Source organism: Elephas maximus, chromosome 4 (assembly GCF_024166365.1).
Source record: "Elephas maximus indicus isolate mEleMax1 chromosome 4, mEleMax1 primary haplotype, whole genome shotgun sequence".
NCBI classification, from domain to species: domain Eukaryota; kingdom Metazoa; phylum Chordata; class Mammalia; order Proboscidea; family Elephantidae; genus Elephas; species Elephas maximus.
This window is the reverse complement of record NC_064822.1, coordinates 55,269,495-55,557,852: the sequence shown is the minus strand read 5'-3', so window position 1 is coordinate 55,557,852 and position 288,358 is coordinate 55,269,495. Positions and strand designations below refer to the sequence as shown.

The 288,358-nt window shown below is 40.0% G+C and overlaps 3 protein-coding genes across 10 annotated transcripts; 2 read left to right on the top strand and 1 right to left on the bottom strand.

Annotated features, from left to right (window-relative positions):
- The first annotated feature begins 64,048 nt into the window (after nt 1–64,048).
- LOC126075034 (cat eye syndrome critical region protein 2) lies at nt 64,049–234,489 on the top strand. Of its 8 annotated transcripts, none has more exons than XM_049882127.1 (19): nt 64,049–64,513; nt 173,815–173,909; nt 189,374–189,557; nt 190,955–191,094; nt 191,835–191,939; nt 194,085–194,134; nt 195,314–195,483; nt 201,701–201,784; nt 209,547–209,700; nt 216,174–216,303; nt 217,218–217,255; nt 217,342–217,433; nt 217,682–217,808; nt 218,880–219,271; nt 220,106–220,234; nt 220,430–221,270; nt 223,107–224,529; nt 225,760–225,871; nt 233,967–234,489. In XM_049882127.1, exons 1-19 carry the CDS (start codon nt 64,388–64,390, stop codon nt 233,970–233,972), a joined length of 4,398 nt encoding a protein of 1,465 aa, XP_049738084.1. In that variant the 5' UTR covers nt 64,049–64,387; the 3' UTR covers nt 233,973–234,489. The 8 variants fall into 8 exon arrangements, with proteins under 8 accessions (XP_049738084.1, XP_049738078.1, XP_049738081.1 ...); XM_049882124.1 differs by lacking the exons at nt 64,049–64,513; nt 201,701–201,784 and adding exons at nt 64,719–64,908; nt 144,433–144,530 and having other exon boundaries at nt 220,430–221,108; nt 223,110–224,529; XM_049882123.1 differs by lacking the exons at nt 64,049–64,513; nt 201,701–201,784 and adding exons at nt 64,719–64,908; nt 144,433–144,530 and having other exon boundaries at nt 220,430–221,108.
- Nucleotides 234,490–254,043: 19,554 nt separating this feature from the next.
- Nucleotides 254,044–264,039, top strand: SLC25A18 (solute carrier family 25 member 18). The gene is made up of 9 exons (XM_049882118.1): nt 254,044–254,093; nt 255,539–255,661; nt 255,876–255,931; nt 256,964–257,054; nt 258,164–258,282; nt 260,512–260,677; nt 261,861–262,015; nt 262,681–262,756; nt 263,198–264,039. The coding sequence occupies exons 1-9, from the start codon at nt 254,074–254,076 to the stop codon at nt 263,337–263,339; spliced, it is 948 nt and encodes a 315-aa protein (XP_049738075.1). The 5' UTR covers nt 254,044–254,073; the 3' UTR covers nt 263,340–264,039.
- Nucleotides 264,040–264,950: 911 nt separating this feature from the next.
- ATP6V1E1 (ATPase H+ transporting V1 subunit E1) lies at nt 264,951–287,221 on the bottom strand. Its single transcript, XM_049882119.1, has 9 exons — nt 287,059–287,221; nt 281,834–281,899; nt 278,875–278,984; nt 278,369–278,435; nt 270,835–270,924; nt 270,229–270,297; nt 268,526–268,620; nt 266,718–266,805; nt 264,951–265,541 (listed from the first exon to the last, which is right to left on the bottom strand). The coding sequence occupies exons 1-9, from the start codon at nt 287,089–287,091 to the stop codon at nt 265,479–265,481; spliced, it is 681 nt and encodes a 226-aa protein (XP_049738076.1). The 5' UTR covers nt 287,092–287,221; the 3' UTR covers nt 264,951–265,478.
- Nucleotides 287,222–288,358: the final 1,137 nt, after the last annotated feature.

The following is a 288,358-nucleotide window of genomic DNA, read 5'->3' as shown; positions in this document are numbered from 1 at the left end:
CTTGACATTCAAGAGCAAGTTTCAGAGTTTCTTCTGACATCCATTTTGGTCTTTTCTTTCTTTCCTGTGTTTTTACTACCTCTTGCTTTCTTCATGTATGATGTCCTTGAAGTCATTCCACAACTCATCTGGTATTCAGTCATTAGTGTTCAGTGACATCTATTCTTGAGATGGTCTCTAAATTCAGGTGGGATATGTTCAAGGTTGTACTTTGGCTCTTGTGAACTTGTTCTAATTTTCTTCAGTTTCAACTTGAACTTGCATATGAGCAATTGATGGTCTGTTCCACAGTCGGCCCCCTGGCCTTATTCTGACTGATGATATTGAGCTTCTCCATCGTCTCCACAGATGTGGTTGATTTGATTCCTGTGTATTCCAACTGGAGAGGTCCATGTGTACAGTCACTGTTTATGTTGGTGAAAAAAGGTATTTGCAGCAAAGTCACTGGCCTTGCAAAGTTCTACTGCGCGATCTCTGGCATTGTTTCTATCACCAAGGCCATACTTTCCAACTACCAATCCTTCTTCTTTGTCTCACAATGGTATCCATAATTTGTCATGATCTACACAGCCGAATGCCTTTGTATAATCAATAAAACACAGGTAAACATTTTTCTAGTATTCTCTGCTTTCAGCATTTTGCATTCCAATCATCGGTAATTATGAATGCATCCTGACTGCATGTTTAATCAATTTCGGACTGCAGAAGTTAGTAAAATACTCAATGTCTTCATCTTTGGCCTTAACGGATGGTGTGTAAATTTGAATATTAGTTGTATTAACTGGTCTTACTTGTAGGTGTATGGGTATTATCCATAAAGATTACAACCTAGAAAATTCTATGGGGCAGTGCTACTCTGTCACATGGGATCAATATGAGTTCAAGTCAACTCAACAGCACCCAACAACAAACAACTATATGTGGCTTATTGATTATAACCTCTTCAGGGAAGAACTCTAAATGTAGCATAAACAGCCCTTTGAATTAGTAATTTCCTAATTAGCCCAACAAATGTTTACTGAGCATCTGCTCTGTGCAAGGCCCTGTTACTAGGTGTTAAGGGGACTACAAAAATGAATAAAAAAACCAATGTGCAATACTAAGCAAAACTAGAATATTAGGGAGCAGTACTGTCCAACAGAAATGCAATGTGAGCCACAAATGGCATCTTAAATTTCCTAGTAGCCACATTTAAAAAATAAATTTAAAATTTTTTTTAATTAAAAAAAATTAGTGAAATTAATCTCAATAATGTTTTCTCAAAATCCAATGTAGCCAAAATATTACATCATTTCAACATGTAATAAATAATACAAAATTATTAATAAGTATTTTATGTTTTTTTAAAATTGTAAGCCTTCAAAATTCAGTGCGCATTTTATGCTCACAGCACATCTCAATTTGGACTACCCAAATTGAGTGGCTCGTGGCTACCATGTTGGACAGCTTTTAGGTTCATATCAAAGGGGGCATCTGGGCCCCCCACCCTAACCCCTTCAGTGTCTCTTAGAAGCTGGATGAAGTAGGGGTGCTCAGCAGGTGTCTGTCTGTTCTAGACTACTCACTTTCTTATCTTTACCTCATTCCACAGTGACCTTGATCCTACACCCAGTCAGAGATAGAGCTATAACCTCAACAATCACTAAGCCAGGCTTCCTCCCCAGAGGACAGAAGCAAAGATAGTTCTTGTCTTTCTTCTTGGGACCTGCAGAGTCACCACAAAGTGATGAGGCTGTTTGTTCCATCACCTTGGAAGTTCAGTTACAAACGGCATGCAGCTGCAAGATTGTTTTCAGGCTTCCTCCGGTGCGATTGTCTCTGCCACCCCCTCACCCTCACTACTGTATTTACTCACAGTGGTGGACATCTGGGTTTCTCTTTTTCTTTTGCTTTGCCCAGCATCCTTTCTTTTGGGGAACTGCCCCACTCTACTTCCCCTATTTCTTCTAATTCTGGTGGGGCTGTCAGTCTCAGGGGCCTTCCCCGCTCTACCATGAGGGTGGGCACTTGACCATCCCGAGCCAGATACTCTCTCCCTGGAATTTAAATGTTGAGCAAGAATGGAAGGCAGGAAGGCAGTTGGAGTTGGAGCCTAAGATCCACCCAAGTGCCCAGAAACCTGTTCTTCCAAAGTCTAGTCCCCGACTTACAATGAATCACACTTATGACCGCCCACTTTTTTTTGGTGCATCTTATCATTAGTAATATGTACTACGTACAATGTTGCAGTATCTAATTTGCTGATGTTATCATTCTCAGATGTTCACTCGCAGATGTTCATTTTTTATGATTTACTGTTCAGAACACTACTGTATAGATAGATTCGGTTCTCTAAACTAAATCAGGGGCTTCAGTTGCTTGAAAACATGGACCCAAATTCTGGTCACTTCGCTAAAGCAGATAGACAGATTTGGGAAGCAGTGAGATGTTACCACAAAATATATGAAGAAAAAATGTAAAGAACCATACAGACAATGCTCACTAATTTTCTGACTAGAAACACCAGCCCCATTCCCAGGGATAATCCAGATGACCCAGAATCTTCCAGGAGTAAAGTTATTACCACAACTGACAAAATGCCAATGTTGTCCAACTCTTCTTTGTCTTTGGATTAAATTTTTATGAACTCTGTATTGTTTTAAGGATGTATTAAAATATATTTGTAAGTTTATATGTAGTGTTTCCAACCCCCAAAGACAAATAAAGGTTGGATTTATAAAGATACTGATAATAAAAGACAATAATAATGAAAAAAAAAAAAGGAGGTATTTGACTTATGTCAGAACCAACTTATGGAGTGGTCAGAATAGAAACCATCATCAGTCAGGGACTACCTGTAGTTTAACTCTTCCTTTGATTTAGTGAACTAGTCTTTCAACATCCCCTCTCTCCCCACCCCTTCCTTAAGTTAGTCAGAATCCATTTCTGTTGCTTGTAACCAAAGTATCCAGATACACACAAAATTTTAACCTCAGTTTTACAAAAGAGAAAAAATACAGAAGTCGAATATATATTTTTTCCTTTTTTTTGTTATTATTGGTATTAACACTCCCTTTTTTAACTATGCTAAATATAAGCATTTTAAGATTAGCAGCTAGGTTTTGTTTTTTGAAACAGGAGGCATTGGAAGCTGCCTGTGCGTCACCATACTCCAAAATCAGTGTGTCTCCAGGCGAAACTACACCACCTGCCACCTCCTGGCTCAGCAACATTGCAGTCAGTGGGTTCCTGGAAGGCAGTCGGCTGCCTTGGCGCTCAGCCCCAGACAAAGAGGCTGCCCTTCAGGTCACTTTCTACACCAAGGGCAGCAGCATGCTGTAGGTGTTGGTCAGGTCTTTTCCTCCTAATGAGGGACTAAATTTTGAATATTTTACTCACCTCGTTTCAACAAAACAAATGGGTGATTATGTAAATAACATACTATTAGAATGAAGATACCATACAAGAATATTCTTCCTGCTTCAAACTATGGTGTCTTAGTTTGTAAGTGCTGCTGTAACAGAAATACCACAAGTAAAGAAATACCATAAGTAAAAAACTTTACTTTTTTTTTTTTTTGGTGGTTTTAAAAGGAAGAAATGTTTTTTCTCACAGTTCTGGAGGCTAGAAGCCCAAATTCAGGGCACTGGCTATAGAGAGGGGTCCTTCCAGCAACCCTTGGAGTCCCTTGGTTTATAGACTCATCTGCCTCCATCATCCTCAGATAGTGTCTGTCTTTCCCGTGTCTGCTTGCTCGCCTCTGTGTCTGTGCTGCTCTTTATGTCACTCAGCAGTGACAAGGTTTAGGACACACCTTACCCAGATATGCCTTCATTAACATAACAACGAAAACCCTATTTGCAAATAGGATTAAATCCACATGTACAAAGGCTACGATTTCAACTTTTTTGGGGGGGCGTGGGGGGAGGCATAGTTCAATCCATAACACATGGTATGTTGTTATCATAGGGAAACTTTGAATTCATTTGGCTTTAGAGTAGAGCATTTCCTCACCTGAGAAAAGGTAAAATACTTGCTTCATCTTGAGTGTTACGTTTGAGAACATGAGGAATTACACAAATGAACATGCTACTTATTTAACCTGTTCCCCAAATAGACATAAGATAATTGGAAAGAGCAGAGGGAAGTTGGAAGTTATCATGTCAACAGCCAGATACTGCACATGACTTTGTGGAAATATTTGTATAAATGTTGGTCTGTGATTTGCCAGTCAATGATGTAAAAACCAACTAAAAAAAAAAAAGAGAAAATGAAATCTCTCTGAAGTATGACAGTACATGCCATCACAGCATCTAACAATTTAGGAGACAGAGACCATTCGACTTTATTTTCACACAGAAAACTAGCAAGGAGCTGTAATCATAGAGGATGAACTGCGTTTTAGAGTGTGAAGACCAGTTGGGAATCAAAAGACCTGATTTTTTCCAGTTCACTGCCACTTACCAGCTGTGAGTCCTTGGCGACGGTACCTAACCTCTTTATGCCCAGTCTGAAAACAGAAATAATATTATGAATTCAGACTTGGCTCTATATTGCAGTATAATAAGGAGATAAGGGCTTTCAATCAGACTACCCTGATTTTATGCCCGGCTCTGCTCCTCACCTGCTTGATAACTTCCTGAACCTCCTCAGGTCTTCAACTGTCAAAGGGAGGTAATATCTCCTAGCACTGTTGGGATTATTACATAACATAAATCAGGCACCTAGCATGGTGTTCGTGCTTAATAAATGCTAGTTTCTTTCTCTTCCCCCGCCCTTTTTTTTTTTAACTTGAAACCCATATATTTTACTTTATCCCACTTGATTTTAAAGTATAAAAGACAAGTGGAAGTGGACTAGGAAGTCAGGCAGAGGCAGGGTGTGTAATTCAAGCCTTGGCACTCCAAGCATAGTTGCCTCAGCAGCCCACTTCCAGGCAAAGAATCGGAGCCTGTGAGTCAAGTAGCGCCCACATGACCCCTTCCTAACATGTAGGACACAAAAGGCAGTTAAACAGCAGAGCCACTGATGTTGCAAGAAGATAGCGTTTAACCTTTGTGGAATATGAGGAGGAGAAGGGAGGAAGCTCCTATGTGATGTGGAAAGGCTTTCCCTTTATAAAGCTGGGTTTTCTGTAAGACCCCTTGCTCTCCACAGGTTCATAAAAAAGTTTGCATTAGAGAATTCTTCAGCATTTCTATAATAGAAATTAGAAACAGCTAGAAATTGAAAAATAATTGATAAAGGCTGAAAATCCACAATTATATCTCTGCAATTAATAGCAGCACTGAGAAGTAACCAGACCAGTATGGGTTGTGCCCAGCACAAAATGACAAAGTAAGAAGGGGTGGCCACTTTTACTGCACAAGCAAATTATACTGGGTCAGAAACCTAGCCCTAGTTATCACTGGTTAAGAGTTTAATGAATATCCTAAAGAAAAGGTAATATTAGCTGTATACTCTCTTCATGACTGTATTATCTTCAGTTTGGTTGCTTTCCAAAAAAAGGAAATATAGTCAGTTTCATAGTATGGGTTCAACATACCATTCTGTTTACTTTCTAGAGTTCTGAATTAAAAGAACCCTGCTGGTATATAGTTGGAGTCCCTGGGTGGGTACAAATGGTTAAGCACTTCGTTACTAACTGAAAGGTTGGTGGTTTGAATCCACCGAGAGGTATCTAGGAAGAAATGCCTGGTGATCTACTTCCAAAAAATTCAGTCAGTGAAAACCCTATGGATCACAGCAATATGGTCCCGTTGTACATGGGGTTGTCACGAATCAAGGGCTGACTTAACAGCTGGCTTGAGGGTAGCTAACAACAACAACCATAAAGAGCAGAGCAGAAGAGAGAAGGGAATTAGCCTGAGAGCAAGCAGGCCAACACACTTCAAGTGGATGTATTGTGGTGGAAAAATTCAGGAAATACTGGTTTAAGGGACTTTCCTCACATTTTTCCTCTTTCTGACCTGTAAGGAAAAGGGAGGGGCATTTTATCATAGGCAAATTAGGTTACTTCTTCAGTCTCTTTTACTTTGACACAGAGCAATGTAATTGTGAATCTCTCTGGAAGTTACATGTAAGCTTGGCTGTGATTTCATGTTCAACGTACGACCTCTGGGTTCACACGAAAGCGCTAGTTGCTCTGGCTTTGCCCCATTTCCATCTGCCCGTCTTCTCATGTCAGAGCAGGAGGAAATGGCCATGGCAGTCAACAGTTCTTATTATCCTCATGGGGCATTTGAAAGGCAATTGCTAACTCTCTGGCACGTTTGTACTTCTGTGGCTTTGCTCGTGCTGATCCCTCGGCTGCTGCTGTCTGTCCAGATCCTACCCAGGCAAATACCAACTGCTTTCCCAGCAGTGAACATGAATCCCTTCTTCCTCTGGGCTTCTTCAGCACATGGATTTTCTCTCCGCTTGGCACTAACATCCATTCACTTTTTAGTAGAGCGAGTCATTGACGTGACTGTCTCTACAACTTCATTGAAATACTCTGGAGGACAAGAACTGTGTCTTTTCATCTTTGTAACTTCTGTAGTGATTAAAACTGTGCTTGGCACTAGTACATAATCAGTCCCTATTGGAACAAAATTGGGGGAATTTTAAGGAACTGGGTCATTTCCCCTACATTTTGTGCCAAGCTATAAAGATCAGAGTACACAATGTGCTGCCACTGTGGTTGATGGCTACAGGATTCACAGTAACTTATTGGTAACTATGGACTTAACTTTAACCTGAAGCAGATAATCTCTCTACTTTCAGTTCTCTTACTCCTTCCTGCTTCTGTTCTAACAAGTTAAAAAATAACAATCTGCATAACAGAAAAAATCTTAACTATTTTCCATGCCTTAGCTGGCAACCCTATGTGTGTCACAGTAGACCTGTCTCCATAGTGTTTTCAGTGGCTGATTTCTCAGAAGTAGATTGCCAGGCCTTTCTTCTGAAGTGCCTCTGGGTAGGCTTGAACCTCCAACCTTTTTGTTAGCAGCCAAGTCCATTAACAGTTCGTACCACCCTGAGACACATGTAGTCACCACGCATCAGAATCAATTTGACGGCAACTGGTGGTTATGCCTTTGTTATTGAGGGTCAGGAAAGGAAGATTCAGTTTGCTGAAGAGCTTGGGACATAGCTAGAAGGTAGAGTGATTTAGCCAAGAAAACCGAACTGCCTTAGGGGAACTTCAAGTCCTTTCCCTGATTTGCTGTGTGACCTTTGTGAAGTCATTTAACCTCTCTTTGTTCTACTTCTATAAAATGGAGGGATTGAACGAGATACCTTAAGGTCAGTTTAAATTCTAAAAATCTTATGATACCATGGCTAACCAAGTCTGCAAAACTCCCTTTAAGTTGATTTAAACCAAGCTTAATAATTTTTCTTATTAAATTATTTTGTAGATTTATTAAGTTCAATTCAAAGGAAAGCCCTTCCTAAGCCATGTGAGACAACAGTACATTCTGGTTACTTGGAGGTCTTTCCAGTCCCTGACTTGAATCCCAGCTCTCAAGACCAGTGCTCACCTGCTCTCTCAAACCACCTTGCAGATGAGTACTGATGCACTTACGGAGAGCAGAAGCAGCTGGGAGAACAAGGCAGAGAGGAAGTCCCCTTTACTCTAATTAAATTTGCTTCACTCTGTCAGGCTGATCTTTTGCCTATTCCTAGTATTTGATCATCTCTTTGAAACTAGGTTAATTACTTTTTTAATTTTTTTTTCTTCTCTTATTCAGATAACAGTACGGTATCATCTTCAAAGGCCAAATATCTGGAAAAGAAACAAGACAACATCTAATAATTGACTGGCTTCTGCCTCTGGTTAATAATTTGGACACTTTAACCTAGGGACCTGTTATTAGGAAGCTCAAAGTTTTAATTAGAAAGGGCAGAGAGGTTTGTTCATTAAGAAGAGCTAAGTAGTTATTCTTAATTTTCTCTGTGAACATTCTAGTGTGTAAGGAAAGAGAAAATAAAAAGGACTAGAAGCATCCGACCCCAGGAGTATTATATTTGTTTGCACTTTAGGTTGTTTTCATTTCAAATCAAGGTTCAATTTCAAACAAGGATCAAATGGCGCTTCAATTGCTCCCTTTTAAGAGTTACTTTAACTGCAAAAGAACCACCAAACTTACCACAACAGCACAGGAAGCTGGTTTGAGATAAATTATCCTTGTCTGTTGATCTGGGAAATATATCAGAAAACTTAGCTGGAGAATAAAACTGGTGTTTTTCCAACACCTTCTCTGTGGTGTTCCAGAAGCTGGCACTGAAAATAATTTGGTATCCTGTACAGTTAGAATTGACTCGCTGCAATGGATTTATACAGCCTTACAGGGAGCCCTGGTGGCACGGCGGTTAAGTGTTCGGCTGCTAACAGAAACGTCAGCGGTTTGAAGCCACCAGCCTCTCCGAGGGAGAAAGATGCGGCAGTCTGCTTCCATAAAGATTTACAGCCTTGGAAACCCTATGAGGGGGTTCTATTCTGTTCTGTCGGGTTGGTATGAGTCAGAATTGACTCAGCAGCAATGGGAAACGGCCTTACAAAAGTAAGGAACCTTACAAATGTCTAGAGACCAAAGTTTGTTAGTGGTTATCAGGGGTGAGAGAAAGGGGGAAAGGGAGAGTCATTGCTTAGAGGGCACTGAGCTTCTCTTAAGGGTAATGGAAAAACGTGGAAATGGATGGTGGTGATGGTTGTACAACATGGTGAATGTAATCAACATCATCAAATTGTTCATGTAAAAATATTGAAATGGCAAATGTTTTGTTATATATATACTTATCACAATAAAAAACAAACAAAAAACTGAGGAGCCCTAATGTTTGCTGATGAATAAAGCCCACCCTAATTTCTTGTTTGTTTGCAATTTCTTAGGGTGTATTTCCCAGCTTCTTTACCCTGTAAAGAGCTAACAGGACACCCAAACTCATGTAAATGCTAGTTCACTAGCATTAACATCGCCCAGGCCTTTATGCCAGGAATCAGACTGCCTTGGTTGAATCCTATGTCCACCAAACACTAGCCGCAAGCCTGTTGACTTTCTCATGTGTCCTAACATTTAGGATGAAAGTGCACTGAAAAAGACCTAAAGGAGGCTTTCCACAGCCCTTACCCACATATAATCACATTCTTGTCAATCTTGCCTGCTCATGGGATGTGTCAGTTATCGATTGCCACATCACAAATTACCCAAAATTTAGCTGCCTAAAACAACAAATATTTATTATCTCATAGTTTCTAAGGGCCAGGAACCCAGGCATAGCTTAGGTGGTGATTCTGGATAAGGTTTCATTAGTTTGCACTCAGGATGTCAGTCAGCCAGGATTAAACGCTAATCTTGGAGGTAACATTGAAGCCCAGGAGGGTGAGGTAATTCACCTACTGCTTTTCATTTTGTCCTTGCAGAGCTGGCCTGACCATTTTGTGAAGACCGTTCTCCAGAGTAGGGATAGGGTTTTAGGAGAAGAGATGGTAGAAATGGGAATGCCATTTTGTAATGGAGCTATGGCCTAAATGGTAACACCGGTCTGTTTTAATTTTTCTTTCCATTCTCTTTTTGCATCTTCCTCATCTTTCTCCACTCTGTGAATTGTACCTTTACTTCTATATGTGTTAATATAACATTTACCTTGTTTGTTCATTTGTTATTCCTGTAAAAACATAGACATATTTCGTGACATGGGCCTTTTAAATTTATTCAGCACTGTTATACAGATTTTCTTGGTTTGGGCAGGGTATTATTTTCTTAATATAAAAATAAGCTCTATGTGTAAGTTGACCATATAATTTATCATCAAAACTAGTACACTTTTAAGAGCAAAAGGGTATATAAACCAAGCCCATTGCTGTCCAGTTGCTTCCAACTCGTAGTGACCCTGTGGGACAGAGTAGAACTGCCCATAGAGTTTCCAAAGAGCAACTGGTGGATTCGAACTGCTGACCTTTTGTTCAGCAGCCGTAGGACTTAACCACTATACCACCAGAGTTTCCAAAAGGATATATATACACAATGAAATACTACTCAGCCATAAAGCCACCAAGTCCTGATGTATGCCACAACATGGATGAACCTTGAAAACATGCTGAGCAAATAAGTGAGTTTGCAAAAGGAAAAATACTGTATGATCTTACTCATATAAAATAGAAACCAAAGATTATTAGTGGGTACTAGGGGTGGGAAAAGGGGTGTTTTTGCTTAGGGGGCATTGAATTTATGTAAATGGTGGTGGAATGATTTGGAAAAGGATGGTGAGAATGGTTGCACAACTTGAAGAATGTACTCAATGCTACTGAATTGTACATGTAGAAATTGATATGATGTGTGTTTTGCTATGTATTTTTCCACCACAATAAGATTTTTTTTAAAGAATTAAAAATAAAAAAGTAAAAGGGGATGCCATGACTGGGCCTATCCTTGGTCAATCGGAACCTTTATTCACCCTACCCATGTGTCAAGCAAACCAAATGGCTCACAATTCTCCAATTATTGGACTTTCCCTCCTCCTTGACTTTGCTGACTTCGCTTTTCTCCTCCTGATCTTCCGTCATGATCCATTCTCCATGAAGTCTTCACAGATTTAAACACTCCCTCCCCAGGGTTTCAACAGCATTTGTTTCTTCTTCTAACATTGTCCTTTTTAATTCATTTAGTAATATATTACTGGATAGGTAGATTAAGGGCAGTGAGCATTTATAATTCATCTTTTAATTACTACACGGTGCTCAGCCGAGAGTCCTACACTTGGTAAGGTTTACATATATTCATAGAATTAAGAAGAATTCTGGCTTCACCATACATAAGAGTACGGATTTAACAGCTCAGACCCAGGATAGAAAACACAAGCATCTAGAGGGGCCAGACAGATAATGAAGTGAGAGAGTTTCTGGGCTGGGTGGGGACTACGGTGAACCAGAGTGCATGTCCCATCAAATGGGGTAGCCGACTCACAGTTCCATGTAGAGAAGGCAGGTGAAGTGTTGCCAGATTTCTCAATTTTTTTCAGAGAAGCCAAGAAATCTGAATTGTTGTGCATAATGCCCTAATTTTTGAAGTTTAATAATGGATTAGAAGAATTGTAGCCATGAATGGGAAGTAGGTATGGTGGTTAAGAAGACAGATTCAAAGCAGATTGCTTGGGTTCAAAATCCTGGCTTTTTCACTTACTAGCTATGTTCCTTGGGCAAATTACTTAACTTCTCTGTGCCTAAGTCTTCTCATCTGTTAAGTGGGGATTATTAGTGCCTACTTCAACAGGATAAAGTGAATTAACAGTAAGTACTACTTGCGTTTGTTAAACGAAGAATATTAAAAGTTTTAAACACAGGCCAAAGAAAGCACATCTGGGCAAATATCCAGCTCTCTGGCCACCAGTTTGCCATCTTTGACTTAAATGTATACAATACATTGGCCTCGCTCTCACACCCATTTGAACATACACTCATGTTGTAACTCTTCAGACCCCAGCGAGCAGATCTTCCCTCTGCAGCCTCTGCTATACCCCACCATTCCTGCCCTCTTTTCACCTTCTTTTTTACCCCGTGCCTGACCCCTACTCTGTACCTGCCTTCCACAAAGCTCCACGATACCCATGGTTAGTATGGCTGGTTAAATCACCCCGTTAGTCTTCTGCTCCAAGCACCGCACACACCTCCATACCTCCATGTTCCAGTGACACATGAAAAGCTTATGGGAAAAGGGAGGGGCTTAGGGCTTGTGTCTCATGCACAGTCATGTTGCAAGTATGTGGTAGAGCTTGATGTATATTCCCTGTTCAGTCATGGTGGCTCAGTCAACAGTCCTAAGAAAAGTCAGTAATTATAACCAGGCCCACCACCTGTCTGTGTTTGTTGTACTATATGGCTCGTATGTTGCTATGATGCTGGAAGCTGTGCCACCAGTACCTCAAATACCAGCAGGGTATAGGTTCAAACCTAGGCTCTAATATTTACTGTCTCATGAACTTTGGACATGTTATCTGAAGGGACCACTCCCTGGAAAAGGACATCATACTTGGTAAAGTAGAAGGTTAACAAAAAAGGGGAAGACCCTCAATAAGATGGATTGACACAGTGACTACAACAATGGGCTCAAGCATAACAACAATTGTGAGGATGGAGCAGGACCAGGCAGTATTTTGTTCTGTTGTACATAGTGTCGCTATGAGTCAGAACTGACTCGATGTCACCTAACAACAATGTAACAATAGTGGCAGTAAATATGAGAGACCCAGTTCTACCATTTATTTCTTTGAAATCTCTTTCAGATTTTTCCTTCCCGTTCATTCAGCCAGGGACACTCCCTTGGTCTGGCTCTTACCTGCTCACAGCTAAGTCCCTGACACAGTCTTCCAACTGTCCTCTGCCTCAAGTTGGTTCTGCCACCCTCAGCATTGCCTTTTCTGTATTCAGCTTTGCACATGGATTGCTATGTTAAATCTTCCTTTGTCACCTTCCTCTTTTCACCGAAGCACTTTTCTGTTCTTATACTGCCTCCCAGTTGCCTGTAGCATTAAGCCTAATTCCTCTGCAGGCCCCTTTTCAAGGTTTCTCATAAGCCTTAGCCTCCTCCTCAATGATCCCCAGGGCCCACATCAGTCTCCATTCTGGAGGGTCTCTTCACTGCTCTTCCATTCGTGGACCCTGACTCATTATTTCCCCAGGCTTAATATTCCCCCCTTCTGCCCTTCCATTGATGAAAGTCGTGTCCTACTTTAAATTCTAGTCCAAATCCCACCTTCCGTGAAGGCTTCTTCTATCATTCTGTTGTTGTTTTAGTTAGATGCCATCGAGTTGGTTCTGACTCACAGTTATGCTATGTACCACAGAACAAAACACTGCCCAGTCCTGCACTATCCTTACAATAAGCTTGAGCCTATTATTGCAGCCATTGTGCCAATCCTCCTTGTTGAGGGCCTTCCTTTTTTCTGCTGACCCTGTACTTTACCAAGCATGATGTCCTTCTCCAGGGACTGATCCCTCCTAACAACATGTCCAAAGTATGTAAGGCACAGTCTCGCCATCCTTGCTTCTAAGAAGCATTCTGGTTTTACTTCTTCCAAGACAAATTTGTTCATTCTTTTGGCAGTCCATTCTTCGCCAACATCACAATTCAAAGGCATCAGTTCTTCTTTCATCTTCCTTATTCATTGTCCAGCTTTCACAAGCATATGATAGGTTTGAAAATACCATGGCTTGGGTCCGTGCGCCTTAGTCTTCAAGGTGACGCCTTTGCTTTTCAACAGTTTAAAGAGGTCCTTTGCAGTAAATTTACCCAATGCAAATGCGTCTTTTGATTTCTTGACTGCTGCTTCCATGGGCATTATTGAATGTGGATCCAAGTAAAATGAAATCCTTGGCAACTTCCATTTTTTCTGTTTATCGTAATGTGGCTTATTGGTCCAGTTGTGAGGATTTTTGTTTTCTTTATGTTGACGTATAATCCATACTAAAGGCTGTGGTTTTTTATCTTCATCACCTAAGTGCTTCAAGTCCTTTGCACTTCACTTTCAGCAAGGAAGGTTGTGTCATCTGCATAAGACAGGTTGTTAATGAGTCTTCCTCCAATTCTGATGCCCCGCCCTGTTCTCCTTCACAGTCCAGCTTCTCTATCTTTCTACAAAAAAATAAATAAATAAATAAAATTAAAAAAATCTTTCTAGCTCAACTCAATTCAACCCTATACATATTGAGCAACTGTTATGTGCAAGAAACTGTGATATGGAGGTCATAAAGCTGGACAAAATACAGAGCTTTAGCCTCTCTAAGGGGGGAAAAAAGAAGGAAATAGCATTTGAACTGGGATTGGAGGGAGAGTCAGGGTTTTTCTAGGAAGACATGGGTAAGGTTGAGTACAGTAGATCCATTTGGTCCGATCAGTCTTTAGCTGTCTTTGTTCAAGAAATGCACTACCCCCGCCCACTCCCGCTCCCCAAAGCGCATAAGGAGGGGTTGCAACAACCATGTTTGTGCTATGAGACCTCTTCTTACTTGGCCAGAGATGACACTTGACTGAAGTTGCCAGTCAGATTTTCTTTCTTGTGCACTGGGGCTCATAGATGCTGTTTACTCTCTACCTCTACAGCTGAGGAATGTAGGGGAGTAACCTGCTACCATGTGCCCAGCATGCAGGGGAGATGAAGAATGAAACAAAAGCTCAAAGGAGCAGAGAAGAGGCCGTCTGGCTACAGGGAGAGCCACCCTAGTAAGGTAGCAGTCATGCCTCCCCACGTTTCCCAGGCCCAGGTTCCAAACCTTGCAAAGCCTGACCAGAAGTTCTACCCATGGGTTTTATGGAATTTCTTCATATCCCTACAACTTTCCCCTTTTTTGGCTTGTTTGTGTGTGCTTAGTTACTTACAACCAAGAGTTTTGATTAAGACACAGAGCCTAAACATTGGAATTTACCAAAAGGTACTGAGTCTAAGATGCCCCCTTTGACCACAGCACAGAGTGGGAAGTACTTGGACATCAGCTTGAAGGATAGGTTGGTGTAGACACATTGTGGAGGGTCTTTTTTAAAAAAAAAAAAATTTATTATGACATACCACATGTGCAAAAATATAACACAACTAGAAAAAAGAATGTAAAGCAAACAAAGATTAAAATTCTTATGTTGAGAAATGAAATACTGCTAGCACCACAGAAGCTGCCCTCATGACCCATTCCGAATTATTTTAAACTTTCCCACAGATATCTTCCTATCAGTATCTAAACTTCCTCTGTCTATAGCCATCCCTGGAGCAATTTAAGCTTATTAGTGTATTTTACATCATTTCCTGCCCCACCCCAATAATGAAATCATGAAATTCTAGGCTCAGATTTCGATTTTTTTCCCACAATATACACATCCACATTTATTTATATATATTTACCGGTTTTTAAAGACAGTATGTTTTGTAGAGGGCCTTGAATGCCATATATAGAGGTTTGGATTATATTGCTTAAGAAGGAAAAAACTGTTAAGGTTTTGTGCAGAAGAGTGATTAAAAGTTTCAGAAGTGGGCTTCAGAAGGCTGAGCCCTCATGGATGCAATAGAACACGAATCTGAAATCCAGTTGGTAAAGGGCAGCATTTACTAGTTAAGTGACCTTGGGCAAATTACCTAGCTTCTTAATCTTAGTTTCTGCATTTGAAAAATTAGTGAATGCTTAGCTGATAAGATTTGGGTAGGGAATGGTATAAAATAATGATAATAGGCTTGCGAATACTAGGCTTGGAAATGGCACCTATTATTATTTTTTATTATCTTTCCTTTTTCTAAATTTCTTTGAGGTTTATTAGTTACACTATACACATTAGCTTCATTTATTTTAAATAATTTCAGGTACGATGATTTGGTCACATAATCAGAGCAAAAGCACTCATACAATGTTGACATCATAAACTTTTTTTTAACCTCTCTCATAATTCCCATAAGAGTTTCTGGGCACAGAGTATGAAGAAGTAATACTCTGATTGATTGGTTGTTGGCGACAGCAAAACCACTCAGTTAAAGTTGGTAGTTAGCGGCTGATAAACATTGCCACATGTTGACTTTTCATGAACTGATGGCCTGGGCTTGGGGCTTAGCAGAAAAATGACCACATCACTGAAGCCACTTCCCAAATTACAAGATTTAATGAGCCAAGGAAATGTAATTGTTCTCTAAAGTGTACTTTCTGGTTTAGGTTTTTTGGTTGTAGTTGTTGCCACCAAATCTTTTGTAAATATTACACACAGATATGGGCTCTACTCTGATTTCATTAATTCATTCACATTTATTAAGAACCTACTGCCATATATGAAAGGTATTGAATAAGGTAAGTTTGATACAAAGATATATGTGGAATAGGATCCCCACTCACAAAGACTTTACAATTTATAAGGAAATCCAAGCCATGGTAACAAATAATTACAATAAAAGGCAGAATGTGATAAGCACAATAAAAATGATAGAAAGTCTAAAATTGCTTAAGAAGAGCAAGAAGTCAGGAAAGGCCTTTGGAAGAAGTGGCACATACATGGGCTTGAAGGATGAGTAGCTGGAATTGGGGAAAGAGCCATTTCAAGCTGCATGGTGCAGTGGTTAAAAGCTCAGCTGCCAACCAAAAGGTCAGCAGTTTGAAATCACCAGCTGATCCTTGGAAACCCTATTGGGCAGTTCCACTCTGTCCTATAGGGTCACTATGAGTCAGAATTGACTCAATGCCATGGGTTTTTTTTTTTTTTTTTTTGATGTGGGCAAAGACACAGAAATGGAAGAACTCAAGGTAGTTAGAGCATGAGGTCTATGCAGAGAAATAGGGGGAGGAAAGGATTGGGAACCAGAGCCAAGAAAGCCTTAAATGCAAAGCTAAAGGGTTTGGACTTTTTACAGTAGATGAGGTGGAGGTCCCAAAGGTTTTCAAGAAGGAGAATGACATACATTTGTGGTACAATTTGTGATTAATTGGTGTCGATATATAGGTAGGGGAGACTAGAAGCAATTGGAATAGCCCAGGCATGAGGTTAAAAAAAAAAAAAACCCGTTGCTGTCAAGTCAATTCCAACTCATAGTGACCCTATAGGACAGGGTAGAACTGCCCCATAGAGCTTCTAAGAAGTGCCTGCTGGATTCAAACTGCCGACCTTTCTGTTAGCAGCCATAACACTTAACCTCTATGTCACCAGGGTTTCCGGCATGAGGTGAGGAAGGCTGAAATCAGGGGTTAGTTTTGGAAATGGAAAGAAGAATATAGACAAGCAGAAGATTATAAAAGATTTGTCAACTGTTTAGACATGGAAGTCTGGGGAGGCACCAAAGAGTGTGTTTTCTGGAGATGATGAATTGGAATCTAGGTGTGTTCATTTTAGTGCCGTCAGGACAACCAAACAAATACCTAAGAGGTACTAAAACATGGCTGGAGCTCAAGGAGGAAAATCAGAATCAGCTTTAGAGTTTTTGATCTTTCCCAAACAAATGACAAATGGAACTGTGGGAAGGGTTACATATCCAAAAGAAAGAAAAGATACAGAGAAAAGAAGATAAAACAGGTGACTTTGAGGTCATATTTAGGGAACTGGAAAAGGAGCCAGACAAGGAGACTGAGAAAGAGAATTCAAAGATAAAATGCACTTAATCTCTATCAAGTGCTTATTATGTTCCCAGCACTATTCTAAGTGCTTTGCATGTGTTAATTAATTTAATTCTGACAAAACCTAATGATATTAAAAACGCAAATTGAAATCACAGTGAGATACTACCTCACCCCCACTAGAATGGCTATGATCAAAAAAACGGAAAACAACAGGTGTTGGTGAGGATGAGGAGAAATTGGAACCCTCATTCATTGCTGGTGGGAATGCAAAATGGTACAGCTGCTGTGGAAACAGTTTGGCAGTTTTTCAAAAAGTTAAACATAGAACTACCATATGACCCAGCAATCCCAATCTTAAGTATATACTCAAAAGAACTGAAAACAGGAATGCGAAGAGAAATCTGTACTCCAATATTTGTTGCAGTGCTATTCACAATAGCCAAAAGGTGGAAACAACCAAAATGCCCATCAATAGGTGAGTGGATAAACAAAATGTGGTATGTACAGACAAAAATATTGTTGTTTTGTTAGGTGCCATCGAGTCCATTCAGACTCATAGCGACCCCATGCATAACAGAATGAAAACTGCCTGGTCCTGCGCCATCCAAACAATTACTACTTTATTTGAACCTATTGTTGCAGCTACTGTGTCCATCCATCACCTTGAGGGCCTTCTTCTTTTTTGCTGACCTCTACTTTACCAAACATGATGTCGTTTTCCAAATAATGGTCCCTCCTGATAACATGTTCAAAGTGAGCAAGACAAAGTCTTGCCATCCTCGCTTTTAGGGAGCATTCTGGCTGTGCTTCTTCCAAGATAGATTTGTTTTTTCCTCTGGCAGTCCATAAAAACCCAAACCAAACCTGTTGCTGTCAAGTAGATTCTAATTCATAGCAACTCTATAGGACAGAGTAGAACTGCCCCATAGGGTTTCCAAAGAGTAGCTGGTGGATTCGAACCATCAACCTTTTGGTTAGCAGCTGAGCCCTTAGCCACTATGCTGGCAGGCCATGGTATATTCAGTATTCTTCACCAACACCGTAATTCAAATGCATCAATTCTTCTTCGGTCTTCCTTATTTATTGTCCAGCTTTGCATGCATATGAAGTGATTGAAAATACCATGACTTGGGTCAGGCTCACCTTAGTCTTCAAAGCAGCATCTTTGCTTTTTAACACTTTAAAGAGGTCTTTTACAGCAGATCTGCCTAATGCAATATGTCATTTGATTTCTAGACTGCAGCTTCTGTGGGTGTTGATTGTGGATCCAAGTAAAATGAAATCTTTGACAACTTTAATCTTTTCTCCATTTATCATGATGTTGCTCATTGATTCAGTTGTGACGATTTTTGTTTTCTTTACGTTGAAGTGCAATCCATACTGAGGGCTATAGTCTTTGATCAGCCATAAAGAGAAATGAAGTCCTGATTCATACTACAATATGGATGAACCTTGAAAGCATTATGTTGAATGAAATAAGTCACCCAAAAAGGATAAATATTGTAGAAATCCCACTTATATGAAACAGGCAAATATATACAGACCAGAGTTTATCAGTGGTTACCAGGGGTGAGAGGGAGGGGAAAAAGGAGAGCCATCGCTTAGGGGGCACTGAATTTCTGTTAATGGTGGTGGAATAATTCGGAAAAGACCAGTGGTAATGGTTGTACAACATGATGAACGTAATCAATGTCCCTGAATTGTACACGTAAAAATTGTTGAATTAGCAAATGTTTCATTATATGTATTTTACCACAATAAAAATATTTAAGGGAAAATAACCCTAATGAGTGCACATGTACAGGTATATCTGTAGGCATGTGTATGTATATGTTTATGCGTGCTGCATATACTCATATACATGATAAACCACATGGGGGACACAGTTACAGATACTTCCTAAACATAACCAAACATCTCGCTGGGTTGGTTTACTGGATTTGAAGGCTTAGGTCCATAGTCTTGTGGGACAACTCAGTCGATTGGCATAACATAGTTCATAATGATAACGTCCTGCATCCCTGTTTGGTGAGAGTAGTGTCTGAGGTCTCTCTCTTATTATTATTATTTTGGAAAAAGTAAATTCGATTTTAGTACACAGCATTTCAAATTCAGAATATATGATCAGATTTTCCCACTTACCATCAAATTTTGGAAACGTGCCTTAGCCCAAAAAACACAAACATAACAAAACAGAACAAAAACATCCAGAGGGATTATAGAAAGATGTTATTTTATCTTTCCTTGTTCATCCTTGACATGAATTCCAAAACAAACGAATAAATCATGTCTAGTGCCTACCTGAGCCATCCGTAGGAACCGAACTTGCATTGATTCCAGGAAGACCAAACAAAGGACATTCTCGATCTGTACTGACATGGCCCCATTTGTGACATTTAATGCACCTCACATTTTGAACCTGAATACCAAAGGACTGATCTCTGATATTCATGTCATTTTTGGCATATTTTTCTCGTGGGGCTCCTTTCTGCCATCCAAATTTGTATTCAGTCTCTCCTGTTTCTTCTTTGTTTTCTTTTTTAGCTACTAGTAGGGCCTCATACATGAAATTAAGGGTTAGGGCCTCATACATGAAATTAAGGCCATTCTTTACACATTCATCTCCCATAAGCCATCTATTATCATATGATTCTTGTTCTTTAAGATACTGTTGCATTAATTCTTCTTCTTTCTTCTTATCATGTTTTCTGTTCTGTCATCCATACTTTCTTGATGCTGAATTTGGAGACAGGATGAAAGTCCCTCTTGCACATGAAGTTGGTGAAGGATTTCCCCATCTTGGAGCCTCAGGTGGGGAAGGTAGCCTCTAGATCTGTGAGCAATGTAAACAAACTCTGCCGCCTAACTGGAATTGCCACCATCTGGGGTCTTAAAGGCTTGCGAATGGCCATCTAAGATACAACTATTGATCTCCACTCATCTGCAACAAAAGGGAATGAAGGAAACCAAACACTCAGAGAAAGTATTAGTCCACAGGACTAATAGCCCACAGGAACCACAGCCTTATCTAGCCTGAGACCAGAAAAATTATAAGATGCCTGGCTACCACTACCAACCATTCTGACCAGAGACACAATAGAAGGTCCTAGATATAGGAAGGGAGAAAATGTAGAACAAAACTCAAATTCCTAAAAAAGATCAGACTTACTGGCCCAACAGAGACTAGAGAAACCCCCAAGACTATGGCTCTAAGATACTCTTCGAACTTAGAACTAAAGCTACTCCCTCTGGTCACCTTACAGCCAAATAACAGATTGGCTTATAAAATAAACAATATCACCCGCTAATACTGTGCCCCCTTAAATAATCATCTATACAAGACCAAATGGTCAACATTCACCCTAAAACAAAGATAAAAAGCTAAAGAGGGGCAGGGAAGCTAGAATGGAAACAGAACAAACAAAATGGAAATAAGGAGAATGTTGACACATTGTGAAAAATGTAACCAATGCCAAGGAACAATTAATATAAAAATTGTTGAATTGGAACCTAATTTGCAATCTAAACTTTCACCTAAAATACAATAAAATATATATTTTAAAAAATAACCCTAATGAGTTATGTACTATACTTGAAAAAAATTGAGAGTCAGAGAGGTTAAACAACTTGCCCAAGCTCACACAGTAAGGCTCAGTGCCCAGAGTCAATGATAGGCAATCTGACTCCAGCACCATGTCCTTAACCCCCAGTCTAATCTGTTTCTAAAGTACTGGTACAGGGCTGTATCACTGAAATCAAGGCATAAAGGAGTTTGAAGGAGGGGGTGGTCAAAAGTGCCAATGTTGATGAGAGGTCATGGAGAAAGAATCATTACCATGAACCAAGACCCCACAGGGATATTCTCAAATGAGGCTCCGATTTCACAATATCGTGTACATACAAGAGCATTCTCTGCACTGGACTTTTATACCTGGCCAGCTCTCTAAAAAAGTTGATCAAGCATGACAAGAACGTTTTCGCTTATGTGATTGTTCTGGAACAAGGTGGCTAAGTGCATTAGTCACCAGCCTTCTCTCTCATCATCTTAGAGCCATTAAACCCTTTCAACCTGCCATTCAGGTGGCTGGAAAAGAACACAAGCCAAACCCCAAGTGTCCGCTGAGCGATCCGTTAATGAAAGGTCAGAGTAATTTAATGAAAGCTTGAGCTCTCCTTTTTAGAGGAGGCCAAAGAAAGGTGGGGAAAGGGATATTACAATCAAGAGAATTTAAACAGGGCTTAAAAAAAAAAAAAATTTTTTTTTTTTTTTTAAGTAGACCTAAGAGTTCTACTTCTTATTTATTGGGGTAATAGAGTATTAAATCCCAAAACTGCAAAGACATTTGAGGGCTATTGGGGTTTTAAAGTAAATTTAAGTCAGGGTCATTGGTAATCAAGTGCCTTGGCTTGAATTTCTTATTCTATTAATTTATCTTTGTCCAGAATTTAATCAAAAGTAAGTCGTTGGAATTCACTGGCTAACCCTTGGAAACACTATGGGGCAGTTCTACTCTGTCCTATAGGGTCACTATGAATCGGAGCCAACTTGATGGCAAAGGGTTTTTGTTTTGTTTTTTTGAACCAGCAATGAACATTCATTTCTTCTTTCTTTCATTCATTACATAAACTTTTATTGAACATCTACTGCCTCTTAAGCATCATGGGAAGTATTAGGAACACGAATCAAGTAAGACATGGTCTCTGCCCCAAAGGAGATCATGGTTTAGGGCAATGGTTCTCAGCTGGGGGTAATTTTGCTCCCCTCTCCAGGGAATATTTGGCAATCTCTGGAGACATTTTTGATTGTCAAAACAAGGGAAGAGGGGATGCTATTGGCATGAAATGAGTAGAAGCCAGGGATGCTGTTAAATATCCTACAATGCACAGAGCAGCCCTCAACAACAAAGAAGTATCTGGCTCAAAATGTCAGTCATGCCAAGGTTGGGAAACCCTGGTCTAGAAGAGACAGACATTCAAATATTCTATGGAAAGGTATGCTCTTGAAACTTAATGAAGGGGCTTCTGAGAAGGTTAGGGAAAGCTTTTCCTGAGCCCAGTTCTGAAGGCTGATTGAAAAACGGAGAATGGGGTAAGAAAGCAAAGGGAATTTTGCAAATGCAAAGGCGTGGATGTGTGAAATAACTTTGAAACTTTCAAGGAAGAAGGAGTGGCTTTGAATGGCTACACTAGTGAAAGCTAAGAAAGTGGGAAGTGTGGAGAAAGCCAGAGAGAGAGGCAAGGAGGGACTTAGGTGCTAAGCTAAGGAATTTGATCTTTATCCTGAGGGCTGTAGGGAGTCAAGGAAAGGTTTTAGCAAGAGAGTGAAGTGCTTAGATGTGCATTTTAGAAACTTAAGCTGGTGCAGGATGGAGAATGGATTGGGTGGGGGCCAGATTGGTGACAAGCAAGAGTTAGCAGTAATCCAAGCTGGAATTGACAAGAACCACGCCAAGGCAGGGTGAGAATGGAGGGGAGGGGTTCAGGTATACAAAGGAAAGTAGAATCAGAAGGAAATGGAGCTAAGAAGGGCACATATAGAATGATTCCTAGGTTTCTGATGGTAAGCAGTGGATGGACAGAGAGGTCATTTGGGGAAAACAAAGAACACAGGAAAAGAACAGATGGGGGTGGGGAGATGTTAATTGACCTGTTAAGTTCCAGGTTGAGCTCATCAATGATCAGGTGACTATTCAGACCAGCTGCTCAACAGAAAGCACAGGGCTAGCTTACATGTTTAAGAGGCATCAGCAAGTAACTGTCCTTTGAAGCCTGGGTGTGGATGAGGTCAACTGGGGGGAATGGAGAAAAAGAAGTGGGTGGAGAATAGAGCCCTGGGGAGCAGCTGTTGATTGGCCTCCGTGGAAATTATATGAGGAGCTGAATGCTCATCTCTTTTATAGATTGCTGTACTCATTTCTTCTGGCTTTGTGGACACTGCTGCTTATAGGTGGTGCTCTCTATTTTCTTCCATGCAAGCATCCTAATTCTTGACAACTTTCTAACGGGCTACGTAAGTCTAACCTGTTGTTATTAATACTGTTATTTTCAGTATCCCAACTGCTCATCTGGTACCTGAAAGCCTTCTCAATATACCCTCTGCCACCCCCAACAACTCTTTGACTAATAATACTTTGTTCTTGAAAACTCAGTTAAGTATCCTTTATTTCCCACCTTTCTCACCAGGAGCCTTGTGCAAATATCTATCATGGAACTATAATACTTTAATGTAATTGTCTCCTTTTTGTCTGCTTCCTCAGCTATACTAAAAGCTCCTTAGGGTAGGAATTATGGTTTATTTGTCTTAGAATCTCCAGCACCTAATACAGTCCTTGGCACTTAGCAAGCGTTTGAAAAATGGCTATTGAATAAATAACTTTGGTTGAGTTCTAAGAGGTTTATTGATGGGATTACCATTCATCCTAACGCAGGACCTGTTTATACCTGTTATCCTGGCTTAGTTGTAAATAATGACCTTTTTCAATCTCAGAAGTGTCCTGGTTTGAATGATCAAGTATACGGTTGTCTTATTTACAGAACACTCAATTGTCATAACTGGTCCTAACTTAAGGCAGTTTTCTCTGCTTACAAGACATCCCCACCAGAGAAACCACTGGACACAGCAAGGTCTGTTACTAGTTCAAGTCAATATTAAACAATGGAAACTACTTTTCTGAAATGACAAGGCAGAAATAAGACAGGGTTATGGAAATGAGAGGGAATTTGGACAGATCTTCCCAATAATATAATAACTCCTTTCAAAACTAGCAAGCTACAGAGTCAATGCTAAAAATGATTGGTACAAATAGAATGGTGCTGTGCTAAGGACAAAGAATCAAACAATTTTATAGATGTAAGAATAGATATGAAATTTTATAGATAGAAGAAGTCTCACAAATCAGATAAGCACAATTACATTGTGTAAATGGAGAAACTAAGGCCCAGAGAAGTTATGCTGAGTTGACCAAGGTTATGCAATTAATGTAAAAATAAGGCCTAGGCTTAAAGATAAATAAATACATCAATTAAAGGTAATAAAACAACAAGAAAAAACAAACCCATTGCTGTCAAGTCTATTCCAAGCCATAGCAACCGTATAGGACAGGGTAGAACTGCCCCATAGGGTTTCCAAGGAGTGCCTGGTGGATTTGAACTGCCAACCTTTTGGTTAGCAGCCATAGCTCTTAACCACTATGCCACCAGTGCTTCCATAATACAGAGCTCAAAAATAGACTTATGTTTGCAGTCATTTGATTTTCAACAAAGGCACCAATGTAATCCAATTGGAAAAGAAAAGCCTTTTCAACAAATGATGCTGGAACAAGTAGATATCCATATGGAAAAAAAAAAAAATGAACCTTGACCCTCCTCCCCCCACCATTTCCAAAGACTAATTTTAGATGGATTAGGCACCTAAAAGTAAAAGCTAAAACTATAAGGCTTCTAGGGAAAAAAAAAAAAAAAAAGAACAAGAACTATAGGAGAATATCTTCTTGACTTGAGGGTAGTCAGATATTTCTTAGAGAGGGCACAGAAAGCAAAAATCATAAATTTGATAAATTAGACTTCGTCAAACCTTCTGCTCTTTAAAAGATACTGTTAAGAGAATAAACAAGCCACAGATAGAGAAAAACTATCTCCAAAATACGTATCTAATAGATATTTGTCAGTCACAAAGGGAAAAATAATAGCTTTATAGTTAGAAACTTGGCAGATTCTACCTTACCTAAGTGATCAAAATTAACACCCCAGTAATAGGACAAATTGACATTAACTACCTCCTGAAAGGAGGCCCTGAGAAGGGCCTAGTCTCCCTTCTGTAGTATTTCCTGCCAAAAAGTGCATGACCTGAATCTAATCATGAGGAAACATGAGACAAACCCCAAAATGAGAGAAATTCTATCAAATAACTGACCTGTACTTTTCAAAAGTATCAAGGTTATAAAAGATAAAAGAATACTCAGAAATTGTTCCAGATTACAGGAAACTAAGGAAACATAATAACTGCAACATGTGATCCTGGATTGGATATTGGGTAGATAAAGGATATTAGCAGGACAACTGGTGAAATTTGATTAAAGTCCAAAGTTTAGATAATAGTATTATATGAGTGTAAATTTCCTGATTTTGATCATTGTACTGTGGTTATATAAGAGGATTATTTTTTATTAATGGAAATAAACACTGAAGAATTTAGATGTAAAAAGTCTTCATGGCTGCAATTTACTCTCAAACATACCAGAAAAAATTCTCTCTCTCTCTATGTATATATACATATACACACACACACAAATATATACTCATATATGTGTATATGTATAGAGAGAATACATGATACAACAAGTAGGGTAAAATGTTAACATTTGGGAAATACGGATGAAAAGTAAACAGGAATTATTGGTACAATTTTTGCAACTTTTTGGTAAGTCTGAAATTATTTCAAAATATAAAGTTAAAAAATATGTATCTGATAAAGGAGTATATCCAGTATATATAAAGAATGCTTACAACTCAATAAAAAACAAACAACCCAATTAAAAACTAGACAAAATATTTGAAAGGACATGTCACAAAGAAAGATATGAAAGGCAAATAAACACATGAAAAGATGCTCAGAATCATTAGTCATTAGAGAAATGCATATTTAAAGCACAAAGCAATACCACTACATACCCCACAGAAGAGCTAAAATTAAAAAAGACAACACTAAATGTTGGTAAGGAAATGGAGCAACTAGAACTCTCACATATTGTTGATGGGAGCGTAAATTGGCACAACGACTTTGGAAAAAGCTTTAACAGTTTCTTATAAAATGAAACATACATCTCTATAATCCTGTTACCCAAGAAAAATGAAAGCACATGCCCAAGCGAAGACTTATATCAGGATCTTCACGTTGTTAGGTGCCATCAAGTTGGTTCCAACTCCTAGTGACCCTATGTACAGCAGAACAAAACACTCCCTGGTCCTGCACCATCCTCACAATCATTGTTATGCCTGAGCCCATTGTTGCAGCCGCTGTGTCAATTCATCTTATTAAGGTCTTTCTCTTTTTCGCTGGCCCTCTTTACTTTACCAAGCATGATGTCCTTCTCCAGGACATCAGAGCAGTTTTATTCATAATAGACAAAAGTGGAAACAACCTAGGTGGTATTCATCGATAGGAGAATGGCTGTACAAATTGTGGTATAGTCAAACAACGGAGTAACTATTCAGCAATAGAAAGGAACAAACATTGAAAAACATAAAACCAAAAAACCAAACCCACTGCTGTCGAGTCGATTCCGACTCATAGCGACCCTATAGGACAGAGTAGAACTGCCCCATAGAGTTTCCAAGGAGCGCCTGGCGGATTTGAACTGCCGACTTTTTGGTTAGCAGCCATAGCATTTAACCACTACATAGACAAATTTAAAAAACATTTTGCTGAATGAAACAAGCCTTATATAACAAGTCCACTTATATGAAATTCTAGAACAAGCAAAACTTACCTATAGTGAAAAAATTCAGACTAGCAATTGCTTCTGAGAGAATAGGGGCTCAGGTTGACTGGGAAGGATATGAGGGAACTTTCTAAGATGATGGTAATGTTATAGGTCTTGATAGAAGTTTGGGTTACACAGGTGTTTGCATTTGTCAAAACTCACTGAGTGGTGCACTTAAGATTTGTATATTTGAATGTATTTTTACCTAAACGAAAACAAAGGACATTATTAAGCAAGCAATTCAGATCTGGAAAAAAAGTCCTCCAATTTAATTAAGCCGCAATAATGCACCAAAAATCAAAGTAGAAAATATTCTGAAGAAGGACCATGTTGCCTTTTGGGGAGCTATGGCATCACCATAGCTTACATACGATTTCAGACTGAGATAAGGAAACCAACATTAGGTTGATCCTCGTGATTTTTGCCTTCCCCAGACTTCATATCTAGTTTCCTTTACAGTTTCATCAACTTCATTCTTGAGTCATACTTACTCAACAAACAAGACAAGATCAACAAGAAAGGTTCGAGAACACAGCTGGTTTACCCACACAGGAGAGAGATATTTTGCAATTTCATTCGCTGAGCAAGACATTGAGAGGATAACTAAAAGGAATACACATGAACAATCACAAAGTGACAAACAAGAAGATGAGCAGAATGGGCTGTTCACAGATGCTCGGCTTTAAGCAATATTCTGTAACACTGAGTAACAGAAGCAGCAGATAAACCTGCTTGGCACGTATGGTGAAATAATGGAAGACAACTTTGGTAAGCACGGTAGGCTTCCACAGAAATGAGAAGGTTGTGCTGTTTGTAACTACTGATTACTTATATTTATATAAATTGTTGTGTATAATTATTATATCGATTCAGGTTTCCCTATGGCTGAATTGAAAAGCCAAAGGGCAGACAGTCTTGATTTGTCCCTAACCTAAAAAATGATGGTCAGGTAAGCTTCGCTGGTCAAACATCTGGCTGGTACTTAAGATGGTGTCAACTTTGAATATTAACCAGGAGATAACCCGGAAATACGTAGGGATAACTAATACATGTGTAACTCCTAACCCATATTTGAAAATTCAAATTTATAAAACACTTAAGTTTGGGGGTAATTAAAAATATTTTATTATAAAAATAATACATGCAGACATAAAAATTTTGGAAAAGTAGAAAAAAATTTTTTAAAAAAGGAGGTATTCTTTTAATTGTTTAAATTTTAAAATAATATTCTCTATTAAAAATAAAGGAGCCCTGGTGGTACAGTGGTTAAAGTGAGCGACTGCTAACCAAAAGGTTGACGGTTGAAACCACCAGCAGCTACGTGGCAGAAAGATGTGGCAGCCTTGGAAACCCTATGGAATTGCTATGAGTGGGAATCCACTCGACAGCAGTGGGTTTGGTTTTTTGTTTGTTTGTTTTTGTTAAAAGTAAATGCTATTTATATTTATTGTCAATAACTGGAAAACAGGAAAATGTAAAGAAAAAATTTTAAGTGGTGGTTATTCTCATCAAAACAATTCATCGCAGTGTTTTTTTTAGCATCTATTTTTCTGAAATATTTAAAATATGATTGACTTAATTTTTTCAAGAACACGTCTGCTGTAAATCACCTATTTTGTTATTTTCAAAAGAGGCAAAATACAAATAAAATAAATTGCGTATAAAGTACCAAACTACTGTTAGTTCTGGTTTTAACATAATACGACTAAGTTTCATAGGTGTCATCAAAAAAATTGAATAAAACTGGGCTCTGCTTCATTCTATGCTAAGGGAATGAATTTTCCAATCCTACCATGAGCGCCACCGTTCTGATGTGTCTCCCATGTCATTAATGGAGCAATCTTTGGATCTCCTCCCACTTCACAGAGGCCCGCTGAGAGAGCCAGACACGGTGGTGAGGTCACAGAGGCATCCCCAGTGTACTGGGAACTTCTCTTAATTGGGACACCTGAGGGACTGTGCTGGCTAGGTCCAGATTGTGCTGATCCTGGCTGCCTCGATTGTCTGCTAGGACTTGAGCCAGTGACAGCAAGTCTCCTCATTTCCCTCTGGTAAAACCCTCTGGTACACGTGTGGAAAAACACCAGGTCCTCTTCCTTTCTCTCCTTAACACAGTTGGAGACTAGTGAGAATTTGCCAAAGGAACGTTGCTAAAAATTAAGGCACGAAAAGAAAATAAACAAGGGAAATTCAAAGACAGTCAACAATGTACAGGTTTCTGAGCTTACGATAGCTAACTCACTTACTGCGCACTTTTCGTGTTTTCTAAGGGTCCTCCCAGAAAACCTGCCTTTACAACGTAGAGGGTGTTCCCTCTTACAGAAGAGGGATTGGGGTGGGGCCCAATCTCCCAGCTGTTTCTGAGAAATGCATGAACAAGAGGGACTGATGGGTCATCCCTTTCATCCCCTTAGGCACCAAAGTATCTTCCTTTACTTCCCTAACTCTAGAGTCAAGGGATTTATTTTTTTCTGGATAGTGTCATACGTGAAGAGAATGTCCACGCTCCAAGTTCTGTGTGAGTTATAGTGTGAGGTAATGAAAAGAGCCAGGCCTTGAAGTTATCCTCCTGGCCAGGGCCTGAATCCAGGCTTTAACACTTCCTGGCTCCACATTTTTTTTTTTTAACAGCTTTATTAAGATATAATTCACATACCATACAATTCATCCATTGAAAATATACAATTCGATAATTTTTCATATACTCACAGAGTTGTGCAACTATCACTACAGTCAATTTTAGAATATTTTCATCACCCCCAAAAGAAACCCTATACCCATTAGCCGTCAATTCCTCTTCCTCTCAGTCACTGGTACTGCTTCCTTCTCCCCAGCCTAGGCAAACCACTAATCTACTTTCTGACTCTATGGTTTGCCTATTCTGTTGTCTATGTACTCTTGAAAAAAGTATTTAACCTGTCTGAATCTTAATTTCTTCCTTCATAAAATGGAACTGATCATATTTTCCACATATGCGACACACAGCAGGCATTCACTAAAGAGTTTGTTCTCCCCCTCTCTCTCACGGTTGGTCTTAAGACACAGGAGTTTTTTTGTTCATTTGTTTTTGTTTTGCTTTAATAACGCATGCTGTAGCAGAGTTCATTATTACCCTTTAACTTCGTTAAAGTAGGGGCAAAGTCACCAAGATGATGGCCATATATTTTCCTCCTCTTGGCCCAGGGTGTAAACAAGCTTCCCACCACCAAGTATACCAGTAATAAGAACAATAACTATAATTTCATGAAAGCTCATTATGTGCTAAGCATTGCTTTAGATATTTTTCGTGTTGTTTAAGTGCCGTCAAGTTAATTTCAACTCAAGGCAACCCCTGTATAATAGAGTAGAACCGCCCATAGGATTTTCTTGGCTGCAGTCTTTATGGGAGCAGATTGCCAGGTGATTCTCCTGCGGAGCTGGTGGGTGGGTTCGACCCGCCAACCTATCAGTTAGCACTTGACTGTTGCGCCACCCTTTCTTCATATAGTAACCCATATAATCTTCACAAAACCCCATAAGATGGTTGCTACTGCTATTCCCATTGTACAGATGAGAACCTGAAGCACATAGGGATTACAGTGCCCCAAGTTACACAGCTAGTAAGTAAATGGCGGAGCCAAGTTTCAACGCAGGCAAGGCTGGCTGCTGAGCCTGCTTGTTTGACTCTCAGCCCCACTGAGCCTCTCCAGTACAAGCCACCCCACGTCTGCCACTTGTCACCAGCAACTCAAAGAGTTTGTCTATTCCAGAACTGTTGTTTAAGAAAGTGTTTATATTCCACAGTGGTAGAGTCTCAATTACCTGAAAAACATGAGTTTCTAGAAGCTACAGCATAGGATAGTCAGTGACTACAGGGAATTCAGATAAAGGTCTGTGAATTCGGATCAGGGAGGTTCGAAAGTATTTGTTTCTACAACCACAAAAACCACTCTGGGATGGAAAGATCCTATATTTCCAAACGATGTGCAATTTTGCTGAGCTGGTGGCCCACTCTTTCCTTAGCAAATGCCACTATTATTGTTTATCAGGTTCTTGCTCATTTATTGGGACCACATCATACCCTCCACTTGTCTTAGTCAGGAACACTTCATAGCAAATTTGAAATACGTATCTGTTTTCCCTATGAGTCTCTAAGTTGTTTGGGGACAGTATTCATATCTGATTCATCCTGTGTTCCTTAGCTTAACACAGTTCCTAACACATAGTAAGTGCTTAGTAAATATTTTTTGAGGAGAATTAAACTGAATTGAACTGAACTGAATCAAATTGTTCCAGGTCTGTGTTATAGATTAAGTTGTGAACCCAAAAAGTGTATGTTGAAGTCCTGACCTCTGGTTCCTATTAAAGTGATCTTGTCTGAAAATAGGATCATTGAAGATGTGAGTTAACATGAGATCATACTGGAGTAGGTCAGGTCCTCATCCTATCTGATTGGTGTCCTATAGAAGAGGAGAAGAGACACAGAGAGACAGAGAGGAAGGATTGTCATTTAAAGATGCATCTACACACCAAGAAACACCTGGGGCTACCAGAAACTGAGAGAGACAAGAAAGGATCTTCCTCCCCTACAGCCTGCAGAGACAACAGGGCTCTGCCAATACCCTGAATTCAGAATTCTAGCCCCCAGAACTGTAACATAATAAATTTCTGTTGTCTAAAGCCACCCACTTTATGGTATTTTTTTTTTTGTGTGTAATTTTTTATTGTGCATTAGGTGAAAGTTTGAAGAGGAAATTAACTTCCCATTAATAGTTTGTACATAAAGTGTTCCCATGACATTGATTTCATTCCCCACAATGTGTCAGCACTCTCCCCATCTCCACTCTAGATTTCCCGTTTCCTTTCATCCGGATTTTCTATTCCTTACTGCCCTCTCATCTTTGCCTCGGGGCAAATGTTGCCCTTTCAATCTCTTTTAATTGATTGTTCTAAGAGTCACCTTCATTTTGTGTGTTATTGTTTATTTTATAGTTTAGCTGAAAGGTGGTCTCCGGGAATGGCTTCAAGTTCCAGTTCAGAAGAGTGTCTTAGGGCCATAGTTTCAGGAGTTCCTTCAGTCTCTACCAGACCAGTAAGGCTAGTCTTTTTTGTGATTTGACTTTTTGTTCTACAGTCATGGTACTTTTTTATGGCAACCCTGGGAAACTAATATAGTCTGACAGCTCTTACTTTTTTCAGAGAAGGACATGCCCAACTTCTTGACAATAATTTCAACTCTGTTCTAATTCCGATGGAGCCTGATTCTTAAAGTCCACTGCCATGCACTCTCTCACGCCTGGTGGCTCTTCTCTCAGGGACCAGAAAGCTGAGTTTCAGTTTGTGGTTTTTAGTCCCACAGGAACAGAAAATCAGTTGAAATGGAAATCTAAGCTTCCCCTTTCAGATTGTCTTTTCTAAGGGGTACAGGGTAAAGCTGGGGGAAAAAGGAATTGTGGGGAGAGAGAGGGAGCACCTCTTTCTTCATTGTGGCCCAGTTCCCAATTTCATTGACGTTAATTACTAGCACAACAAATACACAGCTGCTGCCAAAGTCAGCCTGAGGTCTGGCTGTCCTGGGCAGCTGATTTCCCAGCAGAGGGCCATGTCCTGCTTTTGTGTCTTCTGTGGCTCGCCTCTTCTGAGCTGGTCAACAAAGAGCCACATATTGTATGACCATTTCCTGCTTTCCTTTCCTCCCAAGTGAAGTTTTCCCAGCTTTTAAGTAGTCTCTTTTAATTTCTAGCATCTTCCAGATCCATTTTATGCAGCAAGGCTGGGAAATCTCTATTTCAATTGCATTTCCTTTGTACCAAATACTGAGCTTACCTTCCTTCTATATACTTCTTATTCTCGGTTTATAAATATTGATTGTATATACATATAAAGATGTATATAAAAAAACATATCTTTATATACATTATATATACTATATATAATATAATATATATATTATATATACACATATAAAGATGCCTACCTATCCTCTATATCTCACAAATTTGTCAATGTAATTTATTTTTAGAATTGTCTACAATTCTGAGAATAACTTATTCTAAGAATTGCTTTGCTCCTTCAGAAAAGAGAATAGATCTCTGATGGACTGATCTTCTGTTCTGATGACTTATTTCATTCTTTGAAATATTATAGTTGAAATATGAAAACAATAATATGCAAAGTATATGTACAAAAAGATTTCTATATTCTATTAAACCCATTGATACATTCCATCTAAAATAGGAAAGGTATTTCCAAATCTAGGCCAAAAGTCTCTAAAATGCTGGGGTAACTGCGGGTGACCAGAACAGTGGGGTTTGAGGAATATCAGCACTTCTCTGCCCACCTACCCTGCCCCCCCAAAAAAACCTTCCTATCCCCAGGGACCAAGAAGCCTGAAATCAATGGTTAAAAAATTCACTTTGAGGGTTAAACATTGTCGTTTCAAAGAGCTACCCTTTCAAAGTACAAATGGGTTGATAATGAAGTTTCTACTACCATAGTATGAATTACTTTGTAGTATACTATCTCTCTCACCTGGAGGAAAACAGGACTTAAGGTTATTGGGTGCTTGGAGGATAGAAAAGAGGAACAAAGAAGATGTTTAAAGGAACCTAAAATAGTGAGATGTACCAGAAATATATTTACCTACTTTGAAAATTTGCCTTAGGTAAACTCTGGATGTAAATAAAAGGAATCCGGTTTGAACAAGAAATAATGTCTAACAGATGCTCTTACAAATCTCTATTTTTTTTTTTTTAATAGCTAATTCATTTCTAAGAAAGGAGTTTCATTAAGGTATTAATGTACTGTCTGTCTTTGGATATCATTCTGAAAAATTCAATATAATTTTCAAAATGTTCCATTGGTGATATTTTGCAAATATATGCATACATACTTTCATTTGGGTATGTATGTGTGTCTTAGTCACCTAGTGCTGCTGTAACAGAAATACCACAAGTGGATGGCTTTAACAAAGAGAAGTTTATTTTCTCACAGTAAAGGAGGCTAAAAGTCCAAATTCAGGATGTCATCTCCAGGGGAAGGCTTTCTCTCTCTGTCGCCTTTTCCTCAATCTTTTCCCGGACTAGGAGCTTCTCAGCTCAGAGACCCCAGGTCTAAAGGACACGATCTACTCCTGGCACTGCTTTCTTAGTGGTATGAGGGCTCCCTGTCTCTCTGCTCGCTCCTTTCTTTTATATCTCAAGAGATTGTCTCAAGACACAACCCATTCTTGTAGGTTGAGTCCTGCTGCACTAAATCAACTGCCACCCTTCCTCCCTCATTAACATCATAGAGGCAGGATTTACAACATACAGGAAAATCACACAATCCCGGGAATCATGGTCCAGCCAAACTGATACACACATTTTTGGGGGGGATATAATGCAATCCATGACAGTGTGCATCCACAAAATGTTACAAAGAGAATGCTTTAAGGACATTTGAAGATCTTTCAGAACGCCAGAGAACCAAGGAAAAATCAGAATTATTTTCTGAACGTGTATCATCTAAAAACGCCACGAGTCTGACAGTTTGTTGGGCTGTAGGGGCTTGTGCATTGCTGTGATGCTGGAAGCTATGCCACCAGAATTCGAATACTAGCAGGGTCACCCATAAGACGGGTTTCAGCTGTGCTTCCAGACTAAGACAGACTAGGAAGAAGGATCTGGTGGTCTACTTCTGAAAAAAATTAGCCAATGAAAACCTTATGAATAGCAGCAGAACATTGTCTGATATTGTGCCAGAAGATGAGCCCCTCAGGTTGGCAGGCACTCAAAGTATGACTGAGGAAGAGCTACCTACTCAAAGTAAAGTTGAACTTAATAGTGTGATTGGAGTCAAGATTTTGGGACTTTCATTTGCTGATGCGGCACAACTCAAAATGAGAAGAAATAGCTGAAGAAATCCATTAATCAGAATGTGGAATGTATGAAGTACGAATCTAGGAAAACTACAAATTGTCAAAAATGAGGTAGAATGCAAAAACATTGATATCCTAGGTATTTGTGAGCTGAAATGGACTGGTATTGGCCATTTTGAATCACACAATCATATGACCTACAATGCCAGGAATGACAACTTGAAGATGAATGGCTTTGCATTTATCATCAAAAAGAACATTTCAATATCTATCCTGAAGTACAACTCTGTCAGTGATAGGATAATACCCATACACCTATAAGGAAGACCAGTTAATACGACTATTTCTTAAATTTACACACCAACCACTAAGGCCAAAAATGAAGAAATTGAAGATTTTTACCAACTTCTTCAGTCTGAAATTGACCGAACATGCAATCAGGATGCATTGATAATTACTGGTTATTGGAATGAGAAAGTTGGAAACAAAGAAGAAGGACTGGTAGTTGGAAAATATAGTCTCAGTGATAGAAATTATGCCGGAGATCGCATGATAGAATTTTGCAAGACTAATGACTTCTTCCTTGCAAATACCTTTTTTCAACAACATAAACAGCGACTATATACGTGGACCTCATCGGATGGAATACACAGAAATCAAATCAACTACATCTGCGGAAAGAGATGATGGAAAAGCTCAATATCATCAGTCAGAACAAGGCCAGGGGCCAACTGTGGAGCAGACCATTAATTACTCACATACAAGTTAGTTCAAGTTGAAGTTGAAGAAAGGTAGAACAAGTCTACCAGAGCTAAAGAATGACCTTGAGTATATCCCACCTGAATTTAGAGACCATCTCAAGAATAGATTTGATGCATTGAACACTAATGACTGAAGACCAGAGGAGTTATGGAATGACATCATACATGAAGCAAGAGGTCATTAAAAAGACCAAGAAGTAGGAAAAGATCAAAATGGATGTGAGAAGACACTCTGAAACTTGCTCTCGAACATCAAGTAGCTAAAGTAAACAGAAGAAATGATGAAGTAAAGTACTGAACAGAAGATTTCAAAGGGCGGCTCAAGAAGACAAAGTATTATAATGACATATGCAAAGAGCTGGAGTTAGAAAACCAAAAGGGAGGAACACGCTCAGCATTTCTCCAACTGAAGGAACAGAAGAAAAAATTCAAGCCTCAAGTTGCAATATTGAAGGATTCTAAGAGCAAAATACTGAACGACACAGGAAGCATCAAAAGAGAATGGAAGGAATACACAGAGCCACTGTACCAAAAAGAATTGGTTGATATTCAGTCATTTCAGGAGGTATCATATGATAAATAACTGATGGTACTAAAGGAAGAAATCCAAACTGCACTCAAGACCCTGTCAAAAAACAAGGCTCCAGGAATTAGGACGGAATAACCAATTGAGATGTCTCAATAAACAGAGCCCTGGAAGTGCTCCCTTGTCTATGCCAAGAAATTTGGAAGACAGCTGCCTGGCCAACCGACTGGAAGAAACCCATATTTATGACTATTCCAAAGAAAAGTGATCTAACCAAATGTGGAAATTATCAAACAATATCATTAATATCACATGCAAGTAAAATTTTGCTAAAGATCATTCAAAAGCGATTGCAGCAGTACATCGTCAGGGAACTGCCAGAAATTCAAGCTGGGTTCAGAAGAAGATGTGGAGCCAGGGATATAATTGCTGATGTCAGATTGATCCTGGCTGAAAGCAGAGACTACCAGAAAGATGTTCACCTGTGCTTTATTGATAATACAAAGGCATTCGATCGTGTGGTTCATAACAAATTATGGATAACGTTACTAAGAATGGGAATTCCAGAACACCTAATTGTGCTCATGAGGAACCTGTACATAGGTCAGGAGTCAGTCGTTCAAACCGAACAAGGGGATACTACACGGTTTAAAGTCAGGAAAGGCGTGCGTCAGGGTTATATCCTTTCACCATTCTTATTTAATCTATATGCTAAGGAACATGGTTTCAGGGGACATGTAGGTCAACTGGCATAACAAAATGTATTAAGAAAATGTTCTGCATCCCACTTTGGTGAGTGGCTTCTAGGGTCTTAAATGCTAGCAAGCAGCCATCTAAGATGCTTCAACTGGTCTCAATCCACCTGGAGTAAAGGAGAATAAAGAACGTCAAAGACATAAGGCAAAGATGAGCCCAGGAGACAGAAAGGGCCACATAAACCGGAAACTACATCAGCTTGAGACTGGAAGAACTAGTTGGTGCCGGGCTACCACCGATGACTGCCCTGACAGGGAACACAACAAAGAATCCCTGATGGAGCAGAGCAGTGGGATGCAGACCTCAAATTCTCGTAAAAAGACCAGACTTAATGGCCTGACTGAGACTAGAGGAACACTGGAGGTCATAGTCCCGGACCCTTTGTTAGCCCAAGACTGGAACCATTCCTGAAGCCAACTCTTCAGGCAGGGATTGGGCTGGATTATAAGACAGAAAATGATACTGGTGAGGAGTGAGCTTCTTGGCTCAAGTAGACACATGAGACTATGTGGGCAGCTCCTGTCTGGAGGTGAGATGAGAAGGCAGAGGGGGACAGGAGCTGGCTGAATGGACATGGGAGGTGCAGGGTGGAGAGGAGGAGTGTGCTGTCTCATTAGGTGGAGAGCAACTAGGAGTACATAGCAAGGTGTGCATAAGTTTTTGTATGAGAGACTGACTTGATTTGTAAACTTTCACTTAAAGCACACACAAAAAAATCTGTATGCTGAGCAAATAATCTTAGAAACTGGAAGAATCATAAACAACCTGTGTTATGCAGATGACACAACCTTGCTTGTTGAAAGTGAAGAGGACTTGAAGCACTTACTGATGAAGATCAGAGACCACAGCCTTCAGTATGGATTACACCTCAACATAAAAAAAAAAAAAAAAAAAAGAAGACAAAAATCCTCACATCTGGACCAAGAAGCAACATCATGATAAATGGAGAAAAGATTGAAGTTGTCAAGGATTTCATTTTACTAGGCTCCACAATCAACGCCCATGGAAGCAGCAGTCAAGAAATCAAATGACACATTGTGTTGGGCAAAATCTGCTGCAAAAGACCCCTTTAAAGCAAAGACGTCACTTTAAAGACTAAGACACACCTGACCCAAGCTATGGTGTTTTCAATCACCTCATATGTATGCAAAAATTGGGCAATGAATAAGGAAGATCAAGGACAAATTGATGCCTTTGCATTATGGTGTTGGTGAAGAGTATTGAATATACCACGGACTGCCAAAAGAACGAACAAATCTGTCTTGGAAGAAGTACAGCCAGAATGCTCCTTAGAAGCAAGGATCGTGAGACTTTGTCTCACATACTTTGGACACGTTATCAGGAGGGATCAGTCCCTGGAGAAGGACATCGTGTTTGGTAGAGGGTCAGTGGAAAAGAGGAAGACCTTCAATGAGATGAATTGACACAGTGGCTGCAACAAAGGGTTCAAACCTAACAACAATCTTGAGATGGTGCAGGACCTTGCAAGGTTTTGTTCTGTTGTACATAGGATCACTATGGGTCAGAACCGATGTGATGCAGGTAACAACAACATAGTCCAAGTTAATTAAATTAACAAAGCAACTAAGGTCCTTCACCCTACAATCCTATTATTTTACAGCCTCTTCTAGTCTAAGTACCAACATACAGAAAACGATTTTCTGGCATACATGGAAAGAGAAACCTTTTCTCGGGGGGCTTCTAGGTCAATTGCCATAACAAAGTTTATTAAGAAAATGTTTTGCATCTCACATTGGTGGGTGGCGTCTGGGATCTTAAAAGCTAGTGAGCAGCCATCTAAGATTCTTCATGTGGTCCCAGCCCACCTGGAGCAAAGTAAAATGAAGAACACAAAAGACACAAGGAAAATATGAGCCCAAAAGGCAGAAAGGGCCACTAAACCAGAGACTCCATCAGCCTGAGAGCAGAAGAACTAGATGGCGTCCGGCTACCACCAATGACCACCCTGACGGGAAAACAAGAGAGTCCCTGACAGAGCAGGAGAAAAGTGTGGTGCAAAACTCAAATTCTAGTAAAAAGACCAGACTTAATGGTCTGACTGAGACTGGAAGGACCCCAGAAGACATGGCCCCCAGACTCTCTGTTAGCCCAGAACTGAAATCATTCCTGAAGCCAACTCTTCAGGCAAAGATTAGACTAGACTATAAGACATAAAATGATACTCGTGAAGAGAGTGCTCAAGTAGATACATGAAACTAAATGGGCAGCTGCTGTCCGGAGGCAAGAAGAGAACGCAAAAAGGGACAGAGCTGTTTGAATGGATTTGGGAAATCTGGGTTGGAAAGGAGGAGCGTGCTGTCACATTACAGGGAGAGCAGCTAGGGTCACATAACAATGTGCATATAAATTTTTGTATGAAAAACTAACTTGAACTGTAAACTTTTACTTAAAGCACAATTAAAAAAAAAGAAAACTTTGAAGCTAACATTATTATTATTAGTTCAACCCCTGTTTTACAGATGAGGAAGCTGAAGCCCAGAAAGTGATGTGGTTTGCTTAAGGTCCCAAGCTTAGTAAATAACAAACGGTGAACTAGAACTCAGCTTTCCTAATCGGCCTATTCTTGGGCTTCCCCACAATGCCTTGTTGTCTTGTGAACAGAAAACTGTTTTTATTAAGAACAACTAACTTATTTAAAACTGTTCATCATCTCAGGCAAGGCATCTGTTTGGAATCACTATGTCTTTATCTACTCCTCTGCCCAAAACCCACCCAGTGCCGTCGAGTCGATTCCAACTCATAAATTGTCTCTGTCTTAGGCTGGGTTCTCTAGAAATGCAAAATCAGTGAAGTGTACATACATACATACAGAGAGAATTTATCTCAAGGAAATGGCTCATGAGGCTGTAGAGGCTGGCAAGTCCCAAGTCTGTGGGTCATGCGTCAGGCTGGAGGCTTCTCCCGACTCACGTAGCTGCAGGGGCTGATGAACCCAAGATCGGTAGGTAAGATATAAGATGGCATGCTGCTAACTCACAGCCTGCGGAGGCCAACAAATCCAAAGATCAGCAAGCAATACGGCAGGCCACTAGCTCAAGTCCCAGGTATTAGAGCTCAGATGATGACAAGCCAGATACAGAATCCAAAGAAACAAAAGCCAGTGAGCTTTGCCAGAATATCCATATATGTAGGATGCAGGCCATACCTTCAAGGAAACTCCCCTTACAACCGATTGATCACATCAGATCACATAACTGCCCAACTACATCATTACATAACTGCCCAACCACTGAGAATCATGGCCCAGCCAAGCTGACATAAAACCTTAACCATCACAGTACCCCAACACCTATTCTTTCCTTCTTGTAACAGAGTCCCTGATTTTTAGCTGGATACATGACTACTCAGAATCAATAAGTCATCACCAAGCCTTCCTTGCCACTGGGTGTGGTCAGGTGACAAATTTCTGGCCAATGGGATATAAGCCAATGTCTTACATATAACCTTCTGAAACTGCTTTTAAAGGGAGGAGGTGTGCCCATTTTTGCTCCTCCTTCCTGCTGATTGGGACTCAGAGGTGAGGGCTCGGTGGATCTCAAAATAGAAGCTATGTGCTGAGGATGGCAAAATTCATAGAAGGTGCCCTGATTATTGTAGAGCCTCCATACCTGTTCTCTTTTGGACTGTCTTCCTGTATGAGAAGTAATTTTTATATTATTTAAGTAATTGTTGTTGTTGTTACTTCCAGCCAACTTAATTCTGCCCCTAACTCTACCAGCTCTCCAATCTCATGTCTCTGTTTGCAAGCACACCGTTCCTAGCTCTGTGCCAAATTTCTACATCTGGGATACTCGGTCTCTCTCCGGTAGGATCCCTGAGCCCTGCCTCCTCTGCTTTTCTGTCCTCTATACACCTATTATCCTACCCAGTGGCTCTGCGGGAGAAAAGACTGGAGTTCTGCTTCCATAAAGGTTACAGTCAAGAAAATTCTATGGGGCAGTTCTATTCTGTCTTATGGGGTTGCTACGAGTGAGAATCAACTGGATGGCACCCAAAAACAACAACATACGTCTATCATAAGGAGGCTTTTGGTGGCACAAACAGAAGCTCAGCTACTAACTAGCGAGGTTGGCAGTTCAAATCCATCCAGAGACGCCTTGGAAAAAAGTCCTGGAAATCTATTTCCAAAAGATCACAGATATTGAAAACCTTATGGAGCACAATCCTACTCTGAAACACATGGGATTGCCATTAGTTGGAATCAACTGGTTTTTGGTATACATCTATCATAGAACAGTACTTGTTATTCTGTTTTCCCCTCTCCATCTATTCTCTTACCCTTCTCCATCTTGTTAAGTGACCCAAGAGTTTTTGTTGTTAGGTGCCTTTGAGTCAGTTCCAACTCACAGGGACCCTATACACAACAGAAAGAAACACTACCAAGGCCTGTGCCATCCTCACAGTCATTACTATGTTTCAGCCCATTGTTGCAGCCACTGATTTTTGTTTTCTTTCTGTTGAGATGTAATCCATACTGAAGGCTGTAGTCTTCCATCTTCCTCAGTAAGTGCTTTAAGTCCTCTTTGCTTTCAGCAAGCAAGGTTGTGTCGTAAATATCGCAAGTTGTTAATGAGTGGTTTAACTAAGCTAAATATAAGCTTTTTAAGGTTAGCAGCTAGATTTTGCTTGGCTTTGTCTTTTGAAACGGGCAGTTTTGGAAGCTTCCTGTGGTTCTCCACACACTCCAAAATCAGTGTGTGTCCAGGTAAAACTATACCACCTGCCACCTCCTGGCTTAGGAACCACATAGTCAGCAGGATCCTGGAAGGATCTGGGCTGCTTTGGTGCTCAGCCCCAGATGGAGAGGCTGCCCTTCAGGCCACTCCTACACCAAGGGCAGCAGCATGCTGTAGGTGTTGGTCAGCTCTTTGTTAATGTGCCTTCCTCCAATCCTGATGCCTCATTCTTTTTCATATAGCCTGGCTTCTTGGATAATTTCCTCAGCATACAGTTTGAATAAGTATGGTGAAAGGATACAACTGCGATGCACACCTTTCCTGATTTTAAACCATGCAGTATCCCCTTCTTCTGTTCAAACAATTGCTTCTTGGTCTATGTGTAGGTTTCTCATGAGCACAATTATGTGTTCTGGAATTTCCATTCTTGGCAATGTTATCCATAATTTGTTATGATCCACACAATCGAATGCCTTTGCAGAGTCAATAAAGCACGCATAATCATCTTTCTGATATCCTCTGCTTTCAGCCAGGATCAATCTGACATCAGCAATGATATCCGTGTTTCCACGTCCTCTTCTGATTCTCACTTGAATTTCTGGCAGTTCCCTGCCAATGTACTGCTCTAATCGTTTAATTATCTTCAGCAAAATTTTACTTGCATGTGATATTAATGACATAGTTCAATAATTTCCATGCTCTTTTGGATCACCTTTCTTTGGAATGGGCACAAATATCGATCTCTTACAGTAGGCTAGCCAGGTAGCTATCTCCCAAATTTCTTGGCATAGACAAATGAGCACTTCCAGCATTGCATCATTTGTTAAAACATCTCAAGAGGTGTTCTGCCAATTCCTGGAAGCTTTCTTTTTGCCAATGCCTTCAGTTAGCTTGGACTTCCTCCTTCAATAGCATCAGTTCTTGATCATGTGGTACCTCCTGAAATGGCTGAATGTTGATTCAAGAGGCTAACCCCTGAAATCTTCACCACTTGAGTTCTCTTACTAGGTGATCAGGCTTGGCCACTTTGTGGCACAAGACATCAGAAGGTGTGAGGGGAAACAGATGGGGATGTTTCTTAGCCTACCCTCTCCTTTTTTTTGATACTTTAGCTCTGGCACTGGCTACGTTCTTCTATGACTATTGTCCCTCCTCCCCGGCTCTACCTCTCTCTGGGGCTCCATTAATACTGTTTCCATTCCTTGCCCCTTCAGGTCTAGGGTGGTAAGGCTTCCTCCCGTTGCTAGTTCTGGAGTGCCTCAGCATTCCTTGTTGGTTTCCTTAAACTTGCCCACCCCTCTGTAAAAAGTACTTCAATAAATTCTCTTCCGAATTCCATCTGAGTGTGCCTTCTGTATCCTGCTGGGACTATGACTAATCAAATTACAACACAGTTGTTTCATTAGTTTTGTTTCTTCTCCCCTAGAATGTACATTTCCTGAAGATACAGGCTTTATCTTTGTTTTTTGCTGCTTATAGCATCATAGCATAATTTTTTACACACGAATATTAGTTGAAGAATGAATACATGTTAATTAATACATGTAAAAAAACAACAAAATATTTCCCTTTTAGTGTGCGATAATAGTTTAGACTTTTTATTTCAAGCATTTTATTTGGAATAAATAAGTCTTCCTTCCAGTTCTGTCTGCTAACCACCCATATCCCCTTCTTGAGGCAACCAATGTTTAGAACGGCAATTAAAAAATTTTTTGTTGTTGAGAATATACACAACAAAATAAATAAATAAATACACCAAGTCAACAGTTTCTACATGTACAATTCAGTGACATTGGTTACATTCTCTGAGTTGTGCAAACGTTCTCATTCTCCTTTTCTGAGTTGTTCCTCCCACATTGACATAAACTCACTGCCCCCTAAGGTTTCTACCTAATCTTTTGAATTGCTTTTACCAATTTTATCCGATATAGATAGTTCCTAAAAGAGCATATTGCTCAAGGCAGACATTTCTTACTAGTCAAATTGTTGTCTGGTTTTAAGAAGATTTCAGGGGATATTTTTATTTTAAGGTTTATAGATGATCTCAGGGCAATAGTTTCAGGGGTTCATCCAGCCTCCACGGCTCCAGAAAGTCTGGAGTAGAATGGCACTTTAACAATATCAGTATATATAAAAAACTAATGTTCATAATTTTCCAGGTCTACAAATTCAGATACCACCAATTTAATATATTTTTTAAGATTGTAATAAAGTGTATATAACAAACATTTTTGACATCTCAACCATTTTTACATGTACGATCCAGTGACATTAATTACATTCACCATGTTGTGCGATTACAACCACTTTTTCCAAATTTTTTCATCACCCTTAACAGAAACTGGTTGTCCCTTAAGCTGTACACCCCCATTCCTCTCTCTCACCTGCCCCTGTTAATATACTTTTTAATTTCTTAGGGAACTGGAGAAAATTGTATGCGTTCCTTGATTAAGATAAAATTAGGAAGTTTCAAAATACGTAATGAGGAGCTCGAAGGACTTCAAAACACACTAAAAATCCTTATTAAAAAACAAAAAGTGAGTCTAAGTTGTTGTTAGCAAAGATCCTCAGGCATTTGATTCATAGAAGACTTCAGCAGCCCTCAACCTTAAATACCAGGGTAGGTAGATAGACTAGATGACCGTAGTATCTCATCCTCTCTCCTGCAGGTACAGGAACCTGGGCTGGAACCCAGTTTATTCACTTTTTCTGGTTTAAATCTTAGGAGGTGTCTTTGACTCATCCCTTTCCTTCAGACTGCATAGCCACGCCAGTTTGCTGATGCTATCTTTAAAACTTCTCTTCAACCACTGCTTTGCCTTCCCACTGCTGTGAAGCTGATCTTGGCTCTCATTACTTCTTTCTGCCTTTTGCAAGTATCCTAAAATAGCTTCACTGATTCTAGTGTGTCTCTCTTAAGTCCTTCCTGGCCCTAGGCAGCCTACCCAAGCTGGTTTCCCAATCCTCCCTAACAAACATTCTCCACCATAGATAGCCTTGTCTCTTCTACCCTACAGGCTCTCCTGCTCAGTCCTGTCTCTGCCTGTCTGTTTGTTTATGTTGTTCCCCATATCTGAAATGCCTTTCCGCCTCTTCTCTGGGTACCCAAATCTCACCCATAGTTCAAGTTCAGCTCAGACTTCACCATGAACTTTCCTTCAACAGCCCTAACCCACAATAATTGCTCCATTTCTTGGTATCCCATACCACTCAGTTATAGAATCGAAGAGCTGCAAAGAACCACAGCAATTAATGAAATCAAAGCATTCCTTTTGCCAAATGACAAAACAGGTTCAGGGAAATAATTAAGTGACCCATCCAAGGTTATACAGGTAGTAAGTGCTAGAACATGGGAAAAAACCAAGGCTCTCCACTCTTAGCCAACTGCCATTTCCATTACACTACGCCATTTTTCTACCACAAGTCTTTGCATTCTGTAGGAATTTGCTTGTATCATTAATATTTGTTTCATGCAACTATATAGTCTGAAAGCCTCTTGAGATTAGAAACCATGTCTTTTACTTCTTTGGTATTCTCACAGCAAATACTAGGCACACACAAAAAAAATCTTTGTTGTCTTACATAAAAACAAATTTACAGTCCTCCACGGTTGACTACGACCGGCACATACTAGATACTTTAGAAATATCAGTTGAGTAATTAGGTTGAGTGGAATCCCTGGGTGGTGCAAATGGTTAAGTGTGTGGCTACTAACTGAAAAACAGTCGGTTCGAATCCACCCAGAGGTGATTCAAGGAAGGCCTGGTGATCTACTTTAAAAAGGTCACAGCCATTGAAAACCCTATGCACAGTTCTACTCTGAAACACATGGAGTCACCATGAATTGGAATCAAGTGGACGGTAATGGTAAATTAGCTGAGTAGAAGACCAGCATACACCCAGGAATTCCATTATCCATTCATCTAAAAAGATATTATGTATCAGGCACTATCTAGGTATTAGAGGTACACAGATTACGCTATGAGACTGGCCTTGGAGAATTCCCAATGTTTCAGGGAAGACCAATATGCACACGGCACAATGGTACAATAAAAAAAGAGCTCTTCTAGAGATGTGCGCAGTGGCATAAGTATTGGGAAGGCGTCACAAAGAGGTCACTTTTGAGATGAGTCTTGAAGGATGACTACAACTTCATCAAGCATAGAAAAACAAGCATCCCAGGAATCAGGTTCAGCAGATGCACAGAGACAGGAAAATGTGCATTGCAGTAAGAGAAGAGTAGGTGTCAGGGCTGTGTTTGTGTTGGAGAAGGTAAAGGTGGGAAGCGAGGCTACACTGGTAGGTTGGGATCAGTCTGTAGAGAATCTTGCAAACACAGCTAGAGTTTAGACTTTAACCGTAGGCAATGGGGAGTCAGGAAACATTTTTTAGGAGGGAAGTGACAGAATCAGATACACGGAAAACTGTGAAGGATGGCCTCCAAAGAATAGCCTAGAGGCAAAGAAACCAGTTGGGACACAATTCCAGGCATCCAAATAAGGGAGGCAGAAGGGTAAAAGGGGGAGAGGGGAGGAGTAGTTGGAGCGCAGGAGATTTTTTTTCTTCCAATTATAAAAGCTATACATGAGATGGAGCCTGGTGCCACAGTGGCTAAGAGCTCAGCTGCTAACCAAATGTCAGCAGTTCAAATCCATCAGCCACTCCTTGGAAATCCCATGGAGCAGTTAGTTCTACTCTGCCCTATAGAGTCACTGTGAGTTGCAATCAACTTGATGGCAATGGGTTTTATACATGAGGTGGATTATTTTAGATTGTATACTCATTTTCCAAACATTTGGGAGATTTTCTAGTTATTGTTCTGTTGTTGATTTCTAGCTTAATCTCACTATGGTCAAAGAATACACTCTGTATGATTCCAATAATTTGAAGTTTTGAGACTTACTTTATGACCCAGTCATAGTCTATGTTGGTAAATTTCCAACATTTACTTAAAGGAATATATATTTTACAATTGTTGGCTGTAATCCATTAAATGTGTGAATCTGAAAAAAAAAAAGTTATACATGAGAAACAACCTTAGAGAGACAAATAAAAAATGTAAACAACAGCAATCTCTAGGTAATGGTATTATAGACAGCTTTTCTTTTTAACTTTATGCTTTTATTACTTTTTTATACATTGAATATATATTAATTTGTGATCAGAAAAATGAATGTCACTTGAAAAATAACATATGATCATTATGGAAGACTTTAAAAATACAAAAATGTATTAAGGGAAAAAATTTTAAATTATCCACAAAAATGTTTGCATTATATAACATTAGGGGAAAAAGCAAGATACAAAATTGTATTTATGTAGAAAAAGACTAGAAAATAATAACATGTTGAGCATCTGGGGTCTTAAAAGCTTGCGAGCAGCCATCTAAGATACATCTATTGATCTCAGTAAGTTCGGAGCAAAGGAGGTTAAAGAAAACCAAAAACACAAAGAAAATATTAGTCCAAAGGACTAACGGACCACATGAACCACAGGCTCCACCAGCCTGAGCCCAGAAGAACTAGGTAGTACCCAGCTACCACCACCAACCCCTCTGACAGGGATCACAATAGAGGGTCCCAGGCAGACCAAGAGAAAAATGTAGAACAAAATTCAAATTCACACAAAAAAAGACCAGACTTACTGGTCTGACAGTGACTGTAGGAACACCTGAAACTATGGCCTCCAGACACTCACTAACTCAGAACTGAAGCTACTCCCAAAGTCCACCTTTCAGCCAAAGATTAGACAGGCCTATAAAACAACAATAACACATGTGAGGAACATGCTTCTTAGTTCAATCAAGTATACGAGACCAAACGGGCAACATCTGCCCAAAAACAAAAATGGGAAGGCAAGAAGAGAGAGGAAAAGTAGATGAATGGACACTGAGAACCCGTGGTGAAAAGGGAAAGGGGGAGAGTACTAGCGCATTGTGGGGATTGCAACTAATGTCAAAAAATAATTTGCTCATAAAATTTTTGAGTGAAAAACTAATTTGGGCTGTAAACGTTCACCTAAAACAAAAGACAATTAAAAAATAATAATAGCATGTCAATAGTGGTTACCTCTGATGGTGGAATTATAGGTGATTTTGCTTTCTTTTTGCTTAGTTTATTTCTAAATTCTCCACAATTAGTATGTATTGTTTCTATTAAAAGCTAAGTTTATAGTCTTTTTTCTTGTACAGATAACACATAATCATAATACACTATTTAGAAAATACATGAAAGTAGAGAGAAGGTGGGTGGGTAGGGGAACATCAGTAGAGAAATTCACCATATTTTTTATTATATTTCCTTAATAATAATTGTCATGGATTGAATTATGTCCCCCCAAAAATTTGTGTATCAACTTGGCTAGGCCACGATTCCCATGATTGTGTGGTTGTCCTCCTTTTTGTGACTGTAATTTTACGTTAAGATGATTACAGTGGGGTAGTAACACCACCCTTACTCAGGTTACCTTCCTGATCCAAGGTAAAGGGAGTTTCCCTGGGGTGTGGCCTGCACCACCTTTTATCTCACAAGAGATAAAAGGAAAGGGGAGCAAGCAGAGAGTTGGGGACCTCATACCACCCCACTCTGCCAGTAAACCTTGGCTGTAAGGCACTCAGTTCTCTTGCTCTGTTGGTCAGCAAGCCTAGCTCCACCAATAAGTGCCTGGAGGCACCCCACTCTGCCAGGAAGCATCCTGCGCCAAGGCATTCAGCTCTCTCACTCCGTGGGTTGGCTCCAGCACTGCCTGGCACTGGTCTTCTGGTTCTGCTGCTGCTGATCTTCTGCTGCTGCTTCTCATCATCTGTGCCATCTCCCAAGTTAGCAGTTCTTCTCACTTCCTTCTGAGTCTTCTCTCCATTCACAGTTTCAAAACCACTTCCACATTTTAAGCATTTGTTAGAGCAGCACCCCACTCCTGGTACCAAATTCTGTCTTAATCATCTAGTACTGCTATAACAGAAATACCACAGTGGATACCTTTAACAAAGAGAAATTTATTCTCTCACGGTCTAGTAGCCTACAAGTCCAAATTCAGGGCATCAGCTCCAGGGGAAGGCTTTCTCTCTCTGTTAGTTCTGGAGGAAGGTCCTTGTGATTCGTCAGTCTTCCCTTGGTCTGGGAGCATCTCAGCTGAGGTCCAAAGGACTCGCTCCGCTCCTGGCACTGCTTTCTTGATGGTATGGGGTCTCCATGTCTCTCTGCTCGCTTCTCTCTTTTATATCTCAGAAGAGGTTGGCTTTAGATGCTACCTAATCTTGTAGATCTCATCAATATAACTGCCACTAATTCATCTCATTACAACATAATGATAGGATTTACAACACATAAGGAAATCACATCAGCTCACACAATGTCAGACAATGATACAATACTGAGAATCATGGCCTAGCCAAGTTGACAGACATTTTTGGGAGACAGAATTCAATCCATGATAATATTTTACAGATGAGTAAATTGAAGTATAGAGAGATTAAGGAACTAAAGGTTGTAAACAGTGAAGCTGGGACCATATATTTTTTAACAATTTTATTGCAATGTAATTTACATACTATCATGTATTACTTTTACAATTAAAAAGAATCAAATTTATTTGTTTGTTTAAAAATCACACAACAGTTCCCGGGGGGGGGGTAATACACTATTAATATTTTGTTATAGTGCCATCATTCTGTGAATATTATTTTCCATAATTGAGATCTCCTTCCCAAGGTCTTGGAGCCCTAGTGGCATAGTGCTCAAGAGCTAGGCTGCTAACAAAAAGGTTGTCAGTTCAAATCCACTAGCTGCTCCTTGGAAACCCTATGGGGCAGTTCTACTCTGTCCTATAAGGTCTCTGTGAGTTGGAATTGACTCAAAGGCAACGAGCTAGGTTTTTGGTTTGGTCCCAAGGTCTCAGAGTATGGAATAAGATCGTATTCATCCCTTAAAGATGGTGAGAAGGATGGGCGCAGAAGCATAGTTGGGGCTAGCACAGGAAGGGGAATGGAGGAATAGAAGGAAATATGAATACAATGTAAGATGCAGGTGGGGGAAAGAAGTTGAAGATGATCAGTGATGCCTCTCTTTCTCAGTAGTAGGTGAGGGGATTAGACCTGGGTTAGTTAGCCTGGGACTGTGAAGAGAATTGGAGCAGTGCAGTTTCGAACAACTGTGGTGGCACTAAGAAAGTGTGTTAACCAGGTACACAGGAAAAAACTGTAAGCATCAAGGAGACCCTAAAAAGTCATAATTGTTTTTGGCAGAGCCAGTTAGCACACTTAACATGATTTTTCTCCAGCAACAGCAATGCAACAGAATCTCATTATCCTCTTCCTCTAGGTCCTATTTTCTTTTTAATTTTCAAAAGTTGTGCTGGCTTTCCCAGTATTGTGTATTGTCTTAACCTTCACCAAAGTTACCACTTACCTATTGTCTATTTAGTGTTTTTTTTCCATCCCCACCCCACCCTTCCCTCATAACCATTAAAGATTGTTTCTTTTTGTATGTAAACCTTTTCATGAGTTTTTATAATAGCGGTCTCATACAATATTTGTCCTTTTGTGATTGACTTATTTCACTCAGCATAATGCCCTCCAGATTCATCTGTGCTGTGAGATACTTGGTAGATTCATCATTGTTCTTTATCTTTGTGTAGTGCTCCACTGTGTGTATGATCACAGTTTGTTTATCCATTCATCTGTTGATGAGCATCTAGGTTGTTCTCATCTTTTTGCTATTGTGAACAATGCTGCAATGAATGTGGGTGTGCATATGTCTATTCGCTGACTGCTCTTATTTCTCTAGGATATATTCCTAGGAGTGGGATCTTGTGGTATTTCTATTTCTAGCTTTTTAAGGAAGTGCCATATCATTTTCCAAAATGGTTGTACCATTTTGCATTCCCACCAGCAGTGCGTAAGAGTTCCAATCTCCCTGCAGCCTCTCCAGCATTTGTTGTTTTCTGGTTTTTTTTTATTTTTATTTATGCCAGTGATGCCAGGGTGAGATGGTATCTCACTGTGGTTTTGATTTGAATTTCTGTAATGACTAGTGATCTTGAGCATTTCTTTGTGTGTCTGTTAGCCATTTGACTGTCTTCTTTCTTGAAGTATCTGTTTATTTCCTCTGCCCATTTATTAATTGGATTATTTGTCTTCTTGTTGTAGAGGTGTTGGATTTTTCTGTAGATTTTAGAGATTAGACCTTTGTTGGATTTGTCGTAGCCACAGTTTTTCCCCCAGTCCGTAGGTTCTGTTTTTACTCTTTTGGTGAAGTCTTTTCATGAGCATAAGTGTTTAATTTTTAGAAGGCCCCAGTTATCTAGCTTATCTTCTGGAGTTTATATGTTGTTAGTTATGGTTTGCATCCTCTAGGTCCTATTTTAAAATGCTTTTTTGAAACTTGTTCGCATTCTCAACATGATACTAACATGTGATAACATGTGACACCTTTATTTGGACTGCAGTAAAGGCTTGTTTTACACAGTTTAGGAGGGTCATCTTCTTGTAGGTAAATGTAAAAAAATCAATTTCAGAAAATCTTGGGGGGAGCCCGTGGCCTGACAGTTTATTTTAAAAATTGGGGATTTTGGTTGTTCATTAGCTATAGGGTCAGAATTGACTCAACAGCAACAGGTTTGGTTTGGTTTTTGGTATTAGCTTAATATGAACCAACAGTGTGATGAAACTGCCAAAAAGATAATGCTGACTTGGTTGTGATAATCTAAACATACTTACCTGATCAAAGGAAGCATCACTATTGTACTGCGCATGTTTGGGTTTTTTATGTAAAGTCTCAGAAAGAATATTGACAAAGAGGTTCAGTAGGACCGTAAGAAGTCTTAAACCCATATCACGTGAGGAAGGAGTAGGGTAGGACCACAGCTCTGTTCTTAGCTCCCTGGCCTTCTCCCTTTGCATGCCGTCCCATATCCACAACCTTTTACTCTGTTGATGATTCACTCAGCTGTATCTCTACCAAGACCTCTCTGCTGGTCTTGTGCATCCAGCTGCCTACTGAATGTTTACCCTTGAATGTCCACAGGGACCTCAAGGACAATATGTGCAAATCTGCTTGCATCAACTTTCTCTCATGAGCGGTATTCCTCATTCCAGGTAGGGCTATGATCACTTGCCAGTCACCCAAGTCTTCTAGGACAATTATTTCTCAAACACTACCTACATCAGTCACCAAAGTCTATAAAAACTAACTCCACAAAATTATCCTTACTGTACTGTCCAAGTACTACTCTGTCCTATAGGGTCGCTATGAGTCGGAATCGACTCGACGACACTAGGTTTTTTTTTTTTTTTTTACATTTCTTCATTCCCTTTGCATTGCCCTAAGTTAAGATCTCATTGCTTCTGACCTGAATTACTGAGAGTGGTGCAGGACTGACCAGGCAGTATTTTGTTCTGTTGTGTGTAGGGTTGCTATGAGTCAGAACTGACTCAACGGCACCTAACAACAACAGAAATTCTGACCTTGGTCTATTTTGTAACTGGTCTTTCTGACTTACTCTATTTCTCCCTTTTCTTCTTCAAGTTATTCTCCATAGTTTGGCAGATGATTTCTTCTAAAAAAAAAAAAAATCAGTTTATTCCATTCTTTTGCTTAATATCTTTTAATGGCTTCCCCCGAATGATTTAGCATAAAGCTCCAACTCTGAACTTTGCAATAAAGGCCCGTCATGATCTGGCTCCAGCTTACCTCTCTACCTTCTACCACAACCAACAAAAGTGATTCACTTCAGCCATTTTGAGCCACTTGGCTCTTTTATACCACTTTGCCTTTTTGCTTCCCTTTCTCCATCCAGCTGACTCTATGTCCTTCAAACTCCACTGAAGCATCTCCTTGTCCAGGAAGCATTCTCTGGTGTCCTAGTTTAATTTAGATATTCCTCTTCTATGCTCCCGAAGCACGTTGTGTCTACATATATAACTGTAATCCTTGATTTATTTGTTCACCTTCTCTTCTAGAGTTTAACTGCCTAAGCACATTGACTCTGGTTTATTGAACTTCGTAAATTTAAATCTAGAGCCAAATATGATGCATGGCACAGAAAAAACCTTCAACGAATGATTTATGTGTTTGTTTTGTTTTGGTTTACTTACTGCTTACTGTATTCAAGGCACTGCTCTAGGTGCTAGAAATACAATAAAGAGCAATATAGACCTGAATCCTGCTGTGAGTGAATGAGTGAATGAATATTGAACATATGAACTGGGAGTATTTATCTGGAGAAGACAGAAATCTTCAAGTGCAATGACTAGAGTCTTCAAGGGGCTATTAGGTGGAAAAGGAAGTAATAAATTCTTACCTTGCTCTTAAATTAAGGATCACTGAGTAAAATTTACAAAGAGGCAGATATCACTTCCTGTAAAAGAAGACTCTGAATAATCAGAATTGATCAAAAAATAGAACAGTCTCGCCCATGATATAGTGGCTCCTCCTCTGTAAATGGAAAGTGGTCAAGTAAAGGCTGACATATCCTCAGAGATGTCATAGAAGACTTTCATCAGTGGGTGGGGGGTTGACCCAGATGACCTTTAAAGCATCTTTGGACCATGAAACCACGATGCACTTCTAACTTTCATTCTTCCATATTGCTAACCAGTCTTTGCATGTCGGTTGTTATTATCTCACTGGCACCTTAACTTCAAAGATTTTATGCATAACATTTTTTTTCTTTCCACCTTTTTTTTTTTCATAATCTATCCCTATTACACATGAGCATATCTAGAAGCTCATTTATACTCTTTACACTCATTCCTGGCTTATCTGATTCCCTTCTCCTTGGCTCATCACTAGCAATCTAGGCAGTCTTTATTTTAGATGATGATGATGAAAGAGCTGAAAGAACACAGATAAGACAAGGTTGCCAGCAGTTGGGAATCATCCTTTCATCTCCAACTGAATCTATTGAATTGGAATGCCAACAAGGAAGAAATTAACCTAGTACCCTACAGTATCATTTTGATAGTTCCCATAGCTACCTAAAAGCAGCACAACACAGAGCAGCTCTGCACTTAATGGTTACGTGACTATAACCTATAGGCTGAGGCTCACTTATGACAATGCTCCAGATATTAGGTGCAGAGCCAAGCAAACAATTGGCATAAGGCTTCTTTTTAATTGTTAAAATTAAAGAACTCATACATGAAAAAAAAAGAACACTAGTGTGGGAAACCTATAGACATTAAGTCTTTCCTTTTCATGATGAGAGGGCAAAAAGCACACAGCAGTTATCCAGGCCCTTTTTCTCTTTTTCTTCATTATATTTTTGGCGAAAGTTTACACGGCAAATTAGGTTCCCATTTAACAATTTCCATACATATTGTTGGAGCCCTGGTGGCATAGTGGTTAAGAATCCACTAGGCACTCCTTGGAAACACCATGGGGCCGTTCTACTCTGTCCTATAGGGTCTCTATGAGTTGAAATCGACTCGACAGCAACAGGTTTGGTTTTTGGTTTTATACATATTGTTCACTGACATTGGTTACATTTTTCACAATGTGTCAGTGTTCTTATTATTTCCATTCTGGTTGTTCTGTTTCCATTAATCCAGCTTCTCTGCCCCCTTTTACCTTCTCATCTTTGCTTTATGGTAAATATTGACCATTTAGTCTCATATATGTGATTATTTAAAGGAGTGCAGTGCTCATGGGTGATACTGTTTATTTTATAAGCTAATCTATTATTTGGCTGAAAGGTGATCTCTGGGAGTGGGTTCAGTTCTGAGTTTAAAGGTTATCTCAGGCGATAGCCTTAGGGGATCCTCTATTTTCTACCGATCCAGTAAATATGGCTTTTTATTTTTATTTTTTAGGAATTTGAGATTTGTTCTACATTTTTTTCCCATTTTATATGCAGGCCTTTTTCACTTGCCCAGCCACTGCACTTCAGCCAGAGTCAGAATAATGCTTTTCCACTTATATAGAATCTCCCATTCTTCCACTGCTGACCAATCACTATTGATCCCACCAGTGCCCCCTCGATTAGCTTTGGACAGTTCTATCATCCCTTCTATTTTGGCCTCACTCAGAATTGCCTCACTCTGTACCATGTATTATGGGTTTTGTGGCACAGACGGACACTTGTATTGAATTGATGACATCTATTACTTTGCACAGGTCACCATCCTATTTTTAGCTAGAAAGTTTGGTTGGAAGTTGGGTTTCAAATGGGCACATCAAAAGTGCTTTAAAGGCTGGGGTGTCTAATTTGGGGTCCAGAACAGTTAAAGATATTTTTTGAGTTCTCAACCTTAGTGGCAATTGTTGTGCCAAGAGATCTGTCTTTAGTCTGGCAGGGATGTGCCATTAGGTCAAAATGTTTTTAGGGGCTCTCAATATTAGGTAATGTTTTGGTGATCTAGGAGGACAGAACCAAAAATCATCTTTTGGACTGTCTGTGTTTTTAGCAGGAATGTTTTGTTCTTTGGCATAATTAAACTAACAGACTGATCATATCCAATTCTATACAATAATAACTGTAGTTATCACAGGGTGCTCCCATAATTTTACATTTTCACCAGCAGTTCTCTTCCCCCTAAAGATTCCATTCCTTTTAGATTCGTGGTTACACAAACACAACAACCTCTCTCAGGCTGTTTCAGTTGTTGAGTGAGGTGGGAGGTGGTAGGAGGGGATGTTTGACTAAGATTAAAAGAAACATTTTTTAAGCCATAAACATAATAGATTTGAATTTCGTAGGACTTTCTCTGTCCTCAACTCTCACAATAGTGCTTAGAACATAGTAGCTACTCAATAAATATTTATTGAATGTTTGACTGGACCAATCATGTTAGAAAACAAAGTTAATCTCACATGTTTCTTCATGAAAAGTAGAAAATTTATCATTTCTTGGATAAAAGAATGAGGGTAGATTAAATAAGATAATAGTCTGACCTCATATTACAACAAAATAAACAATGTTTACTGTAATTGTTGAAAGCGGCTTTAAAAATAAATAAAAATTTTATTTATTGTATATAAATGTTTACTCCGTATCCTAACTTAAAAAATAAAGATAAGAAGAAAAGTTAATTTCCAGGCTTCTCTTTAAAAAATATACTCAGATCGAGAAACCAAGAGCACACTAGTTAAGGTTTTAAAGTGAAGTCAACTGAAACACATTTCATCTTTTTATTTTCTGTTTTCTTATCATGGGTGATAACTCATTGCCGTCAAGTCGATTCCAACTCATAGCGGAGTAGATCTGCCCCATAGGGTTTCCAAGAAGGGTCTGGTGAATTCAAACTGCTGACCTTTTGGTTAGCAGCCCAGTTCTTAGCCACTGTGGCACCAGGACTTCATTATAGGTATTCCAAGATATCCCGTAGAAATTAAATGAATAGGCTATGGCATATTCTAGTAGATGGAGATTTTATTGCTATTATGGAATACCCCTCAGTTTATTTAATTTTTGTGCCCAACTTCTCAGCTGTAATCGATATTTTACAATCAAATCAATAGAACAATAAATAGGTACTTGGTGCATAATGAAAGATCCAGGAAAGACATAGCTCTTATCCTCAAAAGATTGTATTCATTCAAATGCAATATATATTTTATAGACCTTCCCGCCTCCATTTAAAAAATATAGGTACAGAGCAAATAAACCAATAGAGAAAATACCTCATCTGGAATCTGACCAGATAACTTGGAAAGTTTATGTTTTTGAAGAAAACATATCATTTTTAAATTAAAAATAATTTTAAAAATAATGAAATTAATAGTATTTTATACGTGTATGAGAGTTCTGCTCTGTCCTATAGGGTCGCTATGAGTTGGAATTGACTCGATGGCACTGGGTGGGTATGAGAGTTTATAGTTTAAATAATTCTTGTTTGCTCCACATAGCAACCTGGAGGTAAACAAGGTGGGAGGGCGTGTTGTTTTTGTTATTTGAGAATACACAATGAATACCCAAGTTCACAGTTGCTAGCCACTAAAGCTAAAACTAGAATCTCAGGTCTTTTAAATCCTAGAACACTGTTCTTGCCTCTATACCATGTTCTTTCTCCACTAAATATCACTTGAAGTTAAAAAATTCCTTCTAACATAATTAGTTTTTAATTCAATAAAATTTTATTCAAGTGTTTAAGCTTTGCATGAAGATAGCCAACTGTGTTTCTCACCAATTCAAGTTCCACCTTCCTCATGAAGTCTCCCTAAAATACTCCAACTCACATTATTTTCTCCTCTGACCCCTTCTCTAAAAGGAGCCAAATGGATTAGATTATTTCTAATGCCCCTTTATAACTTTAACACTATTGGACCAATTGCCTTGGAAGCTGCTTGAGATCAGACACTGAATTTTCTACCAAAATTTATGTTGAATGGAACAACATAAATTGGAGAGACAACTCAGGCCTAGTTAAGGAGTTTGAGGCCAGATGTATACAACTCCAAGCACTTTGTCAACCAAAATAATGTGACCTTTAAACTGAGTAGGGGTGGTTTAAGGCCAAAGGAATGACGCAAGGAGCTAGAATAATTAAAAAGAAAGTTAGAGAAATTAAGGATTGTAGCCCCTTTGAAAAGAGATTAAGAGAAGAACTCATTAAGATTCACCAGCTTCTGAATGGCACTGAGAATTGAGATGCTACAAAGCTATTTGACCTGGTGTCAAGAACAAGGGGAGATGCCACAATAAGATAGGCCTGAGCTGGACACTCCAGGAATTCAGAGAGGAATTTTGGAACGGAGAAGCATAAACATGGACTAAGCAACCCCAGGGGAAGCAAGAAAGCAGATCCTTAGATACACTTTTTAGAATAGAATTGAAGGATAGCTCTTTAGGAGGCAATAGAATCTGCTGAGGATCTTAGTCCTGAATCAAAGTGGGGGCCCAAAGTGGGAGAAAGGACTCCCTCAGCCCCCTTTTTATACTCACCCTTAAAGCACTGAGCTAACCAACATCTGTAATCACCTCCTTTATGGCTGCATGTGGTGTTAAAATGGTATTAGTTCAGATGCAGCCCCCAGGTCTGGTTCAAGCTGGTTTAAACCAGAGCAGCAAGAACCAAACTCAAGAGAACAGCAGCCTCCCTCCTTGGGGCTCGACCTCTGAGACTGCCAGGGGCCTTTCTCAATCAGGGTCAGGAGGGTTCCAAGCCTGACACTTCAGTTTCACAGCAATAACAAATCACCAGTCTTAAGGGCAAAAATAAAGAGAGCTGCTCACATAGCCCTGGTCTCAGGCAGCTGTTATTAAGCGCGGTGGCAGGACAAGGTGGTTTACAATCACCACAATTCACAGTAATGAGAGTCTGTGTCCTAAGGAGCTCCGAGGAAAGGTGCAGACAAGTAGAAAAAAAGAGCCGTGTTACTTTGGACATATTTCTACTTCAGTCTGGGCTTTAGGGAGAGTAATTAGGTGGAGAAATGCTAACAGAAGTCTCCGGAAATGGAGGGACATTTAAACAGTGTACAGAGGCAAAAAAATTCTGGCCCATTTCTCTGTTCACAAAGAATCCTTTTAGTGACTTTGGATACTTCCTCCAACTCGTTTTTGTTTTAACTTTCTGACACATTTTCTCTCAATAAGTTATCTCCTGTTTTCTCTATCACTTTATTCCCCAATCAATGGCTTATCCATCCTTTTGGATCCTCCATGCATCAGTTAACAAATATTCTTTGCAGAATATTCCAAAGCGACAAGCTTCCCACAGTATGTCTTTACCTACCACAGGTTCCATGGCAGCTGGGAAAAAGAGATGGGACAAAAGCTGGAAGGCTGTTAGGAAAGAAAGGAGGCATAAAGATAAGCAATGGTAACATCAGTGACACAAAAAAGGAAAAATTTATCTAATCCTTTTACGATTTGCCTTTTGCTCATTTACTGCCCATATGTGCCCTATATCCCAGGGCAGTATTGCTGGCCTTAAACTTAGAATGAGAAACATGTACTCGTGAAATTTTATTTGTACTCTGCTTAGCTCTGTGCCATGTGAAATGAAGAGGCATATGGAACTTGGTATTATGAAAAGAGAAACCAAAATGGCTAAGAAACCTGACATGATGAAATGGGAAAATCAGGATGGGGGAAAATAATTTCAAAATTATGGAAATCACTCTAAACTGGAGAAAAGAAGTAGAAATAGAAAATCTTAAAATTAGGTGGTTAACTAGATTATATACTAATGGCAAGAGCATTGACGCTTTAAAAATTATAATCTGCTTTCTACCACAGACCTTTTTTAAGATTTAAGAGAGAGAGTAGTGTTTTCTGGGAATGTTAAAGATTAGTAAATGCACAACACATTTATTCCACAACCATTTATTTATGACCAATTATTTGTAGATTGCTACAGGGAACAGAAGGAGGACAGAAATAAAGGAGTCCTCTGTGGAAGAGTTGTGATTTAGTTAGGGAAAGTAAGCATTCACAAAAGAGAGAAAATGGGGGAAGATGAGGTGGGTCAAAGGAGCCTGGTGGTGCAGCGGTTAAGCGCTAGGCTGCTAACCGAAAGGTCAACCGTTTGAACCCACCAGCCATTCTGAAGGAGAAAGATGTGGCAATCTGCTTCCGTAAAGATTATAGCCTCGGAAACCCTATGGGGCAGTTCTACACTGTCCCATAGGGTCGCTGTGAGTAGGAAATTGACTCCCTGGCAACAGGTTTTTACGGAAGTACATAGACAAGTCTTTTGTCCTCATCCATCTGACTCTGTTATCTCCTTAGTCTGAAGCTCCACTGAAACCTGTTCAGCATCGTAGTCACGCACAAGCTTCCACTGACGGGTGGCTGGTGGCTGTGCTCGACGTACATTGGCTGGGAATAGAAGTCTCCTGCATAGAAAGCAAGAATTCTACCACTGAACTACCACTGTCCCAAAAGAACTTTGGAAGGAAAAAAGAGATTATCCTGTTGGACCAGGGAAATCACTAGACTGTCCAGACCAGGAGAGATTATGATGAGAGGCTTGATGATCTACTTCTGAAAATCAGTCAATGAAAAAAACCCTGTGGGTAATGACAGTGTGATCCACAACTAATCACGGAGATGGTGCAGGATTGGGCAGCTCTTCATTCCGTTGTGCATGGGGTCTCCATGAGTCCGGGGCTAACTCAACGGCTGCTAACAAAACAACAGAGTTTGGAAAGGCCAAGAACCAATGGTTTAGAGGGGCAGAGTGAGATCAATCATTTTTGTTCCAATAGACCTGCGCTTTCCAAACAGTAGCCAGTAGCCACATGGGGCAATTGAGTAATGAAATGTGGCTAGTCCTAATTGAGATGTGCTGTACGTGTAAAATACACACAAGGTTCAAAGACTTAGTATGAAAAAAAAGAATGTAAAATATCTCAATATTTTTATATTGATTACATGTTGAAATAATACTATTTTAGATATATTGCGTTTAAGAAAATATATTATTTAAATTGAATTCAACTTCTTAAAACTGATGCATAGTTTGAAGAAGATAAATCTGGCTACAGTGGGCAAGATAGATGGACTCTACAGCAACGGGTTTGGTTTTTTTGGTTTTAAAAAGGAATTGAGTTTTGAGTGGGTTATGACCAGAGAGGGTGAGTTATAAGTCATTCCAGGCAACTAAATGATCAAAAGGGAGGAGGCAAGGAGATGGCATTGCGTAAGTGAGCCAGTACGGCAGGAGGAAAGGAGTCACTGGTGGGATAGAGGTGAGGGTGTGGAGAGCAGATATGGCTGGAAAGGCAGGTTGAAACCAAATTGTGGCAAGTCTTGAATAAGAATCTACAGGACCCTTAGAGTATGGCCCTTGCACACCCTTTTAACTCACTACTGAAGTCACTCCTGAGGTTTACCCTTCAGCCAAAGATTAGACTGGCCTGTAAAACAAAACAAGTCTAGACGGACATGCTGACCTAGGGGCAAGGACAAGAAAGCAGGAGGGGACAGGAAAGCTGGTAACAGGGAACCCAAGTTTGAGAAGGGGAGAGTGTTGACATGTCGTGGGGCTGGCAACCAATACCACAAAACAATATGTACATTGTTCAACGAGAAACTAATTTGCTCTGTAAACCTTCATCTAAAGTACAATTTAAAAAAAAAAGAATCCACAGGACTTGAGACTGTCTCTCATGTGCAAGTGAGAGTCATTGAATTTTGAGCAGATGATCGACATGACTGAATTTAAATTTCATGGAAGTTAATCTGGCTGTATTTTAAAGATTAAAGCCATAGAACTCAAGAATCATTTAGTCCAAGCCCTTCCTCTCACAGATGAAGGTATAAGGTGATTAAGAGCCTTTCTAAGAGAGAACAAAGATTTCCTGCATACTAATCTGATTCAATTTCTACAATTTCTAAGAATTTAAATTAGCCTGGCATATAGCCCTCTTCAGAGTCCCCGGGTAGTGCAAATGGTTAATGAGCTTGGCTGCTAATCAAAAGGTTAGAGGGTCCAGTCCGCTCAGAAGTGCCTCGGAAGAAAGTCCTGGCAATCTATATTGAAAAATCAGCCACTGAAAACTCTATGGAGCACAATTCTACTGTGACACACATGGGGTCACCATGAGTCAGAATTGACTCAATGGCACTGGTTAACTGGTTACAGACGTCCTTAATCTAGATTCTAGGAGATAAGGCTGGAAATAAGTCCAGAAAAATAGAGCTGAGACTGTAATAAACAAATGGTCAAAGCAGGGTCAGTGATTCAGAGTATCAGTTCCAACAGAGGTCCACGGGAGACAGTCAGCGGAGGTCTAAATGGAAGGTTCTGTTGTTGTTGTTGTTAGGTGCCGTCGAGTGGGTTCCAACTCATAGCAACCCTATGCACAACAGAACGAAACACTGCCCGGGCCCGTGCCATCCTTACAATCGTCGTTATGCTTGAGCCCATTGTTGCAGCCACTGTGTCAATCCACCTCGTTGAGAGTCTTCCTCTTTTCCACCGACCCTGTACTCTGCCAAGCATGATGTCCTTCTCCAGGGACTGATCCCTCCTAGCAACATGTCCAAAGTATGTAAGACACAGTCTCGCCATTCTTGCCTCTAAGGAGCATTCTGGTTGTGCTTCTAAGACAGATTTGTTCGTTCTTTTAGCAGTCCATGGTATATTCAATATTCTTCGTCAACACCACAATTCAAAGGCGTCAGCTCTTCTTCGGTCTTCCTTATTCATTGTCCAGCTTTCACATGCATATGATGCAATTGAAAATACGATGGCTTAGGTCAGGCGCACCTTAGTCTTCAGGGTGACATCTTTGCTCTTCAACACTTTCAAGAGGTCCTTTGCAGCAGATTTGCCCAATGCAACGCGCCTTTTGATTTCTTGACTGCTGCTTCCGTGGCTGTTGATTGTGGATCCAAGTAAAATGAAATCCTTGACAACTTCAATCTTTTCTCCACTTATCATGATGTTGCTCATTGGTCCAGTCGTGAGGATTTTTGTTTTCCTTATGTTGAGGTGTAATCCATGCTGAAGGCTCTAGCTAGAGCAAAAACTCGGAATTCAGAGATCAGATTTATGGTCAGGCTCAAGATATATTAGGCTCCTTAGCTCCTGGGGCTAAGAACTGATTTCCGACTCAGGGTGAAGGCTGAGCTAGGAATGGGGTGGGATGGAGGGGAGTAAGATTACAGCGATAGATGGGGAGGAGCCAAGCAAAACATTGCGGAGAGTGGACCAGGGTTAGAGAATGATAGAATTAAATAGGTGTAAAGATGACCTGCAGGATCGTACGGGCATTGGGTGCGGACTCTCAGAAGAAAATGGCAGCTAGAAGTCAGGTCACACATTAGGGAAAGAAAGGTGCTGAGAAAGAGAGTAGGAGACCAATCTCCAACCACCACTAGGGGGGCACCTCCAGTTCTAGGACAGCCTTGTTGATTTACAAGACCTGGCTTGGTGACGGGGGTCGGGGGGCGGGGGGGCGGGGAGAGGAAGACAATAGAGTAACCTCCAGTTTGGGGTAGGAGGTGGAGGGAAGAAGTTTGTAACTGGCATTCAAATGTACAAGAGTAATTAACGAGTAGCCAAATCTTCTTCTCACCGGTTACTTCCTGGTATTAACATTTTAGGCACTATTATTACTAGTCTGGCTAGTAGGGACAATTGTGAGGACAGCTAAAGAGGTTAAACAACGATAAAAGATAAAGGCAAGAGTGAGCAGACAGATGAAGAATCAGGAAAAAGGTGGGGAAATAAGAGTCAGGGTATAATGGATTAGAAACAAATATGAAGAAAAACAGCATTTTTAAAATAAGGAGAGGAAAAAGTGTGGAAAGTGAAATTGATGGATGAGGAAATGAAGAGAGACAGGAGAAAAAAGTCAGAAAACATCTAATTTAGGTTATATGATTAATCCCACAGTGGCTTGTCGCCCTTTTCACATCTCATCTATTAATGGGATATCTATACCGTAGCTGAGCTTTAAAAACACATAAAAATGTTGTCTTTGCTTTTTGGGAACATTTATATGTGTGCTCACTTTTGTCAAAAATTAAAACATGGTAGAATTTGAGGATGAAAAAGCACAACTCCTCGGCTGTTTCTATTCCGCAGAGAGAGAGCAATGCTAGAAGATGAAGTATTTAGAGATTAGCTGATTCCCTGAAGACACACGTAAGTATACATTTTAGGAATTTGTTTTTGAATGCTGGCTTATAAAAACCACAACAGGTTATTAACATGATCAGAACAAAGTAGGGGAGGGGTAGGGGAGAATTATCCAGACAGCCCACTCCAAAATCATCTAATAAATTCGTTCATCATGTTTGCCATTCCCTCCAGACTGTATACTGCTCAGAGGTAGAAGAGGGTCTTTGATTTTATCACCGTACATACATCACTCAATACATATATGATTAATTTTGGGAAGTGTCAGGGGCAGTGCTTCCTGAGAGGAAGACTACAGGAACGAGCTAAGGCCCTTTGAGGCTTGAGTAGAATATAGTTCTAAATAATTGCAAAGACCAACGTGCCTGAAAATAGCTGGGCATTCAACGTAGTTTTTCAAAACTTCTAGTTTGTTTTGGAGGTGATTTTTTTTCCTTTCGGGTTTAACACAATTCTAACAAGCCATAGTATTTAACATTTCTAAAGCCCACGCCTCAACACCCTTCTCCTAGATCACATTCCCTTAGCCTAGGCGTGCGTCTCCACCCCCACCAGAACAAACTCCCCAGACTCTCGTTCGCACTTTCCCCATCCCCCAAGCTTTCTAGCCACATTGTGCGCACTCTTCCAGGCAGCTTTTCCACCGCGAGGGCAGTTGCAGTGCTCATAACCCGTCTTCTCTAGGGCGGTCACACGTGTCCATTCCCTGGGGGGGGGGGGGATCCCTCTTCCCGCATGGCTGCTGATTGGTGCCTCCCCCCTACCCCACCCTTCCCGCTGCTCTGCAGCCTCCATCCTACTTAGTTCCAGCTTAACCAGCCCCACCACCTTTCTCCTTTGGAGAAAGAGCCACTTTAGATCTCCTTGAAGCACTGTTCTTGAAGGGAATAAAAGCGTTAAAGAACAGGTGGAAACCACTTAATTTCTCTAGGCCTCATATTTCTGGGGTGGACGTCCCACTCGTTCCCCTGTACTACCGTCAGTATCAATAATAACTGAACTCCCACACGTGCACGTTTCTGGATCTAGCCCCTACCGAAAGCACCACCCAGCTGGCCCTTTAAAAGGACGCGACCACTAAGGCCACGTGGGGGGTGGGAGAGACCCTTATTGTCTTCCAACATAAAAGTAACTAAACTCTTCAGTCCTAACCGCCTGGAAAGCAGAGTATATGTAGTAGTAATTCATAGGGCTGCACCTCGCTCCCTTCAAGTCACACTCCCTCTCTTTCTTGGGGTGCTCAGCCCCCCTCCCCTCCCCCTTCTCGTTCAATGCAGCTGTCCAGGCGGGGGGGGTGGAAAGTGGGGGCGGGGGTTGTTGTTGTGGTGAGGGACGGCCCCGCCCCCTCCTCGTGTGCGGCCCCTCCCCCAGGCCCTCTGTTCGGCCCCCTCCCCCCCGCCCCTCCCAGCCCCATCTGTTTTCCCCAGCGGTGAGATGATTATATTGTATGGGACTGGGGGCGGCCTCAGCCGCATAAGCAGAATGGGGCGAGCGCGCGGACCCCGCAGGCTGCGGGAGCAGCAGCCGCCTCAGTAACTCGGGCCCTCGAGCCGACGCCCCCCGCCTGGGTCGCCCGCCCTCAGCTCATGCACACGCCGAGCGGCGGCAGCAGCGGGCGTAGCAGCCGCCGCCACCCCCGCCGGAGTAGCTGAGGCGCTGCGCCGCGGCGGGAGTCCGAGCTGAGCGAGCCGAACGCGGACAGCGTGGGGCCGCCGAGGCGCGCTTCGAGCTCGGGGCCGCCGCCACCGCCGCGCCTGGGAGATGTGCCCGGAGGAGGGCGGCGCGGCTGGGCTGGGCGAGCTCCGCTCCTGGTGGGAAGTCCCGGCCATCGCACACTTCTGTTCGCTCTTTCGCACCGCGTTCCGCCTGCCCGACTTTGAGATCGAGGTGAGTGCGGCGAGGAGCGGGCGAGGCGGCGCACAGTGCGCCCCTTTCTCCCTCTGCCCCACTCGGGGAGTCCCGGAACATCCTGAAGGACGGAGCTGGAGAGCGAGAGACTTTTGCCTGTAGTCGGGAGCCAGGAGAAGGGGTCGGAGGTGGGGGGCGCGAGGCGCAGAGGGGAGGAGGGCGGGCGGGAGCTCCTCCGGGCTTTGCAAAGGACGCCAAGTGCGGGCGTCCGGGTTTGGGACTTTCTCTCGGGCGGTCCCTGTGCTCACCCGCGGCTTCTAGAAGAAGGCGGCGAAGAGAGTAGCGGAAAGGAGGAGGGAGAGCCTCTGCTTTTGTAGGAGTGGGAATGGGGGGCGGCTCTCCCGGGAGTTCTCTGGAAGGAGAGGCTGAGTGTGGTGAGAGAGTGCGTGCGCGCGCGCGCTCCCTTCCCGGTGCCATTGAAGCTGCGAGCCAGCTGCTCCGGGCGGGGACGGGGTGCAGGCGGTCGAGGGGGCTGGGGGTGGGGGGCGCCGGCGGTGGATTAACTCGGACCGCGGGCGGGGAGGCGGGCGCTGGGGTTGCTTGGGGGAGGAATCTGTTGTGCTGGGGCGAGACTCGCCCCCACTTCGGTGGGCGCGTTGGGGGGGGGAGTCGCACTTTGCAGACTCCCGGAGACCCGCAACTCTCGGGGGGCGCTTTGGGTTAACTTTGGGCTGGCGGAGATGATGGCCTGGGCCGGGGGGCGCGCTCTCTTCGGAGGAGCAGCTCCGGCATCGAGCCCTTGCTCTGGGCTTCGCGGCTGCGGAGGGAAAGTTTGGGACTCCGTTATTCTTTTCCAGCCCCTTTGCTCTCGGAATACTGCCGTCTTTATTCGGGGAGCTCTTTGAGCTGATTTCGCCACCATTATTAATCCGGGCGAGCGTGGAGGAAAGGGATGGCTTTTCTGGCCAGGCCGAAGGTGCTTTCAAACCCGAGGCTTTGTGATAATTGAACTAAAATCAGAGGGTCATAGTAACAGGGATGGTGGCGGGAGTATGAGGTACAGAATGCTCTAAAACAGGCACCTAGCCCCACCAGCCTCCATCCTCCTTTATATTTTTATTTTTGGCAGGGGGTGTGAAATATTTGATTGGTTGGCAGGTTGAATTGCTTTCTCCCTTATGGCAATATATGCAGTGACTTGATCACCTTTTTTGCCTTTGGACAAAGGTAAATGGAAACTATTTGTCGGTCAGGTTTTCTTTTCAATTCTGCCAGTGGGTTCGCCGAAGGAGTCGTCAAAATAATAATCACTCTTGTGGAGGAGGAAATCGTTGTTGTTCCCTCTTCATCCCGACCACATAGGTTACTTTCTGCCATTTTCTGATTGGTTTTACTCCCAAGATTTTGGCCTTAATCTTTATTTCTAGATTTAGTCGTGTTTGCTGAAATATCATTTGCATCTTACTGTGAATGAAGTGTGGGTACTTGCTCTTGTTGCAGAATTAATGAAATCGGAAAAATAAAAAGATCAAAAGGGGGTGGGATGAGAGAATGAAGAGGAATGTAGACTGATAAACTAGGGCCACTCAATGGCTTTTAGCGATTCTTAGTACCTTAAGCTGATTAAAACAATGTGATTAAATCATAGGCTTCCCCCATCTGTTTTTTTAAGGAGTGCTTAAGAACTTGGATATTTTACATAGCACCACAGCATTTGTTTTCAAAGTTTGAAAGCGAATGTAACAAGCATGATTTTTAATAAAAGTGTTTGTGGGACTTATTGGAAAATACCTTAGACAAATATTTGTATTGACTTAACCAACTGAAGAAACGGCCACAGAAATTAAAGATTTGGGAATGTTAAAAGTCAGGAGATGTTTAACAATTCTTCTCACGTCCTGCGTTTTCTTTTAGTTGGTATAAGATTGTGGCTAGGTTAATTATATCCTGCTGCTCAAAATGGTGGCTGTTGTGGGAGGTGTTGAGGCTTGGGACAATGCCATTTTGGGTGCTGGTAAACTTGCCCTCTAGTAGCCCTTTTTCTTCCTTGCAAGATTATAAAGTTGAGGTGATGCTAAGATTTCAAATTTAGTGTTTAAGACCCATTCTACAAATACCGTGGAAAAATTCACCTCAGAGTTCATGTGCATGTTCCCATTTTGTTGGTTGAATAGTAGAGGTAACTAATTTTGCCTTAAATCCTTATAGTACATCTAGAGTCGTCTATAAATAACTCATCTTCCGGTTTTAAGAAATAAACTTGTGGTTTCTAAGTATTAGCTGGCTTGATTCCTAAAGGAAATGTAAGCCGATCAAAGATTTGTATGCATAACAGAAATGAAAAATCATTCTAGTTACATGGTGAGTAAGCGCAACCATTTGAGATGACTGTCTTCTCTTTTGATTCTAGTGTTTCTTGGAAGTGACACTTTTTTTCGTGAAGCATATGCTATTTGAAATACATACACCACGAATGAATATTTGGGATGCAGTATACACACATTTTAAGAACTACTCACACCTGTCTTGTTTGGAGGTGTTCAGTAAGATGGATTACCAATGATAGTGACTTTTTCCCTTTGCAGTTGTTATGTAATATTTTTCTGGTTAGGTGTGTTTTGATATGGCTAATGTAAATTTTAATGTACGGTTTTCAGTAGTTACCAGAAAATTAAAAATTTCTTTTCTAGACTTCTAACAGATCTGACTCAGTGCTCGTGCAGAACTCATTGCAAACACTATTAGTTTTGATTCTGTATGTATAAATAAATAAATTCGTTTTTATTTGCTTAGGTGAAAGAAACTGTGTGGTTTTTTGTTTGTTTGTTTAATCCAATAGTTAATCGTTATGACAAGCTGTGAAACAGTCCCTTGGTTAGACTTTATGATGCAGTGGAAAACTTATAAAAAGAAGAAAAGAAACAGTTTTAATGCGGAGTTGTACCTGTTAGGCCAGGTGGAAAGGCTCTACAGAGTTATTTTACTGCAACCCTAAAAGATAGAAATGATGGATAATAGCAAATGGAAGAAGTTGGGTATGTTAACTTTTTTAGGAAACCAGTTTTCAGCTGTGGAAAAGATTTCATTTCATCCTTGACCACCAGGCTGAACCCATGGATTTATAGAAAATTTAGGAAGCAGAGTCCTCAAGGAGTTGCCTTTCTATTTATCTAAAGTGAAGCAATCTCTCAGATAGGTGAAGGGCTGGGAGGATTCATGCTGCAATTTTGCAAGAGGTCAAGACCCACTTAGAGAACTGGTCCCCAATGTGTGGATATTTTTATTTTTGTATGTTTAAAAAAAAATCTTTTGACTCTATTAACCTTGAAATACAGGATTTCTATGGAAGAGTCAAAATACTTGATTCTTGGTTTTAGGACATGTTTAAGGATTTGTGTGTTGCTGTCTAGTGGCCCTCAAAGACGAGTTCTGTAATCATCAGAACAAAAATCTGTGAACGGAAAAAAAAATCTGAATGTATAGACAGTGCATTAAGTTGCTCAAAATTTCTAGTTACGAAATTAATACATGAGCATTATAGAAAACTTGAAAATTATAGCAAAGTATAGGTAAAAGAATTAAAGTTACCTATAATCCCACCAGGAAACCCTGGGGGCTTAGTAGTTAAGAGTGAACAGTTCGAATCCACCAGGTGGCCTTTGGAAACCATATGGGGCAGTTCTACTCTGTCCTGTAGGGTTGCTGTGAGTCGGAATTGACTTGTCCGCACTGGGTTTGGTTTTGGATTTTATTATCCCACCAAAGACCTCTCGTGGTATAGTGGTTAAGCACTTAGCTGATAACCAAAAGGTCGGCCATTCAAACCCACCAGCTGCTCTGCGGGAGAAAGATGTAGTAGTCAGCATCTGGAGAGATTGCAGACTTGGAAATCCTATGGGGCAGCTCTGCTCTGTCCCATAGGGTCAGTGTGAGTTGGAATTGACTCAGCTGGCATTGGGTTCGGTTTTGGAGTTAATAATCCCACCACTTATGGGTGAAAGCCTATTAACTGTTAGCAAATTCAGAAATTCCTAAATAGGCTTGCAGTGTATTTGTGTGGTAGGTTAGGTGTTTTTATTTTTCAGATGAGGAGATCGAAGTATAGTTGGACAGCAATAGATTAACTACACTGAATTCAATATTCTGTATCATTAAGCAGCTGCTGTGGGTTTATGGGTTTAACTCTGAGCTGGGGGATTTACTAAAGAAGCTCGTAACTGGCCATACCTCAGATTATCTGTTAATATTTCAGAACCAGCATTTATATAGCAGTTCATTTAAAGCAAATATTATGTAATTAACCTTTCAGTGGGTTATTGTCGTGGTGTGCCTTCGAGTCAGTTCCAACTCATAGTGACCCTATAGGACAGAGTAGAACTCTGCCCCCTTTCCTAGGGAGCAGATTGTCAGGTCTTTTCTCCCACAGAGCCCCTTGGTGGGTTCGAACTGCAGACCTTTCGCTTAGCAGCTGAGCACTTAACTGTCATGCCACCAGGCTAAATTTTGTCCTGATTTGAGAAATGAAGAATGGTTAATTGACCCGCCCAGAGATTTACTTGCTTTTTTCCTGGCGTTTTTTTCCAGTGAATATAATATGTCACTTTGCCAAAGTAAAGGGTTCAGAAGAATAGAATGATTTTCAGTACTCTGGCCTGGGATTAATCAGGGGCCCTGGTGGCACAGTGGTTAAGAGTTTGGCTGCTAACCAGTAGGTCAGCAGTTCAAATCCACCAGCTGCTCCTTGGTAAACCCTGTGGGGCAGTTCTACTCTGTCCTGTAGGATTGCTATGAGTTGGAATAGACTTGACAGCAACGGGTTTGGAATAGACAGCAATGTGGTTAATCATCATGTGTGTTATGGGAGAAATCCCATCATAAATATTTTGAGCATATTTTCTCTAGTGAGGAGACTGTGCCACCTCTAGGTGGCTATTTGCAATTAGTGATTCAAAACAATTATTTGAATGATTTGTATAGTAGCAGCTTGATCAAAATAATGATTGTACTGTCTGCTTTCCTCCTGAGCTTGGCCTGCCTTTGAGTAATGATCCTTTCCCCTTCCGTGCCTCTCCTTAGGTTGTAGATGTGTCTCGGTAAAGTCTGCCACCTAATCAGCATGGTGATCAGGGGGCAGTATCTCTAATTCAGATTCCTGAGTTCTACCCTTGGTGCTTCCTTGGATCCAAACCTTTAATCAAGCGCATTAAGGAATGAATTATTAAACATAAAAATAAGTAACAAAAATTGCCGAGAGAGACTAGTATAAGCGCTGCCAACCCTCGATGGGCTGCGGATTTGGGGTTGGCATACAAATGTGTATTTGCTGAAGGCAAGGGCCTATGGCTTTCATGAAATTCTGAAGGTGGCCTCTGACCCGAAGTTAAGAGGTACTGAGCTACATTAAAGAATAAGTTGGCTTTAACTAAAAGCCTAGTTTTGTGATAGAAGATGCACTGGACTAGGAGTTAGGAAACTTGGATTCTAGTTCTAATTGTGCCATTAAACTAGCTCTGTGACCTTGAGCAGGTGAAAATAACTTAGTAATAAATGAAACTTGCCTAGTACTCTGCACATTTTCAAAATGTTATCTCATTTTACCGTTCACCATCCTTAGCCATCATCAGGAAGTAGAGGTTATTTTCATTTTACAGGTAACGGAATGGGAAATTTATAGAGGTTGGTTGAGGGGGGAGTGGAGGAGGTGAGGAGCCGTCACCTGGATTTCAGGTTCTTTGACCAAATTCTGTGCTATCGCTACTACATCGTGCTGTTTCTCTACTTAAGGTTTTATCATCAGTAAAGCGAGGGGTTAGTCCTGTTAGTCATGGCTGAGATGCCATACCGCAACTTTAGAGTTTTTGATTCGTAGTAATGTGGGGTACAAAAGATCCCATTTTAAAACTTCTGCAGTGACAAATTCACATATTCATTCTTTCCTATCAGCAAATATTTACTGAAAACTTTGTATGTGCTAGGCAGCGTACTAGGTGCTTGGGGATACAGCTGTGAACATAACAAAAAATCCCTGTTTCTTTTACTGAGAGGAGACAGACAGTAAATAAGTAAAGTATATAGTATGTCACAGAGAGACAAAAAATAAAGCAGGAGGCACAGAGAGGGCCAAGGTGAGGGGGTGAAGGACGGCCTATGTTAGCTGGCTTGCTTCACAATGGAAGTTAAGTTTGGTCTTGCTTAATTTTCTGGAACACAGTTAGGAAAGCCTAAAATACAATTTGGCAGCATTTGGTACAACTGACTGCCCTTTGATCAAGAGAGGCTCAGCGCTGGATCTGCGCAGTGTGTTAGGGGTCCAGAGCAAGGAGCACTGGCAGAGTGTAAATAAAGGGTGGCTTAGGTAATTTTTTTTTTTCGGGTAAAAATGCAGGGTATGGACAGAGCAAACTGGGACAGAGCTGCCCAACTTATAACCGGTAGGTTTTAGACCTACTTGATTTGACTGCTCCTATTTACAAATGGGAACAAGCAGAGAGCCACAAGCCTGGATTGTGGGCCCAACTCCATCGTAAGAGCTCACTGCTAACCAAAAGGTTGGCAGTTCAGATCCATACCCAGCTGCTCCTTGGAAACCCAGTGGGGCAGTTTTCCTCTGTCCTATAGGGTTGCTATGAGTCAGAATGCACTTAACAGCAACTGGTTTGGTTGTTTTGTTTTGTTTATGATTTTAGGCAGATCACTTTAGGCTTCAGATGCCCCATTTTATAAAATGGGAATTTTAGACTAGAGGAGCCCTGTGTTTTTGCTAGGTCTAAAGTTCTAAGTTCCTAGGTCTAAGACTATTTCTTAACATGTGTAACACTCTTAACTGATTCAGAAAGTTAGCTAAGATCCAGGTTGTGAGCTCTGTTAGGATCCATGTCTTAGAAATCAGTTTCATACCAGGTGAAAGCTACAGATCCACACTTGGTAAGCTTTCGGATTAGATGAATTTATTTCTCTTCCTGTGGAAACCTTATCTGCCAAGAAGCTACTTTGAAAGTAGCTTTAGAGGCTCCGAGAATCTCTAAGGTCCTCAAACTGGGCTGAGATTCATATGTTGAGAAATTCTGGAGGATGAAGCTCTGGGTTACGTTATTTTCCCTTTACTTCTTTTGTGTTTCCTCATTTATGTTTAACATCATAACTAGAACTTTAAATAAAATCCAGTTGTAATTTCTAGCTTGGGGTTTGCCTTTCATTTGATACTGTGACCTTTTCAGATAGCCTTTTTGCCCTTCCCCCATACTTTCATATTTCATTGGCTGCGTTTATTATACCTTCTTTACATTAAAAACAAAACAAACCAGACTCTACCAAATATTAATAAATTTATACTGGAAGATTTGAGATGCCTTTTTTTTTTCCCAGCAGTTCTTGCGCTTCAGAAAAGAGTGATTGGGTAATAATACTGAGCTCAGGATTCCATGTTTTCCTTTAACTCAGGGTTTCTCAACCTCAGCACTGTTGACATTTGGGTCCAGATAATTCTTTGTTGTGAGGAGCTGTCATGTGCATTGTGGGATGTTTAGCAGCATCCCTGGCCTCTACCCTCTAGGTACCAGTAACATCGCAATCATGACAAGTAGAAATGTCTCCATATATTGCCAAGTGGCTCATGGGGGCAAAATCACATCTGCTTGAGAATCACGGCTTTAGGATGTTAGTAGGGAAGACTTCTCTGTGTGGGTCATGGTATAGAGGGTACTCAGTATTATAAGTGGGTTTTTCCTTCTGACAGTGATTTTTTTTCCTCTTAAATGCAAACTTCTAATATTTTTTGTTTATCGAAATTGAAAGAAGTTATAGTTGCTCCCAGATGTGCATGTCATCAGCAGTTGCACGTGTTGGAAACCTGAGAAACAGACGTGTTGATTTTCTTTTTTCCCCCTCCTCTTTCCTGGAGAGTTCCTTAAGGAAAGGAGAGTGCTTTGGGGTAGTGGGGAGGCAGTTGTAAAGCTGACCTGTCCAATAAAGAAAGGCCTCCCTGTAAAGAAAGGCCTCCCTCAGGCAGGGCCTGGTGCTGTTGTGGGAGGAGGGGTGTTGTGCTGCAGCCTCAGGCTGGCTTCAGCGGCTGCCATTGCCTGTCAGGGCACAAGGCTCTTCTTGACAAATCTCTTCAGCATTTCGTAGTGGTGGACTATTGGGGGGGATAGTGGTGGTTCACCATGACCGGGTCAAAAGTTCAGTGGAACCTAAGGTGAAGGTGTATGTGTGTGTGCGCACATGCGCGCGTGTATACATTTGGGACATTGGGTCATATGCACATATCAAGTTGTATTAAATGGATATTCCACCAGAATTTTCAATTTAAAACACACCAATCTAGAGCTTTTCTTGAGGCTGCTCTAAATGTGTGTGTGTGTGTGTGTGTGTGTGTATGGAAGCCGTGCTGGGGTCGTGCCTAAGTGCTACACGGCTGCTAACCAAAAGGTCGGCAGTTCGAATCCACCAGGCGCTCCTTGGAAAATCAATAGGGCAGTTTTGCCCTCTCCTGTAGGGTCGCTACGAGTCGGAATTGACTCAGCGGCAATGGGAATATATATATTTCTATGGTTTCTCCCGTTCTTGTTCTTAGGCAAGTATGGTAAGATTTTTATGTATTCAAATAGATTTTCATTTTGGTTGGAGAAAATACTGTATTGTGATGGTGACTTAGGCAGTAGTAGTGCACAGTAAAGGCCTTTGAGCTTCTTGGAAGAAAGATGCTATAGAAATTCAAGGAAATGTTATCACTTATGTGTGGCTTCTGAGGATGCCTTTCACTGAAAGTGTTCATCTCAAAGTCCATCTCTTTCATCTTGGGGTGGTATTTGGTCCCCACAGAGACACCCAGCACCTTATTTTCTGTTCGTTATCTCTCTTGGCTGAGAACTAAGGTCTCACCACACTTTTTTTTTCTCTCCTACTCCATTGTTGTGTTTGTCTGCTGACCTAGGATTTGTTCTGGGCAGTGGTGGAGGAGGGGTAGAATTTCTGGGCCGCATCAGGGTGTTAAATCCCAGAATTTGTGTAAATAAGTTGGTGTGAAATCAGTCACTTCTGCAGGCAAAGTAGTTTTCTCCTCTTCAAAGGGCAAAGGAACCTTCAGGATAATTCTCTTAACGTGCTCTGTTTTGTACTTCATCATCCACACACCCATTTAAAGTGTAATGTGGTTTATGTAAAAATGTATGGGAGATAGGCTTTCATTCTCCTTTTTAAAATCTTGGACTTCATGTGACCTTTGTGAAAGCTGTTTGGCTGGTTTAAATGATGTAATGTTCTTGTGAGTTTCACATTGTAGTGGTCAGCTTTTAGCTTTGATCCTACAGCCTAGCTTTTTGAGACCTAAGTCAGGTCTGCTTTTTCCCTAAGGTGGGTTTACTAGAGTAACTGCCTGCCTTGGCAATATGTCACTGAGGCATGTGGCCACCTGAATTAAATGTGTGAATAGTTGTCACAACAGACTGTGTGTACCCTCTGTCCCCCTCCTCCACTCGTAACTCCCAAAAAATAAGTGAAAATTGAGGAGGTGATGAGGCCAGGATTACATTAACTGCATCATGTTTTTTTAACTTGGAACTTTAAAATCATTTCCAATTGATAATCCCTAAGAATGGAGTAAGTTCTTACAATTAAGAATGCTGTTAAGCAGTTTTGTTGACTGCAAGAGTGTTTTTTCTCCTGGCTAGTTCCTTTTAATGAACACCCCTTCCATGAGTGTTCATTGTTTCAGCAACAATGGCACAAAGGACAGTTGATTTGCTTGACAGAAAATGTGTTAAATTAACAGATCTACTTCTTTAGCAAATCCTTTCTCTCCCCTGTTCCCATTGTGTTTCTCCTCTCTCCCTGAAAGGTTGTGTTTGCAGAGTCTTTTAGGTGTGGGGAACAATTTTTATAATCGGAGTCCTGGAGTTCTTTGTTCAGGGGAGAAGTGAAACGTGATTTAAAGAAAAATTTCACCTGTTGCCATAATTAAGAGATTTAATTTCAAAATTTTTCACCCTTAGACTGCCGTTAATTTGGGTTAGTATCTTACACAGCTTGCTAATTTTTGCCCCCACATTCTGTCTGTAGAAGATCATTCTCCCCATTTCCCTTTTTGTCTTAAATCAGGCACCCAGCCCTTTTTACAGGATGTTGGGGGTTGGGAGGGGAATGCTCTAATTGTGTTGCGAATACCTATGTTCTCCTAACTGTAGATTTTCATCGCTTTCTGTGGTGGAGCCCATATTCATTACCAATGAATGCACTTGGATTTAGGCAACTTTTTAAAGTAAAAGAATTTAAAAATAAAAGGGAAAATCTCAGACCCCATCAGCTTGTATCTGTTTGTTACTAACCTCAGGTTGCAGAGGTATGTGGCAGGGTTGCTATTCTCCTGCTGTTCTTTTTTTTTTTTTTTTCCTTTAAGGGCAATGATATACTGTAACCTGTGTTGTGTGCCTAACGAGTAGGTAGAGAAGTTTAGAGGGAGACAGTGATCACCAGTGAGATGCTTCCTGGAGAAGGCAGGCTTGTGCGTTCATAAGGAGTAAGTCAGTATGGGAGCCCTGGTGGCACAGTGGTTAAGAACTCAGCTGTTAACCAAAAGGTGGGTAGTTGGGATCCACCAGCTTCTCCTTGGAAACCCTTTGGGGCAGTTCTTCTGTGTGTTGTAGTGTCGCTATGAGTCAGAATTGACTTGACAGCAACGGGTTTGGTTTGTGGTTTTTTTTTTTTTTTTAATCAGTATGGCTAGCTAGATCAGAGTGTTCTTAAGGGGGACTGATAAAAAATAAGGTTGTATGATAGTAGGGAGCTGCATCATGACACACCTTGAATGCCAGGTCCACTAGCATTAATCACTTTTCTTCAGGCAGTGTGAAAACAGTTTGAGAGTTAAGGATGTCCCATGTACTAAGCGTTTTAGGTTAAATCTGGTACTGATAGCTGAAATAGAACAGAGCAGAGGAAGAAAGGCTAATTTAATTATTAGACTGGAATGGGTGTGTGAAATATTGACGGTAGTGGTAAGGGAAAGGACATTTGTCATGTTTGTCATGGAAGGAAGTATGGGTAAGACTAGATGACAGCAAAGTTGGAGCACAAAAGATGATTTCATCAGTTGGGTTGCTTTTGGCTACAAGTAGCAGAATGCTGTATTAATAAGCCAAAAAAAAAAAAAAAAAAACCTCCGTTGCCATTGAGTTGATTCCAACTCATAGCGACCCTATAGGACAGAGTAGAACTGCCACATGGGGGTTCCAAGGAGTGTCTGGTGGATTTGAACTGCCGACCTTTTGGTTAGCAGCCATAGCTCTTAACCACTACTCCACCAGGGTTTCCGCAGTACTAATAGTGGCTTAAAAACACTGCAGAGTATCCTTTAACATGTAAGCTGGAGGAAGGTGGTTCCTGGCAGGTATGGCGGCTCAGTGACGGATGTCATTACACACCCAGATGATGAAAACCTCAGCTCCAAGGTCTGGATTGCTGAATGATGCAGAGAAATACAGGAAAATTATAATTGAAAACAGCCATTGAGTTGGTGATTTGAAGGGGTCAAAGACTACTTTTGAGAAGGCTTTTTGAGTTACGGTGGTGAAAGAGAAAGAAGGCAGAGGCTGAGACTTGAAACCACTTTCGTAGAGGGAGAGAGGAAGAGCCTTGGAGGAAGCTTAAGAGAATGGTGTGAAAGAGAACTTTACTTATTTTTCATGAATATTATATAATAATGTTAAAAGAAAGATTAAATTAATCCCAGCTCCTACCTGGTTACCATTTTGGTGGTGGTACTCAAGAGTTAATTGTAGGGCAACCCTTCCTAAGAGCAACCAGCTTGTTTCCAGATTCTGTTCCAGGGGCCTCAGTAGGTATCTGTGTTTTCATACCAGGGATCCTCTTCTTTGTCCTGTCTCTCTCTAATCATTGGGGGTGCTTACCCCTCCATAGGCTTGTCAGGTGCTCAGTGTTTTAGCTTCCTTTTTAGTAAAATGAAAACGAAAGTCCAGATACAGAAATGGACCCTTTTTCTCACTGGGAATTTTAGATTTGTTCTTGCTTAACTATTTATTGTTTGGAATACTACTTCAGTTTTTGGTTTTTCTCTGTTAAGTATTTAATGATCCATGAGATCATTCTGAAGATACTAAATGCAACTCTGTGATCCTTTCTAGTGAAATTTTGTGTACAAATAAGACATTCAGGTATTCATGCTGTGTGTTCTGTTTAATAACAGGTTCCCTGTGCAAGGGGGAAGTTACAGCTCAGTAGGATGTCCTTTTTGTTTGTTTTGTCTCCTTACGGGGTCTACACAAATTTTGGAGGTTATCTGGTAGCTCTGTCCACCCCTCCCCCTTCTCCAGGGTCAGCTAAATCTGTAGCCTGGCTGGTAATCTATAACCCATCTTGCAAGGAAAGATGAACTGGGTCAATCAAATTCCCTTTCTTGGTAGTGTAACCTAGGAAATACGAGGATTATCGAGTTGGTGTGGAAAAGAAGCTAAAAGGTCATACGAGAAACCATGATGCAAGCCAGAATCTTGCATATGAGGGAGCTGAAACTGAGACACATAGCATTAGAGGAATTAGTGGGAAGGCCCCAACTCCAGTCCACCGTAGTGTGTCTTGCAGGAACCCCCAGGCATCTGAGGGAGGTTGCATGCCTTGCCTCGCAAAGAGCTGAGTGAACGCTCATTTCATCCTGTGCATATTTTTGCATGTAAGTATTTTATAAACTGGGATCAGACTTTTACATATTCTTATAAATCCTGCTTTATTCAGTTGGCAGAGTTACATGACATAGAATGCCCTTTCATCACAATACATTATGATTTTAATAGCTGCAGGGTATTCATTGAATAGAGATGTTATACTTTATTTAACCAATCCTTTATGGAGCAGTTAGGTTATTTTAAATGTTTGACTATAACAATAGCCGTGAACAGAAAGATTTTTTTTTTCCTAGAAAGGACTAGTTTCTAAAAAAAACATTGAACTGTGTTATCCTGGTCACTTCATAGTCACTTTTTATCTTATATTTTGAGACAAAAGCTAACATTAATTTGGTGTCCACGGTGCTAAGTACTGCTTCAAGTGTTCTTCGTATATCAGCTCATCCATTTAATTCTCCTATGAGGTAGGCACACCTTTATCTCACTCAGTTGGTGAGGAAACCAAAGAGGTGAATCAGTTTGCTCAAGATCACACAGCCAGAAGATAGCAGAGCCCAAACAACCTGACTTCAGTCCTTTTAAACAGTTTCCACTGGAAAATAACTCACATGATTAAGGAATATTTGGCTGCAGTGGTAAAGTGCTGAAGCTTTTACAGGCATACAAAAAATAATTGGTAAATGAATTGAATGGCAGTGTTTGTGAGAGAGAAAAACTTGTAGGTTATTTAGTGGTAGATAAAAAAAACCAAACCCATTGCCATCGAGTCAGTTCTGACTCATAGCATCCCTACAGGACAGGGTAAAACTGCCCCACAGGGTTTCCAAGGAGAACCTGGTGGATTCGAACTGCTGACTTTTTGTTTGGCAGCCATAGCACTTAATCACTATGCCACCAGGGTTTCCATAGTGGTCTAAATTAGCTATTTCTGCCGCATTCAAAAAGGAGTCTTTGAAGAATTGAAGCAAATTATAGAGAGCACTGAGTCAGCAAATGATGACATTCAAGAAGTCAGAGAAATTCGGTTTTTTCCTTAATTACTTAAATTATGTGGAGAATACATCAGTGTCTTTTAAGATTTAATTGCTTTTTGTTATTTCCCTACCTTACTGTTATACTGACCCGACTTTAATTTTTTTTTTTTAATTTTTAATGTCAGATTTGGAAAAGTTGCAAGACTAGTACAAGAGAATTCATGAACTCTCAAACGTTAAATTTTAAACCCTTTGCTTTATCATTACCTGTCCTTCTCCCACCTATATGCTCCTCCATCTCCCATCTGTGTCTGTTATTATTCTTTACCTACACTGAGAGTAAGTTGCAGACATGATACCTTTTCACCTCTCAACATGTTGTTGTTGACATTCTCTTATTATCACAATATAATGATCAAAATCAGAATATTAATACTGAATAAGATCAGTAGATAATAGTATATCAAATATTGCCAATAATATTTGATCCAATGATATTAATATAATTATATATTAGACTATATGTAATTATGTAATTGTAGATATACATACTTTTAATTAAATTTTTTTGGTGAAAATACACACAGCAAACATATGCCAGTTGAACAGTTTCTGCAGGAAACATTCATTTACATTAATTCTTCATGTTCCGCAACCATTGTCGCTACCCTTTTCCAAATTATTCTACCGCCATTAAGATAAACCCACTGCCCCTAAGCTTCTCATCTGACATTTCGAGTGCTGTTGTAATTTACATATTCTTTATAAAATTGTTTTTGTACATTATTTTATGTTATTTTATGGTTTAGATTTTTAATTTAGGATCTTGCATTGCATTTAATTATCAGGCCTCTTTAGTCTCTTTTAGTCTGTAACGGTTTTTTCATTTTCTTTCTTTGGTGACCTTGACATTTTTGAAGAGTACAAGCCAGTTACTTTGTACACGGTCCCTCAGTTTGGATTTGTCATGTTTGTGGCAGGAGTACTAAGTGTTGTGTTTACGGTGCATCATATCGGGAGTAACTTGGTATTGATCGGTCCTGTCACTGGTGATTGTGGTGGTGTGTGTTGTCGTTATTATTAACTTTCATCATTTTGTGAAGGTGGTATCTGTCAGGTCTTTCTAAAGTTAGGGTTTTTCCCTTTATAATTACTAAGTATATTGTGGGGAGATACTATGTAAATATCCTGATTTTTATCAGACTTCCATTCATTCATTTTAAAACCATGCATGACTCTTTGCCAGAATCAGTTATTATATCACAGCTACCAAATAGTTACTTTCACATTCTGTTGTTGCTTTTATATTTATTAGTTGGCATTCACAGTTTTTATTCACAGATTTTATTTTAAATGTTATATTCAAAACTGTTATTTGTAGTATCTTATTAGAATATAATTTATAGAATATTTTTAACTTGAAAAATTCATGTAAAGTGGGTGAGCACTTTTGAAAAATTACAAATGTACAGTAAAGTTGGGAGATGAGTAGAAGTATACCCTTTATTTCAGGTTCACCAGTTATCATTTTGACACATTTGCTTCATGTTTTCTTTTTTTGCTAAAGCATTTGAAAGTATGTTGGTAATGTGATACTTTATCCCTAAATACTCTTGGCACGTACTTCCTAAAAATAAGAACCTTTGCCAGCATAACTGTAACGTCATGCTTAACTTTTAAGAAAATTAACAGTGGCTAACCTTTTGGTTAGCAGCTGCGCTCTTAACCGCTGAGCCATCAGGGTTCCAATTCTATAGTAATCAAAAAAACCTAACCCATCGCCATCAAATCGATTCCAACTCATAGGGCAGAGTAGAACTGCCTCATGTGGTTTCCAGGGAGTGCCTGGTGGATTTGAACTGCCAACCTTTTGGTTAGCAGCCAATCTCTTAACCGCCCGGCGACCAGGGTTTCCAGTTCTATAGTAGCAGCTAATAAACCGTCCGTCTTCAAATGTCTTCGGTTGTCCCCACAGGTCTTTTATAGATGCTGTTCCACACCTCCATCTAGGTCCACATATTGTGTTTAGTTGTTAGAGGGATAGTTTTTAAGCAGGTTGAAGCCAACCCATTTCTTCTAGTCAGAGGGAAAAATTAGAAAAACAACTTAAATTTTAAGTGACTGTGCACCTTTAAGTATATTGTGAAGTATTAACCCAAAAGGGAGTGTTTATCGGCTCGACACAGGCTCTGGAATTGGACAGATAATGGGCTCCAGTCCAAGCTCTGTTCAAGGTCTGGACAAGCTACTTAACCTCTCAGAGACTCAGTTTTTTTCACTTGCAAAATTGATTTTATATCTTATTCCATAGACTTACAAGATTCAAACGAGCTGGTGCATATGAGGGCCTGGCACAAGTAGATTTCAACAAGTGGTAATTATTATTATTATTAATTTTTTTTCTCATTTTAGATTTTGAATTATAATAATAGGATATTATAACCGAGAATCATTTGGGGGAACGAATTAAATAATAAAGATAAAAGTTTATATAATCTCCTATATTTTTACTTTCTGAAATCAAAGTGTAATGAAAAATATCAACGTATTGTGCTTATGTGAATTATGCTGAATACAGATTGCTTTTTTAATGTGTTTATTGAGATATAGAGCCCTGGTAGTGCAATGTTAAGAGCTTGGCTGCTGATCAAGAGGTTGGCAGTTCAAATGCACCAGCCGACCCCTGGAAACCCTATAGGCCATTTCTGTTCTGTCTGATAGGGTCGCTATAAGTCTGCATCGACTCAGTGGCCACAGGTTATTTGTTGAGATATAATTAATCTACCACACGATCTACTTACCCACTTAAGGTGTACATACCAATTCAGTGATTTTTAGTTACTCAACTATTACCACAGTCAATTTTAGAACATTTTTTAGTCCCCCCCACCCAAAAAAACCTCATACTCATTAACAGTCATTTCCCGTTTTTTCCTAACTTCCAAGCTGTATGTAACCATTAATCTGGAAATTTTGTATTAGCGGAATCACATAATATGTAGGCTTTGGGATTGGCTTCTTTCATTTAGCATAATGTGTTCAGAATTTATCCATGTCATAGCATGTATCAGTACTTAATATTTTTGTGGCCAAATAATATTCCACAGTATAGATATACCACATTTTGTTTATCCATATGTTTCTCTGATGGAATTTAGATTGTTTTCACCTTTTGGCTATTACAAATAATAGTGACATGAATATTTGTGTACAGGTTTTTGTGTGGACATATATTTTCAGTTGTCTTGCACAGGCAGTCCCTGGATTACAGACAAGTTCTGTTCGTAAGTTTGTCTTTAAGTCTAATTTGTACATAAGTTGGAAGAGTTAGGTATGGTTAGTATCTAGCTCATAGGGACCCTGTAGGACAGAGTAGAATTGCCCCATAGGGTTTCCAGGAGCACCTGGTAGATTCAAACTGCTGACCTTTTGGTTAGCACTTAACCACTACGCCACCAGGGTTTCCAACAGTTAGTCTTAGTATATGGTATACCTTTCTATGCATTAAAAAAAAAAAAAAAAAAAATCCAGATACACTAAAACATTTTAAACATAATAATACAGTAATGATAATGTTTTGATGCCCGTTGCAGAGTAGCACCTGTTGGTCATTAAGAATCACTGTATGTACCTTGAATTTTTAATATAATAGTCTTTAAGTGAGTTGGTTTGTAACTATGTGTTGTGCTTAAGTGCTTATAGTGGAATTGCTGGGTCATATGATAACTTCGTTTAGCCTTTTGAGGAACTGCTAGATTTTTTCCAAGTGGCTGCACCATTTAACATTCCCATCAGTGTGTGAGGTTTCTGATTTCTCCACATCTTGTCAGCATTTGTTACTGACTCTTTGGTACTAGTCCTAGCAGTTGGTATGAAGTGGTATCGCAGTATGGTTTTGATTTACATTTCTCTGATGACTAATGCTGTCCACAATCTTTTCATGTGATTATTGGCCATTTATATATCTTGGAAAATGTCTGTTCAGAGCCTTTTCCCAATTTTTAAATTGGGTTATTTGCCTCTTTGTTGCCTTGTATTGAGCTGTAGGAGTTCTCTATGTATTCTAGATAGAACAAAACAAAACAAAACCAAAAACCCTTGCCGTCAAATTGGTTCCTTTATCAGGTATATGATTTGCATATATTTCCCTCCATTCTGTGTGTTGTTTTTTCACTCTTAATGGAGTTCGTTGAGCACAAATGCTTTAATTTTGATGAAGTCCAATTTATCTGCTTTTATTGCTCATCTAAGAATAATTTGCCAGATCCATGGTCATGAAGATTTGCTGGTGTGTTTCTTCCAACAGTTTTATAGTTTTAGCTCTTTGATCCATTTGGAGTTAACTTTTTCATATGGTGTGAGGTAGGGGTACAACTACATTCTTTTGCATGTATCTATCCAGTTGCCCCAGCACCATTTGTTGAAAAGACTGTGCTTTCCGTATTGACTGATCTATGCACCCTTGTGAAAAATCATTGACCATAGATGTATGAATGTATTTCTGGACTCTAATTTCTGTTCCGTTGATCTGTATGTTCCATCCTTGTGTTCGTACCACATTGTCTTGTTTACTTTTGCTTTGTAGTGAGTTTTGAAATTGGGAAGTGTTGATCCTCCTGCTGTATTCTTCAGTTTCAGGATTGTTTCAGCTGTTCTGGATCCCTTGCGATTTCATAGGAATTTTAGAATCACTTTGTCAGTGTCCACAAAGAAGTCAGCTGGGATTTTGGTATGGATTATGTTAAATCTGTAGGTCAGTTTGAGGATTATTACCGTTTAACAATGTTAAGACTTTCGACCTGTGATTGTGAATGTTTTTCCTTGTATTATTCTTCTTTAATTTTTGCAACAATGTTTTGTAACTTTCTGAGTATAAATTTTACATTTATGTGATGAAATTTATTTCTGAGTAATTTTAATATTGTAAATGGAATTGCTTTCTTAATTCATTTTCAGATTGTTCACTGACAAATTGCTTTTTAAAAATTAATTTTATTAAAGTTGAACCTTTAGCTAGACTGACAAAGAAGAGAAAAGATGCAAAAAGCCAAAATAAAAAATGAAAGTGGGGACATTACAACTGACCCGATTGAAGTAAAGAGAATTATGACCAAATATTATGAACAACTGTGTGGCAACAAACTGGAGAGCCTAAATGAAATGGGCAAATTCTTAGAAGCACACAACCTACCCAAAGTGACTTTAGAGAAAATAGAAAGTTTCAGTAGACCCAGAACAAGTAAAAAGATTGAATCAGTGATCAAAACATCTCCCAACAAAAACAGTCCTGTACCAAATGACTTCAGTGGGGAATTTTACCAAATATTTAGAGAAGAATTGACACCAGTACTGTTTAAACTATTCCAAAAGGTAGAGAAGGAAGGAATACTCCCTGATTCATTCTATGAAGCAAATATAACCCTGATACCCAAACCAGACTAAGACACTGCAAGAAAAGGAAACCACAGGCCAGTATCTCTTATGAATATAAATGCAGAAATCCTCAGCAAAATACCAGTGAACAGAATCCAGCAGCATATTAAAAGAGTTTGTACAACATGACCAAGTTGGATTTATTCCAGGAATGCAGGAATGGTTCAGCATTAGGAAACTAATCAATGTAATATACCATATCAAAAACAAACAAAAAAACCCCAACGTGTTGTTATTGAGCCGATTCCAACTCATAGCAACCCTATAGGGCTACTCTGTAGCCTTTCCAAGGAGCAGCTGGTGGATTCAAACTGCTAACCAATAGTTCAAACAGCCTGAACTCTTAACCACTGTGCCACAAGGGCTTCACATCATATATAAAACAAAGGAAAAGAACTACATGATCATCTCTGTGGGTGCAGAAAAAGCATTTGATTAAATCCAACAGCCTTTCTTGATTAAAACCCTAAGGAGGATTGGAATAGAAGAGAAAGTCCTCAGTATGATTCAGGGCATGTATGAAAAGCCAACAGCTAACATTAAACTTACTGGAAAAAGACTGAGAGCTTTCTCCTTGAAATTGGGAACAAGGCAAGGGTGCCCACTGTCACCACTTCTATTCAATATTGTATCAGAAGTACTAGCCAGATCAATAAGAAATAAAAGGTATCCAGATTGGAAAAGAAGAAGTAAAATTATCTCTATTCATGGATGATATGATCCTGTATATAGAAAATCCCAAAGAGTCCACAAGAAAACTTCTAGAGCTAATACAGGAATTTAGCAAAGTTGTAGGGTACAAGGTCAATAAACAAAAATCAGAAGGGTTTCTGTACACCAGCAATAAGAAATCTGAAAGGGAAATCAGGGAAACAGTTCCATTTACAATAGCATCTAAGAGAATAAAATACCAAAAACAAAAACAAAAAAACCCCAAACCTGTTGCCGTGAAGTTGATTCCAATAGGAGAGAGTGGAACTGCTCTGTGGGGTTTCCAAGAAGCAGCTGGTGGATTCGAACTGCCAACCTTTTGGTTAGCAGCTGAGCTCTTAACCATTGTGCCACCAGGGCTCCTCAAGAGAATAAAATACCTAAGAATAAACCTAACCAGAGATATGAAGGACTTGTACAATGAAAACTATGTAACACTACTGAAAGAGATTAAAGAAGACTTAAATGGAAAGATGTTCTGTGTTGATGGATTGGAAGACTTGATACTGTTAAGATGCCAGTACTACCCAAAGCGATCTGTAGATTCAACACGGTCCCCATCAAAATTCCAACAGCCTTTTTTACAGAAATAGAAAAACTCCTGACACTGTTACCCTGAGAGAATCTTTAAACCTTAAACCAAAAGTATCCCCTGAAGTCATCTTAAAACCAAACAGTTATTTAGCTTAACTAGTAAAAAAATGTCCACCTTGAGCATTATGCTTATTTTTAAAAACTATATGGGATTAAATTGACAATAGCAACTCAAAAGATGAGGAACCTTAGGGAGCAGTGAGTTTATGATAAGGAACAGTTCAGAAAAGGAGGGTGAGAATGGTTGCACAACTGGAAGAATGTAATCAGTGTTATGAAATTGTACATGTAGAAACTGTTGAATTGGTTTATTTTTTGCTGTGTATATTCTCAACAGTAAATAAACTAAAATTTAGAAAAATGTTTTATCGATCTGCAGTTTAAATACAGTGAAGTGCACCCCATAAAGTATATAATTTGATGAATTTTGGCAAGTACTTTTACCCTTGTAACCACTCCCACTTCAATCAAGATATAGAGTTTTTTATTGCCCCCCAAATTTTCCTTTTGCCCCTTGGCAGCTAACCTACCTCCCCTCCCCCAGACCTCAGGCAGTCACTGATCCACTTTCTGTGACTACAGATTAATTAGCCTTTTCTAGAAGTTCATCTAAGTAGAAGCCTATGGTGTTCATTCTCTTGTGCCTGGTGTCTTTTACTCAGATGATGATTTTAAGATGCATCCGTATTGTTGTGTGTACCAGTGGTTCTTTTTTATTGCTAAATAGTATTCCATTGTGTGGCTTTACCACAATTTGTTTATCCATTTTCCTACTGATGGACATTTGGGTTGTTTCCAGTTTCCTGCTGACGGACATTTGTATAGTTTCCAGTTTTTGGCAGTGAAGAATTAAGGTGCTGAGTATATTCATACACAGGCCTTTGTGTGGACATGTTTTAAATTCTGTTGGTTAAATACCTAGCAGTGGGATTGTTGGGTTATATGTAAGTATATATTTAACTTTATAAGACACTGACAAATTGTTTAAAAAAAAGATTTTTTTTTTTAAATTGAAGTTAATTTATATACATTAAATTTTCCCCCTTTCAGTATACATTCCGAGAAGCCCTGTTATATAGCAGTTAAGTGTTCTGGTGCTAACCGGAAGGTCAGCAGCTCCGTGGGAGAAAAGACCTGGTGATATACTTCTGTAAAGATTTCAGCCTAGGAAAATCCTATGGGGCAGTTCCACTCTGTCTTGATGGGTTGCTGTGAGTCAGAAGCAACTCAACAGCACAGGACAACAGTGCACATTCCTATGACTTTCCGTAGTTGTATGACCACCGCTTACATAATCAAGGTATAGAACAGCTCCATCACCCAAGAAATTTTCCTCATGTCCCTTTGTAGTTAACTACTTCCACAACCCTTGTTGACCACTTAATTATTTTGTATCCCTGTAATTCCTGTGCCATATAAGTGGAACCATATAGTATGTAGTCGGAGTCTGGCATCTTTCACTTGGCATAATGCATTTGAGATTCATCCATATTGTTTCAGGTATGAGCATTTTATTCCTTTTTATTGCCAAATAATACTCCATGGTAGGGACAAACCAGTTTATCTGTTCAACAATGGAAGAAAGTTTGAATTGTTTCTAGTGTTTGGTGATCGTGAGTAAAGCTGCTTAAAGATCTCATACAGATGTTTGTGTGAATACCTAGGAATAGGATTGCAGAGTCATGTGGTAAATGCATATTTAATCATGGAAAACAGTTTGGTGGTTTTTTGCATTCCCACCAGCAATTTAGAGACTATCTCAAGAATACATTTGATAGACTGAACATTAATGACTGAAGACCATAGAGTTGTAGAAAGATATCAGGGGCATGCCTTTGACTTACATGAAGCAAGTGAAAACTCACTAAAAAGACAGGAAAGAAGGAAAGATCAAAATAGATGTCCGAAAAGACTCAGAAACTTGCTCTTAAGTGTATAGCAGCCAAAGCAAATGGAGGAAATGATGAAGTAAAAGAGATGAACAGAAGATTTCAAAGGGTGGCTCGAGAAGACAAAGTAAAGTATTATGGTGAAACGTGCAAAGACCTGGAGTTAGGAAACCAGAAGAAAAGAATGCAATTGGTATTTCTCAAGCTGAAAGAACAGAAGAGAAAATTTAAGCCTTGAGTTGCATTACTGAAGGATTGTATGGGCAAAAAATTGAGTAGCCCATGAAGCATCAAAAGAATATGGAAGGCATATACAGAATAATTGTACCAAAAAGAAATTGGTGGATGTTCAGCCATCTCGGGAGGTAACATTTGATCAAGAACTGATGGTACTTAAGGAAGAAGTCCAAGCTGCGCTGAAGGCATTGGTGAAAAACAATGCTGTAGGAATTGGTGGAATACTAGTTGGTATGCTTCCAGCAAACGGATGCAGTGCTGGAAGTGCATACTTGCACGAGTCAAAAACTTTAAAAGACAGCAGCTACCTGGCCGACTGACTGGAAGAGATCCACATTTGTGCCCATTCCAAAGAAAGGTGATTCATTGGAAGGTGGAAATTATCAGACAATGTCATTAACATCACATGGTAGCAAAATTTGCTGAAGATAATTCAAAAACAAATATAGGCGTACATTGACAGGAAACGGCTAGAAGTTCACGCCGGATTCAGAAGAGGTTATGGAATGAAGGAATTCATTGCTGATGTCAGATGGATTGTGGCCGAAAGCAGAGAATATCAGGAAGTTGTTTACCTGTGTTTTATGACTATGCGAAGATATTCATCTGTGTGGATCATACCAAATTATGGGTAACATTACAAAGAATAGGAATTCCTGTACACTTATGTAATTGTGTTCAGAAACTTGTACATGGGTCAAAAGACTGTTGCTCCAACAGAACAAGAGAATGCTGCATCGTTGAGAACTGGAACAATATGTGGCAGGGTTGTATCCTTTCATCTTACTTGCCAGAAATGAAGATGACTTGAAGATTTGCTGATGAAAGTCAAAACTACAGCCTTCAGTGTGGAAAGTGAAGAAAATGAAAAGCTTTACAACTGGACTGATAAACTACATTATGATAAATGAAGAAGAAATTGAAGTTGTCAATGATTTCATTCTACTTGGATCAACAGTCAACATCCATGGAAAGGAGCAATCAAGAAATCAAATGGCACGTTGCACTGGGCAAATCTGTGAAAGACCTCTTTAAAGTTTAAAAAAAAAAAAGGATGTCATTATAATGACAAAGTGCACCTGACTCAAGCCATGGTGTTTTCAGTCTCCTGATATGCATGGGAAAGCCGGACAATGAAAAAGGAAGACAGAAGAAGGTTAATATATTCAAACTGTGGTGTAGTTGAAGAATGTTGACTATATTGATGACTGTCAGAAGAAGGGATATAACCAGAATGCTCCTTAGAAGGAAGGACGATGAGACTTCAGCTCACTTACTTTGGACACATAATCAGAAAAGACCAGTTGCTACAAAAGGATATCATGGTTGATAAAGTAGAGGGTCAGCAAAATGAGAGAAACCCTCAATGGCACAATAGCCAAAACAATAGACTCAAACATACCAGTGTTCGTGAAGGTGGTGTGGGACTGCGCAACATTTTTTTCTGTGATTCATAAGGTGGCCATGTGTTGGAGCATACTCTGTGGCCACTAACATTTAGTGTGTAGTGTAGCTTATTGTGGCTTGAATTTCCATTTACCTAATGACCCTGGTGGTATAGTGGTTAAGTGCTACAGCTGCCAACCAAAAGGCCAGCAGTTCACATCTACCAGGTGCTCCTTAGAAACCCTATGGGGCAGGTCTGCTCTGTTCTGTAGGGTGGCTATGAGTCGGAATCAGCTCAACGGCAATGGGTTCGGGTTTTAATGACTAATGAGAAACCCTGGTAGTGCAGTGGTTATGTGCTCAGCTGGTAACCAAAAGGTCAGTGCTTCAAACCCACTGGTTGTTCTGCGGGTGAAAGATGTGGCAGTCTGCTTCTGTAAAGATTTATAGCCTTGGAAGCAAACCCTGTGGGTACCGTTTCACCACACTTGTCTCTCTGCATAGATATTTATACACATTTATATATAAACACACAAATCCCAACACTTTTTTAATCATGCGTACATTTTGACGGTTCACTCTTTAATAAGCATCACTTACAAACAAGACCGTTCTCCTGTATAGCCACAGTACCATTAATACTCCTAAGGAAAATTAAAAATAATTTCACAGTATTGTCTAGTATGAGTCCATATTCAGATATTCCTCCTTGTCACAAAAATTTTTTAAATTGTGGTTAGTACACACACACAGACACACACTCATTGCTGCCAAGTTGATTCTCACTCGTAGCCACCCTATAGGACAGAGAAGAACTGCCCCATAGAGTTTCCAAGGAGCAGGTGGTAGATTCGAACTACCAACCTTTTGGTTAGCAGCCAAGCCCTTAACCACTGTGCCACCAGGGCTCCAGCACGCACATGCGCACGTGTGTATGTGTGTGTGGCATAAACAGTTAAGCAAGCTTTCAGATAAATGAAATGTTGGCAGTTTGAATCCACCTGGAGGTGTCGTGGAAGAAAGGCCAAGCATTCTACTTTTGAAAGATCACAGCCATTGAAAACCCTGTGGAGCACAGTTTTAGTCTGATACACATGGGCTTGCCATGAGTCGGAATCAACTTGACAGCAGGTGTGTGTGTGTGTGTGTGTAGCAAAACGTGCTGTTTCAACATCTTTTACATGTATATTTCAGTGCCGTTAATTACATTCATCATGTTGTGCAACTATCACACTGTTTCCAAAAATTTCTATCACCTTTAGCAGAAGCTCAGTGACCTGTAAACAATGACTCCCTCTTTCCCCCCTCCTTCCCACCCTGAGTAACCACTGATAAACTTTGGTCAATATACGTTTGCCTGTTGTGTATATTTCATGTAAGTGGGATGAAGCAATACTTGTCCTTTTGTGACTGACTTATTTCACTCAGCATAATGTTTTCAAGGTTCATCCGTGTTGTGGTATGTTATCAGGACTTAATTTCTCTTTATGACTGAGTAATATTCCATTCTTTGTACGTGTCACATCTTGTTTATTCATTTATTTGTTGATGGACATTTAGGTTGTTTCCACCTTTTGGCCTTTGTGGATAGTGCTGCAGTGAATATGCTGTACAAGTATCTGTTTATGTTCCTGTTCTCAAGTCTTTTTGGGTATGTACCTAGAGTGGAATTGCTGGATCATATAGTAGTTCTGTGTTTAAGTCTTTTTAATATACATATATATTAAAGATATATAACAACATTTGCCAATTGCATGATTTTCATGTGTACGATTTAATGACATATGTTAATCATATTATGCAACTGTCACCAATATAAATTGCCAAATTTTTTTTATTACCTTAAGTAGAAATCCAGTGCTTCCTAAACAATGACTCCTCTTCACCTCTCCTTCGCGCCCCTGGTAACCACTGATAAACTTTGGTCTGTATACATTTGCCTATTCTAGATATTTTTTGTACGTGAGATCATACATTTGGCCTTGTGTAATTTACTTAGTTCACTCAGTATAATGTTTTTAAGGTTCATTCATGTTGTAGCATGTTTGAGAACTTCATTTCTCTTTATGGCTGAGTAATATTCTGTTATACAGACACACGCACACACACACACCCACCCACCCACCCACCATATTTTGTTTATCCATTTATCTGTTGATGGGTATTTTGTGTCACTGCTTTCAAGTCTCGGGTATATACCTCAGAGCAGAATTGCTGGGTCATATGGTAGTTCTATGTTTAAGTCTTTGAGAAACTTCCAGACTTTTCCACAGTGGTTGTACCATTTTGCATTCCCGCCAGCAAAGCATAAGGGTTCCAGTTTCTCCACATCCTTGCCAACATATGTTGCTTTTTTTTAAATTGATGTTAGCCATCCTAGTGGATATGAAGTGATATTGTGGTTTTGATTTGCTGAGCATCTTTTCGTGTGCTTGTTGGCCGTTTCTATCTCTTCTTTGGTGAAATGTCTATTGAAGTCCTTTGCCGATTTTTAGATTGGGTTGTCTTTTTGTTGAGTTGTAGAGGTTGAGTGAGTTGTACATTCTGGTTCCCGATGATATTCTCCCAATCCACAGGCTGTTTCTTTACTTTGTTTATAAAGTCCTTTGATGAACAAAAGTTTTAAATTTTGACGAAGTCGTATTTATTGTGTCTTTTGTTGCCTGTGCATCATGCTCAGGGTCATACCTAAGAATCCATTGTTAAATACTAAGTCCTGAAGCATCACCCCTATGTTCTAAGAGTTTTATGTTTTTAGTTCTTACATTTAGGTCTTTGATGCATTTTGAGTTAATTTTTATGCATGGCGGGTTGGTATGGCTCTAGCCTCATTCCTTTGCACATGGAAATCCAGTTGTCCCAGTACCATTTTTTAAAGAGACAATGTATTCCCCATTGAACAGATTTTTGACCCTTGTCGGAAATAAGTTGACCATGGGAGTTCGGGTTTATTTCTGGACTTTCAGTTCTGTTCCATTGGTCTGCATGTACATCATTATAGCCATGGTGGTTGGTTTGTTTCTGTTCAAGGAACTGATCAAGGCTTCACGCTTTGCATTTGGATATTATTTCTATTTAGTCTCTTTGTAACTAGAGTAGTCTCCCTGCCTTTTTGTGTTTTATTGCTGTTTTGAATAGTCCTGGCCAGTTGTTTTATAGAATGTTCCATGTTTTGGATTTTACTGTATCTCCGTGTTTAGGTTCAAGTTAAACATTTTTGGTAAGACTACTTTATAAGTATTGCTGGATACTTACTGTATCTCATTATAAGTTACGTCACTTCATGTTGCTTACTATTGGTGATGCTAATTTTCATCACTTGGTTAAGGAGATTCACCTTTTTGCCTGAGTGATGCTAGTAGGTTTCTCAGTGAAAATGACCCCTGAGAGAACAGCCTTGTAAACTGTTGGGAGTCAGAGAAAGGGAGATGAAGAATATGGCCACTGCTCATAAAATATAAAGTTAAAAAGGAGACAGATGTGCAAACAAACTATTGTGTATTGTGATACAGTTATATTACCATAAGATGTTTGTTTCAGTGGAAGTATGTGCAAACTATAGTGGAAGAAACATCTAAGTCTGTCCAGGGGATAGTTGGGAGAGGGTTCACAGCTTAAATTCTGGGAGGCTGGGTATGAATTGACAAGTGGATTGGTAGAGGGAGGGCGTCACCAGCAAAAGGAACGGCATGTGTGGAAACGTGGGAAGAGTACACGTGTGTTTATATGCTCACATGTTTATGTGTGCATGTGTGTATGCCAGAGATAGTAGGGAATAGCAGGTATTGCAGCAGCATGTTTGGAAGGTTGGTGGGACTAGCAAGAGATGAGTCTACATCTGTAGCGAGGTGGTGGTCTTGCTAGGTGCCATCAAGTCGGTTCCGACTCATAGCGACGTGTGTACAACACAAAGAAACAGTGCTCAGTCCTGAGCCATCCTCACAGTCATTGCTGTGTTTGAGCCAGTTGTTGCAGGCACTGTGTCAGTCCATCTCATTGAGGGTCTTCCTCTTTTTCGCTGACCCTCTACTTTACCAAGGATGGTGTCCTCCAGGAACTGATCCCTCCTGATAACATGTCCAAAGTACGTGAGACAAAGTCTCACCATCCTTGTTGCTAAGGAACATTCTGGCTGTACTTCTTCCAAGACAGATTTGTTCCTTCTTTTGGCAGTCCTTGGTTTATTCAATACCCTTCGCCAACACCATAGTTCAAAGGCGTCAGTTCTTCTTCAGTCTACCTTATTCATCGTCCAGCTTTTTGCATGTATAGGAGCCGATTGAAAACACCATGGCTTGGGTCAGGTGCACCTTAGTCTTCAAGGTGACATCTTTACTTTTTTAACACTTGAAAGAGGTCTTTTGCAGCAGATTTGCCCAGTGCAGTACATCTTTGATTTCTTGACTGCTGCTTCCATGGGTGTTGATTGTGGATCCAAGTAAAATGAAATCCTTGACAACTTCAGTATTTATTTTCTCCACTCATCATGATGTTGCTTGTTGATCCGGTTATGAGGATTTTTTTTTTTTTATGTTGAGGTGTAATCCATACAGAAGGCTGTAGTCTTTTATCTTCATCAGTAAGTGATTCAGGTCCTCTTCGCTTTCAGCAAGCAAGGTTGTGTCATCTGCATAATGCAGGTTGTTAATGAGTCCCTTTCCAGTCCTGATGCCCCGTTCTTCTTCACATAGCCCAGCTTCTCCAGTTATTGAATAAGTATGATGAAAGGGTACAACCCGGATGCACACCTTTCCAGACTTTAAACCACACAGTATCCCTTCGTTCTGTTCAAAACAACTGCCTCTTGATGTATGTACAGGTTCCTCATGAGCACAGTTAAGTGTTCTGGAATTCCTGTTCTCCACAGTGCTATCCATAATTTGTTATGATCCACACAGTTGAATGCCTTTGCATAGGCAGTAAAACACAGGTGAACATCTTTCTGGTATTCTCTGCATTCAGCCAGGATCCGTCTGACATCTGCAGTGATATACCTCATTTCATGTCCTCTTCTGAATCTGACTTGAATTTCTGGCAGTTCCCTGTCGATGTACTGCTGCATCCCACTTTTGAATGATCTTAAGCAAAATTGTACTTGTGTGATGTTTATGATATTGTTTGATAATTTTAGCATGTGCTTGGATATTGAGGTAAGGGCTAGTTATATGAAGACTATTTAATTTAGATTTTATCTTGAAGGTTGAGGTTTTTAAACTTCTTTTTAAGCTGTGAATCACTTTGTAAAAGGAAATGTTACGCAGAAACTCAGTATGTAAAACAGAAAAGTGTTTAAAAGTTGCTGTAGGTGATGAGGAGCTGTTGCAGTTTGAGCAGGGGAGACTGATGTGATCTAGTGCTTAGGGCAGGCTTGGTGTCTGGTATATAATCTGTGTACAATAAATATTTGTTGAGTGAATGAATAAATGATCTTTGCAGTGCAGAAAGTTCACTTCACTGTTAGGCGTAGAAAGAACAAATAGGCACCAGTGAGACAAGTTGTAAGGCTATTGAAGTAGTCCAGATGAGAGATGAAAGACTTGAACCAGGGAAAGGATAAGAGAGATTAGAATGAGAGAATGTATACGAAATAAAGAGAGACTTAAATGGACATGGTGGACAATGGCTTGTAAGGGAGAGAGAGTTTAGCATAGTGGCTCCATCCACCGGACAGTGTCATCTCAGGGAATGTTCTGGGAATTTGTGGAGGTAGTTTTAGTCACAGTGATGGGAAGGCACTGCTGGCATTCGTGGGTGGAGGCAGGAGTGCTAGATGTAATGCAGTGCATAGTACAATCCTAATAATGAAGAATTCAACGCCATCTTAAATAGTTTTCATGTAGGTGAAAAAATAACTTTGAACGTAAATCCAAACTCTGTTTTGCATATAAATACAAAGTAATTTTTGTGGTGTTTTAATATACACCAAAAATTTTTAGAAATGCAGTTGTCATGTGACTCAAGGAAAGACTATGCTTAGTTTTGTTCAGATATCCTTTTTATCACCATATTTGAATTGTTTATACAATACCCATGTCAATCTGCCTTTGTACCTTTAGCTTCTGCATGTAGAAGCAGGCACCTATTATGCCTTCTAGTGACTTATGCGTTTACATTTTGAAATATATTTTATTATATATTATTTTCATTTTGTGTCTCCTTTTGGTTACAATTGGGCAATATATTGATTATTTTTAAATATATGAATGTAGGAAGGTTTTATTATCTATGAATTTCATTTCAGGATAGTAAAAGGGGGGTTTACAAAATATTTGTTAAAAAGAGAGGAATTACTTGATCGGACAAAGCTGAAGACTGACTGGTCTAGTGACTGCCTATATGTTACTCCTAATTGAGGTGACAAAAACTGAAAGAGGATTGGGTTTGGATTGAAGGTATTAAGTATGAGACATGTTGAATTTGAGGTATATATGGGACATTTAGGTAGAGATGTACAGTAGAGAGTTATAAATGGGGACTTGGAGTTTTGGAGAGAGTTTGTGCCTGGGGGAAAATAATAGTTAACATTTATTGAGAGGTGTGATGGTTAAGAATGCCAGTTCTGGAACCAGATTAGGCTAGTTGTTTAAAAGCAGTTAAATAACTTGGCCTATCTCTGTGACATTGGACAAGTTACTTAACTGCTTTTACACGTATCGTATGGGGCATAATAGTACCTACCCAATGAGCTGATGTGAGAATGAAATGTCTTAATACATGTAAAATATCCAAAATAGTACCAGCTCATAATAAATAATTCAGATTAGTAATTTTTATTCACTGAACATTCATGTTTTTGTTAGATGCCATTGAGTTGGCTATGACTTATAGTGACCCCACATACAACAAAACAAAATGCTGCCCAGTCCTGCACACCATCCTTATAATCATTGCTATGTTTGAGCTCATTGTTGCGGCCACTGTGTCAATCCATCTTGTTGAGGGCCTTCCTCTTATTTGCTGACCCTGTACTTTACCAAGCATGCTGTCCTTCTCCAGGGACTAGGCCCTCTTGATAACATGTCCAAAGTATGTGAGACGACATCTCGCCATCCTCCCTTCTAAGGAGCATTCTGGCTGTACTTCTTCCAAGACAGATTTGTTCGTTCTTCTGGCAGTCCATAGTGTATTCAGTATTCATCACCAGTACTATAATTCAAAGGCATCAGTTCATCGGTCTTCCTTATTCATTGTCTAGATTTCATATGCATATGAGATGATTGAAAGTACCATCGCTTGGGTCAGGTGTGCCTTAGTCCTCAAAGTAACATCACTGCTTTTTAATTTAACACTTTAAAGAGGTCTTCTGCAGTAGATTTGCCCATTGCAATACGTTGTTTATTTCTTGACTGCTGCTTCCATGGGCATTAATTGTGGATCCAAGTAAAATGAAACCCTTGACAATTCCAGTGATTCTCCGTTTATCATGATGTTACTTATTGGTCCAGTTGTGGGGATCTTTTTTTTTCTTTATGTTGAGGTGTAATACATACGGAAGGCTGTAGTCTTTGATCTTCATCACTAAGTGCTTCAAATCAGTAAGTGCTTCAAATCCTCTTCGCTTTTCAGCAAAGCTGTGTCATGCACACATCACAGGCTGTTAATTACTCTTGCACCAACCCTGATGTTGTGTTCTTCATATAGTCCAGCTTCGCAGATTATCTGCTCAGCAAAGGTTCATATGCTAAGAACTATGAATTAATATGTAAGTTATCTCATTTGGTCCTCATAAAACACTTTTTTTTTTCTGAGAAAACTGAGGTTTGGGGACATTTAAATACAGATTTGAGAGTCATAAATAATATAGTTAGTAATAAGGCTAAATTGGATAATAATGAATCTGATGCTTATAGGATCTTTCTCCTCCATTTGTGATCCTCAGACCAGCAGCTTCAGCATCATCTGGGAGCTTGTTAGAAATACATAATCTTAGGCCTTATCCTAGATTTACTGAATTAGAATCTACGTTTTAGCAAGATCCGTTGGGTGAGTCCTGTGCAAATTAAAGGGTGAGAAGCACTGAGCTAGGAGATTGGAGCTGGTCAAATTCAGCAGGGGTGGAAGACCCAGAAGTCTCATTCGTGATGTAGTAAAAGACTTGAGAGGGGGAACACCATCAGATCCTGGCTCTAGCTCCAAGTTTTAGCTTTGGGACCTTGGCAGGTCTCTTTCCTTCTCTGGACCTCAGGTTTCCCATCTGTACCGTGAGTTAAATTCCCCATTTTTAGCTCTTACATTTAGGTCTAAGTCTGAGGTTTTCTGCTAGGAACACATGCTTCTGATGGATGTTTAGTTCGGATTGGTAGAGGAGGTAAATTGTTATTTTGGCTAGGTCATTTTGGTAGGAGGAGCACCATAAGTACACTCAGAAATGAGTATATCATGAGTGGAAAATTCTGAATTTTACTAAAGCAAAGATTTTAGTATAGTTTCATCCTTCCTGAATTTTTCGTGTTTAAATTTAAGAGGAAATTTATCTAGAAATCCTGAAATTCAGTAAATACATTCTTTCAGTGTGTCTTCAAATTTTGAGTCCGTCATTTTAACAAAATGTTCTGCATCCCACTTTGGTGAGCAAATTCTGGGGTCTTAAAAGCTTGCGAGTGGCTGTCTAAGATGCATCAATTGGTCCCAGCCCACTGGGAGCAAAGTTGAATGAAGAAAACCAAAGACACAGGACAATATTAGCCCACGAGACAAAAGAGCCACATAAACTAGAGACTCTGTTAGCGCGAGACCAGAAGGACTAGATGGTGCCTGGCTACCACCAATGACCGCCCTGATAGGAAGCATAACAGAGAGTCCCTGATGGACTAGGAGAAAAGCGCGGAGCAGAACTCAAATTCACGTAAAAAGACCATACTTGATGATCTGACTGAGACTGGAGGAACCCTCGAAGCCATGGCCCCCAGACGTTCTGTTAACCCACAACTAAAACCATTCCTGAAGCACTCTTCAGACAAAGATTAGGATGGACTATAAAACATACTCCTGAAGAGTGTACTTCTTAGTTCAAGCAGAGACACAAGACCACATGGGTGGTTCCTGTCCTAAGGCAGGATGAGAAGGCAGGGATTGACAGGAGCTGGTTGGATGGACATGGGAAACTTGGGGTGGAAAGGAGTATGCTTTTGCATTATAGGGGTTGCAGCTACTGTCATACGATAACGTGTATAAATTTTTATGTGAGAAATTGAGCTGCAAACTTTCACCTAAAGCACAATTAAAAAAAATTTTTTTTTGAGCCCCTCAGTTAATTCTGGTGTGCTGATGCCCGCATGTTATATTTTTTTCATCATGAGGCTTATTGTAATTGTCAAATTAACATTTGAAATCTATATATCATAGTTGAATATATTCTATATTGTTTTAAACTCTAAAACAACATTACATTAAAAAAAAAACTCTGAAATTTGAATTCACCTCCCCCATTTGTCTGAGCTCTTGAGGTTTCTTTTAAACTTCCAGAGGGCACTGATGATTTTTGGTACTTCTTTGTAACTAGAGGGATGATGTCTAAGATAAACACATTTTAGATTTACTTAGATATTAGATAAACTGTATTATTTGTGTTTTACTGACATCTTTCTTTAGAGTAATTAAATTAACTCCTTAGAGATGGGAAATTGAGACCTTCCCACCTTGAATGTAGTTTCAAAGTGGTCTCTAGGATTACACTTCAATTTTCATGCCAAATTCTGGTTAAGCGATTGAGGAAGAGGGGTTTGCATTATGAAAAATAGGAAAAAGTATGTGAGTAGAAGGGAACTTAGTGGCAACTATCCATTGGAGTTTCTGAATGGTGCAATGGTTATGTGCTTGGGTGCTAACCCAAAGGTTGGTAGTTCAAGTTTACCCAGAAGTGCCTTGGAAAAAAGGCCTACTTCTGAAAAATCGGGAAACCCTGGTGACACAGTGGTTAAGAACTATGGCTCCTAATCAAAAGCTACGGCAGTTTGAATCTACCAGGTGCTCCTTGGAAACTCTATAGGGCAGTTCTACTCTGTCCCATAGGGTTGGTATGAGTTGGAATCAACTTGACGGCAACAGGTTTGGTTTGGTTTTCTGAAAAGTCAGGCATCGAAAGGCCTGAAGGGCACACTTCTACTCTGACACATGGGGCTGCCATGAGTTGGAAATGAGTCCATTGCAAATGGTTTTTTTAGTGGACGTGAAGTAGTTTTCATTGTGGTTTTGATAAAGCGTCTCCCTAATGGTTAATGGTGGAGCAGTGGTTAAGGGACTGGCTGCTAACCAATGGGTCAACAGTTCAGATCCACCAGCTGCTCCATGGAAACCTTATAGGTCAGTTCGACCCTGTCCTGTGGGGTTGCTATGAGTTGAAATTGACGTGAAGACAATGGTTTTTTTTTTTTTTTTTAATGGCTAATGATGTTGAGCACCTTTTAATGTGCATATTAGGCATTCATGTATCTTTTTGGTGTACTAGCCACATCTTTTGCTCATTCATAAAAAGGACCCAAGTATGGGTTAATCCAATAAGAATGTAAGGATGATTTAACGTTTTAAATCAATCAGTGTCATTTACCATGTTAAATTAAAACAGGAAAACCATACCATCGTCTCAACGGATAGGGCAGAAGCATTTGATAAATGTATTATCCTTTTTATATTTTATTATTTTGATTTTTGTTTAGAATTTTAGCATCTCTGTTCTTGAAGGTTATGGTATGTAGTTTTGATGTCATGTCTTTGTCTAGTTTTGGCATCAGGGTAATTGCTAGCCTCATAAATGAGTTGGGAAATATTCCTTCCTCTTTTATTTTTCTGGATGATTTTGTGTGGAATTAATATTATTTCTTTTTAAATATTTGGAAAAATTCACCAGTGAAACCATCTGGGCCTGGAGTTTGCTTTGTGTAAGGTTTTAATTGATATAGGCTATGCAGATGATCTATTTTCTCTTGAGTGAGCTTCTGTAGGGTCTTTCAAGGAATATATTCAATCCTGAGTTTTAAGTTTATTGGCTTAAAGTTTATAGTATTCACTTACTATTTTTAAAATATGTAATGACATCATCTCATTCCTAATATTGGTAATTTATATCTTGTTTTCATGAATAGTCTGGTTAGAAGTTTATCAATTTTATTAATCTTATTTTATGCAAGATGTAGTTTTGGTTTTACAGATTTTTCTGTTTTTTTTTTTTCTTTTCTATTTCATTGATTTCCACTTTGACCTTTATTATTTCATTTTTGGTACTTATTCTGGAATTTACTCTTTTTCTAGCTTTTTATGGTAGAAAACGAGGTCATTGAATCCTTTCTTCTTTTCTAAAAATGTTTAATGCTATAAATTTCCCCCTAAGGACTGCTTTATCAGCATTGCCTGAATTTGCTATATTGTGTTTTTGTTTTCAATAAGTTCAATGTAGTTTTCACTTTTGAGCTCTTTCTTGGCCCATGGGTTAGTTTCCAAATATTTAGGTTTTCTCCAGGAAGCTTTCTGATACTGATTTCTAGTTTTAATTCCATTTTGGTCAGACAACATACTTTGCATGACTTAAATCCTTTAAATTTATTGAGACTTGTTTTATGGCCCAGAATGTGGTATATCTTGGTAAATGTTCCATATGCACTTAAAAAGAGTGTGTATTCTGCTATTGTTAGCTGCAGTGTTTCTGTAAATGTCAATTTAGAAACTTTTTTTTTTTAATCATTCAATACAGGAGGGATGAAATATGAAATGGATTTGTTTCCCTCTCCCCAAATGCATAGCGTGAGTCTTTGGAAATCCTGCCAGCTCTTTCTTCCAGCTGAAGAGTTGTCCTCTGATTGGAATGACAGCTTTGAACTGGAAGACATTATTTCATTAGTGCACTAATCAGCCACAGAGATTACCCGATTGGCTACTTAATAATTAAATGAACTTGCTTGTAATTCTTTGAGCATACACAGAACTAATTAAATTAACCCTTTACTGCCCTGTATGCCTAGGGTACTCTCATGTGAAAATGGAGAGGAGCCTGAAATCCTTCATGAAAACTGGTGAGATAAGGCGGCAGATGTTTCAGTTATTCTCAAGGGAAGTACTTTATTTAAGAGGCATATTAAGTACAGAGAAACAAATAAAAAATACAGGTTCGGAAACTAATCCTTTGACAATTTCAGTATTCCTTTAACAGTGTTCTTAGAGTCTTCACGGAAAGGCTTTTTAGATAGGAGTCTAAAATGAATCCTCTTCATTGCCCGTTTTATAGTCTTCGAGGAGACTTCAATGTAAAAGCATTTTCTTGATTATTTTATCATATTCTCTTAACATCCTGGTGAGACCATAGTAAGGTGGGTGAAAGAGAAGGCTGAATTGGTTTATAAATCATTAGTGATGAACAAAACAGGAACTAGAATTTTAGAGTTGGAAGCAAACTTGAATAAGATGACCTTATTCCAGCTGCTCATTTTATAGATGGGGGAACTGATAGTTGGCAAAATTGAGATATACAGAGTGTTTAACCTAGGCACTTAGTCTAGCAGTGGTTCTTAACAGGGTGTGATTTTCACCCCTCAGAGAACACTAACAGTTTCTGGAGACATTTTTGATTGTCACAGCCAGAGGGAGATGATACTGTTATATAGTGAGGAGAGTCCAGGAATGCTGCTTAACATCCTACAATGCATAGGACAGCGCCTCACAACAAGAACAATTATCAGGCCCAGTTTGTCAGTAGTGCTTAGTCTGAGAAATCCTGGTCTAAAGTCAACTTGTTTTGAGTTTTGGTTAGAACATGGATCTCCAAAACTCAACCTTCATTGCCTTGTGTAAGCTTGTCATCAGCTGTTGGTAATCAACTCTGTATTATTATTATTATTAAAACATTATTGTCATAAAATACAGACAATAAAAATTTTGCCATTTTAACCACTTTTAAATGCACAATTCAGTACCATTTAATTATGTTCACCATGTTGTGCATCTGTCACCCCATCTTTCCAAAAGTTTTCATCACCCTAAACAGGGCCTCCATATCTGTTAAGCAGTAACTCCCATTGTACCCTCCTCCAAGCCCCTGGTAACCACTAATAAACTGTTGTCTCTGTGCATTTACCTCTTCTACATATTTCATATAACTGGGAATCATATTTGCCCTTTTGTATCTGACTTATTTCACTTAGCATGTTTTCAAGGGTCATTCATGTCATAACATGTATCAGAACTTCATTTCTCTTTATGGCTAAATAATATTCCATTGTATGGGTATACCACATTTTGTTTATCCAGTCATCTGTTCATGGGTACTTAGTTGCTTCCATCTTTTGGCTATTGTGTATAATGCTGCAGTGCCTAGGGTACAAGTATCTGTTCCTGATTTCAGGTTTTTTGCGTATATACTTTGGAGTGGAATTGCTGCGCCATATGGTAATTCTGTGTTTAACTTAGCTTATTTTTATGCTTGCTTGTGGTGCTCTGGGAGGTACACTGGACAGAGAATCAGAGTGGACCTCATATCCCAGGCTTCTTGTTCTTCCTCTTAATAGCTTTGTGATTTAGGCAAGTTATTCATCTGTCCTAAGTCTCAATTTCCTCTTTTATTTATGTGACAGCTGTCACAGTAGTCACAATGCCACTGTTCTTTAAATTAGATTTTTAAAGTCTTCTCTACATCTGTCTGAATTTCCAGTCCCCATTTTGATTGAGAATCATTTTTTTTAGACATCTATAACAGACTTGTAAATTCTGTACTTCTTTCTAACTCAGGATGCTTCTGGGTCACCTTTCCAGGTATTGAATTGGAGTGCTTTGGTGTGCTTGGAGATTACAAACTAATTTTAGTAACAGCTCCGGAAAAAAAAAAAAAAAATTAAGGTAAAGCTATCTCTAAAATATGAATTCATCCCATGACTAAAATAAGTATATTCTGGGTTACCTAATTTAGCACCTAACTTGTATTACCATGTAATTAAAAAAAAAAGTGTATTCCTATTCTCATTTTTGTTTAAAACCCCCCAGTGGTTATGGGGCAGTTCTACTCTACCCTATAGGGTCGTTATGAGTCAGAATCGACTCGACGGCACTGGGTTTTTTTTTTAGTGGTTACTAGGGGCTCTATAAAATCTAATGTCTTTTCTGGTTTTATGGCCTTGCCTTGTACCACCATTCTCATCCTAGCTCATGTTCTAGCCACATCAGGTTTCCTTTGTTCTTTTTTTTTTTTTAAATCTTAAAGGCTCTGAACTCCTTAGGGCCTTTGCACCTGCTGTTACCTGTATCTGGAAGGCGTGGGAGAGCATGCCTATTTTTTCCTGGTGTTCAGGTCCTGCCTCAATGAATGAAACCTTCCTTGGTCATCATATCTAATCTATCTCTCTATCCCGACAATGACTTCCTATCACCCAGCTTCAACAGTTTTCAACATTCTGTTGTTCGTGATCACAGTTTAAAGTAATGTCTCTTCCTCTCTTGCCAACCCAGTTACTCCCTATCATACCACTCATTTTTATTTTCTTATTCTGGAGTTACCTTTATTGTTTATCATCCTTATTGTTTTATCCCTGCAAGAATATGAGCCCCATCAGAGCAGGGATCTTGTCTATCCTGTTCATGTCTTTATCCTCAGTACCTAGAATTGTCCCTGTACCCAGTAGGTGCTCAATAAACAAGTAATGAAATAACCTTCCTAAAATCAGGGACTATGTTTTATGCATTTTTGTGTTTTTAGCTGTACCTAGTAAGGAGCTTCACACATAGTAGACATTCAGTAAGTATTTGATCTGATATTTTTATTTTCTGTGTTCCTCTACTGACTATAGTTTTGTTTACATAATAACCCTCTTCAGCATTTTTCCAAAGCGAGAAGAAGAGTATAATTTTCTTTCATTTACTTCGTGATCACCCTGCTGTGTAATAAAAACAAGCTTCTTATTGATTGGAGATTTTTTTATGCTTGCTGGATTCACTTAGTTTTTGATCTTCTTGTTGTCTGCTCACAGGTAATTGGTAACACATTCTATAAGACCACATTTATCTTGCCTTTCCCTGATTTGTTGTTTCTAGAACTACAGAAGGTTAAGAGCCGAGAAGGATGTTAGAGATAATTTAGGTCTAACTCATAGTTTTACAGATGAGAATATTTCCCAAGGTCAAATAATAAGGTAGGGGGTTGAATTGGGATTAGAAGCAGAAGAGCGAAGCCTCGCAGTTGGTAGTAGGCAGCCTAAGACTTAATCATTTTCTCATGATTTCATGTTTATGAGTTCTGTCTTCCCAGTCAGACTCTTATGTCCTTTGTAATCAGGGACCATGTATAGTACTTTTTAACTCTGTTCCATAGCCTTTAGCACTGGGCAGAGAGTAATATTTTTGGACTGAGAGAGGATGTGAAGGCATTGCTTTATTTGAGGATTAATTTAATATTAAATTTCTACCTGCCTTATGAGAAGAGACACCTGGAGGGCAAATCTTGATTACTTGTGCAATGGGTATATAAAAAGAATTGAGAATGGGACAGATGAGATGGAGAGAGGATGAACAGAAGGCTGCAGATGGTGGTTTAGCTCTTTGGAAGGAGTCCATCAGCTCCTGCTGTCCAATCCAGTGTGACGACCCATCTGGGCCTCCTCTGAGTGCAAGAATGTGATGTAATGGACATAGGATGTGAAGCCGGTTTCACGGAAAATAATTGTCAGGTTGGAGCAAATAGACTTGGAAATATTAGTCTTAGAGACAAGATGCAAAGAACTAAAGACTTGGAATTAAAAAACAAAAATAAAACCCATTGCCCTTAAGTCAATTCTGACTCATACTGACCCTGTAGGACAAAGTTAGTGCCCCACAGGGTTTCTAAGGCTATAAATCTTTACAGAATCAGACTGCTACATCTTTCTCCCACAAAGTGGGTTGGAACTGCTGACCTTTTGGTTAGCAGCTGAGTGCTTAACCACTGTGCCACCATCTGCAGGGCCCCTAGACTTAGATTAAGCTCAAACCCACTGCTGTCGAGCTGATTCCAACTCATAGCTACCCTATAAGACAGAGTAGAACTGCCCCATAGCAGCTGGTAGGTTTGAACTGCTGACCTTTCAGTTCGCAGTCGAATTTTTTAACCACTGTGCCACTAGGGCTCCTAGACTTGGATTAGGTAGGTCCTAATATTTTTTTAAATATATGGTTTATCTTTCCATTTATCTAGTAAAATCCAGGCCCTTATTAGCCTGATTCCTCTTTTTATTTTTTGTTTAAAAAACTTTAAGTAAATGTCCATTAAAAATACTTTCTCTTGTAAAAGTTTATTGTAGAAATTTGAGAAAATGGAAGCAAAACAGAAAATAAAATGATTATAATTGGTTACATATCACTTGGTCTTTCTTGAGCCTTATTGGTCTATTTATATATATGGAGATATATATTTTTAACATAGATGGAGTCATAACATATGATACAATACTTTGTGACCTTTTAAAAGTAATATGTCATGAATGTTTTTCATGTTAATATGCAGATCTGCATTGTCATGATAGTAGTGTAGATATGGTTATGCGGTCGTTTCTTCAGCCAGTCCTCTATGTTGGACATCTGGGTTTTCCCATTTTTATGTAAATTAGTGCTAAGGTGACATCTTTTGTAAATGTACATGACTGTTTCTTTAGATAAAACTTTATAGTGGAATTTCTATGACTGGTTATGAACCAGGTCTTATTTTTTCAAAGTGATGTCTTTGGTTGTCATGGCTAGTATTTTAATATTGTCTCATTTCTTCTGCGTGTCAGATAAATGATGATCCATAGCTGTGGCTGCAGTTCTGGTATATAATCTATATATTATAATTTGAAATGATTGGGGAAGGGTCATTTCTGTTTATTCAATATATTTTCTCCAAAATGAGCTAATAGAATGGTCACCATTGCTTTGTTACAGGTACTGTTCATTTCCTGCTTCTAGCTTCCCATTCCATTTTAATTTCCTGCCCAGCACCCACACTCTTCAGGTACTTTTGTTACTTTGTTCCTTGCTTGGACCTAAAGCAGGCCTGGACATGGCTTAGCTCCTGTTGTTAGCACTAAAGAGGCCTTTGGCTCCCAGTTAAAATTTCTGTGTGCTTGGCTACTTTTCACATTGTGGGAGGGAGATGAGGGCTGTTTCAATGCCCTCTTACCTGTAACAGAGTAACAGAAGGGTATTGCTATGGGGTCAGAGAAAAGAGAGAATCCTTTTTCCAGAGACTGGACTAATAATGGTAAATCACGTTTCTGAGTTTGGGGAAGTTGTATCTGGAAGTCCCCCAATCTGCCCCTAAAGGCTCTTTAAAGTAATCTTTGAAGCTAAACACGAGGTGAGTCTCCATTAGTGGCGTATTGGGTCTTTGTATGGAGACAAAAGGGAGATGGAACCACGGCCATCTCCCCAGGAGGTATCATCCAGAGCTGTTCTCCCTTTCTCTGGGTATTCTGGGTACAGCCAGTCTATTTATTTGTGCACCTGCGTTCTGTCTTTTGAGGATAATGTTCTCTTCTTGCAAATAGGCTACAGTTTGACTTTTGATTAACCACAGTTAGGATTTTCTTTGGGAAATGTCTCATGCCCCTCTTTAAAACTGGTCTGAGGTAGACAGTGTCTGCCTCTAACCTCCACCCTCTCTTTTGGCCCACAAACCTTCCTTTGACAGTGTTGGAAATAGATATTTTGCAGATCACTGTAGTCAGTTGTAAGGCTGGTTTTAGATGAGGGGTATCTGTGTGGTGGTTTGAGGACCTCCTATAAAGGGATCAGAGTCAGAAAATTATTTTCGTGAGAACAACACGTTGAAGAACAGGTAAAGCAGGTTTATAGTTCTGACCTTGGAAGATTGAGTATGAAGGAAAACAGAGTAAATTGTTTACCCCCAACAGTAGAGGGTATGACTTGTTCCTTTGCAAGATTTTGTTTCCAGGCAAATACCCTTCAAGATCTAGAGTCAGACCCTTGAGGCCATAATGTCTATTTTGGTTGCTTATAATTGTTCTTAAGCGTGTCCTGAAGGTGTTGGTCTATCTTGGCTGGGATTGCCCCATTTAATCAAGCTCACTTACAGCTGCTTAGCTTGCTTACTCCTTTAGCATTGTTCAGACCTGTGGTTCACATGGTGTATAGATAGGAGAAAAACGGTAGGGGTGGAGATTTGGAGTGGTATGTGGATTGGAGTGGAGTATAGTTATACTTACCAGGGTTTGTGCATAATTTAACCTTAGCCTTTCTTGGTGATGGATTTATTGGGGTGTGCTTACATGTTTAATGCATCTATATGCAACCAATGATTTGTTCTGGAGGTGTGGTTTATAAAGTGAGAATTGCTTATATGCAATGTTTAAAGCATTAAAAAAAAACTAACTACCTCTTATTTGGGGAGTAGGAACTTGTATAAAGTGAATGGTTACTTATTTCACTTAGAAGATATTTGAATTGATGCCTATAGTGCTTAACAGTGGTTGCTTAAGTATTTGAATGACAGTAATAAATGCGCATTTTATTTCTTTTTACCATTGAAACTTCCGTAGTACATATTAATAGGAAACTTGGCTTTTAGTCTGTTATAAACTTTTGTGTTATCTTCTTCTGTTCTTGATTCAGCCTTCTGCCCCTTTGACCCAGTGTTTTCATTCAGTATGTTACTAAAGCAGGAACATTAGGTGAATGGCTTTCAGCTGTGTGTTTCTAATGAATTTTGCAATTTATTGAATAATTTAGGTGGAAGTTGATACACAATTTATATTTTGGGTATCACTTGTTAGAGCATCAGCAGTATAACATGACTTTCATATTTTATATGTTCCTTCAGAGAATATCCATGGACAAACATTTTCTAGATGATTCCAGGGTAGTGGTTTACAATACCTAGCTTTGTAAAACCCTAGGGTTTCTCCAGTTATTTCATGGTATTGTGAAATTCATGACAGCCAAGATAAAAATCTAATTCATCTTGAGAAATAATTCTGTAGAAAAGAACCCAGGGTACAAAACAAAGTACTGTTGTACAGTATTTGAAACTACTCTTCCTCACCATGAGCTAGAAAAAAAAAAAAAGAAGGGAAGGTGAAATGTTTGTACATGATAAAATAAGAGTCAGGTTATCTTGTCTTCTCCCCCAAATGTACTAGTGTTCAATAGCATTATCATTTAGTACCATGTGTGAAATATCTGGGGTTGCAGTTGAAACGATGTTATAATTAAGTGGCCAGACACATCACAACTGTTGGAAACTGTATAACCATGTATATTAAAAGTCTGAAGATTCAGCATTTTGTATTATAGAAAATCTAAATGTGTTAACCGCTGGGCACACAAAGAAATTTTTATTGTAATATATTTTATTGATTGGTATAGTTGGATATCACCATCATGATAAACTGAGAATATATTGAAGTTGTCGAAGATTTCATTTTGCTTGGATCCACAATTAACACCATGGAAGCAGCAGTCAAGAAATCAAACAACGTATTGCATTAGGAAATTTTGCTGCAAAAGACCTGTTTAAAGTGTTGAAAAGCAAAGATGTCGCTTTGAGGCGTAAAGAGCACCTGACCCAAGCCATGGTATTTTCAATTGCCTAACAGGTGAAAGCTGGACAGTGAATAAAGAAGACCAAAGACGAATTGATGCCTTTGAGTTATGGTGTTGGTGAAGAATATTGAATATACCATGAACTGCCAGAAAAATGAACAAATCTGTCTTGGAATAAGTACAGCCAGAGCGCTCCGTAGAAGCAAGGCTGGTGAGACTTTGTCTCACATACTTTGGACATGTTATCAGGAGGGACCAGTCTATGGAAAAGGACATCATGCTTGGGAAAGTAGAGGGCCAGTGAAAAAGAGGAAGACCCAGAGCAAGATAGATTGACACAGTGGCTGCAACAGATAGGCTCAAACATAGCAACGATTTTGAGGATGGCACAGGACCAGGCAGTGTTTCTTCATTCTTTTGTGCGCAGGGTCGCTGTGAGTTGGAAGCAACTCCATGGCACCTAACAGCGATGGTAACATAGTTGAATATATTAGGGCTGTTCCCCTTGCTAGTCATATTAACAAATTATGGTGCATCTTTACAGAACGGGAAAGTATAGCTTACCATTACTGATATATTTGCCATTTTATGTGATGCAGTTTCAAAGTCAAATACTGTATTCAGTTCTATTTTGACTTTTTATTTCTCATATAATTCGTGACCTCAAGCACTAGCAAAGGTGTATTAATGTGGCTATGAGTTAACCTGACTGATACCACCAGAAAATGGCATTAATAAAGTCACTTGAACAAGTTAAAACAGAACCATGAACATTCAGAATTTCTGTACAGGTCATTTACATCGCCTGATACTGATTTTTATAGGTATAGTTTAAGTTTATTAATTTTAAATAGGAGAGAAAATTACACTTAAAATGTTTACAGTCCGTTAGTATGTGGCACAGCTTCTACATTGAACTCTGTAATGAATCCTCTTTACAAATCATCCCTGCAGCATTAAAGAATTCATTATTCTTAATATAAGGTAATTTAGTCAAGTATATTTTCAGTAAAGTGGTACCTGAATATATTGTTTTATTATAGTTTACTTAAATTATTATACCTTTCACAGGGAGTATATACAACACAAAACCCCAAAGCGAGATCTGTTTCCGTCAAGTTGATTTGGACTCATGGCGACCCCATGTGTTAAAGAGTAGAACTGAGCTCCATAGGCTTTTCTTGGCTGTAATCTTTATGGAGCAGATTGCCCTGCCTTTCTTCTGTGGAGCTGTTGGATGGGCTTGAACCACCAATCTTTCAGTTGGTAGTCAAGCGCAGACCATTTTTGCCACCCAGAGACCTGTATATACATACCATACATAGGGTAAAATGGAGACAGGAGTCTGAAGGTAACAAACATAGTCTCCAACAGTCCAGAAAATCCAAGAATCTGCCACAGGCAATCTGGACCACGGTGGATTAACAGGTTTTCTAGTTTTTGCTTTAGGCATTTCTTGGTGGTGGTAAGTACAGATTTTAGGTAGCATACCCATCCATCCATCCCTTCCTCCCTCCCTCAACGTTCACTTTCTTCATCCTTTTAATTTTTTTTGTCACTAGAGATTTGATGTACCACCATTACATCCAGAGGCCTGGGTTTCCCAGTATACTGATGATTTCTGGGAAGAAACGGTTTTTTAGAATTGCGTTTAATGCTTCAAGCCTTTCTATTTCTGTGTTGGAGGGATTGAAGTGAGATTATGAAGCCAAGCAGCTAGTGCTGAGAAGTCAGTGCCCTACTTCCTGAAATAATTTAAAGAGAACCTTTGAATAAGGCTCCTTAAATAGCGATTGACTTCATTTAAAATCTTTTGGCATGTATAGAGTCAAAAGGTAAGCCAGAGACACAAAGAAAAATAGTAATAATGCATTTATGACTACTTCAAAATGATTACTAATACTGAATTTACATTTTTGTGTGTGTGTGTTGTGAGTGAAGAAGATGGAATGTATGTCCCTTTAACTTATTTTCTTTGCCTAGACATTTATTGTTCTGGCTTTTTTCAGTATTTCTTTCCCCAGCTCTCAAATATTGATAAATTCCTGTTTACTTAATGATGTTGTGAATAATAAGGTGGATAGAGTCAAGATACAGCATGTTAAGAGCTTGAGCTGTAAATCCAGGCTGCCTGGGTTCAAATCTTGGCCTTACTATGGACGGACCATGATTTATCCAATAATTCCCCATATTTGGGCTCTTAGATTGTTCAATTTTTTTAAAATAGCAATGAACATATGTATACATTTATGATTAAATTAATTTTCATAAATTCTTAAAAGTATTGAAGGTGGTATACATGTTTTTAAAGGCTCCTGATAATGTATGTCATAGTGACATTTTTGTCAGATACATTTTCTCATGGTAGAGAAATTTTTTATCTTTTAAGAATGTAAAAGAGCTTTATCACACAGCTAGCAGGCCTGGTGGGTGTTTTACTCTTGCTACTTCTTGAGGAACAGACGTATTTTGATTATCTTTATTGCATGCATTGACAGGTTTCTGTTGTATGTATTTCAGTAGAAATAGAATTTAGATAAATGTAGGTGTAGCAACAGCTACTGACTGGATTGTTTGCTTTGAGAGTCACCTCTTGATATTTCTGTTTTGCTTTATAAAATTGGAAATTTTCTGTACTGTACCTGCTTCTTAGAGAAGATATGAAAATAATTACTTTCAGTTCAATGGAAGGAAAGGTTTTTATAGCAACTTTAGTAAGTTATAGTTAACGAGAGTAACACTATTAATGAATCTCTAATCAAATTTTGACAAGTCTTGGCAAAAAGGAAGGAAAAAAAATGTTAGGATGGCAAGTGTTATCACTCCACCTGTTTTTAGGGTAAAAAGATAAAATGTTGTCGCTCTGGAATTTCTTCAGAAACAGAGCTTCTGAATAGCCTAGATTTCTGTTAAAAAAGAGTTTACCACTTTACGGCCTAAACTTTTAATTTACCGATTTAGAGAAGAAATCTTGATAAAGTGTATTACATTTCCCAGCCCTTTAAAAAATGAATCAACTTTAAAAAATTTGTATACAATAAAGTACACAGATTTTAACTCTACAGTTGAGTTTTGACAACTGTGTACACTGTGTAACTACCACCCCACATAAAATACATAGGTCGTTTCCATTCCCCTAGAAACTTCCCTCATGCCCCTTGCAGTCAAATACTCCCTGCCCCCACAAACACACCCTGGCCCAGGCAATCACTGATCTAATTTTTATAACTATAGATTATGTTTGACTGTCCTAGAATGAAAATGGAATCATACAATATGTATTCTTTTATGCCTTTCCCAGCCTAAAATAATATATGGAATATACTTTTATCTAGTCCCAGTAACTGTGCATCTTTATACCTGCCTATTTCTGCACTGTATTGCATTATAAGATAGTGACTCATTTTAGTTCTATTGAACTGTGTATATCTTTGCCCATAACTTTAGTAACTCCACATTTAGATTCCTGGTTCTTGGTGCTTGCTTTTTAAAAACAGGGCTTCTGTCTCTTCACTTCATGTCATATAGTTACTACTTTTCGCTAGGGTCATTGTGCATACTTTCCCCTTTCTAATATACTGTTTCTAATCAGCTGTGGACCATGAAACTAGATAACTAAGATTAGTTGGAATTACATGGAAATCTGATGGTTTAAGGATTGTTTGGTCTTCGTGGTACTCAGTTGAGCTGTACATAAATGAGGTTATGCTATGGCATGATAAACCTAGTCTAAATGTATCTTGACATTCTGATTAAGGGGTTTTCTACTCATTTAAATTTTATCACTTAAAAATTTTTTATATCATGTTAACATGCATTTATCACTTTATTTAAACCTCATTATGCATAATTTTTTTTTCCTTTTCCACCTTAATACTCTTGTTCTGTTTTTGTTTTCTCTCACCCTTCATCTCCTGTTCAGAACCTTATAACCCTTTCAGTTGTGCCATGGCAAACACATCTTGAAAATATTTAATATTATAATATCAGAATATGCTGAGGGATGAAATGAACTTTGAGAACATAATCATGACTTTCCAGAAAAATGGTCAGTTGTAAAGCGGTATTTTTTTTTTTTTTATAAATAATTTTTATTGTGCTTCAAGTGAAAGTTTACAAATCAAGTCAGTCTCTCACATATAAACTTATACACAGCTTAGTGCATTCTCTCCACTTACTCTCCCCCTAATGAGTCACCCCGCTCCCTGCTTCCAACCTCTTCTTAGGTGACCGTTTTGCCAGTTTCTAATCCCCTCTACTCTCCCATCTCCCCTCCAGACAGGAGATGCCAACGTAGTCTCAAATCTCCACTGGAACCAAGTAGCTCACTCCTCATCAGCATCTCTCTCCAACCCATTGTCCAGTCCAGTCCATGCCTGAAGAGTTGGCTTCAGGAATGGTTCCAGGGGTTCTCTGTTGTGTTCCCTGTCAGGGCAGTCATCTGTTGTAGGCGGGCACCATCTAGTTCTTCTGGTCTCAGGATGATGTAGTTTCTAGATCATGTGGCCCTTTCTGTCTCTTGGGCTTATAATTACCTTGTGAGCTTGGTGTTCTTCATTCTCCTTTGATCCAGGTGGGTTGAGACTCATTGATGCATCTTAGATGGCCACTTGCTAGCGTTTATGACCCCAGACGCCACACTTCAAAGTGGGATGCAGAATGTTTTCTTAATAGAATTTATTTTGCCAATTGACTTAGATGTCCCCTGTATGTTTATTTTGATCTTAAAGTTGATTAGCTGGTTTGGGTCAGTTGTACTTTTATGCTGACCTCTAGGGTATTTTAGCTCAGATTCTCAGAAGTTATTTTTAAAGTTGCTTATTAGCCCTAGACATTAGTTCAAGGAACTTTTTGTTTACTGTTTGTTCTGCACTAGGTATTGTTTTAGACAGAAAAAGATTCAAAGGCATGGCCCTTACCTTTCAGAATGGCATAATCTAGTGGCCAGAATTCATGCTCATTTCTCTATGGTGTCCTATTCTTGAAGCTTGGATTTTGTGTTAAGTCTGTGTTTACTTGCCTTTTTAAAAATGCTAACGACTTCTCACGCATTTATCTTCTCCCTGCTCCCATTTTGTCTATGTTTAGAAAGGTGAATGCGGTTGCTTCTGCTTTCAGAGTCCAGATGTGGTATGGTGTGCCCTTTAGAGATAATAAATTGTATGCAGTTCTGATTAAAGGGAACTTGTTCTCAAGTATGTGAACAAGACTGACTTTGTAGCAGCGCTGTGATTCTTGGTATGAGAACAACTGTGTTCTAGAGCTGTTAACGCTACTTTCTGTATGGTATCCATTTAGTCCAATTAGTTTTTGTTCTCTGTAACTTTTCCTTTCTTTAAGTATATGTTTTTTTGGAAGCTATAGCATATCAGGTTTTAGTTGCTGTGTATAGAAAATCAAATACGATAAAGATAACTACATCAGTGATGAGTGATATGGACTCTGATAGAATAGTACTTTTCAGAGGATACCATGGGCACACAGAGCAAATATATCCAAATAGACGTGTATCATCTTATCCGTAAATATAGCAATTTGTCTATCCAAAAGACAATGACTTAAAGAAAATCACAATACATTATCACATACAAAAAATTTTTAGAAATTCCTTAATACCATCAAAATTCCCCAATTGTCTCATCATTTTTTAATTTTGTACCACTTGTTTGAATCAGCATCCAAGTAAGCATTCACACATTGCAAATGATTCTGTCTTTTGAATCTTTTATTCTGTGATTTATTTGTTAGAGAAATGGGGTTTCTATTTTTCTGTAGTGTTTCCAAGTTTGGATTTTGCTGATTTTTATCCTCATGGAGTCATGTTACATGTTCCTCTGTCTCCTGTATATCTTGCAAATCAGTAAGTAGGTTTAATCAGATTCAGATTTTTCTCCCAAGACTTCATAATAGGTATTACTTCCATTAGGAGACACACACAATATCTGGTTGTTTCTCTTTGAGATGTTAGTAGCCATTGATGATCATTGCCTAGATCTGTTACTTCATTACAGGTTGCACAGTGGTAATAATTTTAATTCTGTCACTCACTTGTATACAATTATGAGGAGAACGTTCTTATCCAAACATTGAATTATCCTTAACCCTGGTAGCATAATGGTTAAGTGCTGCAGCTGCTAACTAAAAGGTCAGCAGTTCGAATGCACCGGGTGCTCCTTGGAAACTCTATGGGGCAGTTCTGCTCTGTCCCCTAGGGTCACTATGAGTCGGAATCCACTCGACGGCAGTGGGTTTGGTTTGTTTGGTTTATTGTTTGTATAGGTAAGGCAGGATATTTATGTATCATTTTCCATCTCTGTTTACCAGTTTTCAAAATATCAAGTTGATTTCTTTAGAGAAAAAAATGTTTGAACTGGAGGTGTCTAGTAGGCATGTGCATGTGTGTGTGTGAAGGAAGCAAAGTCATCTGAGAATGGGGAAGTAGGTTTGATGGGATAATGCATTTAAGAGAAGTAAATCAATAGATGTTTGCAATGGCCACTAGGTAAATGGGAGAAGAGTTGTGGAGCCTTGCTTTGATGATGGAGATAGTGAATTTGTAGTGATACCAGTATAGATATGTGAGGATGTTGTTTTTAGTTTTTCTTTTCTAGTGCCCAGATGACTGCATATGAGAATACAAATGCGGTAATTGTTAATCAGGATTGGAGTTTTGCAGGGAGGTGTAAAAGAGGGATTGGAAGTGGTGGAGAATTACTCTCTCCCAGAATTATAGGAAGAGTGGGACTGAGATGATTGATCATGGTGTGGGGTGGGGGTGGGGGTGGAGGCTAGGATGGATAGGGAGAGAAATGCACAGTGACTGATACAAAAAAGACACTTAGTAAATATATAGTAGAATTAATAGGTGATGGAAACTTTTGGATTGAGAGAAAATATAGTGTTAAAAGGACTAGAGATTACAGTACAGCCAGAGTAGGTATTTATGGATACAAGAGTCACCTACCTAATGGGATAAAAGGATAGGCAGTAAGGATTTGAGAGTGAGACATATTAAGATCTCACAAATAGAGCATCTCTGGATTATGGGGTAATGTCAGTGGGTTGCTCCAGTTTGGTGGATGTAACTTATTGAAGATAAAAAAGGAATTATACAGTGTTGAATGAAAAGTAGGTAAAGATTTTGAAACAAGGTTAATGGTAGGGAGACAAGGAAAACAACTATAAAGTAACAATTAGCAAGTTGATGAATAACAGGGAGAAGCAGAGAAGTAGAGCTGGATCAGATGAGCCTCAAAGAATGTTTTTGTTAGAAAGTAGCAAGAAGGGGTCCACCTACCCTCCTGACCATGTGGTATATGGCCCGTGAAAGAACATGCAGCTGACACCACTTACCCCATCCTAAGAGTAGGTAGAGTGGTTATGAAAAAGTTTTGTTATGACTAGGAGATGAAGAATATTGCCAAATGCTTGTGTATTCCCTCCAGCTATGCCTTGAGATTGCCCATTTCCTATGTGGGACATTCTGTAACATTCCTGTTTTTGTTTTTTTTAAACCACGGGGCTGATGATAGACAGTTTTTATTAGATTTATAATTGGTGCAGCAGAACTTTGATGTGTACATCATTCTCTATCCAGTGATACTAAGCTTTGAGAATACTGCTGTTTCTTGCCATTTTATCTACATTTCATAGGTCAGGCCTGTTAAACTGGTATAACTTCCCAGTGTGGTGCTATATGATCAGTGCACATCATCTGTGCAAAATGGTGTCTGTGGGTTCCTGATAAACATTGCTAACGCACAGATTAGGACTACGGAAGTAGTCCTGCCCTTCAGCAGCCTGTCCCTGCCTTTCTTCCCACATCTCCTTTGGCCGTCCTTGTATCTGGCACTCTTATTCTGCCATCTTATTCTCCAAAATGTCTACCAACCCTTTGTAGTTCACACACTTAGTTATCTCTAACCGTCTCTACCTCCACTCCCATCACACACCCCAAAGCTCCTGTCTCTAGGCCTGTAATTGATTACCTTCGTGCTCCTACCAGCTTTCTCTTTGGGCTAGGCTGCCCCATCACATTTTAATGGTGGGGAAAGAAGTGTTCCACCCTAAACCTAGGTAGTACTTGTGTGCAGCATGTCTTGTTTCTCAGCATACAGCTAAGGCTTCTTTGAAAACATCTGGTGGGGAGAACAGCATGCTTGTATCATCCCTATAGGTTGTGGCTGCAGCGTCTTCTGCTGGTTTTCAAAGCAGCTCAAGGCTTGGCTCTCAAATGGCCCTGAGACAATTTCTTTGGGTATATAAGTTGTAGTAGTTACAGTCAATCACTGTCTACTATTTGTGTTTAATTGTTATTTAGCATAATTGTGATAACATAAATCATTAAATATATGCCAGATTAACTCTGTTAGTTTTATGTGATCATAACACTAACCTCTGTCTGTGAAGGCATTGACTCCGTAGTTGCTTACACTGCATGATTAAGTGCTTACAACTTAAAGAGAACCCTGGGGACCATGACAGTATTGAAGATCTTTGACGGCTGATCGTAATTCTGATCCTGCATGTACATTTTGCTAGCTCCCACAATGTTGCGTTGTTTTTGCTGAAGCCAAACAATAAAAGAGAGACCAAAATTCGAGTATCTGTTACATGTCAGACATTTATGTGCCTTATATCATTTTTTTTTTTTAATATTTAGTTCTTAGAACAACTCTGTAAAGTAAGTAGGATTGTACCCCCCCCCCAATTAGGAAACTGAAGTTTAGAGCAATTAATTCAACTGTTCTAGTCTTGGAAATATTTGGTTTTGAGCCAGTTCAGATGGAGATAATAATACCTACCTTGCAAGGTTGTTGGGACAAATTATAAATAGTATATATGTAAAGCATCAAGCATGGTACCTGAAGCAGAAATTGTTCTACAGACACATTTCCTGTTCTCAGCAAGTTTATAGTCTAGAAATCCTCCAAAATATCCTAGACTTTGCTTGAACTTCATCTCTAAAGGTAGTCCTTTCCATCTTGAATCACAGCATAAAATTATGTGCATATATTTAGTAACTTCCATCAACACTCTGCTTTTGTATAATACTGTCTGACCTGAATTTAGTAAACCAAAATGCGAACATTAAAAAACTACACTTCTATCTCAGATGTTATCATTGGAGCATTATTTAAATTGGGAAAGAAAATAAAATTCAGACTAAAACTCTTATTGTTGCCTGTCATAAGAGTTAACACATTTCTTGGTGTTTCTTACATTTTTTCATAGACTTTTTTTTTTTTTTTTTGCAGAGGGCGGTTACTTTTTGAGATGTAAGCACAAACCATACAGTTGACTCATTTAAAATATACAATTCAGTGACTTTTAGTATATTCATGGAATTGTGCAACTGTTACCACAGTCAGTTTTCATTATCTCTGGAAGATACTTTGAACCCTTTAGCAGTCATTCGTATACCCCCAAATTTTCATCTGTATAGAATTGCTTATTTTGGGTATTTCATTATGAATAGAATCATTGAATATGTGGTCTTTTGTGACTGGTTTCTTTCACTTACTATGTTTATGAAACCCATCCATCTTGCAGCATATATTAATACTTCATTCCTTTATATTGCTAAATAATATTCCATTGTATGGATCTGTCAAATTCTCTTTATCAGTTGATATTTGGGTTATTTCTCCATTTTGACTGTTGTGTATATAAAGGTGCTGTGGACATTCATGTACAAGCTTTTATGTGGACGTATATTTTCATCTTTCTTGGGTATATACCTAGGAGTGGAATTACTAGGTCATATGGTATTCTATGTTTAACCGTTTGAAGAACTTACGGGGTTTTTCAGATTGTCCACATCATTTTACATTGCCAACAGCATTGTATGAGAGTTTCAGTCTCTACATTCTTGCCAACATTTGTAATTACCTTTCTTTTTTAATTTAGCTTCCATAGACTCGTACATATCGGGTGAGATCACTGTCAGATGCTTTAGTGATCTCCATAGGAGTGACCCAGTAGGCGTGGTATTTGTCCTGGTACTTCTGATTGCTTAACTGCTGCACTGATATTTGCAAACTAGAGGGTTAATTGTTTGAACTGGTAAGAGTGATGTTGCTTACTGGTTAAAGCCAATATGTGCTTGAAAACTTAGCATTGCTGTGTCTTAAAAATCTTTAGAAACACTTCATATGTAGTAATACTGTTAGTGTAATATCCACATTGGAGAAAATTTATGTATAAACCTGATGAAAGTATTTTAAACTTTGTCAGTAACACAAGTCAGTTCAAACCGTGGGTTGATTTGGTTAAGGAAGTTAAAATATACCGTTATTAAGCATTATACTGTCATTCTCTCCCAGTCATTCCATTGTTACTGTGAATATCTAAACACTATCCAATGCATTGGAAACCCTGGTAGCATAGTGGTTAAGAGCTGCAGCTGCTAACCGAAAGGTCGGTGGTTCAAATCCACCAGGCGCTCCTTGGAAACTCTATGGGGCAGTTCTGCTCGGTCCTATAGGATCGCTATGAGTCAGCATCGACTCCATGGCAGTGGGTTTGGTTTTGCATTACACACATACATAAAATATATATATATCTGTGATACTAAAATTTTATAGGAGGTAGGAGCAATTAGGAAAAAAAATCTAAAAAGACTGCTTAAACCAAACCAAACCCTTTGCTGACAAGTCAGTTCTGACTCATAGTGATCCTATAGGACAGAGTAGAACTTCCCCATAGGGTTTCTAAGGAGCACCTGGTGGATTCGAACTGCCAATCTTTTGGTTAGCAGCCATAGCTGTCAACCACTACACCACCAGGGTTTCCATAGAAAAAGATGCCTTAGAGGAGGTGATAATGAAAAATAGGTTGAGAAACACTGCTCTACTGTATAAAACAGTTGTTAGACTATTGGGTCGTTAGAGATCATTGTTTTATTTTGCTCATGAGAAATCTGTACATAGATCAAGAGGGAGTCTTTTGAAAAGAATAAGGGGATACTGTGTAGGTTTAAAACCAAGAAAGATGTACATCTGGGTTGTATCCTTTCACCGTATTTATTCAGTCTGTATGCCAAGCAAATTATTCAAGAAACTGGACTATATGAAGAAAAGCAGGGCATCAGGATTGGAGGAAGACTGATTAACACCTGAGGTATGCAGATGATACAACTTTGCTTACTGAAAGTGAAGAGGATCTGAAGCACTTACTGATGAAGATCAAAGACTACAGCCTTCAGTATGGATTACATCTCGAAATAAAGCAAAAATCCTCACAACTGGACCATTAAGCAGTGTCATGATAGCCAAATATTGAGGTTGTCATGGATTTCATTTTACTTGGATCCACAATCAATACCCATGGAAGCAGCAGCCAGGAAATCAGATGACATATTGCATTGGGCAGATCTGCTGCAAAAGACCTCTTTAATGTGTTAAAAAAGCAGAGATGTCACCTTGAGGACTAAGGTGCAGCTGACTCAACCCATGGAATTTTCAGTCATCTCATAATGCATGGGAAAACCCAAAAAAGAATTGAGGTCTTTGAATTATGGTGTTGGCAGAAAATACTGACTATGCCGTGGACTGCCAGAAGAACTAATGATGCCTTGGAAGAAGTATAGCCAAAATGCTCCTTAGAAGTGAGTATGGTGAGACTTTGTCACTCATACTTTGGACTCGTTATGAGGAGTGACCAGTCCCTGGAGAAGTACATCATGTGTTGTAAAGTAGAGGGTCAACAAAAAAGAGGAAGACCCTGAACGAGATAGATTGACACAGTGGCTACAACAGTGGGCTCAAACATAGCAACAATTATAATAAAGATGGTGCAGGACCAGATAGTGTTTCATTCTGTTGTACATAGGGTTGCTATGAGTCAGAACCTATTCAGTTGCACCCAACAACAACAGAGATCGTTTAGTCAAACCTTGTTCTGTAGTATTTAAAACACTATGGTTTAGTGTTAAAATGCACAGAGGTGAAGTAACTTATTTCACTGAATAAATATTTGAGTACCTACTATATGCCGTGCCTTCTGCTATCCAGCAGGATAAAAAAATGAAAAGATCCTTTGCTTCTCTTAGGAGAAGTCTTATAAACAATGAAATATGGTGTGGTTTGGAGGAGGTATATTCAAGGTGAGTGAGGACCCAGGGGAAAGGCCACATGAGTCTGCTTTGGAGAAACGTGGAAGATTCTCAAAAGAGATCTACGGGTGAGTCCTGAGTCTTGACCTTTCCTACTAGCTATCTCTAGTATTTAGTTATTTTTCAAACTTGAATGTGATTTAGAACCACTAGTGAGCTTGTTTAAAATGCATCTTCTGAAGCCCCATTCCAGAGAGTATGATTTGGGGTCAGGTTCAGGAAATTCTGATGCAAGTAGTCTAAGGACCGTGGTTTGGCAAACCCTTCCTTAAATGGTAGCAAAAGAAATTTTTTCTGGGGCAAACACTGGGCTAACTTTGTAGACATTAACCCATTAAGCTATATTGCCTGCCATTCCTTTTCTAGCAGCCTGGAAATAAATACTCCCAGCCAAGCATTAGAACCCATTTTTTCCTAGCTAAGTTGCAACTGTTTCCGGCCCTCCTGGCTTCCTTATGTTCTGTTTATATATATATATATATTTTTTTTTTTTTACCAGTTTCTTTTGTAGCCCTTTAGAGAGATGGGACACCTTTACCTATTACTATTCAGAATAAAGAGAAGTATTAGTCCTGTTTCCTTACCTGATCAGAAAATACGTAGAATATCGTCTTAATCCCAGATGCTGCAGAAGGATAATGTCAAGTTTGGGCAGACTTGAAGGACGAGGGGATGTTTAACTTGGAAAAAACACTTACTGGGCATAAGTACAGGCTGGATTGCCACTTGTTGAAGTTGTAGAGCGGGATGTAAAAAACTCAGAAACCTACAGGGCCAGATAGGTAACTTAATGAGTGGATGGGCCTGATGTACAGTTGGTGAACTGGAGGGTACGAGTCCAATCTAAGAGAAGGTGAGTGGTCTCGATGTGCAGTTGGTGAACTGGAGGGTACGTGTCCAGTCTAAAAGGGAATGGGGTGGTCCTGAGTGCAGTAGGTGAACTGGAGGGTACACGCCCAGTCTAAAAAGAGATAGCTACCCATTAGTTCTGTTTGACTCTTGTCCTAAAGAACTAGGCTCCAGATATTCTGATTTCTCAAGAGGAGTGAGAGACACAGATTTTTATGTAAATTCACCTAGATATTTTTTAACATTGAACAGTCAATTAAAAACAATAAAAATAAAACTATAGACCAACATTTCTGCATGCTACCAGTTCGCAGTCTCCTATTTTATGTATCAGGTGAAACTTTGAATAGATGACTCTGATGACTGGATGACTCTGCATTTCATTAGCAGTAAACCCATGAAAGGCATTTACTTATTTATAAAACCCAGACCTTGTCAGCAAGCTTAGAAAGCAAGGTAGAATTTGGAAACAGGGTTGTATAACTGTGGGACCATACTTTTGTAAAAATTGTTGGCTAGAATTGGCTTGTCTCAAAGTAAGAGTTAAGTTGTAGTGCCTCTAACTTTCCCATCTCCATATTTAGGAAGCTAGGGCCTTGGTCAAGGCGCAGCAGTTAAATGTTTGGCTGTCAACAGAAAGTTTGAACCCACCAGTTGCTCTGAGAGACAAAGATATGGCAGTGTGCTTCCGTAAAGATTTCAGCCTGGGAAACCCTATGGGGGTAGTTATGTTGTGTCCTATAGGGTCGCTATGAATTGGAATCGTCTCAGTGGCAATAGGTTTGGTTTGAAGACTCCTACGAGCCCTGATGGTGCAGTGGTTAAGTGCTTGGCCACTAGCTGAAAGGTCAGCAGAGAAAGATGTGGCAGTATGCTTCCATAAGGATTTACAGCCTTGGAAGTTCTACTCTGTTTTATAGGGTTGCTGAGCTGGAATCGACTCGTGGGCAATGTTTTTTTTTTTTTTTTTTAAAATTAAGACTGCTTCAGTGCTATGTATGTCCAGAAGGCAGTTTTCGGGGAAATTAGCAGGTGAGATCAGTCACAGGACATCCATTTTTGTCTAATCCGGTGCAAAGTCTGGAGAGGCCATGGATATATTTTGTCTGAAATAGATTTACTACTAGATCTCGTTTTACTCCTAAGCTGTGTGTGTTTGGGGGTTGGGGGAGGGGTGCGGGAGATAAACTAATTGGAACAGGTCTCTCCAATTCAACCCAGTTAAATGGTGATTTTTGTCATGGCTGTCTTGTCCCCTTAGACTATTCAGTGCCTCTCTGATCATTAATTAATATATGAGATGTTCAGAAATACACTATGTATTAGGTTAGATTTGGGTCCAGAGAATACCAGGAATCCTCCAAGGATGCTGGACATCAGAAAAGGTAAATTATTCACTTTAATGGTGTACAATTTGCTGTTGTTTTAATTATGTTTAATTACAGTCAAAGCTGAATCAGCCTTTAAATAAAGTTTTACACATGGTAAAACAAACCTTGGTTATTTTAATTATAGCAGCAACATTACCTGTGTCTAGTGCATCAAATAGAAAATGGGAGTGATGTAAGAAAGGCTTGGGTCAACTAAGAATCCTTTACGTGCTGCATGATTGTTCCTACCTTTGACATGTATTTTAGTAAACTTGCTTAATGGTCTTTCATCACATGCTTAAGCCACAAGAACGTCCTTTTTGAATTAGTTAATTACTCTTCGGGTAGTTGAGTTTGAAAAACTGATATTTGTACCACTATCAGTTCTGACAACCCTTTCCTTAAATTGAGATGTGCTTTGTGCCTGCTTTTGAAATGCCTGTGCAGTGTTGACTGAGGTTGTCACCAGTGAGTTTTCCCCAAACGGGGAAGTCCTGTGGGACCAGTATCCATCCTCGGCCAGGAAAGAGGTTGTATAAATAGCTGGTGCACACACTCGAGGGGAGGGAGGGGAATTTGAAGCATTGGGCCCCAGATGTGAACAACTCCTGTTTTTGTTTTAGGGTAATTAATGTTTCCTTGAATTGAGCTAAGCTTTTTGGGCTCTTGTGCTTCTGGCTTTCCATTCTGAACCTGCAACCTGGACTGCAGGTGGGGGAAGTGGAGTTTGTATTTCCTGTCATCCCTAAATGAATGAAGTAACATGAGAGCAGTGCTTTCTTGAGCTTGGACTTGAGGCTAGAGAATGGGTTATGGAGGGTGAAACACTCCCTCCCCCACCCCCCCAATCCCTGGGACAGAGGAGGAAATAGACTGAGAGATCACTTGTTATACTCTTGACTTCAATTCTTAGAGATACTGTTGAGTTTTGTGGTGTTTGCTTCTGGGTTCTCTGAATGTTTGTGTTACAAGGTGGTCTTGCTCCTGTTCTGCCATCGTTCTGCCTTCCTCTTCTCTCCCCCTTCCCCCTGGGCCTCCTAAATTAGATACATTCCCCCTCTGCTCCCAGACGTCTCCATCTCTTCGTCCCCTGACAGAGCAATCATTTATCAAGTTGTTTCATGAGTTGTCGGGAGGGGGGCCCTGGGGACTCGAGTTTGTTTCGCCCCTTTGTTGGAGCTCCACAGGATCATCCAGCTTAGTCTCCAGCCAACTGCTGAGAGTTGCTGGACTCCAAGAGCAAATGTTAAAGGGGCTGCCTTTTATCTACTTGCTGCTACTTCAACCTTTATATTTTAAATTCTAGTTTATTGGAACTGTAATCACCAAACACATATACCTTCTGGATATGTAATCGTAAGAGGTTTTTTTTTTTTTTTCGCCATTACTAGTTTTTTTTTTTTTAATCTGTACCCACTTATTAGGGAATGGAAATAGATTTTTTTAATGTTCTCTCTCTTTGTTATTCCTTGGTTCCTTGTCTGTCCTTTTTCTATTTTTTCTTCATTACTACCACCCTCTTCCAAGTGACAGATTACTATAGACAGATTTGGCAAATGGAAATTCCTGCTTTTATAAAACACCTCTTCTTTGGATATGTTGTAACTTATCAAGGCATCCTTTCTCCTGATCTCACACTGTTTATTCTTAATAGAAATGTCTGAATAGTATAGGGATTAAAAACAGATTTTAAAGTTTCTCTAACCTTAAAGTACAAGGTAAATATTGTTATTTTTTACAGGGAATTCTGCAGGTTTTCCAAAGCATCTAAAAAGATAAAAGGAAAAATGTACTTAGACCTGAGGAAGTAGTATGAATCTTAACCAGTGTTCCTTGACCATGAATTTGAAATGTGGATGTTGCTCACTATAGGTATTTAATAGGTTAAAGGGACAAAGTTTATTTTGTAGGGTAATAGAAATGAGACTATAATGTTACAGGAGTTATAAGAATTCTTTCTAGGATCCTGGAACATTCCCCCCCCCCCCAATATTTTATTATGAAATGAACAGAAAAATTGAAAGGATTGTGCATTATATTTTGGGCTTTAAAAAAGTATTTCTATGCCAAAGTGAATAAAACATGCACTCATCTCACAGTGCATTGTAAAGTTATACTTGGAAGCAAAATAACAACAGAAAAGTCCCGGTAACATGTATGGTCTGAATTCTAAAATGGGTTTGTTCCAGCCTGAGGTTGGCTGGCTGTCTTGTGTTTATTGTAGGCAAATTAAGCCCAGAACCAAACATTGTTTGTATAGTATTAGAAATCAATAAGTTTAGTGAAGAAAATGTTTCCCCTCTTTGTCAGATGCTTTAGGTTGAAAAAAAATTTTTATTGGCTTAATGTGATTTTTTTTTTAATTTGTTTAATTGTATTGTGCTTTAGGTGAAAGTTTACAGCTCAAGTTAGTTTCTTGTTCAAAAATTTATACGCATATCATTTTGTGACATTGGTTGCAATTCCCACAATGTAACAGCACTCTTCCATGTTTTACCCCAGATTCCCTGTGTCTGTTTGTCCGGGTCTTGTCCCTTCCTGCCTTCTCATCTTGCTTTTGGGCAAGTGTCGCCCATATGGCCTTGTATACTTAATTGAACTAAGAAGCACATTTCTCACGCGTGTTATTGTTTGTTTTTATAGGCCTGTCTAATCTTTGGCTGAAAAGTGGGTTTGGGGAGTGGTTTCAGTTCTGAGTTATCAGAGTGTCTGGGGGCATAGTCTCCCTGTTGTACCAGTACGTCTAGTCTTTTTTTGTGAATTTGAATTTTCTTTGACGTTTTTTTCTTGATCTGTCCAGGATCCTCTGTTGTGATCCCTGTCATAGCAGTCAGTGGTGGTAGCTGGGCACCGTATAGTTGTTCTGGGCACAGGCTGGTGGAAGCTCTGGTTCATGTGGTCCTTTCATCCTTTGCGCTAATATTTTCCTTGTGTGTTTGGTTTTTGTCTTGGTTATCTAGTGCTGCTATAACAAATACCACAAGTGGATGGTTTTGACAAAGAGGTATTTATTCTCTCACAGTTTAGTAGGCTGGAAGTCCAATTCGGGGGGTCAGCTCCAGGAGAAGGCTTTGTCTATGGCTCTTGAGGAAGTCCTCACCAGTCTTCCCCTGGACTAGGAGCTTCTCTGCACAGGAACCCCAGGTCCAAAGGACACACTCTACTCTTGGCACTGCTTTCTTGGTGGTATGAGGTCCCCCTGTCTCTTCATGTTTCTCTTTTTAATATCCCAAAGAAATTGGCTCAATACACAATCCAGTCTTGTAGATTGAGTCCTGACTCATTAACATAACTGCCGCCTATCCCTCCTCTCATTAACATCACAGAGGCAGGATTTATAATACATAGGAAAATCACATCAGGCAACAAAATGTTGGACAGTCAGACAATACTAGGAATCAAGGCCTAGCCAAATTGATACACATATTTTTGGGGGCATAGTTCAATCCGTGACAGTTTTCTTCATTCTCCTTTGGTCTGGATGGGATAGGGCCAATAGTTATATCATAGATGGCTGCTTCCAAGCTTTTAAAACCCCAGACCTACTCACCAAAGTAGGATGTAGAACATTTGCTTTATGAACTCTGTTATGGCAGTTGATCTAGATGCCCACCTAGACTATGGTCGCCAGCCCCCAGCCCCAGCAGCTCGGTCCCTCAAGGTGTTTGGATGTGTCCAAGAAACTTTTATGACCTTGCCTTGGTCAAGTTGTGCTGACTTCCCCTATATTGTGTTGTCTTTTCCTGCACCAAAGTTGACACTTTCTGCTATCTAGTAAGTGATCTCACCATCCCTCCCCACCCTCGTAACCATCAAAGACTGTTTTTTCTTCATGTAAACCTTTTCTTGAGTTCTTATAATAGTGGTCTCATACAATATCTGACTTTTTGTAATTATGTCACTTAGCATAATGCCCTCCAGATTCATCCACGTGAGTTGTTTCACGGATTCATCATTGTTCTTTATCGTTGCGTAGTCTTCCATTATGTGTATGTACCATAATTTGTCCATTCATCTGATGATGGGCACTTAGACTGTTTCCATCTTTTTGCTGTTGTGAGTAGTGCTGCAGTGAACATGGGTGTGCATATGTCTATTTGTGCATTGGTTCTTGTTTCTCTAGGGTATATTCCTAGTAGTGGGATTGCTGGATCGTATGGTATTTCTAGCTTTTTAAGGAGGCAAAAAATATTGAATAAACCATGGGCTGCCAGAAGAAAGGAAACCCTGGTGGCATAGCGGTTAAGTGCTACGGCTGCTAACCAAAGGGTTAGCAGTTCAAATCCTCCTGGTGCTCCTTGGAAACTCTATGGGGCAGTTCTACTCTATCCTATAGGGTCACTATGAGTTGGAATCGACTCAGTGGCACTGGGTTTGGTTTGGTTTTGGCCAGAAGAAAAAACAAAGCTGCTTTGGAAGAAGTACGTTCTTAGAAGTGGGACTTCATTTCACATACTTAGGACATGTTATCAGGGGGACCCATCCCTATTGCTGACCCTCTACAAGATAGATTGACACAGTGGCTGCAGCAGTGCACACAAGCATAGCCATTGTGAGGATGGTGCAGGACCAAGCAGTGTTTTGTTCTTATTGTACATAGGGTCGCTATGAGTTGGAACTGACTCTACGGAACCTAACAACAACATATATATTCACTTCCAGATTTTTTTTTAAAGAAAACTAAAACACACTCACCGAGGCTTTAAAACCTAAGTGACTGGTCAAAGGGCATTCTTGCTGCTAAATGTGATGTCATAAAATATACTTGAATGTATTGTACATCTCTGATTACTTGTTCTCTTTGTCTTGTTGACTGAAAAATTGAAGTCTGTGTCATCCTGTTTTTACAGAACGATAACTTTAAGGAGAAGACTGAAAGTGCCTCAGAGAAGTGATGACTCTCTATAGGTCACACAGCTAGTAACTGATGGAACCGGAATTCGAATCGAGTCTAGGTCCGTCCTTGTACTTCCCACTATATGCCATACGGTCTAATCCCTGTGTCTTGACTTCCTAGGGCCTCTCTATTGATTACTCATCTTGTTCCTGTTCCTATGGAGAATATAGCTTTCCTTGTACAAAAAGGAGAGGGAAGAATATGTAACAAGGAGTTGTAAGAAAAAGAAAATTTTTATTCCTATTATCTCTCAACATATTTATTAGGAATGAAAATTCGGACACTATCCCCTTATCCTCAGCCAGCCCCCTCCCCTCTTAGCCTCGGTCTGAGAAGCCAAGGCTAGCCATGGTCTCTGTCATTCCTTGAACATTCATTTCTAGAGTTAGAAGATGTATATTATACAGTCATTGGAGGCTTACCTTGTGTTTTCTGGAACATTTATTTATTAACTTAATGTCTGAAAATTAGTATCTGCTGATTGTGTTTCTAATCCCATAGAGAGGATTAACACATTGAAGTGGTATGTGCTGAGGTAGCAATTACTGGTTATTGTTGGAGTGTATAATGACAATGGGTTAGACCTTTCCTGTGATAGAAAAATGAGGACCATGACAGAAGTCATGAGTATGATAGTATACCTAGATAATAATCTTAATACATAGGGCCTCTTTATTTTTGTTTAGTAACTATTTGTGCTGTAGTATGGCTATTTTAAACCAGTTACCAGTGTTTGTATAGAATCATGCATCATTAATTCAAATTTGATGAAACCTTTCTTTTTATAAATTGCCTTGGGGAGAGTCACCAGTGGTTTAATGGTTTCCCAGTGTCTTACTCTGTGACCACTTTTCTTCAAACAAGTGAATGTCCGTTTTGAGGATATTGCCAAACCAAAAAAACCAAACCCAGTGCCGTCGAGTCAATTCCGACTCATAGCGACCCGGCAGGACAGAGTGGAGCTGCCCCATAGAGTTTTCAAGGAGCGCCTGGTGGGTTCAAACTGCAACCCTTTGGTTAGCAGCAGTAGCACTTAACCACTACACCACCAGGGTTCAGAGGATAATAAATTAGCTAGATATCTCAGTCCCATATTGATGAATGGGTTATTTTCCAGTCTAAATAGGTTATCTGTTTCTAAGTTGAAGAATTTTATGTAAATAAAAGATTAGGATACCAACACAAAAATCAAACCTGTTGCCATTGAGTCAATTCTGACTCATAGCAACTCTATAGGACAGAGTAGAACTGCACTATGGGGTTTCTAAAGCTGTATGTAATCCTTATGAAAGCAGACTGTTACATTTTTCTCCCTGGCAGCGGCTGGTGGTTTCGAACTGCTGATCTTCCGGTTAACAGCTGAGTGCTTAACCAATGTGCCCTCTACTTTAGGATTAGGATAGATGATAAATAATTGTCTGGCTAAAATGCTTTATGAAACAAAACATTAGCAAAATGATATTGACATAACTCAGATCGAGGTAGGAATTTTATCAAATATATCCAAGTAAAAGGAAGTTGTTCTAGAAGGAGGTCACATCTGGCCATAAGGAAGCCACACCAGGCCATGCTGTATCATGTGGTTTTGTCTGTCAAAAGGAAAGACAATTCAGATGCTCTAAACTCATATCAGCAAAAAAAGGGGATGGCAGGCTTGTTTGCCCTTGTTTCTAGTGAACACCTTCTTCCTAGAATCAAACTCTTATCAGGAAGTTAATTACATTATTGAAGGTGTGCCTATTTTGAATTCAGAAGAAGATGCAAGGAGGGAAAGGGCAGTTAGAAATGTAGCCCCAAAACAGAGTTCTTGGGGTTATTCTGTGTTCTAATCTACATTATTGTAGAGAAATTTTACATGTAAAACTGCACAGTTTGGTCCTCCCTAACACTGTTTACTTGGTATTAATGGGAACCGTGGCCAGAAAAGCTTGTTAAAAAATGTAGACCTCTGGACCTCATCTGAGAAATTTTGATTCATTTTGCATTTTTAATAAGCATCCTACGCCAGATGATTCAGGTCTGCAGACCCTCATATTCAGAAATATTCCTCTGAAATATTGATTAATTTAACATCTTTACATTTTATTATGAGCTCTTTAAAATGGTAGTGTGATGGATTAAATGCCGTGGTCTTGGAGTGTAAACAGAATTATAAACCAGAGATGGAGATGTGACTTGACAAAACTCACAGAACTAGTCACAAGGGTACTGGGGCTAAAAAACAACTTTCTTGGTAACCCTTCCAGTGTTCTTTCTAGTGTATTAATGAAATCTATCCTGGTATTCATTTTAATTAATAATACAAGCTGCTGTTATGCCAATTTAACAGGCAAAAATGGAGCAAGCAAATTAAAACCTCTCATCCATCCAGTACATAAATGCTTGTATCTGTAGTACATGGAAAAACAAAGCAGGTAGAAAGTGGTGTGTCAAGTTGGAACTGGTGTGCTTTTACGTTAGTTTTAAATGTTTAATTTTTACCACTTGGTAATGTTCCACAGAGTAATTTCTCTATTAAAATTCTACTTGGCTGTAACTTGTTAGTAATTGTAGTCATATTTTAAATGTTTTTATTATCTTTGAAATTAATCTTATAAGATTCAGAAAGGAAAAAAAGAGCAAAGCCCGTTTAAGCAACATGGTTCATATAGAAACTCCTTGGGAGCTAAGGGCAGATGGTGGCAGAAAATGGACCAACAGGGAGAAGACAAGATCACATTTATGACCGAGAAAAAGAGGGGGGGAAATTTTTGTAGGTAAAGAGACGTTTCAGAAGTGCCCCTGGACCCCTGGCCTAGCAGCTTAAGTTCTCACTTCAGCAGTGAAGACTGTCATCTCAGACTTGTGCCTGTGCACCTCTCTTCTCTCTAGAGGAGACGTTCCTCTCTGATTGACTCTCCCATTCCTGCCAATCTTCTTCTTGGCTTAGCCTACTTCGCTTTTTTAGGTTTCCTGCCAGATCCCTGGAGGCATTTAGGCATGTGACCCCTGAAATAGGAGGCTCTTGGCTGACAAGTTGAGTTCAGGAGAAAATTCATACAAGTTGGTAGAGACACAGAGATTCATGCTAGGAACACATTTTGAAATGTGGGACAAAGAGGATAAAAGTGATGTAGCCATATTGTAAAGGCGTAGAATTTGGTGGCTTAAAGAGTAAGGTTGTTTGGATAGCCCACCTGATTCTCTTTTGATCCACTGAGAGATTTGTTAAGCCCTTAGGCTTTAGAACCATCTCCCGGATATTGGCAGGTATGAGTGCATGTGTGCCTGCACATGCACAGACACAGACACAGACACACACACTCTCAGCTAGTGCTCTTAGAAGGAATGAGGATGCACACCTGCCACTGGTTAGATAGTCTCCCACAGAGCTGTGTCCTCTCCAGTCCTTTCGTGTCACTCTTCTCCAGGCCCTTGTGGTTTGTCTTCACAGTCTACTTCAGTAGTTGACTACAGACAGTGTAGTTGGTGCTGGCTAACACAGAGAGTGTTAATTCTTTAGCTGGCGTCTGAAGCACCAGTTGATACATGAACAAGCAACCCTTTTTAGGTTGTCAGGCTAGTAGGTCCAAAACCCACTGCCATTGAGTCGATTTCAACTCCTAACAACCCTGTAGTGGCCAGCTGCTAACTGAAAGATTGGTGGTTCGAACCCACTGGTCGCTCAGCAGGAGGAAGATGTGGCAGCCAGGCTTCTGTAACGATTTACAGCCTTGAAAACCCTATGGGGCAGTTCTGCTCTGTCCCATAGGATCACTATGAGGCTGGTAGGGCCACCAAAACAAAACAAAACCCATTGCCATTGAGTCAATTCTGACTTATAGCAACCCTATAGGACAGAGTAGAACTGCCCCAGAGGGTTTCCAGGGAGCAGCTGGTGGATTCAAACTGTTGACCTTTTGGTTAGCAGCCAAGCTTTTTAACTACTACCCCACCAGGGCTCTGAGGCTGGTAGGTAGTACCTAAAAATAGTTTTGAACTTCCAACCATCATTGTCATAAGATATCCCATAGGGGAAGTTAAATAAAATGAAAAATGATAATAGTGTTCTCCTCACACCAAGCTAAACCCACCCTAAAACTACTCCCTGAAAGAACTGTTCAGGGCAAGCTATGGCTTAACCAAAAAGAGATGTTTTCCTTCTTCACAAAATCAGAGGGTTAGTGAAAACCCCCAGTAAGAAGGTGCTTGAATTTACTGTATTAATTACACCAGGATACCAGCAAGACTTTCCTAGAAAGATGATGTGGGTAGTAACCCAATAAAAACCCAATAGCTACACTAAAAAAAAAAAAAAAAATCCAACAAAAAAAAACCAAGTGTCCTTTTTAAGATGAATATATGATAATTTCTTGAAGAAATGATTTAATGTTTAATATCTCAAAGAGCTGAAATTTTATTTTTGTGTTTACTGTGTTAATGTTTTTTTATTATAATTTTTATTGTGCTTTAAGTGAAAGTTTACAAATCAAGTCGGTCTCTCACATAAAAACTTACATACACCTTGCTACACACTCCCGATCTCTCTCCCCCTAATAGGTCAGCCCACTCTCTCCCTCCACTCTCTCTTTTCGTATCCATTTCACCAGCTTCTAACTCCCGTACCCTCTCATCTACCCTCCAGGCAGGAGATGCCAACATAGTCTCAAGTGTCCACCTGATCCAGTAAGCTCACTCCTCACCAGCATCCCTCTCGAACCCATTGTCCAGTCCAATCCATGTCTGAAGAGTTGGCTTCAGGAATTGTTCGTGTCCTGGGCCAACAGAAGGTCTGGGGGCCATGACCACCGGGGTCCATCCAGTCTCAGTCAGACCATTAAGTCTGGTCTTTTTATGAGAATTTGGGGTCTGCATCCCACTGTTCTCCTGCTCCCTCAGGGGTTCTCTGTTGTGTTCCCTGTCAGGGCAGTCATCGGTTGTAGCCAGGTACCATCTAGTTCTTCTGGTCTCAGGATGATGTGGTCTCTGGTTCATGTAGCCCTTTTTGTCTCTTGGGCTTGTAATTACCTTGTGCCCTTGGTGATCTTCATTCTTCTTTGATCTAGGTAGGTTGAGACCAATTGATGCAACTTAGATGGCCGCTTGCTAGCGTTTAAGACCCCAGATGCCACTCTTCAAAGTAGGATGCAGAATGTTTTGTTAATAGATTTTATTATGCCAGTTGACTTAGATGTCCCCTGAAATCATGGTCCCCAAGCCCCTGCCCCTGCTACACTGGTCTTCGAAGCGTTCAGTTTATTCAGGAAACTTCTTTGCTCTTGGTTTAGTCACATTGTGCTGACCTCCCCTGTATTGTGTGTTGTCTTTCCGTTCACCTAAAGTTGTTCTTATCTACTGTCTAATTAGTGAATACCCCCTCCCACCCGCCCTCCCTCCCTCCCTCCCTCCTCTTGTAACCACAAAAGAATGTTGTCTTCTCAGTTTAAACTATTTCTTAAGTTCTTATAATAGTGGTCTTATACAGTATTTGTCCTTTTGCAGCTGAGTAATTTCACTCAGCATAATGCCTTCCAGGTTCCTCGATGTTATGAAATGTTTCACAGATTCCTCACTGTTCTTTATTGACGTGTAGTATTCCATTGTGTAAATATACCATAATTTATCCATTCATCCATTGATGGGCACCTTGGTTGCTTCCATCTTTTTGCTATTGTAAACAGTGCTGCAGTAAACATGGGTGTGCGTGTATCTGTTCGTGTAAAGGCTCTTATTTCTCTAGGATATATTCCAAGGAGTGGGATTGCTGGGTCGTATGGTAGTTCTATTTCTAGCTTTTTAAGGAAGTGCCAAATCGATTTCCAAAGTGGTTGTACCATTTGACATTCCCACCAGCAGTGTATAATTGTTGTGTTAATGTTTTTAAAAGCCTTTAAATACTATGTATTAACAAATTGGATTTATTAGAATATTCATATACTGAGTATTAAGCTACAAGTTTAGAATGTCATGTATTAGGAAAGGGATATACTTTAGGTTTAAGAACTGCAAGTTTTCATTTCATTCAGAATTGTGTATTGTATCAGTCAAGTTGGTTCTAGAGCCTTTTTACTCAGAGGTACCTTGCATCAGCAGCAGTCAGCATCACCTTGTTAGAAGTGCTTCGCCCCAGACCTAAATGAATAAGAATTTGCACTTTGAGAGGTTCCCCAGGTGATTTCTGTGAGAAGCACTATTCTAGAGCAGTGCTTTTCAACTTTGACTGCATTTTAAAATCACCCAAGAGTTATAAACAATGTGATATCTGGGTTTTTTTTGTTTGTTTCGTGTGTGTGTCTGTGTGTGTGCTTGCAGTATAGGTTTTGGTCTAGGCATTGGGGTTTGAGTTTTTTTAGATGGTTTTATTGTGCAGCCTAGGTTGAGAACCATTGTTCTAGAGCTAGCTGCACTGTCCAATTTTCGTAGCCATTAGGCACATTTGACTACTTAAATTTACATTTCTTAATGTTAAATAAAACGAAAGTTTTAGCTCCCCAGTCTCAGTAGCTATATTTCAAGTGTTCAGTAGCTATATATGTGGCTAGTGGCTACTTTATTGGATGGTGCAAATAAAGAACAGATCAGATCTATCATCACAGAATGTTCTGTCTTAGTACTTTGAGAGCTTTCTGCATAACTTTTAATTTTTAGAGAGTTTTAGAGAATGGGTTTATATTATATATTATTTTCAGGGAAAAACTACAAATAGACATTCAGATAACTTGAGAGATGGATAGCCTGTTCACAAACGTTTTTGAAACTTTCTTTTCACATCAGATCAACCATTAATCAGTTACGCTTTTATTATATGTAATCAGCTCAGAAGACAAGAAGATGACATGTATAGTACTCTTAAAAACCGATTAGACATGACTGCTTTTGGCAAATAAGAAACACTTAGGCATGCTGGTATGAAAAACCAAGGTAGATTAGTTTATAACTAGCCAGGATAATTTTCAATTTTGTTTTGCCATAATTGCCGTATTATTAAATTAGATTTTTATAAATATAATTAATTTATTGTATCTGAGGCATGGAAGGAAGTAGTATAATAGAAGGTAACTTTGAAGTCAAACAGCGGTAGGCTTTTCCATTTTCTTGCTGTGAAACTTTGATTTTCTCTGATGACTCTCCATTTTCAAATCTCTAAAATACGGTTAATAGTAATACCTACCTCATAATGCTGCTAAGGGTTAAATGAAATAGTGTATGTAAAGCTGTGAAATACTGCCCTGCATTTAGTAGGTTTTCAGTAAGAGGGCATTAAACTTACTATTCACAGTGTAATATTTATCCTTTGGCACTAAAATAATCCTACCCTCTTTTTCCTGTCCCGTCCATCGCTGTCTTTCTCTAGCATGAATCTACAGAAAGCCTTCTGGGACCTTTGACTCCCAGTTACCAAATCATCACTAATCACTCCTTTCATCCTTGCTTCCTAGAAGCCTAATTCCTAAACCCACTCTCAGTCGTCTTTTTCAAGGTTCCTGGGTGTTGCAAATGGTTTGCAATTGACTCCTAATCTAAAGGCCTGGCAATCTGCTATTGTAAACATTACAGCCAAGTAAACCCTGTGGAGCAGTTCTACTCTGTAACATGTGGTGTTGCCATGAGTCAGAATCAATTCGACAGCAGTGGGTTTGGTTTTTGGTTTCTCTTTTCTGGCCAGGATGGTAAACCATAGCAAAAGACCATAGCTTGAAAATATACTCCGTCTCCTGCGCTCCATACACCTTACTTACTGGACACTCTCACTTGTAAGTAACTAGACACTGCAGATTCAGCATGCTCAACAGTGAGCCCATCTTTCCTGACTTCCAAACTTGGCCTCCCTGTCTTGGTAGCTGGAACCACCATTTATCTAGTTAAGACAGAGTTTTAGGAGCTTTCCTTAGTTCTCCCGTTATTCTTAGTTCCACATATGGAATTCGTAACCAGTTCTTACTTCCTAACATTTTCCTGATATGGTTTTTTTTTTTTTTTTTTTCCAGCCTTTCACATCTTTGGTTGGGCAGTTGTTGTGGTGTGGTAAGTTCCCTGCCTGCAGTGTTACTTACCTCCAGCCTAGGTCCACACTGCTCTCAGATGGTACTTAATTTCAGTTGTTTATTTACATAACCCCATTCTTATTAGACATAGCTCCTTGAGGACAAGTGTTGTGTCTAAGCACTGCATACTCAACACCATGCTAGGTAAATGAATGTGACTGAACTGATGGTACCTTTAGTACCTGTGAGAACAATAGAAAGCTGGGTTCTTTGAATTTACCCTCTATGTTTATCCCTGTTGTTTTCTGATATGGAATTTAAAATTTATATGCAAACAATTTAGATTCTTCAAAGGAAAAGGATGATGTAAATGAGTTAATTTTTTATAATTTAAAAATAAGAAAAAAATAGAATATATACCACAGAATAAAGTGCAACCTATCCAATGGAAAGCTGTAAGTTAATTTAAAAAAAAAAAAAAAAAAAAAGGATAAACGCAGTGATAACCTGACTGAGCAACAGTTTTTAATTCTCCTGGAATCCAGATTTCTGGGGTCGATGGAGTTGGGGTAACTCACACAGGCCATTGACCTGAAGGTGTCCCTTTGAACCTTGAATTTTGAGCAGACTGGCTTCTTAACATCACCTTAAAGTCAAACTTAGTAAAGGGTGTTTTGCCTTAGGCATTGGGATCTTTTGAAGAATTATTTGTGTGCAGTCAGTTTCAAGAAGTAGAAACTCCAAGGTCAGACTAGAAGCTGTTTTCGGATAGATAAATTGGTATCATATAAACTCTGGTGGCACAGTGGTTAAGAGCTCTGGCTGCCAACCAAAAGGTCAGCAGTTTGAATCCACCAGGTGCTCCTTGGCTATCCTATGAAGGCAGTTCTACTCTGTCCTATAGGGTTGCTATGAGTTGTTCCCCCCCCGCCCCCACAGGTTCCCGCTCTTTTCCATGGCAACATCTGTAAGATGGGGTATAAGAATTTTTGGACATTTGTTTCATCTTTGGAATATTCTTGACTACCTGGTCAAAATGTTACCCCAATTTGCAAGTTGTAACGATGGCACTGGGTGGGTTTATATTCAGTAAACTTTCGATCAATTAAAAAAATATATATATATATATATTATATATATATGGTCAGCAGTTGGAATCCACCAGCAGCTCTTTGGAAACCCTATGGGGCAATTCTGCTCTGCCCTGTAGAGTTGCTAGGAGTTGGAATCGACCCAGCAGCAACGGGTTTGGTTCCAATCCATTCACCTCCAACAGCTTAGAGCGATAAATATCTTCAGGACCTGTCATTTTCCTTCTTAGAACCATTCCGTGGTTCCTATTGCTTATAAAAAAGATAAAAACTTCTTGCCTTGGTTTACAAGGCTCTGTGTGATCTCTCTCCTGCCTGCTTCATGTTATGACTGTCCTTTACTCTCTGTACACAGGACTCCTTTCAGTTCCTTAGACCACCAAAGCTCAGAGCTTTTCCTTTGCTTGGAAAGCTCGCTCTAATACCTTTTATGTGGCTGGTTTCTTTATGTCCTTCAAGTCTCAGGTTAAACATTATTGTAGCCAGACTTATTTCTCTAGTTACTCTCAAGATACTCAGATTATTTCCTTAAAATATGCACTGGGGATACAGCAGGGAACCAGAGTTTCTGCCTTTTGTGTATGTGAGCAGTGTGGCACTCCATACCTATCTTCTGAATAACTCTGAGAAGAAAAAGACTTTGTGGTTCAAATATCTGAAAATGATAGAAGATTCTAGGTTGAAGGAACAAGTGTAAAAGCCCTGAGGCCAGTGCAGATGTAACATGTTAACGGACCAGTAGGGAGGCTGCAGGCCTGACATAAGTCAAGGAGAATAGTAGGAGTCGAGACCAGATAACTGTGGCAAGCTAGGTCATTTCGGGCCTTCTAAGCCATGACAGAAGTTTGAATTTTTTTCTGAGTGTGATGGCATTCTTTTAAAAAGATCCCTCTTCCATATGTGTGGAGAACAGACCCTCACATCTGTGAGGGAAAGGAAGGATAAAAGAGTGATGGATGTAAAGGGAGCGAGAATTTCTAGGCTCTTGATCTGTGGAAGGTAGAGCCAGTGGCATTTGCTGATGGAGTGAATTTGGAGTGTGCGAAATAGGAGTTAAGGATGATACCAAAGTTCTTGGCCTGCATGGCTAGAATAATGGCAGTAGAAGTACTATTTACAGAGATAGGGAAGACTGGAGGGAAGAACATTTGTGGGTGCAAAGTATGGGACTCCCTTGCAGTAAACAGTTTGCCCTTTGGTTCTGTTTCCTGAGCGCCATATTACACCTGAGACCATTGAGTGGAGGCTAAACATACCAAGAGGAACCAACTGGGGACCTGATGGCTGACTAAGCCTCAGGGGCATGATGTAATCTATCATGGCCACGTGGTGAGACCGATAAAGGCTGGTGGAGCTTCCTGGGTTGTGAGAACGAACATCTGCTCATCGGCTAGGGACATGGGGGCTTCATGCTAAGACCTCTTCCAGATCTCAGCCTGTGTGCCTGTATCCGTTTTTCTTCCTTTAAAAAAAAAATACATATATATGGTTTAGGTGAAAGCTTACGCAAGTTAGGTTGCCATTCAATAATTTTTATACAAATAGCTTACAATTTTCAGTGTCAGCATTTTTATTATTTCCATTCTGTTTGTTCTGTTCCCATGGATCTAGATTCCCTTCCCCACCTTGCCTTCTCATTTTTGTTTTGGGGTAAATGTTGACCATTTGGTCTCATATAGCTGATTGTTTACAGGAATACATCACTCACGTGTGATATTGTTTATTTGATAAGCCAATCTATTATTAGGCTGAAAAATAACCTGGTGTAGCATCAGTTCTGAGTTCAAAGGGTATCTTAGGGCTATCATTGTGTGAAATTACAAGACCCTGGTGAAAAAGGCCATATAAAAGCAATTCATTGTACTGCAATTAAAGATACCTCTTTCCCTGGAGTTTGTGAACTGTTGTAGCAAATTGTCAGAACCAAAGGTGCTGGGACTGAGGCATCTGAGGTGGAGGGAGTCATGCCGACTCCTGGGCTTGTGGCTAGTACCCTGAGGGGGTAGAGGAAAATACCAAATTTGGGGCTGGCTGGTCTGAAATGGAGGTAGTTATGTGGCTTCCTGAGTTTGCTGCCAGCCTGTACCTGCTGACCTAGCCCTGGGTGGTAGGGAATGAGAGGGAGAATGGCTGTGTGGAGCAGCTGGGGTCTGAACTGAATATGGAAGGAAATTTGAGATTTCCAAATGCTACAGCTGGTGTTGTGGAGTGGCATTTGTTATCTGCCATACCCCAGAGGTAGGTGATCTTAGTTTCCTTGAACTGTTATACACAATTGGTGCAGCAAGCAGGGTTAGAGAGAACCCTGACATTGCAGTAGGGTAGATGGTATCTTCATTTAGTTTTTGCAAACGTTAAGTTTAAATGTTTAGTAGATGTTGAATAGGAAATTGGCTATAGAGTTTAGTTGGAAGATAATTTTAGGAAACTTCAAAGTAAATAGCTGTTTCTTAAAGCCGTGAGAAAGGATGAGATCGCTTAGGGAGGGAGATAGAGAAGTCGTCACTCATAATGTCTTCTAAACATTTTTTAATTTAATTGTTTTTTGTCTGTGTTCCTCATTAACACCAAGCTCCATGAAAGCGGAGAGGTCTTTCTCATTCATCACCCTGTCTGTCCCCTAATCCGGAAACATTTAGTGGAGACGTTTATTGAATGAGTAAATAATAGAAATCTTGTTCTCCCCACCCCAAGACTGTGTTGTTGCAGTAGATGGATATACCATAATTAAACCCCTACTGATATACATTTAGGTCATTTAATGCTGGCCGTAAACGTATGGGCCCATGTGTGCAAGCATTTTTACAAAAGTGGTATGTGCATTTGAAAATTTAACAAATGTTGCTAACTTAACCCCACAGAAAGCGTGTAACATAAGAATGTGTTTCCTTACAATTTGGCTAATGCTGTATTGCCCACACTTCCTCTAGTTTATTATTGTATATAAAATAGATGTATCAACATAAATTCTCCTTGCCATAAAAGATACCAAGACAACTGGCATAAGAATTACATTATGATTTTAGAAACTTTTTAAATATGGGTTTTATATTTTGATAACGTTTTTGGGCCTATGGTAAAAATTTATATAGCTCAGAATTTCAAATAAGCTGAGTTCATGTAAGAATTACATCTGGAGTTCTCTGATTTGGAGGGTAATACAGGGTTGGTGTTAGAACACTGACTCAATTTTTTGTAATCAAAAGGTTATACTTAAATTTACATTCTAGGAAAATGCTCCCTTTTGTTCTGTGAATTTTTTGTTTTATACTTACTGTTAGATAAATGAGAATTTCAGTTATATTCATAGCTTCTTTTTAGCTTGAGGCGTAATAGTGCGGGTAACCTGGTCAGCAAACAACACTTGTGAAATTTTTATACTCTTAGTGTTTTTTGTCTACTTCTCCTATCAGCTACTGATAGAAGAGTGTTAAAGTCTTCCATTTATCTATGGAATTAAAAAAAAAAATTGGTATTCTTTTAAGGAAGCCATCTGAATAGAACAAAGCTGTGATTTGAGCAAGGAAACAAGAAAATTTGAGAGACAAGCTTACCATCAGTGGCTTTTAATAGCCTCTACTTATAAGAGTATGTAATAGCCAGCCCCCAAGATGGCCCCCAATAATCCTTGTTTTCTTGTATTCCTCCTCTTGTATAGTCCTCTCACGCTTTGAATCAGGCTGACCTGTATGATTCATTGAATACTGCAGAGATGACAAGGAGCCTTGGTTGCACAGTGGTTACAGCACCTGGCTGCTAACCAGAAGGTTTGGTGATTCCAACCCCCCAGTCGCTTCACAGGTGAAAGATGTGACAGTCAGCTTCAGTAAAGAGTTACAGCTTTGGAAACCCTGTGAGGCTGTTTACTCTGGCCTGTAGGGTTACAATGAGTTAGAATCGAGTTGATGACATTGGGTTTGGGTTTAGCAAAGATGACAGTTTGTGACTTTTGAAGTGTGGACATGAAAGATATCGTGGCTTCTGCCTTGGTCTGTATTTCAGATCACTCACTGTGAGTGAAGCCAGCTGCCGTGCTATGAGGACATTCAGGCAGTCCTATAGTGAAGCCTGTGTGAAAAGGAACTGACTTAGGCCAGCAAGCATCAGCTTGCTGGCCATATGAGTGCGCCACCTGGAAAGTGTGGATCCCCTAGCCCTGTTCAAGCCTTCAGATGACCAAAGTCCTGGCCAACACCTGACTGTAATCTCATGCTAGACCTCAAGCCATGCTAAACTACTCCCACATTCCTGAGCCCCTGAAACAGTGAGGATAATAAATGTTGGTTATTTTAAGCCATTAAGTTTTGTAGTAATATGTTATACAGAACAGATAACTGATACAGAATAACTTATGATTAGTTTTTAAATTTTCAGGAAATACCAAATATTTTAAGAAAATTATAATGTCATCCCATTTTCTCCATTTATATTTAATAAAATTAGAGTATTAGATAATACTATTACTAACTATACAACCCCTTCTCCCCAATTATTTGTGGTAGGATAATATTTCCATTGTAAAAGAGATCTTTTCCATTCATTTATCAAAATTTCTCACTCAAGTATTTATCCCTAAATGCTGACAAGGGTGAACCCATAAATCTGGCATGCAAGGTAGTGGTTCTCACCAGAGCGCTTAGAAATATGTAGGCATAGTTTTCATCTTAACAATAACTATAGGTGGTGCCCTTTATTCCTGTTTATGTCAGTCACTTCAAGACTCTTAGGTCATCCCTCATCTCCTCGACTAGAACTACTCAGAGCGTGGTCCATGGATCACTGCTGATTCAAGACTGTTTCTTGACTACAACAAGATGAAGAGCTTGTACCAGAATGTAAATTAATTATGTCACTAAATACACTGTTTAGCTTGGCTGTGATTTTTTTTTTTTTTTAAATAGCAGTTTTCTCCCTAAAGGGGAACAGTACATTGATTTACATTCTTCGTAAATCTGAAACATTCCACTGTGTCCTCTGCAGTCATAAGCAGAATCCCTGTGTTGTCATTCTCTTGAAATGTTTCCTCAATTTTTTGTTCTAAACTTAGTTGTCTCATGAGGACCCCTTCCCTTACAGTCCTCTCAGTGGTGGCTGTTTTCTTTCCCACACACTTCTTTACTACTGGGCCTGGAAGTGGGATTTGTGTCCTGTTTGCTTATTGCCACTTGTAGAACATTCTGCTTGCCTCCCCGCTAAAATTTCCAAGTTTTGAATCTTGTGCCCGCTTCTTTGCTTGATCATCTACAGCCCTTCCTGTTAAAGAACGAAAAACCAAACCCATTGCTGTCGAGTCGATTCCAACTCACGATGACCCTACAGGACAGAGTAGAACTGCCACATAGGGTTTCCAAGGAGCGCCTGGTAGATTTGAAGTGCAGACATTTTGGTTAGCAGCCATAGCTCTTAACCACTACGCCACCAGGGTTTCCTACCTTCCTGTTACTCCCCTATAATTACTTGAAGATTTTAGTTCATATCTTACTCTCTCCAATACTGCAGTTATAAATCTTGGTTATATGAATATCTGCAGAAATAACTTCTCCAGTACTCTAGCCTCTCAGCTCCTCGTTCTCCTCTCCTCCAGTTTAAATGTTCATACTCTAGGCCAGGATTTACCATGTGGGATGTCGTGAATATACAGGTGAACTGGGAAATCAATCCCGAGACCCTGTCACCATCCTTCCAGCTGGGCAGACCTGAGTCAGCTGGGAAAAAACAGGCCTGTAGTCCCTAGTAAGGCTTGTCTTAGTCATCTAGTGCTGCTGTAATGCAAATACCACAGGTGGATGGCATTAACAGAAGTTTATGCTCTCACAGTCTAGAAGTCCAAATTAGGGCACCAGCTCCAGGGGAAGGCTTTCTTTCTGTAGGTCCTGGGGGAAGGTCCTTGTCAGCAATCTTCTCCTGATCTAGGAGCTTCTCAGTGCAGGGACCTTGGGCCCAAAGGACACACTCTGCTCCTGGCACTTCTTTCTTGGTGGAATGAGGCCCATTTCCTCTCTGCTCAGTTCTCTTTTATATCTCAAAAGAGATTGACTCAAAATACAACCTAATCCTGTAGATTGAGTCCTTCCTCATTAACATAACTGCCTCTAATCTTGCCTCACTATCATCATTTAAAAAAAAATGCTGTTGGCTCTGATTCTGACTCATAGCGACCCTGTAGGACAGAGTAGAGCTGCCCCATAAGGTTTCCAATGAATATTTGGTGGATTTGAACTGCCCACCATATCAGATCACAAAATGGTAGATAGCCTCAACAATGCTGAGAGTCATGGCCTAGCCAAGTTGACACACGTTTTTCAGGATCACAATTCAATGCATAACAGGCTGTATAAATACATGTTAGCATCTTCTGTGTGTGACTCAATGAGAAAAGGTCCTAGACCTTGTCATTTACCAACATGGTCAGCAACACCTCCAAAATTTTAATTTCAGGCATACCACCCTGACCATTACCAGCTTACTCCTGGAACCTTGGCTCTGGCAATCTTGATCTTCCCAAGATTTGCATGTAATTATACATTGACTCTTCATTTTTCTCTGCTCCTAAATGCTTTTGTGTACTTCCTAGCCTGCTGACCCTCTTTAGATTTCATTGTTCATTATTAAAATTTTTCACATATTACCTGTATTAAGTATCTATTGACACGTAACAATAGTACCACAAACTTGGTGGCTTAAAACAATACATATTTGTTGTCTCACTGTTTCTGTGGGTCAGAGCTATGCACAGCTTAGCTGGGCCCTCTGCAAAGCTGCGGTCTCACCTTAAAGCTCACCTGGGGAGAAATGTGCTTCCTAGCACACATAGTTCTTGAAGTTTCAGGATTGAAGTCATTGGCTTTCTGCTGGTCATACAAAAAACAACAAAAAAAACCACAAACCATTGCCATCAAGTTGATTACAACTCATAGTGACCCGATAGGACAGAGTAGAACTGACCCACAGGGTTTCCAAGGCTTTAAATCTGTCCAGAAGCAGACTGTCAGCCACATCTTTCTCCCACAGAGCAGCCGGTGGGTTCTGACCACCAACCTTTCTGTTAGCAACCAAACGCTTAACCACTGTACCACCAAGGCTTTCTGCTGGCCATAGGCCACCCTGAATTTATTGCTTCAGGAACCTCCCCAACATGGCTGCTTGCTCCATCAAAGATAGCAAGGGAGAGTCTCAGCAAGACAAACATTACAATGTGAACGTAATCATGCAGGTGTATCATGGCACCTTTGTCGTATTTTATTGGGTGGAGGCAAGTTGCAGTTCTTACCCACAAAAAAGGAAGGAGATTATACAAGGGCTTGAGTACCAGGAGACAAGGATGATTGGGGGGCCATGTTAAGAATGTCTGTGCCCCAACTCCTTTGTCCCTTTCCCTGACACTTAGTTAAATTCAACTCTTCATACTCCATATATGTCTGGATCTACTGCAAAGCTGAATGTGGCTGAACAAAAACACACATACTCACTGGTGTTGCTTAACTTCATCACCACTAACTCAGGTGAACTGTTATCACCTTGTAATCTTAGTGCATTGCCTCACACTCCCTTATATGTGATACCTGTATTTTCCTTCTAGTTTTCATAGTTGCATTTAAGTACAGTAAAACCTTTGAAAGCCAGAAACTGTGAAGCACAAACCTGTCAGAGAAGGAAAACTAAAATATTTCCATTAAAATACAGAGGTCGGCTCTCAGAGGTTTCCCTGTATTTAACTCTTTAATCCTCAAGATAAATGTTAGAAATCAAAACCTCCCCCTGAATGTTTAACCAATTATTGCAGCATATCGAATAGTCTGTTTTGCCACAGATACAAATGTCACCTTTATTCTAAAATCCCATGTATACCTGGGTTTGTTTGTTTTGGATTTTCCGTTTCATCTTATGTCAATATCACAGTTGTATGTCACACTTTTATTATGGTTTTATAATACGCTCTTGTATCTGGCCATACTAGTTCCTCTTACTCTTTTTCAAATCACTGTCAGACGTAAATCACTGTCAGACATTCTCGTAAGAGGTGAACCATGGCAGTATAGAACATGTAGTCACTGGAATCAGTTTTGCCTTTTTTTTCTTGAAATGGTCTTTTTTTTTTTTTTTTTAAGTACTTTAATCCATTTTCACCAATAACTTAGAACAACGTAGATTGAGAGTTTTGATCTGCAAAAATCCCTTGAAGTTGTCGTGTTAATCAGTGGTTGTTTACAGGAGAATTCCACAGAGCTTTGGTGAAAACTACAAACGTTTATCTTACAATTCCAGAAAATATGAAAGATACTGTGCATCAGAAAAGTGTAATTAAGGTATTTCTTTTTTCCTCAGGAAATTTTCTGAAACATCTCTTGTTGAAACAAAATAACAACCTTCCCAAGAACTTTTTTCAGCTAAAGAACACCAGATTGCTCTGCTTTGGACTTGGGGTAAAGTGCCTTTGTTTATCATGGCAGCAATATGGGCATGGGTTGAGAGAATTTTTGCTCTTAGAATAAATACTGTTAACAAAAATACTATTGTGATAATAGGTAACTTTTTACTTTTCTATAATTTTTTTTTATACAAATACTATTGTGATAATAGGTAACTTTTTACTTTTCTATAATTTTTTTTTATACCTGAGGCCCATACTGTTATCATAGTATGGAAAAGAAAGTATAAGTGGCACTCTTTACTGTAAAAAAGAAAAATGAGCAATTACTGGTCTTACACAATCTGGAGTAAGAGTGCAGTAACCAATTTCATATAGATTTGTTTTTAATCATTTTTAGTACCACTTGTTTAACTATCTGGTAAGGTTATTTCAGTTGGAATTTATTTGTTAAAATCTGATCTTATGCTCCTTATCTACATAGTATTTTCTGAACTAGTTGGGTCTCGGAATCTAATCCATTTTCATATCCTTATGTGTGATATTTGGGTAATTCATTCATAATCCCTATTCATTTTGTCAAATTCTATGATTTTATATTTTTTTCTGAGCTGTAGCATGCTTCTTGCCAGACATATTCACCAAAACATACGCTCATAATCTCCACGAGGGCAGGGATTTTTGTCTGTTTCTTTCACTGTATCATCAGCACCTAGAAAAATGTCTAGCACAGAAATGCTCAACAAACATTTGTTAAGAAAAATGTAAACATGCATTTACCATGTGATCCAGCGGTTGTACTTTGGGAGGCATGTGTACCAAAGAAATGAAAACTTCTGTTCACACAAAACTTAACATCAATGTACATAGTTTTATTTGTAATAGTAAAAAACTAGAAGTAACGCAGAATAACCATAGAATGCAGACAGTCCCCAGGTTACGAACTTCTGATTTACAAACAACCCATAGTAACGAACCGGCCCACATAAAGCCTATTAAACATTTGAGTTACATACATTGGTGCATCATAATAATTGTGTGCTACTTTGCAACATGTATCAAAGTGTTTTTATTGTATTATGTTAAAAATGTTTTAGTGTATCTGAAAGTTTCTTTAACGCTTTTTAATGCATTGAAAGGTATACTATATACTAAGACAAACATTTGACTAATGTGACATTAGATAAGAACCATACCTAATTGTTCCATACAAATTCGACTTAAAAAGACATTTAGGAATGGAACTCATTCCTAATCTGGGTAATATAAAATTGCCTTTAGTTTAAAATAAAGCCAGTTGCCTCCAAATCGACTTTGACTCGTGGTGACCCCATGTGTGTCAGAGTAGAACTGTGCTCCGTAGAGTTTTCGAGGCTGTGACCTTTCAGAAGCATATTGCCAGGGGTTTCTTCAGAGATGCCTCTGGATGGGTTCAAGTTGCCAGCCTTTCAGTTAGTAGTAGTTGACTGCTCAACCAGTTGTGGCACCCGGTATTCTAAAAGATTGATTTTAGTTACTTAGTTCTTTGAGACTGCTCTGTTGGATATTACCAGTTACAGAAAGATAAAGCAGAGGGATAGGACTCAGATCCTAAGAACCACCAGTGGTTATCCTAGGTTTTATATTTTAGAAAAAAGATCGAGAGCTAAGCTGAAACTCTGTATTACCAAAATACAGAATGAAGGAGGGGTAGAGGAAGAGGAAATAAAGCAAAATAAGTACAAATAATTCATAGCTGCCTCTGGAGAGTGACTTTTCAAACTCTCAAACTTCCTTGTGCCTGAAGTCTGTTACCCACCTTCAAGAAAGATTTCCTTTAGGTCACCTACTTCCATAAAAAGTCATTATGTCATGAAAGTCTGTAGTTTCTCCATACGGGTTTTCCAAATAGGTGACCTAAACGAACTCCTTCTTGAAGCAAGTTCTTCAGAAGCATTTCCTTTCTAAATTGTTTTTATGAAGGGCTACATTTATTTAGACAAGTGTATGATATTCGGACACGCTGGTGGCATAACGGTTAAGAGTTCAGTTGCTAACCAAAAGATCAGCAGTTCAAATCCACCAGGCATTCCCTGAAAACCTATGGGGCATTCTGCTTTGTCCTGTGGGGTCAGTATGAGTTGGAATTGACTCAGGGCAACGTGTAACGTGTGTAATGATACTCAGGTGTTTTCCAGGCTCTATTTCCCTGGGGGCACTGTAGGGCGTAAATAAATGAAATAATAAACAAACACCCCCAGTAAACAAAAAACTGTACCACTAGGAGGACCCAACCCATTCATAATCCCCATGTTTAATGCAAAGGAAGTCCACAGAGTGTTTCATATGTAAATCACCACCTCTTTCGCTCAGGGCTTTGAACTAGTTCTGCCTGTTGAGTCATGGCCAACAAAGTGAAACGTGAACAGACCAGAATTTTTTTTTTTTTTTAACTTTTATTAAGCTTCAAGTGAACGTTTACAAATCCAATCAGTCTGTCACATATAAGTTTACATACATCTTACTCCGTACTCCCACTTGCTCTCCCCCTATTGAGTCAGCCCTTTCAGTCTCTCCTTTCGTGACAATTTTGCCAGCTTCCCTCTCTCTCTATCCTCCCATCCCCCCTCCAGACAAGAGATGCCAACACAATCTCAAGTGTCCACCTGATAAAATTAGCTCACTCTTCATCAGCATCTCTCTCCCACCCGCTGACCAGTCCCTTTCATGTCTGATGAGTTGTCTTCGGGGATGGTTCCTGTCCTGTGCCAACAGAAGGTCTGGGCACCATGGCCGCCGGGATTCCTCTAGTCTCAGTCGGACCATTAAGTATGTAGACCAGAATTTTTTAAATGTGGGTGAAGCAGAACGGAGAAGACTTATGGGTCAAAGCCCTGCTATAAACTTAATCTCCTTCTTAGAAAACAAGGGCAGTTGTGCGTTGCATAGCAATCAAATCTCTTGACCTGCAAGGTTGGAAACAACTGTGCCCAGCCCAGAAATGGCAACCGACCACACTGCTTTGAATGTATGTCACCCTCCATGGTCCTGGCAATCATCCAATCTCATACATCAGGCTCCTGAAGGGGCTCACTAAGCTTCTTCCATATCTCACGTTCCAGGGTTTCAACCCATAATTTTTCCCATCCCACTTACTGCCTATTCCACCCAAATTTAAGAAACTTGGGTGTGTTCTGATTTCGCTTCATCAGCCACGACTGAGCTGTTTCGAACCAGTTTGAAGCCCTGCTTGTACCCCAGGTTGCTCTTGCTTATGTGCATGCTATAGCCAAAATCCACTGCTTTGCTAGGACCTGCTCCTTAGGTGTTTCTCCAATACTCTGTCCTCACCTCACCACTACTGCTCTGCTTGCTCATTTATCTTTCCTAATTCAGACATCTCCATACTAAAGTGGAGGTGTGTGGGATGTTCCCTTCTCCAATGTTATACGCCCCATTAGACAACAAAATACGCCTTAGCAATGCAGCTTTTATTTGACTCATCTATTATTTTTAAAGTTTGTATTAGTATGGATTCATGGATATCTATTTTATGCTTTTATGTATTTTTGTAATTTTATAATCCAGTACTTTTTTATTGTATTGCTCAAATTGTTCCAGTTTTGGATATTGCAGTCTCTTTCAGTTGGCTCTTGTGTCCCTTTGACATACTTCCATTATTGTGGGAATTTTTTTTTTTTTTTCCTGGTTGTTTGGTTTGTTGGTTGGGGTGTGTATGTATGTTTGTTTTATTTTGGGGTTTTTGAGCACTTCCTTACTTTCTGGCATTACTTTCGCTGTAGCTTATCTTGTCTATTTCCTGCCACAGTTCTAAAGTCAGCCATTTCTCCAAGGAACCCTGGTCCCTTTTATTGGATAATGCTATTAGAAACTGAGATCTAGGTGTCAGGTGTGCTCTTTGCTGCTGGCTAGTTGCTTCTAGGCCCTCTCAGCTGACGTGTGTATTCTAAGTCGTGTATATGCACTTAAATATATCTATGTGTAATCATCTATACCTATAACCCACCCAATGCCATCGAGTCGACTCCGACTCATAGCGACCCTAGTAGGCTGAATATTACTGCATACTGAGCCTGCAACTCTAACCCGTTTACCGTGTGAATCATTCTGACCTCCTCTTGTGTTTCTTTAAACTCTACTCCAACAGCGAGAAACTCAACTCCCGCCATTCACCATCCATTTACTTGTTGACTTACAGTATACTTGTAGAGCAGTATCAGAATTGTTAACCTGTACTCCTATGGGAAACAACTTTATCAACTAAAATGCAGTTATATAGTTTCTTTTGCCTTTAGTCTTACAGTCTCCACTCATTTCCAAAGCTACACAGATCATCACCTTTTCTCCCTATCCACTCACTTATTTTTATAGACACTCCCTTTTCCCCCCAGCCCAGAAGACAATCTGGTGTTCTCTGTAGCCCCTCACCTGTGACACTTGTTCACACTTCTCTAATTTGGAGTCTCTTCTGAAGTTACTTCCTTCTTCCTTCTCTACTCTTGTGGAATGTTTGTGCGTAATTCATGTATTCTCCAAAGACTCGGGTGTGTTGATTCTAGAGGTTCAAATCCTTGTCTAGTTCAGTCCTCTTGCCTCCTCTAGTTTTATTTTGAACCTTCAGGCTGACGATTCTGGACAGTCTTAGATTTTTATTGAAAGTCTTTATCTTTAGTCACATACCTTTCACTGTTACTATCTTAATCACTGTCTACATAACCTCACCCCATGTTTCACTACTCATTTCTCTTCCACAAACTTGAACTTCAGTTTGGGGGAGAGGAAAAAAAAAAAAAAAAACTTTGACATCAAATCCTTTATTTCTTGACCCTTTGGGTCTCTTCTCGTGTTATCTGTCCTTCACCTCACAAAAACTCGCAAGGTATGGTTGACAAGTTTGGCTTGGTCTTAACAGGCCTGTCGTCACATCTCAGAGACCTGTTTGGGGAAGGCTGAGTTCTCCATGTTGGCCTGTCAAGTCCTCGTGGTTGCTTCCCTAATGCTCAACATCAGGGAGTCACCCATTACCATGATGCATTCCACACCATGCCCTGTGCCAGTAACTAGGGGAGACCTGGTGGTGCAGTGGTTAAGAGCTTGGTTGCTAACCAAAAGGTTGGCAGTTTGAATCTACTAGCTCCCCGGAAACCATAGGTGGCAGTTCTACTCTGTCCTGTAAAGTCACTGTGAGTCAGAATCGACTAGATGGTAAGAGGTTTTGGCTTGGTTTTAGTGCCAATAACTAAGCTGCTGTGCTGGCTCTCCTTGTTATTTATCTGCAGAAGCAGGAAAATCTTCTGTTTATGCGGAAAGTCTTAGTTAATTAAGCCCAGATGAGGAAAGTCTCTAGTCTCTTTCTCTGTTGGTTCAGAGTCTATTCTTGCCTCTCCAAAGCACATTCTTCTACCCTGCAACTTATTGATAATCGTTTTGATTCCCATCAATCTCCTAAAAAGAATGGTAAGTTTAAAAAAAAAAAAAAAAAAGTTTTTCCTGGATCCTCTTGTAAATAGTCTCTTTGTTCAGACAGTATTTTTCAAGCCCTTTTCCCTTTACTAGCACTCATAGCTACACGGTGCCTCAGGCAGAAGAACAAACTTAGCACTCCCTTGCCCCCACCCCATCCATATTTCCTGTTCCAGGGTTAGGGCTCTCCTTAAAATTTAGTTTGAGAGACTCTCTCTCATAAACTACTGGTCATAAGAGTTTGGGGGCTTTCATTATCAGTAGACCCATTTTCCAGGTGAAAGCAAATAGTCTCCAATTAGAAGGAGTCTCTTGGGGGCTCTGGCAGGCTTACGTAACTCAGGCCAGCCTTTCTCACAGGCCTCCACGTACTGCAACTAATATGCAAAAAAGTTGATTCAAACAACATGTGTAAAGAAAGGTTGGGAAGTACCTGTTATTTCTGAAACACACAGTTGATTAGTTCTCCACAAGTATCTTTATCATAATGGAAGGGATATTGAAAGATAGGTTGAGGTCAGTTGGAGAGAGCTTTGGAGTTTGAGTGCATAATTAATTTGGTGAGTTGTGGACGGTCTTTGAAGGCTTTTAAACCAAAACAAAATGATCACAATTGAATTTTAGCAAATTTAATCTGGTAGTTAATTTGTTTGTATTGAAACAGAGACTAGTTTGGAAGTACAGGTGAGAAGTATTGATTATCAAAACCTGCCCATATTAGAGCAGTGGCAGTGAAAAATGGAAAGGAGTACGTGGATTAAAGAATATTTAAAATGAAGCTTTTATTCAAAACCCCAAAACTCCTTAGCACTGCTTAGAGCCAAAGAAAGCTAGACAACGAATAAGGAAGACTGAAGAAGAATTGATGCCTTTGGCAGAGAATATTGAATATACATGGACTGCCAGAACAACGAACAAACCTGTCTTGGAAGAAGTACACCCAGAATGCTCCTTAGAAGCAAGGACAGCGAGACTTCATCTCATGTACTTTAGACACGTTATCAGCAGGGACCAGTCCCTGGAGAAGGACATGCTTGGTAAAATAGAGGACCAGCAAAAAAGAGGAAGACCCTCAACAAGATGAGTTGGCACAGTGGCTGCAACAGTAGGCTCAAGCGTAACGATTGTGAGGATGGCTCAGGACCAGGCAGTGTTTCGTTCTGTTGTACGTAGAGTCACTGTGAGTTGGAAGTGACTTGACAGCACCTAACAACAAAGATCCAAAGAAGTGCTTCGCTGTGATATAACTTAAAGGTGAAATGAATTTTCCCTCAGAGTAACACCTGCATTTACTTTATTAGTGAATACTTAAAGATTTAATTTTTGGAGAAAATAGTTTTGACTGATAGGTAATTGTTGAATGACTTCAGACAGACTTCGGAACAGTCAGAGTGTTTCAGGTGCTTTATTTTCACAATGTGTTTCTCAATATCCATATTTTTACTTACTATTGCCCATTATAATAGTTAGAATTTTAGGGCTTCTCTTTCTGGAGTGTAGTCTTAGTTTAGAATCTTCAATTATTCAAGCTGGTTAATGTCTTTCAACAAATATTTACCAAGTGTTCACTGTGGGCAGATACTATTTTTGGGAAACAGCTACAAACATAAAACAGATGAAGCCTCTCAAGGAGTTAATACGATAATGGTAGAAGACAGAAAATAAATGCATATAACAAATAGATGCTAAGTTAATTAGAAAAATAGAGTGGGTGGAGGGACTAGAGAGTCATATGGACCTGCAGGAAGCGAGAGGGCAAGCCATGCAGATACTTGGGGTAAGGATGTTTCAGGCAAAGGAAGTGTAAGTGCAAAAGCCCTGAGGCAGGAGCATGCTTTGGATATTTGAGGTGCAGGTAAGAGGATTGTATGACTGAAGAGGGGATTGAGGGAGGGTGAGAGTAGCAGTAAAAACTGTTAGTGTATCAGCAAGAGACTGGTAACAGGTAAGGTCTTAAAGGCCATAGTATAAATTTTGAATTCTATTCTGAAGTAGGGTTTTGAACAAAGGAGCGACATGATCTGGCTTCAGTTTTTAAGACTCACCGGCTATTAATAAGGAAACTCGGGTGGTGTAGTTGTTACGAGCTGCGGCTGCTAACCAAAAGGTCCTCAGTTTGACTCCACCAGGCTCTCCTTGGACACCATATGGGGCAGTTCTACTCTGTCCCATAGGGTCGCTGTGAGTCAGAATTGGCTCCATGGCAATGGGTTAGGTTTTTGGTTTCGCTGTTAATAAGAACAGACACAGAAGTAGGAAGTTCATTTAGGAGACTATTAAATATTGAAGCTTGTATGACAGGCTGAGTTGTAAACTTTCACTTAAAGCACAACAAAAATTATTAAAAAAAAATATTGAAGCTTAGACCACGGGTAATTAAGAAGGTGATAAGAAGAGAGGTCAAGTTCTGGATCTGTTCTGATGGTAGAGTTAACAAGGTTTGTTAATGGATTGAATGTGAGATGAGAGAAAAAGAGAGCAGTCAGATATGCCAGAGCAACTGGAAGATGCCATTTACTCAGAGCAGAAGCAGATTTGTGAAGGTAAAATTAAAAGTCTGGTTTTGGTTATTTTAAGTGTGAGTTGCTTGATTGACATTCAGGTAGCAGTGTCAGATACAGGTTTGCAACTGGATAAGCAAACTTTAGAATTCTAAGGTGTGTGGTGTGTAAGTGTAAATGAGCAAGTTTTTTAGCATACAGATTGTTATTTAAAGTATTAGGGCCTGTGGAGGTGCAAAGAGAAAAGAAAGAGAAGAGGTTCAAAGAGTCCCAGCGGTATTCTCCAGCATTTAGAGTTAGAGGAGATGGGGAAAAACTGGCAAAGAAATCTGAAAAGGAATAGCCAGTGAGAAAACCCAGAGAAAAAAGTGTTTTAAGGTGGAGGAAACAAATTTAAATGCTCCTTCTAGGTCCAGTATGATGTAGGTCAAGAATTGATCATCGTATTTGGCTTGATTACACTACAATAATGAAGAGAAATTTGCAATACGAATATTGGCAACAAGATTTTGCAATGAGGTTTTTAACTGTCCCCAAGGTTCAGTCTTTTTGGTGAACAGTTTCACTGTAAGTGAAATATTGTGTCGTCAATTTTAGGCAAATAATTAATCAAGAGTTTCCTCCCTGAAGGACAACTGGTAAAATTTCTTGACTGGTAATGAGTTTTAAAAGGTATCAATAATAATAAAAAGAAATTCTCCAGTTCTTAGAGAAGTGACCAAGTATTGTAGTTGATAAACTCTCTGCTGTTGGTCAGAGAATCACTTTACTACGTCATTCCTTTTAACAATGGCCCGATTTCAGTTAATATTGTCAGCTACCAACTATTATGCTCTCTCTATGTATGTATTCCCCCCACTTTCACATTTTTGGGGGGGGGCCACAGAGGAAGGGTCTCCTCTTATCAGTGAAGGTAGACTGTTACAGTCTCTTCAGTCACTCCAAGCTGGGGCTCTGCAAAACTGAGGAGGTACTGGGCAGTGGCTGGCACTTTGGGGGTGTTCTGATCATCTCACAGGGGCACTGGGTAGTTGTAGGCGGTAGCCTGTTTGATCATGCTGGCCTACTTGGTGCAGGGGCCGAATGGGGCCAGAATTACAGCAAGGCCCCAATGGTGAAGGACACAACTAGTACAGGCACCTTGGCCCAGGCATTCTTGTGGAAGGCGGTAATTCTTGTGGCCATTTTGGTCTCGGCAGCAGAGGCCTCATATTACTGTATTTTATGCGAATAACACCTTCTACTCTTGTTTGCCAATCAATCATTCCTTGCTCCCATGAGGTATTTTCATAAGTGCTGTTATGCCTTTTTTTTTCTTTACATATTGTTCAAAAAATTAGCATAGTACACTTACAAAGATAACTTGGCTTGGTGGGAAACAAACTTAGAAGGTGCGTGTTATTTGCATAAGATGTGGTATATTTTTGAGGAATAAAAGTGCTTTTCAACAGATTTTTTTTTTTTTTTAATGACCTGGCCTTTCTTGGGGCAGACTCTTCTACGTGTAAATATCCTCCTAATACTGCAGTATTATTTAAAAAAAAAAAAAAAAGTGTGTATGTGTGTGTGTATATATATATATATGTTTTTTTTTTCCCCCTGGTAACCCTATTTCTTGATTTCATCCTTTTAATGTTTATAAAACATTTTCTTATCTTCTTATTCCTCTATCCTTCCAACTAAGTTCTTTGCTTCAAATTTATGCATCAAATCCAATTTCTTCTACCTAACATTCAGGGACCTTCATGTTGTTTCTTGGTACCTTCCAACTATTTCCTACTGTGAATTTGACATTTCCCATTACAGGTGTTAATAAACCTAGTTGGAAAATAGAGGATTCTTTGTTTCACGGGTCAACTCAATCTGAAAACATGGTATAATTTTAAGGTAGAGGATAAGGTAGGATGAAGGGGAAAACAGAAATGGGGAGGAGAGGTAAGGAAATTACAGAGGTGCCTTCTGGGTTAGGATACAAAGATGCCTTCTGGGTTAGGACCTAATAAACTAGAAGGATATGTGTAACAACTGGTTATAATGGGATATTGGGTAGGAGGTGGATGGGTGTAGGTAGTGATACTTGCGTATTTGGGTAAAGAATATGATGAAACGTGTTAGGCTAAGTTTTAGAAGAATTGGACTCATTGTAAAATGTCTTTCTTCATGCCTTTACCCATTTTCAGACTTTTATGGTCGTCTTTTATAAAAGGTGTGATTTCCTTTGGTAAAGTGAGAAGAATGTGATACAGTGCAGTGATTCAGTAATTGCTCTGGGAGTGTGATGTCAGTTACAAGTGTGGGATGTCATTATAACTTCAGGTAGGAATATGTAAGTGTTTATGAACATACAACTCTAGAGCAGCTGAAAAACCAAACTACCCTACTCAAAATTTTGGCTTGGTCACGTTAGTAGTGCTATCACCATGTAAAAGTTACTATACAAATTACTATACAGGTAGTTCCCAACTTAACAGTGTATTCAAGTTACAATAAACCACACTTAGGACCGTTTGCAGTTTTTTTTGGTACATCTTATGGTCAGTAATATGCATGTATGTATGCATGTGGAGCAGTGATTAAGCATTCACCTGCTAACCCAAAGTTTGGCAGTTCCAATCACCAGCCACTCCAACTCATAGTCTACCTATATAGGACAGAGTAGAACTGCCCTGTGGGATTTCTAAGGAGTGGCAGGTAGATTTGAACTGTTGACCTTTTTAGTTAGCTCTTAACCACTGTGCCACCAGGGCTCTCCGTAGGTATATGTATATACATGATCATTAAAACATAATCACTTATATATATTTCTATTTAAAATTATTTTTATGTCAACTTATAACACTTGTAACTGATGTCCAGAACAATTCCTGAATCATAAAGTTTTTTTTTGCCTTCGTTTAAGATTGTGTCAATCAGGTGACCTCTGTAAACATCTCAAACTGGCATTAATTGAGGTTGTTTAAAGCTAGTGTGTCTTTTCTAGTTTCTGTTATCCAAAATTTAAACAACTGAGTGACTGTATTATAATAGAGGAAGCTTGGTAAGCATTTACATTAAAGAGAACTCTATTTTGTGAGAGATCATTTTGCTGAAAAATATTGGTCTCAACCCATGATTTCCTTTTCTGTAAAATGGTGATATTAATATCTACTTTAAAAGGCAGTTGAGAAGAGTAAATAAACTAATGTAAGTTTGCTGTATTCCCCCAAAATGGTAACTTTTAGAGCTAATAGAGGAATTTAGCAAAGCTGCAGTGGACAAGGTCAACAAATAAAAACCAGTTGGGTTTCTATACACCAGCAATGAAAAATTTGAAAGGGAAACAACTCCATTTACAATAGCATCTAAGAGAATAAAGTTGTTAGGAATAAACCTAACCTGGGAGATGAAGGACTTGTACAATGAAAATTATAAAACATTGCTGAAAAGAGATTACAAAAAAAACCCAAAAACCCAGTGCTATTAAGTCGATTTCAACTCACAGGAACCCTATAGGACAGGGCCGAACTGCCCTATAGGGTTTTCAAGGCTATAAATCCTTAAGGAAGCAGAATGCCACATCTTTTTCTCAAGGGGTGGCTGGCGAGTTCAAACCACTGACCTTTTGGTTAGTAGCTGAGTGCTTAAACACTGTGCCACCCCGAAGGATAAAGAAGATTTAAATAATTAGAAAGCTATCCTGTGGTCTTGGGTTTGAAGACTTAATATAGTTAAGATGTCAGTATTACCCCCAAGGAATCTGTAAATTCAGTGCAATCCCAATCAAAATTTCAATAGCCTTCTTTACAGAAATGGAAAAACCAATCCTCAACTTTGTGTAGAATGGCAAGAGGTCCCAAGTACGGGGGTTTGGGGACCATGGTTTCAGGGGACATCTAAGTCAATTGGCATAATAAAATCTTATTAAGAAAACATTCTGCATCCCACTTTGGAGAGTGGCATATGGGGTCTTAAACGCTAGCAAGCAACCATCCAAGATGCATCATTTGGTCTCAACCTACCTGGATCAAAGGAGAATGAAGAACACCAAGGACCCAAGGTAATTACCAGCTCAGGAGACAGAAAGGGCCATGTAAACCAGAGACTACATCATCCTGAGACCAGAAGAACTAGATTTTGCACAGCTACAACCCGTGACTGCCCTGAGAGGGAACACAACAGAGAACCCCTGAGGGAGCAGGAGAACGGTAGGATGCAGACCCCAAATTTTCGTAAAAAGACCAGACTTAATGGTCTGACTTAAGACTAGAAGGACCCTGGTGGTCATGGCCCCCAGACTTGCTGTTGGTCCAGGAGAGGAGCCATTCCTAAAGCCAACTCTTCAGACAGGGATTGGACTGGACAATGGGATGGAAAGAGATGCTGGTGAGGAGTGAGCTTCTTGAATCAGGTGGACACTTGAGACTATGTTGGCATCTCCTGTCTGGAGGGGAGATGAGAGGGTAGAGGGGGTTAGAAGCTGGCGAAATGAACATGAAAAGAGAGAGTGGAGGGTAGAAAGCAGGCTGTCTCATTAGGGGGAGAGCAATTGGGAGTATGTAGCAAGGTGTATACACGTTTTTGTGTGAGAGATTGGCTTGATTTGTAAACTTAAAGCACAATAATAATAATAAAAAAAAAAAGGCCCCAAGTAGCTAAAGCAGTATTGAGAAAGAAGAACAAAGTAGGAGGATTCCCACTTCCTGATTTGAAAACATGTTATACAGCTACAGTAGTTACAACAGCATGGCACTCTTAGTAGAGACGTAGACCAATCGAGTAGAATTTAGAGTCTGGAAATTAACCCATACATTAATGGCCAACTGATTTTTGACAGGAGTGCTAAGTCCATTTGATGGGGAAGGAGTCTCTTCAATAAATTGAGTTGGGAAAACTACATTTTCACATGCAGAAACATGAAAACGAATCCGTGCCTCACACCACACACAGAAACAAATTCAAAATAGATTAAGGATCTAAACGTGCAAACTAAAACCATAAAATTATTAGAAGAAAATGCAGGGGTGATGCTGTCAACACTAGCTTTTAACAGTGGATTATCTAATATAATCAACACAGAAACAGCAAAAGGCAAAATAAAAAATCGGAACCTCATAAAAATTAAAAATTTTGTTCATCAAAAGGCTTTACCAAAAAAACTGAAAAGACAAGCTACCAACTGGGAGAATATCTATGGAAACCATATATCTGATAAGATTCTAGTAACTGAAATATATGTAAAACTTCAACAACTTAACAAGAAGATAAATAACCCAGTCATAAAATAGGCAAAGGGCTAGACTAGACATTTCACCCAAGATGACATTAAAATGACTACCAGATACATGAAAAGATGCTTAACTTCAGCCATTAGAGAGGTGCAGATGAAAGCCACAACGAGATGCTATTTCACTCTCGTTAGGATGGCTAAGATTAAAATGAGAAAATAAATGTTGGTGAGGATGAGGAGAAATTGAAACCCTCATCCATAGCTTGGGAATGCAAAATGGTACAGTTGTTGTGGAAAAGTGTGGTTGTTCTTCAGAAAACTACAAATAGAACTACCATATGATCCAGCAGTTCCACTCCTAGGTATATACCCAGAGACTCAAACAGATTTGTACACCAGAGTTCATTGCAGCACTATTGACAGTGACCAAAACGTGGAAACAGCCTAAATGCCCATCAGCAGATGAATGGATAAACAAAATGCGGTACAGCAGAAGAAACAACATCTTGATACATGCTACAGTATCGATGGAGCTTGAAGACATTATGCTGGGTGAATAAGTCAATCACAAAAGGACAGATATTGGATGACCTCATTTATGTTGTTTGTTGTTAGGTGCCGTTGAGCGGGTTCCGACTCATAGCAACCCTATGCACAACAGAACGAAACACTGCCTGGTCTTGCGCCATCCTTAACAATCGTTGTTATGCTTGAGCTCATTGTTGCAGCCATGGTGTCAATCCACCTCGTTGAGGGTCTTCCTCTTTTCCACTGACCCTGTACTGTGCCAAGCATGATGTCCTTCTCCAGGGACTGATCCCTCCTGACAACATGTCCAAAGTATGTAAGACGCAGTCTTGCCATCCTTGCTTCTAAGGAGCATTCTGGTTGTACTTCTTCTAAGACAGATTTGTTGGTTCTTTTGCCAGTCCATGGTATATTCAATATTCTTCGCCAACACCACAATTCAGAGGCGTCAACTCTTCTTCAGTCTTCTTTATTCATTGTCCAGCTTTTACACGCACATGATGCGATTGAAAATACCATGGCTTGGGTCAGGCGCACCTTAGTCTTCAGGGTGACATCTTTGCTGTTCAACAGTTTGAAGAGGTCCTCCACAGCAGATTTGCCCAATGCAACGTGTCTTTTGATTTCTTGACTGCTACTTCCATGGCTGTTGATTGTGGATCCAAGTAAAATGAAATCCTTGACAGCTTCCATCTTTTCTCTGTTTATCATGATGTTGTTCATTGGTCCAGTTGTGAGGATTTTTTTATGTTGAGGTGTAATCCATAGTGAAGGCTGTGGTCTTTGATCTTCATTAGTAAGTGCTTCAAGTCCTGTTCACTTTCAGCAAGCAAGGTTGTGTCATCTGCATAACACGGGTTGTTAAATGAGTCTTCCTCCAATCCTGATACCCCGTTCTTCATATAGTCCCAGCTTCTCGTATTATTTGTTCAGCATACAGATTAAATAGGTATGGTGAAAGAATACAACCCGGACGGACTCATTTCCTGACTTTAAACCAATCAGTATCCCCTTGTTCTGTCCGAACAACTGCCTCTTGATCTATGTAAAGGTTCCTCATGAGCACAATTGGTGTTCTGGAATTCCCATTCTTCGCAGTGTTATCCATAGTTTGTTATGATCCACACAGTCGAATGCCTTTGCATAGTCAATAAAACACAGGTAAACATCCTTCTGGTATTCTCTGCATTCAGCCAGGATCCATCTGACATCAGCAATGATATCCCTGGTTCCACGTCCTCTTCTGAAACCAGCCTGAATTTCTGGCAGTTCCCTGTCGATATACTGAGCAGTCGTTTTTGAATGATCTTCAGCAAAATTTTGCTTGCGTGTGATATTAATGATATTGTTCTATAATTTCCACATTCAGTTGGATCACCTTTCTTGGGAATAGGCATAAATATGGATCTCTTCCAATCACTTGGCCAGGAGGCTGTCTTCCGTATTTCTTGGCATAGATGAGTGAGCACTTCCAGCACTGCATCTGTTTGTTGAAACATCTCAATTGATATTCTATCAATTCCTGGAGCCTTGTTTTTCACCAATGCCCTCAGAGCGGCTTGGACTTCTTCCTTCACTTACATAAACGATAAGAAAAGGCAAATGTACTGGTAAAAAGATGTCATCTAAATGGTTCAGCTGTCTCCTAGGTAAAAAGATCTGGTCCACTTATCAGCTGCAGTAACAAATAATCCCAAAAGCTCAGTGGTTTGCAGGAGCAAAGATTTATTTTTTGCTCATATGAAATCAGTTTCAGATCAGCCATTGGCTCTGCTCCTTATTTGTCATCTTCCTTCTGGTATCTGGGGCTAAAGGAGCAGTTTCTATCTGGGGTAAAGGGAAAAGAGCTGTGGTCAAGTAATGTGATAATCTTTTTAAGCTTCTGCTTGGAGGTGGCACACATCACTTCCACTCATGTTTCACTGGCCAAAGCAAGTTTCATAAACAAGTTAAAATGACAGGTCTGTTGTCAGTGATGATAGGAAGGAAGTATAATTCTCTTATGGGAGACCAGTAAAAAACTGGGATCAGTAGTTCAGTCTACTGTAAGCGGTTAACTAAATTTGAGTAATGTAAATATAGATATTAAATAAACTCTTTAGATAGGATGATAAGCTTCTTGAGGGATGAACATCTAAGAAATAAAGGGACAAGGACTGAGATCTGGTGGTTACTTTCTGCAGCATCTCTAAGATCTGACCAATTAACCCTGGGCACTTTTTAAAAGTGTAAGTCTGGGATTCCGTCTCAGAACTACCAACTGAAACTTTGGAGGGTGGAGTCCAGAATTTGTACTTAGACAGTACTTTTATCTCACCAGTTTTTTTCCTACTGCTTCTTTTCATTCATTTGGGTAATTAAAGCAAGACTAGTTAATTATTTTTCCCCTTTTACAAGAACAGAGAGTGGGTGGCATTAGGCAATCAGTGTTGGAAGCACTGGGGAGGGGGTAAGTGTAAGCAAAAATAGTCAATATTGAATGCACGATGAGAAATCAGTGATTTGCCCTGCCTCCTAAAATCTGAAACCACAGGAAGTTTCTAAGCCAAAAGCCCTGAAGGAAATATACTGGTTTCTAAGGTGGTCCAAAATTTGGTCCCATTCAAGTTTTGAACAGTGGACTCAAATTTTATATCTCACTGCAGAAAATCCAGAATTACCTGTACTGCTGGAACCAATCTTTATCCCTCTAAACTAGGTTACTTAATTGTTTAAGATTTCGATGAAAAATGAGGAATTGAACTAGAGGAGCTTCTACTTACTGTTGTACATCATCCCACTGGGATATCAGAAAGGGGATTGATCAAAATTTGGATTATTTTTCAAGACTCTGAACTAATATGAAAGTTGTCTTTTTTCGCCTTTGCTCTGTTGACTTGGTCTAACAAACTGTTTCTTAGAAGAGAGCTATTGATTAGGCTTCTTTTGCCAGAAATTGCTTTTTTTTTTTTTGCTGTTGAGGTAGGGGGGATGAAAGAGGAGTATGCCTTTTTGTTGTTGTTTAAGCATGTTTATGTTAAATATGTTTCCAGATAACAGCAGTAAACAACAATGAAAACAAACAAACAAACAAAAAGTCAAAGCAGAACTGACTCTACAAAACTGTGACATTTTTACCTTGTGGTTTCTTATATTCTGGCCACAAATTGTAGAGCCCAAGGAACACACCTACCCCCAGTATGAAAACCTCAGTCTAAGCAATGTAGGCCACACCACTGGACCTGGTATCTTAGGCCACGTATATGGTCTGCCATGGTCTTGCCTCTCCAGATTTCTTTTCTGCATGGTCATGCTTGCCCAGTATCATAGCTTCATAGAACAAGTTGGAAGCTTTGTAGCCTTTTCCGTGTTAAGGAATTGTTTATATATTATGGGCATTTTCTGTTCTTATGGGAGAAAAAACTATGAAACTTCTGAACCTTTCTTAACGTCAGTAGCCAATTTTGGTAATTTACACATTTTCAGAAAATCATGTTTTTCTAGATTTACAGATCTAGTGATGTAAATTGTACTTTTAGTTAACCTGGTATTTTAAGAGTAGCAGTCACATTTGAGGGGAGGAGCTAGCTATTTATTTTGGTTTCCTTTCTGTTACCAATGTCTTAGAAGGTGGCTACTGCTTTTCATAGCCATTGACACAGCTGGTTCATGGAGGGTTGAGAGGAAATAGTATGGTTGCAGCAAAGCAGCACTGCAGACCTGCTAGTCACTGGGGACTCCTGGGATAAATAGCTTGGCCAACTGAAAGTGTTATATAGCCGGTTTCAGGTCCCTTACCATTATACCCACTCAAGTTGATTTATACCTTACAGCCTAAATTGGCATGGGACATGCCTTTGGGATTAAATTAATTTATATCAAGTTAGAAAGCATCAGCTGCCAAAATCAGGGGTGCCTTCTGGAGGCCGGTGTGCTTATTTCTTCCTGTATTCTAAACCCACACTCCAGGCATTCTCTCTTGGATAGCAGCTGGGATAGTCCTTCAAGAGGGCATGCTTTGCATCTCCTTTGTGTAAGAGCAGTTCTGGGTCCTGTAGAGAAGCCCCGATCTTTGACCGAGGCACAACATTGCAGTTGGTCCTTGTGCAAATTAAGAAACGTTCGTAACCTTCTAAAATAGATAAAACAAATAGAACTTTCTTTTAGGCATTTTTTTCCTTCTTAAGTAAGTTGAAACGAATTATTGTGAATGAATAGCACTCCTGCAAACCTATCGTTTTGATCCTTACTTGGATGTTGAAGAAAAGAAAGTTTTTCTTTATTACCATCTTCATTATAAGCAAAAGGCTAAAGAACATTTCCATAGGGCTTAGGAGAGCATCAAACAACCTAAACAACCTGGAATGTCATTTAAAAAAAGCTGTTAAGTGGGTGGTATGGTATATGAAGGGTATTAGTAATATTCTGACAGTGTTATTTGTCTCCAGTCTAGAAATTATCTTTGTTTACTAGGCAGGCCTTGGTGGTGCTAACCAAAAAGGTTAGTGTTTTGAGCCTAGAGAAAGATGTGGCAGCCTGCTTCTATAAAGATTACAGCATTGGAAGCCCCATGGGGCAGTTCTACCCTGTCCTATAGGGTCACCGTTAGTAGGAATTGACTGGACAGCAGTGGGTTTGGCTTTGGTTTAGGACTTCTTAAAAGGGATAATTATAAACCTTTTCCAAGCAGTATGCTGAAGACCTTATTTCTGCTCTCTCCCATTGCCTATCAGAGGTTTGGGCTTTTCCCCTTGCTCAGTTCTGAGTTCTTTTCCCCAGCAGCAGCCACCACATGACTCAGAAGGATTTGGTCTTGAGAGTGGAGGAGGTGGAGCAATGTTAAACAGACTTTTCCCTAATGAGCTGTGAAGCCAGCTGCAGAGGGGGCAAATCCTGTTACTCCCTTCAGCTACTCTCTGAATCTGCAGAGGAGCAGTGGTATCTCAGTCTCCCTTTTCTATACTCATTTGCAGCTTTTTCTGCTGGTTTCCCTCCTCCCCCCTTCTGTCCCAGAGCATCTTGGCAAAGTTAGGATTTCTGTGCTCACAGCTCAGTGCTCACAGTGAAAAGGAAAATACAAAAGGGAAGGAGAGCAAGCCAGAAGGAAAAAAAAAAAAGGTCTGGAGTAGGCAGAGATTTTAAGAAGAATATTCCTTATTGCCTTAGCCTAAGACTTTAAGCTCTGGGTTGAAACTTAAGTAGTAATGCTTTGAATAACTCAGATTTCCAAATAGTTCTTAGGAGATAATTTATTAGCTCACAAACACATGTTAGGCCACATATTAAAAGAATTTTAATTTGTATTGTTTGGAATCCTCTACAATTTTAGACCGGTTCCTATGTCTTTAGTCTTTGCTCTTTTCCACAGGCTTTTTTTATAAGGAAGATAAAATAATTGTAATATTACAAACAGATATATGCACACCCATGTTCGTTGCAGCACTATTTACAATAGCAAAAAGATGGAAGCAACCAAGGTGCCCATTAATGGATGAATGGATAAATAAATTATGGTATATTCATACAATGGAATACTGCACATCAGTAAAGAACAATGATGAATCCATGAAGTATTTCATAACATGGAGGAATCCGGAAGGCATTATGCTGAGTGAAATTAGTCAGTTGCATAAGGACAAATATTGTATGAGACCACTATTATAAGAATTCAAAAAATAGTTTAAACAGAGAAGAAAATATTCTTCGATGGTTACGAGAGTGAGGAGGGAGAGGGGTTTTCACCAATTAGATAGTAGATAAGAACTATTTTAGGTGAAGGGAAAGACAATACACAATACAGGAGAGGTCAGCACAACTGGACTAAACCAAAAGCAAAGCAGTTTCCTGAATCAACTGAACACTTCAAAGACCAGCGTAGCAGGGGCGGGGTTTGGGGACCGTGGTTTCAGGGGACATCTAAGTCAATTGGCATAATCTATTAAGAAAACATTCTGCATCCCACTTCGGAGAGTGGCATCCGGGGTCTTAAATGCTAGCAAGTGGCCATCTAAGATGCATCAACTGATCTCAACCCATCTGGAGCAAAGGAGAATGAAGAACACCAAAGATACAAGGTATTCATGAGCCCAAGAGACAGAACGGGCCACATAAACCAGAGACTACATTAGCCTGAGACCAGAAGAACTAGATGGTACCCGGCTATAACTGATGACTGTCCTGACAGGGGACACAACAGAGAACCCCTGAAGGAACAGGAGATCAGTGGGATGCAGACCCCAAATTCTTGTAGAAAGACCAGACTTAATGGTCTGACTGAGACTAGAAGGACCCTGGAGGTCATGGTCCTTGGACATTCTGTTAACCCAAGACGGGAACCATTCCCAAAGCTGACTCTTTCAGGCAGGGATTGGACTGGACTATGGGATAGAAAATGATACTGGTGAAGAGTGAGCTTCATTGCTCAAGTAGACACATGAGACTATGTGGGCAGCTCCTGTCTGGAGAGAAGATGAGAGGGCAGAGGGGGTCAGAAGCTGGCTGAATGGACATGAAAAGAGAGGGTGGATGGAAGGAGTGTGCTGTCTCATTAGGGGGAGAGCAACTAGGAGTATATAGCAACGTGTATATAAATTTTTGTATGAGAGACTGACTTGATTTATAAACTTAAAGCACAATAAAAATTTAAAAAATAATAATTGTAACATTAACAATCTGTAGAGCATTAACTGGGTACCAGGCACAGCTAGCTTTTTTAAGTATTGCCTTATTTAATCATTACAACAACCCTTGAAGGTGGACACTTGGAATGTGAAATTTTTTCAACTGATAAACCACATTTTTAGTCCAACAGAATTAAAATTGCTTACCTGTTTTTTTTTTTTTTTTTTTTCCTCTTTGCTTTCTTTCAAAAAACATACTTTTTATGTCGCCACAGGATGGTAAAAACTGTACTTTGGTATAGTTATTTGGTATAAACTGATAGGTTAGCCAGTTACAAAGAAGGGGAGAGATAAAAGCTTTGCTCTCCAGGGGATTCATCACCTATTCTTCATTCTAACATTTACTGATTCTGCATCTTAGGTTCTGCTGAACTAGAGGGGAAAAGTTCACTGACAACTTTTCTTTCCTTCGTTTAATATTTTACATTGCATTTTTGGTAAATGTTTACACAGCAAATGAGGTTCGCATTCAACAGCTTCTACACAAATTGTTCAGTGACATTGGTTACAATACTCACAATGTGTTAACCTTCTTGGTATTTCCATTCTGGTTGTTCTGTTTTGAGTAATCTAGTTTCCCTGTACCCTTACCTTCTCATCTTTACTTTAATATAGATGGTTATTCATCTCATATAGATGTTTTTTTTTTTAAAGATTCTAGTACTCAGTGGTGATAGTCTTTATTTTGTGAGCCAGTCTGTTATTTAGCTAAAAGGAGACCTTGGGATACTTTCAGTTCAGGGTTTGAAGAGTATCTCAGGGTGATAGTCTCGGGGAGTATGCTAGTCTCAACCCGTCCAGTAAGTCTTAACTTTATAAGAATTGGTGTTCTGTTATGTATTTTTCTCCCATTCTCTCAGGATCCCTGTATTGTCGCCCTGATCGGAATAGTAGGTAACAGTAGCTGTGCACCATTGTCTGGTCCCAGGGCAGAAGAGGCCTTGGTTCGTGTAGTTAGTCCTATATTCTAGTTTCTTCTTTGAGTCTCGGGTTTCCGTCTTTCTCTTTTGTTCTGGAGAAGCAGGGACCAGTAGTTGTATCTTAGGTGGCCACTTGCAGGCTTTTAAGACCCCAGACACTACTCACCAAACTAGGATATAGAACATAAACTTCATGAACTGAATTATGCCAATTGACTGAGTTGTCCCATGAGACTATGGTCCTAAGCCTTCAAACCCAGAAAGCCAGTCTCACGAGGTATTAGGTTATATTTAAGAGTTAACCATAACTGTCCGCCTATGTTCTTTATTATATATATGAATATATATGTGTGCATACACACATATATACCCACATATACTTACCTGTACACATATATGCATACATACATATATAGCTACACACACACACATATATATTTTTTGGTTGTTGCTGTTACAAAATTACGTGTCATAGCTTTTATCAAAATGACCTTTTTATATACATATTAGTGGCATCATTTACCTTGGTGAAGCTGTGCTTGAGACCAAAAAAAAAAAAGACCAAACCTATTGCCATAGAGTCAATTGGGACTTATATCAGCCCTGCAGGACAGAGTAGAACTGCCCCATAGGGTTTCCAAGAAGTGGCTGGTGGATTCAAACTGCGGACCTTTTGGTTAGCAGCCAAGCTCTTAACCATTACGCCACCAGGGCTCTCAGACTGTGGTTACTTAACCCATGTTCGATGTTACCTGTCCTATCACCAAAAATAACAAGTGTCTGCTATTTAGAGAGTGATTCCCCTATCCCCACCCCACCCATCCTTGGTAACCACCAATGAGCATTGGCCCCTGTATGTGTATCTAGTCTTTTTATGAAAGTGAGATCATGCAGTATTTGTCCTTTTGTGAATGACTTATTTGACTCAGCATGATGTCTTCCAGATTCATCAGCGTTGTATTTTGAGGGCTCATCATCCTGTATGGCTATGTAGTCTTCCATTGTGTGTATGTACCATAATTCATTTATCCATTCATCTGTCGGTGGGCACTTAGGCTGTTTCCATCCTTTTGCCGTTGTGAATAGTGCTGCAGTGAACATAGGTGTGCATGTATCTGTTCTACTAGATCTCTAGGGTGGTATATACCTAGAAGTGGGATTGATGGATCATAAAGCTCTTGAGGAAGTGTCATACTGTTTTCTTAGTGGTTGTACAATTTTATAATCCTGCCAACAGTTAATAAGCGTTCCAGTCTCCCCAAATCCTCGCCAACTTTGTTGTTCTGTTTTTATTTTTTAAAATCAGTGCCATTTTAACAGGGGTAAGATGATGTCTTACTGTATCACTGATAACTTTCTCACCTCACAAGTTAGCACGAGCTTGCATATTTTTTGGCAGGTTTATCCAAGTAGCTTCTGATGATATGAAACATAATAACACATAGAATTATATTTAAAAAGTAATTTTACATTTTGAAACCCATTTTCTTACTGATTTGTGAGTTAGTTACTAGGCATATGAAAATTAGGTGATAAAAAAGACAAAAGAATTGATGTTGGTGAGGAATATTGAATAAATATGGACTGCCAAAAGGATGAACAAAACAATATTAGAAAAAATACAGCCAGAATATTTCTTAGGTAGCGAAGATGGTGCGACTTTGACTCACTTACTTTGGACACATCATCAGAAAAGTCCAATCATTGGAAAAGGACACCATAGTTGGTAAACAGGGGAAACCCCTGGTAAGAAGGACTGGCACGATAGTTGCAACAGTGAACTTAAATACACCAGTGATCGTGAAGGTGGCCCAAGATAGGGCAACATTTTGTTCTGTTACATATTAAGTCGCCGTAAGTCGGGGCCAACTTGGTGGCAGCTAACAACAGCAGCAAAATATATCCCAAGGATAGTAGATTGGGGAAAATGGTAGGCAGGGGAGAGGGGCTGGATTATGTTTATAAATTACACTGAGTTCCTGTCAGTCTTCGTGTTATTTGAGAGACAATTCCAGCCTGCTCAGTTCTCCTTGGAAGAGATCCGAAGTCCTTGATACCCTATTTTTCTATGTAACAACATTCCCTGTTTGCTAGAAAAAGCAAAACCCAGGTTCACTGGGGAGAAGTTTCTTACCAGCCCTATTTAACCTTCTCACCACAGCTGGGTAGAAGAACAAGCTCATTTGATTTTTTTTTTTTTACCAAATTAAGATAGGGATTATCAGTTTTTGCTGATAACGTCTAGAAAACTATGGTTGAATCAGCACGGAAGCCTATTTACTGAGGCAGGCAGAAAAATATGTAGTGAAACAACTTTGATTTTCTTTCCTTTTTTTTTTTTTTTTAAATTAACTTCAGGTTCACAGATTTTATTAATCATTGTCCTTGATTCACGACACATTCTCCTCATAGGTCTGTGAATGTTTCTCCTTAGCTCATTTATAAATAATTTTAAAATAATCATCATCTGGAAATACTATCTAAAAAGAAACTAGAAAGTCATGAATATCTGTGTGCTTTTCTTCCATCCTGCCTCCTGCCACCCATGAGTATTTTTTAAAAATCCACTTAAGAGATTGAAAAATTACCTTCACTTCATTGGTGAAAACATAGATTTGTTATGCAAATTAATAATTCATCTATTGGGCATGTATTTAAGATGAATAATTCTTATACTTTGAAAATCTATGTATGGGTTTAAGGATAATTTTATGTCTTTTGACCACGTCACTCTTAACCTTTGTAGGTCTTGATTTTGATTTTATCATTAAAGTTCCAGCTTAGCTCTGCAATCCTGCTGGTTATTTGGGGGCAATAATAAAAAGATATTGCCAACTGATATTGTTTGAAACATAGTGTAGCCAGAAATTTTATAATAAGACTTCACATTCTTTCTGGTTTCTAAATAGACTTATTGGTAGAAACGACATTCTTCTATAAGGAGAATATGAGCTACTCTTCCTACCAGTGACAACTAGTCTTATATTTAGAGTAGATTATTTAGCAGTTTATTTATATTTAATTTTCTCAGTATATTTTAATGAGTTTCAGAGCTAGAGGCATGAACTGTAAACTCCACAGATTTTGATTACTAAGCTTTGTCTGCATGATTTAATTACAATCATATATTAATGCTAGTGTTTTTAGATAAACAAGGGGCTTTGGCTGTTCCTGAGATTATCCTTTGAGTATGTTCTGTGTTACAATGTAAGGATTTAATTCAGAGCCCTATGTCAGAAATGAAGTTGATTTGAGACTTCCTCTTGTGCTTGAGAGAATTTTAGGTCTATGGCATTATGAGGCTGTGTCCTGTCACTTCTGCTGATCAATACGCTTGTGTTTTTTGTTAGTTAAACCAGTGTTTATTCATCGTCCTCATATCCTCAACACCTTCCATCTCTATTCCCCCAGCTGCTGCCTTACTGCAGTCTCTGACCTTTTATTTTCCAGACCAACACCTCCCAAACTATAATGCTTTTGTTAAAATGCAGACTCTAGTTTCAGTATGTTTTATGTGGGACCTGAAGTGCTGTGCTTCCAGGTGATACTGTCACTCCCACACAGTCCCTGCCTCCAGTACCCTGCCCAGCCATTCTGCATTCTGCTCTCAGAACTGTTTTTCTGAGACAGAGATCTGGTCGTGTCCCTCCTCCTTCACGCTTGATGGCACATCAGAGTAAAATCCCCACTCTTCAGTGTTGTTTTCAGAGAAGGTCCCTATGGAAGAGACTTTGCCTGCCTTGCCATCCTCATCTACCTTTCTGTGATCACTCCCTATACGTGAACAAACCCAGCCTGCCCCTGGTGAAGTGATGCTGGTAGGAGGGGAAATGTAATTAGAACTGTCCTTAGCGAGCACCCGGTTTTTTTTGTTGTTGTTGTTGTTTTTTTTTTTAAACCCTAGCCAGAAGAGAAGATGTGTGAGTGGGAGGCTGGAGACAAAGAGAAAGGGAATTGTAGTATAGCTTGAACTTCTTCATAGATTGTGCAGTCTGCTCCATAGCTCCATAGTATGATTGTTTTATAAAATTAATGTTTTTCATTAGTTACCATAAAAGAAAATTGATCCCATAAGTGGATAGGGAAACCCTGGTGGCCTAGTGGTTAAGAGCTACTACAGCTGATAACCAAAGAGGTGGGCAGTTTGAATCCACCAGGCGTTCCTTGGAAACCCTATGGGGCAGTTCTGCTCTGTCCTTTAGGGTCACTATGAATCAGAGTCGACCCGACAGCAGCAGATTTGGTTTTGGTTTTTTAAGTGGGTGTATGCTATGTTCAGCCTGTTACTTCTGGGAATCATGCCACGCTGCCACGAACTCAAGGCTAGGAAACATAAATGGCTCAGTTCGATTTTGTGCTAAAATTTCTCTGAGGCACACTTCTTGCAGTCCCCACCTCAGGGAAGCCTTTCTAGTTCTTACCTCCTCAAATGTGGTTTTTATTATAGTTTAATTTGGTACTCCTTCTCTTTGGAAGCTCTGTGGGGCGGTTCTCTGTCCTATAGGGTTCCTATGAGTCAGAATTGACAACGGGTTTTTTTTTTTTCCCTTTTCTCTCTTTAAAAACACCCACCACCCACTCCCTTTGCTGTCGGGTGGATTCTTACAGCGACCCTATATGATGAGTAGAACTGCCCCCATAGCTTTTCAAAGGCTATAAATCTTTACAAAAGCAAATGGCAATATCTTTCTCTACGTGGAGCAGCTGGTGGGCTCGAACCACGAACATTTAGTTTAGCAGTGGAGCTAACCACTGTTTCACCAGGGCTCCTTTTAAAAACACTAGGAGACATCAGTTAATTAATGCATAATTCAAGAATCACTCTGTGCATCTAATTTATACCTGTGAGGGAAGGAGACAGCACATGCACCAGTAGAAATGTTTAACAATGTATCACGATGCTAAAGGAATTGCTGGAGGAACCCGCTAACTGGACTTCATTTAGGTGGACTTCATGGATTCAACTTTTCATGTAAAGGACTGCGGTATGGTTTGGTAAAAGGGAGGAGGGGAGGAATTTTTGCATAGGAAGAATGGTATCTGTGAGGGCTTAGAGATAAGGTGGTAAGTGATTGAGGCAGTCGTTATAATTGTTAAAAGCCATCAGGCCTTTCTAGAATAGAGAACACAGAAGCCAGTAAGAAGCAGCTTCATTTGTGGAGAGAGCCTGATCTGGGTGGTGTAGATTTGACGTCTGGCACTGCCACTGATCTGCTCAGTGGCCTTGGAGAAGTCAGTTAACCTTTCTGGACCTAGTTTTCTTATCTTTAAATTGAAAGAGTTGAAATACTGTGATCTGTAATTCACCTTCCAGCACTAACATTGCAGTGGTTTTGACTTACTGTTCAACGAAGTGGTCTGGGACTTTTTGCTTCAGGAATTAGTTTCTGCTATAACTGCAGTTTACTTTGGAGTCTTGCCGAGGGACCAGGCTTAAAATATGAGCCGTTCAAATACTCCCTTGCCTTGCCCGTCATTTACTTCTGCTGGATCTTGAATACACACGCCTTTCTCGTCGTGCCACTGTTTCCCTTGTTCAGTATGTCCTTTAGAACCCTTCTCCTGAACTGTTCTTGCACTAATGTCACCTTGCCTCTCACCTTCTGCCAGTGGAATTCATCTTACACATAGCAGCTAGATTGGTCTCATCATGCGTCTTCTCTATTGAAATATAGTGGCTCTCCATTGTCATCCAAACAAAGGCCAAACTCATTAGCTGGGCGTTCAGTATCATCTATTAATCTTAGTTCACATTGCTCCCCTTCACATAATCTACAGAATAGTTGAGCTGAATATCCTCTTGGTGCCTTTGCTCGTGTTGTTCCTGCACCTGGTTATATTCCGCCTAGTCCCACCATTGTCACAAAGCCACGGTTTTCCCATCACAGGTGCCATGTTCTTCATGAAATCTCTCATGCTTCACACAACCAGAAGTAATCCTCTTCTTCTCAACCCCCATAGCTGCCATAGCACCTTTTCTGTACCTATTAGTGCTAATTACTTTGTTTTTATTTTCTGTACCTTCTTATCTCTCCTGACTAAACTAAGCTCCCTGGTGGGTAGGAAGTACTGTATTATCTTGTGCAGAGTGGGTACCCGGTAAATATTTGTGAATGAATGAATTAAAGTTCAGATCCTGTTTTCTGTGGTTGGTAGGGTTTCTTATTTTTTTTCTAGATAACCACTAACAAGAACATAGAAAAGAATTCTGCCCACAGGAATTAATAAATGAATATAAGAATAAGAACCATGGTGTGGGCATGTTAACAATCCTCAAGTTTGTATTTAAGACAAGCAAACAAGCAAAGTGCTTGCAAGCTTGAGCCTGTCTTTTAATTTTGAATTTAATTTCCAAACAAGGCCTTTCAAGGCAATGTAAGATTCCTCTCTTTTCAGTTGAATTACCCCAAGGTAGGTTGTTTATGCCAATTAGTAAGCTTAGCAATGTTTTTTTTTCCCCCTTTGGTCTTGTGAAGTTTTTTTTTTAAACAGTTACAAACTTAGAACTTTTGAATCATTTATAAAAGAGCCTTACTATTTTTTATAGTTGAAGCATACTACCCACTTTAGTACACGCTACCATATAATTCGGAGCTCTGATGGCATAGTGGTTAAGAGCTCAGCTGCTAACCAAAAGGTTGGCAATTTGAATCCACCACCTGGTCTTTGGAAACCCTATGGGGCAGTTCTACTCTGTCCAATAAGGTCGTTACGAGTCAGAATCAACTCGACAGCACCGGGTACCGTATAATCCGATGATGGCACGCAACCACCACCACCATAAAATTTGTGTTTAGAAATTACATCTTAAGCACATGGTTCATGCCTTCAGAACCATTAATAAGATCCACGGAAGTTTGATATTTCTGTTGGTTATAGATCTGGTTATAAGCCAGTCAACCCATAACTATGGCAGACCCCTGGGAAATAATTTGCATGCAGAAGCTAGATAACATCCTAGTTGAAAGAAACTGCTGGCAAACTCCTGTAGTATAAGAATCCATAATTTAGAGCATATTCCATTATGTTAAAAAGTATTAGCTTATTTTGGGGGTTTGAGAAGAGAAGCAGAATCCCCTAAAATTTCCCACTCTCACATTTTGTCCCAGTAGCCTCTGTTAGCTACTCTTTGTTGAGAATACTGTGCTGAGAGGAGCTAAGTCTTTGGCATTATTTCCCTAAACCCCAAGGAAGGCAAATCCATCTCACTTAGGATTAGACAATTAACATAGGCATCACCTCACTCCTCTCCAGATGATGTAAGAGTAATCTCAGATCTAGCAATCTCCTATTATCAGTCTGTTGCTCTAATTAGAAACAAAAAACCACTGCCATTGCTGTCGATTCTGTTTTGACTCATAGAGATATCCTGTAGAACAGAGTAGAACCGCCCCATAGGGTTTTCAAGGCTGTAAATCTTTGCAGAGGCAGACTGCCACATCTCCCTCCCATGAAGCAGCTGGTGGGTTCGAACTGCAGACTTTCTGGTTAGCAGCCTGGCTCTTAACCACTGTGCCACCAGGGCTCCTTATATTGGTGTAGTGTACCCAAAGTAAAAATTACCACATTGCTTTCTACCCATTCAGCTTGGTTTAAATTATAGTGGTTCTTTAAAGGTGTTGCTGATGATTTACCTTTTGGAACTGTTAAATAAAGAATACTTTATAATCAATTACATGATTGCTCCCTTATTTTTTTTTTGCCATTAAAATAGAAACCAGTACAGCATATTTATATAAATTAAGCTCTTTGACAGTTAATGCAGCTAGCATTGATTTATAGAAAGAAATATATATGTTTCTTCTTGTATGCAGGTAATAGGAATGGGGCTTGATAAGGAGCAATGTGATAAATATACCCCAGGGAAAAACAAAAAGCTGAACTCTAGTTTCTCTTCTAGCAGCAGCTTTGAGAGGAAGGGCAGGACTGCTCCATGACAAGCAGTTCTGATACACTGACCATTAAGTTACTTGGGGCTTTTGAGGGGGGTGGGGGATGACAGAGAGATTTAAGAAATCTCTGTCTGTGCTTGTCAGTCTCAGTCTCTCTCTCTCTCTCTCAGGAGTTAGAAGCTGCTCTTCACAGAGATGATGTGGAGTTTATCAGTGACCTGATCGCCTGCCTGCTTCAGGGCTGCTATCAAAGAAGAGATATCACGTGAGTAACCCTGATCTTACTAAGTATTTGTTGCAAAGGAAACTAATTAGCCCAGCCATAGTGATGTTTCCTGATTTTTAGCCGGTAAGTAACTGCATAGGCTGAGTACATACACGTGGGTTCCCAGGCCCTAAATTTGGCTCATTCTGCAGTTCCATTTTTATTCCATTAAAATCTTTGAATTTATTTTGCCCTCAAAAATCTATACTATCACTTATTTTTGGATACGACAGCTAACATATTCAAGTGTAAAATTTCTTCCTCTTAATATAGACGCCTTTCTTTCTGATTTTTATTTACAGTACTGGTAAAATATTGCCTAACACATTAAAACTGGATTTTAGTACGTTTCTGCTGCTCATCTGTCCTCTGTTGTTCACATAACTCAGAGCCTCTAGGTTGCCTCTCCTCCTAACTGCCTAGTAGATAGCTCTGCACACCTTTGAGATGTGTAGCCATTTAGAGCGAATTTTATATATTTAGACAAAGGGGCTTCCTGACATGGCCTTTTTCCTTGTTTTGACCCTAACTTGATATTTTCCTTGCCACCTTTCTGCGCAGAACAGAACTACAGGGCAAACATGCAAAAAGCTGAGACAAACGGGTTTCTCAGTGTCTTGGCTCTCCAATACCATGCAGAGGTTTGGATTGTTATGATTTATATTTTTCAGACAATCTAAGATGGTATCTTAGATGTTTTTGTTACTAATAAATCTATTCTTAGGTCTCTGTTAGCGCCGGAAAACTTGTAGTTGCAAGGTGGGAAAGATTGTCTGAATGCCATTTTCTCAGGGTAGAAGTCTTTATTCGTTAAGGGGCAATTATTGCGCCTGGACTTACTCATAATATAGTGACTCTGTTTCCTAGAATACCCTAGTTTTTGCTAAACCAAGAATAAGAAGAAAGACATTTATCATTTTACTATTCAAACATGATAATTGCTAAGCTTTTAGTTTATTGTCTCCAGCTTTATTTTTGGTTGTAGACTTGGGAGTTTGTGGTTTTTAAGCAGTTGTAGTCATACCGTATATGTAATTTCATATCCTATATTTTTTTTCCTTTATAACAGTTCTTTTTCTTACAACCACCGTTTCTTAAAATGTAGTTGTCAGATAATTCAATCTGATAGATGGAATATTGTGTCTAGCTTTTAATTATTGTAAGCATGTTGTGATATATAGTCTTTAACATGAAAGCTTGCATACTTGTTGAATTATCTTTATAGTGTATATTTCTGGAGTGAAAGCCTTTAAGATTTTTGGCAACTTGCCAGGCTGCCATCACGGAGGTTACATTTCACCCTGGAACCATCAGTGAGTTCCTGAGGGTGTCTGTCTTCTTAAACCTCATTAACTCTAGACATTGCCCACTGTATGCCAGACTCTAGGAGCTGGCAGGACAAACACACTCTTCTAGCCCTCATGCAGCTTATAGACTTGTGCTAGAGTGGGAGTGGGTGTCTGCCAATGATGACAACAACGATTATGCAGTTATAAATTTAAAAATTACTGCGGTAAGTACTCTGAAGTAAAAGTATAGCATGTCAGCAGAGCATAAAACCTAGTGTGAGGAATAATTTGTGAACTCAGCCTTGCCATACCTAGGCCAGTGCCTGTACATTATCAGGCCTAGTAAGTCAGTGTGTGAGTGACTGTGAGTAGTGAATGAATGAATGAATGAATAAATAAACCCAGCAAAAAACTGCAGGTAGGAAGAGTGGTTTCTCCCAGGCACTGAAGCAAAACTGGAGAGAAAACAGGGTCTATGTGCTCCTTACTACTTCCCTGTGTTGAGGCTGAGTCACTCACCATTAATAATTTTATTCCTGGCCCACCTTACCTATTTTCTTTACCTGTCTGGCTGGGAATCCAAGGTGGCTGTAGCTCAGTAAGAATTGGAGCCTACTAGGCTGGGTTAAGGATTTCTCCTGAGAGCAGGAGAAATTTGTGGTTTTAAATAAGCACTGTGGAGCAGGAGGTTAAAGAAGAAGGATCAGTTAGGAGCTACTGAACTAATTAGGCCAAAGAGATGAGAAGTAGATAGTATGAAGGGCTGTTATAAAGGTAAAATTGATTGGTTTAGTGTCTCTAATTATGAACAGTGTGATATGCAAAAAATGTGTTTTAACTTGTATTTCATTGATCATTCTTCCCTTGTTCAACATCTCTTCTTAGGTTTATTGGGCATATTTGTAATGATTGTATATATGAATCTCTTGTTATATACTTGCCTCATTTCTATTGGTGTATTGGAGATCAGGCAAAAGAAATGCCAATTTAAAAAATTTAAATAATATGACAGGGAACTGTCCTCAAAGATTGTTCCATTTTATCTTTGCACAAGAGTATCTGTTTCCCTAATCCTCGTCCACTCTGGACATTGCACGTAACATGCTACCCCCTTGTGTTGGTAGGACACAGTTTTATATAATGCAGTATAATCACGGGAGTGATGTTCATTTGCCATATTCTGTTAGTTAAAAACAAGTTCCACACTCATTATAGGGGAAGGAATTATGCAAGAGTGTAAGTACCAGGAGGTGTAGATAATCAGGGGCATCTCAGAAGCTGCCTGCTACACGCTTCGATATTAATTGACCATAACTTCTAGAACAAACTAAATAATATTGGTAAGATATATACATAATTGCTTGCTTCTAAGCACATTTGCTTGATTTTTAACAGTGTTTCGTAAATTCTGTGTACTTAGGTAGACTTGTGAGCAAGGACCAATTAAGTGATTTTGTACAATCACATGTGGTCTTACTAAGTGCCGTATATAAAGGAATTACCAAAAAAGAGGTTTTAATTTGTCCCTTTGCCTCAGTAAATTTCTATAGCCAACTTGTTTCTAGTTAATTTTATTTCTCCCATGTCATTAGTCTCCAACATAAGAGAAAAATACATATTTAACTGAAAATAATGGATGTCCTGTGGCGTATTAATAGCTTGAATGCAGCCTCTTTCCATCAATCATTATATTTTCACTTGGGTTTATTTTATTGCTTAGTTTCCCTGTGAGGTGAAGAGGAAGAGATGGTGGGTGGTCATCTCAGCAATTAATAAGTTCTGATTTTATAGGGAAGGAAACTAAGATTCAGAGAGCTTAAGTTACTTATCAGGTCATGTAGCCAGTTAGAAGATGAATAATTCCCATATCACCCAGCCTTTAAGGTAAGATGAACTGCGAAGAAATCACAGAATCTGAATTTTAGGCATGTAACTCAGATTTTTATATGCTCTATCTTCTTTATATTTTATATGTGATTAATATATTTTGATGGTGTAAAAAAGAAAAAAAGGTTTAAAAAATTGTCAAGTAGAGACCAGAATTCCCTTCCCATTCCTGAAGACGGAGCACAGGGATTTCAGGGAATAGCCTAGGTTTTTCTTTTTTATGTATATGTATATATACACGTCTAGAGGTAAAAATACTATTTATATACTTCAGGATGTGTATCATGTCAAAACTGGCCATGTTGGCTCATCAGTCACATCAGAATGTCCTGTTTCATTGCATCATCTGTTTCTTTTACGTCCTGCCCACAGTGTCTACCTTCATAGACTGCACAGAGACTGGCATTTGGGAGAGACGGGAAGATTGGCTTCTAGCCGTCCACAGTGCTGAATTATAGCACTGCTTACAAATACCAGTTTCCTTCTTATCGCAACACAGTGTCAGTTACTCCTAAATGATCCCTTCTGAAATGAGGGGCTAATTTCTTAAAAACGTAACCTCGTCAAATGTCATAAAATTCCCAATCCTGTACGTGGGAGGAGAAAGGTTTTTTGTTGTTGTTTGTTTTGTTTTCTCTTCTCTTGCCAATAATTGCTTCTTTGACCTTTCTGCTACTGAAGACTATGAAACACAGAGTCTTTAGGAAGCTGAAAGAGCTCAGAGCTCTCACCATTTATTCTCCTTTGTTGTGGGGGGCGAGGTCCAGCAGCACGGGTCCTACTAGTGGTGATGATGAATTGTTCTAAAAAAAAGACCAAAACCACGTAGACAGTGCTAGGGCCAGAAAGCAAGCAAGCAATTAATGCCAACATTCCCAAGCCACGTCCTGCCAAACACTCTTTGAGATGTCCATGAGTATTGTACAAAACATAATCAATGATTTTTACTTGCATTTTTTAAAAAAAGGATAGGACATGTGAAACAAAAGTGTTTCTGGATGGCCAAATAAGTTTGGGGACCGGTGGCCCTAAGATTCTTGATTAGTGGTCTGGGGTGAGGTTTAGGCTTCACTTTTTTGTTTTTTTTTTTTAATTTTTATTGCACTTTAAGTGAAAGTTTACAAATCAAGTCAGTCCCTCACACAAAAACTTATATACACCTTGCTACATACTCCCAGTTGCTCTTCCCCTAATGAGACAGCCCGCTCCCTCCCTCCACTTCTAACCCCCTCTACCCTCTCATCTCCCCTCCAGGGAGGAGATGCCAACATAGTCTCAAGTGTCTAGGCTTCAGTATTTTAAAAGCTTGTTATTGAAGTATAATACACACAGAAAAATGTACACTTCTTAAGCATACAACGCAATGAGTTTTCACAAGCTGAATGTACCCTTATAACGAGCACCATACCATGAAAGGCCATTATTACGGATTCTACTTTTCGCGTTAAAAGTAATTGCTTAAAGTGGTAAGTTGTTTTGTCCCACCACTGATGATCCACTTCAGTGTAGAATGAACGCAGGTCTCTGGGTGGTGCACATGGTTAAATGCTCAGCTACTAACCAAGAGGCTGGCAGTTTGAATCCACCCAAGGTACCCAGAGACACCTCAGAAGAAATGCCTGTTGGTCTCCTTTGAAAAGATCACAGGCATTGGGGGAAAAAAGAAGATATGGAATGAATGCATGCTCATTATTCTCTCAAATTGTACTTTTCATTCCATCTTAAAGACGGAAATTTGGGTAAATGAATGGTTACCTTTTCTGGCGCTAAGATTTAACTATTATGTGATGCTTAGAAAGTTACTGCTTCCTGCGTTGTTCAATGTTTTGCCCAAGCTTGTATGCGTACACATGCTGGACAATGAATAAGGAAGACCAAAGAAGAATTGATGCCTTTGAATTATGATGTTGGCAAAGAATATTGACTATACCATGGAATACTAGAAGAATGGAGAAGTTTGTCTTGGAAGAAGTATAGCCAAGAGTGCGCCTTGGAAGCGAGGGTGGCGAGACTTTGTCTTACATACTTTGGACATGTGACCGGTCCCTGGAGAAGGACATCCCACTTGGCAAAGTAGAAGGTCAGTGAAAAAGAGGAAGACCCTTGACGAGGTGGATCGACACAGTGGCTGCAATAGCAGGCTCAAATACAGCAACGATCATGAGGATGGTGCAGGTCCGGGCAGTGTTCTATTGTTTTACTTAGGGTCGCTGTAAGTCGGAACTGACTTGACAGCACCTAACAGCAACAACAACAACAAGGAGGTTACTTAATCTCTTTAATAACTTGCCTCATCTGTAAAATTGAAATAACAATGTCCAATTTTTTTGTTAGGGTTAAGTGGAATAACTTGTGACAAGCCTTAGAATAGTATCTAGCTGTTACTAAGTAATCACCTGCCATTATCAGGTGCAGAAACATCCTCATTCATTTCTGCACATGCTTTGACGCAGGCACCTTTCCACCTCTTACCCACCGTGGATTGCATGTTTTAAAAACGAGCCAGCAAACTTCTCCTGTATAGGGCCAGATAGTAAAACTAAGGCTTTGAGGCTCATATGGTCTCTGTCGTGCCTACTCAGCTCTGTTATTGTACTGCAAAAACAGCATAGATGATAGATAAACTAATGACTGTAGCTATGTTCTAATAAAACCTTATATAGAGACATTAAAATTGGAATTTCATATAATTTTCACGTATCATAAAATATTCTTTTGTCTTAAAATGTAAAAACTGTTCTTATCTTAAACTGTCAGAATCATTCTTAGCTCAAAGACTGTACAGAAACGTATATTGGAAGGGATTTGGCCCTCTGGCCAGAGTTTGTCGACCCCTTATTTGGAAAATTGAATAGGTTGCTATTCTAGTTCTACTCATTCAATCTAATCTTTAAACTGGTATGTGGAGCCCACGTTACTGTGAGGTTATATTCTCCAGCCTGAGATTTGTATACTTTAGGACAGCGTAGTAAATACTGCGGTCTGCTTGTGGTAGGGTGTTGCTCTATTAACTGCTTAAATAGCACGCCCTAGCAGCAGGTCTGATTTCTCCAGATTCCTGTCTTAATCTCCATGTATTGATGAACATAACCACTGTTTTGAGATACCTGAAATGTAATATGAAAATATCTGACTTCCACTGGTGAAAAACTACACAGATACTACTAAAATTAATGTGATTTGTTGCCTGTATTCATAGGGGGAGGAAATGTAAGATTTTAGCAATGTTGTGTGCCATTAACTCAATCCCAACTCATAGGGACCTTATGAGGCAGAATAGAACAGCCCACAGGGTTTCCTAGACTGTAATCTTTATGGGAGCAGAGTGCCAGGTCTTTTCTCCCCAGAAGCCGCAGGTGGGTTTGAACCTTTCAGTTTGTAGCAGAGCACTTGACCATTGTGCCATCAGGGCTCCTTAAGATTTCAGTTATAAGTTAGCTGAGATGAAAATATAATATTTTTTTCTCAGCCAAGTTCACCAGCCACCTGAACTTCTACTTTAAAAAGTTTTCCAAATCTTAGTTTACTCTGAAGTTCAGAATCAACATCTCAGAAGTGAAAGAAACCTTAGATATTATCTAGTACAGTTTTTTCTTTTTATGGACTAGGAAACTGAAGCTGTAGCTAATAGCAAAACTGGTTCAAGTACCCAAGCTGTTTGACTCTCGTTTCCATGTATGTTCAACTGCACTTTGTGGTGATATTCACTCTCACATACGTCTCAACAGTCTCTGAATGTGGCAGTAGGGTTCAGTGGCAAATCTTTGCTTTGGCTAGTTTTTATTTATATTAAGGAATTTGTTGTACCTTAGGCACATGTAGAGTAGAATTTCAAAAGTTATTCAAAAATTCTTTCATTTTCTTGCCCACCACCCCCCCCCCCCCCCAGAGCGATGTCTTAATGGGTAGTGGATTCCCCATGATCCCACCTCTGTGCTTTGTGTAATCCCTTCCCCTCCAGTGTGGATAAGTTCTCTGACTTGCTTCTAACCAATGGAATGTAGCACAGGTGATGGGATGTCACACCCATGATTGTTATAAAATGCCACCAGACCTACCAGATATTCTCCTTGTTGGTTTGGTGAAGTGAGATGGTATGTTGGAAAAGCCCACATGGCTAGGAACTGCAGGTGTCCTCCAAGAACTGGTAAATGTATGCAACTGTATATATTATCATAGATAAATCATATCAAAAAAACAATGTTGGGAAGAAAAAGCAAGTCACAGAAGAATACAATAAAGGCAGTGAGTAACACAATTTAGGCAAATGATATAGCTGGTAAGAAGCTAGGGATAAGCACACATGGTAGCGTATAAGGCAGCGATTCTCAAACCTTAAGGAGCATCAGAATCACCTAAAGACTTGCTAAAACAGGAATTGCTGGGCCCCACCACAGTCTATCTAATTCAGTAGTCTGGGTGGGGCCTGAGAATTTGCATTCCTTACAAGCTGCGGGTGATGCTGATGCTGCTGGTCCAGGAGCACACTTTGAGAATACCGCTAATCTAAGGTGCCGTTGCCTGAATTTGATGGTGGACATGTGGGTGCCTATTTTATCCTCTTGCATTTTGGGGAATTCTTTGCCACCACCCCCTCACTGAAACACCAAAACCAAACCCACTGCTGTTGAGTCAGTTCTGACTCATAGCAACCCGGTAGGACAGAGTAGAACTGCCCCATAGAGTTTCCAAGGAATGCCTGGCGGATTTGAACTGCCAACGTCTTGGTTAACAGCTGTAGCATTTAACCACTATGCCACCAGGGTTCTTCCCCCCCGCCCCCCGCCACACATTAGATAAGCTTAAATACAGAATTTTGATTTGTTACTGGCATTCTCTCTATCGCTTTTCCAACACTCCGTATTTCTTTTCCTATATGCTTTCTGGAAACCCTGGTGGCATAGTAGTTAAGTGCTATGGCTGCTGACCAAGGGTTGGCAGTTTGAATCCTCCAGGCACTCCTTGGAAACTCTATGGGGCAGTTCTACTCTGTTCTGTAGGGTCGCTATGAGTCAGACTCGACTCAATAGCACTGGGTTTGGTTTTGGTTTGTATTCTTTCTGTAGTTAGCAGTTGTAGTCATTTCGTTTTATATCAGTATTAATAAAACTATTTTAATGATTCAAAATAATTCATCAGCTGCTTTTTCAGCAGCATTTTATTTTCTTCATTGGAAGGTAGCTTAGCATTTTCAGCACTGGATTGGAAAACAGGAATTTGTGATTTGTTCTTAGCTGTCAAAGTGAAGACAGGGATTAAACCAGATTTTCTATAGCCATATAAAATTTTGTTGTTATTGTGAATTAGAGTCAATCCCTGGGTGGCGCAAATGGTTAAGCCCTGGACTACTAAGCCGAAACGTTGGCAGTTCAAACCCACTTAGAGGTGCCTCGGAGGATAGGCCTGGCACTCTGCTTTGAAGGTCACAGGCTTGAAAATGCTGTGGAGCAGTTCCACTCTGTTCACATGTTGTCACCATGTGTCAGGATATAAAAAAAAAAAAACCCAAACCCGTTGCTGTCAAGTCGATTCTACCTCGTAGGGACCCAAGGAGTACCTGCTGGACTGGAACTGTCAACCCTTTGGCTAGCAGCCATAGCTCTTAACTGCTGTGCGACTCTCCATGAAATACTCATTGTGTCTTCCACTCTAGACATTCATCAAAATTATAGGTTTAAATTTTTCAGGGTTAATTATCTAATACTATGTTATGAATTCCAAAATTGAGGTCACTTAAAAATAAACATAAGTGTTTTGGGGTTCCATCCGCATTGTTTTAGAAGATTATTTTTATGGAAATTACAATTCCTTTGTTAGATAGGCTGATTTATGTAAACTCATCTTTATTGAGATAGAATTTAGGAAGTGTAGATGAATTTTGACAAGTGGATGCACCCATGTGATCATCATCCTACTCAAGATAATAGAATATTTCTATCTTCCCAAAAAGTTCCCTTGTGTCCCTTTGCAGTAAATCTTCCAGCACAAACAGCATACCCTGCTGGGTAACCGCTGATCTGATTTTTATCACTCTAGGTTAGTTATACCTATTCTAGAATAGTGTATGAATGGGATCATACAGTGTATACTCTTGCGTCCAGCATAATGTTTGTGTGGAGATGCATTCATACTGCTGTGACTGTGGTATCAGTAACATTGTCATCGAGTCTATTCCAACTCATAGTGACCCTTATAGGACAGAGTAGAACTGCCCACATAGGGTTTCCACGAAGTACTGGTGGATTCCAACTGCTGACCTTGTGGTTAGCAGCTGAGCTCTTAACCACTGTGCCACCAGGGCTCTGTGGTATCAGTAGTCCCTCTTGCCTCCTTTTTAAAGAGGCTAAATAGTATTCCAATGTAAAAATATACCACAGTTTGTCTTTTTGCTTGTTAATGGACTTTAGATGACTTCCAGGTTTTAGCTGTCACAAGTATAGCTTTTATGAACACTTGAACACAAATCTTTGTGTGGGTGTGTGTTTGATTTCACTTAGGAATTGCTGGGTTATATGTTAAGTGTATGTTTAACTTTAAGAAATTGCCAAACTATTTTCATTTACTTTCCCACTGGCAACATGTGGGCAGTCCAGTTGCGCCACATCTTTGCCAACATACGCTGTTTTTTAATTTTAGCCAGTTTTTAATTTAACCCATTCTGTTGTGTATAAAGTGGCATTTCGTTGTGGTTTCAGTTTGTTTTCATGATGATTCGTTTCGTTGAGCATTTATTCATGTGCTTGGTGCCCATTACTATATCTTATTTTGCAAAATGTCTGCTCAAGTTTGTTGCTCATTTTTTCCTTTCTTTTGAGTTGTTAGAATTCTTTTTATATTCTGGATAAAGGTTTTTATGTCTCCTGGTCTGTAGCTTGCCTTTCTGTTTGTTTGACAAGTGTGTTTTGAAGAATGGCAAGTTGTTAGTTTCAGTGAAGTCCAGTTTATCATATTTTTTCCTATTGTTTTCATACCTTTCGTTTCCTGTGTAAGAAGTAGTACCTACCAGAGTTTTCCTTCAGAAGTTTTGTAGTTTCAGCCTTTTACATTTAGCATTATGACGCATTTTGAGTTAGTATGTGTATATAGTGTAAGATAGGCCTGTGTTCATTTCTTCCTTACACATATCCTGTTACAACACCATTTGTTGAAAACATTGTTATTTTCCCATTGTCATAATTCAGTTTTCCATATGTGTATCAGTCCATTTCTGGACCCTTTGCCCTGTTTCGTTCACTGATCTATATGTCTCATACGAGTACCAGATTGTCTTGATTGTAGACCGTTATAGTTAGTCTTTAAATTGGGTAGTAGTTCTTCAACCATGTCCTTTTCTAAAACTAAATTGGTGGGGGAGGGGCTGGTCTAGCTCCTTTGCATTTCCATGTAAATTTTAAATCAGCTTATCAGTTTAAAAAAAAAAAAAGCCCTCCTGTGGAGTGGACATCTTAAACAATATTGAATCTTCTAATCGTGAGCGTAGTATATATTTCTACATTTATTTATCTTTAATTTCAGCTATATTTTGTGGTTTTCAGTGTAAAATTATTGGACATCTTTGTATTTGTTCCTAAGTATATTTTTTGATACACTGTAAATGGAATTATTTGAAAATTTTTGTTTCCTGACTTTACTTGATTGTAATAGAAATACGATTAATTTTGTATAGTGAACTTATTTCGTGCAATGTTTTAGAAACATTTTTTTCTGAAGTAAAATTCCCATTACATAAAATTAATCATTTTAAAGTGAACATTTCAGTGGTATTTAGTACATTCACAGTGTTGTGCAACCACCATCTATATCTTTTTCCTAAACATTTTCATCACCCCAAAAGGAAACTTGGTACACATGAAGCAGTTCTTTCCCATTCCCCCAGTCCCTGGTAACCACTAATCTGCATTTTGTGTTTATGGATCTGCCTATTTTGAATGTTTCATATAAGCAGCCTTTTGTGTCTGGCTTCCTTCACTTAGCATAATATTTTCGAGGTTCATCTATGTTGTGGCATGTATCAGTACTTCATCTCTTTTTATGATCGAATTGAATTCCATTTTATGGATATACCACGTCTTGTTTATCCATCCATATGTCAGTGGATATTTGGGTACTTCTGCCTTTCAGCCATTGTGAATAGTGCCGCTGTGAACATGCATGTACGTGTATTTGTTGGAGTACCAGTTTTAAATTATTTTGGCTATATACCTAGGAGTGGAATTGCTAGGTCATACGGTAATTCTGTGTTTAACTTTTTGGGAAACCTCCTAACCTTTTACACAGTGGCCACACCATTTTATAGTCCTACTAGCAATGTACGAGGGTTCTAATTTTTCCATATCCTCACCAACACTTGTTTGCTTTTTTTTATTATTATATATATCCATGCCTCGTGTGCTAAATTCACTTTTTAGTTCTTGTTTTATTGTAAATTTCTGAGGATTTCTTCTACATAGTCTGTGAATAAGGACAATTTTCCTTTTTCCCTCCATCTTATTCTACCCTTTTACTGTTAGTATTTGTATACTTAAATTGCATTTTGTAGGTAACATAAAACTGAGTCTTTTTTTTTTTTACACTCATTGTGAGAATATGTGCCTTTTTATTGGGGGTGTTTAGTCCATTTACATTTAAAGTATACAACTTAGTGGTTTTCAGTGTATTCACAAAATTATGCAACCATCACCACTGTCTAATGCAAGAACATTTTTATCACCTGTTAGCAGTCTCTCCTCATTCCTCTCAACCCCTAATCTCTGGCAGTCACTACTCTACTTTCTGTCTCTGGATTTTCCTGTTCTAGACATTTCATATAAATTGAAGGATATAATATGTGACCTTTTGTGTTTGTCTTCTTTCACTTAGCATAATATTTTCAAGATTCATCCATGTTGAATCGTGAATCAGTATTTCATTTTTTATCACACAATAAAAGCCCATTGTACAGAAATACCACGTTTTATTTATCTATTTATCAGTAGTTAGATATTTGAATTGCTTCCACTTTTTAGTTGTTATAAACAGTGTTTCTTTGAACAGTTGTGTATGAGCTTTTGTGTGGATGTATGCTTTCCTTTCTCTCAGATATATACCTAGGAGTAGAATAGCTAGGTCACATGCTAACTCTATGTTTAACTTTTTGAAGAATTGCCAGAGAATTTCCAAGGTAGCTATACCATTTTATATCCCAGCCAGCAACGTATTAGGCCTCTAATTTCTGCACAATGTAATCAACATTTAAAAAAAAAAAAAAAAATTATAGCCATCCTAGTGTGATGGGTATGAAGTGACATCTCCTTGCGGGTTTTCATTTGCATTTCCCAAGTGACTAATGATGAGCCTATTTTCTTGTGCTTTTTTCTGCTTTTTGTTTCTTTGCTCTTCCTTAAGTGCTTTCTTTTGGCTTAAATTTTTTTTTTTTTTTTTAAGCATTTCACTGTATTTGATCCGTTGGGTCCTTCACTTTTTATTCTTTTTTTAAATTTTTATTATTTATTAGTGGTCGTTCCAGAACTAACAACATGCATCCTTAAGTTAGCAGAGGCTGTTCAGAATTCATTGTGCCTCTTTATACTTTACACCTGACACTTAGACATTGCACTCGCCCAAATAGTATTTAGGATTCCATTTAAAAAAAAAAAAAAGTTCTTTGTTTTTTATTTTGATTACTTTTTATTAGTTTTCTAGGTTGTTCAACATAATCAGTCATAAACACATGTAAAATCTGTTATATACATATTTATCTGCTAAAAGATATTTTGTATTGATTTTTTACTTTTCATATTTTCCTTTAATTTGAAATAGCCATGATTTTTAACTTATCCTGGCCATTTCAGATACATTGGATATGGTAGCCACTGTTTGATGGCACTGGGTTTTATATAGTCCTAGAGAAGAGCTATTAATTATTTTATGTTCTTCAAGAATAAGCACTTTATCAACTACTTTTGTAGTCTTATACTTTTAGCTTTATTCCAACCAAAGTCTTTCTTTTCAGAATCCGATACTAAAGTTAAATTGGCTTAACTAATGTATATTGTGTATTTCATTTGCTTCACTTTTTTTTTTCTTCACAAATAGCTGTAGCAAATGGGAAAACATAATTTTATTTTTCACCTTTTGCTGAACATGATGCCATGCTTTTACTGCTGCCCTGAAAGTAGGCTATAGTTGCCCTTCCTTGTCTCCAACGCATTCTTCAAGACCTCAAGAGCCTTCTTTTTACCCACGATCTTCTAGAACATGTTGCAGATACTAAAATTTGTTTCCCTGTATAGTCAAGAGTTCTGGTCCTCCAGCCAGCTGAGACTTGTGTTAAAATACTTTACTCACATCGTGCCACCCTTGTCAACATTGGCTTCCCAATAAAAGCATATTCTGTCTGGAGCAAGCCGAGAATTTCTCTGCTGGGATTCTAAAAAATGAGCAGCTTAACTCGGGGTTATTTCAGATTGCCCTTGGCCAGTATCTGTGCCTTCCACAAGTCTTTTTTTTTTTTTTTTCCCCTTCAGTTTCTGATGTTGAAAAGAAAGGGATACAGATTTATATGAAAAGAATTGTGTATATACAAGGAAATGGAATTATCTTGAATTGTAAGCCATCAAGTACTTCTTGGTAAGGTATTAAGGAGACATCTTACTTAAGAAAACGTCTAGGAAAAGGGATGTAATTGAAACAGTAGAATAAGGCTATTGGAAAAGAATCTCAAACATGCAATTCTTTGAGACAAGTAGAGGCTTTCAGACAGATTGTAGGTACAAAGAACAACACTGTTTATACACATGCAATGTTTGTTCGACTGCTTTGTTTGTGTGCTTCCTTTGCCTCGTGTTTGAGTAAGAGAGGTCTCCCTATCGTGGCCCAGCGTGTCTTCTAAAGCATGCTCCAGCAAAGCTGCCAGTCCGGTGAAACAATCACAGCGTCACAGATTAAATACTTCGTTTTACAGCAGGAGAAACAGGCCTTGTTGTTTTGGAAACTTGGCATACGTAAGAAATTCTAGAAAACATTTGGTAGATAAGGGATTTGTTACCAAAGGAAGATTGTTGTCTTCACCGTCCTGGCTATTAAAAATTATTATTTTTTTTTTAAAAAAGGGCATTTTATTTTTAAATTCACCATAGCCACACTATCTGCTTTTTACCACCAGTTTGAACTCCTCTTTGCCCAGCTCCTCACTCCTGAAGGGGCGCACCAGCTTCATAGGCAGTGGAGCGGGGAAGCCACTCCAAACCCGCTGAGGTTCAAGCAAGTCAGTGCTCGTGCTTCAGATGTGAATGCTGCAATCAAATCAAAATGTGGGAGTCTTAATATGTAGGATTTTTATGCTGTATCTTGGGAAGCTAACACATGCACATGTTCCCCAGTGAGGTAGTCAAGTTTTTTTTCCCTCTCTTTTAAAAAGCAAAATCTTTGATTTCTTATTCGTTACTTAATTTTTTCCATGAATCTTTCTTTTGTCTTTTTCTACAAGTATAACTACTATAGATTATAAGTCAACATGGTACATCTCTCTTTTTCAATAATTTGACAAATAGCTCCTTTAGACCCTTTTCAAATCAAGCATGAGATGAAATTATATTCCGATTCTTTAATTGTTAAGATATAGAATAACCATCTAACAATCAAATGTTATCTTACATGCAAAGTGCATTTAGGTACTGATGAAAGTACTGTTGTAGAATTGCTTATCAAACTCTATCCCAAAATGTCTGAGTTGGCTGTCGAGCTGTCTTTAAATGTTTTTTGTAGAAAAACTGTCTTCAAATTGTAGAATATAGTATTTTGTAACATGGTCTAAAGTTTATGTACAATTGAACATAAAATCTAAGTTTCACACTGGAATAGCCCCTTGCATTCTGGAAAAGTCTTCCACCTTTTCATCTTAACTTCGAAGTATGATTTAGGCAGGACAATGAGTGTTCTTTTTGTTTGCCATCTAAATGATGGGCCTAATTTTGAACTAATCATCTATCTGAACTGCATAGAGTTTCTTTAATTGTATGAGCAAGGGTAAGGCTGTTATCTCAGTTTCACAATTTATATCTTGGGTTATTAAAACTTTTACCTATTATAGCATAGCCACCTAAAAATCCTCTTAACATGTTGATCTTTGTGATTTGACAATTAAAAGACAATATGAATCTTCAGTGAGTGCCTTCCTGATACTGCTTTTCATTCCTTCCTTTCTATTTAAGATTTGTCACCTGGCAGACCATCATTTCTCTCTCCTCATTCCCTACTTGTCCTGTATTTTACATTAATATACTTTTGTGTTTGGGGCCCTTTGGTTAGGCCTCAGACATTCCACAGCTACCTAGAGGACATCATCAACTACCGCTGGGAGCTTGAAGAAGGGAAACCTAACCCTCTGAGAGAAGCCAGTTTCCAAGAACTGCCTCTTCGCACTCGTGTGGAGATACTACACCGCCTCTGTGATTATCGGCTAGATGCAGATGATGTCTTCGATCTTCTCAAGGTGCTTAACTGGCAAGGCCTTCCCTAGAGGGAAAAAAGTCAGCAATCGAGAATGTGTTTAGAATGTAAAATCTGAAGATAATATGAGAAGCCAGAGTTTGGCATGTGTTACTACTCTTGGGGCACTTGGTTGACAATAACACTGCATGCAAAATCATGACCACTGTAGCCAAGGCAGTCTATATGGCTGTATGTTATTTAGTTTAATTTCTAGTTTGGTTTTATTTTCTTTGAGTTGCTCTGAGTCCAAGCTGACATAGGAACAATTGGAAGCGCCTATTTGCTCTCCCGAAGAAGCCCTGGTAGCACAGTGGTTAAAATACTTGGAGGCTACCCGAAAGGTAGGTCGGTGGTTTGAACTCACGAGCTGCTGCACAGGAGAAGGATGTGGTAGTCTGCTTCCCTAAAGATTTACAGCCTTGGACACCCTATGGGGCAGTTCTACTCTATCCTACAGGGTCGCTGTGCTTCAGAATTGACTCGATGACAATGGGTTTGGTTTTTTTGTAATTTGTTCTTATCAACCAAACTGCAACTAAGTTAGCCTGTGAAATGTCTTTTATTCCCAAGGTCTAAATTTGATTGAACATAACTGAAATACTTATTGAAAATTCTGAGGACCTTAAACTTTCTTGTATGCTAGTGAAGTTCGTCTCCCATTCACATTACCCAAAAATGTGTTGGAGAAGAAAAATGTGGCTATCTCATCCCTCCCCTTATTCTGCTATTGCTGTTACCGATTTTAGAAGTCTGTCTCAGAGGGAGGTTGTGGGTTATTGCTTTTCATTCATAGGGAGGTCAGTTTCTAATCCTGTTCAATCAGAAATGATTAAACGTGTTGATGACTTCTCAGTTCAGCCCCGCTCATGGACATGTTATAAAAATCATTGTGTAATTTAGCACAGTCTTTGCTGAGAACTCAAGGACTTGAATAGCAGTGAGAATGCAGGTCAGACCCTGGGGTAAATTGGGAGCTGTATTGCTGGAGCTCAGCTGGAATAAGAGGTTGCTGTAGGTTATGATGGAGCCACAATAGAGGATCACGTGGGACAGAGCTTCTACAACATCTTACTCTGCTCTGCTGTAATTGTCTTTCTTTTCGTAGGTGCACACATAAAGTCTGAATAAACCTAAACCAATATATAAAATGTACATCAGAATTCCTTTTGGCTACCCTTATTTTTGGTGAAATACGGAGGTGGGGAGCATTTGAAGTATTTCCATACCCTGTTCAAAGACAGTACCACCTTTCCATTCTCTCTGTTTCATATGATGTGGTTGAAAATTTTTAACATCAGGTGTGTCAGAGTATAAATTTTTTTCTCCTCATGACAGTTTTCCCCTGTTTTATTTTGTTCTCCATTTCCTCAAGCTTTTTTCTCCTATTCTTCTCCCTAGGGTCTGGATGCAGATAGTCTCCGTGTGGAACCACTGGGTGAAGACAATTCCGGGGCACTCTATTGGTATTTCTATGGAACACGAATGTACAAGGAGGACCCTGTACAAGGAAAATCCAGTGGAGAAATCTCTTTGAGCAGGTACATTCTTCAAGGGCAAGGCTCTGATAGCTATTGTATAAAAATGTCAGTAAGAGTGAATGCATTAGTAAACCTTTACCTAAAGCACAATAAAGAAAAAAAAAAAGTAAATGCATCAGAATTCTATAGCACATTAAAAAATTTTTTTTCCTAATGGAGGAATTAGCTGTAACAGCGTGCATACAAAGAAGTGGCAAGGAGTTATAGAAAAATATAAAGGAATTATATTAATCTGTAGCCTCTCCTACCAGTGGGAAAAGATAATATCTTTTGATATGAGGTTCCTGAAGAACATCACTACCCTTAGCACAGACTGTTCTGTACAGCTAGGCTTCTTCTCAGCAGTCAATTCATTTCACTGTTACAGTTTTCATCTTTTATGGTCAGACACTGAGAATATGTTTTTTTCTACTAGAAGGACCTTAAAAAATACCGGAAGCATAAGCCTTCCTAAATGAGGAAGGGGCCTCCTTTCCGTAGCATCCCAGAAAGATACTAACCTCTTGTTTTATTTAGACTTTCTCGCTGCTGGGAGTAGTGCTCACTATTAGAAAGGTACTAGGTCTGACTCAGACTATAATATCGCAAAATATCTGTTTTCCCTAGTTCCCTGTGACTGTTGCATTTAATCCTTTTTTGGTGAGATCATAGCCAGAAATACCATAATTACTAATTCAGAAATCTTATATAACACATCAGTCCTACGCCCGAACATTTCTGTTTATTATACTATTTATCAGGGAAAGTGAAGGACAAAAAAATGTCTCAAATGTTCCTGGAAAAACAGGAAAAAGAAGAGGAAGACCTCCAAAACGGAAAAAACTGCAGGAGGAGATTACGGTGAGGTAAGAAAATTGTTAGTCTGTGATTGCTGGACAAGACCTTAGATTTTATGTGTTCCATCACCCCTGCCTTTTGGTCAGGCCATGGGGAGGGAGGGCACTGAGCTTGGAGTAGGGAGACCTGGATTAGAGCCCTCATGAAATTACCGAGCCTGCACTAGGGAATCAGGAAGCCATAACTGGGCAAATTCTAGCAAATTATCTTGTACAGTGGGGTACTAATTGTTGTTTACTGGACAATGGACTACTAATGAGGACTAAATTGACAATGCATGTGACAACGTGTAAAGAGCTCAAAATCATGCATAATCCGTAGTAAGAGCTTTTAAAACCTGATACACTGCACATTTTCTTACAGAAGGGTGAAGCAAGTTCTTTCTATCATTGTGTTGACATATGTGAGCATTTTAATGTATTATGTATCATATGTGAGTTTAGGAGTTAATTCTTTCCAACTAAGGAGATTTTAGTAACAAGCATGCCCCAGCATGCTTTGTTTTATAAAGAAACAGTAAAATCTTAAACATTTTTATATTTAATTATAACAAGGGGAAAAAAATTGTTACATTTGAGGAATTTTATTTTATGCGTCCACTAAAAACATACATTCTTTGTCATTGTCTTTTAGGAAATTCCTACCATATGAAGCTTGGTTTTTAGACTCTGACCTGCACTGCCAGGTTCATCATTATAAACCTATGGAAGTTAGGCCATATTCGTGAAGATTTTGATAACACGGGGCAAACAAACTTCTTCCCTGTAAATTTTAGAACTACTAAATACTTCATCTTAATGCTTGGGTTAGGCCAGATCTCACTGTGTTGCTGATTAACCACTGAGAAACATTTCTAGGAAATGAGATTATGAATAGATCAGTTAGAACTTGATTTTTAAAACCTCAGTTTCACTTAACTTTCCAAAATTTGACTACAGATTGCAGCTGCCTATTTCAGCAGCTCTTGCGAGAAATGTCTTATAATCATTCATGTTCTGTACACAGGCCATCTACCTCTTCATTTTATTAGAGGTCCAACCCTTACACATTGAGAAAGTTGTTGTATACCTATCTCCATTTCCATGTATGTACCAACAATTAAAGCAGCTTAGTGTTGGGAATATAGAATCATTTAACAAGTGTACATGGACTTTTGCTACCCTCTACTGGTGATTTTAATCCTTAAGAACTCTGTATCCAATATGTATTTAAATATATGACTTTTAAATTAAATAAAATTTAAAATTCAGTTTCTCAGTTACATTAGCCACATTTCAAATGCTCAGTAGCCACATGTGGCTGTGGTCACCCTATTGGACAGCACAGTAAAGAGTATCTTCATCCTCAAAGATAGTCCTGTAGGACAGCACTGCTTTAGATACATGAAAGAAAAAAGAAAAATCCACAGAGAACGTCCTGTAGGTTTCAGAAACACAGATGACAATACTTTAACACTGTTGTTCTGAGCACGTTTGCATTTTGTAATTTAATCTGCAACATCTGTGTTAGGCAGGCTTTGCGGATAGCCCCATTTTACAGGAAAGTTAATAACCTTCCCTTAAGGTCACATGGTGAGTGGCAGAGCTTGGCTAGAGGGAGTCTGACTTCAGAGGCCATATTCTATCCCTCTACCTTAAATAAGGCTAAATTAAATATGCCTTATCTTCAGTGTTAGAACCCTGGCGGTGCAGTGATTAAGAGCTACAGCTGCTAACCAAAAAGTTGGCAATTTGAGTCTCCCAGCCACTCCTTAGAAACCCTGTGGGGCAGTTTTGCTGTGTCCAATAGGGTTGCTATGACTTGGTGTGAGTTTTTTTTTTGTTTTTTTAAGGTGTATCCCTGAATAACGGAGGACATTAGAATTCCTACATTTTTTTTTTTTCTCGGCATTTGACAATTAACACTTAACCTCATCTGTTTGATTTCCAAAACATGTTTTAAAAGTTAATGGTTATCTTTGAGTACCTACTATCATTACTTGGTGGATAAATATGTCTTCTGCTCTATACTGACAGCTCCGCATTCTGGCGTTCGCTGATTCCATATCATAGTTTCTTTTCCTAACCTTGCCTCTTTCACATGGAAACACAATCCTTATATTAATTTTGAACATGCCTTTGTTTTAATTGGTGCTTCCTTTTTCTGTGTTTCAGTGAAAAGCAGGAAGAGAACTCCTTGGCATCTGAGCCACAGACAAGAAATGGTAATGACCTTTGCTGGACTTTAAGTTTAGATTAAGTAAACATGATTAATTTATATTATGATGGTGTCCCTATCATTTCCAGAGTCATACAAAGTTAAGATTATTGCAGTAGTCTTCTAATGAGCCTCCTTATTCTTCTTCAGTTCCGTCTTCCAGAAACCTGATTCTGTGTCCATTTCTCCATCTGGTAGACAAATTGAGACCAGGACTAGGTCTTTTTTTCATGTTTGTGCTCTGTTCTTGGGCACAGTTTAATATATCAGGGCTACAGTAGATACACAGACATTACATGAATGAGCAGTTTCTCAGAGAGCAATCTTTTTAATGTCAAATGCTTTACTACATAAGGGAGTAATTTGGAGGAAATACAGATTTATAACATTACAGCATACATGAAAGACGGTGGGCTCTGCAAAACCTCAAACTCAAAAGCATTTGTGTAGAAGAGTAGATACATATAAGCCTTTGTAGGGCACTGAAAGGAGCCCTGGTGGCAGAGCCATGAAGAGCTTGGCTGTTAAATGAAAGGTTGGCAGTTCGAACCACCAGTCACTCCATGGGAGAAAGATGTGGCGGTCGGCTTCCATAAAGACTACAGCCTTGAAAACCATATGGGGCAGTTCTGCTCTGTCCTGTAGGGTTATTGTGAGTCAGAATTGACTCAAGGGCAGCTGGTTTGGTTTTTAGTTAGGGCACTAACAAGAGTCCCCCCCGCCCCCCCGGGTGGTATAAAGGGTTAAGCACTTGAGTACTAGCCAGAAGGCTGGCAGTTCGAATCCCCCCAAAGGCACCTTGGAAGATAGGCCTATTAATCTGCTTTTGAAAGGTCACAGCCTTGAAAACCTGTGGGGAGCAGTTGTGCTCACCATACATGAGGTTGCCATGAGTTGGAATTGATTCAACGGCAGCTATCAACAGAGCACTAAGATCTATCTTATGGTGGCCACAACAGTTATATTTGTATTGCCTTTAAGTATTTTTAACATTTAATTGTAAACAGCGACAGTAGCAGGAAAACCAAAACTATACTCTGTCAACCTTGAAGTAAAAATTAACTGCTCTCCTCTTTTTCTGACTCCCTGGTTTTAGCTATGACCCAGGGTAGAAGTAAAATTGAGAATAAATAGGAAGAGAGGCCCTAATAGAAGCTATTGTAGTGAACCCATCCCTTCTTTCTAGGGTCCCAAGGGCCAGGCCAAGGTACCTGGTGGCTCCTGTGCCAAACAGAAGAAGAATGGAGACAGGTCACTGAGAGTTTTCGAGAGAGAACTTCCCTGCGAGAAAGGCAGCTCTACAAGCTCCTCAGTGAGGACTTCCTGCCTGAAATCTGCAACATGATTGCCCAGAAGGTATGTAAACACTGACCGGTGCTTCCTCCCCTCAGTGATGGGTGAGATTATTAATTACAACTTTTGAATATGTTCCACTTGCCTGGGAGTTGGTGCAGGCCTTCTTGCGCTCTTATTTCACTGTAAGTTGGTCATATAATGTTCTCCCTACCCCCAAGAAGTTCTCAGTGCTCACAGTGGCTTTTCACTGCCTGAAACCAACATTCCTTCTCCTACTACCAAGAAAAATAAAACCAAGCCCATTGCTGTTGAGTCAATTCTGATGCACAGTGACTGTTTAGGACAGAGTAGAATTGCCTGATAGGGTTTCCAAGGAGCAGCTGGTAAATTCAAACTGCTGACCTTTTGGTTAGCAGTCGTAGCTCTTAACCTCTATGCCACCAGGGCTCCTCTCCACTACCCAGCCCAAAACCCATTGCCGTGGAGTCTATTCTGACTCATAGCGACCCTATTGGACAGAGTAGAACTGCCCCATAGAGTTTCCAGGGAGCGCCTGGTGGGATTTGAACCGCCGACCTTTTGGTTAGCAGCCGTAGCTCTTAACCACTACACCACCAGGGTTTCCCTCTCCACTACCGTAATAAGGGAATACAGACAGTCCCTGTTTATGAAAGTCTAGTACTTGCCCTTTAATGTTACGTAAAATTGCCCTCACTTTGAAACAATTGCAAAAAATTCTTCTTCCCAATGACCTACACCTGCTGCATGTGCAACTTTTAGATCATCGAATAGGCTTCGAGCCTTGTCTGGCACTAAAGAAAGCCTAAATAAGAGCTGTACGCACCTGTTCTGACTTAGCTACAGGTTTGACTTACACAAGAACAGGTGTTGTTCATCACCCAAGGACTGCCTGTAGTCCCTGAGCCCCCAGGAGGTATCTCATATCACCTTGTCCATACCTGTATATGTGTATTTATTGAAAATCATCTCTTTATGGGTCTGTGTCTCTCACATTAAATACTTTGTAGCTTCAGTGCTAGCCCTGTGCCTGGCTCCCTGAGTTCTGTGCACCCTCTTCTCCAACGTAACAGGTCAAGTAGTAGTTTCAGAAACAGTGTACCGTATATTTTTATCAGTGATCATTTATTGATGACATTTTCAAACATCGTTCTCCCTCCACCTTTTTATCCATTCAAACATTACTCTTCGAAGGCCCCGCTTAAATGTCCCTCCCCCAGGAACTGCCCGTTTCTCCCAGTTACAGGATTTTCTTCTCTACGTGCTTCTATTCTTATGCCTTACTTTATTTCATTGTGAGTTGTATAAGCTTCTTCAGTTCAGGGACCAAATTGTCTCTTTTTTAGCCCCACAGCACCTAATGTAATGCCTTATCTATGGTGAAATGCTCAGTAATCATTGAGTTTGCTTATTTCAATAATGCAAATACTGCTGATTATTAATCATGTTAATATAGAAGAATTTGACTAGCTGCCAATGAAAGCTAAAGAGAAAGCATTTATAAATTTTTGTTGTAATACCTCCAGAGGAATGTAAAATAACAAGTATATTGATTGTTTGTGAGTCCAATGACATTTCTAACCCTTAAACAGGTTGATACTTTAGGGAAAGTTCCAGAAAATCACCTTTCTCTCCAACAGAAAAAGCTTACAAATAGTCATGTAAATATAGTCACAACTTAGATTGTCATGGATGATCAAGAAAATCTATGTTTCCCTGTCAAAATACTTCATACCATGTAAGACAAATCATTACACTTAGTTTTTATGATCTGCAACCCACTGTGACAATTTCCTGGGATCGAAATACATAATTTAATTTTCTTAAAATAACTATAGTGTAAAGAGAAAGTTTTATGACTTTTCATGACTTTATTGTTATGACCAGTGATGGCACATTAAATCATTTGTGAATCATATGCCTAATCAGCTAATTTATAATTTCTGCTTTTTTACTACAGTATTCAATCTAATATTTTAGGGTGTAGGATAAGTAATAAATAACCTTACAAGCATGCAACTGCTGGTACTGATATAAAAAAAATGAAGTTGATTCTTTGCAAGAGAAGAAAAAACTAAAACCTTAATATAATTTTAAAGAACCATGAAATTAGAAACCAGAAAGAAGGACAATATATTTGAGATTTTGAAAGTTATATAATGCCATAAGTTTGATAACCTCAGTGAAAAATGGATTATTAACTACAAAAATAAGAGAAATCTAAATTGTGCGTTAGAAAATCTCAGCGGACCAATAATAGGGAAGAAGTGTTTTTACCAAATCATACCCATCAAAAGCTCCAGAGCTAGTTGGATTTATTCGCAGGTAAAATTTCCTAAACCTTCAAGGAAAGGAGAACCTCCAGACGATTTCAAAAATGAAGAAAGAAATGGGAAGCTTACCCAGTTCTTTCAGACATAGATACCTTAGATCCTTAGTACTAATAAAATTAAACACCCACTCTCCTCATACATTATTATAAATGTCAAGTTCTTAACACTAGGAAATAAAAGCCATCTCTCCACCAAAAGAATAATACATCCTAACCCGTCAAGTTTAATCCTAAGAATGTAATGCTGGTAATATTGTTTTGAAAGTCTCAACCAGTGTAATATAACAAAAAAAGAAGAGGCAGATTTTTGTAATGTTTTACTTAGAGCCATATGTATCGGCTTTAAATGCTTATTTAAATTTTAGTCATGATGCTTGGTAGCTACATCAGCATCATCTGGCATACTTTTAAAACTTCATGTTCTTGCCACTGTACCACTACTTCCATCAGAGTATTCAGAGGTGATATCTGATAATACTTAGTTGCAAATGCCCTTCAGGTGATTCTTGTGCATACTGCAACTTAACCACTGAAAATAAACCCATGACAGTAGCAGCAAAGCAGATTTTGCAATAAACCTAACTAGAGTTATGCATAAACAAACCAAACCCCTTGCTGTGGAGTCGATTCTGACTCATAGTGACCCTATAGGACAGAACAGAACTGCTCCATAGGGTTTCCAAGGAACGGCTGGTGGATTTGAACTGCTGACCTTTTGGTTAGCAGCCAGCCTCTGAACCATTGCGCCATCAGGGCTCCACTGAGTTGTGCATAGTATATAAGAAAAAAAAAAAAGCTACAATACTATTTATTAGCAGATAAACATTTTTACAGTCTCATGCAGATGGTGAGACATATTTGCTCCTTGAAGGAAAGAGTGAAGTTAGGTGCCAATATTCACCAAGATAAATTGAAAGTTACTATAACCTTCGCCAAATTTTACTCTAGGAGCAATCAAGTGACTATCCCTACAATGTATTAATGCATAATTCAGTACATTAAAAGCATTCTTGAAGGGCCTTTATTTAATAGACTGCAAAACCCTTTGCCTTTGAATCAATTACAACTCATAGTGACCCTGTAGGACCAAGTGTAACTGGCCCGTAGCGTTTCCAAGGAGTGGCTGGTAAATTTGAACTACCGACCTTTTGGTTAACAGTAGAGCTTTTAACCACTGAGCCACCAGGGTGCCTTTAATAAACCAGTTAGAGTAAATGATTTGCTTAAGGCTGTACAGATTTATCAACTGTTATGTTTGCACTTGGCATCGACCAGTTGAGTTCTGTGTTCGTTAGCAGTTAATTGTAAGATTTTTACAAACCTGTTTGTGCTCGTTGTACTTATTATTGTAATTGTGCAGTTGTCTTGAAACCGATAAAATATCATAAAAAGTTTCTATAAAAAGTCTTTATTAAAAAATCATTAAAGATAAATTGCTTTTGAAAAGTTTATTGTCACATTAGGGTAAAACAATTATAAAAGATTAAGTGGGGGAAAACATTGAAATTTAGAAAGATTTTCTGTTTGTTTTGCAAGTGTCCTCATGGTCTCACTTCACTTAAAGAAAAAACAGAAACAAACTAGAAGATGAGATGAAGGTTTAGGATGGTGGTTTAAGTGAGAGTATCGCCGGAACCGCCATCTGTGAAACTAGAATCAAAGGAAAGAAAGGCCTTGGCCTTATGTCATAGATTAGATGAATGGGATTACATTTATATATTAAATTAAAATACATGTGTGAGGCTTTTTTTTTTTTTTAATTCCTTGCTTTTAACCGACTATGTTAATCTACCACTTTCCATCCTAATTGCATAGGCCAAGAGTGATTCTGTTCTATTATTGAAAAGCCAGTGATTAAAAGGCGTAAACTGAAGTAGATTGGTGGAACAGAATGTGACGCTGACAGATAGACCCTGGTGCACATTAAAGTGTATGTAAAGGGTTAATGTGGTACAGTGGAAGAGTTACGGACTTTTCTTTCAGAATTCCTTGAATTATGGCATTGCCCTTTTCTAGCTATCCCTTGGGTAAGTTTCTGTGAGAATTAAAGGAATGAACCCATATTAGTGTAGCTAGCTAGTACTAAGTAATCAGCAGGTACTCACTTCCATTGTTTATGGTGACAGATAATTGATGAGAAATTTTGTTGGAAAATGGAAACCACATTTCTGAACAAATTAAATGTAAGTCAGAAGAGAATTAAGCAGACTTGATAAATCTTTGGAGGTATGCTAGCCCTTTACACTGTGAAATAATAAAAGAAAGTAAGGCCTGCTTTGACAGTTTGACTTTTATGATGAAATCTAAATAAAGGAAAAAATAAACTAGTAAAAGTACTTATACAGCAACTGGTTTTAAAAGTATCATAACTGGTGTTGTAAGCCAAAAAACGCATTGTCCTCAAGTCTGTTCTGACTCAGCAACCCTATAAAAAAAAATAGGACAGGATAAAACTGCCCTGTCAGATTTCTAGGAAGCGCCTGGTGGATTGGAACTGCCATCCTTTTGGTTAGCAGCCTGAGCTCTTAACCACTGCGCCACCAGGGCTCCAGCTAGTGTTATAGACAATAGTATTTATACAGCTTATAAACTTTAGGTCCTAAATAAATAAATTGATTGGGGTGTAGATAATTCACACAAACGTAATAGCAAAGTATGTAGGGAAACGCGTTTACCCTCTTTGTGAAGAGTACCACCTTCCTCATTCATAACTTTTCTCTGATTTGGCAAAGTTGATGCAAAACTGGTATTCGCCTCTTGTTAACAGCATTGCAAACTGGTACAGTCTCTTTGGAAGACAGTTCATGGTAAGTTTTTATGTTCATTTAAAGTTGAAGAGATCTTCCTACTGGGGTCTTGAAGCTTATAAAGGAGAATCTCATAGGCATATTTGAAGAAACTGCTGGGGTAGTTTTGGAGGGAAGCTAGTTTCATGACACCCTTTGATAATAGAAATTTCATTTGCACTTGGACCCGGTGGTTCTGTATCTTGGATCCAGAAAAGTTTTCTGAAGGTACTTTCTCATTAAATCTACCACCATTGCTTTAAGAGATTTAAACTACCCCTTATTGTCATTGAGGTTTTTCCACCCTTTGATCTCTGTCTTACCTCACTTACACTTCAGGAAGTGTCAAGATCTTGGATTACATAGTGTCAAAACCAAGCCCAAATAATGCAAATTTTGATACTGAAACCACGGAAGTTAAACATTGTTCTAACTGCAAGGCCTTTGCTTACTACTGTTAATAGTGGCTTTCAGTGGTGAACCTGTGGGGCTCAATCCACAAAAATTCCAGACCTTACATGTACTAATAAATATGGGCCTTCAAAATAATTACCAAGCTTTAGATAGCTCCCAAAACTCCTCCTTTGAAATTCCCTACAGCAATAGCTTTCAAGCCACTTCAGTTTTCTCAGGACTCTAATCTTTTCCGTCTTTTTCTTTTTCCTCCTCTTACTTTGGCTCCCAGCCTGGAGGCTGCTCTCAATTCTCACTACTGCCACTGGTCTGGCTTTTAAAGAGAGGTCTACTCCAGCTGCTGCAGTACCCTTTTAAATCCATCCCCTTCAGCTGAAGGTGGTCAAACATGACTTTCCCTTAATAATTTGAACCAGAACTTTGTTTGTTTGTTTAAACCATTCAGGAAGTTTTCTGTCAGTCAGTAAAAACTACCAAAGAAGACACTTAGTTGTCTGCTTATAAATTCTTTTTTATTTAAAAAAGAGAGAAAGAGAATAAACTGGCTTGGTACCTTGTGGAGTTTAAGGGTCATTCTCACTGACTGTGGCCTCCATCTAAGGTAAAGCCATCACCTGTGTACCTAAACAACATCTGTCCAGTCGCTCTTTTACTGGCAGCAGCAGTAGCAGTAGCTGAGAACCCCCTAATCTATCTTCTGCTTTCTCTTCCTCGCTTCCAACTCTAGGGAAAGCGTCCACAGCACAAAAAGGCAGAGTGGCAACCTAGGTGGATGTCTGACCACCTGTCTGTCAAATCCATCAAGCACGAGGTGAGTGTGAGAGTAGAAATAAGGACTTCTAAGTGTTCAAAAAGAGCTGTCCCATTTTATACACTAATTTTAGTCCTGCTTCTTACCTTTACATCATTTATTTATCTCAGATCTTCATTGAGCACTCTTCTACGTAAATACCTTTCTAAAAAGAAAGAATTATAGAAGTCCAAATAAAACATGAAGTCTTAGGATCTTTACAATCTCCTGGGGTGATAGACACATGTGTATTTAATATAGGTGATCACTGTAAGTACTATAGTAGATACAAGGTGTCCTTGTGGTGCAGTGGTCAAGCGCTGAGCTCCTAACGAAAGGGGTGGTGATACAAACCCTCTAGCTGCTTTGCAGTAGAAAGATGTGGCAATCTGCTTCCATAAAGATTACAGCCTTGAAAGTTGTATGGGGCAGTACTCCTCTGTCCTGTAGGGTCACTGTGAGTTGGAACCAACTCAACAGCAGTGGGTTTTGTTTTTTATAATCGATATGTATGTAATAGAAGTTCATGAAGGTAAAGATGGATGGAATTAAGTTGGGCAAAGAAGGGATAATTGAGGCAAGCAGAGCTGTGTTTGACCTGAGCTGAGTGGCATGGTTAAGATTTTGATGGGTGGACAATGGGGATAGAGGAGTTGGGGCAGAGGGATATTCCACATTGCAGGAATAACTTAAAAGCACAGAGTAGCGAAGTGTATAATGTGGTCAGAGAACACTGCATATTCAGATGTCAGTGGCACATAGAATTATGTTGTAACATATAGTGGAGTCAGACCTCCAGCTTTTCAGTTAGCAGCCTTAGCACGTTAACCTTTTTGTACCACCCAGGAACTTACAGTTTCACTCTAGACTCTGTCATTGGCTGATCTGCTGCTTTGTGGAGCCTTCTTACTGCCTGACATAATGTTTTCATGACTCTTAAACTGAAGTGACTACATGATGGTGTGGTATAGAGATTTTGTCATTAACTAGATATATTCTACTTTGAGCCCTGAAAAGGGAAACACTAATTTTTGAATTCGTGTTTACTACAGTATATTTTAACATTTCTTTCTTTTTTTTTTTTTACCAAATAGGTGTTTTCTTGCCAGAAATTAAATTGCCCAACATTTAATTGCCTTTGGATTGGCAGTTTTGTAATGACAGGCTTCTAGCCTCCCCAATCACTTATTTCCCCCTAGTCTTTCATTTCGGAATGGTGTTTGGTAATTGGTATCCAGCCGGAGTTGGTCCTCTCCACTGTCTTGGTTACCTTGGCCGTTAACACCTCCTTGAAAGCTCCCTTTTTCCTATTTTCTGTTCCCTGCTCTGGGCTGAGTCCTAAATGCCCTAATTATATAAATACACGTAAGATTGCATAGTTAGTATTTACCAAAATTATGGCAAGCAAAGGCTTAGCATCAAACACTAACAGTTCTTTTATTCTTGGCAGTATTTCTTTTTCTTTTTTTTAATTTTCCTCTTTGGTCTTAGATACAAGTAACTAGGGTTTTATAAAGATTCTTAATATCTGTTACCATACCAAAAATTATGGAGAAAACCTTAGTAGTAACATGAGTTGTGCTTTTGTTTCAACAGCAGAAAATCCTGAGGCTTTTAAAGCCTACAGGCAGGGTTTCTGACCTATATCGGTCAACCAGGAGTCCAATCTTATTGCCTCACAACTCTTTTAATTGTGACTCCTGGGGAAAATAGCAGCAAAGGGAGACTGTCTCTGTGAAGTCTGGGATTAGGGCTGTAGTGGTTATTTTAATAGGGAGACTCTGGACATTGCTGTTGCTAGGGAGCTCTTTGTGGTGGTACAGTCTCAAGTGTGCTGCTACAGTTGGTGAGGGTGCCAGTGAGTCTGATAACCTACCCCTGGGGGTGTGTGTGTAAAGGGTGTCATGGACACTGCGTAAACCCAATTCTGTTTATAATCCTTTAGAGGATTTCAAAGTGGTGTTTCTAATTAGCTTCTCATTAAAATCCCCCCTAGATTCTAGCAGGCTGCTTTCTTGTCTACAAAGCATTTAAACACCAATCCTTACCCCATTTGCAACTGACCCCTTTTAAAGAAAAAAACAAAAACAAAAAACTGCAGTGTAAGACTGTAAGACTTGTTTTTAAACTATTCAGTATTTTTGCTTGCTTTTTTGATTTTTGTTTATTAGACTGTACTTGTTCTTTAATAGTTACCAAAACATTACCAAAAGTGTCTTTAGGTAGTCCTGTCCTTTCTTTATACTTTCTTACCTTGGGCTGGTATGGAGGCTATAAGGTTGCTGGGAATTTTAACATAGATTCTTGCTGCACAACATGGTTTTTTGTGCTTGTTTTGTTTCAGATGTGTATGATCCAGTTTATATAAAATAATAATTGTTGATAATTCATATCGGATGAGACTACTAAAATTATAACAGATTATGATAAAAGAGAAAAGGGCATAAGAAGCGTGAGACAACGAGGTCTCCAACTAAATAGGTGTTTTCAAGTGCCAGGGCAGTACTGAGATGGGAGATATTTTGGAGAAAATGATCTGAGAACAGGTGGAATTAAAGACAGGTGGTAAAAGATCAGACTTAATGGTCTGACTGAGACTAGAAGGACCACAGTGATCATGGCCCCCTGACCTTCTGTTGGCCCAGGATAGGAACCATTCCCAAAGCCAACTTTTCAGACAGGGATTAGACTGGACAATGGGATGGAGAGGGATGCTGGAGAGGAGTGAGCTTCTTGGATCAGGTGGACACATGAGACTATGTTGACATCTCCTGTCTGGAGGGGAGATGAGAGGGTAGAGGAGGTTAGAAGCTGGCGAAATGGACACAGAAAGAGAGAGTGGAGGGAGGGAGTGGGCTGTCTCATTAGGAGGAGGGCAATTGGGAGTATGTAGCAAGGTGTATACAAGTTTTTGTGTGAGAGACTGACTTGATTTGTAAACTTTCACTTAAAGCACAATAAAAATTAAAAAAATAAAGACAGAGGTGGGCCACTTATATAGGGCCACAATTGGGCAGAGGCAGCCAGGCCGAGGCCAGCGTGGGTTCTTGACCCTCTTTTGTTTTCTCTACTAGATTTTACTCACCTTAGCAGAGCATTAAGTTTATTTCTTTAAGATGCTGTAAATTCGGATTACCTTATATCTGACGTGCTTAGCGTAAATCTTAGTGTGTTTAAAAATCAACTAACTGTGGAAGATAATCTTTACATATTTTAATGACATAAAAAACCAAAAACCAAAAATGACATAGAGCCTATTTAATAGAGCAGCATTTACATATATAGTTTTCCTAAGTTTTAAAATTCTTATTCATTGTTATCAAAATACCCTAAATTATTTTGATCGATTTTTAATACTTCACCTTAAAAATCCACAAGTTCTATCTTTTTTGCACTTTTGACATATTTTAATTTTCTGGAACTTAACAGAGATCACTGAATATGTAATGACATAGAAAAAACCCAAAACCCGTTGCCATCAAGTTGATTCCAACTCATGATGCAGCCTATAAGACAGAGTAGAACTGCCCCATGGGGTTTCCAAAGAGCAGATGTTGGATTCCAACTGTTGCCTTTTTGGTTAGCAGCCTAGCTCTTAACCACTGTGCCACCAGGGCCCCAATGACATAGTGGAGGAAGTAAAAAGTGAATTTAAAAAATCAGTCACTTGGAACATGTAATACTAGTTGATTCCTCATTTTATTGGGGGAAGGGGTTGTTCTCCATCCAAAAGAATCACATGTCCTTATAGACAACTTGGAGACTGTAGAAAGCTATAGAAGTCATAATAATCCCACAGTTCAGGGGTCATACTGTTAACATGTTTACATATTTCCTTCAGGCCTTTTTTCTGTGTAACACTCTGATATTATACTGAGTATTATTTTTTATTATTTTGTGACCTTGTGTTTTTCATGTAACATTGCATATATGATCTAAGTATTTCTCAGAAATACAATTTTTCATGACCACGCAACGATGGTTATGTAGTTTATATAACCATTCTCTTATTAAACAATTGGTCTGTTTGCAATTTTTTGCTATTTTAAAATAATACTGATTCAAACCTACTTAAAAAATTTTTTTTACAGCTTATCTGATTTTTAAGATAAAGTCACAAAAGTTAATTATTCTGAAAGGTCAAGAAGCCCTGGTGGTACAGTGGTTAAGGCGCTTGTCTGCTAACTGAAAAGTCGTCGGTTTGAACCCATCAGCCACTTCCCTAAAGATTACAGCCTTGGAAGCCCTATGGGGCAGTTCTATTCTGTCTTAATAGGGTTGCTAAGCTCGGAATCGACTCGAGGGCTGTGAGTTTGGTTTTCTGAGGGGTCACACAGCCTTGAAAACTCTGGGGGGAGCAGTTCTCTGTAATACGTGGGGTTGCAATGGTTTCAAATCCACTTGACAGCGGCTGAGTTTTTGTTGTTTTGTTTTTATAGAAATTTTTGACTGTGTATCTCATTTTAAAGATTAAGTTACAGAAGTATAATTACTCTGTTTCGGTTTTCAATACATACATGCTGTATGTCCTCCAGAGGACTTGTATCCCAGCAGACTGATAGCGCTCATTTTATCACACTTAATAACACTTATTATCATCTTAAGAATTTTGTATGTGAAAAAGTTATTTTAATTTTCTTTTGTTTAATGTGTTTTATCAATCTTCTATATGTTGCATACTTATAGTCCTTGTTCTGCAGAAGGCTACTGTTAAATTCATTTGTAAGATGTCTTTACATATTAGGAATAATAAATGTTTGTCGTGTTTCTTGCAAATAAAATTATATATTTTTAAAATTTTATGTAATTAGCTCTTTTTCCTTCCTTCCACTTAATGTGTGAAATGCCTCCCATGTTTGTTCACAGAGTCAGTCTTTAGTGGCATTTATTCCTATTCATAAGTCGTTAACTTGCATTTCCTCAGTTTTATTAAAATTATTTAATATCTCTTTATTCTAGTTTTTAAGTTTTTTTATCCTGGTTAAAGGAAGTATATTTTACAACATGTTTAGACCCACTGCCCTTTAGGTAGGGGTAAAATACACATAAATATTGTTATTATATATATATAACTTATGTTTTCCTCACCATTGTATTTGTGCCTAACATATACAAAGCACTAAAATTTTCTAGAAATGAAATAATTTCTTTGACAAGGTTCAGTTTACCAGTATCTCCCCTTTCCCCTACCAGTTAGTCAATCGATATCTTTATGGTATCCGCCTAGAATTACTATATAGCTGAAAGAAGCAAAGGTGGTTTGGTTTCTTAACAGTAGTTCCATCACAAGTTCTCACCCAGGTGGTCATGTTGCCAGAGTTTGTATGAATGAAGATGGGGCAGAGGGCGGGGGGCAAGCCTGGAATGCAGGGAAGTTACATGATGCCTGGCATTTAGTAGGCAATGGCCAGACATGCAGTCTGTTGAGGAATTGTCCTTGCCAAGCCCTCTTTTCAGAATCAATATCCATCATATCTCAACTGCCTGCTGTGGTTATAGGGTAAAGGGTAAGAAGATTTTAGGGAACTTTCTTTAGTTCTCCTAAGACTCCGTATCCACAGTGTTACGTGCACAATGAAATTTTTTTTTTCCATTTTCACTCCCTTGTTCACTAAAGTTTTTTACGTCATACGTGTCAAAAACTCTTTTAAAGTCAAGATCATAGAATTTGAATGAACAATGACATTGAGAAAGTATACTATCTTAGCAAGACCACTTCCAAATTTTGAATTAAAATCTAACCTAGTTCACTATGAGTCGGAATCAACTCAGTGGCACTGGGTTTGGTTTGGTTTTTTGGTTTTTAACCTAGTTTTAAGAACCATAAAGAAAATATAAAATTTTCACCAGAAACAATTTTGGTGTTTAATGGTAACGTAGAAATGGTAGTCTGCATACATTTGTCTTATTTTTCCCCCTACATCAAGACCAAATATAACTTCTACGGTATAAAACTTCTGTGAAGACTCATCTGATACAGAAGTTTTTTTTTTTTTTTTTTTAATTGTGATTTAGGTGGAAGTTTACAGAGCAAATTAGTGTCTCATTAAACAGTTAATATACAAATTGTTCTGTGACATTCCTTGCCAACCCTGCAATGTGCCAGCACTCTGCGCTTCACCCCAGGCTCCCTGTTTCCATTCATCCAGTTTTCCTGTCCCTTCCTACCTTCTTGTCTTTGCTGTTGGGCTGGTGTGCCCATTTCGTCTTCTATACATGATTGAACTGTGAAGCACCTCCTTCGCATGTGTTATTTTTGACCCCATAGACCTCTGTAATCTTTGGCGGAAGGGTGGGAACCTCAGGAGTGACTTCTATACTGAGTTAAAAGGGTGACTGGGGACATACTCTCAGGGTTTCTCCAGTCTCTCTCAGACCAGCAAGCCTAGTCTTTTTTTTTTCTTCCATTCCTTCCTTTCTGTCTCTCTCTCTCTCTTTTTTTTTTTTTTTTTTTGGTGACTTTGAATTTTGTTCTACGTTTTTCTCAAACTAAAATATGAATTTCTGTGTGGTCTCTCATGTATCTTTTCTGTATTTTAAGCATAATGGTGTTCCCTGCAACCAAACCCCTAATCTTATTCATTGTTTTGCTAATTAAAAAAATATAAAAGTTATGGGTTTCAAAGCCATACACATTATTGAAATTGTAAGCCTGTGCTCTGTCTAGTGGCTGTCTTTCATCCTTCTTAATATACTCAGGTAAGGATGCCTTTTAAAATAACACTTTTATCAAATATTAAGTCTAAGGGACTGGTGTATATCTCAACTGCCTCAGCTTCTCTTTTCCTGTCCACCAAATTACTTCATTAGATTATCTCCTAAGGATTATAAATTACGTAATTTTTGTAAATCACTAGACGTAAAACTTTCACCGTTTTAAATCTGCACTGTGCGAGTGTATGTATTTTTCTTTAAATTCGAAAACTTTGTTTTTTAATTGATGTGAAATTCACACAGTATAAAATTAGTCATTTTAAAGTACACAGTTCAGTGGCATTTAGTATATTCACAATGTTATAGGACCATCATCCCACCTCTATCTAGTTCCGAAACGTTTTCATACCTCCTAAAGGAAACTTCAAACCCATTAAGCAGTCACTCCACATAAGCCTTCCATCAAGCTCTTAGCAGCCTAGTCTGCTTTTTGTCTCTGTGGCTTTACCTTTTCTGGATATTTCATAGAAACGAAAACCAAACCCATTGCTGTTGAGTCAGCTCCGACTCATAGCGAGCCTATAGGACAGAGCAGAACTGCTCCACAGGGTTTCCAAGGAGTGCCTGATGGATTTGAACTGCTGATCTTTTGTTTAGCAGCTGTAGCTCTTTAACCACTATACTACCAGGGTTTCCTTCATAGAAACAGAATCGTTCAATATGTGATCTTTGAGGTTCATTCACATTTTAGCATGTGGTGGTACTTTATTCCAATTTCTCCATGTCCTCATTAATACTTGTTATTATCTGATATTTTTGTTTGTTTTGCTTTGATTTGTTTTTATTTTTGTTGTAGCCATCCTCATGGGTATGAAGTGGTATATCATTGTGGTTTTCTTTTGTATTTCCCTAGTGATGACCGTCTCTTCAGTGTTGTTGTATTTATATATATCCATGCATACATATATATTTACAGATGATGAAATCAACTTGTATTTATGTTATCAATTCTGTCTGTCCAGTATTATTTATTGACTAGACTGAACTTAATATATTAAATTTTATTCAGAGCAAAGAACTGGTCTTGCTTTATGGGTATTGACTTGATACACTTATTGGCTTCTCATAGGAAACTCCTGTGCTTACCAGAATAGAAAAACAAAAGCGCAAAGAGGAGGAAGAAGAACGTCAAATTCTTCTAGCAGTTCAGAAGAAGGAGCAGGAACAGATGCTAAGGGAAGAGAGGAAACGGGAGTTAGAGGAAAAGGTCAAGGCAGTGGAAGGTATGTGCGCTTCCTGTGCAGTCTGGAGTGGTGCACGTGTTAATGGAATGGCCCTCCTGTAACCAAAGCTGAATCAAGCTAGGTTCCATCGTTTATCTATTCTATTTCTGGCAATACCTATTTAAATACCTTCTGAATTGTTTTTTTGGCATGTTCATTTATCTGTATCCAACAGTCTTGTTGCCTTTGCACTCCTGCTAAAACACTTGTATTTATCATTCTTCCTGTACCATATAGTCTTTTACTTGTTGCTCTGATTTCTGCTCTATCTCACTTGTAGAACAGAAAAAGGTAGTAAGGTATTGAAGCCAGCTAACCTCACAGACCACCATGCATCTGTCAGTTCGTCATACTGTTATGGCTTGCGTATCGCTGTGATGCTAGGAGCTATGCCACTAGTATTTCAAACACCAGCAGGGTCATCCATGGTGGACCGGTTTCAGTGGAGCTTCCAGACTGAGACAGACTAGGGTGAAGGACTTGGTGAGACACATCAACAAAAACAGGCTAGTGAAAACCCTGTGAATAGAAGCAGAATGTTGTCTGATACAGTACCAAAAGATGAGCCACTCTGGTTGGAAGGCACTCATAATACAACTGAGGAAGAGCTGCCTTCTCAAAGTAGAGTTGACCTTAATGACGGGGATCGAGTAAAGCTTTCGGGCTCTTCATCAGACAGTGCATTGCAATGGGCAAATCTGCTGCAGAAGACTTGAAGTGTTAAAAAGCAAAGATGCCACTTTAAGAATTAAAGTGCGCCTGACCCAACCTGTGGTATTTTCAATTGCCTCATATGCACACAAAAACTGGAGAATGAAAAAGGAAGACTAAAAAAGAACTGATGCCTTGAATCATGGTGTTGGTGGAGAATATTGAATATATCATGGACTGCCGGAAGAATGAACAAGCCTGTCTTGGAAAAAGTAGAGCCAGAGTGCCCTTTGGAAGTGAGGGTGCGAGACTTCATCATCCTTCACATACTTTGGACATGTTATCAGGAGTGACCAGTCCCTGGAGAAGGACATCATGCTTTGTAAGGTAGAGGGTCAGCAAAAAAGAGGAAGACCTTCAATGAGATGGATTGATACAGTGGCTGCAACAGTGTGCTCAAACATAGCAATGATTGTGAGGATGGCGCATGGCTGGACAGTGTTTTGTTGTATTTGGAGTAGCTATAAGTCGGAACCGTTTCGATGGCACCTAAGAACAACAACATCAGAAATAATTTGAATGCGAATAAGAATACTTTAGAAAAGCCCTAAGAGTTTTTCCACTGTACAAATCTAGAATATTAAAATTAATGTTACTAGGGTAAAGTAGCTGTCTTAGACCCAAGTTCAGGTCTTGGTGTAATGAGATTTCATTCTGTTTATATTTAAACTTACAGCATTTATTTCTTGAGGAAAATGTAGTAAAGAAAGAATTGAACACCAGTTTTTGTGATCAATTATGTTAACTTTTAAAAATTTTCCATGTGTAAGTGATAATCTTGAGCTAAAACACTGTGATAAAATGAAGGGAGTTAATAAACGTTGCCAGAAATTCAGGCCAGATTCAGAAGATGACATGGAATGAAGGATATCATTGTTGATGTCAGATGGATCCTGGTTGAAAGCAGAGAATACCAAAAAGATGTTTACCTGTGTTTCATTGACTATGCAAAGGCATTCAGCTGTGTGAATCGTAACAAATTATGGATAACATTGCAAAGAATAGGAATTCCAGAACATTTAATTGGGCTCATGAGGAACCTGTACATAAATCAAGAGGTAGTCTTTCAAACAGAACAAGGGGATACTGCATGGTTTAAAGTTAGGAAAGGTGTGCGTCACGGTTGTATCCTTTCACCACATTTATTCAATCTGTAAGCTGAGTAAATAATCCAAGAAGCTGGACTGTATGAAGAAGAACAGTGTATCAGGTTTGGAGGAAGACTCATTAACAACCTGCTTTATGCAGATGACAAAACCTTGCTTGCTGAAAGTAAATAGAATTTGAAGTGCTTACTGATGAAGATCAAAGACTGCATACAGCTTTCAGTATGGATTGCACTTCAGCATAAAACCAAAATCCTCACAACTGAACCAATAAGCAACATCACGATGAACAGAAAATATTGAAGTTGACAAGGATTTCATTTTACTGGGATCCGCAGTCAACACCCATGGAAGCAGCGGTCAAGAAATCAAAACAACGCCTTGCGTCGGACAAATCTGCTTCAAAAGACTACTCTAAGGCGCGCCTGACCCAATCCATGGTGTTGTCAATCACTTCATATACATGGAAAGCTGGACAATGAATAAGGAAGACCAAAGAAGAATTGACACCTTTGAATTATGCTGTTGGCTAAGAATGTTGAATATCCCATGAACTGCCAAAAGAACGAACAATCTATCTTGGAAAAAGTATAGCCAGAATGCTCCTTGAAAGTGAGGATGGCGAGACTTTGTCTCACATACTTTGGACATGTTATCAGGAGGGATCAGTCCCTGGAGAAGGACATCATGCTTGGTAAAGTAGACGGTCAGCGAAAAAGAGGAAGACCCTCAGTGAGATGGACTGACACAGAACTGGGCAGTGTTTCGTTCTTTTGTACGAAGGGTCGCTATGAGCCGGAACTGACTCGACAGCACCTAACAACACAATAATAAACATTTGCTCCATATTTAATTGAGAGAAAGTTTAAAAGCCAAATTAAAGCCGAAATGAATGGATTACAAACACAAAGAGTACTTTTATAATACACAAGGCCTTAAATATTGTGAATATTTACTATATGGTGAGTATTTTCACAATATTGTTAATATTGTGAAACCAACAAGGGAAGAGCAATATACTAGAAGACAGGGTATACAGAGAAACTGGTAAACGTGAGTAAATCTATTCAAGAATTGACTTTGCAGAACAATAATAAAAATTACAGATTTGGGAGCATACAGAAACAATGTAGTATTAAAATATTGGATAATACAGTGAGAGCTGAAACTCGACTGGACTGTCTTGTTTTTCCAGGGGCCTTTGACAGAGTGTGGTCCTACCTTTTTTCCATCATTCATTTTAGTGGAAAATATTTGAATTTTCCTTCTCTAACAGGTTTCTGCCTTATACAGGTTCCAGCTTTCGCAGGACAGCGTCGTTGAGGTAAAGCTTCCTAAAACATTCTTCTTAAGGGAGAAGCATTAGAAATATTCCCTTTCAAGTCAGGAGGAAAACAAGGATTTCCTCTATCATTGCTTCTTTTCCATATATGATTATAGAACTGTATTCTCTTTTGTTACTTCTTTTGAGTCAGTCCTGACTTGTGGCGACCTTATGTATGACAGAACAAAACATTTGCCCAATCCTGTGCCATCTTTTATTTTCCATAAAGAATATAAATAGTTTAAAGAATGTACAGAATCTTCCGAGAAATTACTGTAACTAATAAGAATTCGGCCAAGTATCTGGATTCAATATCATTATACAAATACCATTATGAATACTTTTTTACAAAGAAGTGTAATAGTGAGCATTCCTGATATTCTAATGGTGTTCTCTAAATATACTTTACCACCAAAAGGAGCCAAGACTCTGAAAAAATGGTTGAATTCTGTATAGGAACAGGAAAAATGCTGAGTCTACACTATCTTGTAAAAGGAAGCATGAAAGATTCCTGGAAATTCTATCAAAAAAATGTCGAAGCCAACCTGAATAGTCTCTCACTGGCCTAAGATGAGACACTTTTAGCATTTTAAAGAAAAAAAAAAAAAAAAACCCTCAATAGGGTAAACCAAAAAAACCCAAATCCGTTGCCATTGAGTCGATTCCGACTCATAGCAACCCTACAGCACAGAGTAGAACTGCCCCATAGGGTTTTCAAGGAGTGCCTGGTGGATTCAAACTGCTGACCTTTTGGTTAGCAGCTGTAACACTTAACCACTACTCCACCAGGGTTTCCCTCAATAGGTTAAGAAGCATTAAATAAATAAATTTAAAACTCATGGTTTCATAATAATATTTTTTAAAAATCACTGGTGACCTTAGTAGGTTAATAGAACAACAACTTGTTATTCTGAAAACTGATAAAATAGAGGGAAAGAGTCAAGCATTTAACTGTTTTCTTCACAGACTATTTCAGAATATTCAGATAATTGGTGACAAAAAGAATAATTATGGTCAATAAATACATCAGGAATAATAGAGTAACAAGTAATGAAAGAATAGATCTAGACAAAGCTTTTCTCAACATTCCATTTCAATTAAGCCTTAATGCCCTAAGCCAGATATAAGCAGACTTTTTCTATAAAGATCCAGACAGTGAATATTTTGCCTTGGAGGCCATGCAGGGATGCGTTCCTTAGAATTTTATTTACAAAATCAACCAGCAGCCCTACATGCTGTGGTTTGCTGTTTGCAGACCTAAAGCATACATTGTATGCGATGAATTAACTTCTTTAAGGGTACTAGGTATATATGGTCCTTAGAAGTATTGAGAAAATAGTCAATTTATTTTTCTCCACATCTTAATTCCTCTTGGAACCCTGGTTAATCAGCAATGGCTGCTAAAAAGCACTAGCTAAAAAGCTGATGATGATGGGTTTTTCAGTAAGTGGTATCAGGATGATTGATTATTGATCGGGGAGAAAATTATATCCCTCCTCATATAATAAGTTCTTCCCTCTCACAATATCTTGAAGATATTCATCAGTTTTTTCCAAAAAATTAGGTCTTTAGTCTACCTGGAACCTTCTTATGGCCATGAGAAGAAAGATTGATATATTTTCCTGTATTTTTTAAAACTTACATGTTACAAAAACAAAGTTAAGAAACAAACCAGAGTGGAAGAAGATAATTTTGAAACATAACCAACAAAGAGCTACTCAGATTATAAAATGCACCTCTCTAAATCAGTAAGAAATCCAACAACCTTTAGAAAAGAAGGCCATGTATATATCAGGAAATTCGCAGAAAAGGAAATTAAATGGCCAGTAAACACTAAAAGGTGTTCAGTATTTCTCTAGTCATAAAAATGCAAATGAAGCCAACAAAATTGCATGTTGTACCCATCAGAATCAACAACGGCATAATTTTGACATTTTACCATACCAAGTGAGTATGAGGTAATTCAAATCACTATCGGAAGAATCATTGATAATATATCTTTGGACGGCACTTTAACAATACCTGATAAAGTTATTATATACATAGTTTCCTGTCTAGCAATTCTACTGCTAGGTTTGCATCCTAGAGAACTCACATATGTGTAGGAGAAGATGTGTTAAATAAATGATTCATTACTGTATTGTTTGCAAGATTCGAACATCGAAATCAACCAGAAAATGGATTAATAGCCTGTGGTATAATCATATGATGAGATACTGTATTGTAGGAAATAAGGTAAAATTTTAAGATCTGATTGTTTGATAGGTGTGGGTATTTATTCATTTAGTTATAATTTTCTTTAAACTTGAGATCATTTTCTTTTTTTTTTTTAAAAAACCACTAATAAAAGTGGTATCTATGTACCTTTGACTCATTAAAGCAGATACAGATTCTTCTGAGTTTATAAATGAAAATAATTCAAATATAACTTGACAGAGAAAATTGTTTTCATGCCATGTTGGTAGCTGTGATCAGGTATGGAGCCTCTCTCTTGGGGAACAGAAATTAGAATTGGGAAAGAAAATAGACTATCTGTCCTGGCTTCTCTTCCTTACAGCTTTGTTTCTTGCTCTCTGACATTGTTGTGCCTCTTCTTCTCCTCTCCTCTTTTCTTTATGCCTGACCTTGTTCTCTGCTAGCAGTAGTATCCTGTCAGGCGAAAAGTGGAGTGCCAAGTGTATTTCACATGGTCATCTCTGTGAGCCAGAAAAAAATTTGTCCTTGCCACCTAGCTCCTTTGCCAGTTCCAGCTGGTATTTTTTCCTTGTTCCCAGCCAAACTTGGCACTTCTCAGGCTTGCTAGGGGCCTGCTGCCAGCTGTGGGGGTGGGGAGCAGAGACAATCCGAGTACATGGATGCCACTGTAGATGCAAAAGCTTGAGCACGTAAATGTGCATATAAAATCCTGTGTGTGTCTGGATTGAGAGCAGTCCTAAAAAAGCAGTATGGTTTTCTTGAGAGAAAGGTAAGCGGATGCCTCTGGTAGTCAGAGGAAGATAATCGTTACTGAACCTTCTACCTTTTCATTTTTCTTCCAGTTCTCTGTTTTCTTCTATCTTGCCCTCCTCCCCCACCCCCACCCCCTCACCCACTGTGAGAACACCATGAGTTAAGGGGAATGGATCCCATTACTTTCTATTTTTCGTAAAACATTCCATGTGCAGAAACATCCTAACTACCAAAAAGAAGGCAGAAGAGGGAAGAGCAAAAAATAATTTCGCGGCACTACTTCAGTGATACTTGTTTCTTCTTTGTCTCAAAACTATTAATAAACATCTGATCACCTATAGAGTACTTACCTCTTGTACCATAATGTTTTGTGTTCATTGTAGATCGAGCTAAGAGGAGAAAGCTCAGGGAAGAACGGGCGTGGCTGCTGGCTCAAGGAAAAGAGCTCCCCCCAGAACTTTCACATCTGGACCCCAGTTCCCCTATGAGGGAAGAAAAAAAGACCAAGGACCTGTGAGTATTTGATAACAACATTAGCAACTGGTAACATTTACTAGCACTCAGGCATTGTGTTCTGCATTTTTGTTTCTCACTGAATCCTTAACAACCCTATGCAGTAGGCAGTGGTTTCACCATTTTAAAGTGTGGAAAACATCAAGTGGCAGACGTGGGACTTGAATGTACAGCTAACAACAGTGCTTTTTTTGACTGTGCACATAGACACACAACTGTGTCCGTCTCTTTTCTCTTACATTCTTGCTCTCATTCTATAAGAACACAGTGATATTTTTCACAAAAGCTCTCCTTCCTCCAACCTTTTACTTTAATGAAATCAGAACCAATATTACAATGTAAAATGGCATCTTGGATGTGTGAAGAGCAGTGTACTAGAGTTTTTCAGTTATTTCTTGTGAAGTAACTAGGTGCTTTTTCTCTTTTTGTTCCTTATTAAAAATTCAAGAAGCAAGCAAGCAAATATATATTCAGTGCTTATGAGCTCCTGCTTCTAGTAATTTTTATACCACAAATGAATTTCAGTAAATGGTAGTGATATACAAAAATCGCATTTTATTACATATTTTGGATTATTATTCTTTACATCACAGAAATATTCATTGTTGTGAAATAAAACCCGGGTAGGAATAGGCTGTTAAATAACTAACATTATAGAATCGTAGTTTGAATTCTGGATCATTTAGGCCAGCCCAGTCATTTTATAGATGAGGAAAGTTATTCCCTTTTTGCTAAAGTGTGCAGTCCCTCATCTTCATATTTTTAGGGAGTGTTAGGAGTGTTGCAGACTAAGTAAAACTATTAGCAGTATTTCAAATCTTGGTTCAGTCATCTATGTGACTATGATTCAAATAAGGAGCTAAGAAAAGAAGGCGATCAGAGTTACCATTAATTTCTTATTCTGTGATTTACAGCTTCGAGCTGGATGATGATTTCACCGCCATGTATAAAGGTCAGTTCCCATCCTCAACTGTTAGGTTTCTGAAGGAAGTATTCCTGTGTGAGTCTGTGAAGTAAGCTGTCCTCTTTGGCTTTCAGTTCTAGATGTGGTAAAGGCTCACAAGGATTCCTGGCCTTTTTTGGAACCTGTGGATGAATCTTATGCCCCTAACTATTACCAGATTATTAAGGTAGAGGCTTTCTTTTTAATTATACCTATTATGTCATCGGTGTCTCTCTTGTTTTTTTTTGTGTGTTATTTCATCTTGCTTCGTTCAACTATTGTTCCTTGAAAATCATGGCTGCTGGGTATAGATCATGCTCTAGGGCAACTCATAACAGCATGATTCCTTAACCTCATGGGGACTAAGAGATGTTTGTTTCTTTGTTTGTTTTTCTCCAATATATTGTAATTAAACAGTTACGTGTCCTTTTCTAGGTCCCCATGGATATTTCAAGTATGGAGAAGAAACTGAACGGAGGTTTATACTGTACCAAGGAGGAATTTGTAAATGACATGAAGACTATGTTCAGGAATTGTCGAAAATATAATGGGGAAAGTAGTGGTAAGTGGGGAGGGAGTTTGCTCTGGCTGCGCCATTTGCTGTGCTGTTACAATCAAGAATAAAATGTCCTCTCTTTTAGAAGGACACATCCCAATGATTCAGACCTTTCTTTAGGACTATAAAGAGAATGCATGTTAAGAGCTGTGGGATTGGGCATTCCAACCACTTACACAATTTTTTCCTAGGAATTCTGTCCTGTCCTACACTGGGGGAGAGGGCAGCTGGCGGCTAACTGGGCTCAGGTTATTTCTCATCATCCCCGAGACCAACCTGGACCTAGATTGTACAATGCCTCCTTAACACAGTTACCTAGATGCTAGACTGAACCTGCGTGGAGCTGACTCTGAAACCATACTGAGAAATCAGCAGAATAGAACTCTGATAAAGTAATTATGGCTCCCACGTACAGAAACTGATTCATTTATGCATTCTGCCAAACTTAGAAACCTTGTGTTACCCTCCCAGACTTGCGGGGATGCTCTCAACTGTCATAATTATTTGTCTTGCCCACCCCCATGTACCAGTGCACTGCTTCTGAGATGTTTGAAAAGCAAACAATACATTTTAGATGACTTTATTTACAATTTTCTTATAGTTTATAGTTCTGTGGGTATCTGAATTTTTCACTCAAAATGCCTTAGTTTGAAAACTCAGTAGATCTAATGACTAGATTTAATATTTCTGGAATTTAGCTCTTTGGATTTTCTGCCTCTATCATGTTCTACCTTCAACTTAATTATAAGGGGAAATAGTCCATAAGGGAACATTAGAGATTTAGGCTGGAAAAAATGTATCCATGTCATAGAAGATTGGCAATGGCTTAAATAATTAAATTTTGACAGGCTTTGGGATAATAGTTCTAGAGTCATTATCACAGCCATACCACCTTGAGCTTCTTGTGGACAGAAACCATGTCCGTATCCATAGCCCTAGAATATAGTATGTGCTCAAGTTGAATTAAGATCAAGGTTTACCCCGATAGCATCTTTTCTCAATTATTAGTAAGACAGTTGTTTTACAGCCTGTAAAAACTACATGGAGGCCAATCCTTGTGTCTTCCTATGACTATAGAGTATACCAAGATGTCTGACAATTTAGAGAGGTGTTTCCATCGGGCAATGATGAAGCATTTTCCTGGCGAAGATGGAGACACGGATGAAGAGTTTTGGATCAGAGAGGATGAAAAGCGAGAAAAGAGACGGAGTCGAGCTGGGCGAAGTAGTGGTAGCCATGTTTGGACCCGCTCCAGAGAACCCGATGGGCCTGGCAGGAAACAGCAGCCCGTGGAAAATGGAGGAAAGTCACTGCCTCCTGCACGTTGCCGCGCTTCCTCTTCTGGGGATGATCAGAATAGCAGTTCCACACAGCTCCCTCGGGAGGTGGGGGCTTCCAATGGCCAAGGCTTTTCTCTTTCCCTGCATTACAGTGGGATGCCCAACCAGGCACCTCTTTTAAACCAGATGGTAAGGAACAGCCTAAATTCTGTTGTGGTTTCCCCTAGGTGGTAAATTCTTAGGGAAATAAAGGTTACTTAATTAACTCCACTTCCAAAATAACTTTTTTGTAAATGGATGTTTTCTCTTTCCCCCATCTGCCCTTTCTTTGTTTTTCCTTTATTTTAAAAGTCCCTTCTCTTAATCCTTTGATCCATGCCTTCTCAAATTGGTTCTTGGGGGGCTGAATAAAATCTTAACTCTTTATGGATAAAGCTCAGATACATGTACACTATACAATCTGATACACAGCCTTTCTCTAGTGCTAAAATTTCATGGTGGGGGCAATTGGTGGGGGAAAATGGCTAAGAAGACTCCATAAAAACCAAAACTAAACCGGTTGTCTCATAGCAACCCCATGTATTTCAGAATAGAACTGTGCTCCATGGGGTTTTCAGTGGCTGATTTTTTTTTTAAGTAACTCACCAGATCTTTCTTCCATGGCACCTCTGGGTAGACTCAGACCTTTTGGATAGCAACCGAGCACATTAACCCTAACGGTTTGGAACACTCAGGGACTCCAGAAAGACTCCTTAGGAGGCAATAATGAAGAAGAGATTGAGAAACACTGATTTAATCTTGTCTCCTAGAGATGGAAATTGCTTTGATCTCAGGGCTAATCCTGGTCTAGACAACCGTGTGTGCTAGCAGTGTTCCCTTTCTTGGAACTATATGCCGAGTTGTTAGTGGTCTGTGTTATTGTTATTTTAACAGTACTTTTCTTCGTCAGGCAACTCCCAGTTCTCTACCTAATGTCTGTGCTTTCTCTCTTTGTTTTCTTCTTGCTTCCCCAATGGCTTCCAGAGACCAGCGGTACCAGGAGCATTTGGCCCTCTTCAGGGATCAGATCCTGCCGTCTTATATGGCTCCTCTAGAGTCCCAGAACCACATCCTGGAGAGCCTGTTCAGCATCATCAACCCTTTGGCATGCAGGTAAGGAGCCTTTTCAGAAAATGCAGGTGCAGAGGATCCCAGAAGTAAGTTTCAGAGATACAACCTCTTTCCATGTTAAATTTAATTCACCGTTTCCTATCCTGAAGAGCCTGTCCTTATAGGTGAAGCACATTACAAGACCTGCCTTAATCTGTAAGTCTGGTGAACTCTGCTCTTTCTCTTTTCTTCTTCCAGTCCCCAGTTGGAATGAACAGCCACCGAGGACCCAGGCTAGGAACACCTGAAGAGAAGCAAGTGTGTGGGGGGCTGACACATCTTTCTAGCATGGGCTCGCATCCTGGATCCTTGCAGCTTGGGCAGATAAGTGGCCCCAGTCAGGATGGAAACATGTATCCCCCAGCTCAATTCCAGCCAGGATTTATTCCTCCCAGGCATGGTGGGGCTCCAACCCGACCCCCAGACTTTCCTGAAAGCTCAGAAATTCCTCCCAGCCACATGTACCGATCATATAAGTACCTGAATCGAGTACACCCTGCTGTCTGGAATGGGAACCATGGTGCTACAAACCCAGGGCCCTTGGGGCCAGATGAAAAGCCCCCCCTGGGGCCAGGACCCTCTCACCAGCCTCGCACTCTTGGTCATATGATGGATTCCCGAGTGATGCGACCACCTCTCCCGCCAAACCAGTGGACTGAACAATCAAACTTCCTACCTCATGGAGTTCCTTCTTCAGGGTATCTGCGCCCAGCCTGTAAATCTGCTATACATCGGTTACAGCCTCCAGCCGCAGCGCATGGTTCTTTGTTTGGAACACCCTCCCCAGCTCTACGAGGGGTCCAGGGAGGGGACTCCATGATGGACAGCCCAGAGATGATTGCCATGCAGCAGCTTTCCTCCCGTGTTTGCCCACCAGGTGTGCCTTACCACCCCCGACAGCCCACTCCCCATTTACCTGGCCCTTTTCCACAGGTAGCTCACTCAGCATCAGTAAGTGTATCAGCCCCCAAGCCTGCCTTGGGGAACCTTGGGAGGACACAGGATAACAGTGAAACAAAAGAGCCTGAGAATGACCGAGGTAATTGACATTGTCACTTTTATCTGACTTTGGGCTCTTTAAGCTGTTAACGCATAAGTAATCTTGTCACACAGAGCATCAAACCAAATGAAAACTGGCGTCAGCCACCTTTTCTTGAACTTCTCAGGGTTGGACCAACCATAGTACTGCTTTCGGTCCAAAGATCCAAAAGATTTTCTGGTAATAACGATGACCGCTACATAGATATAGCATGCTCTGTGCCAGGCACCCTTTTCGAGAATTGTACATACATTCATTTAATCCTTAGAACAAGCCATGGAGATGGCTATTTATTCGTGTTTTTACAGATGGAGAAACCGAGGCACTGACAGACGGTTTGCCCAGTTTTAAGTTGCGGAGCTGAGATTTGAACCCAGGCAGGCTAGATCCAGCATCCATGCTCTTAACCACTGCATCATCATACTGCCTTGAAAAATATCACGGAATAAGTTTTCAGTGTTTTACCTAAAGCGTAGTTCTTCCCATCCTTGTGTTCCTTGGACACATACCTGCCTTTAGGAAGAGGAATAGTGAGATCTGGTGGGCTGGGTAGTGGATCTTGAAGCAAAAATACCACTTAAGAGTAAACTTCAAACTGGGAGAGAGAGAGATGAAAAGAACACTTTGTGTAATTAAAGCTTATTTCTAGGATAGCTGTCTAGCATATGTTGTATATAATTTCTCAGTTCACGATGGAGAATGAAGACGTGAACTTTTATGAAGTACGAAAATTCCACATTAAATTTGTGGTAGGCCTAGAACTCAAATTTACTTCCAGTGTTTCTGTTGGGGAAAGGCCTACTTTGTGAATACCAGCACTATTAGAATTTTCTAGTTCTGGTTTCAAATGATGTCTGGACTTCAGAGCTTTAAAAGAGTCCCAGTAGTGAAACCATGGGTAAGTCTGCTAGTTGACATGTTTTATGTTAACTGAATAATGAAAAGTGCGGATTTTAATTTGCATTGCACAACTCATACCTTTGTTCTTCAAAGCCGGCTTCACAGGTATCCTTGGATCCTAATAGATATTTAAAGGTCTTTATGAATCCTTACTCTTGTTCTCAATATGATACCATAATCTCTGTGTGGCATGTTTTCAAAACAACCACAACTCTGTCCCTAGAAAAGATTCTAAGAAGTCTGTGTTCATGGGTTGATTCGGTAGTGAGATATGGAATTCTGAGGTTGTGATTAAGAATTTGCGTCTAGTGTAATAATTTGATTGAATTTTCTTTTTTAGTTTCATGCTGTATACAGTGTTTTCAAGATATCCAGACAAGATGAATATGTTCATTCAACAAATATCGATTGAGTCCCCACTGTATGCAAGTACCGAGAACAGAGTGGGAAACAGCCCAGCTCCTGTAGAGCTTATATTCTGATGGAGTGGAAATCAGGGACCCTAGCTTTCCTGAGTGTCGATGAGGCCCTAGTCCCCACTGTGTGAATTTCAAAGCTTCCCAGTCTAGCCAGCAATTCTAGTGACAACCGTAGCTTCCTGCCATATTTCACACGTGTCTGCGCGTAGTCCATAAGCCATAAATTATCTCACATCCTCTTACTGATCTGACGAGAACAACATATGAAGAGGGAGGCAAGAGCGTCTCTGTTGTTTGGCAGGCTTTTGGAGTAGCTTAGAGGGCCATGAAATGGAGCATCTAAGGACCCCTTTCAGGGACTCTTTTAAAAATTTCTAGCTGTGGCTTGAGTGGCCCCACATGCACTTCAGCCTTGCCTTTCCTCATCTGGCTACTTATCTTGTTGCTTTCATTACCATCTCCATCAGTATTGCCATTATCAGCTGCCAGTTTATTTTGTTCTCCATTTTTCTTGCAGCAGAGCCTTTGCCTGGGCTTGAGGAGAAACCACCAAGTGTTGGTGCTTCAGAGGAGGTGTACCTCAAACAACTACCTCACCCTGCACCTCCCCTGCAGACTGATTGTACCAGGCAGAGCTCACCCCAAGAAAGGGAGACAGAGGCCCCCGAGCTCAAAAGCGACTCCTCAGAATCTGGAGACAACTGCAAAGCAACCAAGGGAAAGAATACCTGGCCCTCAGATAGCAGCTACAGCAGCCCAGCTGCCCAAGGATGTATGAGAGACCTTTCCACTGTGGCAGAGAGAGGGGCTCTACCCGAAAATGGAGTGATCAGTGAAGCATCCCCTTGTGGATCAGAGGGGAAGAGCCTTGGTGCTAGTGGTTCAGAAAAGCCACTCTGCCCCAGAGGCAAAATATTGCAGGAAACCATGCTGTGTACAGGACAGAACGCAACTACACCTCCCAGTGCAGATCCCAATTTGATGGGAGGCCCTGTAAGCCAGTTTTCTCCCCTGTACATGCCAGGCCTGGAGTATCCAAATTCAGCTGCGCATTACCACATCAGTCCAGGCCTGCAGGGTTTGGGCCCTGTGATGGGAGGGAAATCCTCAGTATCACACCCTCAGCATTTCCCCCCTAGGGGCTTTCAATCTAATAGCCCTCATTCTGGCATCTTTCCCCGATATCGCCCCCACCAAGGAATGACGTATTCGTACCAGCCACCACCTCAGCCTTCCTATCATCACTATCAGCGAACTCCTTATTACACGTGTCCACAGGGCTTTTCTGACTGGCAAAGACCTCTCCATCCCCAGGGAAGCCCAAGTGGGCCCCCATTTACTCAGCCTCCCCCACCAAGGCCTATCTTCTCAGATAAGAATGCCATGGCTAGCCTGCAAGGCTGTGAGACACTGAATGCTGCCTTAACTTCCCCAACCCGAATGGATGCAGTGGCTACTAAGGTTGTCCCAACTGACGGGCAGAATCCTGGTCCAGAGGAAGAGAAGCTGGATGAATCTATGGAGAGGCCAGAGAGTCCCAAAGAGTTTTTAGACCTGGACAACCATAATGCAGCTACGAAGCGACAGAGTTCGTTGTCAGCCAGCGAATATCTTTATGGAACTCCTCCTCCATCTCTGAGTTCAGGGATGGGTTTTTGTTCATCTGCTTTCCCACCCCGTGGTGTGATGCTACAAACGGGGCCTCCTTACACACCTCAGCAGCCAACCAGTCACTTCCAACCCAGGGCTTATTCTTCCCCTATGGCTGCTCACCCACCTCACCATCCAGTGGCTGCTCAGCCTAATGGCCTCCCTCAGGAGGGCCCCATCTACCACTGCCAAGAAGAAGGCATGGGTCACTTTCAAGCTGTAATGATGGAACAAATTGGCACTGGAAGTGGGATAAGGGGACCTTTCCAGGAAATGTACAGACCATCAGGGTAAGATTGTGTTGTTTTTGTTTGTTTCTGAAAAAAGAATGTTAATTCTAAAAAGAAAAATGGACTTAGGAATGAAGAGAAACTTCGGTGGTCTGAGACCAAGAAAAGCACGTGAATCATTAACATTGGAGACTTGGTGGAAATTACTGTGGCTTAAAGCCACACTTTATCTTTGGCTATTTTTTTTTTTTTTTTTCTCATTAAAAGGAATTGGCATTTAGGTGACTATTTAGGTTTTGATATTGGAAACTTGTTAACCACAGTTGGACAGCCGTTGGCAGAGGCAGAATTTCGACACTCTGACCGTGACGAAAGAGGCCTCTCAAACTCTGGAGGAGCGGAGAGAAGAGATTATGTGTGCTTTTAAAGTGTTACTCTGTTGCTCTCATCTCTTCCCCAGCTTTGAATAAAAATGTCAGGTTTATCCAGAATTGGAACAAATCGAGTATTACCCCATGAGAACTCTTACATAGTGATCCTTTCAAGACCCAGTGAGGTGATCTGCAATCCAGAAAGTTTTCAAATTAATAATATGTAAAACACGGTTAGATGGAGCTGCTTATATTAAAGTTATAAAGCCTAATCATGAAGCCAGTACCACCCAACTTAAAAACCAGTGTGTTCCTCCCCTGTGTCATCCCCGTTGTCTCACAGCCTCACCCTTCCCAACACGCTGTTTAGTAACGCTCTGCCACAGTTGCTTTATACCTTCATCCCCAAATACTTCAGGACATCCTTCTACACAGTCTCAAAACCATCATCGTTCCCGAGGAAAATAGTGTTAATAGTATCTAATCTAGGGACCAGATTTAAATTTCCCAATTTGTCCCCAGAACGTCTTCTATGTTTCTCTGTTTTGCTTTATTTTTTATGACCCCAGGTCCAGTGCAGGGCAACACTTACACATTTGACAGCTATGGCTGTCTAATGTACAACAATCCTCTTGTCATTTTTGTTGTTGTTGTTTTATTTTGCTTTGTTTTTTAAAGCGTCCAGGCTGGTCCTCATGTAGTTTTCCCAGGTTCTGGATTTGTTTCATTGTCTCCTGATGTTTAGAGTCAGATTAAGCACTTTTGTCAGAAATACTAAGTAGGTGATGTTATGTACCTTTTTATTGCATCAGACCAGGAGCACATAATATCAGTTTGTGCCATTATTAAAGTGTCTTTTTATTCTTAGTAGTTAATACACCTTTGTTAATTCTTAACCATTCCTTTCTTCTGGTTATAGAATGCAAATGCATCCTGTCCACTCACAGTCCTCGTTCCCGAAGACCCCAGCATCAGCAGCATCGCAGGAAGAGCTGCCACCACAAAAACCCCCGACACTTCCTCTGGATCAGGTAAGCGTTATAAAATATTGGAGTTTTCCTTATTACTCCAGGTGGTTTGGAAATGAGTGTATGACCACATTGTTGTTCTGTAAAAATCTTTAAATGTATTCTGTCCATACAGGAACCTTTCCTGAAAAGGGCTTGATGTCCTGCAGGCAGCCAGGTATAAAGGGCCACAGGGACCCTATGCTCCCAGCTGGTTCTACAGGGAAAAAGCAAGAGAAGAGGACTTGGAAGTAGCTTCTGTGCTGTTTCCACGTGTTCCTTCTTCCTGTTCTTATATGGAATCCAGGTTTTGTAGGGCTATGTAAACCTCTTTTTTTTTTTTTTTTCCAAGCTGGCTGTTAACATTTCCTTTGATAGAATTCTTTGTCTATTTTATTCATTCCACTATTTTATTTGGAGGGGACTAGTTAGTCAAGTTTTAGAAGAATAGTAGCTACCTTTGAGTGCTGCTTCTGTGCCAGGCACTGTGCTCATGTCTTATCGAATCCTTTTCTCAACCCACATGATGTAATTGTCATCATCATCATCGTTATTCCCTAACGGGCAAGAAGTTTTACAGCTACTAAGTGATGGGTCTGGGGTTTACATCGAGAGGTCAAGGACTTTAGAGCCCACCCTCTGGAAGTAAATCATGACTCATGAAACAAAGTCAAGCCCTAAAAAGATGCTCAATATCATTATCCATTAGGAAAATGTAAATCAAAACCATGAGATACTGCTTCACACCCACTAAGATGGCTACTATTTTTAAAAAGGAAAATGACAAATATTGACAAGGATGTGGAAAAATTAGAATTTTTGTCCACTGCCAGTGGGAATGTAAAACGGTGAAGCATACCATAAACCCACTGCTGTCGAGTCAATTCCGACTCATAGCGACCCTTATGACTCAGCAGTTCCACTCCTAGGTATATGCCCAAATAGTTTGAAAGCAAGAATTCAAGCAGGTGCTTGTATACCAGTGTTTGTTGGAGCATTATTAAAAATAGCCAAGGAGGCGGGGCCAAGATGGCGGACTAGGTGGACGCTACTGCGGATCCCTCTTGCAACAAAGACTCGGAAAAACAAGTGACTCGATCACATACATAACAATCTACAAACCCTGAACAACAAACACAGATTTAGAGACGGAGAACGAACAAATACGGGGAGGCAGCGATTGTTTTCAGAGCCTGGAGCCAGCGTACCAGTCAGCGGATTTTCTGGAAAAACTACTTTCCCAGTGATGGCTTGGAGACAGCAGTCCATATCAAACCACATAAAGAAGCAGACCATGACAGCTTCTCCAACCCCCCAAACAAAAGAATCAAAATCTTTCCCAAATGAAGATACAATCCTGGAATTATCAGATACAGAATATAAATAACTAATTTACAGAATGCTTCCAGACATCACAAATGAAATAAGGCAAACTGCAGAAAAAGCCAAGGAACACACTGATAAAACTGTTGAAGAACTCAAAAAGATTATTCAAGAACATAGTGGAAAAATTAATAAGTTGCAAGAATCCATAGAGAGACAGCATTCAGAAATCCAAAAGATTAACAATAAAATTACAGAATTAGACAACGCAATAGGAAGTCAGAGAAGCAGACTCGAGCAATTAGAATGTAGACTGGGACATCTGGAGGACCAGGGAATCAACACCAACATAGCTGAAAAAAAATCAGATAAAAGAATTAAAAAAAATGAAGAAACCCTAAGAATCATGTGGGACTCTATCAAGAAGGATAACTTGCAGGTGATTGGAGTCCCAGAACAGAGAGGGGGGACAGAAAACACAGAGAAATAGTTGAAGAACTCCTGACACAAAACTTCCCTGACATCGTGAAAGACGAAAGGATATCTATCCAAGATGCTCATCGAACCCCATTTAAGATTGATCCAAAAAGAAAAACACCAAGAAATATTATCATCAAACTTGGCAAAACCAAAGATAAACAGAAAATTTTAAAAGTAGCCAGGGAGAAAAGAAAGGTTTCCTTCAAGGGAGAATCAATAAGAATAAGTTCAGACTACTCAACAGAAACCATGCAGGCAAGAATGGAGTGGGACGACATATACAGAGCACTGAAGGAGAAAAACTGCCAGCCAAGGATCATATATCCAGCAAAACTCTCTCTGAAATATGAAGGCGAAATTAAGATATTTACAGATAAACACAAGTTTAGAGAATTTGCAAAAACCAAACCAAAGCTACAGGAAATACTAAAGGATATTGTTTGGTCAGAAAACCAATAATATCAGATACCAGCACAACACAAGGTCACAAAACAGAACGTCCTGATATCAACTCAAATAGGGAAATCACAAAAACAAATTAAGATTAATTAAAATATATGTATATATATACTCATAACAGGGAATCACGGAAGTCAATAGGTAAAAGATCACAACAATCAAAAAGAGGGACTAAATACAGGAGGCATTGAACTGCCAGATGGAGAGTGATACAAGGCGATATAGAACGATACAAGTTAGCTTTTCACTTAGAAAAATAGGGGTAAATAATAAGGTAACCACAAAAAGGTATAACAACTCCATAACTCACGATAAAAGCGAAGAAAAATGTAACGACTCAACTAACATAAAGTCAAACACCACGAAAATGAGGATCTCACAATTTACTAAGAAAAACGTCTCAGCACAAAAAAGTATGTGGAAAAATGAAATTGCCAACAACACACATGAAAAGGCATCAAAATGGCAGCACTAAAAACTTATTTATTTATAATTACGCTGAATGTAAATGGACTAAATGCACCAATAAAGAGACAGAGAGTCACGGACTGGATAAAGAAACACGATCCATCTATGTGCTGTCTACAAGAGACACACGTTAGACTTAGAGACACAAACAAACTAAAACTCAAAGGATGGAAAAAAATATATCAAGCAAACAATAAGCAAAAAAGAAGAGGAGTAGCAATATTAATTTCTGACAAAATAGACTTTAGACTTAAATCCGCCACAAAGGATAAAGAAGGACACTATATAATGATAAAAGGGACAATTGATCAGGAAGACATAACCATATTAAATATTTATGCACCCAATGACAGGGCTGCAAGATACATAAATCAAATTTTAACAGAATTGAAAAGTGAGATAGACACCTCCACAATTATAGTAGGAGACTTCAACACACCACTTTCAGGGAGAAGGACAGGACATCCAGTAAGAAGCTCAATAGAGACACGGAAGACCTAATTACAACAATCAACCAACTTGACCTCATTGACTTATACAGAACTCTCCACCCAACTGCTGCAAAGTATACTATTTTTCTAGCTCACATGGAACATTCTCTAGAATAGACCACATATTAGGTCATAAAACAAACCTTTGCAGAGTCCAAAACATCGAAATATTACAAAGCATCTTCTCAGACCACAAGGCAATAAAACTAGAAATCAATAACAGAAAAACTAGGGAAAAGAAATCAAATACTTGGAAACTGAACAATACCCTCCTGAAAAAAGACTGGGTTATAGAAGACATCAAGGAGGGAATAAGGAAATTCATAGAATGCAACGAGAATGAAAATACTTCCTATCAAAACCTCTGGGACATAGCAAAAGCAGTGCTCAGAGGCCAATTTATATCAATAAATGCACACATACAAAAAGAAGAAAGAGCCAAAATCAGAGAACTGTCTCTACAACTTGAACAAATAGAAAGTGAGCAACAAAAGAACCCATCAGGCACCAAAAGAAAACAAATAATAAAAATTAGAGCTGAACTAAATGAAGTAGAGAACAGAAAAACAATTGAAAGAATTAACAAAGCCAAAAGCTGGTTCATTGAAAAAATTAACAAAATTGATAAACCATTGGCTAGACTGACTAAAGAAATACAGGAAAGGAACCAAATAACCTGAATAAGAAACGAGAAGGACCACATCACAACAGAACCAAATGAAATTAGAAGAATCATTTCAGATTACTATGAAAAATTGTACTCTAACAAATTTGAAAACCTAGAAGAAATGGAGGAATTCTTGGAAAAACACTACCTACCTAAACTAACACATTCAGAAGTAGAACAACTAAATAGACCCATAACAAAAAAAGAGATTGAAACGGTAATCAAAAAACTTCCAACAAAAAAAAGCCCTGGCCCGGACGGCTTCACTGCAGAGTTCTACCAAACTTTCAGAGAAGAGTTAACACCACTACTACTGAAGGTATTTCAAAGCATAGAAAATGACGGAATACTACCCAACTCATTCTATGAAGCCACCATCTCCCTGATACCAAAACCAGGTAAAGACATTACAAAAAAAGAAAATTATAGACCTATATCCCTCATGATCATAGATGCAAAAATCCTCAACAAAATTCTAGCCAATAGAATCCAACAACACATCAAAAAAATAATTCACCCTGATCAAGTGGGATTTATACCAGGTGTGCAAGGCTGGTTTAATATCAGAAAAACCATTAATGTAATCCATCACATAAATAAAACAAAAGATAAAAACCACATGATCTTATCAATTGATGCAGAAAAGGCATTTGACAAAGTCCAACACCCATTTATGATAAAAACTCTTAGCAAAATAGGAATTGAAGGAAAATTCCTCAACATAATAAAGGGCATCTATGCAAAGCCAACAGCCAATATCACTCTAAATGGAGAGAACCTGAAAGCATTTCCCTTGAGAACGGGAACCAGACAAGGATGCCCTTTATCACCGCTCTTATTCAACATCGTACTTGAAGTCCTAGCCAGGGCAATTAGGCTAGATAAAGAAATAAAGGGTATCCAGATTGGCAAGGAGGAAGTAAAGTTATCACTATTTGCAGATAACATGATCTTATACACAGAAAACCCTAAGGAATCCTCCAGAAAACTACTGAAACTAATAGAAGAGTATGGCAGAGTCTCAGGTTATAAAATAAACATACAAAAATCACTTGGATTCCTCTACATCAACAAAAAGAACACCGAAGAGGAAATAACCGAATCAATACCATTCACAGTAGCCCCCAAGAAGATAAAATACTTAGGAATAAATCTTACCAAGGATGTAAAAGACCTATACAAAGAAAACTACAAAGCTCTACTACAAGAAATTCAAAAGGACATACGTCAGTGGAAAAACATACCTTGCTCATGGATAGGAAGACTTAACATAGTAAAAATGTCTATTCTACCAAAAGCCATCTATACATATAACGCACTTCCGATCCAAATTCCAATGTCATATTTTAAGGGGATAGAGAAACAAATCACCAATTTCATATGGAAGGGAAAGAAGCCCCGGATAAGCAAAGCATTACTGAAAAAGAAGAAGAAAGTGGGAGGCCTCACTCTACCTGATTTCAGAACCTATTATACAGCCACAGTAGTCAAAACAGCCTGGTACTGGTATAACAACAGGCATATAGACCAATGGAACAGAATTGAGAACCCAGATATAAATCCATCCACGTATGAGCAGGTGATATTTGACAAAGGACCAGTGTCAGTTAATTGGGGAAAAGATAGTCTTTTTAACAAATGGTGTTGGCATAACTGGATATCCATTTGCAAAAGAATGAAACAGGACCCATACCTCACACCATGCACAAAAGTAACTCCAAGTGGATCAAAGACCTCAACATAAAGACTAAAACGATAAAGATCATGGAAGAAAAAATAGGGACAACCCTAGGAGCCCTAATACAAGGCATAAACAGAATACAAAACATTACCAAAAACGATGAAGAGAAACCCGATAACTGGGAGCTCCTAAAAATCAAACACCTATGCTCATCTAAAGACTTCACCAAAAGAGTAAAAAGACTACCTACAGACTGGGAAAGAATTTTCAGCTATGACATCTCCGACCAGCGCCTGATCTCTAAAATCTACATGATTCTGTCAAAACTCAACCACAAAAAGACAAACAACCCAATCAAGAAGTGGGCAAAGGATGTGAACACACATTTCACTAAAGAAGATATTCAGGCAGCCAACAGATACATGAGAAAATGCTCTCGATCATTAGCCATTAGAGAAATGCAAATTAAAACTACGATGAGATTCCATCTCACACCAACAAGGCTGGCATTTATCCAAAAAACACAAAATAATAAATGTTGGAGAGGCTGCGGAGAGATTGGAACTCTTATACACTGCTGGTGAGAATGTCAAATGGTACAACCACTTTGGAAATCCATCTGGCGTTATCTTAAACAGTTAGAAATAAAACTACCATACAACCCAGAAATCCCACTCCTCGGAATATACCCTAGAGATACAAGAGCCTTCACGCAAACAGATATATGCACACCCATGTTTATTGCAGCTCTGTTTACAATAGCAAAAAGCTGGAAGCAACCAAGGTGTCCATCAACGGATGAATGGGTAAATAAATTGTGGTATATTCACACAATGGAATACTACGCACCGAAAAAGAACAGTGACGAATCTGTGAAACATTTCACAAGATGGAGGAACCTGGAAGGCATTATGCTGAGCGAAATTCGTCAGAGGCAAAACGACAAATATTGTATAAGACCACTATTATAAGATCTTGAGAAATAGTAAAAACTGAGAAGAACACATACTTTTGTGGTTACGAAGGGGGGAGGGAGGGAGGGAGGGAGGGGGTTTTTTATTCATTAATCAGTAGATAAGAACTGCTTTGGGTGAAGGGAAAGACAACACTCAATACATGGAAGGTCAGCTTAGTTGGACTGGACCAAAAGCAAAGAAGTTTCCAGGATAAAATGAATGCTTCAAAGGTCAGCAGACCAGGGGCGGGGGTCTGGGGAACATGGTTTGAGGGGACTTCTAAGTCAATTGGCAAAATAATTCTATTATGAAAACATTCTGCATCCCACTTTTAAATGTGGCATCTGGGGTCTTAAATGCTAACAAGCAGCCATCTAAGATGCATCAGTTGGTCTCAACCCACCTGGAGCAAAGGAAAATGAAGAACACCAAGGTCACATGACAACTAAGAGCCCAAGAGGCAGAAGGGGCCACATGAACTAGAGACCTACATCATCCTGAGACCAGAAGAACTAGTTGGTGCCCAGCCACAATTGATGACTGCCCTGACAGGGAGCACAACAGAGACCTCCTGAGGGAACAGGAGATCAGTGGGATGCAGACCCCAATTTCTCATAACAAGACCATACTTAATGGTCTGACTGAGACTAGAGGAATCCCGGCGGCCATGCTCCCCAGGCCTTCTGTTGGCACAGGACAGGAACCATCCCCGAAGACAACTCATCAGACATGAAAGGGACTGGTCAGCGGGTAGGAGAGAGATGCTGATGAAGAGTGAGCTAATTATATCAGGTGGATACTTGAGAGTGTGTTGGCAACTCTTGTCTGGAGGGGGGATGGGAGGATCGAGAGAGAGGAAAGCTGGCAAAATTGTCACGAAAGGAGAGACTGAAAGGGCTGACTCAATAGGGGGAGAGCAAGTGGGAGTATGGAGTAAGATGTATGTAAACTTATATGTGACAGACTGATCGGATTTGTAAACGTTCACTTGAAGCTTAATAAAAGTTAATAAAAAAAAAAATAGCCAAAAGGTATAAATAGTCTAAGTGTCCATCAACAGGTGAATGGATAAACAAAATGTAATACATGCATATGGTGGGATATTATTCAGTCATAAAAAGGAAGGAAGAACTAACACTTGTTACAATGTGGATGAACCTAGGAGAGCATTATGCTGGGTGAAAGAAATCACACACAAAGGCCACATTTTGTGTGATTATGTTTATATGAAATATCCAGAATAGGTAAAGTCATAGAGACAGAAGGCAGATTAGTGGTTGCCAGGGAAAGGGAAATGAGGAGTGACTGCTTAATGGATACGGGGCTTCCTTTTGGGATGATGAAAAGATTTTGAATCAGGTAGAGGTGATGGTTGTGCCACATTGTGAATATAATGTCACTGAATTGTACACTTAAAAATGTCGAAAATGGGAAATTTTAAGTTAGGTGTATTTTTTACCACAATAAAATTTAAAAACTTTAACAACAAAAAGCCGTTTTCTCAGATGTCCAGGAATGTGTACAGCTTTTTCCTCTTTGGTTTACTGAGTTTTTTTTTTTTTTTTAACAATTGTGTCTTGTTTCTCTCTCTCAGAGCTAGTCCAAGGAGGACTGTCCCCCAAGGAAATGGAAAGCTGCACATGAAGCCTAGAACGTGGAGAATTGGGGCAGCGATCCTCATGCAGCTCTGTTTCGGTCCTGGCACCCTCACAGCGCATCACTTCCTGCCATCCCAGAGCTGGAGCCGTTCACGGGGCCCCAGAAGCACACTCCTTAGATGATTGACACATAGCCTGCAGTGCTCCTGGGCCACGGTCCTCTTGCATCGTTGATGTAGACAGTCAAGACCAAGTGAACCTGAAATTAGTGATCTTTTTCAAGTCCTGAGACTCTCGTACAGGGAAGAGAATTTTGGACTTGGGGAAGGGGGCATACTTAAGAATGGAGTGGTATTTTTAAAGTTTCATGAGCAGCTAAACTCAGGTATATATTTGGGAAGGGAGAGGTAATTTACTACTCGTAGTATTAATGTGTTTGGAGCTGGGTCCAGTTTACAGAATTTTCCTGTTGCCTTTTAAAATAATTTTTGTTGTTGGTGGTGAATGTATTGTACATAAAGTGGGAAGGGTGGGTGGGGATGTGGAAGAATTGGGTGTCCCAACTGTGGTGGACACACAGCACTGGAGTGATCCTTAACTGTTTACAATCATGTCACACTGAATACTTTCTGGGAGCTGGAGAAGAGGGTAGAAAAGGTTTTATCTTGTAATACCTCACTAACTTTCGTTAGTGACTGTCCGTCCTTTAAGAGCTGAAGGCCTTCCAGTCCAACTAAGAGAGTACAGTTAAACCTGTCCGCCTAACCATTAGTTTCTCAGTTTCAAGGCAGAGTGCTCTCACATGGCCTACAAGAAACTTCAACTCAAAAGACAGGCTGTTCTCTCACTCTGGTGGCCCCAGTCCTAGATTTGAGAAAGTGGTGCCCCTTTAAATCCTATTAGTCCTGATTTTGCCACCAGCCCTACCAAGTAGTTGTAAACGAGTATCAGGAATTGGGATCACTGGAGTGTTTCACTTTTTAGAAGGTTAAATGAATTGTCCTCTTCTGGTGGACCTGCCAGGACTGTGATCTAAAAAGCCTCACACAAAGCTTTCTGGCACAAATCACATTTTGTGGAAGTGACTACTCAGGTTTGTATATGTTAGTATCAATAAAGATATTGCACAGTTTTTTAATAGGAAAAAAATGTATTCTGTAGATTTACAGTTTGAATTTAGGAATATTTCTGTATATATAGTTTTTATTCATTTTAAGTGAATCATAGTCAAATCAGTCATGGTGATTTAAAATACCTATCCAGAACAAATCTTTGGAAATCACTTGTCATATCTGTGATAGGAAACACTTTTACAGTATTAAATTACTTTACTACAGTTTTAGAAGTAAATTACACTGGGTTTTCCTTGTTTAGCATTCATTATTTGATTTTTAGCTGAGATCCCACCAAAGTTAGGGCCCATACGTTTTGAATTTATGGCTATCCCACAAAGAACACTAAGGAAAATTTCCTGAAATTACAGCTCGTTGTAAAGAAAGGCATATTTTTAGGCGTGCTTTTGGGATAGTAGAAGAGCTTCCACAAAATAGTAATCTGTCCTAGCTTTTTATAAATTGAACTCTGGAGGGGCCGATAGAACCCTTCCTTCCAATCCCAGAGTCCTTGATGGAATGTGGAACTGTCGTGTTTAAAGTTTGCTAAATGTATGCTGTTGGTGGGAAAGTAAAAAAAAAAAAAATGCGGGACGTTCGTGTTATACAGGTGGAACCCAAGACACCAGCTCCAGTATAGTGGAGATCATACGAAGAAGTGATTGCTTATTAACCTGGTGGTGTGGCCTAGGGCCCAGGCAGGGTTGAGTTGAGAATACAGAGGCCTCTGAGGTGCAGTGCATAGAAATACTAATTTTTCACCAAGAGGGACTTTAATTTTAAATGTTTTCAAGTGGAATAAGTTTTGAGGCCGTGTTCTCCATTTATCCTGATTCTTAGGCATCTAACCACTGCCATAATCTGGCCTAAGAGAGGGTCAGTGCTTCCCCTTCAGGAAGAACAGATCAGCAGATTTGTGGTAGACCTCAGTCTGCCCTTGAGCTAGTATAAGCTAATATGGTTGAAAGGTTACTACTTCTGTTTCTGTGTTTATGCAGAAGCAAGGAGGAGAACACCACCAGCTGGTCTTTATGGCTCGTTTGGGGCTGGTGAGGCCTGGTCCAGTCCCAGAGCAGTCTGCCACTGACAGCTCCTGTGTTCTTGTTAAAGCTGGTTTGAGTGAGAGGCCTGTGGCTCCTCCCTAACTAACCATGGTGCTAAAGCTGTCGGGGGGTGCAGTGGGTAGGTGTGGACTCTAAGCAATAGTTGGGCTCATTTGTACCCTTTTCTTCTGAGCTCATAGTATTCGAGTAGCCAGGTACACACACTGGTCCTGGTAACCCTTTCTCCTTGCTCTTCCAGCTCCCTCCCCAATTACTTGTTGCTAGAGAGAAGCTGTGAACAATATAGGAAGATACCAGTAACTTCCTTCGTCCTTGATCCCCCTTCTTGCTATGTAGAGAGGTGAGAAAATATTAAGGAAGAGCAATAGGAAGTTGAACTACTGTATTAAATTATTATAACACTGTAAACAAGAGCAACAGCAAAATTGTCGGCCTCTTTGCATCCCCCGTGGGAATTTGGTTGTGTGTTAACAGGTATCAGGCATCATCCCCTTGTCTAGTGTGTCCTGAGCTTTTACTGCTCTTTGAAGTACACACAGACCTGTTAGGAGTTGTCAGGCACTACAAGGTTGCAGAAACACTGGATCAGAAGCTGCTGGAAACCACTGAACCACGCATACCCACAGAGGATCTCTCTTCTCACCTCTTCTTCCTCTCCTAGCACTTCTCTTTCCAAGTGTCTTAAGCAGATGCAATGTCTTAAAGCAGATGCAGGCGAATTTGCCATCGTCTCCACTAGGGAAATGGTGATTAAGTGCTATGTTATAATTAGAAGTAGTGTGTAAGGGTGTCCTAAAAAGGTTTGCTCTCAGGCTAGAAGGCCATTTCACGCTGTAGGTCACTGTCGCTTGTCAGTGTGCTGGCTTGCAGTGGTTCCCAGAAGGGGTAATTAGAAATACCATCACATTTGATTTAACATTCATGGGTAACCTTTGTTAGAGTTGCTAATAAGCTCCAAACTGTTTTCTCCCAACCCATCCACTGCCATCCAGTTGATTCCAACTCTAGCAACCCTGTAGGACAGGGTAGAACTGCCCCATAGGGTTTCCAGGCCGTAAATCTTTACGGAAGCAGACTGCCACATCTTTTTCCTATGGAGTGGCTGGTGGCTTTGAACTGCCGACCTTTTTGTTATCAGCCAAGTGCTTAACCTCTGCACCACCAGGGCTCCTTTTCCCCCAGCACCCGAAAGAAATAAAAGTAGGGCCTTTGGGAAGGTTGCTGTTTTGTTTTTCCCTCAGAATCTGTTCATTTTAAAAAGTGGCAGCAGCTTGGCTATAAAATGTATTACGATGGATACATGTGGAGAATAAGGACAAAATATGCAAGATTCTTTTTTGTGTAGCTTTTACCACCCTACCCCTTAAAAATAAAATTAAGCCACTCCGTCTCTCCCGCATCAGATTGGCTTAGTTTTTCTGGTAGTGCACATGAATTGTGAGACTGCTCTCAAAAGGCAGAGTTTTTCTTGCCCATCTTTTGTGTATATCGAAAACCTAAAGAGCTATAGATTGTGCCTATTAGTTCAGTCAACCCTCAGCTTTAAGAGTAGGTTCTACCCTCACCCAGCCCTGAGGCCTTGAAAGTGCTTCTTGTAACTAACCATTTGATGTCATTATTATCTTTTTTATAGTAATTCCTACAGGAGTCAAGGAATATGCTAAATACCGTCCAAAACATAAAATCCCAGTGTTGCGGTCACTACAGATGTCAGCAGCACACATTTGATCCATACTACTTGGTTGAACTTTTTAATTTTTATGTTGTTAATGGAAGTTCAAATCTATAAATAATATACTACTCTCGAGACCTAATTTGAAATTTCACAAGCATTCTTGGCCCAGCAGTCCCAAAGCAAGGGCAGTTACATAGTGTCAGAAACCTAGCATGTTTTCAGTGGTCCTCCACTTTCAAGGAAGTGAAAGAAAGGCTTAGGGGTTTCTAGCATTATGGTCCCCTTTGTGTCTGTTTGTTCACCCCCTGATCAGAGTCTTCATGGACCCCTCTCGCAGAAGCCATTTCTATTTATTAATGAGCCGTGTCCTTTGAAATCCTGTGAGGTTCTGGGGTTAAGTGTCTTTGCAGATAGCCCTCCTAGACAACAGTTTCAGCAACAATACTTGGAAGCATGGTTGTATGTGCAGAGGCTTCTATTCCTGGACCCACATCACTGTCCAATAACTAAGACTGTGAAAGGAACTGGCCAAGACTCCCTTTTTCCTTTTTCAGTGGGTTGGGCTCTTTCTGAACCATGCAGGCTTAGGCCAGTGGGTGTTGCCTTGCATTCCCTTTGAGAAAACAGAACTTGGGTGAACATTGCTGTATCCCATCTCCCAAGTTAGGCTGTGATACAAGCTTTGTCTCCAAGCTCCATGTTTTGTCATTCTAAGCTCTGTAGACCTTTGCTAAGCAGACATTTAGAGGGGCTGTCTCCTGGATTCAGCTTGAACTTTTTACTTAATCTCTTACTCTGCACCAGGGCACTGATATAACTCTTCTGTAGAAGTAACTGATCACCTGGTTAGCTGATTGATTGTCCTGCATGTGGTTTTGAAAGGGGTGGGGTGGGGTGGGAACAGGGGTGTGGGTGTTGAGTAAGTTATTGAAATGCTGAACCCCGTTCAGTGTGCTATACGTGACCCCTCCTCCTCCCCGTGGGGCTCGGGTACCTCACTGCTGCCTTCCACACAGCTCCTGGGAGCCCACGTCCGTCACCACCAGCCTGCGGCACACAGTGTCAGGGATTCTTTGATCCTGCTGCAGAAGCCGTGTGAACTTTCCTGGCCAGTACTGGAAAGGGGAATGCTATTTATTTTTATATTGTGTATATTTTGTCGTGGTCTGCTGATTCCCTGTTTCACTGAGAGCGACACTTACCTCAATAGTTAGTTCGATATTGTGTGTTGGATAATTTTTTAAAAGAACTTTTTAAAAAGCTTTTTGATTCTTGGAGGTCTGTAGATTTATTTCCATATGAACTGGTTATTTTGTATAAAGTACATTCTTAAAATAGCAAGGTTCTAGTGTGTGTGTGTGGTGTGTGTGTCTACGTGTCACTTTTATCCTTGGGGCAAATGCTCTTCAGGCCAAAGGTTTGTAGTAGGCCACAGTGGCATCATCTGAGATGCCATCACTTCAACTCTGCTTCATCAGGAACCCTGGAAGGCCAGAGGTGTGTATACCCGGCGGGGCAGAGTGGAGCAGTGTCTGGAGCCAGCTTTGAATCACAAGTGGCCACAAGTGGGAACTAAAGCCTGAGGAACCCAGTGCTTTCCTGCCTGCCCGTTTTATTTTTTATTTCCAGTTCCGGGAGGATTTTTCTTATTGGGGTCAGGAGAGAATAGGTAGAAATTAACCATATTCTCATCAGTTAGGTATAGTCTAAACTAAGACATCAAAACTTCTGGCCTCTTTTATCCTTAAATAAGGAACCTTATTCAGTAAAAATCTCACAACGAATAGTACCACCAGTTTCTAAATCTGTTGTTCACTCAGATTTTGGGGGGTTAAGCAATGACAGATATTTTAGTTTTGACCCCCAATTGTGTGGTGTCAGATTATCCTCATCGTTATATTATTGGCTAATATATTTTGGAGACTTAATCTTTTCACTTTTAAATTTGTGTTCACTGTTTGGTAATTCTCCCATAAGAAACATTTCTCCGATAAAATATGTCAGTAGCATTTTCTAGCTCAGAAGTTGTATTTCCATATAATTTCCAAAACAGAAAAATCAACTTTAAAGCAAAAATCACTAGTAAGCCACAGATTTGACATTATTGTGCTGGTCAGGTCATCTTAATTGCTTCTCTCGTTTTTGTTCTAGTGGGGTAGAGTGGCAGGGCACTTTGGTCTGTTTGTAACTTGAGTTTTTTGACTGGAACCCTTCCTGCTATGATGGGAATTCATCACCAAAGGCCAGAATTTTCTGACAGTTGACAGTTAATGAATGATAGGGTTTAAACTGTTTTTTAAAAAGAAACTTAGTATAGTTTAGGGTGTTCCCAGATTTCCCTCCTTGGGACCCCCCCACTCCCAATAAATAAACAGACAAATTTAGGGCAAGATTTAGGAAAAAGAAAGGAAACCATAAATTGCTCGTGTGGATTAGTCTGAGAACCCTGGTGAACTTCCCATGATGACAATTAGAGACATCCAAATATGCTTCCCTAGTTAAAGATTAACCTCCTTTGTCAGTGAATCGATTCCTATTATTGGGAGGAAAATAACCTGTTTCCATCCAGTTGACTCCAGGCCATGACAGATCCTTGTGTGTGTGAGAGTAGAACTGTGCTCCATAGGGTTTTCACTGGCTGACTCTTTGGAAGTAATACGTAGCCAGGCCTGCCTCCGGAGGCACGTCTGGGTGGATTCAAACTTCCGTTTGGTTAGCAGCTGAGCACATTAACCACTTGCACTACCCAGGGACTCCTTACGGGCAGGAAGGACATCTTAGTTTTATAAACCCTTTACGGGCTCAGTTTTGCCCTGATCGCTATTAACAGAATTGAGAAAAGAATCAAGATTTGCTGTTACGCAAGAGGTGCTTTTTGGAAGAAATGCCATTGGACCTTTCCCTTCCACGGCTGGATGTTAGGCCAGCTCAGCCACAGGGGAGAGGCAGTTTTGTGCAGCCTGTTCCTTGGACTGCCTTCACTGTCCCCTTCCCCACCGCTGGATTTTCTGTACAGTGGCCCTGCAGATTTGTTTCCCTGGACTCGTGGTTCTCCCTTCGGTTTTTAAAAGAGAACATCTGTGTATCTATTTTAGTTTCCTAACTGCTACCAAGCCTCCCTCCTCCAGTTTCCTTAAGCACTTTAAGCAGAAAACTTAAGGACAAGATGGACTGCAATCCTAGCCAAGAAGGCAGCTGAAAACGCCCAGATTTGGCTATTGTGTGCTGAAATGCCAACCCCCTTCTGCGTCCATGACATGCATATAAATTTAGGAGCCCTTTTTTTTTTTAGAAGTCTTCAGGTTTGGAAAGGCCCAACATGCTACTAACCCTCCGGATTTGAAACTCGTTTGGGATTTGTAGCCATGTGTCTCAGAATTTTAAGAAGGAATAGAGTCAGTTCCTTGGATTGTATCCAGCATTTTGGCTTTGGAGGGAATTGAGTCAGCAGTAGGAAGGCAAAGACGAGATCCAAGAGCAGCCTGGCCTATGAGATGAAGATCAAGCAACTAAGAATAGGAAAGGGGAAAAACGGCTTCCTGTGCTCAAGACTTCACAAAAAAAAGGAAAAAAAAAATGTGGAAAAACGAGAATAAGGTAGGCTGTAATCAACTACTAAAAAGAGTACGTTGCTTAGCTAGGAAATCTATGTGATTGGTTTCCCAGGAACTTTCAAGCTAGTGTTTGCAAAGTTAACTAGTAAATTAAGGAAAGATTATTTTTGTCGCCTCCCTGCAGTTGGATCAGTCCTAGCAGGAAGGTGGAGTGTTGGTGTTCTCAGCTTACTTAATTTGGACAGACCTCAGCACACAGGCTAGATCTGGAAAGCTGGGGACTCATAGTGAGTTTGGGGACTGAAGTTTTATGGCTTGTTCCTATTCAGCAGCCTTTGGAATTTGCCTGGGAGAGGTGATGACATGCCTTTTCCTCAGCCTTTTGTAAGTCTCTTACCTTTTAAAGGAAGTAGGTAGGAGAGGTTGGAGCACATTATTTATAGGTGTTTTTCAAAGTGTGGCCTCCAAGCAGCAGCATAAGCATCACCTAGGAGCTTGTGAGAAACACAAATTCTCAAGCCCCAGCCCAAACCCACAGAATGAAACTGAGTATGGACCCAGTAATCTATTTTAACAAGCGCTCCTGGTGGTTTTTATAAACTATAAAGTTTGAAGACAAACCTATAGGAATGGCCCTGGCATTTATAGGCCCTAACCAGTAACCATTTATCATATAGTTGATTCTGACTCATGGTTACCACATGTGTGTCAGAATAGAACTGTGCTCTGTAGGGCTTTCAGTGGCTGATTTTTCTGAAGTAAATCACCAGGGCTTTTGTCCAAGGTGCCTCTGGATGAACTTGAACCTCCAGCCTTTCAGTTAGCAGCTGAGTACGTTAACCTTTTGTACCACCCAGGGACTCCTTCTAGGCTCTAAACCAGAAACCAAACCAATTGCCATCGAGTTGATTCTGACTCATAGTGACCCTGTAGGATGGTAAAACTGCCCCATAGGGTTTCCAAGGCTGTAACCTTTATGGAAGCAGATCGCCGTATCTTCCTCCCATGGAGTGGTTGGTGGGTTCGAACTGTTGACCTTTTGGTTAACAGCTGAGTGCTTTAACCACCGTACCACTAGGACCTAGACACAATCTGGGTTGAATTATGTCATTCAAACCAGTTGCATAAGATAGTATTCTGATAAACTGTAGGAAATGCGTCCCATGTGTACTGGTTAAACGTGGAGTAAATGGAATGGATGTTCATCTATTCCAAGTCTGGGGAAGGAGAGTAGAACAAGAATAGCTGCGAAATTGAGAAATTTCCTCATTGCCGACTCCTCACCCCCACCCCAGAGCCCGTGCCACTCTGGCTGTCCACCCCAGATGTCCACCCCATCACACTGACCTGCCCTTGTTGACACCCTGCTTGTGTTCTCCCACCTTCCTCCTCAGATCTCATTCCCAGTTTCAGCTTTCTCTGCTCCATCTTCTGGACTATGTGGTATTTTTTAGAATCTAAACCCAAGAGACCAGTCCTGTTCCAGCATCTTGCTATCCACCAATGCAAGGCCCTCGCTGTTGTTTAACAAGCTCCTTTGTGGTCCCTGTGACATCTCCTGCAGCTGCCGTTGCAATGTATTTATTCAGCAAACTGTAGTGAGCTTGTGTTTGGCTTTGCAATGCCTTTAAACCAATGGTTATCACTCTAGGCCACTCATTAGGGGTTATCTAGCCCTTAAAGAATACGAGGTGTTTGGGCTGCACCCTGAGATTCTGTGTTAATTGGTCTGGGGTATAGTCTGGACAACAAGATTTTTTAAAGCTCCTCGGGTAATTATATCATACAGCCAGTATTGTAAACCACTGTCCAAACCAGTGCCTTGCAAACTGCAATATGTGCATGAGTCAGAGTCTTGCTAAAATCAGTTTCCCTGGTTCTTTAGGTCTGGGCTGGGACCTGAGTTCTGCATTTCTAGTAATCTAGGTGCTGCTGGTTGCCTGGCCACACTTGCAGAGTGGCCAGACTCTCCAACACTGATTATCTTACCTTGTTACTTATCGAGGGAGGCCACCTGACATATTCCTCTGACTTTCATGTGTTTTCCAAACCATCTTCTTTTTTTTTTTTTTCCCCTGCCAGTAATGTTCTTGCCGAAGCTGACTGTCTTACCTGTGCTTGGATCCCAACCTCCCCTGTCCCCTTCATGACTAAGTCCCATCCATGGTTCCATGTCACTGGATTCTTCTCTGCCTGTGAATGTTGCTGCGGTTTCTGCTAAATAGGGCCTACTTATCTCTGTCTGCTGCCATCTAAGGTGTTCTGGTGGCCTAGTGGTTAAGTGCTAAGCTGGTAGCTGAGAGGTTGGCAGTTTGAACCCAACCAGCAGCTGCACTAGAGGAAGACCCGATGATTTGCTTCCTTAAAGATTACAGCCAAGACAACCACTGGGCAGTTCTGTTCTGTCACGTGGGGTTGCTATGAGTTGGAATTGACTGTCTGACTTAAAGGCACCCAGCTACAGCATATCACCATCCAGACTCCTTACAACATAATTTACACTTATTTTCTCTACTGCCAGCCCCCTGCAGTGTGGCTTCCCTACCTTTGGAGAACTGCTAACTTAGAGCCTCTTCCAGATACCTTTCTCGGCTCTCTAGTTCCCCTATGTAGCCATTCACACGATTGACCCCGTCCCGAAACTGGCCCTCATTGGTGCCACAAGGCCACACTGTCCCAGTTCTCTCATATACTTGTCTTCCGTCTTTACCTTTCTTTTGCTTCCCTAAGGTAGGCACTTCCTAAGATGCAGTCCTTTTCTTTATGCTTCTCTGGATGATTTCGTTTTTACCTTGCAGGTGTGTCGTTCTATGCAGTTGACAAGAATGTCCATCTTCAGTCTAGACTTCTTTGCCATATTCTGTTCACCCTATCCAAATTCCTGTTTTGGACGTGGCCACCTGGACATCCTGCTGCCACTGTTTAGTGATTTGTTTGCCACTGTTTTTGTTTTTTCTTACTGAGGTGGTTTTAATTTTATTTCCAGACTACTTCACTACAGCTTGCCTATTTTTTAAAAATCCTTTCTTAATGATTAATGTAATTCCCATGTAATGCTGACCTTCTACCCCTTACCTCAAGACCACCCATTTAAATGTAATCTAGTAGCTTCTGTGCTTAAAAATTACCACTCCCATAAACCTGGACCCTTTGAGCCCCTATTCAGCATCCCATATCAGCTTTCTTTCCATTGTCCACTAGAAAAAGGGAGAAGAAAATGATCATTTAGTGGCCACCCTTTATATACCATGCACTGTTCTAAGTGCTCTACAAGTAGGTATGAGTCCCACCCACTTCATAGATGAGGAAGCAGACATAGAGACCTTAACTAGTTTGTTTAAGGTCACACAGCTAGTAATAAAACTGAGATTCAAGCCAACTCAAAAATAGCCTCCCCCCTCCCCACAAGCCCATTTTAAGTACCTCACTAAGAGTGAGGGGCTCATAGTACTCCTGTGAAGTAGATATCCCATCTCCTGTCGAGAGAGGAAGAAGGGCACTAAATTTCATAGGTTGTGAGATTGTTAACAAGTTGGGTGTTGATCTTTGAACATGAGATTCTGACTCCAGATATTGTTCCATCTGGTTCCTCATTTCTTCCCAAATCCTAGGTTGGCCTGACAACAAGGTCCTATACCATCTGGATGCAATGTGATTGACCAGCTTTAATCTGCCCTCTCTTCCCTTATCTAACCTGTCCCTGAAGAGCAACTTGGGTTTCAGTTTTACCTCTCTGCTCCTCTTTTAATTTCTTCAACAGCTTAGTCTTCAAAGCCCCAGTGCCACTTAGCGAAACCTTCCCAGCTCTCCAAACCCCAGCCCTGGGTTCACGATGCAATTGTAGCAATCTTGAGAGCAGGGAATATGCCAAAGCAACATGCAGCCCTCCCACGGCTGAATGCGTGGTACCCGTTGACAACCCACTGTCACCGAGTCGATTCTGACTCTTTAATGACTCTGTAGGACAGAAGCAGCTGGTGGATTCAAACTGCCAGCTTTTTGGTGAGCAGCCATAGCTCTTAACTACTGTGCCACCAGGGCTCCTAGTGCATGTTAAAAAAAAAAGCATGTTAGTCCCTGACAAATCAATGCTACAACAGAAAATGTATCCCTGCAGACAGTGAGCCTTGTAGGCAAGGAAATGCTATGAAGTACTGGTTCCTGCCTTTCAGAAACTCAGCTTAAGGAAGATGTTCTCACTGAAATTACAGAGCCAATGAAGCAGTCGATCACCATCAATTAGAAAAGTGGATGAAACTGAGCAGCACGTTAGCTACTGGCACCAAGTGCCCTTTGCCCAGTCTGTACCGCATTGATTTTCAGTTGTTTATCCTCCCTGGCCTTTAGGGCTCTGAGTGGGTGATGAGTCTCCACTCACCCCCTAAGCTAGCTCAGTAATATCTTTCCACCCCAAACATTTGTCCCAGGCGTACCAGCACTTAAGTGGACAGCCGCCTGCTTTCCAGCTGCGGAGTTAGGGTTTGGCTGTGTAGTAGCCTCTTTGGGGTTTGAGTCAAACGCGACCTGTTTGAAGCTGCAACACCAGAAGGAGGAGGGGTTAGAATTGCCCACTCCTTCTGCTTTGTCAAGGTTAAAGTGCTGCTGTGGAGATGAGGAGGGAGGATTACTAACAAAATCCAAGGGAAAAAACACACCAGCTGTCCAGGATTGTAAACAAACACCTGCAGTTCAAAGTAATCTGGCCTATATCTTGGAGTTGGGAAAAGGCAGGAGGTTCTTAACTGAAAGCAGGTAAGTGTACGTCTTGTTTGTATCAAGCTTAGAGGTGATAGGAAAAGACCAGCTCCTAGCAACACCTCATCCCAGTAAACACTTTCCCACAGCCAGTAGAAAAAGGTCTCTCATCTCTCATTTGCTGCACGAGTAGGAAGTGGGTGGGCAGAAGAAGGTGCCCTCTCCCTGGCTCTGGGGCATCCCAGGCAACATCTAAGCCAGGAAGCAAGTCATGTCCTTGGCACCGAGTCAAGAACTGGCTCTCGTCTACTAGTGTGAGGGGCTCATTCCTGAGAGAACTGCTCGCCCTGCTAATAAGAGGTAGACAGGTGGTCCTGACGGTCCTCATCCCTCATCCCTGAGCCCCAACCCCACTCCGCAGCTCCTCACAACTTAAAGGTAACTAAAGATTATAATTGTCTTATCTCCTGATAAGACCGACTCTGCAAAGGTAAAGGAAAGAGGTAGTCACCGTCATGGTTAATTGGTTCAACAGTGTGTATTGAATGTCTCTGCACCAGGCTCAGGGATCCAGCCATCAGAGCGTCTTTTCCCTTAAGTAACTTAGAGTTTCCATGGGGATATAGGCCAGTGGTGGCGCAGTGGTTAAGAGCTCAGGCTGCTAACCAAAAGGTTTGGCAGTTGAAATCCACCAGCTGCTCCTTGGCAACCCTGTGGGGCAGTTCTACTTTGTCCTATAGGGTCGCTATGAGTCAGAATCGGCTGGACGGCAGCGGGTATAGGCCAGTAAGCAAGCAGTTGTGATACAACATGGTACGTACTATAACTAGGTATTAAAGTGAAATCACAGAAAAGGGCTCCTAGCCAAGTTTGAAGAGTTCAAAAAGGCTTATGGGAGAAAGTGATGTCTGAGCTAAAGCCCAAAGAACCATTTGTAATTCAGCAGGTGTAGATGGGGAAAGAGTGTTCTAGGCGGAGGGGACAGTAGATGCAAGGCTTAGACGCACCAGGCAAATGTGTTCCCAGAAGTGAAAGTTCAGCATGGTGAGCTTGGAGAGGGGACTAACTAGGACGCGTAGGGGCCAGATCCCCGCAGTGGGATGTTAGCGAAGAACGTTAGACAGGGAAGTGCTTAAACAGGCTGGACACGGCGCCCAGATTTGCCCGTTAGGCCACTTGGCTATGTTGTGCAGAATAGATTTGAGGGGAGCAAGGCTGGAAGCAGCAGCAAAGTGAGAAAGCTGCCAGGTGCTCAGACAATTGGTGACACTGATGTGGCCTAGCAGTGGCTGCCGGGAACGGGAGCCATTAATAGGCTCTAGAGAGACATAGGACAGTGCTTTACTATGATGAGGACCCAGTTTTTCCCCCAGTCCATATGGAGCAATAAAACCTGTTGCTTTCAAGTCAATTCCAACTCATAGCGACACTATAGGGCAGAGTAGAACTGCCCATAGGGTTTCCAAGGCAGTAAGTCTTTACGGAAGCAAAGTGGCACATTTTTTCTCCTGCAGAGCAGCTGGTGGCTTTGAACCACCAATCTTTCAGTTAGCAGCTGAGCACTTAATCACTGTACCACCAGGACTGCTTATATGGAAAAATATTTTTGTAAAATACAATAAAAATGAATTACTGGAAAAATAGAACTAAAAAAGAAGATATAAGCCCACTTTTTAAATTAATAGATTCCACAAACAAAATTACTCTGCTGAACTGCTATAAAAATTTCTAAACATTTATTCTCAATATGTGTACTCATCACAAACCAGCACCAAACCACATGCCACCCTTTGGTGGCACTGGCCTTAGGTGGTAGATTTGACAGAACATGATGGCTGTGGAAGAGCAAGGAGGGAGAATCAAGGATGGTGTGCAGATTGGCCTGGATCACCAAGTGGATATCAGTGCCGTTCTCGAAGCTAGAAAACAAAGAGGAGGAACAGGAGAAGTTCTGTTGGATATTTAGTGTTGAGTGTGGATGGACCACTAAGGTGGGAATGTCCAGGAGGCAGTTAAAATTATGATCCTGGGTTTCGAGGGAGAGAGACAGCTGGAGGTACTTTGGAGTCATCAGCAAGTAGATGATAATTAAGCCAGGAGAAGAAGGACTTGCTCAGGATGAGTGGGAGTCAAGGACCTTAGGCAGGACTCAGTGTCAATGACCCAAGGGTACCAATAGAAGCTGAGGAGCCACTAGGGAGAATCACAGGAGTCACAGAAGTCCAGGAAACAGAATTAAGATGGGTAGAATAAAAAGTAGTGTAATCTGATGAGCTCAGGAAACACTGGCCTTCTCTAAAGGGTTGTGTCTCTGCATGATCTTGTTCAAAATAAAATCATGATTAACCATGTATTAAGAATCAAACTACAATTTTCTGTGCTTCCAGAATTTTCTAAACTTTTTTTTCTATTTAAGTACTTTAAGAAATAGAACAAACATTCCTTATTATTAAAAAAGAATTGATCACTCCCTAAGATGTGTAATGAGCTCTCTCACCTAGTAAAGCAGACAGGGTGAGTCACAGAGCAGATGTGTTTGAACAAGTGGAGTCCCTGTGAAATGGGGAGGAGGCCTGAGAAGTCCCTGGAATGCTGCAGTCAGTGTGGTAAGATCAGTGATAAGAGGACTGTACTTTGACACACTCACTTCCTCTCAGCCACCACCAGAACCTGTCTGCTTCTGAGTCCATGCACAGTACCATCCTTAGCCACCTCCTTTGTTCTTCCTTCTCTTTCAGCCCTAAGTCCAAGCCCTTTTTTTCCTGTAAAAAGCTCTCTGTCAGCCAACCCTTCTGCCCCCCTCTCCACACCCTAATCCTTCCCTGTCCACCTCATTGCTTTATCCTGATGCCTTCCTAACTGGCCTCTTTCCCTGTTTCCTTCCCTCAGCCTATTTTTCAAAAATAATTGTTCTCAATTCACATTCAATATGATAGTTTCCAACTTAAAAATATTCAGCATTTTCTGTGTACAGGACCAAATAAAATATTTGCTTAATTTGTGGGGACACATACTATATCTAGCAACCAAAGTCTTCCATGACCTGGCCTAACCAACCTTTGCAACCTACTTTCCCACAGTTCTACTTGTGCCAGCCAGGGTGGTTGACTGCTCCAGGAGCCCACTTTGCTTGGCTCCACCTCTTCTCACAGCACTCACGTCCAGACTGCCCACCCTTTATTCTTCTGCTTTTAAATTTTCCCTTATTTTTTTTAAGGCCCACTTCCAGTTCTGCCTTCTTCTCCAAGCCAGCCCTTAACAACCTTGTCCCTCTCTGAACTCTTAGCACTTAGCGTCTAAGCCACTCGATTGCCATTAAATGGAACCTGAGGGTTTTTTTTTGTTTCTTTGTTTGCTTTTTTATGAGTTTGTTAGTTAAGGATTCTTTGGTTAATGATTTACAGAAATTATCTCTAACTATCTTAAGACACTAAGTCAATTCATTAGAAGGGTACTGAGCTATCTCTTTGGTGCCGAAGAGCAGAATGAAATGGATTGCTGTGTAATCAGGGTTTCAGACACAACTAGAATTCTCTTATCTCTGTGGGGTCTACTTTATTCTTTAATATTACTACAAATCATTTCTCTGTTTCACAAACCATATGGCAGTAAACATGACTGCTGACGAGTCCCAAGTTTTATATGTGACAGATAAAAACTCTGAGAGAGGCTACACACTCTTAAAATTCCTATGGAAGGGATTGAATAACCTAGCGTAAGTCAGGTGCCCATCCTTAGACAATCAATATTAGCCAGGGGTATGCGGTCACATTTTAGGAATATGGCGGTTTCCACTGCAGCCAGGTAAAATGGTGAAAGGGAGAGTGTTAGTTCCTGGAAATGGAGTAATGAAAAGACACAATAGTTGTCTACTACATTCTACCATTTGATGTCTAGGAACATGCAAACCCATGCTATTTTCCATACATCCAAATTTCTTCCTCCTGATATGGTTCAGTTATCACATGTAAATTATCCCCTGTAAAACTGTAAATGCACTTGTCTTCCCAGTGTGAAATAACTCAATGCCATGACCAGATACTGCATCCAGAGGCAATGACGTGGAGCCTCTGTCATCCAAGTCCATCCAAGTTCTTTCATTTATCCAATCTCGTCTCTACTTTGGTCCCAAAGATTTCCAGATATGGCTCCTTCTAATTCCACTTAGAAAGGAAGAAAAGGAAATAGAACAGTCTGAGGCATAGAACACACTTTAAGTGATTGTTGTTGGGTGCTGTCTAGTCGATTTTTGACTCACAGTGACCCCGTGCGACACAGTAGAACTCCATAGGGTTTTCTTGGCTGTAATCTTTACAGAAGCAGAGCACCATGTCTCCCTCCTGCAGAATCCCTGGGTAGATTTGAACTGCCAACCTTTCGGTTAGCAGCCAAATGCTTAACCATTGCCACCAGGGCTTATTCCTTATGTGATAGCCTGTTGCCGATTCCAACTCATAGCAACCCTATAGGACAGAGTAGAACTGCCCCACAGGATTTCCAAGGAGTGGCTGGTGGACTCAAACTGGTTAGCTGCCTGAGCTCTTAACCGCTGTGCTGCCAGGGCTCACCTTAAGTGATAAGTGATAGGACCAAATAATTTAATGAATGTCCTTGTGTTTACTAAATTCTTCAGCAGTTTAGTGAGTTCTTTGGCCAGGCGATCTGGCTGCCTCAAGCCTACTTGCCGGAAGAATTTCCTTTGCTCAGGATCTTTTGGGGCCTATATTGAGAGATCAATGAGGATGTGAGTTCCCAGTAGGAGGTTGAAGGGTGAACTGTATCTCTTTAAATGTCTATTCCCATTACTGCTGGCACTAATAGAAGGTAAACTCAGTGAAGGCAGGGACCTTGTTTTTGTTAGAATAACAAGCACGTAGTAGGCACTCAACAAGTTTTTGTAGAATGACAAAGCACTCGATCCTATGACACTGTTGCCAAGTGTGATTTTTTTTATGGTGATATGGCTCCTTTAAATCCTTAGCTGGCTATCAGTTTCTTCTTTGGGGACTCTCTTTACTAATACATTTTCTAATGCCAGAAATCTTGTCAAGTCATACTTTTTGAATACCTAAATCTGTTAAAGGCAACTGCCAGGGCTAGCATTTACAGTGGCTTGGCAAAATCTCTGAAAGCTGGGGCGATGAGGCTAGGAGCTCTGAAATGTACCCACCCACCCACACAGACACATCCACAACAATTATAGTGGAGACACTATCACACCTGTTCATTGGCGGTGCTATGGAGTGGCCCTGGGATTGGATCTCCCTAATTCTCTGGCTTCTCTTAAATATCTTATTCCAGTAGCCAGGGAACCACAATTTCTAAAATACCAAGTTAGCTCTAGAAACAGCATGGAATATGGCTGCTAGGGCAGATGGAAGGTTCCCAATTCTTTTGACTCATTGGCTTCAGACAGAAAAGGTTTCTTTGAACATATTTACCAACATGTCCTTTTTTTTTTTTTAATCAATGTTTAAGACAGCTACCTGAGATCAGAGTGTGACTTTCTCATAACAACTTATTAGTTGATTAATAATAATAATAATTAACTTGTTAAATCAGAGAACAGCCAACACCCTTCAATTTCCTGACATTTTGCCACCAAAAACCCTAAAGCTCTTGCTTTCAGAGGCAGAGGGTTCAAGTCTCAAAAGAAGACAAATGATCCTGCACAGGAACTGCCAGTGTCCCAACCCAGGATGGGAGAGTTGTCATGACCTATACTCTACATTGTCTCAGCCGATTCCATACTTTGGGATCTGTAATTTGCAAATTCCCACTTCCATTACTAATTTAAGGGCTAATTAAGATTTTTGGTTGGAAGTAACAGAACCAAATCTGGCAAGGCAAGCAATAAGGTCAATTTACTAGCAGAACAGTGGCGTGTCTCAGAACCCAAGGAGAGGAATGAACTGCAACCAGGGTTTAAACTTTAGGAATGTCTCCATCTTTTGTCTCTCTTCCAGATGTGCTTGCTTCACTTCTCTTTCTGGCTGCAGACCAACTTCTTCTGCTTCTCCAACAGATCTGAGCTGTACAGGTTATAGGTCCACACTCCATGTTACAAGTCCATTCTTCCAGTTTCTCAGACCAAAACCCTTGGTGTCCCCTTGATTGCTTTTTTTCTCTCTCAAGTCTGGTCCACCTGGAAATTTTGTTGACCCTACATTGAACATATGTCCATAATTTAGCCACTTCTCACCACCGCCACTGCCACCACCCAGGTATAAGCTGCCATCATCTCTTGCTCAGGTTATTGCAGTAATAGGTATTTCTGCTTCTATCTGGACCCCCTGCAGTCTGTTCTCAATACAGCAGTCAAAATGATCCTGTCACTGCTCGAAGCTCTCTATTTGCTTCTCTTTACAGAGTAAAAGCTAAAGGCCTTACCTGATCATGCCTCCACCTCATCATCTCTCTGACTTTGTGTTTCAGTACTCACCCCTTGTTCACTCCTCATTGACCACCTTGCTATCTTCAGCTCACCGGCCTCAGTCTGCCCTCAGGGCCTCTGCACTTGCTTTATGGCAAATGTTCTTAACCCAGATATGTGCATGGCTCACTCCCTCACTTCCTTTGATCCTCAGAAGTCACTTCAGTGCTTCCTTCCTTGGTCAAGCCCCAACAGCCCCACCCCACTGCCATTTCCTATCCCTCTTCCCTTCTGAATATTTTTCTTCACAGCATTTATCACTATTGATAACCATGAGGATTTACTTATCTCATTTATTGCCTGTCTTCTCTACAATGTAAGTCCCTGAGAACTAGGATTTTAGTCTTTTGTTTCACTTCTGTATCTCCAGACTTAGAACCGTGCCTGGCACTCAACAATTTTTTTTTCTTGAATGGATTAGTAAAACCACCTGGAGGATGACTAAGCTCTCTTTTTCTCTCTCCCCAAAATATAATACCTCAGACAATAAAGAATTATTGGCAGCCTCCAGGAACAGTGAGGCACAAAGCGGGGAGCCCTAAAGTAGCTTGAAGGGGGCTGGAAGAAAAGAGGCTTCTCATAGCTCAGACCAGCCTCCATTTTGTAGCATCAGGAGAATTGTTGCTGACCCTGCCCCTCTGGAATTAAACCCAGACCGTCCTCAGAAGCAGAAATAATAGTTACATGTTGTAGCTTCCATTTTCTGAGTACTGTTCCAGTGGTTTCCATATATTACAATTATAAATTCAGAGACTTAGTGCAGCTTAGTCTCTCTCTAGAGTCATATGAAGTTCAGAAAACACAATTTAAGAGCCAAAAAGTAACTAAAGAACAGCTGAAGTATTTTATTGTGGGTCTTGAACACTGGGAGGGGAATTCCTAGTCCGTAGCAACTCTCCTTAAAATCCCTCTTTTGTGAGTGATGAAAACATTTTGGAAATAGTGGTGAGGGTTGCACAACATTGTGAATGTAATCAGTGCCACTGAATTGTACACTTAAAAGTGGTTAAGATGGAAATTTTTATGTTACATGTTTTACCACACACACACACACACACACACACACAATTTTAATCCTCCTTTCATATCCCATCAGCTTTCCTTGCCGAAGCTGCACCCACTTCCTTCTCCTTCCAAAAAGCCACCAAATTTCCTCTCCTGGAGCCTTAATTTGTGTCCCTTATCCTTCCCTCCCATTTCATTTTCTTCAGATTCTCAAACCCTAAAGCCCCAAAGGTCTAGATAGAGAAGGAACAAGTGAGCTGTCAGCATTAGTAATGTTTTTCCCATCACATACGTGGTTCTCATCCCTTGAGGTGAGTGTTGTCCTGACCACTCCATAGAAAAGAAAACTGCAGCTCAGGGAGGCTGTGTGACTTGCCGGGTCTCAAAGCCAGTAGGTGGCCCAGGCCGGTCTCCTCTCAAAACCCGCATGCTCTGTCCACTCCGCCACGGTGGGCTGGAGTCAAGGAGATGACAGAACTTCTTCCCCCCTCAGCCGGCCGGGACAGCCACCGCCTCTGAGCAGCAAACAGCCCGGGCTGCCCCAGCCCTCCACGACCCCAGCAGAATGTCCAACCAGGATCTGAAGTAAGCTCAGCAGGCGGTCGGTTGGGCCAGGTTTGGGGTTGCTGTGGCAACAGCACATCACTCAGCTTTTCTTCCAGATTCCTGAAGTACTAGCTGAGTCCTGGGGTGGGCCAAGCGAGGACTGTTTTCTTCAAATGGAAAACTATACATGTTTCTAACTGCTGGGAATACAGCTTCTTAGGTTGCAAATTTAAAGTCTTTGTGTGTGTGTGTGTTCGTCATGAAGTTTCTTACTTGCTTATCAAGGTTCATGTGTGGGAAAACCTACTGTTACTCTAATCACTTCCGGGTACTCTATCTCCAAGTATGTTGCTCCCAGCCTGCCTCTGTCCTGAAAAAATTTTACGAGGTTCAACGGAGTTGGAGGAAGCTTTATTTTCTGTTCTCAGTCTTTTAAAACTCATTAACTTAACCAGGATGAGGGAGCTCAGATTATCTAAAGTGTTTTATTTCTTTACTTTTGGCTAGCATTAGATAATCTCTATCTCATGCTGACTAGAAGCCCTGATTGTCAGAAATACCTGTTCTTTTATTATTAACAATAATAGCTATCGTTTACTGAGTGTATTAGCAATTTAATTCCCTTGAGGCCAGTTTTACAGAGGGGAAAAGAAGGATCAGAGAAGTGGGGTAACTTGCTTAAGGAAACAGCCAGGGGTGGATTAACCAATAAGCACAGTATGCAGCAGTTTACAGTAAGTAAGCAAGGCATCTATGAACGGGCTTAATCGTGTTTACTTACTAATCTGTAGTGCACAACTTCACATGGGTTTCACCACTTCTTTGACATGGTAAACACAATTAAGCCTATGCACACCGTACTTATTGGGAAATCTGTCCCTGCCTCAGACAGCTAGTAAGTGGCACAGCTCGGCCAAACTCAGTTCTGGCTGACTTTAAGCTCGAAATAAGAATGTGGTTTGTTTGAAAACCCTTCCACACATGGCTCCAAGGGTGGGAAAAAACCAGAGAGCTTTGGTGAGGGGACTGTTCCAGGCCTGAGCTGAGAGCTTCCTGTGCCCAGGTGGGGCCCCAGAGGGTAGAGTTGGTACTCTGGACCTCCTTCCCAGAAGTCCTTGCAGCACCTTGGCTTCATGGGCACTTCCTTGTCGGGTTGGGCCAAGATGCTTCAGGCTTGGTGAGTGCCGTTCTCCTGGAGCGGGTGGGCCAGGCACTCCAGCTTCCTGCCCCCAACCCATCTCTGAACTGGAGCCTCTGGGTGGGAGGGGGCCAGGGGCTGCTGGGGGGTGAGGCAGGAAGCTGGGGAGAGGGGTCTCTGGTGACCTGTGGGGGTGAGGTCCGTTCCTACCCTTTCTCTGCTCTGTTCCTGCTCCCCCATCTGTTCTTTCTCTCTCGGACCTCCCATGTCCCGCAGCTCTGTGCAGCTCTGTGCTTTTGTCTGTTTCCTTCACTCACTCCCTGCCTTCCTCCTCCCCTGGCCTCAGTGTCACAGCAAAGCTCATCAACGGAGGTGTGGCAGGACTCGTGGGGGTGACCTGCGTGTTCCCCATCGACTTGGCCAAGACTCGACTGCAAAACCAGCACTGCAATGATATCTACAAAGGAATGTAGGTACTGGTGAGGGTGGTGGGTGGCGGGGGAGCTGGACTCCGAGAGGAGGGTATGGGGCCTCGCTCTTTCCACAGTTTCTTTAGAGGGTGTGTGAATGAATGTGTGTGGGAGCTGGGGAGGCAGTCAACTGGGGTGTACCCAGCAGGATTAGGGATGGGGACTGGGCTGGTGGAGCAGCCTCCTGTTCACCACTAACTTCTTTCTCCATAGGATAGATTGTCTGATGAAGACGGCCCGGGCGGAGGGCTTCCTGGGCATGTACAGAGGTAGGCTTGTCAGGCATCCCTGGGAGGCCTGCGGGTAGGATGCAGGGGTGTCAGCCCTTGTGAGGTTATAAAACTGGGAATTGGTGTTCCCTCTGCCCAGGGGACTCCTGGGATGGGGCTGGGGATTCTAGGTAATCCTGGAGTACAGGTGCTTTTCACTAGCCCTCCTGTCCTTTGGTGGAGATAGAGGTAGTTCTGACTCCTGCTGAGGCTTCAGGGGGCACAGAGAGCACACTGTGGTCACCCCTTGCAGTGCCTGGAGCCTGGGTTCCAATCCTGGCACCAACACTACCTCACTCTGTGATGACAAAAGCAAGCGAGCCCCAACCTGTCTTCCTCTTTCTTCTTCCCTCCTGCCTCTTTTCTCCCTCCCCTGCCTCTTTCCAGGGCTGTAGGGCATCCAGCTACTAAAAGCTGGAGAAGAAGGCGGAGCTGAAAGGGACAGAGAATAGAAAGGGCTTTGAGTTCCTTGGGGAGGAGTCATGAGGTGGTTCTTCCCTAACACGGTGCAGTGTCCCCATGCCAGGGCAACACCGCCGTGATTATGCTTGGAAAACAGCTGAATTGCTAATTGCCCCGAAGAATAAAATGGAAACCTCCAGGAACCACAAAGCTGCCAGTGGAGCTGGGCTAGTGCAGCAGAGAGAAATTGAGACACCATCCCTGTCCTCCAGGGGTTTATTATTGGCTTTCATGTTGGGACTGCTCCTTTATCATTGAAGGAGGACAGCACCAGCAAGGACAAAAATAAAATGACTTCCTGGCAACTTAGACTAATGAGCCTATAAAGAAAACAAATACAGAAAAAAGGAAAATGTGGAGAGAGGGGCGCAGCAGGGATAAAAAGAAAATTTATGTTTCAATAAAATAGGCCAGAGGTGTCCTCCTTGATCCCGAGAGACTCCCTGTGCCCCCAGAGATTTACCTGGCTAGGGCTGAGAGCAGGCCGCCTAGAGAAGTGGGCAGATGGGGGGCTGTTCCTTCTGCTATGAATGAAGGAACAAACACCTCATTTTTGTTTTTCACTTCCAGGGGCTGCAGTGAACCTGACCTTGGTCACTCCAGAAAAGGCCATCAAGCTGGCAGCCAATGACTTCTTCCGGCAGCTGCTCATGGAAGATGGGTACGGGCCAGGTTGGGGGTGGAATGGAGATCCTTCACGGATTGTCTGTGGTTTCTGGGGGGAGGGGCAAGGGGAGAATGGCAGCTATGCCTCAACTTACCTGTGTGCATGTATATAAATATGTACACCCATGGCTGAGGGTTAGTGTGTGTTACAGCAGGTGTAAAGGGAGGGGAGAGAATGAGCTAGTATAATTTGAAGGTTCTTACTTTCTCTCCCTCTGTGTATAGAGAGTTAAACCCATTGCTACTGAGTCCATCCTGGCTCATAGAGACCCTGCATGACCAAAGAGAACTGCCCCATAGGGTTTCCAAGGCTATAATCTTTACAGAAGCAGATTGCCACATCTCTCTCTAGTGGAGTGGCTGGTGGGTTCAAACTGCTGACCTTTTGGTTAGCAGCCGAGAGCTTAACTACTGTGCCACCAGGGCTCCCACTATATATATATATATATATATATATATATACATATGGAGAGAGACAGAAGTAGACATAGATATATATAGAGAACATATGGAACCAATAGAATATATATATATTCTATTATATATAACAGAATATATGTTGTTGTTGGCTGCTGTCGACTCGGCCTGACGCGTGGTGACCCATGCACAGTGGATGAAACACTGCCTGATCCTGCACCATCCCTATGAGCACTTGCAGATTGGATTGTTGTAAACCATAGTGTTTTTGCTAGCTGATCTTTGGAAGTAGATTGTCAGGCTATATACACACACATTCAAACACACATACACTCATCAGCTAGCTGACGAGTTTTAATCAGCCCCCAAATACTTTCTATTCTCTCTGTGGTATCGCTTAAGGGACCAGGAAGCATCAAATACCCGGGATAGGTGGTTTCATTGTTACTGGTTTAGCTTCAACGCAGGTGCTACCTCCCTAGCAGCCTGTTTTAAATACAGTCTCATGTCTTTAAGGAGGCCAAGCCTGAAGTCAGGTGATAATTACCCCGCTGGGTGAGGGGCAGCTGATGGGGACGGGGCTAAATACCATCCACAAGAAGTCCCAACCACCAGGAAAGGGTAGAGGGGCCAAGGTGGGTACAGGGCTGGTGTGTGACTGGAGGATCCTGACTCTTGGTTCCACAGGGGGCAGCAGAATCTGAAGATGGAGATGCTAGCTGGATGTGGAGCTGGAATGTGCCAGGTGCTGGTGACCTGTCCCATGGAAATGCTCAAGATTCAGCTACAGGATGCTGGACGATGGGGTGAGCCCTAGCTCTGACTTTACATGGGATCAGTAAAGGGCTGTGATCAGAATAGACTCCCTATACCCCCATCCTCATCTGTTAAACTGTGTGATCCAGTCGGCTTTCTAGGCCACTGAAGTCTTCATGACTACCACTCGAGATTTCAACACTTCCAGCTCTAGAACAAACAGCAGAAACAAGAATCTTGATTTGGGGGATGGAGAACCTAATACCACTATCATAACGCCTTGACACTCAGACTTGATTTCCTAAAGATTTTAAGAAATGCCAAAGGCCCGTTCACTAACACTTCAGTCACTAGGAATTTTATGCCATGGAAGCTGACCTTCAGTGGGAAGGCATAAAAAAGGAAGAAGAGAGCCACTTCTATTCTTTTGGTGTTCCCTGGAAGAGAAGCTTGGCCATTTCCTAAATCCTGGCCCTCTCAGAAACAGAGTGGAGTAGGTACCAAAGTGTATAGGTAAGTGCTTTGGACTAGCCATCTAGGAAGCCAGCCCTAGTGGAAGACACAGACGTTCCTCTCAGCTGGGGCAAAACCACACTGTCCAAGTTAGATAAGCTAACAAGTAATGCGCCTAACAGAGCACCTGGCATGCAGCCAACTGTTCTCAGTAAGTGTATGTGCCTTTTCCCTCCTCAACAAGCTAGAATTCAACCAGATTTTTAAGGTGGATTAGACCAGCCCAAAGCAAATATAAACTGCAGAAAGAATAAAGTTCAGGGGCTAGAAAGGGTAAAAGCCTATAATGTTTAGTTTCTCTACCTGGGAGAGTAGCTTTAGTTATTCCTAAAACTAAAAAGCAGTGAAAGGATATGAGTTAATTATGTGCATTCAAAGATGACAGGGAAAATAACGTCCACAGTGATTAACTACTGACAGCTAATGTTTGAGCCCTGCATCTACATTACTGCCAGAGGGAAACGTGTACAGTAACTGTCTTCCTAGTCTGAAATGTTGGCCTAAAAAAACACCTGTCACCGTCAAGCTGATTCTCGCTCACAGTGACCCCATGTGTGTCAGAGTAGAACTGTACTTCATAGGGTTTTCAATGGCTGATTTTTCTGAAGTAGATTGCCAGGTCTTTCTTCCAAGGTGCCTCTGGGTAGACTCGAACCACCAGCTTTTCAGTTAGCAGTGAGCAAGTTAACCATTTGCAAAGCTAATTGTTTGAGCCCTGCACCTAGATTACTACCACAGGAAAATATGTACAGTAACTATCTTCCTTGTAGGAAATGTTGCCCTGCTGGACACCGAACAAAATTCAGAAATTAAAAGCTTCCTTTTAGCAAGGGCTTATAATATAAGCAAAACTCCTCCGATACTGAGCTTTAAGAAAATACCTGTTCTGTGGTGATTACTGGAACTCACCCACGTCTGAAACTGCTTGAGTCAGAACTGACTCAACGGCAACGGGTTTGGTTTTGGTTTTGTATTTACTGTCCACCAGCTGCTCCTTGAAAACCCTATGGGGCAGTTCTACTCTGTCCTATAGGGTCACTATGAATTGGAAGCGACTCAACTGCAATGGGTATGCTCAGGAAAAAAACAAAAAAATTACATTTGATTTACTCAGTGTTGAAGTCATCAAATCATGGGCTCTGAATTAATCAACTAAAATGGTTTGCTATCTAAAGGCTCAGATTCCATATAAGGATACAACAAGGGGAAAGAAGGACAAGTTCAGAGGGAGAATCTTGGAGAATCAGAGGGAGAAGTCACCCCGGAAGACTGAAGGAGAGAGTTTTTGGAGAAACAAAAGGAATTTGCTGCTCTACACATTAGGTGGGAGACGTATGCGACTCCTAAATGGTTTAGATACGGAAGGTAGACCAAAGACACAGTATTAACAGGATGAGGCAGTTGGGAGTACTGCTACAGCTTCCTGTAGGAAAACGGGACAGGAAACGGCGATGTCCTTGGGAAGCATCTTGTGCAGCTGCCACCACAGTGTAATCAAATCCAGGGATGGCTGGTCAGTCTGTCCAACTCAGTGGCATCTGTCCTGTTCTTACGCAGGGGTAACTCATTAGATAGAGACTTTGGATTTCCTTCGAGCCAAAAATTAATGTTCCAAAACTAGGACAATCCTCAGCATTCTAATTGGACTGTCAGCCTTGGCTCTGACGTGCCTCGGGTGTGGGCCTTGGGAGCCATACTCTGGGGAAATGTTTTGCAGCACCTGTTGGGACTGGACTGTGATGGGGAGTCTGTCCTTTCCCTTTCAGCTGTCCGCCATCAGGGTCCAGCCTCAGCACTTTCCTCCTCCGTGTCCTACACTACTGGCTTGGCTCCCGCCCACCAGCGCCCATCTGCCACCCTCATTGCCCGGGAGCTGCTTCGCACTCACGGCCTGGCTGGCCTCTACAAGGGCCTGGGGGCCACTCTGCTCAGGTGATGCTCTTCTGAACTTGGGACATAGGCAGCCTTGGCTTCCTGGGGCCTGAGTGAACAGGGAGAGGGAACAGAAGGCCAGAGAAATTGCTGCTCTAATCTGCCTCTGTATTCTTCCCATTCCACACCCAGGATAGCAAACCGTTTCCATGCTTCATATATATATACGTGTGTGTGTGTATGAGTGGTCTTTTTTAAAATTTTGATTTAGGTGAAACTTTACAGAGCAAATTAGTTTCTTATTAAACAGTTAGTACACAAATTGTTTTTTGACATTGGTTGCCAACCGCACAATCTTCCGTGTCCATTTGTCCAGTTTTCCTGTCCCTTCCTGCCTTCTCATCTTTGCTTTTGGGCTGGTGTGCCCATTAGTCTTGTATACACGATTGAACTATGAAGCATGTCCTTCACGTGTATTATTGGTGGCCCCATAGACCTGTATCATCTTTGGCTAAAGGGTGAACCTCAGGAGTTACTTCAGTACTGAGTTAAGGGGGTGTCCAGGGATCATACTTCATATTTTGTCCGGAATTTGACAGGGTTGTACAGAATGGGTACCTGGAGGACAAACTTTAGGTCCCCAGAGGACAAACTTTAGGTCCCCTCTTCAGTAGCTAGGCCCACATGAGTACTGAGTATTTAGTATTGTGTGGCCCACGATTGTGGATCTTTTACAAATGAGTAAATATAACCCCTCATCTTACCTTGCTACCTGGCTTTTAATTAAGCCACCAAGCTTTTGGCCAAAATCCTTAAAGTTGATCAGAAGAGTCTCAGGCTAGGGACTAGTCTTCTCATGTCACCTAGGCAATAGATTCTTGAACTTTACCTTCCTACTTATCCCTACCTTTCAACAGGTATAGCTCTTCACCAGCTACTTGCTCAGTTTAACCCTTACCTGCCTGCCTACCCCTTTAGTAGAATGGGTTAACTGTCTTTGAATCTGCACCTGGTTCCTCATTAAGAGGCTGCAGAGCAATGAACTGGGAGGGTGGGATGGGCAGATGGGTTTCTTTTATATTGTCTACCCCTCTACATTATCATGGGGTGCCAGAGTAGGAATAGGTAGCTGTGGCTTGTCTCTGACCCATCAGACTACAGCTTATGGGAAAGGCTTTCTGGATGACCTTAGGGGTAAGCCCCAGAGGTGCATGTAGCTCAGTTTCTTCTTCTTCTCCTGCAGAGATATTCCCTTCTCCATCATCTACTTCCCACTGTTCGCCAACCTTAACAACCTTGGGCTCAACGAGCTTACTGGAAAGGCTTCCTTTGCTCATTCCTTTATGTCAGGCTGTGTTGCAGGTTCTGTAGCTGCTACTGCAGTAACACCTCTGGATGGTAAGTGCATGGGAGACATAGGGGCTGAGTACCTAGGGTTCAAGGGCTGACATTAGGTATTTGTGTAGTAGTCTATAGGGTAAACAGTACTTTTGCACATTCAGGATAAGGATGCAATAGTCCCAACCCTAAAAACCCTCCTGGAGTCTCAGCCTGTGATCACTGGCAGAAATGCACCAAAGGTTCTCTAGAGAATGAGGGGCCAAGGAGACCTTCACTCTGCTTCTTATCACTGACAAATTCCTTCACCTTCTAGCTGAGCTGCTGATTTCATTAGCTTTCTGTCCCCCAGCAGAGTTATTAGCATCAGCTATAAATGCTGACATTTTAAAATTCGAGACCAAAAGCGGAAACTAAACAAAGAGTGAGAGGACAAGGTTTGCTCTGTATTTGGGGCAGCATCCTATTTCTCTGACACACAGGTAGGGCCTGGGGGTAGACCTTTCTTCAGCATGAATAACCTCAAAGATCATGTTGTCTCTAATTCCCTCACTTCATGAGGCCCAAAGTGGGGAAGATCCTCTATTATAGGTAACACAATGGTAGGCTGGCCTGATGACTCAGTTTTATGTATGTTGGTTCTAAAACAAAACCCAACTGCTTCATGTTGAGAGGGCACCAAAAGCAAGATAGCCACTACTTATTTTCACCTTTCCTCAATTTAGTTTTGAAAACTCGAATCCAAACCCTCAAGAAAGGCCTGGATGAGGAAGTCTACAGCGGGATCATAGACTGTGCCAGGTGAGAGCTCAGTATCCCTTTACTGACAGTAGCTGGGGCAGTTACCTCTGTACTGATGTCTACCTATGTCAGATCTAGAGACCAATTTTATCACTTTACACTGAGCTCTGGATTTCCTTGAAATGTCACTTTACCTCACCACTCAACAAAAAACCGCATGTACTGGGAGCTTTTTTCTTTTTCCCTTTTATCCCTATACCATCTTTCTCCCAAAGATTCTAGCCAGATCAAGCCTGTTTTCCAGAGCCTCGATTCAATTGCTAAGTAATCAAACTGTATACACATCATAGGCAAGGTATGGCTTCCAGACATCTGGGAATCTTGTTGCTGTGGAAAATGACACCTATCTCAAAGTATATATGTTTCAAGAGGATATACCAGGCAGTACTGCTTGCCATGTGCTTCTGCCTTGCAGCTCACAAGGCTCTTCTTTCTGCCTAGGAAACTCTGGATTCAGGAGGGACCATCTGCCTTCATGAAAGGAGCAGGCTGCCGGGCCCTTGTCATAGCACCTCTCTTTGGGATTGCCCAAGGTGTCTATTTCATTGGTATTGGAGAGCGTATCTTAAAGTCTTTTGAGTAGATGCTGCTGGAGCTGGAGTCTTTTCACTTGGTGCCATCTCTCTATCTCCCCCATTTTACTAGACTAGATGGGGGTGAGAGCAAACTGGCCCACCCGTGTTGTATTTTGTCCTCTAACTTGTAGTGCTACCTCAATCTGGGAAGAAACAACCCTATTCTAATAAGTAAGCTGGATATCACCCCATTCTCCCTACATGATACCTGTATTTGTTTCCTTTGGGGTATAACTACCAAGGATCTTTAGAAGCCCTTAACTACCTATTTTCCAACAGTAACAAATATGGTACCTGATTTGGTTGTATTAATGGCAGGGCCTTAACGAACAGTAGAGGTATAAGGGTCGTTTCTATATTTTATTTCTATTTCACACTCAAACTCAGTATACTCCAGTCAGTTTTAAGATTTAGTTTTGCTAATCCTGAATATAGTAATTTATGGTTAGTTCTACCACTGGGGAAAGGGAGGATCATAAATTCAAGGGGACCACAAAAGCCCTCAAAGTCAGGACTTAGTTGAAACCAAGTAAACCCTTCCAAATTGCTCTGGTTAAGGGGTTAGGTTGACTCTAATTAAGAGCCTGGGCAAAGTCAGGTCAGCCATCTGTCACAATCTTCCACCTGGAGCACAGGCTCTCTCAAAGCCACCCTTTCCTGTGTCCGTGGGAACAGTAGTTGAAATAAAGTTGACTGGTGAAATATCTCAAATGCAACGAACATTGTCATTTACTTTTCTGTGTCCATTTCAGAACCAAACAACATTAAAATAAACACTGGACAGATCACTATCAGTTATACTTCAAATTGTTACTTATGAGGATGGAGAACAATAACCATAGGGATACTTTAAATTACCTTGGATTTAAAGCCTTGGTTAATGATAACTTCATTGCATTGTCTTGAGGAGCTGAGTTTGCTGTGACAGAGTTTTCCCCATGTGCCTCAATTCCTTCCCCCACAGGGCTGCTAGAGAGAAATGTCACACAAGTGGGGTCAGGTTCTGAGGAAAAAATACCTGTTCCAGGAGTTATTTACATAAGTCCTCACCTAATGTAAAACTAGGGTGAATGAGGAAGAGGATGGTGCTAAGATGGTCAGCCTTGGTGACATTTTTATTAAGATGACTGCATTTGAGCACGGGCTCCAGTTAGATTCGAGTTAAAGTTTCAGCTGTGTTATTTACTAACTTTGTAAGACCGTGGGCAAAGCTCAGTAGTCATCCAAGGGAAAACTAGCTAGAGGAGAAGGGTTGAGAGAAAAACAGGAGCTTTGTGAGATGGTTTAGGCCTAGCACGCAGTAACCCCAAAAATCTTTAGTGTCCTTATTCTCATAAAGCTGTAAAACTCTTGTAGAGGACACCTGTGTGTGGGGGTGGGTGGGTGGGGGTGCGTATGGGATCATCAGGGGTGGGAAAGAATACTTGCTGGTTAAGGTCTGGTAAAGTGACCAGAAAGTGCCAGGACACACAGAAGTTAGTGGACCCAAGTAGTGACAGCTGTAAATTATCAAATGTGATAGGAACTTGGAAAATGGTCCTTTTCTAGTTAGCTTGGTAAGAACTTTTCTCTCTCAAACCACACATTTGTAACGCCTTGCATAAGAAATCACAATAAAATCCACATAAACCTTTTCTTTTAATAAATAAAGCATATTTTCATGGTTTAGATTTTAAATCACATTTACAGATGAGCAAAGCTTCTAGGACCAACTAGGTAACGGTGAAGCTATTGCAGCCGGAAGGAATGCATGCCCCACATGCATTTTAAACTTAAAGCGCAGGAACCTGAAGGCAGAGAACACCAACACGTCACCGTTGAGACTAGGTAACTGGAGCCAGAAAAAGCGGGGGACCCAGTGAAGTTCATGCAACCACCATCTGATCACCTCACCTTGATGCTGCAGAACTGAAAGCTGTGTTCTTTTAAATGAACTAGAGTAGGCTCCCGATCATTTTAACTGAAACTTGCTCCTATTGGTAACAACTGGGCCAAGGGCACTGACTACAGTAGGGTATTCCATTGATAAATACAGAACAATATTAGAACGGCAAAGAGGAGGTTACACAGGTAATCTTGGTTCTTCAAATATCAGAAACTTCCATGTCGTATCAGTAAGAGTGGCATGAACTCCACCTCCAAAACGCTTAGTCCAAAAACTTCCTGTTGGCATTAGCACCAAACAAGGCTTCCCGTACTTCTGGCATCATCTGTGAAGAATAATTTTCTTTAATAAATAAGTGTTGTCAACTGGAGAACTTGGGAAGAACTGCTCATCTTAACCTCAGGCAAGTCATCAACCCCTATGTGGCTGGGCACAAAGCTAAGCACATCAAATATGTCCTTTACTTCTCTGAAGCACTGTAACAGAGTCCTTGGTAAGAATTAACTAATCACACGCTTGGAATTAAATCTGACTGCTTACAAAGCTTCGTAAAGAAGGAAGAGGATGATGAAAAACAACTGAAGTCATTACTGCCTAAGGCCTCTGTTATACTGTGATGAAGGGAGAAGAGATGAACTTACTAAGAGTTATTACCTCATCATAAACCTCATCTACATTCTTTCAGCAAATATTTATTGAGTACCTACTCTGTGTGGAGTGACTGAACAGAAAACTGAAAATGCAAGTTTGTGCACAAGCACAGCGAAGCACTTGTTATGGCAACTGAAAAGTCCTTAGGAGGATTCGGCCTCAAATTTCTATGGCTGTCCTGCCCAATATAGCAGCCACTAGCCACTGTGTCTACCGAACACTTGGAATGTGGCTAGCCTGACAGAGAAACTGAACTTTTAATTACACTTAAATAGCCAGATGTAACTGGTGGCTGCTGTATTGGGCAGCACAGCTCTAAGGTTTAAGTTATCAGAAAATCATACTCAAGGTCCAAGTGCTTTAGGTATAAAAGTTCTCGTACAAACAGGAAATCGCTCTTCTAAGTTAGCAATAACTAAGTTAGCAGCCATAGAAACAGACAACCACTACTGACAACTGCCCAGTATTTTGGAACAACTGGAATTTTTCCAGCTTGTTTCCTAGAATTCATTTACGCAAACCTGGAAACAATGGAAGAGCCGGCCGCCCTAAGGTAATTTCTTTAAACAAGTGTTCAGTTTCCATCATTCTTGCTGGAGAGAGGTCACCAACTCTACTTGTAGTAAAATGTATACACTGGAGTCCTAGGTAAACAAAACCCTTTTTCTGACCCCAAATCCTCCCTCAGGTGAATGGTGTCACCTCTGTAAATGCCACTGAATGCCTAATCCTCATCCCTTTTAAGAAAATATGAAGAGTGACAAATCCCAAATATCACTGAATGGAAAAATTTTCTCTGCCTCTTCAAAGTAACAACAGACCAGCTAAAGAGAAGTATTCCCACACTCACCTGCTGGGCTATGAGGTCCAGCCTGCTTTCCAGGGTGTTGGAAACCTTTATTTTACGATCCCCATTATAGATCTCAACACCACCAGCTCTACAGAGAACAGAGCAAAAAACAATTTTTATAAATTTGAGGAAGGCAGAAACACACATGGTTCACTTATTTTATTCCCTCGGAGGAATACCATTTTGGTGTGTGTGGAGTGTCTAAATAGTGTAAATAGCCAATAAACATAAGGAATAGGCTTAAAATTAACTTTAAAAGCTTCTGACAATTAAGGTATGTGTGTTGACGATAACTGTCATTTACTGAGTGCCTGCTATGTGCCAATTTGATTTTATGTTATAGCACCTGACTTAATTCTAACCAGCCCTCTCCAACAAAATGAAGAGGATAGAATTGAGTCCCATTTTGTAAATTAAGACAGATAAAGGTCACAGAGCTGATGCTGAGTGGTAGATTCAGGATTCATATTAGTCCATAAATTGCTACAAAATGACTTCACTGATAGCATTTGAAGATTCCACTTCTCAATATTTCTTACAGCCCAACACTGCTAATTACCAGGTAACTTTGATAAGGCAACACTTTTAACTGCTTTGTGTATCAGATAAAAGGTTATCATTGCCGCCTTCTGCTAAGCTCACCCTCAGAAAGTTCTGCCTCTAGCCACACCTCACTTCTGCCATTCCTTTCCTCAAAGTTCCTCAGCACTTCAGAGACCTAAGGTCAGCAGGTCAAATTTTATTACAAGGAACTTCAGTGAATGAAATGGTTTTACAGCATTAGAATTTTATTTCATCAAATACTGCTTGAAATAAGCAGGCCATCGGCCAAAGGCTGGGAATGGGAAAGGTTTTGCACATTTTCTGTGGAATATTTTAACAGACTACATATGACCTTAGTATTATTTTCTTACCCCTCTCTCCCGCTTTGTTTCACCTATCTTCAGTTTCTCTAAACAGACTATATATATTCTTCATACAGGCATGCTGTCATGGATTGAATTATGTCCTCCCAAAAATGTGTGTTATCAATTTGGCTAGGCCATGATTCCTGGTATTATATGACTTTCCTGTATGTTGTAAATCTTGCCTCTATGATGTTAATGAGGGAGGATGGATGGCAGTTGTGTTAGTGAGGCAGGCCTCAACCTACAAGATTGGATTGTGTCTTGAGGCAATCTCTTGAGATATAAAAGAAAGAAAGAGCAGAGAGACAGGACCTCATACACCAAGAAAGCAGTGCTGTGAGCAGAGCACATCCTTTGGACCCAGGGTTCCTGTGCAAAGAAGCTCCTAGTCTGGGCGAAGATTGATGAGAAGGCCAACAGAGAGAGAAAGCTTTCCCCTGGAGTTGACGCCCTGAATTTGGACTTTTAGCCTACTTTACTCTGAGAAAATAAACTTCTTTTTGTTAAAGCCATCTTGTGGTGTTTCTTTTACAGCAGCATTAGATAACTAAGACACATGGTTAGTTCTTTGCTAATCCTGACCCAGTGTCTGTGATAAATTCTTTCTCCATGTTGGGAGAGGGAGGGAAGGAAGGCTAACACTAAGTGAGAATGTCTACTGTGTGCCAAATACTCACTAAACGTAAACTTAACAAGGGCTTCTCACTTCATCTTCACAAACAACAACAAACAACAGAGCACTGACAGAAACTGCAGCAATAGTTGCAAGTGGAACACAACTACACCCCTGCTCCTTGTGGTGGAGAGCACCTTGCAGAAAACACACTTCCATCACAGCCCAGTGTTAAGTCCTGTCTCCCACTGAGATAGCACCCATGTTAAAGCAGGTATACTCCTTACATGTCCTCAGGCAGGTAGGCCTCCTGATCAATTTGGACATCAACATCTCTTTTGGTGGCAATTTTGTACATAGGGATTGCTTTTTGCACTGCAGCCTGGAAAAAAAGAAAGCTATGGGAGGTTCTGGCAGAAAACTATGGAGCAGATACCAAAAAAAAAATCAATACACTAAGTATACAAGTACGGATATTCCCATTTATTCCAAGTAAAAGAATACATGGAAGTGGGTTTTCACTGCTGTGCTACAGTGAGTGGGGCAAAACATAATTAGTGGCAAGCCTTGTCTTTGAATAATATTATACACACTCTAATACACATGTAAATAACATTTTCTTGAAGGAGTTAAAGCAACTTAAAATATTTTTCTGACTATATTACTAGCTGAACAAATTGATGCATATATTCAACTCTCGCCTGCTTCTCAAATCTAATGCAGCACCACTCTGGGGAGCTGCTCACCGACACTGGACACTGTGGAAGTTTCAGGAAAAAAATTTGCTTGTACCCAGCAGTATTTTGGTGCAATCCTAAGAAGACTAGCTGGCAACTCAGTCAGGCCTTCATTGCCTTGGTGAACTCTCCATTATAATGCCCAGCCCTCTCTTTTATGGGTTCACGAACAAGGCTGTCAGCACAAACATGGACCTAGGTCACTGAGGTGGTTTATACACTGGAACCACATTTATAGTGGACAATGTACAACTGAGGGGGATGAACACCTATGTTCTCTCGCTGGCACATTTTCTTTCCTAGGAGACAAGTTCCTTGGGGGAGACAAATCATAATGAGAATGTAAATGTACTGTGTATTACAAATTTATTTATAATATGAAATGTAATTGCCAGGGGACTAACAATTCACATCTTTGCCTTAAAGCAAACTACATGGAAAAAGAATAATAATCTAAAGAGCAACGTGATGACACAGAATCAGAGCTAGGGGAGTCCATTAACCAAAAACCAAACCCGTTTCCACTGAGTCAATTTTGATTCATAGTGACTCTACTGGACAGAGTAGAGCTGCCCCATAGGGTTCCCAAGGCTGTAATCTTTATGGAAGCAGACTGCCACATCTTTCTCCTGTGGAGTGGCTGGTGGGTTCAAACTGCAAACCTTTCAGTTAGCAGCTGAGCACTTAACCACTGTGCCACCAGGGTTCCTTTTGTCTGAAGCATCCACCTATTACTACGGCCTGCGTACCTGCCATGGGGCTAGATGGGCCACACCCACAGGCCGGGGCTGCTTCTCCTTAGACAGCACAGGGAGAAGGACTGCACTGGCTGCCTCCGGACTGTGTATTTTTCACTGCTGTCCAACCTCCTTTCTGGCACCCATGTTCTTTCTCTAGGTATGTGAATATATTTAACTAGGTTATAATTTATAGCCATGACTCACTGGCCTGGGAGTGGTTTGTCTCTTTAAGATGCCTACCTTTGCTCCAATCTAGTAGGCACTGCTTTTATTGTTTGATTTTTAGAAGATTATAACCCTATAAAGTTCCTATAAAGGGAGGAGGGCATTAGCTCAGATGGCAACTTGAACTCTTTAAGAAAAATTCTTAAGAGGCTTGAGTAAGATTAAATTAACAATATCCATAGCGTGCTAAGACTCCTCAAATTCCTATGGTAAGATGCCATCTATTAGAGCATTCACTGCATCCCTAACATTTTGATCTTAGAGAGAGATTTCTTCTAAGCTCTTTACCTTTACCAGAGGGAAATCCTGTTTTCTGCAACGAACAATCATCCGGGGCTCCAGCAACTGGTACAAACCCTACAGAATACAATCAGATGTAATTCTTAAAAAATGCAAACCATAAAATAAAGCAACAAAATAAAATATTTTTACAGTTCTTTTCAGAACATGGAAATAAGATCTTGATATCACATATAAGATAAATATATCCACTGCTCTGGTGGTATAGACAAAATTCATATGGCAGTCTTACATCAACCAGGCTGAGGACAAATACTATAATTAATTAAATTATGGACTCACAGCCTAGCGGTAAGCAATTAAAATGCATACAGTCTTTGGTCTAAACCCCAATACGGAAGCATTTTAGTGGCGAGCAAATTAAGGAAGTCTAAAGCTGAGGCTGTACGCAAATTTGACTCGAGTTATAAAACTCTGTAAGTCTGATCATACCAGGCAGACATTACTATCCTCCTATGCAACACATATTTCCATATTAGACAAGGAAAAGGAAAAAAGCTGAGAAAAAAGGAAAAACAGAACTGGTCTCTAACATATCCTGTAACTCTTCTAAGAATGGTGGCCAGAGCTGGCAGCCCTGGCCTGGAAGGGTACCTGGAGGACCAGTCCATCCAGCAGCACTTGGTACCTGGTTGTATCTTTTACCACCTTGCTGAGCCTCTGTTTTGCCTCATTTAGTAGGTCCTACAAAGAATGGAAAAGAAAAAAGTTATCTACACATCTGGGTAGCTGGCTCAGAACCCACTGTGAGGCTGGTCCTGTCCCCTGCCCAATCGCTTCACATTTCACCGCTAGGTTGTCATTCAATACATGCCCTGAAGATCTATGATAAATCAGACTCTGTTCTAAGTAGGTTGATACATGAAGCATGAAGCACCAGTCCTGCTCCCAAGGAGCTTACAGCTTAGTGGAAGAATAGCTCAGTTATCAATCGGTTTAGAAACCTACACAACTGACATGGAAAGATGATACAGATTTGAAAAACAAGTTATTCAGACAGTTATAAAATATGATCCCACTTTTATTAGGAAGCAAAAAAGATGATGCATATAAAGAAATCCAGAGACCAAAAAATCAACAATGTTTACCTCTGGGAGGCTGGATTACCAATGACTTAAATTTTCTTTATGCTAGTTTGCATTTTTTAATTTACTGTGGTGTTGATACATGTGACAAATTGTCATGTTTAATGGCAAACTAGTCAGACAATTTACCCACTGTTAAATATCTTCTTTATCTGTATAAAGTGTATATAACACAATTAGCAAGTGACAGAGCTGGGGCTCCAATCCAGACTGACTTCAAAACTCTACACTGCCTCCCCGTCTAGTTCTGGCTGCTAAGGCCTAAGGCAGAGAGTTAGTTGAACAATCTACCAGAAGAGTACAAGGGCAGCTGTTACTCATTTCTCCCCCACCCCAAGTTTTATGACTGAGACTCTCCAAGTGAGAACTGTCTAAAATTCATTCACACATCTAATTTAAAACAAATATTTATTTAGACAACTGCTACGTGCAAGTAGGAAACCCTGGTGGTGTAGTGGTTAAGTGCTACGGCTGCTAACCAAAAGGCTGGCAGTTCAAATCTGCCAGGCGCTCCCTGAAAACCCCATGGGGTAGTTCTACTCTGTCCTATAGGGTCACTATGAGTCAGAATCGACTCGACGGCAGTGGGAAGTGCAAGTATGCCAAAATTAAAAAAAAAAAAAAAATCAGGAGTACTCATTTCATGGGCCAATTAAATTTTTTTTTTTTTTACAAAATAAACAGTAAGATAAATTCAAATACCTCAAAACAGCACCACCTAGTATTTAAATATGGTATATTGTAACAAATGGTGGCTCTTCCATCCTCAACACACTTACTTTGCAAGGAAAAGTTTTTAGAGTCAAATCTGGTATTAGACAGCTAATAGAATTACAAACACACTCATGATTTATGAAGACTGTTGCAAACACGCTGAGTTCATTAGTGCATTCAAAACAATCTCCATATGAATTTTATTTTTAAACAGTAAGTATGCACTACTGTAGAAGGTTTTAAATCTGTGGTTGGACAACCCCCAAGAGTTTCAGAAAGGTGTTCTGAGGATCCATGTCATCCAAGATTGTCATGAAGGCTACTAAATTTCTATTTAAAAAAAAAAACAAATGATTGCTTAATAAACAGTATATCTCACATATGCCTTAACATTATCTTCACTGGATTAAACATCTAAATGAAATTCTTATATTACACATTCTAACGTCTCTAAAACACCACGGTGGTGCAAATGGTTAAGTGCTCTGCTGCTAACTGAAGGGTTAGTGGTTCGAACTCACTCAGCAGCTCCAACGGAGAAAGACCTGGTAATCTGCTTCTGTAGATTATACCCAAGGAAACCCTATGGGGCAGTTCTACTCTGTTACATGGGGTCCCTATGAGTCGAAATTGACTCAACAGCACCTAACAACAACAGGACACTCAAAACTATGTGAAAGAAAAAAATATACCTGGAAATAAAGGCTAACCACCCCAAAAATGAGTTATTTACAGACAAATAAATACAAAAGAAACTTCTCTCCCAAAGGGCAAAAATAAACCAGTTGACCTTAGTATCAAGTAATGAAGTTTCTGTCTACTTTAGAAACTTTTAACATGTAAACATTTTTTCTTCTTAGACTTCATTCTACATTATAATACATACTGTCCCCAAACCAAACATGAATGAATGCCCTTCACTGGTCAATGAATCATGTTTTCATCATTTATAATTCATTTTTAGTAAATTAAATGGAGCACACCGCTTGTTAAGTGGAGAAAAAGCAGGAATTTTGTATTGTAACTATTTTAAATAAACTTTAAAGTTCAGTCTTTCATATGCAGATTAATTTTTTCTTAAAAATCATTCTTTATTACATTCCACATAAAATTGATAAAATGATTAAAATTCCCAGAGTAGTTTGAAAGACTGAAACAAGTTAGCAGGCAAGTTTTGCTAATTTTATCTACCAAGCAAAACCAAGTGCTTTTAAAGTTTACAACAAAATGTCCAAACAGGACAATCATTTTTCTTCCTCTTCTAAATATTACTAGATGACAGTCACTTTTTTCTTCCCATTGGTGGGATCATCTTAGTGGTTATACTAGTGTTGGCTCTATTTCGCTTCCTTTCAGTCCTTGGCCAGCTTTTACCATAAGCATTTAGCTAACAGAGGTATTTATATGACAACTGCTATTAAAGGAACTCACCAGAGAAACGGTAAGGCCATTACCCTTCTAAATATATTGTATGTCATTAGCTTTAAGATTTTTCCAGTCCCCAAAGACTCAAGAGAAAGCAGAATCTCAGAATCTCCCCACAGCAACAGCCCTTCTCAAATGTATTCTGCATAAGTCAGACTAAACCATCATAGCAAGAAATATTTAAACAGTAATTCATGGCCTTACAAAGATCTAGACTAAAGACAAAGGGTTATAATTCTGAGTGAGACCAGAAATGGAAAGAAGTGATACAAGAGCACTGTGAAGAATGTCTTCAGTTCAAAGGAAAAATACGTATTTAAAAAAAAAAAAAAAGTGAGAAAACTTATTTTTGGGGGTATCAAATAAACTGAGAATATCATGTGCCTTGACATTTTCAGAATTAAAACTTCTCAATGACACAGTGAAATCATTAAGAGTTGTTAATAGATAAATAACTTTAGGTGTCCATCAAAACAACCTAACCTCTAGAAGTTTTATTAGCTAAATCCTAATAGCCTGGGAATACAGCCTTTCAAATGGAGGAAGCTTATAGGCACAGGATTTGAAGCATATACTTTATAAAACATTTAGCCGACAAAGATCTCAGCCCCTCCCTACCAGAGATCCCTCAACCAATTTTCTCTCTGTGCTGGAATCAATCAGAGATGGACCGTATGAGTACGGTGACACGTTTGCTCTAAGAGAATAACATTACATAAAAATCAACTTGTAAAGGGCAGTATTAACTATGTCTAAAAGTAACCCACATTGGAAAATAATCTGGAAATCGGTAATTGAGGAATTTTATCACCATCCAAAACTCTAAGGATGTAAGGAGGTCTGAATAAACCAAACTCCAGCTAAGAAGGCTGAAACTTAGTGGATATAAATCCAATTGACCCTTTTTCTAAGGAGTGTTCCCGTCGCTTAACAGCTACGTCACTAAAAAAAAAAAAAAAAAATTTACGTCACTAGAGGTGAGTAAATTATGATCAATGTTGCAATCACGAATATCCTAGTGATACGCTTTGGTTTGATTTTAAATTCAAACAACTTTCAAATTATAATCTGGCTCCCAAAGCAGCTATTAAGGAGATGGCTCTTCACTGTTGCATACCTCATTGTAAAATACTGCAGCTCGTATTTCAAATTATATACCAGTATTTTGAGTTTGGTATTTCTGCCCACCTAAACCTAACTGCCACTAAGGATCCTGGTCCAGAAAAGCAGGAAACCAAAGCATGATGATGATGACAACATCAAAACCATGTCTCTCGAGTCCTGCCTAGACTGAGGGGTCAGCTGGCCTCCCTAGAAGATATTTCTATCGCATATCTCTTTAACCACCACACTAGAAAGCTCTATGTCAGGACTAATGAAATCAGAATTTAAATAGTTCTTTATTTTCCTTTTCAAAGAAGACATAAATAAGCTGTGAGGTTTAAGAAAATGATAATAAAGAACTATCATTTATTCAACTGTTTTGTGTCAGGAGCTATACTAGTTACTTTACCTAGGTTATCTCATTTAATTCTAAGTAACCTTCAGGTAGGTGGTTTTCCATTTTACAGGTCAAGAGGGTGGTTGGTAGTTGTTAGGTGGTATCAAGTCAGTTCCAACTCATAGGAACCCTATGTGCAAGAGAACAAAACACTGCCCAGTCCCGCACCATCCTCACAATCATTGCTATGTTTGAGCCCATTGTTGTAGTCACTGTGTCAATCCATCTCATTGAGGGTCTTCCTCTTTTTTTTTTTTGCCCTTTTCTTTCCATTTTTACCTAGTTCTGTATTTTTCTCCTTCTACCTTGTCATTATGTTTTTATTTTAACTGCTTGACAACCCCCTTCTTTTCATAATTTCTTATTCTATGGATAAAAACTAGAAATAAAATGTTTTAAAATAACAATCCATGCCAAGCATGTGTGTACTTTGATCTGTGTGTAACCCTGTCTGAAGAAGCCCTGGTGGTACAATGGTTAAACGCTCAGCTGCTAAATGATAGGTCAGTGGTTCATACCCACCAGCCGCTCTGCAGGAGAAAGATGTGGCAGTCTGTTTCCATAAAGATTTACAGCCTTGGAAACCCTTTGGGGCAAGTTCTCTCTGTCCTATATGGTGAGTATGAGTCAGAATTGACTCGAAGCCAACGAGTTTAGGTAACTGTTTGACCTATCACTTTATTCTTTGTTTTCTTATCCTTCCAGTCTCTTATTTATGTGGTTTGCTAAACTGTATGTAACTTGATGGAAAGAAGTTAACTGGAAAGGAAAGAACATCTAGAATAATTAAAAACATTAAATGTTTTATTTTCACACAATTCCATTATAAATCAGAAAGATAAAAACTCAAGTTGTGTACACTTGGACTTCATGTGGCAGAAAGAGATGAAAACACTGACAGTCCACATAACCAAACTTATTTTTTCTTTGCATTTTTTAAAATTAATTTTTATTGTGCCTTAAGTGAAAGTTTACAGATCAGTCTCTTACACAAAAATTTACATACACCTTGCTTTTCACTCCTAATTCTCTCCCTCTAATGAGATAGCACAGTTCTTCCCTCTACTCTCTCTCCTCGTATCCACTCAGGTAGCTTCTGGCCCCCTCTGCCCTCTCATCTCCCCTCCAGACAGGAGATGCCAATATAGTCTCATGTGTCCACTTGATCCAAGAAGCTCGTTCTTCACCAGTATCATTTTCCATCCCATATTCCAGTCCAATCCCTGTCTGAAGAGTTGGCTTTGGGAATGGTTCCAGTCTTGGGCTAACAGAAGGCCTGGGGACCATGGCCTCAGGGGTCCTTCTAGCCCCAATTTGACCATTAAGTCTGGTCTTTTTACGAGAATTTGGGGTCTGCATCCCACTGCTCTCATGCTCCCTCAGGGGTTTTCTGTTGTGTTCCCTGTCAGGGCAGTCATCGGTTGTAGCTGGGCACCCTCTAGTTCTTCTGGTCTGAGGCTGACGTAGTCTCTGGTTTATGTGGTCCTTTCTGTCTCTTAGGCTCATAATTACCTTGTGTCTTTGGTGTTCTTCATTCTTCTTTGCTCCAGGTGGGTTGAGACCAATTGATGCATCTTAGATGGCCGCTTGCTAGCATTTAAGACCCCAGACACCCCTCTCCAAACTGGGATGCAGAATGTTTTCTTAATAGATTTTATTATGCCAATTGACTTAGATGTCCCCTGAAACCATGGTCCTCAAACCCCTGCCCCTGCTTCACTGGCCTTTGAAGTGTTCAGTTTATTCAGGAAACTTCTTTGCTTTTGATAACCAAACTTCTTAAGAGGCCACACATACTGCCTTCAGTTCCTCACCTGACACTACTTTTCATTCATCTGGCTGTGGGCCTTCATCATTCCAATTCCATTACAATTCACCTTGACTGCTACTTAGTTTCCAGGGCTGCTCGAACAAGTCACCACAAAGTGGGGGCTTCAAACAACACAAATTTATTCTTAGGGTTCTGGAAGCTAATAGTTCAAATCTAGAGTATTGGCAGGGCCATGCACTCTCTGAAGTCTCTGGGGAAGATCTTTTTCTTGTCTCTTTGCTTCTGGTTGGAGCCCTAGTTGTGCACTCATTAAAAGCTCTGCTGTTAACCAAAGGTTGTAAGTTCAGATCCACCAGCTGCTCCCTGGAAACACTATGGGGCAGTTCTACTCTGCCCTATGGAGTCCCTACTAGTGGGAATCAACTCCATGGCAACCAGTTTTTGTTTTGGTTTTTGGGTGGGGCTCTGCTTCTAGTAGCCTCAGGCATTCCTTGGTTTGCAGCTGCAGCATTAACTTCTCAGTCACATGACCCTTTTTTGTCTCTCCCTATCTCTTTTCCTCTTTTATAAAGACAGCACTCAGATGGGATGAGGACTCAATTTACTCCAGTTTGACCTCCTTTAAAGGTCTTTAAAGATGTTAACTGATAACATCTTCAAAGACCCTATTTCTAGACAAGGTCACAGTCACAGGTTATGGGGGGGTTGGGGGCGTCAATTCTGTCCACAACAATTGCCAAATCCAAAGATCACTGTGCTCTTCTGTGATTTCCTGAAGCATTAAACACTAATTAGACTACCAGTTTGTCCTTCAAATTTTCTGTCCTCTTGGTTTCTTATTCTCCTCCAACTTGACTGCTTTTACCCTGTTTGTTTCCCTAGCAGTCTCTTATTTTCTTGCCTATTGAATTTGAAGCTTCTCAGTTTGTTTACATGGCCCTCTTCTCTTATACGTAAGGAACCCCATAGGGTTTCCAAAGAGCAGTTGGTGGATTTGAACTGCCAGCCTTCTGGTTAGCAGCCACAGCCCTTAACCACTATGTTACCAGGGTTTCCATTTATTTACTTAGAAGAATTTAAAACAGCTTATAGAAACATATCCAATAAAAAATTTAAATTAGATATAAAATAAATCAGAAAAAATAACTAACAAAATACAAATAAGTAAATGAAAAGATCCAGGCAAAGAGAAAATAAGGATAAGAAATAACAAGTTAAAACTTACTCCACAATGACAATGAGCAACAGAGGAAGCAGCAGGCATCCCAATTTAGTTCCTGAATATAATTCAAATACCTTTAGAGCTTCTTGACTAAGTGATAAGTTTCTGTAGGTATCTGCCCTCTTCCTTGAATGATGCAATACTGGTTTTCTTGTTTCTAACTTCTCCCTCCCCTGTTATTAGTCTACACACCCATAACATGAGCCCTACTTATGATATTTCACACCAGGAAAAAAAAAAAAAAAGACAAAACTAAACAACTTCAATGACTGCCCATTCAAAACAGGTGAAGCTCTTTACTGTTGTATTCGTGGTCCCTATACTAACCCAACATTCTACCTCTCTGGACTTATTATAAGTCCCTGTTGCCCTCATAATAATTTTATAGCTAATAGGAGCTAATTACTCACTGTGATAAGGTCATCTCTTGCTCTGAGGACTTTCAGTCTTGCTTGATTCATCAAATTGGACATCTGACTGCAAAAAGTATGGAAAAATGGTATCAGTACAGCATAAAAAACAAAACAAATATATAGCTTCCTATACAGTACAATGAAGATTTGGTAAATGACAATTCTTTTCCTTCTGATGACCAAAGAGAACCCCAATGAGACACATTTGGTGGTTGCTACCAGCTTGTTTTCAAAGATAGGAAATACTTATTGAGTGCTTACCAAGTGACAAGCACTTTCATATCTGTTATTCCAACTAAAATTTTCAATAATCCTGTGAGGCTTGCATTTTTACAAATGAAGAAAGCAAAGTTAAGCCACTTGCCCAAGGTCAGAGAAACAATATGCGGTCAAGTCAGGACCTGAACCCTATCTGCATGACTCCCAAGCCCCTGCTTTGTCCTCTTGTCCCACAGACCTTAGAAACCTTTTTTAGCTTAATACTGTGACAAGGATCTACTTACATTTTCTTCTGCTGCTCAATTTGCTTCTCCTTCTTCTCATAGTATTCCATAATCTTCAGTCTTTGGGTTTGCACAAGACGACCTTTCTCAATGTTGAACTCTTCTTCTGCCTACCGGGGGATTCATTCATATGAATTCATTTCATCCAGATCTTTTAAATTGTGGTAAATATACACGTAACACAACATTTGCCATCTCAACATTCTTCACATGTACAATTCAATGACACTAATTGCATTCATCATATTGTGCAACCGTCATTATTCATCTCCAAATTTTTTCATCTCCCTTAAAAGCAGCTCAGTGTTCCCCTAAGCAGTAAGTCTCCCTTTCCCTCTCTCTCTTGCCTGCCCCTGGTAACCATTAATCAACCTTGGTCTGTATACACTTGTCCATTCTAGGTATTTTATATAAGTGGAATCATACACTATTTGTCCTTTTGTAACTGACTGATTTTATTCAGCATGATGGTTTCAAGATTAATTTGTTGGTGGACATTTAGGTTGTTTCCATCTTTTTGCTATCGTGAATAGTGCTGCAATGAACACCAGTGTACACGTACCTGTTTGTGTTCCTGCTTTCAGTTCTTTTGGGTATATACATTACATCAGATTCTGATGAACAGTTCTATTTTTAAGGAGCTGATGATCAAGGGTATTTGGCTATTCCATATGTAAAATGGGGACTATATTGTGACCCTTGTCTTCAAAGAGTACTTCTAATTTATTCAGAAATAAACACCAGCAGTTTTCATCATAAACAATGAGCCAGAAAATGAAAAATCTGACCAAGCATAATAGCACCCAGCAGCAAAGTTACAAAGGACACAATCTGATAGAAGATTATGTTCATGAAGAATGTATTGTGTACTCTAAATTTAATCCATTTGTTTACTAGTGGGGTCTGAAAAGAACACAGAACTGAGAGTTTAGAAGATCTGGGTTACCACCTATGGAATCTGATAGGTCAACTCATCTCAGTCTTAGTGTCCTCCCTTTTAAAACGGAAAAAAAAAAAAAAGTATTCTTTCTTCATACGTTGAATAAACAAGATAAATGTGACAGACCTTTTAAAATTATAAACCATTATAAAAAGTTATTAGTTTTATTGGTGAAAATTACTGAGCAATTACTTTTCTGTGATTTCAAGCAGTAAAAAATTGTAATTTTGGAAAAATTAACTGAATTTGTTGGTTCAGGATGTTTGATGTTCAGCACAGGCACTTGAGCTCTTCTGTGATTTCCTGAAGCATTAAACACTAATTAGATTACCAGTTTGTCCTTCAAATTTTCTGTCCTCTTGGTTTCTTATTCTCCTCCAACATGACTGCTTTTACCCTGTTTGTTTCCTTAGCAGTCTCTTATTTTCTTGCCCATTGAATTTGAAGCTTCTCAGTTTGTTTACATGGCCCTCTTCTCTTATACGTAAGTCCCAATCTCTCTCCTGAGACCCTTACTCATACCTGTTCACCTGGATTCCTTATGCAATGCAAACTCAAAGGTTTATCATCATTCTGACTCATAGAGACCTTACAGGATCGAGTGGAATTGCCCCATAGGGTTTCCAAGGAGCAGTTGGTGGATTTGACATAAATGGTTAACATCTTATATCTATACCTGTCATTGGAAATAAGTACAGATGACAGTGGTATACAAGGTGAAGACAACTTTAAATAATAATGCATTTACCTATTTGATCCAAAATGAATTTCTACATTTGGTCCAAGAAGAAATAAAGGACATTAATACTGCAATGAGTCTATGACCGTCAAAGCAACATTAAATAACAGCCTGGCAACCATTACATATTAGCGGAAGGAAAATAGTCTCTTTTTTTTGTTCTTAAATGATAAATTAGTCAAATGGTTCAAAGTTTCAGAAAGTTTTAGTCCTGGAGTACCATGCCCATACAATGTTAAGGCTGTCCTGGTAAGTAACAAATGTGTAACTAAAGTAGAATCAAATTAAAAGGATGATGAAAATAAAACAGACAATACATTCTAATCATAAATTAACAGCAAACTTTTAAAACGTCTGTATGACTACACCTAGGGAAAAGAAAAATTCAATGCACTGTTAGGGAAGGTAAAGTGGTATAGATAATGTATAACTGGAAATGTCTATAAAAATTTTAAATGCTGAAGGAATGTCATCTTTGTGATGGACAGGCTTTCATTTTATACCTCATGTACTTCTAAACAGGAAACCCCAGTGGTGTAGCGGTTAAGGGCTACGGCTGCTAACCAAAGGGTTGGCAGTTCAAATCCATCAGGCGCTCCTTGGAAACTCTATGGGGCAGTTCTACTCTGTCCTATAGGGTCGCTATGAGTCGGAATCGACCTGACGGCACTGGGTTTTGGTTTTTATATTTCCCAACTATTTCTTTTTTCGGTAATGAGCACAGATTAATAAAGAAGCAAAAACAAACAAACAAACATAAAATACTATACCTTTCCCTATCTAATTATCCCAGTCAACCACAGATGCTAAATTTCTGAAGTATGGATTCCATGAGAAAAGTAACCCATCCATTTCTATCCCCTATCATAAAATTATAGGACACTTAGGGAAACCCTGGTGGTATAGTGTTAAGCGCTACAGCTGCTAACCAAAAGGTCAGGAGCTCAAATCCACCAGGCGCTCCTTGGAAACCCTGTGGGGCAGTTCTACTCTGTCCTATAGGGTTACTATGAGTCCAAATCAACTCGACAGCAACGGGTTCGGTTTTTTTTTTTTAATTGGCAATCAGAAACAATCAGAAGGAGAAATTTATTTTTTTAACTTTAAAGATACTTATATTCTTATATCAAACCCGTTGCTGTCAAGTTGATTCTGACTCAGAGACATTCTTATAGTCCTATGCAACATGTAGCTAAACGAGTTTACTTACAATACTATTTAACAAGGCAAGACAACATGAAACTGTGATAACTTCTTAAAATTAGAAAACAGATGCTCACCTTTGCATCTATTTCTTCTGCCTTCTCATTGGCTTCTTGTTCAATAAAAGCCATCATGTGCTTAATCTATGAGGAAAAAGAAAAGATTATTTTTGAATTTAATGAGGAGAAAACATGACATCTATGTTTTCTGATTCATTCAACAAGCACACATTATTAAATATTATGTGCTAAGCTCTGTGTACAAAGATAAATGCCCTCAGGGAATTTACACCTGGAATTTGCACTACCAAATGAACAAAATGCAATATACAACGTTGTTGTTAGCTGCTGTCAAGTTGGCCCCTGAATCATGGAGCCCCATGCACAACAGGATCAGACCACTGTGATCCATATGGTTTTCACTGGCTATTTTTGGAAGTAGACTGCCAGGCCTTTCTTTCTTGTCTATCTTAGTCTAGAAGCTCTGCTGAAACCTGTTCAGCATCATAGCTACATGCAAGCCTCCACTGACAGATGAGCGGTGGCTCCACATGGGGTACACTGCTGGGAACTGAACCGGGTCTCCAGCATGGACAGTGGGAGTTCTAACACTGAACCACTAACGTCCCCTGCGATATACAATAACAAAGATGAATGGGACATCATCCTACTCTCAAGGAACTCAGAGTCTATGGGAGAGGGAGGTCACATCGCACTTCAGCCAGCATCCCTTCTTTTCTCCATCACTAATGTGTCCAAGAGCTATCTATGTTTACTCTTTTTCAACTTCCTTACCTCCTACTCTCACCACACTTCAATCTGACTTCTGCCCCCTTCACTCCACTAGAAGTACTCTCATAAAGTCACAACACTCTCTTTGCCCTTAAAACTTGGCCTAATCTTACTTGATACGTTGATGAACTTTCCCTTCTTGAACAATCTCTTCCCTCTGGTTCCATGACTTCCTCCTCTGTTCTTTGGTTACTCCTGCTCAGTCTCCTTTGGGGTCACTCATCTTCCACTGCTTCCTAGACAGCTCTTCTTGGATATACTACTCCCAGTAACCTCAAATTCAACATATTCAATACTGAACTCCTTATTACTCCCCTCCTCCCCCCACTTTGATCTCTATCCTGCAGCATCTCTAATAGTACCAACACTCAATTTTGACTCTTCTCGTACCTCAATCCTCACATCCAATCAATCACCAAGTTCTACCAAATCTCCCTTCCAATAGTCGGAATCAAACTGACGGCACAGAACAATAATCAGTAGTTCTTTAATTTATCCACATTTCTGTACCTTCACAGCCACTACTCTAATCCCTGCCATCATCATTTCTCAGACGAATTATTTGAATAGCTTCCAAATTTGTTTTCCTGCCTCCAGTCTTCTTCCTTCTCTAATGTACTCTACACTGCAGAGAGAGCTTTTTAAAATGTCTTATCAAGTATCACAACCCCTCCCCAGACTTCTCACTGCCTTTTAAGATAAAGTACAAAGATGTTAGAAGGTCAATGATGTGATCACTGCCTACTTTTCCAGCATCACATATAATAACCCTTTCCCACTCACTGCTCTTCAAACTCTTAGTTCCTGCCATACTAAGCTTATTTCAGTTTTTCGGTTCCTTAAAGTCATCATTCTCTTTCTCACCTCCAAGATGTCAAACAAACTGTTCTTTCCATTTGGAACACCCTTCTTCCCCTTCTTCATGGGAAACTTCTCAGCCCCAGCTTACTCAACTGTCACCTCCTGTGGGAAATCTCCTCTGAGCCCCTCATCTATGTGCCTTAAGACACTCTGTATTTCCTTTATCATGGCACCTAAGCACAGATTAGTAATTACTTGCTTACTTGTCCCTATTCCCAACTAAATTATGAGTTAAGCCAAAAAAAAAAAAAAAAAAAAACCCAAGCGAGTTGCCATCAAGTCAATTCCAACTTATGGCAACCCCTTGGGTGTCAGAGTACAACTGTGCTTCACAGGGTTTTCATGGCAGTGGGACAGTAGTTTCATTTCACAGAGGCACTACCGAAAAGAAATAACGTACTAAAAAATAATTATGTACAAGCCCAAGGTTATGAATTCATTTTGATTATTGCTCAATTTCTCCCACTAGGTTCCATCAGTATAGGAATCTTCTCTGTCTTTTAGACCACTCTAACCCCAGAACATGTAACAACTGTAAAAATAATACGTGCTCAATAAATACTTGTGAGTGAATGAGAATCAGTCAGGAATTTCAAGCCTTCTGAGGAGTACAAGGTATCCCAGATACTCTTTCCGGTTTAACAATCGGGAAATGATTCCCATAGCAGCTTCTCCATGTAACACAAAGATACCATAAATCTAAGGCACACATATGTGTACAATATGAGTTAAGAATACAGTCTTCTGGCATCAAAGTCTTAAAGAAGGCATAGTATGGTTTTAAAAGGGGCAGATTTATTCTTTTATCAAAATTATTATCCTACTACTCTTGAAAAGCCAAAATAATTTTGATAGCCAAAGCTTGTTTATAAATAACACAACACTAATATAAAATCTCAAGCCTAGAAGTATTTGGCATAACCAGTACAGAGCTCATTTATGGAAAATTATTGTGACCTTGCTAAAAGGATGACCAGGTTTGTAGGGTAGTGGGGGTAGTGAGGAAAGGTGTCTCCATAAATTCAGTATGAAGCCTTGCTGAACTTATTCAGTCTGGAATTTTACAAGTAGTTTAGCTAAATACAGTAATCAAAACAGCTGTTTACAAATGCTACAAAACACATTCTGGCCTATAAAGGTGAGCTATTTCAAACCTGCATTATCTGCCTTTATTGCTGCTGCTGGACCCTCAGCTACCAGATCTAACTAGATCAGCATGGCTTAGAGCAAAACACACTGATTTTAACTCAGGTCAGAGAAGCCTTACTATTTACCAGTCAACACAGTCATATTCAGGCTTTCAAGAGTTCCAAGATAAGAAATAGCCAAACCCTTAAGGACATTTATGCCACCTAATACAGAAAATCTTAGTCTTTAAAAGCATAGCTTTCTTCTTCCTGTTAACCCAGTAATTAAGCTTTTTGAAAGGTTGAATTCCTTTGAAAATTTGATGAAATAGATGACCACACTCCCCAAACAAAAAAGAAACACACACACACACAAATACTTTGATACAATGAGGAAAAAGTCAGGGAATCCAGGAATTATTAAGCGCCTAGTATGTGCTTGGCATTTGGCCTATTCACTATTGGGAACCCAGTGAACAAAACACACTATTTTCATGGAGCCTACATTCTAGTGTAGAAGGGTACAGACAATACATAACATTTCTTCATTCTTTCATCTCACAGAAAAAACAATGATTTGGTCTAGATTCCAAGAAAATACATTGCTTTGCCTTTATATCTTTCTGGCACAGCCTTGCTATGTGTCGATTTCAGCTCATCGCGACCCCATGGGACAGTGTAGAACTGCCCCATAGTATTTTCTTGCCTGTAATCTTTACAGGAGCAGATCTCCAGGTCTTCTCTCTTGGAGCCACTGAGGGGGTTCAAACTGCCAACCTTTCAGTTAGCAGTCAAGCTTTTAACCATTGCACCACCAGGGCTCCTGGTGAAGGCTTAGTCTTCAGTATATTGTAACAAGAGGGACAATGAAGGAACAAGAGGAAGAGAATTAGTACTAAAATTGTGACTACCAGAGTACGTGGAGGGTCTCGCACCTTTCTACCACATCAAGTTTATCCCTATTAAAAGCCAGAAGTAGTGATGACAAATGTAAAAAAAAAAAAAAAAAAGGCTCACTATTCTCTAAGAATATTAGAAGATTTCTTAAATTTCTCTGCAGATACTATTTTTATTAACCCTCTTCCCCTCTGTGATTAGCTCTAGAATCACTGAAATGAAGAAGCATTCCATTCTTCCTAGTGCATATTAGGTTAAGAATAAAATGACCCCTGGACATCCTTTTGGCTCAGTAATGAAGTCACTCTTGAGGTTCACCCTTCAACCAAAGATTAGACAGGCCCATAAAACAAGACTAAAGGGGCACACCAGCCCAATGGCAAGGGCTAGAAGGCAGCTGGGGACAGGAATGCTGGTAATAGGGAACCCAAGGTCGAGAAGGGGGTGTGTTGACATGTTGTGGGGTTGTTAACCAATGTCATAAAACAATATGTGTACTGTTTAATGAGAAGCTAGTTTGTTCTGTAAACCTTCATCTAAAGTACAATAAAAAAAAGAATAAAATGAAAAGGCATTTTCAAGGAAATGGAAACTTCCAAGGAAAAAAGCATTTTATCCCATTGCTCATCTAAGAAGATTCATAAACCAGTGTGCTTTAGTCAGAGAATTTTCCTAGTACTTCAAAAAGAAGTAGGGTTAGTTCTCTAAACTGTGCAGAGATTAAATAGCAGACTTAAGCTTCCTCCTCTGAAAAATCTTACTGGCAATATGACTACTAAATATACTACTAAAGGCAAGGTCCCTGGTTTCAGAATATCTATTGACAGGACAACCCCGTTTGTCGCGTTTGTTATAGGTCTATCAAAGCCTATTCCCCTGAAAGACTTTTGCATTACAGTATTTCCTAGAGCCCATAGTCTTGAAGGTACGGAACGTTTTAAAAAACTAAAAAAGTTTCCCAGTACCGAGTATACACCTGGCAAAGTTGATGTAGGTTCAAGACTTCCCTAACGATTCTTTCCATAAACCTTGACTCATCTAGTTTGTGCCAAACACTGTTAGGTGCTGCGGCTCATAAATGGACGAAAAAGAGAAGTACCAACATGTGACAAATATTAACATACTGACTCGTGGGAGTCAAACCATTACAACTCATTATAATAGAAGAGACTCCTCTACGATGACGATTTTAACAATTCATAAAGCAGACGGCCTCAAAACAACATTAGCGGCAGGTCTCTTCCCTCAGCACTTTCTTTCCTTCCATATACCGTAATCCCTTCCCTCAGAGTTAAAAATAAGGGAAGGGGCTGTTTTCAAACGTTGCATAGATCTCGGCTCTGTCACGCACGAAATACTCAGGGAAAACAGGCACTGGGCGATCAAGGAGGCGGCGGCGCGCAGGCAAGTGGGCAGCGCGCAAGACCCACGCAGGAGTCACACGAGCTACGGGTTAATGCCGGTCAGCAAGTCACCCTCCCGCAGACAGACCCGAAGACTTGGGAAAAGGGCCCTCCTCCAGCATCTGAGCTGCTCAAGGCCCCCGCCCTCCCTGAGCCCGGGCCTCAGCCCACCACCCCCAGAACCCGCGTCCCGGCTTCGCGGGACCCAGCCCCAGGCCCTTACCTGCTTTTGCACGTCAGCATCGCTGAGGGCCATGGCGAAAGATTTGCTATGCAGGTGGGCAACAGGCTGGAGTTTGGGTTTGAAGGGGGCGGTGGAAGGAACTAGAGAGGAAAACCCAGCGTAGGTTTCGGCTTTATAACCCTGGCTTCCGGTTCCTGCCAGGTGACAGCGCAGCCCATCCCCCAAGCTTCTTCTCAGCCAATGGGAGAAAAGCGGACTCCGGGAAGTCCCGCCCCCGCCCGGCTCAGGTTGGCTCTTTCTTGACTAGGCGTTTGCGCAGGCTGCCCCGCTGCGGTGTCCTTTTATATCACTGGCTCTTGCCTTCATTCTGCGGTGCTTTCCTGAAACGCCTGCTGCCTTGTAGAAGACAGAAAATGAGTTCTGGCGTCTGAAATTAGTCATTAGTTACCAGGCCTTTTTTTTTTTTTTTTTTGCCTCTTTTAATAGTTCCTCAGACTTTGTCTTTCCTGACATTGATATTTTTGAAGAGGCCAGGGCGGTTGTAGAAAGTGCCTCAATTTGGTTTTGTCTAATATTTAACTCATTATTAGATTCAGGTTGTGCACTATGGCAGGAGGACTAAACGTGTGACATTGTGTCATTAGCGCATCACAGCAAACAGCACGTGTCAGTTTGTCCTTTTAATGAGAATAGCACACATTTTCAAGAGTTTTGCAATATGCTACCAAGTTGTTTTCCAGTTGTGTTCCTTGTAGTGTGTGACGGAGTGTTACACTTATCTGAGAAGACAGGTATGTTGGATAAGGAAAGAATTTAACCACCAACCAAAACCAAACCCGTTGCCGTCGAGTCGATTCCGACTCATAGCGACTGTCTATATGACAGATTAGAACTGCCCCATGGAGTTTCCAGGGAGCACCTGGTAGATCTGAACTGCTAACCTTTTGATTAAAAGCCATAGCTCTTAACCATTACACCAACCAGGGTTTCTGGATTTAACCACAGGACAATAGAATTAACGGGGCAACAAGTTAAAGTTGACCTTAACTTCATCAGTATTCTGATAACTGAGCTAAACCAGATGATAGGATTGTTTCTTTCACTTTGTTAATTTTTGCATTAATAACTTCATTCTTCACTATCCCAAAGAACAGATTCTTAGGATTATGCCTTGCTTTGGTATTCGTAGGCCAGAATAAGGTAGCATTCACTCATTTGGATTACAATCCCCCTCCAGTTTATTTTTAAAATATTCTGCAAATAATGAGTTGGGGAGTGAGAGCAGCAATTTAATACCACATATCAAATAGGTTTGGAAATATGCATGTACCATGTGCTA

Coding starts and splice junctions, on each gene's coding strand:
- ATP6V1E1 (XM_049882119.1), bottom strand. CDS start 287,091: ATGGCCCTCAGCGATGCTGACGTGCAAAAGCAG. Junction 278,985..281,833: donor CAGAAGAAATAGATGCAAAG/GTGAGCATCTGT, acceptor ATCCCCCGGTAG/GCAGAAGAAGAGTTCAACAT. Junction 266,806..268,525: donor GCCTACCTGCCTGAGGACAT/GTAAGGAGTATA, acceptor TGTTCTCTGTAG/AGCTGGTGGTGTTGAGATCT.
- LOC126075034 (XM_049882127.1), top strand. CDS start 64,388: ATGTGCCCGGAGGAGGGCGGCGCGGCTGGGCTGGGCGAGCTCCGCTCC. Junction 209,701..216,173: donor AAAGGTCAAGGCAGTGGAAG/GTATGTGCGCTT, acceptor TGTTCATTGTAG/ATCGAGCTAAGAGGAGAAAG. Junction 221,271..223,106: donor AGAGCCTGAGAATGACCGAG/GTAATTGACATT, acceptor TTTTTCTTGCAG/CAGAGCCTTTGCCTGGGCTT.
- SLC25A18 (XM_049882118.1), top strand. CDS start 254,074: ATGTCCAACCAGGATCTGAA. Junction 255,932..256,963: donor CTTCCTGGGCATGTACAGAG/GTAGGCTTGTCA, acceptor TTTCACTTCCAG/GGGCTGCAGTGAACCTGACC. Junction 257,055..258,163: donor CAGCTGCTCATGGAAGATGG/GTACGGGCCAGG, acceptor TTGGTTCCACAG/GGGGCAGCAGAATCTGAAGA.